At 38.1% G+C, this 252,381-nt stretch overlaps 6 protein-coding genes across 20 annotated transcripts; 3 read left to right on the forward strand and 3 right to left on the reverse strand.

Annotated features, from left to right (window-relative positions):
• Positions 1-8,999: 8,999 nt before the first annotated feature.
• Positions 9,000-60,203, reverse strand: cmtm8b (CKLF-like MARVEL transmembrane domain containing 8b). Of its 2 annotated transcripts, XM_026926625.3 has the most exons (7): positions 60,114-60,192; positions 57,639-57,711; positions 46,105-46,128; positions 11,422-11,703; positions 10,187-10,360; positions 9,892-10,011; positions 9,000-9,565 (listed from the first exon to the last, which is right to left on the reverse strand). In XM_026926625.3, the coding sequence occupies exons 4-7, from the start codon at positions 11,581-11,583 to the stop codon at positions 9,479-9,481; spliced, it is 543 nt and encodes a 180-aa protein (XP_026782426.1). In that variant the 5' UTR covers positions 11,584-11,703; positions 46,105-46,128; positions 57,639-57,711; positions 60,114-60,192; the 3' UTR covers positions 9,000-9,478. The 2 variants fall into 2 exon arrangements, with proteins under 2 accessions (XP_026782426.1, XP_034163725.1); XM_034307834.2 differs by lacking the exons at positions 46,105-46,128; positions 57,639-57,711 and having other exon boundaries at positions 9,000-10,011; positions 60,114-60,203.
• A 253-nt stretch (positions 60,204-60,456) lies between these two features.
• On the forward strand, positions 60,457-71,927 carry ctnnb1 (catenin (cadherin-associated protein), beta 1). Of its 4 annotated transcripts, none has more exons than XM_026926471.3 (17): positions 60,457-60,631; positions 64,256-64,306; positions 64,638-64,862; positions 65,219-65,472; positions 65,654-65,892; positions 66,145-66,346; positions 66,470-66,614; positions 66,742-66,845; positions 66,949-66,978; positions 67,341-67,679; positions 67,784-67,942; positions 68,025-68,144; positions 68,382-68,532; positions 68,967-69,088; positions 69,335-69,395; positions 70,760-70,984; positions 71,162-71,927. In XM_026926471.3, the coding sequence occupies exons 2-16, from the start codon at positions 64,294-64,296 to the stop codon at positions 70,966-70,968; spliced, it is 2,373 nt and encodes a 790-aa protein (XP_026782272.1). In that variant the 5' UTR covers positions 60,457-60,631; positions 64,256-64,293; the 3' UTR covers positions 70,969-70,984; positions 71,162-71,927. The 4 variants fall into 4 exon arrangements, with proteins under 4 accessions (XP_026782272.1, XP_026782275.1, XP_026782274.1 ...); XM_026926472.3 differs by lacking the exon at positions 60,457-60,631 and adding an exon at positions 61,727-61,916; XM_026926474.3 differs by lacking the exon at positions 70,760-70,984.
• Positions 71,928-72,475: 548 nt separating this feature from the next.
• Positions 72,476-174,677, reverse strand: ulk4 (unc-51 like kinase 4). 2 transcript variants are annotated; one of them, XM_026926565.3, is made up of 37 exons: positions 174,348-174,677; positions 173,777-173,926; positions 173,486-173,585; positions 173,108-173,247; positions 172,775-172,937; positions 172,446-172,547; positions 172,144-172,227; positions 171,972-172,047; positions 171,502-171,606; positions 169,536-169,633; positions 168,313-168,382; positions 168,042-168,108; positions 167,672-167,779; positions 167,525-167,585; positions 167,177-167,370; positions 162,974-163,020; positions 162,559-162,637; positions 157,775-157,882; positions 153,307-153,390; positions 145,213-145,374; positions 144,892-145,074; positions 140,311-140,438; positions 132,289-132,422; positions 131,644-131,765; positions 127,238-127,294; positions 127,058-127,109; positions 126,879-126,973; positions 122,228-122,279; positions 121,794-121,959; positions 121,570-121,662; positions 111,203-111,251; positions 105,713-105,818; positions 100,411-100,577; positions 98,587-98,676; positions 92,097-92,282; positions 73,856-73,941; positions 72,476-72,705 (listed from the first exon to the last, which is right to left on the reverse strand). In XM_026926565.3, the coding sequence occupies exons 2-37, from the start codon at positions 173,912-173,914 to the stop codon at positions 72,585-72,587; spliced, it is 3,873 nt and encodes a 1,290-aa protein (XP_026782366.3). In that variant the 5' UTR covers positions 173,915-173,926; positions 174,348-174,677; the 3' UTR covers positions 72,476-72,584. The 2 variants fall into 2 exon arrangements, with proteins under 2 accessions (XP_026782366.3, XP_026782365.3); XM_026926564.3 differs by lacking the exon at positions 174,348-174,677 and adding an exon at positions 174,142-174,341.
• LOC113534007 (uncharacterized) lies at positions 118,865-121,363 on the forward strand. Its single transcript, XM_026926566.3, has 3 exons — positions 118,865-119,367; positions 119,875-119,964; positions 120,116-121,363. The coding sequence occupies exons 1-3, from the start codon at positions 118,959-118,961 to the stop codon at positions 120,445-120,447; spliced, it is 831 nt and encodes a 276-aa protein (XP_026782367.2). The 5' UTR covers positions 118,865-118,958; the 3' UTR covers positions 120,448-121,363.
• Positions 174,678-187,275: 12,598 nt separating the features above from the next.
• Positions 187,276-220,964, forward strand: trak1a (trafficking protein, kinesin binding 1a). 10 transcript variants are annotated; one of them, XM_026926339.3, is made up of 16 exons: positions 187,276-187,488; positions 198,500-198,694; positions 206,619-206,695; positions 207,962-208,078; positions 208,440-208,540; positions 209,239-209,347; positions 209,903-209,981; positions 211,014-211,144; positions 211,271-211,345; positions 211,477-211,614; positions 212,436-212,512; positions 212,808-213,041; positions 213,147-213,466; positions 215,219-215,554; positions 216,979-217,081; positions 218,429-220,964. In XM_026926339.3, exons 3-16 carry the CDS (start codon positions 206,645-206,647, stop codon positions 219,186-219,188), a joined length of 2,631 nt encoding a protein of 876 aa, XP_026782140.2. In that variant the 5' UTR covers positions 187,276-187,488; positions 198,500-198,694; positions 206,619-206,644; the 3' UTR covers positions 219,189-220,964. The 10 variants fall into 10 exon arrangements, 8 of the variants coding, with proteins under 8 accessions (XP_026782140.2, XP_026782136.2, XP_026782142.2 ...); XM_026926335.3 differs by lacking the exon at positions 187,276-187,488 and adding an exon at positions 193,561-193,701; XM_026926341.3 differs by lacking the exon at positions 187,276-187,488 and adding an exon at positions 217,912-218,006 and having other exon boundaries at positions 198,493-198,694; positions 218,429-218,569.
• Positions 220,965-223,483: 2,519 nt separating this feature from the next.
• Positions 223,484-225,456, reverse strand: ccka (cholecystokinin a). Its single transcript, XM_026926766.3, has 3 exons — positions 225,314-225,456; positions 224,204-224,455; positions 223,484-223,938 (listed from the first exon to the last, which is right to left on the reverse strand). Exons 2-3 carry the CDS (start codon positions 224,451-224,453, stop codon positions 223,817-223,819), a joined length of 372 nt encoding a protein of 123 aa, XP_026782567.1. The 5' UTR covers positions 224,454-224,455; positions 225,314-225,456; the 3' UTR covers positions 223,484-223,816.
• Between the last annotated feature and the right edge of the window lie 26,925 nt (positions 225,457-252,381).

Consider the following 252,381-nt stretch of genomic DNA (forward strand, 5'->3'; position numbering starts at 1 on the left):
ATCCTGGATGGTAAGCCAGTCCATTGCAGGGCACCATTTACACACACAGTCACAAACTCGTTCACACCTAAGGCAGTTTACCTTAGCTCGGGATTGAACACTGGAGCTGTGAGATGGCAATTTGTTTTCACTGTGCCACCATGCTGACCACGTTCTCTTTTGCAAGGGTTTATTGAATTATTTATCAAATCTTTTCCCTGGTTTCTCCCTGCCTGTAGCACAAGGTGTCAGTTTGATGACTATGGGTTATGCTTGTCAGTTGCAGGTATTCTGCATGTGGCATGGCTTGTTTTCATTGTTGTTCATTGTTTCACATTTCACTGTTTGTATTACTCTACATGTTTGTGTTTGCTAATAAAATTCCATTTCTAGTAATAGCTAATTACACTGAAACCATTATTACACTTACTACAGGCTGTCAGTCAGTCTGTGTGTTGGCATGGCAACACACAACTCAATCTAGCTGTGGCTTCTTTGGGAACTATTTTTGGGAACTACTATAGGAAAGAGAAACAGCAGCAGTGCATTTTAACACTGAACCTAAAGTTAATGGTGCAGGTTTCAGTTTCGTTTAGAATCAATGCTAACACCTTCTTAGTGAAAATCCCTAATTGTTGCAGATTAGAAAATTTCACTCTTTATTGTTTCTCCTCCTTCTAATAAGACATCTGACTCTTTAGTTGCAGTGCTGACTGGTTGATGGATTGTCAAATGCATCCATGTAATCAAACTGCAAACAGAGTCTTTCTAGTGCAACTGAGGGAAAGATGCATAGAGGCTTTTAAATGCCATTTTGTATGTGAAAAATAGTACAAGTCCAGGACTTCTGAGGGCACTAGACAGGGTGACATGTGGAAACAAGCGAGATGTTTGAATTTCTCTTTGTCTCTCCAGTTTGCTCGGATTGAGTCTACTGGATCATACTTGTTCCTAACAGAGCTATGTTCTGTTGACATTCCTGGCCAATCCAAGTGACAGAAAGCATGAAAGTGCTTTCAGTTTCTAATCTTATAAGCATGGGATGTATTGTTTTAAAATCCAGCAGGAACACTGTAATTATGACGAGACCGTTCACAAAGAACAAGGAATGATTCATTGGGTTTGAAGAGTACTGATCATACACACCTGTTAAGTGGTGCTTGGGAAATGAGATAGAGAGAGTCATTGCAACCTCAGTGAGAGTAAAGACAAAACTGTAAGATCTTGTATATTTCATTTGGATCTAAAGCTCAGTTAAACTTGACATTGTGTAAAAGCCTCTGAATATCAGTAAATCTTTACTTGTCTGTTTAGTTTATAGTCCCATCCCAGGTATGTGGTGTATACAGAGTCAATATTATGTGTTTTATCAGCCTTCTATGTGGCCATTTTTATTCAAATGTAATAAATAAATGTCAGTGTGCCTCCATGTGCAGCAAAGATATAGAACAAAGCTAAATGAAGATTGCAAAAATAATTTCTAAAGTATTTAGAGACAGTGAAAGTAGTTAAAAATGTCTCCAAGAAGATGGCTCTCTTTAGACCAAATAATGGAGCAAACTGGTCTCTGATCAAAAAGTCATTTCTATTACTTCATAGTTGCTTTTTTGTGTGTGTTTCTACTGTCATTGCACTGGATAACAATGAGAAGCGTATATTGCATAAATAGTATGTTAACTACAGTATAGCATTGTGGTTTCACATGATGTATTTATAGTTTACATCCTGTAAAACACATTTCTTAGTATGGTTTGTGGAAAATGAATCCCATAAGGCCAAGATTTAAACTTGCCTTGAGCTCCAGACAATTTTATCTCTCATGTTGACAAAACCAGAATTGTTTTGAGGGAGCAAACAGGAATTGAACCGTTCAGAATGGCTATTAAAGAGAGCATCGATTGGATTAGGTTTCCACTCTGTGTGCAGCGAATGTGCCACTCGCTATGTGGGTTCTGGCCCTCAGATAAAATATCTCTGCTTCAGTGTTTTGACATGGTGCTGTGGAGAAAAAAAATTGTACACTGCAGTTAGGCTGCCTAGATAAAATATTTTAATGCTGTAGATCAAAAGCACCACCTAATACTAATAAGTTTAAACAGTGGATGTGGAGCCGTATCAGAGCCCCATTCAGAGCAGATGAACTTGAAAGAGGCTTTCAAGGCTGAAAAAGCAGAATGAATAGAGATCAAATCCTCCGTTTCAACTTCAGTGGAGTCAAGAATCAGTAGGCACCAGCAGTTAAGACTCTGTAAAAACCCAGATTATCTGACACAAATACTATTGTCAGACTTACACAACAGAAAATAATTAAAAAGCTTTTATTATAGAGGACATTTCACGACTGACTATACTTATCCTAAACTTTGTATATTTATACTCTTTTAAACAAGTTGATTTTGTGCAATAATAATTTACATTCATATACAATTCCCTGTATCTAACACTGACCTTGAAGCATGCTAAAAGACTTTTAGACTTTTTGAAAGACTGCAAGCAAGAATAGTATTGTATTGACATTTATGGTAAAATTTGGAATTGTCTAACTTTGGGAAGTTAGTGTAGAATGGGGAAGGAAAAAAATCTCCCACTTTCACTACGTGTCCAGTGTACTATTTCTTTTTCCATATGCTCAGTGTTTCCTGATGAAAGGTTGCCCACACCATTCTATTTCACCACTTTATTATATACCTACTATGTCCATATTATCCAGATAATACAGTGTGTATTACATTTCAATTGAAAAGCCTCCACCAAGCCAAGGTTAATTTCAGAGGCATTGCTATCATGTGTATAATAAAGGCATGTAATTTATTTTTGTGTTGTAGCACATCCAGGGAAGGAGGTTGGTGGTGTATCTGGAATGTTCACAATGGAGATTACATTTATTTACCCGAGGCAGGATTCCAGTTCTCAGACCACAAGCAGCCTGACAGTCCACACCACTCCGTAGAACGTATATATACTAGGCCTCATTATAAGCAGAGCTTTAGCACAGAGTCAGTGCCAAAGTGAACCATAATCTTATAAGTGCCGTTGGCTCCACTTAAAACTAGGACAGTCCAAGTCAATCTGTACGCAATTGGTTTCATCTTGTTCTTACTTTAATATCTGTTTTTCTGCCTAAAGCTGCTGAGCTGCACCCGAACCTGCAAACTTGTTTTGTAAACAACAAAATAGAGAAGAAAAAAAAATATATTTAACACACATACTTTACAATTCTATCTGTATTAACAAGACTATTTATGTAGCCTAAGGATAAAATATGCTGGGTGGCATGTTGTTATAGGAAAATAATAATAAAAAAAAGTTGTGGTGGTTAGCTACAACAGCAGTTGTTTTATTTATACCACAGCAACAACTGTTTAATTTATTACTGTTATAATTATATTATGATTTATAATGTTATAATTTAATTTATAAGATGGATGTGCTTTTTAAATGTTTGTAGTTTTTTTTTAATGTTATTTAATGTTTTTGAGCATCCGCAAGACAAGTTATTTCCTTTTAATCAACACCTTCTGACCAATCAGATTCAACACCAAGGTTTAATACAAAACATAATACCCAGTTCAAAGGTAGTTACACTTCACAAGCACCCTAGTTTGAGCTCTTAATCATGGACACACATATTCATTGAGATTAGTTTTCCTCTATTTCCTCACTGTTGACTGAAATGGCTGAATGTGCATTTATGGGTACAACAGCGCCATCTGGTGGATGACTTTTAGCCATGCATTTGGCTAATTCAAGTATTCCAAGTGCTATTTTCTGTATTTGCACATCTCTTGAAAGAAAAGACCATTTGCTGTTACTGGGAATATGCTGCTTTGTTGACACTCAGTCTTACCTTTCTCTCAGCCAGGCCACATGGGATGTGCTGACAAGAGCATCAAGAATATTTCTGATGATTACTTAATTATTAGATAATCCAGTCAGCACAGGTTGACACTAAGCCACAATCCACTCACCATGAACATGCAGCTACACCTTTACTGATGAGGTTAAGAGGTTCAGAGGTTCAGAAAGAGGACTGCTGAAAAGAAGCCTAGGTCACAGAGGACAAGTACATCCAGTGGCTGGAGCTGGTACCAGAACTGATGTGAATTGGGTGCAAAATAGATAAGAAATTCAAGTTTAAGTTTAAAATTCAAATTTACCTTTTGCCATTACATGACCATTACTTCATGACTGTTATGCATCTCTCAATTTATGGTCTAATAAAAAAAATGGAATGTAAGATAATTTTCCAAAACGGCTGAATTTATTGGGTATATTTCTCTCTCTCTCTCTCTCTCTCTCTCTCTCTCTCTCTCTCTCTCCCTCTCTCTGGTCCCACTTTTCCTCTTCTCTCAGCATTATGCACACTGCAAGTAGTGGCCAATTTATTTTCATATGTGTTTTAAAATATACTCCCAGGACAGGAATACAGCTGAGGTCAATAAGAGAAAGATATTCCTCCTTGCCACACAGAAATCCCAGCACTGCTCTCTACACTGTCACTTAAATGCATGGACATATCTGATGTAAACTCAATACTGTAGTAATAGTATGTGCAGAGTCCAGCTCGGTAATCATAAATTGTTTTAACCTCTCAAACCACATAAACAAAACTTGTATATATTTAACTCACATCAACCTTCTATCCATCAATCATTTCAAGCAGAGCCTGCTTAAACCTCTGCAGCTGGTTCTTTTATTCACTTTCTTGCAGACGTTTTTTTTTCTTTCCTCCCATGTGTTTGTGTGTTGGGTGCATTATGCATAACTCTAAGCTCACTCACATTCCTATGGGTTTGAAAGGAAGGTGCAAAGGTAAGAATGCAGTTCTGGATTTTTACTCTTTATTAATGTGAGTGTGAAATGGATAGTTTAACCGAAGCTTTGGTTGAGTGCACCACTTATCATCACTAAAGCTCAACACAAACACTGACAGAAATGACTAGAATAAGAATCTGTAACTTTAGCATATCATCTAAATAATACAGTTCTTATCACATTAATATCATCAGTCAATATGCTTTCCAGTCTGACAGTGATTTATTTTACTCCCTGTGTGTTTGTGGGTAGGATGCAGTACTTAGATAAACACACAATGGCACTGTTCTTAGACTTAGCTAATAGTTTTACATGCTGGAATTCATTTGCTATTATCAAACCTGAGCCAGAACCTGAGGCTGTGCAAAGCTATTCCATAGCCCTGCAGTTCATGTAGCATATCATGTAGTATATATTTTAAACCATAACCTTTTAATTGTTCGTTTTACTGGAATAAATCACCTCTAGCAAAGCTCAGGGCAGAAGGTTAGGTATTATCTAGCTAAAGAAGCAGCAGCAATGGCTGGAAATGCTCCTGGCTGAACTCTCATGGGAACAGACCTGCACTCACCCAGCACTCCACCACTCTTCCTCACTTAAACAGTTAAAGTCCTGGGACATAAGCTGAAATATTATTATTAGATTATTAATGAGTATTTTCAAAAAAGATAATTAATAGAAAAATGATATGTTCATCTCCAGCAGTGTATGCTGTATTCTAAGTGACTACATCTTTCATTGCTTTATTAGTGTCTGTATTCATTTCATTGAGTAGATGTGTCATCTAAATTAGAATCTAAATGTGCTTTTTGGAGTTTTACAACTGTGATCCAACACTCTAAAAAATAATACACTGGCTCAATTTAAAAAATTAAGGTAACAATTTGCATGGATCTTTTTACGTTATTTCAACTCAAGCCATTTTTGAGTAAATATTGTGAGATGTTTCTAGTTAGCCCAACTCAATTTGTTTAGCACAACCAACATGATTTGAATTGTCGTCTAAAAGCTTAAGTTGAGCCAACTTAATAATATTATGTGGTCAAATTTGTTAATTTAAGCTGTTTTATGTTATTTATTTTGCTTTCAGTCTACTCAGAAATGTCCATGCAAATTGTTACCTTAATTTTTTGAGTAATAGTAACTAATTTCAATTCTGTCAGAATAAAAAAAAAAAACCAGCAATTTCAATTTTATTATAATTGTTTATTGAATCACGCTCTGGTGGAAACACAAAGGCAAACTATTTGTAGATTCATTGAAATTGGTCTAACTGTGTCTAGTGTCTAAATGTGTCTAAACGTGTCTATTAAACATTGTTAAATAAAAAATGTTCTTACGTAGAAACATATATATATTTTTTTTATTAATTGCCATAAAGAACGTACAAAAATCAATGCCAGGGGTGAGTACAATTGAGAATACAATTACTGGTTACAAAATCACGAAAATATAATGAAAATGACATATTGAGACAGTTTTAAGGGCTTTGGAATTGTTGGATGTAAGAAGAGTGTCCAGGTAGGATTTAAGGTCCTTACAGAAAACAGGAAAGTAGGGCTTAGCACCTTGAAACTTACATTTGTGTAAAAAGAATTTTGCAGGAACAATAAATAAATTTATCAAAAAATATTTGTCCTTGTCTTCTTTAGTAAAGTTATGACAGCCAAATAAAACATCTTTATATAACAAAGAGAAACTCTGTGAGGAAAAAGCATGTACAAAAATACAGAAATCTTTCCAAAATAAATTAGTATAGGTACATTCCCAAAAAAGATGAGGCATAGATTCATCTTCAGCCCCACAAAAGGAGCATAAAGAATCAATTTCTGGAAACATTTTTTTCGTATAGAGCTTAACAGGGTAGAAAAGATGATGTAATTTATTAGAAACATCTTTTACCTTATTAGTTATTAAATATTTAGATGACAAAGTCCACACTTTCTTCCATGGAGTGTTTTCGTATAGGCCATTCCAGTGAGACACAGTGTATGGGAAAGAAGTTATCTCAGCCTGAAACAGTTGTCTAATACTTTTGTTCCGATCGGAAGAGGAAGATAAAAAAACAAATCTTCCCAATCACTGTATCAAAAGGATGAATCATCGACAAAGAAAACTGGGATCTAGCAGAGCCCTTGAGAAGAGTTCTGGCCCCACAGGGAATGGCATCCATTACAATGGCGACCTCTCGAGGAGTGACAGGAATATTATATTTACTCAGAAACTTACGTACAAACACGTTAGAAGATCGTTCAAGCAATGACGTAAGAATGAACAAAATGGCGCTTCTACAACAGAATCAACCTCCTCCGCAGAAAAAAAAGGTTTAGTAACCTACATTTGTTACAGGTTTAGTTGAAAATGTCAAATGAGCCACACAATTTCATCAATAGTGCCAAAAACGCAAGACTTATTCTCAAACATGTGCAGTGTTTGAACTAATGCTCCAAACATTCAGTGCGGATTACAGTCATTCGGCTGCCACTGTAAAACAAAACATAAGAAAACTGAAGACACACGATAGCTAGCGGTCAACTTCACTAACTCCAAATTAGCAAAGGGCAGGCTGTAGCTAACGTAGAAGACGCTAGCTAGCTAGCTGAAGTCAATTTTTCAACGGTCGAATTAGCAAGGGGCAAGCTGTAACGTTACTTTAAAATTTAGTGTCCTGTGACCACGATTTTTTTGCACTGTGTGCCGATAGAGTTTGATAGCTGCTGCTGCTAGTAAAACAAATAAAAATAGTTCGGCTCCTTCATTGTTCACTTCTGCTGTTGTTTCTCCTCCTGTAGGCGAGGTCCAGTCCTGTTCTCAAGTTTTTTACGTTTGCTCACTAGATTTTCAAGTTTCCCTAACTTTTTTTGTTGTAAGGTGAAAGCAAGACTGTTTGTTCAAAATCCATATATTAATAAGCTGAGACAGATTTCTTTCTTTTCAGTCTGACAAACTTCTTAAAATAAGTTGTCAACTCACTAATACATGTACATGTAACAAATTAAATTTTTTATGTTGAAATTGTTCTTTATTTTAAGCTTTTCTCACTAGCCACATGGATATTTTTTTAGAGTGAATGCAGTATCACTGGTGCCCTTTTTTAAAACTTTCACTTAAAGCATACCTGTTTTATATTTTTGTTTATCTGATGAACTCTGCCACAGTGTTTGTATCGTACCCCCACTTTTCCAGATCTTCCCTCCCTTTTGTCTAGTATGTAGTTTTTATGTTTGTGCTGTCGATGTTTGTGGGTCACTGAATCTTAGTGGTAATTATTATTCCTACACTGGTGGATTCTATCAGTAGCTACTCTCTGCATGTCACAATCATGAATAGCACATACCTGTAACCTGCTGAGAGACAGTGTGGCCACACATCTACCAGTGCACATGTTCACACTCTTACTCACTTACATTACTTCCCAGAGGAACTCATGCTTATGGTACTGGTGTTCATAACTGTTTTTGCAGAAATACATTGTAGAATGAGGATGGCTGATACCAACGATTGCTGGCTTAATTATAGCTTCAAAGAATCTGCTTGAAAGTGTGCTGCATGAGAAAGAAATAATTATTACAGTTAATTCGCTGACTGAATTGAAAAGGAACAACCATTTGAATGTAGATGTTGTAACATAGGAATTTAAGTAGAAACAAGTCAAACATTTAAATGTGTTTCCTTCCAATTTTGCAGAAGCAAATTAAGTTGCTTTCCTTAACAAAAGACCTTTATCAGTCAGATGGGCACACTGTTTACACTGACAGACCATGTTTTTATTCCTCCTCAGTCTTGTGGGTTAGATGGATTCTTGCCAGATGTATAAAAAGAGCAGAACTAAAAATTCCCAGACCAGTTGTGGCTTGACAACATTATGAGTTCAAATCCCAGAATTCCCAGGCTGCCACTGCGACTGCGAAATGAATACATTTAGTGTCAAGCCACCACTGGCCAGTATTCCTCCATAAATGTTTTTGCTGGAGAACTGCTGGTGTTATTATTATTCATACTACCTGCTGTGATCCTACACGACTGCAACCTTACACATTGGAAAGTGCTTTATTTTCACATGGCACACTGTGACTACTTGAATGACTCATCAAGAAACAAGACAAAGAAATAAGGGGTTGTGCAAACAGTTAAGAAAAAGGTTAACATAACTGTTTAAAATATATCTTGCTGCAAAGCTGAAAGAAATCAGCAGAATTCTGAGACCAGAATACTCAGACTTTTTATTTGCATTAATTGTTGTATGGATTAAATGTTGTATTGTTTACAGAGCATTACATATGCAGTATTATTAGAAACTGTTTTTACTGTCTTATGGTAAACTTTACAGAAATACAAAGTACCTATACAACAAATATACATGAACTATATTTTTATTTAGGAATTTGGTTTCCCCATATATATTCTAATTTAAAATATAAGCAAATATCCCCTAATTAGTACACAAATAGTGCAAAAACCATAAAGAAAATATACAAAATAAAGAACAATTCAAATGTACATAACATATAAGCATCTTGTTTTAAAGACGTTACAGGTGAGTATAAAAATACTGTAGCATTCTTCATGCCAAACAAACCATTTAAAATTGATGGGTTAGTGCATGAGAATTAAAAAAAAGCCCACAGAATGCCATCCAATTAAAAATAATTTTGTAAATCATATGTGATTCCAGTCATTTTGTTTAGGCATCATCACTTTTTGATCTCCAGGATTTGTAGCTCACATATGAATTTGCTGCATAACAAAGCACAACTAAGAAGGCAAATACCTGAAAAGAGGAGAAGGTTGTTTTGAAATCAGCATGGGTCATATGTATTGGAAGGAAGCTGTTTAAGAAACTATTATCTTGCAGGTTACAGTATTTGTGGGAACAAGTAAACTGTCCCCAGGAGATCAATGTTCTCATGTTTTACAATCAATGTGGGGACACTGAGTCCATGTCTATTATATATGCACATTGTTTCTTTTGTCTATAAAATGATTAAAAGAAGCACAAGTGTTTACAGTACGTGACATTGTGTTGAGGTGTGGTAATGGAACCCATTCCAAACTAATCAAGCTCTCAAGAGGAAATGATCTTTCTCTTCCTCTTACCGTTGAAGTAATCCAGCTGATGTAGTAATAGCGCCCCCTAATGGCCTGTGGCACAGATGTAGCATTAATCACTGCAGCTGTCATGTACAGAATAGTGGCACTGCTATTGAAGCACAGTCCCTGTGAAAAGTAGTGGGGTTTAAAGCTTAATTTCATATTCTACAGGAAATGCTACATATTTTCCCAGGCTGATATAACCACTCAACACTACTGAAAGATAGTATGCGCTTATACAAGACCTTTTTTCTGGCCTATAGAAACATGTGGTTTTGTTATTTGAGTTTAATCCACTCACCAGCGTTGACCATGGGACATGGGGGATCTTTGTGTGAGCAGTGGTCAGGTACAGTACAAGAAGGCAGACAGTCAGCACCCAGCAAACCACTGACACAAACATCACCCAGCCCAGAGCTGGCACCCGCAAATACTCAGTCCCACCTAGAAGAGTCCACACAAGCAGTCCACAAACCTGACAAGACAATGAAAACAAACTTTGAGTCTGTTAATTTGACAAGACCTTAGCTGCATAACATAGGACTGGTCATGGTATGAAAAGCACATCATATGATTTAAAGAATTTTCAACCTTCAAATGTGCCATTTGATCAAATGCAGACATTCACCAAATATGAGACTAATTCTTGGAGTAATCAGTAGCATGAAGAAAAATACCACCAAAAAACATAACCTGAGCAGTGCATGTACAGATGTATTTTTGTTTTTTTTGTTTGTTTGTTTTTTTTTACTGCTGTAAGCAAAAGGGCATACAGTCTCTGTATTTCCCTGTGCACTCCCAGCAACACTTCCTGTTAGAAGTAACAAAGAATTTTTCACTGAAGGCTTGGTGTCACAGGAAAAGTGGTTTTGCATTCAGCAGATAGGCCTAACCAAAGATTAAACATTGCCTGAATGCTTGGATGTGATTCAGGATGGATTGTGGAAGGAAAATGAACAATAAGGGCGAGAGGAAGAGTAGGTTGACTAAACTGTTTTGGTTTGTCCACTTCCTCTCCTCTGTGGAATCTACATGTGTGGCTCCTTTTTTGTGTTGAAATTCTTCAGGCATGGGCTGAACGGGGTTAGTTTTGTTGTAAAGTGCTTATTTATTATATTTATTATGCTTATTTATTTATTATTTTTTACTTATTACAAAGGCACAGACTTAATATTTCACTACAGTGTGCAAACTGAGCATACAGAATGACTCATGCAGGAATTCTGTCAGTTTCATTTGCTAGATGAAAACAAGCCCATAGTGGAAAACTGTTAAAATGCTACTTGGATTTCAACTATGCAATTTCTAATGATTAATTTATTAATTAATTTGGTGTGTATTTTGACTGTATTAATTATTGTACATTCGTCATCATGTGAAGAAGTAAAAGCTGCATCATGTAACAGTGACAGTACATGATGTGCTGTCTTCATACTTACATAGCCTAATCACACCACTTTAATTTGTTTACATGCTTGTGGTAAACTTTTAAAAACGCTGACTGTCATGCAGAATAATGTCATAAAATCTACTTACTATTTCTCCAAACATAAGCAATCCTGGAGGAGAGCACACAAATTTGTTGTCATAAGCCAGAGCAGAGTGTGAGAGGCCCAGATCCTCCAGTGTGGGACTTTTGCTGCTCCTGGTCACTGTGGTCTCTGCGGTCTCTGCTCTGGACTCCAGGTCTTCTTCCATCCTAACAGAGTGATACTGAGCGAGCAGGGCCTGCTGTTCAACTAGCCTTCTCAGCAAGCTACAGGAACAGCGCCCCCTGTCGCTAATGAAGGAAACGTTTCCTATCTAGTACACTAGAAGCTATCAGAAACAAGAGAAACACATGTTAATGCAGATTAATATAAATACAGCATCGTATTTATAAGGAAATAATGAAATATCCTGGCACAATCAAAGTAAACAACGCTGTTCGTCAGGTTCAGTTATCAGAGCACCCACTCACCATTCTTTAACTTGTAATATAATATATTCACCACAAGGGGGCAGCAAAGCCACACCACAGACCTCCACATACTCTAAAGCCCTGAGAGAGAACACTAGCGGACTAAACGCCAGACAACAGCACATACAAGGATCTGAAGTGCTTGTTTTGTTGTATATCCATCTATCAAAAGGTCATCTCAGAGGAAAAATTTCTTACTTAATAACAATATGCACATTTAACTAATAAAATTAAAAATCCTATATACATATAAATATCATTCGGGTATGTGAATTTTATATTATTTAATAATAAAATAATACAATAATTGAAATAATTAATTTACCATTGTTCTTAAAGACATTTTGGTTTTGTCCAACTGGATGAAAGAGATGTTCATTTGGCTCGACTTTCAAAAAGGCAATTAAGGAAATGGCACACTGGCTCTCAAAAAAAAAAAAAAAAAAAAAAAAAGCAGGCACTACAGTGAGACGGGATTAGGTTTGAGCTGTACATCACATGGAGAGAGAAACAAGAATATTCACATATTATAATCAGATATCTGCTATAGATTGACATATCCATTAAACCTGTATTATTATCTACACAGTAGCATTGTCCTTTTCTAGTATTTTGTATTAATATGATGTAATATGTACATCATTGGCATAACATTAATGACAAATCTGTATGAATCATTTATATGCAAATAAATATAAATTCTTTGTTATTTAAATCTAAATTGCATTTTGTGTATATCTTTCATATTTTACCACTTGCTATATCAGGAATATATTTAGAAATTTGTGTTTTTAGCCATTTTGCTCTATATTTGATCTACTGGTGTGCCTATGAGATCATATAATTGAATGCTGATGCTCCCTTTTCATTTTTCACATACAGGCTAACATGGAAGCCATCGTTCTCTATTCTATTTGTGCCCCTGATCATTTATTTATGAATAAACAAACCAGGAAAAATGATATAAATCTGACTTGCTGAGTTGACTAGCTCTACACTGTCATGATATCGTAATATAGAAAGAAAGCGTCAGGGTATACAATTACAATGAGATACAACTTTTTTTTTTTTTTATATCAGTTACCATTAAAAGCTTGTAAGATGTCCAATTTTAGTTTGCAAATAAAACTGTGGAAAAGAAGCTGTCAATGTAAATTAACGTCTGAAATTGTAATTATGCATAATAAATGAGTGAGTACTGTTATATCAAAATTATAATTGAGAATTAGATTTTTTTTTAAATGGTAGGAATCATTTGAAATGTGCTCTTATAAACTTTATTGGAAAATCTTATAACTCAGTGAAAGCTAACCAAATATAACATTATTACATTGTTATTGTCATGGTAGGGCTCATGGTTTCTTCAACTCACCTCAATTCTGCTACTTGTTACTAAATATAACCAGTGGAAAAACATGAGTGCTCCAGAGTAAGATGTTCATATCTCAGAGCCTTCATTGGCTGTGCTGCTGCCCACTGTTTATTATTAGCAGCTCACAGTGGTGGCCGTGTACTCATTTGCAGAGCATCGCTGCATAGAATGTAATTAAGTCATCTGGTGTGGGTACATGCTGTGCCAACAAATCGAGGGGCATGGTCTAGTAACAAACCATTTTATATACAGTAAACATGCATATAAATGCAATAGACAGATAGACACCACCAGATTTACACTTACTAATATTCTGTCTATAAATGTGGTACTGATTTTTCAGTCTTTTTATAATTTACAGAATATTTGGTCAGTTATATAAAATATTTTAATGGTCATAAATCAAAGCAAGCATCTAGTGAGTTAATCATAATTAGCCTGCCCTAATGTCATAGGTTCAATGTCATATGCTACTTTCTGTCTGAAGTTTAATTGTAGCTTATGGCAAAGTAATGATATAAAGTTATTTGGGACATCATTACTTCTCATGCACTAAATCATGCACTAAAAAGAGATGAATTTTTGATTTAAAATAAAAAAAAAAAAGATTGGATCTATCTTATAAAAAATATGTAAAACAATTATAATGTCCAATTAATGTAAAAAATATTACATACAATTAAATAAAATAACACTTTAACCTTATACATAATCATGTAAGACATATTATTTGTCTAATAACTTTAAGTTAAAGTTCAGTGTATGTACAGCTGGAGGTGAGATTTGATTCTCCTCAAGCTCTTCAAAATGGACTGAATCCTCATTATATTAGAGCTGGTATTATTACACACTCAAGGGAGGCACACTAATAAACTACACTCCTAGAGCTAATACTAAGATTATAGAGAAGACGGTCAACGGATTTGCAATGAGTTTCAGGAGTGCCTGCAGCCTTTACCAGAGGATTAGTTTATATTCCTTCATATTTTACTGTAGTCAACATGAAGTCCTGCTGTGGAAATCAGGCTGCCTTTTCTCTGTAATCATGGACCTGGCCCATAGCCTTCCTGTATTTAAAAGCTCTTTTGTACTTGAATGATTTTAAACCCAGCTGAGACACACCTGGTTGGAATTTCCCATATGCACTTGAACAGACTTTCCACTGATTAAGAATTGTTCCTATAACTTGAAGGAGACATTTGGGACATAAAATGCAAGTATATGTAAAATGTATTTTTATACCTGATATACAGATATTTGTAATATTTATTGATATTTTAAATATAAATATAGTTTTATTATAATAGGCACCTATTCCTTTGGTGCTCACTTGTCAATCTATTAGTAAAAGATGATCATTTACTAGCTAACAATTTACTAGAAGAAATCAAGTTCTAACCTTAAATTTTTTTTTTACTTAATCACCACTAATGTTCTATTGGCAGAAGCAAAATGATCTGTCAAAAAAAAAAAATCTTTACGGTACTGCAACATGTAATACATGTAAAGATATATTACATATACATGTACATATATTACACAGCCACTGAAATTACATTTCTGTTCCCCATCACTCTGCATGCATCAGTACAATGTCTCTTTATTGTATCCCCTGCAAGAGATCAACAGTGCTGTTAGGAAAACCACTCGGAATGGCAGATCATTTTGTTAAACGCTTTAGCGCCATAAAAAGATTTCTCTTTTCCAGTGGCATAAGGAACATAACATTAATGACATTTCTGACTGATTAATTGTTGCTGTGGCAGCAATGAAGTGAGAAATAACTCATGAAATTAATGTTATGCTTTAGTAATAGTAAAATATTGTATATTTTGTTTACACACACCTATTTATATAGATGTGTGTATAGGTGAAAGTTTTGCTGAATGAGTCATGGATGGTTCGAACGCGTTCTCATCTATGGCTCGGAATGCTCCCTTTATACATTTCAGCCATGAAAATGGTAATCATGGCACAACACAATCCTTAGAGCATAATTGAAAAGGAAATGAAACCAGCCAAATTATCTTTTCGTTATCGTCAAAGGCGGTTGTTTCATGGTCTCAGGAGCATGTGGGGTAGGGAATGGGGGGTGAGTCCACATTAAGACACCCTTATCCCTGATGAGTCTCTCACTCACTCACTGACTTTTATTTCCTCTGCTCTTCGTCCAGGCTCCGACAGCCTGGTAAGCCTTTATGAAAAGCATTGAAAGGGTGAAAGAAGAGCAAACACCAGGGGGATTAATTATTTCAGTGTCTAGGAACAAGTTGGATTTTCCAAACCATTCTGAGACACAGTCAAATCCTCTCACCTTTGAATGAGAGAAACATACACACACACACATTTCAATCAGGTTCAACAAAGGAGCAGAGGACTATGGGAAAAATAGTTTGGGAAACTGATGTCTCACCCAAGTATGTATTAACTTCAACCAATGGCATTGTTTATGTGAGAAGCAAAGATCAGAAAAAAAAAATTCTGGACACCAACTGCCCATAACTACTTATAACAAAACCGCTTTAAATGCACACTGATATGACTGAATTTACATAGCACTTATTGCTGGGCTAAAATTCCAACCTTACATTAATAATTACAATACACCCGTGAAAAAATATTATCCAAAAAACTATCCAAGCAGTACAAAAACAACAGGAAAATAATAGCACAGACCTTGAGATTGACAAAGTTATTAATAAAACCATGAATATATAGAGTTTTGTGTGAGTATTTCTGCATAGCTCAATCCCTCTGCTGCAGAGAGTCAATGAGCCTCTGAATGTACAGTTGTGTAATCACACTGAGGGTGTGTAATCACACTGAGGGTTTAGAGGTCATCAGAGAAGGTCGGCCAATGCAGAACCTGAACACCCACATTCTTCCAGGGGTTTGCTTGCTGCTGTAGTGTCAGATAGAAATGCCTCATATAGAGAATGAGGATTGTACTGCACCCCATCTAGTCTCAGTGGAGTAATATATTGGTGTGAATCCTAGCCCAGACCATTACACTAGTTCCTCCCCAGGGGCCTGAAACCAGTCATCAGTGTTTCTATCTCCTCTCCTCCTCACTCTGACTCTTCCTGTTTAACCGGAAAAGGATGAAGTGCCACTTGTTTATGAAGAGAACCTCCTGCTTCTGCAAACAGGTATGTCATGGACAAGGTCTGGTTTAGTCCATAATGTCTAACAACACTGGAATGTGATCCATGCCAGTATGTCTCTTGCTTTATAGACTGTAGAGGAAACTTAATGTGGCATTTTCTTTTTTGTGATCTAAGCTTTGAAATTAGAAGATCTGATCAGGTGTTGTTCTACCTAAATGGTCTACCTAAACAAAGCGACTGTGACTGTGACAAATGACTGTTTTCATTTGACAAGTTAGTAGAAAAATATATGGTTTATATACTGTAGTTATTGCACAGTTATATAATATAGTCCAGGTTTGAATTTCCTTTTCTAATTGAAGATCAATCAAATTGTACATAAAGACTTTGGATTAATGACTCTGTTACCTTTTATTGTATGATGAAAATTTTATTTATTCAAATATATATTAAGAGGGTAGAACAGAACAGAATAGAATAATATATGAATTCTGTAATGTAAGTAGTCTAAGTTTCCCCAGAAGCTGGTTGTAACCCAATGAACCACACACATACACGTGTACAATGTGTGTGCACACTGACTGGAGCATTCATGCTGTTCCTCTGTGAGTGTGACAGCCCACTATGGGAGGCCACTTCTCAAAGCTAATGTATGTCACAAACCTCAGCATGAGCAACACAGCCTTGGGGAATCCGTGCCATTCATCTGTTACATACCCCACTGACAATGAGAGCCAATCAAGTTGCCAAAGAACCACCATACCATGCATCACAGAGGTTTATATATATATATATATATATATATATATATATATATATATATATGTAGAACCTCAGATGGACAATAAAAAAGAACAATAGTACTAGAATACTAGACAATGAATATGAAGTACTGAAAATTATACGTGTAGGCAAAACAAATGGAATGTTCGATTTAAAACCATTTAGTGTACAACTATGCATGTTTCTAAAACTACTGCCCCACTATGTAAAATACCATCTTATAAACTGGACAACAAATCCATAAATAAATCAATGACAATAAATCAATAGTTTATTTCTATTAACATGTGTTAACACTTCTGTGTCTATTGTCTTATATGTGAGTGGAGGCAGTGACTGCCACATGTGTTGTGTGTTGTGTTTCAGTGCTACCCTCCGCCCTGCTGTGAATTCAGAGCTCAAATCTGTTCTCCTAAATGCATCTCTGCTGCCAGAACATAACACAACACACACACACACACACACACTTTGCCCTCATCTGCAGTGAGTTGTCAGCTAACCCAGATGTCGCCTCATAATTGGCTGATGTGGGCACCCACAAAGGCAAACACATTATTACACACTATCGTTCTCCTCCTAACATAAACACACGCACACACACACACACACAAAACCTCATCACCAACCTCACTAAGACATCACTACACCCCACCCTATATCCCAGCATGCCTTATTCCTCCCCCACAACTTATACCAGCCCTCTAACATAACCGCTCAGCCAATTATTTCACCTATCATAAAGGTTAGAAATGTGTAAATGAATTACAAAGTACAAAACACACACAACTTATCCACCAAACAAAGCACACATAAAGCAGCAGCAATGGCAGTGACTGCAGTAGACGCTGGTTAAGAAGCAAGCAGGGAAGGTTGGGTTTGTGACCGCATTGGTGGATTACTCCCTGACATAGCCGATATGTCAGAGCATATCTAATCAGCATTCCTGAAACCGAGCCAGGCTGAGAGAATAGATCCCAGTGTTAGTGCACTGGCCCCCTGGTGTGCTACCTGTCAAAGCCAATATTTTCCCTCCAGCTGCCCACAACAACATCACCCTTCTCACTCACAATATATTGCTTTTCATATTGCCATTCCCATATTCAAATTTGAAGCAGATATGTAAGTATATTTACTGAGTGTGTTTACAACAATGAGCAAGATTATCTACCATTTCAGTTATAGTGTTGCAGCAGAGAAATATTAGATTGGTATTAATGTCAAGGCTAGCCAAGGCTGAAAACCTGGGATTTGAGTAAAGGTTGTAGTCTATTGTGTACTTAATGAAAACATATGGATGGTATGCATGAACCTGAAATCTATGGTGGACTATTGCCCCTGTTAATGCCACCTGCTACTAAAAAGGGCTGTGAGTTCCTAGGAGTAGTGGCTATGTTTCATGTTGTTTTGGCAGAAGATTTCTATCACTTGCTTGGGATATACTCCCTCCATGTTATGCAGTGAAAAAATAATTTGCATTTTTTTTCCATGAGTGTGAAGTATCAAAGGCGGGCCCCTGCTGAGCGGCGAATAGACAGAGCTGGCAGAGGCATGAATTTTTCAGCAGCTATCGCCCTCCCTTTCTCTCCCTTTCTCTCTTTTCCTGTCGGTTCAGTCGATACGCTGCCTGGACGAGAGGCTGCGGCTGCATGAGAAGTAGCCGAGCTGCATCTCCACAGTTCCACCAGCCTCACAAATTGGCACACAATTTTGAAAATTATAAATACATTTTGTGAGCATTTGTCTATTTCTCATAGTGATTATCCTTGGTAGCAGATGCTCCATATCCAGTAATCTCTTACATTTCTTCCTCAAACACTGCCACTGGAGAAACTTGTGTGTGTCTGTGTTTTGTAATTAATGACTTTCTCAACCAATAATCCTGATTTATTAAGCCCAATTTACCAGGAAGAAAATCTCATGTATAAACTCATTTTTAATAATATGTTTTGATTGTTCCATACAAGCATTTCAGCACACTACTTAATGGCATCCAGCGATTCTACTACAGCAATAGTAAATATATATGCTAAGACAAACAGACACACATGGCTCAGAAGTTGAATAATCAGGGGATTAGGACATGTACGTCATCAAGCAATAATGCTGCATGGGTTGAAAATTCTAATAGAATAGCAAACTCTGTAGTGCACAAGTAAAAATGAGAAAATAAGAAAAATTGTGCACTGACAACCATATGATGATATGATATGATGAATTAATAGATTAGTGAATGGACAGATGTAAAATTAATGATTATTATTTATAAAATAACTATAAACACACTTTTCAATATTCAAAAAGGCTTTGATCCAATAAATTAAATACATGTATATGAAACCATAAGTATGTATATGTTCACAAAAATATGTGGAACCTGACCATCTCATGCATATGTGCATGAAAGAGAAAGAAAATCCAACTCAGACGAAATGTACCATAAGACATTTGGCATATCCTGTTATTCTGATTCTGACAGTAAACAGTAAAGTAGCAATAAACAATATACTGTGATCACAAATGAAGAAAAAGTTAAAAAAAAAAAAGAAAAAAAAGATAAAACTACTACTACCACTACTACTACTACTAATAATAATATTATTAATAATAATAAGAAGAAGAAGAAGAAGAAGAAGAAGAAGAAAATGAAGAATAAAGAGAAGAAACTGGTAGAAAGAAAGAAAGAAAGAAAGAAAAAGAAAGACAGAAAGGTGCCTGGTTAGATCTTGAGCTCGGCTTGTTGAGCTCGGATTATGTTCTCCCTGCGTCCAAGTTTCCTGTGAGATGTCTGGTTTCCTCCCAGCTCCCAAAAACATGCCGGTAGGTGAACTGGCTAATTTAATTTGCCCCTGGAGGTGAATGAGTGTGTGAATGAATGTTTGAATGATGGACTGGTGTGTAGTAACACTTTATGCCCAGTATTACTAGAATAGACTCCAAATCCACTGGGACCCTGACAAGGATAAAGCGATTACTGAAGATGAATGAAGGAATGAATGAATGAATGCCAATATATCATAGCGCAAAACGAGCCTCAGTCATATGAGTACTGATAGAGTTTGGTCATTTGTGAGTGTCCTCTTTAACCTCCCGTAGATATGAAGATGGAAAGAAAACGTGAGTGGGTTAAGATGCAGACAGATTACCAACTTAGTTGCACTAGACACCTACCGTATCTCCTATAGTTGCCTTCTGAGGAAGCCTTAGCGCTATCTCAGTTAGTGAGAATGTATTAAAAATAATTTTATTGCGTTCAGAATCCCATTACTGAGGCCAAAGTTTACCCAGTGGGACTGAGGCAGAGTTAGAGATGCATCTCCACTACAAGACTCTTCACTGACTGCATCATAGGTCCCACTGAATTCACAACCCCATGTCGAGCCTAAAAGCTGGTTTCAGTGTTTTATGGGTATAATTGCCTGTTCTACTCCATCAGATGACCCATTTGGGTTGCTGAACCTGCTTAGAGCTGATAAGGTACATCAAATATTTCTGCAGAGTACCTCAGGATCTCTGATTTTTCCTTGCACAAAAAACCTCAAATCAATTCTGAATAGATAGGTAATAAATTTAACTGCTACCACTGTCTGAGACACCACTCATGTTACATTATTAAAACCTTTTTAAAAAGTCATATTCTAAATGTCATAAAAGTATAATTGTGGTATTTTGATTATGACACCGTATACACAGTAGGACACTGATGGTGGACAGATTCCTGTAGAATTCTGTGATTTGTACTGAGAAAGACCTCCTGTCTGAATGTCACAGTAATCCAGGAGTGGAACAAGCCTGGCATTTTCATGACTAAAAATGTCAAGTGGCAGCCAAGACTGTCTAGCAGATGATGAGTGCCGGTGCCTGTGAATCTGTGAGTGTGTGTGTATGTGTGTGTGTTTGTGTGTGTGACTGGCAGAAAGGAATCTCATCATGCCATATTGACCCATTGGGACTTGGCTATATCAACATTGTTCTCCTGGACTGTAGACCACAAAGCAACATATCAGTTGTGTTAATTTTTCTAAAAAAAAAAAAAAAATTTAAAACGGCCATCTTAACAAATAAATCTACCAGGTTTCCTGCATTTTCTGATTGTTCCACTGCAGTCTATTTTAAATATTTATGGGGCAATGCTTACAGAATGGTTATTCATCAAACACTAACATTAGTTTGTACAGCTATTTTTTCCCCAAAAATAATCCAAATCATAGTTTTCCCCAACATTCAAATTTTAAAAGATCCCACTGAAAAGGATATGTGATTGTAAAAATAATTTATTAGACTGACCTTGCAGTGGACAACTGGATCCACCACAACCCTGACCAGGATAAACTCGTTACTGAAGATGAATGAATAAAGAAATGAACGAATGAATGAATGAATGACCAAATGAATGAATGAATGACCTTACTCCAGTCCAGTAAGACCACAGTCCAACTTCAGTTCATGAAAGTATTGGTAATTATCAGAGTTGATCAGATGATGTAAATGAGAATGAGTACCAAACTCTGAATAACTGTGGTCTACAGCATTGAAGTTTTCCACCCCTGATTTAGTGTGTCTGTTGTAGAAAATAGCTTATGAGAAATAGGACAAGCTGAAAGAACTCCCCAAAGAGAGCTGTTTAATTTGTCTGACACTGACCTTAGAAGGCCTCTGAGAACTCTCTGGTCAATGTGAAAAAAAAAATAAAAAAAGAAGGCTGTCATCTTCCAAACAATTATCACCAGGCTCCATTTTAAAAATTCCTAGAGCTACAAAAACGCATCCATGATGGGGTCAAAAGGAACGCAGGAAAAAAACACAAGTAATGCTATGTTTGTTTTTGAAAATAACTAGCCAACCCTCTCTATATTTTTTTATCAAAAGAAATAATGCAATATTATAAAAAGCGTAAAAATATTAAGAAACATTTTAATTTAAATATTTATAAATTTATTTTAACTAAAATATTTTTGTGTTACTACATGGAAAACGAGAATATTGAAGTCTGGATGACTGAAAGTTCTCTTAAGGTAGTTAAGGCTAGGAGAGTAAATTTTATAACGAATATGAGCAATTATATATCTACATTAAATTAAACTTTGATAAGGCACAATAAGCACTTGCAGGCAGGTGCCCAATTTCTTGGCAAATTTTCAACAGTGCTAAATCAGTGTTACCTTCCAATTTCTAATAAACAATCCAGCATCAAGCAGAGAAAAAGAGAGAGAGAGAGAGAGAGAGAGAGAGAGAGAGAGAGAGAAGATCACCAGAGAAAGCTCACCCAGTTGGTCCTGAACCTCAGCTCACTAACACACACTAACATGGTTCTACATCAGGAGCGGCCGGACACAAGAACAATCAGACCTCACCAAATTATATCACTAAAAAAGCAAAACCGCATCTACCACTGGAAAACACAATCACAAGCACAAAGTAAAAAGCAGTGTTTTCTGGCTCTAAATTGACACTACACTGTATCTGACTACGTGAGCACTGTGACCTGACCAAACAGAGCCATGCTGACAAAATACACACTCAGTGCACACACACTGGCCATTGAGACAGACTGCTATAAGAGATCATTGCTCCCTACAGAGCAGACAGTGCAACACACAGTGCAAAAGCAATACAGTGGAGACAGAACTGCACTTTCTAACAGACTATAGCAAATTCAAACACTTGCATGAAATATATTTTGAAACATTTCAAATCACACACCCCTCTGTGAGAGAGAGAGAGAGAGAGAGAGAGTGAGAGAGAGAGAGAAGGATTGAGCTAGAGTAACAGTGGCAGTCATCTTCAATACTCATCACCTAACCCTGAACAATACACAAGAAACAGGCCTGAGGACATCAAGGCCCTGTGAGCACCAATTTCCAATGGAGACATGCAGGCAAATTCACGAGTTCATTGAAAAATTCAGGGTCCAACTTTTAAGCCACAATCAACGCTTGGTGTGTACACATAGTATGTGAAATCATGTAATTTGTGCTATATATTTTGTACAATTTTGTGCCCATGCAATCTTAATATTAATGTAAAATCAATATTGTTCCAGGGTTTTGAAAAATTATAGCAAAAAAAAATATGCCAAAGGAAAACGTGTTATTTATCTGCATCAAACAAACTCATAGCTCATAACCATGCATGTTTCACATGTTTTAAATGACTGTACAAAACTATGGCTAAGGAAAAGAGAGGAAACTGAGAGAGAGAGACAGAGAGAGAGAGAGAGAGAGAGAGAGAGAGAGAGAGAGAGAGAGAGAACTACGGCTAGATGCACTAAGTGGTTTGCACCCGTTTTAGGTTTAATTTGGCTGCATTCTGCGCATAAAACCAGGCGTGTTATATATGAAACTGCATACCAGCCTAAACACACCGTTTATGTGCTTCTCTCCCTCATGCATTTGCATTTGTTTGAGAATCATGCCAAAACTGAGAAGTCAGCACAAAAATGGTGGGGAAATGTGTATTTACTATTTTTTGGCCAATCCGCGATTTTGTCTGCCTCCTGAGATACTGAGATACTTTTGGACTGCTGATGCAGGTTGTTTTTTTTATTCTTTCAAATATTGTTTATTAATGCCAAAATGTGTTATAATACAAGACTATTTTAGAACCTATGTGGAAAAAACTATTCAGGTAATCTATGTGCTTTAATAGGCTTAATAAGTTTTCATGTGGATCTGGCAATCCTGGTCATAGCACATACGGTCACAAACTCATAGATTAGGCAAATTCCTTACATTTAACAAATCATTCTGTTCACAGCTGCCTTTTCATTAGAGTAAAACCTACTGGAATATTAGCCATGTTAATGCCCTACACACAATGTAATCTATTTGTTCTGACATGAGAGGCCTCATTTAATAAGAACATTTATTGACCATTTCTCTTTTCCTTACTGAATCTCCTCTTTAGCGGTTTGGGTGGCCATTTGCACAGTGGCTTTTAAAGTGGGTTTACTGGGTTTATAGGGTTTATAGTAGCCGATCCCAGGCGTACTTTGGTATAGCCTTAGTAAATTGAACGTTAATGTCAGATGCATTAAAGCATATTTTGTGGCTGCAATAAGTCATGCTTTTTACTGCACCTCCTATCTGTGTACATCTATCCCTGAGACTGATAATAAAACAATTAAACAATTAATAAAATTACAATTAAAAAAACTAATCAAAATTCAAATATGCGTTTAGCTGTTGAAAGTTAGAGCTGTGTATCTTCAAATAGAGATATGTGGTTACTAGGTGTTGTTTATGAGAGTTAACAGTAATTTGCAGTTATCTTGCGCAATCTGGCAGTCAAAGGAGCACCCTGCTGAGCGCAAGCGCTGTGAGCCAGGACCTCACTGGGTATGTTTTCTCCTGCACAGATAACAATATCTTTCTCTCTGTCTTTAACACACACACACATGCACACACGCACACTCAAAATGATGAATTCAGTTTTATCCAGATTATTCCACTGTCACTTTTTGTGCACTAACCTATAGAACCATGCCAGCTCAATGGCTGAAAAAAAAAATAAACAGCGAATAGACGAAAGTCTGTGTTTATATTTTAAATGTACTCAGTTTACAAAGTTTGTTATTCATAGCTGATCACACAGAACTCATAAACAGTAACATAGCTCACATTCTACAACATTTGCACAAAAAAAAAAAAAAACAGATTGAAATTTTGCCAAACATTGTTATCCATAGAGAATGGTGTTAAAAAAATAAAGGCAAAAGCTTCTTGGCAGTGATCTTTATCTGGTCTTGATATGCATCAGTAAGCTGACATGGGGGGAAGAGATGCAGCAGATCTAACATTTCACTGAACGCAGGAACGACCTCGGTTCCCTTCACAGCCCTTAATCCTCGATAGTCTCTGCTTAATGGAATTCAGCCATGTTTAGTAAATATCTCACTGGCTAAGACTGCCCTTTAGACCAGGGGGCAGCCTGTGCCTTTTGCTTTGACATGAAAGAACAAGATTTTACTGGTTCTACAAAATCAAACTTACTGTAACTGTAAACGGCAACAAAATAAGTGAAATCTAATGAAAAATGTGTCTTAAATATACTAATGTGAACATAAGGACCCCACTTAATCTATGGATATGACAACATAGCACAGTAGCATGTAGGAGTTCCTACAATCCCTACCTGTTTTTTTTCCAGATGCAGAAGTGGTCATCAGTGACATGTATTGCTGTCAAGCCTGACTCTTGCAATAATAATAATAATGCTTGTTAAACAGTAGCTCCACTCAGGCTTGAGCTGTGTGAAATCTGTAAAGCCTTTTCACACTAAAAGATTGGCTTGCTGACTGCAAGATCAAGTTCATGTCGAGGAATTTTAATTTTTCAAAATGTTGCAGGGATCAACATCTTGCCCAGAAAAACTTGTGTGTGTATGTGCTAACATTCCCAGAGCCTGGCCCTGGGGCTGTGTGCTGCCAGGCTCAGTGGGACTGCAGTTCAGCACTGTCTGACACACGCGGGAGCGAATCACAGTGAGAGCTGGAGACGAGGCGAGGCGGAGGTCAGCTCACGCCTGCAGGCATGCTCATTTGCATGCATTTAGGGGCGGGACCTGATGGTGCTCTGTGGCAGCTCCGCTCAGCAGGACAATGTTTACATAATTGATGAAATATGATAATAATGCAAGCTGGCGTTGGCGTTGTGGGTTGAAGCATCATCCAGGGAGCTGGGCCCAGGTGAGCCCAACAGCCTTGACAGAGAGAGAGCGAGACAGACAGACAGACAGACAGACAGACAGAGATAGAGGAGTCAGGCCTGGAGCCGAGTTTGAAAGAAAGGCTTCTTTTCTAAGATTGACTTTCCTCTTTCGATGGCAATGGCTAGTGGGGACTAGTGGGGATGGCTGGCTTTGTGTGGTTAGTATCATGAATTTAGATATGTACGTACTTTGATAGATCCATAGGCTACAAAAGATTGAAAAGGATGTCAAGAGAATGGGCAAGCATGGTTCTAAGGCTGCAGTATCGTATATAGATATTGTTCCATTTCAATTCCAGTGAAGCTAAAATGTGGAGCCAAAGCAACAAAAACTGTGCCAGGTACTTACAGACTGCACTTTGTACACAACATAACCAAATCATCATCTCATTCACCACGTTTCACCCAACTTCACAAATGCAAACTTACTTTTGATTTCATTCTCTCTTTCTGTCTCTCTCTCTCTCTCTCTCTCTCTCTCTCTCACACACGCACACACACACACTCTAGCCCATGTTCTTCCCACACCCTGCTGGCATATGTTGTGTAGAGTCTGGATCAGTGCCACATGCTAGCCTGCTGCCCTGTGCTCCTCTTCTTGCTCTCAGCCACCTGTGCTTGTTCCCCAAGCGCCTGGCTCATGGCCCTGTGGCCGCAGCATGCACCTGTGACTGTGAGATAATATCCAGCCCAGCTTCCTCCTGGCCGCCACAGAGCTGTCACTGATCATCAGCAACCTCATACAACCTTCACATATTTTACTCATCAACAACCTTTTCCTCTGCTGGGAACCCTCTCGTGCATAAGCATGGGCACAGCACTGCTATATGCACAAGGTTTAATTCATGTTTATTAAAAACAAAAAAATAGCTTCAAGTCACACTGAGCTAATTTTTAATATCAGATTCATTCACATGATTACAGGGTTTATTTTTAGTCATGTCCTACAGAAACAATAACGTGGTAATAATGTATACTGGTATTTACTGAACACAATGTTTACAGCATGACATTATCAACAGTGCTCGGTTTATAGAAAGTAAATGATTTTAGATGATTTTAGATGCTGTAGATGGTCAGACTTCTTTCTATATCTGTCATGTTTACAAACTGACATTTTGTTGTACATGCAAGACCTATGATGGTTTGTCAGCTCTGTTATCTGCAAAGGCGTTGTAGTAGTATTGACAGACTGCAATCAAGTCCAATTTCAGTGTAGCCAAAACATGGTTATCTTGTTTGTAATGCATTGTGGCACTTTATCATTGAGAGGACAGCCCAAAGCGAGACACAGACAGCACCAGGAATAATGGTGACCTTATTGAATGACACCATGATAAATTTACTTGCATTGTAAATACCCATGAGCTATAATGCCCTCTGATGAAACACACAAGCATGCAGATAGCAATCTAACATGACCTTTTATGTATTGATTCACAGATCAAATATCAAATTGTTATTGTATTAAACAAATCTTTTGCTCCTGAGAAAGAATTAGAAATAAAATGCTTTGGGACATGCTGTTATTAGAAAATAATCAATTCTAAGGTGGAAATGCTACTCCCGTCATATTTTATTCCATGCTATACAAATCCAAAGCTATAATGGAATAGGAAAATGATATGTGCAGAAGGTGATGTATAGTGAAAGCCAGTGTAGCCAGTCTGTGCAAGAGATATACCACCAGCACAGTACTATTTAAATTCATTGGACCCATTCTATAGTCCTGTTAAATTCTTCAAAAGCCAATAACATTCCAAAACACTATACTGTATAATCCAAAACATTTTTTCATTCCCTCAACACAAGCTACTTCATGGATATATCTAGAATAAACCTATCTGACAAGTCGTGAGAATAAACATCAGACTGGGTTTATATCTCTGTGGTTCCTAATCAGCAGCAGTGTCTCTGATGTGTAGGATGCCGTCAGTATCTGTTCATATGTAATACTAGTTTCACTGCAAGTCTCAGTCATCAAACATTCCCTGCCAATGGTACACATTACAGATTATACTTTGAACAAGGCTCTTAAACTCCATGAAATGACAGAGTTTAGTACTTTCCCTGCTTTAAAGCAGAGTAATTGTAGATAGATAAAGACCCTTTCTTCAGTATTAACATTGTACAAACTGCTGTACAATCACCCACATACTGATACAACAACATTAGCTCTCGGCCTGGTTCATGTGATCTGCGCTATTTCTTTATCAGGTTTTTCCATCTGCTGCTCTGTAGATGAGAGTGGTGGTTTGCGTGCAAACCATGTAGCCAAATAGCGGCCAGGAAAGGTACACTGATTGTTATCCTGCTGTTTTCCACAGAAGAGATTCTGCTAAAACTGTGTCTGTTCAGTGTCTAGACATGTTGCCATCATTTTTTAAAAAATAAACATTTCAGGTACACCAAAATCTCAGTTTGTGTTGATGCATTCTTTAATGCCTGTAATTTACCTAAACCTATATACACTTTGCCCTAACACACCTGGTCACTTTCTATACCTGAGCTATTTCTCTATTTCCCTTTCTTTCACGTCTGTGCCCACAATTTTAACAACGTTCGCCATCCCAACATAAGACTAAAGCCGGCTGAGACACAGGCCCTCTGGTCATGGCTCAGATGCTACACCCTAGTTTGACCATGGCAGGCGTCCATCCACTGATCTGGAAGTAGCCATAGACTGACTGAATATGGCCAGATTTCATTAGTGAGTTTGCTTCGGGAGCAGCAGTGGAGGCATGGACAGAAGCTGAAATGTTTTCAGCAGCAATGTGTTAGCAGAGTATTTCCGTCTTGTGTCCCATCTGCTCAGATGAGAGGGAAAAGTCCCTCAATGCAGACAGGGTGCTGGAGCCAACATACTGAACCCACCTGGTCCTAAACACACACACACACACACACACACACACACACACACACACGCACACACACACACACACACACACACACACACACACATATACATGTGTGGTAGATATAGAAGATGTTTCTCAAATCTCTTCTTTTGATGAAGACTTTTAAGCCTTGTGTTATAGCAAATGATATGAATAATACAAAGAAACATATGCATGAGATGTTTTATGTAGGACAGCATTCCATTACAGGCCTTCTGTAATTATTTAGGCCTGAGGAGGCAAAGATATTATGTGTCCAGTGACTGAATTAATTTTAATTACATTTCCAAGTTGGAATTATCATGTAATTATTTCTTAACCAGGTTTCCCACCACAATAAACATGTCCTTGATATTACTCCCAAAAGATTTCCTTGCTGGCACAAACAGAACTGTATATTACACGATCCAAGTAAATTAATCAAGCCTTCTGGCATGAATTAGTATTGTACTATTTCAATAAAAAACAGTTAGAATCACACGGCTAACTCAATCAGTCTATTGTTTGCTAGTCTAGTGTTTGCTCTATTTCTGAAGCAGGACAAGAAAAATAAAATACTGCACACTGTATGCAAATCTTATAGGAAATTCTTTGAAACAGGTTTTAGAGCAAGCGAGTTTATCGCAATCTTACAGCTGTGTATGTTGTACTGGGCTAATTGCACAGAGTAAAATGTGGGTATGGGTGAACTTGGTACTTTGTGATACATTAAAAAAAACACAACATGATCTTCCAAGCACTGCTTGCTGATCTGTAGCTGCTCTTGCTTGCTGACAGCTAGAAATAATTACTACTTTTTCATTTTCAGCCGCTAGTTGTGAACTAGGCTCTCTGGTGGACTCATGGGGACCGCTTGTTTATTTTTTCCACAGGGTCAGGAGAAGCTTGTGCTCAACAGGCTAGCTGCCAGCAGGGGCTTCTTTAGGGCCACTGTATGTTCCACCCTGATTGGAGCACCATCACCAGGGGCCTGGCCTACACCAACCCTGACATCTGTGCTCCCTCTGCTGCTGGGGTGCGGTTGCTAGGTCCGCATAAAGGACCTGCAGTAAATGATGGGTTTGTGAGAAGTCATGGCAGTGAAGGATAGTCTATGGCTAACCAAACTCTCATAATTATAGGCCAAGGGCAGGGCTCCTGGGCCTAGCATGAGTTTCTGGGAAATCACAGCATAAATGGAGCCATAAAGGAAATGCCAGAAAAACAAGCAAGTCAAGTCCCAATCTACTACAGTTCGGAATGAAAGTGCACTGTATTCATAAGCGGGGCATTTTTAGATCATGCTAAAATGGTCTTTACGGGATCCCAGGTTTACTGGGTTCCCCCTCTGATCCTCCGCTTTGAAATGCTGAGATGTTGTTCCAAGCACTTCAACAGAAGTCAATCAGCTATGGAAATATATAGTCAGAGGTTTATATAGGTATAAAGGACACTTTTGCGTACTATCAAAAGTGAATGATCGAATTGTCTTTGGAAATACAAAAAAGGATTTGTCTTTTTCCAGAAGAGCATTTGCAGTGTCACTAGACTAATTTCTCCCAACATAATAATGGTTACTAAGTCTACTAAACATTAAACTCTCACCACTAATTACAGGAACATCTCTCCTACAATATGCAAGCTGGTATTTGCCTGAAAATTTACATCAATGTGTAAAAGTGACTATATTATTTTCAGTATATAGTAATAATTTAATGTTCCAAACAAGAAATCTCCAGCAGGAAATTGTGTGGCTGCCAGAGCTCTATAAGTTAGAACAAAGCAGTGTGTGTTACCCAATTAACTCTTATTATGTTGAGCAGTTAAATGAAGATTAGAGAGCAAATGAATTATACAAATCTTTCTTAAGTATTATAGAGTGCTGGCACATACTGTAGGTAAACTATATAAATACAATTAGCTTTTTGAATAAGACTACACTTGGCAGTCACAAAGACACACTACTCTACTAGAAGTCAATTTAAGGACTGACTCGAAAATAAAGAAAAAATCAAGGATGGTTGTCCTGTAACTTTTTACAGCAGTAATAACATCATACCAACAGGCAAATATGGTGGTGTAAATGTCAAGGTCTGCAGAAGCTTTACTGGAGTAGAACCTGGGCAGTATGCCATTACTGGCTAAATTCTGCTCATTAGCAAAATATTTTACAGGAGAATGTAAGACCATCTGTCCATGAGCTAAGACACTGCGTAATTCATGTTTAAATATTCACAAAGGTCATGGTGTTCCATTATTTGTTACTGAGTGAATGACACAAAACAATTCACACAGAGTATTTGCCTTACAGGTATGAAACTTAGCTTCAGCACTGTGAAAAACACTAATGTTCATTACTGTATCCCACTTTCCACAAAACCTTGTTTCAGTATTTGTACAAAAACATTCATACATTAAAAATCAGTTTAGTTAGTCAGCTAAACTGTGTAAATTGGATGCAGTGTAAACATACCCATTCTTTTGGCTTTGTTCTTTAGGCTGCGGGCAGTTGAAAAGATCTAATGTTTTAAACATTGAATTATTAATATAATAAAACACAATTTAATGCAACTTCCACTTTTCCGTAACTCTTCCAATTTACAGTTAAAAAAAGCTCTTGTGTATTCATGCTACTGACAAAAACAAGAAAAAAAAAAGAAATATTTTACCAGGTCATGGTACTGGACCATTTTTTTTTGTCTTATTATGTCTGTTAGATTCTGACTTTGTCCTGGTGTAATTTTGAAGCAGGATGCCAGAAGGGTATCTGACTTCTGTAACTTCACAGATGTTGATTTCTACAACTCACCATTTTGGAGGAGGTAGACTTGTGCAATATTGAATTTTTGCTGCTATTTAAAAAACTGCAATTTAATCATCCAGAACTGATAGTCTAAAAAAAAGCCAGGAAGACCAGAAACCATTTCAGGTTCAAGACTAGGGGCGGGCATAATAATATTAGCAGCTGTGCAGTCAGGAACTGCCAGCAGCAGCAATCATGAAAACGCAGCTGGATGGTGTTTTTTTTTTTAGGTGATTCCGCAGTAATGTGCAGTAAACAGTAAAATAAAATAGCAGTACATTTTCAATACAATCTTTTTACAAATCAGTTGTCTAATGTCCACATGGAAGTGTTTGAATATGTCTGAACACTGTCCAGCACAGGAGAGAAAAGGGGAAAAAACAGCATATTGAATCACTTTCTAACTGCCATCACCATTAACGTCATTTGTAACATATTATATATCTGACACTTCATTATGGGCCTATTTAATCTTTTTAGGTCAAACTTTTTTTATCTGTCTTTCTATTCCTTTCTCTTCTTTGACCACTTTGGCCAAAATATGTTGGTGGCATCCCTAATAAATATATTTAACTGATTTTAAATATATACATGTCTAATGTTAGCTAAGTTGAACATACAGACTTTATTTCATATTAATGAACTCAAAACCTCTATTTACATTTGCAGAAAGCGAGGTACCCTGCAAGTCCTGCGAGTCCTGAGAGCATGTGAGATACCATCGGCGCATTCAAGCAGAGATAGAGCAATGATAAATCTGACATTCTGTCTCTCTTACAGCCAGCGTAAACGGTATCCTCCATAAATGAGACGTGTTGATGATCTTTAATGCAAAGTTCCCAGGGCATCTGTACAGTGAGAAATCTGCGATCTAACAGGGTTTATTAATTAGGTGACACTCTATCTATATACTCACTTTTTAAAGGGTTTCTACTAAAAATATCCTTATTAAATCTAATTTCACTGCTTAACACAGCCCAAACCTATATAAAACCTTTATCCTCCTAACCTCATTAAAATTGTTACTGTAATCTATAATAGTTTTTAAATCATTTTTTTTATCTTACAAGCAAAAGTCCTTTCAGATTACCTATAGTTTAAATTCACAGCACTGAGCAAAATGACAGACATTCTCCTACTGCACCGCTGTACAGACCCAGATCTGGCCCTAATGGCACTTTAGATTTACACCCTACTCCTCCACTGGGCCTCATAACACATAATCAACAGCCATTTTCACACAGCAGAAGGTTCTAGCATCACTGCAGTTCTTTGAGCTGCTATTCAATTAAGAGCCTCAGCCCCCCTGCCCCCCCATGTCCCTGATTTATCAGCGTATTGCACAAACACACAAATAATGCCTGCACTCATGCATACAAAACACTTAGACCAAAGCTGTGGTGAGTATTACATAAATAGCACAGACAGAAATCTTTTTACATTTTAAAGATTTTTTTTCTACTAAATAATACATGGTTAAAAATGGAACCCCCAAATCCTACACGTGTTCAGCCCTGCTAAATGATTGTTACACATCCTTCATTTGCACACTGTAACACGACAGACTATTATATTTTTGATATAATAACACCTGCCTGTTATGTGTTCAATACTAGTGTAGATTTTCCAATTCGATTTTCAGGTTCCGCATAAGTATGCATGAAAAGTGTGGCTGTGGCATGTTTTGCATGCACTGTGTACTCAAATTTGAATGATAATAAGTTTAGGGTGGACGGTAACCTTGTTCCAAATCAATGCGCCTATGTTAAATAACAAGTAACGACAGATAATATTTGTATTTGTGAGTCAGAACAATCTGTTGAAGTTAATTAAATGCAGCAGTATTGTGAACCACAGGAGTAAATGTTATTCAGAGAAAACAAACATTTCTTAAATGGGGTGCATTTAAATATGGCATATTTAAATATGGCATAATATCTCTTGTTCACAAAGTTCAAGACCATAGAACTCATATACAGTATGTCTGGAGGAGAGCCAGAGGGGGACAATCAGGACATCACTAAAGAGAGGCCATGCAAAGCAGCTCATTTGCACAATATAATTTACTCGGAGAAGGATAACAGGCTGATAAGAAAACAGGCTCCAAATAAAGCCTATCACAAGAACTGAGATACAGAAGCCTGTTTATTGGTTTCTTGGACCTAGATAGATATAATCCTGTCTGTTCAATTTACTACATTCATTGAAAATGCTTTGCTTGTAATTTAACATTTGAATTCCACTCACCATAGGAATTTAACTCTAATATCTGCAAACTTGGCTCTGTCTAAAACAGATATGCCATATCACTCTGAGTCTAGTAAGCTGTAAAATTACCTGCTGTGTTGCACATGCTCCCAATATGCAATTTGTTGTCCACATTTTTATCACAGTAAAAATCACAGAATGTACTGGACAATACTGGAACCCAATTAAACTGATCTGCTCACAACAGAAGCTTTTTGTAAAGGGAGTACCAATCATCACACTTCAATGGTTTGCGTGCCATGTTGTTTCGGGTTCAGTGATCACACTTTATTGGTTTGGGTATATCACTGCTCCTTGCTATTTCTTGATTGGTAGACTGGTTTGGGAATTATAAGCCAGGACTGAGCTGTAAACACTGTGAATAATAAATGGACTGTTCTCAGTGTCCTGCCAATATGCAGATGAATTAATAAAGAAATAAGACCACATGGTTTAATAAATATTTGATTAGAAATTGACAGTGCTGTGTAGCTTAATTCTGAATTCTTGTCTATCACTGCTGTAATTGTATTATGTGTAAATGTATATAATATGTACCCTGTTATTTAGTCTCCCACAATAGCTTATGCGTAACTAGGAAATTTACTGTAATAGTGTCTAAATACGCTTGTTGTCCTAACTGTGCTTGCTCATATTGCCAGACTCAGTGAGCATGGGAGGAACCCCATTCTACGAATTTTTATAATCCCCTCTTGGTGTGATTTTAATCATCAATGGACAGGCTACATAAAAATACAATTGCCTTATACTGCAACGCAGCCTATGAAAACGAGAGTGCTCAGAGGCATGAGAGATTGGAAAGACTTTAATACTGATGCCAGCCTGCTTTTCTGCTGCTTGACAGATACGGTAATTATTTTTGCTTAGTGGGTTTTGGCGTAATTTTTCCTCCCGGACTGTGACATCATAACAACAACAACACAACAGCACAACATACACTCTAAAAACCACTCAAAAAAGTTATTAAGTAAAACTTAAATGACTATATTCAGCATAAAATATGTCTGCTACATTATTTTTTATTACTGCCAATTTGAAAATACATTTTTTGTAAGGACGCATTTTTAAATCTTAGTTGGTGTGACAAATATATTCTCGGCATTTTCGTGAGCTTCAGTGCAGGCGTAACCAGGCAAAAAAGCTGCACAAGAGTAATGGAGGATGTTCCATCATTCATTCTCATTCTCTTTTAAAACCAAGATTATCCAGTGCACTATATTGATATTTCAAGACATACGATCACATTTCACTTACAGATTTGACATTAATAATTTAGTGGTAGAAATTAATATCTGGTTGTCATAACATAAATGAAATGTACGATTCTGCATGCTCACTCACATGCAGGAGCACTCTAGGACATTGTTAGTCTTGTTAGATTTTTGATTGATTCTATAAAATATATAATTTTCTGTGATTATTCCTCCAGCCTACAAAAAAATCAGTTGGCTAAGAAAAATGTTGACTTTCTCCCTAAAAGATACACTTAACTCTGCATGTACACATAGTCCATAGTTATTTAGACAAAAAAATTTTTAAAAAATTAAAAAACCCAAGATGTCTTTTGATGTTTTGCCATGATGGATGTTTGCTTGGATGTAATTTACAAAAGTAACAATGTAGGTCAAGACATTTAATCCAACCATTCAGTTGCACCTAGCTAATTCTATTAATTTAATCAGATTAGGCATTGCTAAGAAATTTGATCATGAATCAAGTGTGCAACTTTGTGCATGGAATAAAAGCCTGCACCCACATCAGCACTTCATGCATCATAATGTTACATCATAACACCATTGCACGGTGCATGTCTTTAGAGGGACTGGATTTAAAAGGAGGATATGAGACTGAAGGGTGGATTTCTTCCAAGATGGCAAAGGTTAGGGATTTTCAACATCGATTACAATGGCTTTAAATGCTTGTTTTGAATGAGGATTAAGGGTCAAACAAACCTGGTCAAATATGCAATGCCTTTGTTTATGTAAATTGTTGTATATCAATATAAAGCTCCTGCATTTCTGTCCATCACCTCATTCCCTCTCTTACTGTACCTGTTACACATTTTTTCTCAGCTTAAATCCAAATATCTTGATTGGAATTTGCAACTAATTAGAGACACAGGTTAAATTATGTAATGCATTATATTGTATTATATTATTTTTTCTTTGTATATAATGCAAATTATACAAAACACTGAATAATTATGGCTAAAATAGCAACCCACTAATAATACTACCTCTCATTTATTCAGCTCATTTTGTCTTTTAAACACATGTAAACAGCTTGTTTCTGTTTTAACCACATTAATTATAAAACTCGCTATAAACAGATCGGCCTTGACTTAGCATATGTTATGGGAAACCCAGTTTCTGAGTCTTAACTAACCAAGGTCAGTTAATTCTAAAGCTTAACTGCTATGTCTAAGCCTGTCAGAATTGCACACTGAATGAGTGTGTGAAGTGTGTGGGAGACACCAGAGATGGTCCCTGGAGAGACCCCCTGAAAGAGCCAGCACTCAGAGTCCCACCTGTCAGAGACGAGCTGCAGAGTTTGTGTGTGCATGTTTGTATGTGTGGTATGCAGTGGCAAGGTGCGAAGGAGGCTTCAAATTGGTCCCTCTGGTGGGTAGCACAGTGTTTCTGAATATAGAATATGTTCAATATGTTCAAGTCCAATAGGGTAGCAAAGCTAACACTGGCTGCTGTCTCGTAATTTAGAAGAACATTCTGTGTTATGCAAATGAAACATTTTTGTACGAATAACTGTCACTGTTCTCTGCATTTCTCTGCAATTAGCATACATTGTAATAGAATAGAATAGTACAGAGATATACTGAGATACATTTAAGCAATATTGCACTCGCAATCATCCTGTTATACTGAATATCAGCACGGCTGTGACTCACCCACAGGTAATATTCTGGTAACCGCTGATATTCACTACAATAACACAACTGCGATGCTGCTTATACAGCCATTCTATAAACAAGAAATTAACATAGAGTAACTGACATTTCAGACACAGTATATCCAAATATTTTGTTTATTTTTGCTTCTTGAACAGAAATAGTTCCTGAAGAAGCCACAGCTGGATAGAGCGTTGTGTGTTGCCATGGTAACGCACAGACCGACTGATGGCCCACAGTAAGTGTTGTAATGCTTTCAAAGTAACTGCTGCAAGAATTCGAATTTTGCATAGTGAACACACACACGCAGAGTGATACAAACTGAAATATATACTGAATTTAATACTGTGATGTACAATATTGAGTACTGAATATATATATATATATATATATATATATATATATATATATATACACACACACACTGATCAGCCATAACATTAAAACCACCTGCCTAATATTGTGTATATAGGTTCTCCTTGTGCCGCCAAAACAGCTCTCACTCGTCAAGGCATGGACTCCACAAGACCTCCGAAGGTGTGCTGTAGTATCTGGCAACAAGACGTTAGCAGCAGATCCTTTAAGTCCTGTGAGTTGCGAGGTGGGGCCTCCACAGACCACACGCAGATGCTCAATCGGATTGAGATCTGGGGAATTTGGAGGCCAAGTCAACACCTTGAACTCTTTGTCTTGTTCCTCAAACCATTCCTGAACAACTTTAGAATTTTGGAATTTTAGAAAAGAGGTCACTGCCATAAAGGGGAATACCACTGCCATAAAGGGGTGTACTTGGTCTGCAACGATGTTTAGGTAGGTGGTATGTGCCAAAGTAATATCCACATGAATGCCAGGACCCAAGCTCTCCCAGCAGAACATTGCCCAGAGCATCACACTGCCTCCTCCGGCTTGCCATCTTCCCATAGTGCATCCTGGTGCTATCTGTTCCCCGGGTAGGTGACGTACCCGGCCGTCCACATGATGTAAAAGAAAACGTGATTCATCAGTCCAGGCCACTTTCTTCCATTGCTCCGTGGTCCAGTTCTGATGCTCACATGCCCATTGTAGGCACTTTCAGCAGTGGACAGAGGTCAGCGAAGGCACTCTGACCGGTCTGCAGCTACGCAGCCCCATACAAGCTGCGATGCACTGTGTGTACTGACACCTTTCTATCATAGCCAGCATTAACTGTTTCAGCAACTTGTGCTGCAGTAGCTCATCTGTGGGATCGGACCTTACGGGCTGGCCTTCGCTCCCCCGTGTATCAATGAGCCTGGGGCGCTCATGACCCTCGCCGGTTCACCGGTTGTTCTTCCTTGGACCACTTTTAGAAGGTACTAACCACTGCATACCGGGAACACCCTACAAGAACGGCCATTTTGGAGATGCTTTGACCCAGTCTGGCCATCACAATTTGGCCCTTGTCAAAGTCACTTAGATCCTTACATTTCCCATTTTTCCTGCTTCCAACACATCAACTTCAAGAACTAACTGTTCACTTCAGTTCACTGTTCACGCTGCCTAATATATCCCACCCCTGTTTCCTGTCAGTGGTTTTAATGTTATGGCTGATCGGTATATATATCTATATACATACAGTACTGTGCAGAAGTCTTAGGCACATGCAAAGAAATGCTGTAGAGCAAAGATGCCTTCAAAAATAATGAAACTAAATGTTTCTACATTAAAAATAGTATAAAGATCAGTAAACAGTAATAAATGAAACAAAGTCAATATTTGGTGTGACATCTTGCTAGTTCTTTCTGCAGCAAAACCCAGCGGCCTTCATTACGTTTTTTGTCTGAAAAGTGTCTCTTATGTAATATGCTGCTTTCTTTACTGACATACAAACATTTTTCTGTAACATTTAATTTTGTCCTGGAAAACTGTATATATATATATATATATGTACACTTTTCAATTTGCAACTATTGGATTTTCTAACTGGATATCGTCATTTCCACAACCCTCTTGCTTTATCAGCAGGGAAGTTTCAGCTCCCTGATGTCAATGTGCTGTGTTCTGGATGGAGCCTCTAGTGTTCTGGATGGAGTCCATAATCCATCTATCTGATATCCTGACTTACAGGTCCTCTGAACAGATTCTACTTTCTATCTTTATTAATGATTCATTTTTCTATAAACTTTGTATGCCTATTTCAAATTAACTAAACAAAATCATCTTCTAGATGGTTAAAGTATTGAGTGCCTGTGAAAAGATTTAGACTAAATAATGCAGGGCAGAAACAAAAGCAATGTTCCTTTTAGTTTCCTGTTCATTGGTTGCTTTAGTAATCCTTAAGCTCCCTGAATAGATCACAGCTATAGTCAGCATCATAACCCAAATGAGGATCGATATAAGCTTTTTTGCTACTTGTGTAAAGGAGCAAAAATACATCAATGTTGTAAATAATGAATAGGAGCTTTTTTCCGTAGTAAAGCGCTTTCAGGGATTTTTCCTTAGTCTTCTGGACTGGAAAACCAGAATAGATAAATAGCTACTGATATGCACACTAACATGTAAGCAAAACTGAATAAAGGTAAATACTGCTACAAAAAAAATGTTATGTTGATAATTTTGCTAAACTATGCACCACACACATGAATCCATTCTGTAGTGCTAATCAGGTAGCTGAACACTAAGAGTGAGCAGTGGTGTCCTAAGACGTACAGATACATAATCTTTCTTTATGCCTGTACATTGTCACATGGCTATTTTCCCAGACTAGCAGAAAATCAGCAACAAAATCAAATAAGCACAGAGAGTACCTGAAGGCCAAAGCGCTGACAGCATTACTGGGGGACTGGGAGAGGCTTGTTAGTGATCAAATTATTGAGTCGAGAAAAAGCACACTAGACAGCTAGATTTTGAAAATGGCTATTATTGCTTTACCTGCAGAACTGCTAATGGTCATAATGCAGTAACAAAAAGATTGGAAAGGATTGAAGACAACCTGAGGGAAAATTTAATCAGCTCCCCTGCATCAATTTAATGCACATGCGTTCAATCACTGTGGTTTTTGTGGTGGGCACAGAAATCAATAAATAAAACCATGATATCAGTGACTGATAACACAAATATACTGATTCCTCTGTCATCTTATCTTTTAACATGGTACAAAGGCAGGCTGCATTAATTTTTAATAAGCAATTTTCCTAGCATACTGAAAGAAACATAGGCGTGTATTTTATGTAACCCAGCTACACCAACACCAATAAGGAGGTTCCATGTTAAAATCCTTCTCTTACAGAAATCATTAAAGGTGTTTTCCTTACCAAAATAGTTACAGATGATGAATGACAAGCGTGTAAGGACACTGGTGAATAAGTGGTTAAGGCTTTGGGCTGCTGAGTGGAAAGTTATGGCTTGAATCCCAGAAAAACCAAACTTCAACTGTTGGGTGATTGAGCAAGACCCTCATTTCTGACCTGCTCAGTTGTATCCTATTTCAGCTCATACTGAATCAGTAAGACGCTTTGGATAAAAGCACCAGCCAAATAAAAAAATTTAAATGTTAATAAGTGGTGAAAAAGCTACTAGCTCAGTATGACAGATATTCAGTTCAGAAACTCTCCTTATGTACACCACACTAGAATTCACTGTATTTATGGAGATGTATTTAACTGATTCACAACTTTACAATCAGTGAATATAAATGAATTTGCTTATAATGGAATACGAGGAGGACACATTTAAATTGAGAATAGAGGCCTGAAACCGCAAAACACATTTTATATTATTTTTAATAATTTATATTTTTAATTACAGAAAAGAAAGAAATGAATGTCCAGTAGGCTGAGGCAATTCAGTGATTAAAATAATTTTGTTCCCTCCATGGTTTTTTTTGTATTTAAAAACACAGACAAACAAAAGCAAAGTGTAATATTTTGTTAGTTCCCTATAAAAATACATTTGACAGAAAGAGATTTGCCTCCAACAAAAATTGTGGAATTTAAATTAATCAACAGATAAAGTGAATTGCACTTTCATCAGCTAAAATTTGGTCATCAGATTAGTTCTGGACTAGTGTGCAAAGAGACAGAGCACATCAGCATTTGCTTAATCCCTTGGTAATGGAGGTTATCAAAGGCACAAGCCCAGATCCACTGCAGCCGCCCCTCAACAAACGCCTATTTGCATAACATTACAGCGGGCCAACAATGTGTATTATGCTGGCATTCGTTTAGGTTCTCACAAGGTCTTGTGCAGCTTTGGTAGCATTCAGTGGAAAAGAACACTAAAATGTCAATGTGCTTGTTTGTTTTTGTCATCTGAAAGACTGAACAATCTTGACAAGGGCGTTAAAGTAAGGAAGAGGTTGTCTGCCTCTTTTTAGTATTTAATGTTGAACACACAGTCTGAAAACGTACAGATTTAGATAGAGCTTTCACTATCTATTAGCCATGTAATAGATCAGACACATTAAGAAAGAACTTCTTTCTTGCACCCTACTTATTTTTTGAAATATATCTAGAACTGCTAATAATTTTATTTCCAAACTACATAATTTTTGTATCCTTATGCATACATTATTCTAATTAGTCTTAATATATGTGTCACTATAATAAATTATTTAAATTCTATATTAAAAATAGGAAACATTCAGTTTCAGTGAAGAGGGATTTCATTTCAAATGTAACTCTAAGATTGGTTTAAAAAAATAAAATGATGGCAAAGTAATACCGTGAAAAACAGAGTTTCTCTGATGTCGCTCAGTATTATACTTGAGATTGGAATGAATAACTCCCCAAAATCTTGCATGTTCAGCGCATCCAAAAAGAAAGAAGGCACCCAAACAAGATGAATGAAGACAATGCAATATGTGCTGAGCAGTAGGTTCCTGTTTTTTTTTTTTTAATCTGTGAATTTCTTTCCCGGTTCAAAGACCATACTGTGCACAGTTGGGGGGCTTCAAAGCTCCAAGTCCACAGAATTAGGGAAAAGAAAAGCTGCTTCTTCAAGGCTCAAGGCTCAGAAATATCACAAGGCAAGCAACCAGAATACCATACTTTCCTCCCCTGAAACTCTCACATGAAGAATAGTTTGCTTTACCTGTTGCTGCAAAATTTATGCTGAAGAATTGGACACTGTTTTCTCCGTAGGATGGCATCAAAAGGAAGACATTTTGGACGGAGGCAGATGGCCTAGGCGTTTTCTACCAATTATATTCTCAGTGAGATGAGACTCAAACAGCTCTAGGTAGGTTGGATGACAATGTAGTGTGGTATTTTATTTTCGTCTTTAACCTTTTAATCCTGGTGAATAAGTATCTTTGTGAGCTTGTAAATACGCTTTAAAACCTCGGGTGTTGTTTGAAATTGTGTTGAAGTTTCTGACCATGAAGGTGGAGAGAATGTTTGCTCAATAGTAAACAGTGTTCTTCAGAGTCGTGCTCTTTGTATAAAAAAAATCCATATTCTACAAAGAATCTCTGTATTCATAAAAGAAAATAATAATAATAATAATAATAATGATAATAATAATAATATGACCTCAAACTTGTAGATTGCAATGCTCGGTAATTACAAATGATGTTCACTCTACAGACCTCTTGGCATAGGTGATTCTCAGTGTAAGTCTGAGAATCTTGGTTTTAACTCCTAAGCGTTGTCTGTGCATCTGCTAGAGGTGGACATAGAGCTGATCACTTCGTACTTGGTAAAATAGCTGCAATACAATCTTCTACTTTTTCACATAGACCTGAAGCCCAAGTGTTTTTAATTATGCATTACTTGTCACATTTGTAAAAGGAAACGCAAAAAAAACTGTGACTGATGTAAAAATAATTAGTGTGCCATGGATCAGGCTGCTCTATGCGTGCGCTGGATCAGTGATAGCTAATGGGGTGTTAAAGGGGATTGCTACCTGGCTGTGTTGTACCTTTCCTTCCTAAATTATGCAATATATGTGTGCATGGTGTGATGGGGCACTCATACAGAGCCACTCCGCTGCCCAATTATAACCAACGTCATGACAATTTTACTTGCAAAGGTGACATAGTGCATAATGCTAATTGTACCTTTTTTTTTTTTTTTTTAGCATGTCACTGTACTCTCACTTAGTTTTTATTTTAGTCAGTGTTAGACACTGTATTAACCGAGCAGCATCTTAATCAAAAACAAGATCAACATCTATCATATCCATTCAGAGGAATTGCAGGCAAATGGAAGCCTCGAGAAAAGGAAGGAAAACATGGGTAACGAGAAATAATGTTTTTTTTGTCAATTCAGAGTGTATTATGCTAATAATGACTGTAGTGATGAGTATCGAGCAAAGTGAGTAAAACCAAGATAATTATGTTTAAAAAAATCCCGTAGACAGATAAATAATAAAAAGCGGTGTACTACAGATATTATGTATGAATATGGTATACAAAATTACACAAATCTTTCTTTATTTTTGTAACAATCTTTTAACTACTTTAAAAACAATGAATTGCAAATATTGTTTATAAGCCATCAGAAATGAGCAATCATGTAGACACATATAGAACATAGAAATAAATCCATATACATAGCCACAGATAAAAAATGACAATATTTATCCATGATCTAAATGTTTTATCCACTGCTAAGCATTATGTATGAAATACCTAAATGAATAGGAATACTGCCATATAGACTACTTTTAATTATTTATACCTCATTGACATAATTTATTATTAATAGGAATAAATATGTATTAAAATGTTTTAGCAAAAACTCAAATTAACTGGCCTTATCACATGGCTGGTGGTACTCTAACTACCAATGTATATTACTGATGCAACTTTGTATAGATCACACATGGGAGGTGGGAAAATAATTTTGCAATAATAAACCTTATATAAATTTGGATATATGGACATAATGTCCAAGTTTATGCATTTTAAATAAGCTATTGCAATGTTTATGGTCATGGGTCATGGTTCAATATTAATATTTCTCAATGTCTGTTGAAAAGCAATCATGATCTCGATCTCAATGTTCATAAAATATCTTATACGTTCAGCTTTCTTTGGATTTCATTTGTATTCATAGAATGATCTGCTCAATATCCTGCTTATTTATCCCTCCAGCTGTACACTGACTAACCATTCTGCATCGTTTAGCACAGAGCAGGCACAGAAATCTCCTTAACATCTGTGGCTACAATGGCCACAACTGTGTCCTGGAAAAAACAAAGTACCATCAAAATCCTACCATCTGATGGACATTGGGGACATTGGGCATAATGTCCAATACAATTATACTTTTTAAAATTGAGGGAAAAAAATGGCTGTATGATAATATCTGAGTGGAATAAGAAATAGAACTATGCTTAAAATTACTATTAAAGAACTGTGCAGAAAGAATCCTTGTCTAACAATGATAAACGTGAGCAAACATGAACAACCGACAAGCAAAAAATGAGGTACATTTTCAATTTGTGAATAAAAATAACTGTACTGTGTTAATATTAAACAATCCAATCCATAGTTCTCTGATCCAACCACAAATTCATTCCTTCTTTACAGAGAAGCACAACAATTACATTTAACCTCATCTGGCACCCTACTACCATCAAATTAAACCAGCACTTCATGCTCTTGTCCAACTATATTCTTATTCACAGTTATGTGAACAGTAATTACAGTAATGACAGTTTGGTATCCATTTTCAATGTTGGCTAAATTGGCAACTTGGCAGGTATTTTAGCTGAAAGTGGCTTAATTTGTCACAGTAATCATATGACAGTACTACTGCAATTCAATGGAAACTATCAGAATTAATGCCGGTAATGCTGGTAATGTAATCTGCAGCTATCTAAAGTTAAAATGCAATTCCCCTGATGTTCTCAGCTAGATTTGTCTTGCGATCAAAGTGGCATGACTGTTTTTCTGCACGATACTTTAATTATCATATGTCATTTCACTGTTCTTGTCTATTATAGTTGTCTAACCTCATCAAATCTATGAGAAAGTGACATCTTATAGATATAATTTAGTTTTAACAGGATTGTTTTATTTAATTGATCACTGAGTAAATGTCTACATTTTCTATATTTGAATTTATTTCGTACATCTTGAAAAATAAAGTTAATGATTACCTTTTAGTACTTACAATTATGTAAATCCTATTATTAATCATCAGCAAAGATAAGAAGGCATTTTTTCTAGTTAAATTTACATTTTACATCATGTAAATAACGTGTGCTTGTTTTAGTTTTCCTTTATATGAAGGATGGTGATTTTGGAAAAAATATATATATTATGTCAAGTATTATTTTAACCAATAAATACCATATTTTGTGTGTAAGGAGTTGAAGTATGAGGTTTATTCAGTGAACAATACAATAGAACATAATGAATAGTACTTATTGCACACTACAGGCCTAATAAATACTCTGTAGCACACAGTATATATGACATCATATATGACAATCGTAGTGTTATGCCATCGTAGTGTGGATGTTCAGGGTAACAGGACCATCTGTTAGGGGTTAGGAACAATGATGAAAAGAAAGACACCATGAGTCTAAAAGCCCACTGCAGTGAAACAAGCAGAAAAGAACACATATTGTGCACTGAGCTGCATATGTAGAAATTTGTCTCTCAGTGTCAAGAGGTTGCTACTTTTGTAATTAACTATTTATATTAATGTTAATTAATAATATTAACATTTGATCATTATAATAATAATGCTGATAATGAATGAACAATGACACTACTGAATAATGAAGACAAAGATTCACTATGTCCAATTCATATTCAGCCATGTAAAAAGAAGTTTCACGTGTTATACTGACAAGTAGGTGTATTTAGAGGGAAAAGACAACCTTAGTTATAGTAATTTGCTTTGTTTAGCCTAAATATACACCACCAGTTTTGAATAATAGCTTTTATGTTAAATAACCACTTTTTTTTTTTGTACTAGTGTGTGAGATGATGAGGGTGATTATGGATGTCCTTGTCTTGACATGTCTTCGTACCATTAAAGGTAGCATGTAGCAATTCAAATATATTCATATTAGTTATACGTATTCTGTAAATATTGTTGCTTTCATTGACAGTATTTAGCCTGAAGTGGAATAGATTAAAGTTAAATTACACTAGCAATTATTGTCTAACTTGGAATAGATAGGATTTAGAAGGTTACAGTTTAAGGTCATAAAGTAAAATATGAGTATAGAATTTATAATTATATCTTTAAAAGGAATCTCAAATATCATGGTGGTCAATGGGTTTTTATCAAATATTTAATGTGTTTTTTTTCCCTTTAGAAGCTTTATAACACCTTTGAGGCACAGCTTGAAGGGCACCATGATAGATATAATTCCACTAACAAATATTGACTTATTTGGTCAGATGATGCTGAATTAGCTCACAATGATGTGCCATTGCCTGGGCCTTCCAAAAATTGTAATATAAAATATAATACATTTTATATAAATTTATATAAATATATAAAATGTGATTAACTCACTCATTTTCTGTATTGGATGCAGACCTACAGGAGACGAAAAAGGAGACATGTACCATTATTCAGTTGGTGCAATTATTATATAATTCTATAAAAGTAAATATAACTACTTGTGAAAGGATTAGAATCTCAGTTTGTACCATATAAGATTTTATATCCACACAGTAAATACAATGTTCATAACATTCTCAAAAGTGCATAAGAAAACAGAAAACACTTGTTGTAAGTTGTCAGCCAGCCTGTTATTTCTACCTGTCATGATCTCGCCCTCTGCACATTGTGCAACTCGTACATGTAAAACTGTAACCCCGTCCATGTTTTTTTACATGCATTGTCTATTTCTTTTCCACTTGTACACATACATAAAGCATATATAGAAACCCACAGAAATCTATTTAAATCACACACTCCCATTTTTGGTATAAAATAATAACATGACTAATTTTGTCATTCAAGTTTCCAAATCTCCAAATGTGTTACAGGAAAAGCAAATTTGTTGTCAGTTATGACAGCTTGACAATTATTTCTACTTCTAAAATATCACAGTGATATATCTGTGATGGATTCATTCTAACATTCTGACTCACCGTCCTTTTAGAATGACACCACTCTTCACCAGTTCACTGCCGTATACAATGCCATAATCTTATGCCTTATTTTTGAACTTGCCATGCCATGATTATGAAAATAGAAGCCATAATTACCATATCTGCCTTGCAGATACACTCAGTGTCTACATGGTGCATTTTAGGAACACAATTACTGACTGTAGTCCATCTGTACCTATATTTGCCAGCCACCTTCTACCTAACCAGTGAAAATGGACCACCATAGTACCACTGTTGACCAGATATTATGTAGGTGGTACAGCATTTTAGCACACCACTGCTAAATGGTCTATGTAAAATTTGTGTTAACTGTACTCTTCCCTGACCTGCGTGATGGCTGTTGGTTGCATGTTTCCGGTTACTGGACTACTTCTCTACCCAGCATTTGACACTGAGGTGTTAATTATCCCAGCAATGCTGTACCGTCTGATAGCCTTGTATCAGTATCACACTCATTACCATGTCAGTGTCACTGCTGTACTGAGAATGGACCACCACCCAAATAATCCAGTCAATGGTGGTCTTATGCTGGCAAATCTGTGTATATTACTACTTTGAAAGGAAAGAGCGAGACTGACGTAAATAGAGGGTTTTAAATAAAAGCTAACTCTAGATGGATATTTGTTTGGAAAAAAATAAGTTATTGAGTCATAACTCAACACATGCACAGTAACACAGCAGGTAGCGTCCCACCTCTCAGCTTCCAAAAATACTGGTTATGCTAAATTTGAATATGTGTGTGTGCACTCATGATGCCCTGCGATGGATTGGTTTTCCATCCATTCCTGGCTTTCCCTGGGCTAAGGTCCAGATCTACCACAAACCTGACCAGGATGAATAATTCAGTACACACTTTGTGCACTTAAAGGTCAGAATTTACTTCCATATTAAACCCAAGGACATGTCAGCTTCTGTTAATGGAATCATCATGGAAGAGGATTAAATGTTTTAGCAAATAGAAACTACTCTTCTGTACATTAGCTCTAAAATACATTTTCAGGACAGGTATGACTGTGTTATCTGAATTGCTATGGTTGAAGTACCACATTTATACAACAGGAATCTTCAAATTTAAGACTCACATCATTTGTTCAATGCCACAGGTGATATTAATATTTTCTATATGTGATATTTGATGTTTTATCTGTTGATGCAACTCTGGGGAAAGTATCACACCATGCATGATTGGAACTGGCTACACACATTATAATGCTAGATGTAATCATTGTTTTCCTCCTTAAGGCTTTCATCAAGCTGAGAAGTAAATGCTAACCATGAATTAGCATTAACAGCCTAAAAACCTCATAAAACAGAACTATAGCACCAGTGAGACAGAGGGAGAAAATTACAAAGAGGCTGACCAGTCTTAGGCATACTAACACTGTTGATTAAAAACAGCAGGGGGTGGCACGTTGGCACAGCAGGTAGGTCCCTGTTTGATCCTGAGCCCTGTGTCCGCATGGGTTTCCCCCAGGTTCTCTGGTTTCCTCCCAGCTCCCAAAAACATATACTTAATAGGTGAAATGGTTGTGCTAAAAGGTGTGAGCGTGCAAATGTGTGTGCATGGTGCACTGGTTCGTGCCCATAGTCTCCGGATCCATTAAAGTGAACAGCATTAAACAGTTACTAAAGATGAATAAATGAATGACTGAAAAAAAAACACCATCAGGGGTCCAGGCACTGAAAGCTTGTGATAGTCACCACCTCTATATAAACACGCACATGTGAAATCCTATTTAGGGATTCTGTTAGGGTCCGTCTCTAAATTGCCTGCAGGGCTAGGACATAAATAATAGCTGAATGTTTATTTACTATGCATTTTAATGTTCTCTTTCTCATTGCCTTTATTTCTGCCCATGTTATCACCTTTATTTCAAACCACTGATAAATTGGTATGTTTACTTTGAAATTTGTAATTAGTTCAGTGGAAAAACACAGCTGTTAAATAAATAAGATATTCGATGTTTAAAGCAAGACCATTTTAGGCAACCACGATAGGCTTCTCAGCACACATGATTCATTTCAAAAGTACAAAAATAAATGAAAACTGTCTGATTTCTCCTTCACTCACACATTAATCATTCCTGTAACAATACATAACTAATCACTATGAAGGCTATCATCACATGAATCACTAACATATGGAAATAAAGCAGCTGATGCATATGAGAGTCCTCAGTGTAACTTCAAGGCTTCAAGGAGATGGGAGATGTTTCAGACAGATGAATACATGCTAGAGCACTTACTATTAATGCTGATGCACATAAATGATAAGAAGCCTGTTACAATAAAGGTTATTTGGCCTTTTTTCTTGATGTGAGACCTGAATTTTACTAGAGGTCAACTAATTCAAGCTCTGATGAGCTGGTTTGTCAGTGCAAATGTAAAACTGCTGGCTTATGTGTATCCTTGAAACACTTTGAAGGTCATATTTAATTTCTGGAGTAGTTGAGCTCTGAATAAATTGAATTATCTGCTCAGTGTTTGACATGGACATTATTCTACATTTGTGAGTGAAAATATTTCTACAAGCATATAACGGTACATGGTTTATAAACTACAAATTTAACCAAAAGTGGGTATGTTGCTCCACACGTTTTTGCACATTGTGTGCATGAGGGAGCTGGGGAACAGAATAATGTTAGAGCTCCTGGAGGGCTGGTTGGCCAGCTCACTTTGAGGCTCAAGCTTACTCCAGCAGAAAACAGCAGGGAGTCCTCTACAAAACCCAGAAACAAATGTCACCAGCACCCCCCCCAATACACACACACACTCACACACACACACACACACAAACCTATACACCCCCCCACCCCAGCCACTGCTGCACCCCCGCCCTGCCCATCTACCACCCCACCCCACCCCACCCAACCCAACCACATCACTCTCTATATTTCACAGAGCGTCTTATAAGAGTGAAACATAGGCACCACAGCCAGGAGGAAAACTAAGACTGAGGAGAGCATGTGTTTTTATTAGCTCCTGTCATGGAGATAAGTGTTAGATTCAAATATTAATTTGAAGGCAATAAGAGATGATGCAGAGGGTGTGTTCAGAATCAGCATCCTTCTTGTACTCTAAAAACAAGATGGTGGCAACAGGTAGAGAAAGCTGCCTGGCAAATCTGTTATCATTAATACATTTATCAATCTAGCCACTCATTCTGTAGAAATGAATGGAGCAATGGTGGTGATCATGTTTTTTTCTCTCTAAAACTCATTTTTATATCAGTGCGGAAAAAAATGAGCAGTTCTCTTCAGCAAGAAACCAATTAGTTTTTCCCGCGTGAGGGTATCTTAATCAGTGGAATAATTGGGAGCCCCCTGCTGAGACTAGGGAAAGCACAAGGTCCAAACCAACACACATACAGCTGTACTGAGGTTCAAACAAACCCCACACATCAACAACAAAAACAACTGTTATAAAGAATTAACTAAACCAACAGTGAGAGACAGAGGAACTTGGCATCATTAAAATCTTTAAGGGCTAAGTAATGAGCTTCACAAGAAAGAGCTGGTCATTTTCTCTGATATTTCTTTAACTTTTGCAGACTTGTGACGAGTGGTGGGTTTCCAAATCATGCACATCATTCTTGTGAAATTAATTATAGACCTTTTTTTTGTGTTTGTAGAGAGTATCATTTCACTTTAGGCTTTTGTTGATCCTTCCTAAAGATTATTTGATATGATCATAATGTGAAATATACGGCCTCTCTCAACTGCTTCCTGTCGGTTCCCTGATTTGTACAGTTGAAATTTGGGCATACTGATTATTTATCCCTGCTGTGCTGTCATTTCATTACTAAGTAAACATGAGTACATTTCCTGATAATGATGCATCTTAGTGAATAAAAAACAACTGAACAAAAGACTCACGCTATATATATGAGCATGTTTTGTTAAGGAACAATTTATAAGTACTTCTTTGATGCCCCAGCTTGAGTCTGGCAAAAAGAATCATGTCCGGAGGTAAATTCTATTGAAGCTTCAGGTACAGAAACGGTATAAATAGATGCTGAAAGACAATATTTTTAAATGGTGGACAACAGACCTAAGCATAGTCAACAATTTACATCAGAAATTACATTTGCTTTGAGATGAGACAGTAAAAACTGTATCATTTTCTAAATCTCACTGCAGGTTTTCAAACACAGAAGAAGTGTGTGTGTGTGTGTGTGACATTGCACAGAGTATGTGTATGCAGCACTCACAGTCAAACAAGCACCGATTTCCACAAAACAATGTGGAAAAAGGTGTGAAATAGAGAGCAAGAGATGTTTCCACAGTGAGAGAGGAGCTACAAAAATTAATATTAATATTAAAAGCAATTTGCAAAGCAACTTGCTTTTAGAGGCATAACATGAAAGGCCTTTAATATCTGCATCAACTATCATACATAATAAACAAGGGGAGTGTAAAATGTTAACTTACATTCACTAAATAAACAAGGGGTTGCCTCCTGGCCTTCCATATTAGGAAGGTGTGTTACTGTTCTAACACTGCCAGGTGAAAATTGCCTGTAGCTGTGTGCATGATGGCACAGCAGTACTATGTGACTGAATTTACCAGTGGCATAGCACTGTCAGGCCACCATTTCTACTGGTTTCTCTTGTACCCAAACATGTAGGCTCATTATTTCTCCCCTGGATGGCCTGTTCATCTCATAACATACCATTAACATTCATTAACATACCACCAGGGGTGTGGCCACATGATTGGCACTGAGTGACAGCTGCCACCCTTGAAATAAGCCGTGCCACCCCAACTGCCTCCCCAGCCATGTGCTCGAATTGCATGTCTGAGAGATCTATTACTCCTATACAATTCATACAGACCTAATGAGTCATGTGTAGCTTAGGTTGGTTTAAATACCCATTGTTATGTGTTAGGTGTCTAAGACCTGTAAAACTACAACGAACTTGGAACTATAAAGAAAGTATGAATGTAAAACACTTGTTCTTATTGGCTCTTTATTGTGCACCAAATCAAATAGCCTATTCGAATATATGTTAAGACCGGGTTTCATAAAAAAACTGGTGAATCAAAGGAACATTTTAAGAAGTATTTAGAATGTTTTGGGAAATGCGCCCTATATTAATGTTACCATTAAGTGATATCTCATGACTTGACTGATTTATATACTGAGATATATATATAAGAATTGTTTTCAAATGTGCCCCCTTTCAGTTGTCATTTCAATTATTTAGTTTACCTTTTGTCTATAATAATTTAAGCATATTATTGCCTAAAAATTATTTACCTACTGAATAATTGCACACATTGAGAAAGCATTTCCTGTATCTTGAGCACATTTGCATCTACTGATATTAGCTACAGGATGTGCAATATATTAACAAAGTGAGGGAGTGCTTTATTTATAGACAGTATTTCAAAGGAAAACGTAATAATAATTTACTCAGAACCCAATTTTTGTAATATTTGATTTGTTTTTAAACTTTCTGGTCATTTAAATTTACATTTTGTTAGTAATCCAGTAAGTGGAAATAATACTAAAAATGTTCTATCCTATCTAAATTTTTATATTTTAATTATCCAATAAGAATAAGATTTGTAAAAATTTGTTGCAAATTTTTTATTTTAAATTGTTAGAAATTAATGTTTGTAAATACAAAGAGGAAATTAGACCATTTTTATTCTCTCTGTCTCTTATTTAATCTCTTACCTATGCAACATATCAGCCATCAAGGGGGTCACCAAACGTGCAGTTTGTGTGGCTGTTCCCATGTTGTACAAATATATTGCTATATAATTATAGGGGAGATGGGCTGAATCAAATGGGGTGTCAGAGTGATGAGGGTTAATTTAGTTCTGAATAATTGTATATGTTTTTGGCAATTGAATCAAGGAAAAAAAAAAGGGGGGGGGGGCATTTCCTAACATGATATCAGACTGTCTGCAAAACAAATGTTAAATGTCCACATTTTGTACTGGGAACTAATTTTGGGAAATATGTATAGAATATCCTCACCTATAAAAGAATATTTCTTGGTTTATTTATAGTGATTATTTTATTTTATTTCATTGTTGGATTTTAGAGTGCACAGAAACATATAAATACTCTGAATGTGTAGGTTATCATGCATAAACAGCTAAATAAACAATTTAATATTGTGCCACAGCTGGAGAAAAATAGTACATCTTAAAGAGCCCATCTTCAAGAATCAAATGAATTTAATCTATTTTAAAGTAGAAAAACAAGGTGTAACAAATCAATGACATGATCAGCGATGTAAAAATGTTTCTTTCATTCCTACAGTCAATTAATGTATTGACAAGAAGATAACAGGTAAGTGCTGTGGTTAAATAGAGAAATTACCAGTGTTACTTGACTGATTTCGTATACCTCTAAATCAAACACGGCATGACCGAAAGAGCGGCACTGTAGAAGAACAGAGACATGTACCTGCATGTGTGTTTGCTCCGTTTGCTCTGCTACACTGTGTTGACTGCACAGCTACAATGTCATAGCACACGCTATTAAATTGCACTAAACCTGCTACATATAAAATGTATTAGGGTATTTTGTTTGAATTATGCACATATCACATTAAAAATAGATTGAAAAAAATAAAAAAACAATTGACCCCTTAAATGTTTGCAAACCAAATTTTCATTGCCTCTTTCTAAATTGTCTTAGTGCTTTAAGGCTGCACAACACACACTAATGCTAGTGTTTTTACACAACATTAGTCACTAGATGACAGTTATTACGAACAGCAGCACTGCACTGGTAGCAGTTTCCAGGAGACTCAGGGCCTGTTCCCCCCTCCCATCTCTTGCGGGAGCTCTTGAACTCGTTTTAAGTCGGCCACCACACCATGTCTAATGGCCCCCGCTGAGTCTGCAGTCCTGCTCCCACCGCTTCCCCGCAACAAGCTCATCGGCCCCAAATCAAACCATAGAAAATTGGGCTTAAAATATCAGGGAGCAGCCCCACAAAAACCCAAAAGCAGCATCTGTCGCCAGCTTACATGAAAGTTGAGCTCACAGGGGATAGTATGCACATCAGTGTTTCATATCAAACACACACTGTTTATTTAGGTTTGTGTTTATTTTTGCATCAGTGTTCGTTATTTTTAGCTGTGTAGAGTACCTGTGCGTGGAATACGGGAAATGAACGGCGTGGGTCTGCATATAGCTTGCGGTAAATCGATGTGAATTGTCTAAGAGAGGTGAGCAAAACATTCATTACTGCTGAATTCATTACTGCTGAATTATATGAATCATGCTGTTACTATGGCAGGCTCTTCTTCAGGATAGTACATTATTGCAGTAAGCTGATGTGTACAAAGCAGTATAGTTATATTTTACTAATTCAAAATGGCTTTCAGTTAGTATGCAGAATAGACTGGTATTCAGTTGATGCTTTGAAGAAGCCATGTTTTTTTTTTTGTTTTTTTTTTTAATAAAGATGTCAAAGCTTCAATACCTTTTATGTTACTAGGGGTGACAAATACAGCCAGTGTTTAACCAGAGCACAATTATAAGTGCAATGCATTTTACTGAGCAGTCAATCCCTCTGTGTGTTTCTCTTCACATTGGCAGAATCGTAGTGATAAGGTGAGGACGCAAAACAGACTGGCTCAGGTGGTGCTGCCTCCACTCCAAACACACACACACACACAGTCATTCTATCTATGCACATACATACACACTCACAAACAGAAATACACTAAGGTATGAGCAGCTGTCAGTCAACCTCTGCTCTGTACTTTGTCAGTCTCTGAAAAATGTATGTGATACTCAGCTGAAAGATTCTTAATACACAGGCACAATACTAGTATGAATTCATATACCTGCTAGTGGTAAAGATGATGTAAAATTTGGATAGGTTTGGATGAGAGAATGCAGAAAAAGACTACATATATTGAGGGGGAGGGGAGATAGTGAACGCCATTCTTGTGTCTGTGTGGAAAGAATCGCTGAATCCCCATGTATTGTTCAATCAGCTCGAGCTATTCTTCTTTCCTTTAGGCAGCTAGGGAAGCAGACAGACAAGACAAAAAACCAGACAGAAAAAAACAGACAAGCAGAAAGGTAGGTGGCAGATGTACAGTGAAGGCCATTTTTATATGAGACTTGCAAAATGAAAATCTAAAACTGCCCATAATCCGTAGCAATAGTGGAAAAAAAGCGATGCAGCAATAATAAAACGCACAGTTCAGAGCAGGGCAGCAAGTCAGATGGGTTGAGACCAAGGCTGAGTCATTACTACACTGAAACTAAAAGTAAAATTCTAGTAAAATATGTATAAATTAAAAAAAAGGCATCTATAATTCTGCTGAAATATTTTAATTGGTGCATGTGTGTGTATATAGAGTGTCCATATTTTTTATACCACCATAAAAGAAGGGGAGGGGTAATGCCATACAAAGAGAAGGTTCTTCATTGTGTAAAAATATAAACACAGATGAGCTGTGTCTTTGATTTGTTCATGCTTTTCACTCTGCACAGCAGGGATGTTCAGGAGGACGTGGCCTCTTTGCATTCGATGTAAATAGGAACCATGGACGCTGTGTGATGAGATTATATTCCTGCCGTTCCTGCTTTTTCTCTTCTTCTCCTGCCTTTTCTCTCCCCCTTTTTCAAAATAGTACATTTTCACTGCCATTATAATCTTTTTGCTGGCTTTGATTCATCTTTTTCGCTTCCCTCGCATAGCATGTGCCTCCCTGGACTGAATAGATGAGTAATGGTGTTTTGGATGTTACAGTGCAGATGAAGGATGCTTATTGTTTGCAGACAATCTAAGAGCCTGCCAGTCAGTGTTTGACTACTAGCTTATCATATTATACTACATGCACCACACCACCAAACAAAAACTTTAAGACAATCATTTGGATACATTTTTGTCTCCAAACGCACATTGCTGATAAAAGTTCATCCTCGTCTTTACAACTACTCACCATCCAGAAATACTGCAGTAAGACCTTAATATCAACGGTAATGAAAACAATTGATAACAGACACAAACTGTAATTATTCCAAGTAATTTATTTGCTGTGGTTATCTTATATATATATATCTTTATATATCTGTGTGTGTGTGTGTGTGTGTGTGTGTGTGAGTGTATAGAAGAATAAAATATACTGTACTTCATCGCATGTAAGAGATGTCAATTGAACCAAACTTATTAATACCTAGAAAATATTAACTGACTATATATACTCATTTTTTTATTAAACCAGCAAACTGAACTGTAACATTGTGGAATGTGAATATGAATGCACTTGTTATATATAACTCTACTACATACAGTGTTTCATATTTAGAATAAATCAGGTTACATACATCACTGTTATAAAAAAAAAACAACGTTTTGAGTTCAGCATTAGGTTAATAATAATAATAATAATAATATATAATTTATTATTATATTATATTATATTATATTATATTATATTATATTATATTATATTATATTATATTATAATAATAATAATAATAATAATAATAATAATAATAATTATTATTATTATTATTATTATTATTATTATCATTATTATTATTATACATTTACTGTTTTCAAAATAGTAAATAAAAACGGACAGCTGGACAATTTATCACTGTTAATTATTTAGCAGTGATTACTATATTTAATTTCTTGTTCTTATATAGGCAGGGTTGTCTACAGAAATATAAAAGAAATTGCAAAACATAAATGAATAAATAAAATAAATAAATAAATAAACATTCTAACAACGGACATTATCAAGTAAATTTGAGTAGATATTGTCTTAAATAAAAATACAACAAAGATCTAGTTTTAAATCATTTTGATTAATTAGTTTAAATTTAAATTACATCTGATCACTGTTGTCAAAATAGAAATCTTTAAGCTGACTGTCTGGCTAATTCTAAATGCTCTAGTGTTTTCTCTTTTGGAGTAACAATAGGCCGCGCTGCGTTGAGATGGAAAGCCCGAACTTTTATTCGGTATTAGGGATTTCTATGGCATCAACTGGGATAACAGCAGAGCCGATGAATGTGGAGGGGGTGGCTGACCAACTCTTTAATCTGAGTTTTTGAACCCTACAATGAAGTAGAACACAAAGGAGGCTGACCTGCGGTCGGATATTGTTGCCTGTGCAGCCTTACAAAGCAGAGGAACTTTGAAGGGAATTTTGAGTCGAGGTGCTCAAAAGAGGGTTTTGTATTTGTTTATACAAGTAAGATTACGCTTCAGTGTCTGGGAGTGGTTGGGTGTTTGGTGTGCTGTGGTGTCTATGAGTTAAATAGCTAAGCCTTTTAAACACAGAAAAGGATGTAGAACATGGCAATTTAATCAGTAAATTCAATTCAGACATTTATTTATTTCTTTATATATTTTAGTAAGAGAAATATTTATATGTTAGTTATATAAATAACTAAAATAAGGTTAAATGGAAATTACAGTATTTTTTATCAATCATGATAATATTGTTATGTATGTAAATGGTCTAAATGAATACAGTTAGTTATAAAGTAATTTTTGTTTTGTTTTGTTTCACATTTACAGAATAAATATATGCAAACTGAACATTATTATCACGTCTATGTCACATTTAAACCAAATATAAATATGATTGAAGAAAGTCAAGCAATTTTTTTCCACGGTCATCTCAATTACCAGGTGTTATTCAGAATTTCCAGAATTTATATTTCTGATTCTTTCACCCAATAAATTAAAAATAAAAATATTAAATATTTCAATCCCTTAGCATTTAAGGTTCAATATGGGTTGAAATGAATGGGAGATATGACCTTATAATATTCAGGTCCTCTATTTTAAAACCTAAACAACATTTTTATTATCATGTAAATGACAATAATTCTATTAGTGTAAATCATTTTTGCCCTGACTGTTACTGTAATTTTTCGGGATACGCCGGGATAAAATTACACCAATTTTTATTTTTTTTTTCCCTACCTCCGTATGTTGCTTCTGCATCTTGTGCTCAAACATGCATGCCACATGAAAGAGCCTCAGTCACTTCTTTATACTGCAATATCAAACAAACTGTATATTAGTAAGATCTATAAATCGTTATTTAATTTAAAAATGCACAAACATGACTAAGAGCATATGTGCCTGCTCCAAATAGCACAGTGCTGCGTGCCTGTTTACTCTGTGTGTTGGCATGGGCAATAATGCTGGCAAGACCTAGGCACTTTATGGAAGAGTCTGTGTCCTTTGCCAGACATTATTGTGGATGCCAGGATGTAGGTTCGAAACCTTTAGCTAAGTTGAGGTCAGGGTACACAATCGTGTGAGCACACAAGTGGGTTTTAGCTCGCCCCCTCCTTTCACGTACAGAGAAAGGTGCCCCTCCCCTCAGTACACTGCATCAATTCCACTTACTTCCCATGGGGAAAGTCTGCTTTTCACACAAACAAAATCCCACCACCACCACCTCTCACCACCTCATCTCTTTTGCTCAAATGTAAGCAAGGAACTCGATGCATCCCATTGCATCCTTGTGGGATGTGACCTCGCTTCGACTTTAGGTAAACTAGCACTCCTGGCTATGCATACGACCTTCTAGACGCCTCCTGAACCTACTGGGAGAAAAACAGCCTATGCATATGTAATCCTGTTTTGTATGTGCATGCATCTCTGAGCTTGCATCCTATTTCTTTGTCATAACTCATGTGATTTTTCCTACCGTATTGGGGGCGGGACACAGACTACAATGCTTTTCCACACATTTCCATCCTTTCTTTATCCACATGCCCTTAATATACAATATTTACCATACACTAACATTCCAAAACCTTTATTTATGTTTAAGAACATGAATGCCTTCTGAGTAGAGCAGGACTGCATTACGTACAGCTTTAGTCTTGCTCGTATGTTAATAAATGAGCAGTTAATGATTTCATGATGACATTCAGGGAGTCAATCTGTTAATATATTTCTATTGTGATTCATAATAAAATGGAAAGCAAAGCAATTAATAGTGTGTGTCATTATTATTATTATTTACTGTATGTTTTTTAACACAATATTTAACTGAGAAACAAAAATCCATCTTTATTTATGGATAACATATATCTTCTGCCAAAGTCCATTAAAAAAGCAGAACTGTAAGTAAGAACTGTTATTTAAACAAATGGTTCCATTCATTAACATGAATAATAATAATAATAATAATAATAGTTGTTGTTATTATTATTATTAATTATTATTATTATCATCATATTTTGTCAGATGTGTCCAGGTAGTACAATTCTGATCACTACTAATGTTTTAAAAATGACCTGAGAAATACTAAGACTTCCCTAAGGGAAATCTGTTTATGTCTAATGGTCCAATGTCTAATAGTTTAGTGATATAAAAATATAAATAAGTGTGATTTAAACATTTAGCCTGTTGAGACAATTTGCATTATAATTACTAAACCTGAGTAACTCAAATGAAAAGAAGGAAGAAAAAGTGACATTTATAAACACAGGTAATAAATGTGAAATCTACAGAAATTAATCTTTCTCTTAATATTAAAATCTAATTGTTTTGACTAAACAATTGTATAAACACACACAGCTATTATAAGCAGATGCCCATGTAAAGTAACAATACATTTTTAATTTACATGGACATCTGCTTGTATTAGTGTATTTATTCATAATTATAATAATAATTTGTGCATTTATTCATTTAGGCAATGAATTTTGGACATGACAGCATTATTCTAGTTAAATAACTATCTTAATGCTCAACACAGGAAGGTCTGATGAGATGAATTAAATAATTAAAAGGTATATATCTCTCAGCCACAAATACACAACTCTACCTCAGTCCAGCTCATGATATGAACACATGAACCTGTCTAGCTGTCAGGCTGCAGCAACAACATGAAGCCTTACTGACAGAGCAACCCTATGTAGGCTATGCAGCTAATTCTGTTAAGGATATGTCAGGATATATTACTTTTTTGTGTCTACGTTTGTTATTGTGAAATATTATAGTATTATTTTGCATAAAGGATCAGAACAAAATCAGCGTCCTGTTCCTGGATACTGGAGAAACAAGCTACAGGCTAACAGAACGCCATGGAAGGTAAATATAGCTACAGTCTGAGCTTTTGGCCATTTCCAGTCACTAAACAGAGCAGGGGACAATACAGCAAATTAATGCCAGGATTTAACGCATTATTAGACATGTTTCAGAATACAAAACTACATTAAACACCTTCCTGGTTAAATTTAACGTTATGTATCTTAGTCCACGGTTTTATGGACCTCAATGTATTGCTCTGGAAATATATATATATATATATATATATATATATATATATATAAATTCTTCACCGCCCCAACAGCTACCCCGCATCTGTTTTTAACAAACTTTTAAAAACCCACTGTTCTTCTGGCGAACAGACAGGTTTCAGTGGCACATACCCACCTATTCAGCCCTGAGTGTGACTGGGAGACGCGCTGCACTGTCTGCACTGGACCAGGCTGAAGACTTAATGAGGGGGTGCGTCCCTCCGCCGCACCACAGCTCACAGCACATGTGTTCCTACGCAAGTGTGAAGCAGGACTACGTCACTAGAAGATTTTACCCCAACGTTTATGTTTTTAAAAAAAATCATATGAGAAAAACATATTGGATTTGTCTTATTGTTAGGTGTTTTCTCCATTTTTACTCTACTCATCGTCAAAAAAATGAACAGAGCAGGATCTACTTTAATCAAGGCGACGGGATATCGTGGCCGCAGGAGTTTTTATAATGGCTCGCTCTAATGGTTTGACGCCATCTTACTTTGCTCGCTGCGGGAGAAGCTGGGATATTTTACCCCCTTTTTCCGCGGAGGAGGTGGAGTGTACTGCGGGTGGTTTGCACACGTTTTACCGGATTGTAGTGTAAATTGTTGACTGTAAACTGACGCCTGAGGAAGGAGTAGCCATCTTTTGTCGCAGGTATGTGTCGTTTCGTGATGTAAAGCGATAAATCTGTGTAAGGTCTCCGTTGTGTCGGTAAGTGAGCTAACGTTAGCCACCGACCCAGCTTGTGGTCAAGCCGATTTGTCCCGTGTGTGTGTGTGTGTGTGTCTGTGCTTGCAGCAGTGCGTTAGCTAAACGGCTAGCGGACTGAGTGTCCAGTTCAAATACGCGTCATTCATCCAAGTCTCTTAGCTTTTGACGGGGATTTTGTGTATGTAGTTATAATTAATGTGTGTTTAGTGATTAGCCGCACGGTTGTGTGTGTGTGTGTGTGTGTGTCCGAAGCCTGGCGAGCGGGTTTGCTGCTAGTTGGCTAACCAGGCTCTGTTTGGGAGCTTCTGGTGGTGAAGACGCAAATCCCTGCTGCTCCAAACGGGCTGTTATAATAAAGTCGGCTGGTCGGGTATATGTTTATGTAACCAGCCAGTATTTTATCACTGAGTAGGCAGTGGTGCTGACTGAACTGTTAAGCGTTAGGTGATAAGGGTGTGTTTATGTTACTTTGTGTCCCCGAGTCCCGCTTTGGGGTGAGAGGCGAGCGGCACCAGCTCCCCGCTTCCCTCCGCTCTCCCTCTCTCTCTCTCTCTTTCCTTCTCTCTCTCTCTTTCCTTCCCTCTCTCTCTGTGTCTCTCTCTCTCTCTTTCCTTCTCTCTCTCTCTCTCTCCAGCGACTTCACACACCGCTACATGATCACACGAACCGCCTTCTCTAATGTCGGGCCACAGCTTTCCGTGTGTGGTCATGTGGAGAGGCTTTTACAGGTTTGTTTTAGTTTTACTGAACCTAAATTTCTAAAGAGCTGCCCTAATCTTAATATGCAGCTTTGTGGGAATGTATCGGATGTAAAAAAAAAAAAAAGAAATCTGAATCTCTATATATATATATATATATATATATATATATATATATATATATAGACAATGTTACTAAAAAGAAAATATTCCCATTCCCACATACCCTCCCCCAGTTACAAACAAAGGGTTTGGAAGTGTAGTTTTGGCCGCTGTGGTTGCAGAGGAAGTCGAGGAGGAGCCTGAGTGTGAAACCTGACTCCGGGAGCTGAGGGTCCGGCTCTGCCTCTGCCTCGGCTTGCCTCTGACTCTGGCGGAAGGTGGACTCTCTCTCATTCCCTCTCTGGGAGCATTCACACTGGACAGAAACACACCACTAGATGCTTATTTTGCCTGCCGTGTGCGGGGACTGGTTAGGAAATAAGCGATCCCTTATTACTGTTAATACACTCCGACTTCATCAGCTGCAGGTCAGTAATCACGGCGTGTAGTAGGAGAGAGTGTGTGTGTGTGTGTGTGCTGGGTTAGCGCAACACTGTGAGCAAGTACAACTACACTGACTTTGGCTAGTTTCTTTGGTATTGTCGGGAAAATAAACCCTTTGAGTGGTGATTTAAATTCGTGCAGATTTGATAAATTTAGGGTCGTGTTCTTTCCCTACAATGTGCCCCTTTTAACTAAGCGCTTTGTATTTGTAGCTACAACAGTCCTGTATTATATAATTAGCTACCATTTTGATTTGAAAGTTAGCTATCGACAAATAACAAGACAAGGATCTTAGTGTTAAGCATTTCCTGTTGTGAGTTACTTGCCGATCCATGTCCATATACACTGGTGTTTTTGCAGTGTGTCCGGAGCTGAAGCATGTCTAATAACCTCAGCCTGGTTCTTCTACACTCCTTGGTGATATTTGTTTCAGACTTGTGCAAAGTGGCAGTGTCTGTGTGCCGGTTTGTATAACCATGGATGGTACTGATATTTAATCAGGGAATTTGAGGTACATGTCATAGCACATGGAAAACTAAACTGCGCTTGAAATGCTTGTGATTTAAAGTGACTTTTCTGATGCCAGTTTTAATAGCAGGTTGTTCCTGTACTTCAGTGCAAAACCAACTCTGTTATATTGAAATGAATCTCCACATTACTTTCACCGATTTAGTTTTTCCTGTTTATCTGGGTAGTTGGTGGTGGTGTCCCGCTTGTCCTCATCTAGTCTAACCTGTGTTGGAATCTGGGATCAGCGTCAAACTAGCAGACACCACAACAGTACGAGTGTAGCCTGTTGTTTTCACAGACCGTATGGTGGAACAGTTAACAAGGCCCTGGATTCATGACACTCAAGAGCAGTAAATCTTGGCTACAGATGGTTTCAGACAATTTGTCTGATGTGCCTAAGAATGTACCTAACAGTCTGTATTTTTACTTAATTTTTGCATTAATGATTCTCTACTATATACTGAGGCTGTGGAAGCGAGGTGGTACACAGACTGAGTAAAATGGACTAGTACTAAAAGACAGCAGTGCAGAGCTTAGCCCATGCTGACCAGTCAGCAGAAAATAACCATGTGAGTGGAAATTGATTTTTTTTCCTGTGTAGGTAGCTACAAGTACTTTCATGCTTTTTTTTTTTTTTTCCCTTGCAGCAGTGTGTTAACTGTGTTGCTAAAGAAAAAAAAGCATTAACTGCCGCTAAAAAACAAATGCTATTCTGCATCTTGCTTGTCCTGGAGTAAGAGGGTTGGTAAAGGCTGTATTTATTTTATTTTATTTTTTATTTTTGGCTGAAACCTCATTGCGTGCGAGTGTAAGTCATGCCACTCAGTGGGTAATGCCTCCATGCTGCTGACTATCGCCACAATTGATTCCAGATGTTGAAACCTGCAGGTTGAGCCATTTGCTGGCTGCTGTTTCCTCTCAGCAGCCCAGAACAGAGTAGTACTGTTATACACACTGCTCTAGCAAACACTGATACACTAATGGAAGAATGCTGTCGTCAGTGTAGCTAGATTAGACTAGCTTGGATGAGCTAGATTAGACAGGGCTGTAGTTTAACTCTTGCTGCTTGTTTAATCTGTTTACATTGGTGTGGTTGCTCTTTGGGTTGAATATTTCTATTGGAATGTACACATATATATATATATATATATATATATATGTATATATATATATATATATATAATTTGTTGGCTGTGTGTAACTTGACATGTTAAAGAGGAAGATTTTTCTTTGTATTTGCATAGAGAAGGCACATTTGGGGCTTATGTTATGGTAATTGTGTAGGAGGGAAGCAACACTGGACCCCTGTGGAGTATGTAACTGAATGCCATTGAGCTTCAGTAGGTGTTAACTGCTCTTTATGGGTAATAGGAAGTAAATGGCTTGAACACATTGACCCTGTAGGAGTTTAATGTTCTAGCAGGCACAAAATGGAGCTTGCCTAAGTGCTCAGCCCTTCCTTAATTAGTGATATGAACACGTCTGTCTCTTTCACTGTGGGACATGAGTTGTTTGGTTAGTTAGTTGATTGTTGCCCCTACATAAAAATATATAAAATTAGACAATGCCAGTTGTCATTGTCGGGTAATTAGACTGGAATTCTGAGATCACAAATGAACTTTCTGACCTGCTGTATTAATAAATCTAACTGTGCACAAAAAGGTAATTTCAGACACATTTTGATTCAGTTCCACCTTCTCTGAGCGTAAGCACACATGCTGATTTTTGCTACGAGTTGAGCAGGCAATAATGTTCCTGTCTGAATTAGTGCATCACCACTGAGTGTGAAATTAACTGTGCCTGTTTGTTTCAGATTAGAAAGCTGTGCTGGCGGCAGGCTGAGCGAGGAACATGGCGACCCAGTGTAAGTTTTTATGTCCAGCACCACCCAAAATTATTTTTCGAAATGTCACTGCATGTACTTTTGCTTATATGCAGTTAGATTTAGATTTTATCTGTAGTCCAATAATTAGTCTTGATGTGTAGTATGCACAAAATTAATTACACAAAAGCTTGATAGTATTCAGAATACACTGACTTATTAATTATTACTTATAGACTAATTTCCAAGCTGTTTGCATCACAGTAGACCTGTGGACTTGTTAATTACGATCACTAGTATTATAATCTGTTCATTTGGGGAAATTACAGACTGTCTGAATGTCGGCCTTGTGTGCTGCTCTTTCCATTTACAGCTGATCTGATGGAGCTTGACATGGCAATGGAGCCAGACCGTAAAGCTGCCGTTAGTAACTGGCAGCAGCAGTCCTACCTGGACTCAGGTATCCACTCTGGAGCAACCACCACTGCTCCCTCCCTCAGTGGTAAGGGCAATCCAGATGATGAGGATGTGGACAACCAGGTGCTGTATGAATGGGAGCAAGGATTCAACCAGAACTTCAGCCAAGACCAAGTGGCAGGTTTGTGTCTGTTTACTTTATTGGTGCGGATTAACCCTGAGGCAAGCACATGCCTGAGTGTAGCAGAATTTTACTTAATCTTGGATGAGTTGTTGAACCCTGCAAATAAATCAAGTTATTTTCTAGTGCTAAAATAGTTGGATAACTCAATGCTCATATCTTTGTTTGAAGCTCTCTGCAAGCTCTTTCTATTTTGCTAGCCTGTGTGCTTTTATGAATTTTTGTTACCGTGTATATATTTGCACTGCAGTGTTAAACAAATGTGTGCAATATGTTCTGTTATCACACAAAAACTAACACACACTCTTGTGTACAGCTATAGCTTATCCTTCATCTTGCCACTGTGCTTTCTGTAGACATTGATGGCCAGTATGCCATGACCAGAGCCCAGAGAGTGAGGGCAGCCATGTTTCCAGAAACACTCGATGAGGGCATGCAGATTCCTTCCACACAGTTTGACAGTGCAACCCCGACCAACGTGCAGCGCCTGGCTGAACCCTCACAGATGCTTAAGCATGCTGTGGTCAATCTCATCAACTATCAGGATGATGCAGAACTGGCTACACGTGCCATCCCAGAACTCACAAAGCTACTAAACGATGAGGATCAGGTACAATGCCTTTGTAATATAGTGTGTACTGTCATTTTGAGAGAAGGGAAATGCAATGTTATTTTCATCTGTTGTCATTAACGTAAAGATCATTAATAGTAATCATACATTCTGCTCCTAAATAATTGTGTTGATGCATAGTGTGAAACCACTGATTGTTTTCCTTCTCCTTGTTTTCCAGGTTGTGGTAAATAAGGCAGCAGTCATGGTGCATCAGCTCTCCAAGAAAGAGGCTTCACGCCATGCCATCATGCGCTCTCCTCAGATGGTGTCAGCCATCGTGAGGACCATGCAGAACACCAGTGATGTGGAGACAGCCCGATGCACAGCTGGCACCCTTCACAATCTCTCCCACCATAGAGAGGGGCTGCTTGCTATCTTCAAATCAGGGGGCATCCCAGCTCTCGTCAAAATGCTGGGGTTAGTCCTATAAGTCATCATGATCATACTTTTATACAGTTAGCATTTCTGGTGGTTGAGCCAAAAAAGGAACGCTGTTACCTTGTTTCAGTTATAAGCTTTAATTATGTCAGGTATAGACTGACATCAAAATCAAAGTGATTAAGTAAGAAAATGATTGATAGTCTGATCATGGTCTGGTGTTTTTGTGTAAAGGCTTATTTTTCCACAGTCTGGTTCCTGCTCTCATTATAAGTGATCTGTTTTCTTCAGCTCTCCAGTGGACTCTGTACTGTTCTATGCCATCACAACTCTCCACAACCTGCTGCTGCACCAGGAGGGAGCCAAAATGGCTGTGCGTCTGGCTGGAGGCTTACAGAAGATGGTGGCGTTGTTGAACAAAACCAATGTAAAATTCCTTGCCATCACAACAGACTGCCTTCAGATCCTGGCTTATGGCAATCAAGAAAGCAAGGTAAGAAGCATAATATGCTAAATGCATGTAAGTTGTTGGTTCTGCACCTTTCAAGTAGTATCAGTTTAGTGAGACATTATTTTGCTCCTTCTTGAGTGTCTCATGCTGTGTCTGCTCTGTTAGCTCATCATCCTGGCCAGCGGAGGCCCCCAGGCTTTGGTCAACATTATGAGGACATATACATATGAGAAGCTGCTGTGGACCACTAGCCGCGTGCTTAAAGTGCTGTCTGTATGTTCCAGTAACAAACCTGCTATTGTTGAGGCTGGTGAGTCAAACATTTTACAGAGGTTCTTTGACAGTTTACTTTAGGGTTACATGGACTAGATTTCATTTAAATACATTTTACCTTAGTTCTGTGCAGACCGATAACCTGATTTGCTTGTACTTTGCAGGTGGTATGCAGGCACTGGGTCTCCACCTTACAGATCCCAGCCAGCGTCTGGTTCAGAACTGTCTATGGACTCTCAGGAACCTGTCAGATGCTGCCACCAAACAGGTGAATGCCTCATGTTTTGTTTTTCCTCCACCTCTTTTACACTTTGCTCTATTCTTCCTACATGAGCGCTCTCTTTTTGTCTCCCCACTTTTCCATGGAGAAGACCTCCTTAGCTGAAGTAGATGTGATGCAGGTAACGGTCATTCCTGCCTTTATCTGTGGAGGGTCATGGGGTTGTAGTCAACACCTGACCTACCAAAAGTTAGGGTGTTGATCGTTAAAGGAAAACCATGATGAAATGAACGCATGAACAAATGCTACATGTGATTGTAATGCCTGCCACACATTTTACTCAGTGGTTGGCATAGTGGCAGAATGTTGTGGAGTAATTGTCCTTTATCTTGTGGTGCTTGTTGTGATAGGATTAAACCTCATGCAGTATTTCTAAAAATGTCACAAATAACCTTGACTGGTTTTGATTTGTGAGTTATCCTTTGTCAGTTTGCTTAGATCAGTTTCTAATGGAGTACTTCTTCTGTTGCTTTCCACCTACAGGAGGGCATGGAGGGCCTGTTGGGCACTCTGGTGCAGCTTTTAGGTTCTGATGACATCAATGTGGTGACCTGTGCTGCTGGCATACTGTCCAACCTCACCTGTAACAACTACAAGAACAAAATGATGGTGTGCCAGGTGGGTGGCATCGAGGCACTCGTGCGTACAGTCCTGCGTGCTGGAGACCGGGAGGATATTACTGAGCCTGCTATCTGTGCCCTTCGCCACCTCACCTCCAGACACCAGGATGCAGAAATGGCCCAGAATGCAGTACGGCTACACTATGGCCTGCCAGTGGTGGTTAAACTTCTCCACCCCCCTTCACATTGGCCTCTTATAAAGGTACGTTGTAACTCATTGTAGTCATTCACATCATTCTGCAGTTTTTTTCCCCTCATACTTCCGACAGACATAATTTTTTGAAAGCATACCCTCTTTGCTCCTAGGCTACGGTTGGTCTGATCCGTAATCTGGCTCTGTGCCCTGCCAACCATGCACCTCTTAGAGAACAAGGTGCCATCCCTCGATTGGTCCAGCTGCTTGTCAGAGCCCACCAAGACACTCAGAGACGTACTTCCATGGGAGGTACACAGCAACAGTTTGTGGTGAGTCCTGTGGCTTATTGCTCAGTAGGAGTAGAGAAAAGAGGAGAATGTGTGTTTCTGCTCACTGTCTGCTTTTTTGCAGGAGGGAGTTCGTATGGAGGAGATTGTAGAGGGCTGCACCGGAGCACTGCACATTCTTGCAAGAGATATTCATAACAGGATCGTCATCAGAGGACTCAACACCATTCCACTCTTTGTCCAGGTTAGTTGCATCTCTCTCATGCTGGTTCAGGTGTGCCCATAGCAGAGCTCATGCTTGATTTAAATCTGTTGAAACATGGCGTATGTCTGAGGTTCAGCTCACTTTCTAGGTAAATTATATAATTTTGAAGTGTAATTTTGAGATGTAGTATTGTAAGACAGATGAAAACTTTCAGGTATTTTAGATTTGTATTAGCTTATTCTGCAATAATCCTTACCTTGTTTGTACTCCCACTAGCTGCTGTACTCCCCCATTGAGAACATCCAGCGTGTAGCTGCTGGGGTCCTGTGTGAGTTAGCCCAGGATAAGGAGGCGGCTGAGGCCATTGAAGCAGAGGGAGCAACTGCACCACTCACAGAGCTGCTTCACTCCCGAAATGAAGGCGTTGGTGAGCATCTTAGTTTTTAATCATGCTAATTAATTTAGTCTGTGCCTGTGAACAAACTATCAAGCCAGACTTTGACATTGTCTACTTCTAGTTGCCAGCTGACAGCAGGAAATTAGAGGTTAGACTTGTTCAATTCCACAAACAGTTAAGATTCAGACCTCAGTCTGCATATCAGCCACCAACTTGTCCACAATTGTAGCACTGGGCATAATTGAGTTTAATTGTGTAAACACATACAGGTACTCTTTGCCTCTGTGCCCTAAAATATGAGCATTTTATACAAATACTGTTAAATATACTGTTGCTGTGTTTAAGTTTAGTTGTATAGTAAACATGGAAAAAGTATGTCTAATTTGCATATATGTGTATGAAACTGGCTAGGCTAAGCTGTGTGCTTGTCTGACTGTACTGATGGCACTATCTCTCCTCCACAGCCACATATGCTGCAGCAGTGCTGTTCCGCATGTCAGAGGATAAACCCCAGGACTATAAGAAGAGACTGTCTGTGGAGCTCACCAGCTCCCTGTTCAGGACTGAGCCCATGACCTGGAACGAGGTAGAGCAGCTCATCCCAGATAAACTCTGTCCAAATCCCCATGCAAGATTATCACCGTAAAATGAATCCCGGGTCAAAGCCCACACACCATAGATTCTGACAGGGACATTGAAACGGACATGATTGATGTGGAGTAATTTTCTAGGATTTCACACGTAGCTCGGGACAGTTGAAGCATAGTGTTATTTATCCAAAAATACTCAAATATAAAAGTTGATATTGAGCTAATCTTCTCATTCCCTCCAGACTGGAGACCTGGGTCTGGATATCGGAGCACAAGGAGAGCCTCTTGGCTACAGACCGGATGGTGAGTATACAGCATTTTTTCCAAAATCGTCTTTTCCACTGTAGGGCCAACCTCTCCTGAGCAAGGAGAGAATCCGTTCGATTGGAATTTTCACAAGAGCATGGTTAAGTTTGGAAGGCTTGAAATAGCACTCAGCATGTTTTTTTTGTGGCTTGATATTGGTATTCTCACTTTCTCTTAGACTTTTATTAATTAATCTCAGCTAGAGCAATTAAATTCAAGAGCAGTTAAAAAGGATAGAAATGAAAATGTTTTCTAGACTAAGCACATCACTCTTAAATACTGTTTTTACTATAAATGATGACTAATAGACCCCAATCATTCAGCTATTCAGATTAATACTGCCTCATAAGGTTGCCTATATACTGCCACTTCCGTTAAGGTGATCTGTGTGAATTAACTCAGCTTGATGGAAGTCAGATAAATGTGCATTGTGGACCTATAATGGCTGCCTTATTAGTGTGTAGTGTCAGTGTGGTGGTGATGCTCACAAATAAGTCTCTTGCACTTTGCAATAAACTCAATCACTTCTTAATACTTAGTGCCCAGTCCACTCTAATGTTACCACTGAAAGCATTTCTATTATACTTGGAGTAGGTATTAAAACCCTCATTTCACCTTTTTTATATTAATGTCAAATTATCACAAGTCGTACAGGAAATTTCAGATTTCATTTCAATGTCCCCTTCAAAACTGATCTAAACTGAGTTTATCAAAACTGAGTGTTCTGTATTGTACCTTTTACATTGTTTCTAAACCTATCCAACAGATAGCAGGGTCACGCTCACATTAGGTGATTGGTCAATGGCTTAATTTTCCTTTACTAAATCCATTAATTATTTTAATGACATTGCATTTAGCAATACTGTTACATGGCTGAATATAGACTATTTGCAGCAATTTGTAGTGTTATTCCCTTGGTTAAGATTTCTTGATATTGATACAATATTTTCAAACGCACTAGCATGGTTTCCTCATAAGGTTATTGTATCAACTACCACTTATTTATTAGGAACATGTGACGGTCACGTGAGAAACTGTTGTAACTGTAGTTTCTAGTTTTGATTGAGCAGTGCACAACATGGAAACATGTGCCAGCACAGAACTCCACGATGCGGCAGCTGTAACCATTCGGCCCTACAGTGGAAAAGTGGCTAAAAATAACCTTTTCTCAGCATAGGTGTTTGCATGCTCTAACTAGCTACCTTGAGTGTGGCAGCTTGCACCTGCTGAACACGGGCTTACACGTCTTGGAACACAGAGGGTTTGCTGTTGTGAGCTGCCTGTTTAATATGCTTCTTCTAACCTAGTTGTTTGCGCTCCCCCTTCCCTACACTCCCTTTCCACACTTCCCCTGTCCACAGACCCCAGCTACCGCTCCTACCACCCTGGAGGGTATGGGCAAGATGCCATGGGCATGGACCCCATGATGGAGCATGATATGGGTGGGCACCATCCTGGCACAGACTACCCTGTGGATGGCCTGCCTGACCTTGGGCACACCCAGGACCTGATGGATGGCCTTCCCCCAGGCGATAGCAATCAGCTCGCTTGGTTTGATACTGATCTGTAAATAAAGAACTTTTTAGGTGAGGCACTAATGCACCCAAACATGTTTTCACTGTGAACGGCTGTTTGGGTTTGGTCACTGCTTAAGCATCATGATGCAAGGCATGGTGTTAGCACAACTAATCTGAATGTGAAGTTATGGCACTCATACATGAGTGCGGTTCCTGACTAATAGCAGTGTTTCTTTTATCCCATAGCTGTATTGTCTGATCTGAACGAACCTGCATTGTGATTTGGCCTGAAGAGTTGCTGAGCGGTCTCAAGAGAGTGGGCTAGTTTCTCTGGAAGTGCCTGACACTAATACAAGCTGAGTTTCCTATGGGAACACGAGCAAGTAAATTTTTTTTGTCCTGGTCCTCACTGTTGGGAGTTTTAACCGCAAAGGAGTTTTGGTGGGCGGGTTACTCAAAGAAAGCTCAAGAAGTGGATCATAAAATGGAATTTTAAACCTTAGCCTTGCCTGTAATTTTTTTTTTTTTACATTACTTTTTTTTTTTTTCCTTTTTTTTTTTTTTTTTTTTTTTAAAAAGATTCAGTAGTCTAATGGTACTTAATTAGCTTGCTTTGACACTTGTCTTTTATTTTGCAGTAATTTTTGTATTCTTTTCAAATCTCTTGCATAGTGTTAAATTATAGTGGTTATCCTCCATCAATTAAGATTTTATCAAGTTTATGGTGTAGAACACTAATTGAATTGTATTCTGATCAAGTGTAACATTGTGTAGCTTTTGTAAAAAACCAAGAATGGAAGAAATGGTCCAAAACCCAGCTTTTTTTGCTTTAACAAGATCACTGTTTCCGGTGTCGCAAAAGGGTCTGCAATGGAGGGGGGCAGTTCTTTAAGTTCTCTTTTTTGATGGTAGCTGTAGGAGGTTTTGAAATGAACCCCTTATTATTGTAGCCTGCTGTGTTTATTGGAGACATGGTTATGATGTGGCTAAATAAAATAATGGACAAACTTCATTTCACTTGTCTATTTTAGTGTGAATGTAAGTCCTGTGTACAAGCTATCATGAATTTGGGCTATTTTTCATGAAATGTTTTATCCATTGTTTCACAGCTGCTCAATTTGACGAACGAGTGAATTTATCTTGCTAAAATGCATATAAAAAGCCTTTATGTAAACTGATGTCAGTTTTTTTTATAGGTATATGCAGTCAATAGTAACCTGCATATGCTTAAATTATAAATGTGAACCATTATTAGAATGAATTGAAAATGTAATTCAAAAGTTAAGTCTCTATAACCCTTGTCCTTGAGAACCCCTGTCCAGATTTTTTTTTTCTGCTTTAACAGACCAGATTCAAATAACCAGCTAACTAACCACCCTTGTTGAGTTGAAGTGGGTGTGTTAGAGCAGTGAAAACAACAACAAAAAAATGCAGGATAGGGGGTTCTGCAAGACTGGGGATGGGAAGGGTACAGAAACTATACATGGATTTGCTAACTGGGCGGGGGGAAAAAAGCTCAGACAATAATATGGCTGAATTGATTCAGTGACAATATTAATTTAATATGCTAAGCATTTGGAAAAGCAAGTGCTTTATAATTTATTTACACAATGAACGGTACACATTACAATGAAATGTTTACAGCACTAAAAAAGACATACAAAATAAGTTACATTAAGTGCATTGGGAGTGAAGCTTCACTAGTGCTCTTGGTTTCTGTCCCATTTTGGTATGTGACTCCTTTCAAAATCTCAGCAGCTAGTGACCCGACTGCAGTGTCCGGATGAGACCTAGGAAATGACAGCATTGAGTTCAGATGAAAGGGATTCTACTAAACAGCTAATAAAGAAAAGATCTGTATTCATTAACCCTATTGGCAGACTAGGGTGCCCAAGGATAAAGTTGGACAAACTGGCCCTGTGTGATCTAAAGACAGGTTTTTTGCTTACATATAATACATTACATGCAACCGCACCATTTCACTGTTACAAGAATATTTACATTGAGCCAAACCTCATGAATGTCAGCTGAAAGTTGTATGAATGTGATAATTGTAATACTGCCAAGCAAAGGCCTATTTAAAAGATGCATGTTGTCCCTCTGTATTATTGATGCAGTGTGGGTTTAAAAATTCTGCATGAAGTCGTCATACTCAAAAGTAATACATAACTGGTGCTCCTCGTAGTAGCTTTCAGACAGAAATATTTACTGCATGTTTACATTTCACCTGGCAAAAATTAACAATCATACAGACCAAGTCCAATGAGAACAAACTAAATGTTGAAGCATCCAGTTCAGCATTTAGTTAATCATCAGACAGTGACAACTGCCCTTTTGCACATGTGAGCTCACAGATGCACACTATTGGCTAGTGTAGCTCTGACAGGGGAGGAGTAAAGCTGTCTCACCCACCCAGAGAGCATGGCCAGTTTTGCTCTCTGGAACTCCTGGCATTGTCAGGATTTGAACTTATTGTCTGATGATAGGGTGAATGCTTCTCTGTTGCATCACTTGGGAGCCTGAACATGACATTAAATCAATGAGGAGTTTTATTTACATACTTGCTGGAGCACAAGTCATTCTTCATTAACAGTGACTGGTGCTGACAGAGTACCTATAATATAATGCAGTGCAGATTACTACCTCTTTTCAACTAAAGCATGGCTGGACAACTTCAAAAGGATAGTTTTTTTCATTTTAGCAGGGGAAAGGGTGGGGGGATGGAGGGGGCCAAGAGCGTCTCAAACAATAGGCCTGTATCAATCTCTGGGAGAGGCAACAGCTCAAGGAAGCCCTCATCACACAAGTGTGCCTCGGCCTCTGACAAAATATGGATCAAAGCACGAGTTCTCTCTGAGAAACTAAAGCAGTGGCCATAAAGGGGGCTGAAGCACTGGAAGGTGGAGAAGAAAAAAACCTTGTTTCTCTGTGCTACCTCACCTGTTACCACGGGCCAGTTTTCGGAGCACATGCACCAGGCTCTGACCTCCTTCTGTTCCCCAGCCTGCGCTGTCTACTGCACCCATCTGTGTGGGAAGAGAGTCACAAAGAGTAACTTAGGGTCTGTTTCTATCACATATGTCTGGTGACCTGACAAAACCCTTTACATGGTTAATCTTTGACATTTTCTACTATGTAAAGTTTTAAAAACTACCTGAACTTAAATATGGACCTCAACCACAAGTAAAGTTCTAGCATTTTAAAATCTGGTTACTCCCTAAAGTGAAAAGAGAGAAAATTGCATTTAAAGACTGAGATTCCTTTCCAATTCTACTGAAAGACACTTACACAGATCATCTAAAACCAACTGCTATATAATTGATTTAATTTTTATTTAAGCTGTAATAAATAAAATATAAAATAATTGTGACCATGAAACTTATGTCTATCTTTAAACCTGCCTTTTTGCAGCCACATCAACCTAACATCATCTTGGCAGGAAAATAGCTGATTGGCAGGCCTAATATTAATCAGTGATGACTATCTTCTGAAAATCCCTCAGTGGAATCCTCTGACTATGCCTTAGCTTAGTGACCTGAGCACTACATCCAATGCAATGTCTGATTTATTCCTCAGACACAGAACTGACGGACTGGAGCACTAGGCTGTGCGTGTGTTACGTGGAACATTATCAGTATATTGTTACCACATAACAAAAGAATGATGAAAACACCATTAAATCAACAGCTGTACACATCAGAGAAAATGGACATTTTTTTCTTTCAGAATTTTTCTGTACTATCATAAATGCACGTGTGTGTGTGTGTGCGTGCAAAACACATTAATAAGTCAATATAGGAACTTGAGCAGTAATTAATGGGTAATTAGAGCTCATGACAGTGCAGAGGCTTTGTGGCTTTGATCTCTGATGTCATCACCCGAGCCTGCCTCACGAAGCACCTGTTACTAGGCAACAGTGTTATGGACCTGGGGGAGATACGCAGCTTCGACTTCTTCCTGTCCTCAATACCACTCAAAACCCTTCTTTTCTAAAACAGTACACAACTCTTACTGCATTCGCTCATCTCTGGCATAATCTACAACATATGCACACTGTTGCTCTCAGTATTAATCACGTTATTTTCCTGCGTGCACATGCTGCATCATTATTTATCATGCATAAGACATAAACTAATATAACTCAAAAATGGATATTCTGTGTTAGCAATTGGATCTGACTCATAAGACAGATCATTCACTTTCAGTGACCACTTTATCTTGATCAGAGTGATGGTGAAGCCAGAGCCTATCTCAGGAACACTGGGTGTGAGGCAGCATGCATGTTTTTGGGAAGTGGGAGGAAACCAGGAAACCCGCAGGAAGCACAGGCACATAAAAATCACATTCACACACACACACACACACACACACACACACACACACACACACACACACACACACACACACACACACACCTGAGCTCAGGATTGAACCCTGGAGCTGTGAGATGGTAACAATACTGGCTGCACCACTGAGCCATAAGACAAAATTTCCACTGTATGCTCTATTATTAATTATCATGACTTGCTTGAGTAGCAACTTGAGCACAGTAGCAAACACCTCATGGTAAAAGTGCATGTATTGTAGCCTGTTATGTATTCGTTAAGAAAAGAAAGTGACACAAACACTACAGATTATACTCATAACATCTGAATCAGAATAATTTTGAGAATTTAGAATATATTAGATAATGTACAGAGAAAACAGTTTACTGTAAAACTATTTACTTCTATTGTGAAGCATTTGAGATATGAAGCTTCTACAACTAGCAAGTGGAACAGAGTTAATAATAACAGCTTTCCAGCAACTGACTGCAAAGCACTGATCAGGGAGAGTCATAGAGTGGAAAATGAGGAAAATATACCACTTTGTGTTGTATACTTGCAGGCCCAATACTGGGGAAGAAAAATAGAGAGTAAAGGCATATCGAGTGAGAAGCATATTGAACTGGCAAACACACTATCAAAAGCTCAGAAGGGGGACTGAAGTCAACATGTATAGATTGGCTAAGCTGCTTTTTCAGAAAAAAAAAAAATTGCAAAAAGAAAAGAATTACTCTCCCAGTGACATCCTTCACACACACAAAAACAAACCTGTAACACATTTATACAGTAGATTTCATAGATTGCCCACTTCAGAACTTTCTGACACATGTATTAGAGGATCTGCTATTGGCGCATGACCAAGTATAACATGAAGACAGAGACAAGAGGATCTGGACACAGACCCGGTCACTTGTGCACGTGCTTACAGAAACACAGAGCAGTACAAGCAGAGTGGATTTGAAATAAGCTGCTTATAAGAAGACAAAGGCTAAATCCCAGTGTTGAAGGTAATGTAATGTACCCAGATGACAAGCTAGAAATATGGTTTGCAACATGGAATTATACACCTATGCAACTTTATTTAACCACTCCATATCCCTGGCAGCTGCATCAAAGCTCAAATCTTTTATTTTTGTGAACTTCAATATTCTCAATCTGGGGTTCTTAAACTATTGCCTCCTTAGTACAGAACTTTTTCCACTAACTTTATATAACCTGTCTATTCTTGAACTTTTGTGACCAAACACATTAGGGCCAAGTTGACATTATTTATAGAGCTACTTGTGTAGTTTAATAATACTGTTTGTTGTTTAATAAAGAAAAATGTATAACTGATGATGCAGTGAAGTTTTTTTTTTTTTTGTTAAGAAACATTTATTTAACATTCGTGGATGTAGTCTCAAGTGTCAGCGCATTGAAACAGTCATGCTGCTCCCCAGTACAGGAAAGTCTTCAGGACAAAGGAGTTTACACTTTCTGGTTTCATGGTAAAATAACAAGCTGCATTTTTTGAGAGAGAGAGAGAGAGAGAGAGAGATGCTGGTGAGGGAATGACTGTTTACTGTGGCTATACTGTACGTGATAGCAGGAACTAACTTGTCTCTCAGACATTCCACAACATTAAATCTTGACTATAACACATTAAAATGTGTGATGGGTCATTCAGTAATAAATTAAACATTGTAATCACTTGCAAATCGCTGTGGTATAAGCAGAATAACGCTCTAGACCATGCTGTTAGATGAAAATAATGCCGTTTGGGGTGGTAACAGCACTCCGCTTCTCATCATGCCGTACCACCATTTTGCGTGTCATGCTTGCGCAGGGGCCATGCTACCTTATTTTATTTTCATATAAGTACATAGTTTGTCCTGTGTTATTCCTTACATAATAAATATAATAACTTTGATAATGGCTGGTTGTGATTTCTACCACAGCTATGCTTCACAGACCCCACTTTGAGAATAACTGCTCTGAAATAACTCAGCAAGGGAGTTCCAGCTGTTGCAATGCTTGTTATGTTTCTTATTCTAGTTATTAAGAAATGTCTGATATTAACATGACCAAACTTCTACCAAATATTACTAAGCTCCTACAGGATTTGAACATACGCTGGTTAAGTTCGGTAGAAAACCTGATGGAGATGGTACTAGGACCTGAATTACATCAGATAGTAGAAATTAACCTGTATACTTAACCCTCTGTGTCTCTCTCATGCTCACTCTTATCACAGTGATACACTACAAATGAGTGACTCATATAAGCAGTTCAGATATTCCATTACACAGTTCTCGTTTCTCTGACCAGTAATGACCTTAATCATTTTCCATACTGTTTCAAGACGAAATGAATTTGAAGTGAGCGCAGTGATCATATGATAACACTTCATACAGCGCATTGAAGCCAGTGCTAGAAGGCTGGCATGACATTTAATTAACTTGTTGGCATTTGTCTCTTGCTCACTCGCGTGTGGATGTGGTATGGACACACACCACTTCATTTTCCGATTTAACAACACTGGCATCTGTCATAATATAATGGATTGTTGTTTTTTGAAGGCATATATGAAATGTATGAGCCAGCTGAGGAAAAAGTATCTTGTTCCAAAAGTAAAAAATCTTTATGGAAAACAAGTCAAAGTTTCATAATGTTCTAAGCAAAAATGGTAGAACCCAAAGGAAATCATGCAAGAATAAATATACAGCTAGTGTTCTCTTGGGTTCTGCAGTTACGAACACCAAGTATCATCTCATAATTTCAAATTAAACCACAGGGATTACTTGCAGCGTTCTGCTACCATATTAAATGGAGGTATTGTTGCATCCCAGACTTGAAATCGGCCTCACTCCCTCCACTTGCTTTGAAATGCTGTTTTAAAACAGGTCCAACATGTACTGGATCTATTTCTCATATTATGAGGCAATTAGTGAGCTCTTTGATGGCTTGATAAAAAACAGGCATAAATAGATTTTACAGCATGACAATTAATGAATACTAATTAAAAGGGCTTTGTTGATGGCTGGATTGAGAGGAGGATGAGTGAGTCTGGTTTTCTATTGCTTAATTGAAACCCTTTGTCACTTGTGCACTCGCGTGTGGATAAGTGCTCTGTGTCATTTAGGGAAAGAGAGGAAAATACAAATTGATTTGCATGATTTGCATAAATGTAATGCTGATTTGCATAGGCTGTAACATGTGTCAGATCCATACAAGTTAATGAACCATATCTCAAAAGTAGAGAAAAAAAAAACAAAAGAATTCAGCTTGTTTGGGTAAATTTGGGAAGAACACTGTCTGATAAAGCAAGTTGAAAATATCAGAACATTTAGATTAAGCTGCAACATGGATACAAGTGAACTAATGATAAGAAATGTCTGATTTTAAGAAGGTCTATTCAGAAAACACCAATGCTATATATGACAGTGCAGCCGATATGTGAACAATGACACAAATACTAGTGATTATTATAAAGTTAACACAGCAAATTTCCTGCCCTAGAGTTGTCCTAGATGTGATGGGCGATATTGTCTTATCTCCAAGCCAATTTACCAAAATCTGCCTTTCCAATCTTACCTCGCAATATCAGTTAAGGTCTTTGGAAATTCAGGCAAGTGAAGTTTATTTGACATTGGTGATATGCTTGACAGAGCGTGTTCTTGAAGAGATGCTTTTCCTACAGGGTGGATAAGCTGATGGTTATAGGTATCATGAGAAAATGTTATCAGCCTCCTGCATTTATTCCTGCTAATATTACTATTATTATTATTCATATTTCTCCCACCTGATCCAGCCTTCTGCAACTGACCTGTAATCTTATCACCAGGCTCAGAGATATGTTTTTAATGCTGATGACAGAGGTCTCTGTGCCTAATATACTTCAGATGATTGAGGAATTCACTCAGCAGTCTGGATGTAAGAATCATGTACACAAACCTGAAGCTCTCGCACTGCCTGGCCTTTATGTCACCTGAATTTACACCTGCATAGTATTTCAGCAAATGATTAGTGTAAACTTAAACTTAGCCAAGAGTTTACAGCACTTACATTGACTTAATAATAATAACAATAATAATAATAATAATAACAATAATAATAATAATAATAATAACAACAATAATAATAATAATAATAATAATTATTATTATTATTATCATCAGTAAATTATCTGGCCTACAATTCCAGGTACTAGCTGACTGCTGACTCTACAGGCCTAGCTTACTTGAAAGTTCCAATCCTTCAGGTTGGGTAGAAAGCACCAGATTCCTGGTGCTCTTCTACTTTTATCACTATTATGTCTCTTTATTAATAGCCAGTTGTTATTTGATATAAAAAACAACCTCAAAATCTTTATCTCTATCAGAGCTTGGCAGAATATTACTAGCTTTGAAAACTAGTTATCATTCTTTCAAAGCCCTGTTCAAAAAACCCAATATTCCCCCCTGGAGTTTCAAAAAAAAAAAAATTTAAACATGCTTTGAGAGAATAAAATTAGTTAATCATCTTATATGCAGAGAGTTACATATTATTATTATTTCATCACATTCAATCCAAAATTTTCTCTGTTCAAAGCTTTTTATCTTTTATTAGTTTGTCATTTCCTAGAGACAAAATTAAACCTTTCTGTGACTGATCCATAATAAGTTCTATTGAAACCTTTTTCTAACAGAGCAAAAAGTTTTTATTCAAGGCTCTTCTCTCAACTCTCATTAATTTGACAAGGATTTAATCTTTTAAGAAATAGATATTAGTTATCCTCTTGATAGTCAGTATAAAATATTTCACACACAATTATTACAGCCTCAGGGAAGCTAAATCTGTGATTGCATGAGGTCATTGTTGGCTGTATAAATAGTTGGTGATTTTCAGATTTCTGCATGCAGGTCACCAGAATTTGATCACTTTTTCATTTCTTTTTTCAACTGAAATCATCAACTTTAGTAAAGTTTATGTTAGCTTTATTCTCAGAAATTTCAAGGTTGATGTCCTTCCCACATTATCAAAACTATGCATTCATGTTTGAACAGTCATGCAAACTTGAGGTTTTTACTTTTATGCTGAGCTAGCTGACGATCGTGAGGAGGGTTGCCAGGTTTCAGCAAAATTACCATCCTAACCACAACTGAAACACTACACAAAGACTTGAAACTAGCTCAAAATGTTCGAGCATAGGAAAAGGTAGAAGTATTTTTCTTCTTTTCAAGACAAACAAGTAAACATTTCTAATTTGCAGTGTATGTCTGCAGTACATGGACATTCTACATAGAACCTGGCCACCCTGCTCACCGAGCTTAAAAAAAGAGCAAGGTCATTAACATGATACTAATTGGAGATGAACACTTTGGTTTTAGCCTAAGTGCCTTGCTGTGCTCCAAAATAAAACCATAATTCTACCATATTTCTGTATAAACAAAAGATATATGCTTACATGCTGTATTTGAGCCGCTGCTCCATATAGCTCATGCGAATTGCACACTGTGACAAAACTGCATATCTCTGAGGGGCTCTCCACAAAAATAATCATTCCATTTTTTTTTTTTTAAATATTGTTGTACATACAACATTCATCGCAATCGTGTTTTTCATCATTCTTAAATGATCTTTCTCTAATGTTATTAATAGAAAATATTCTTAGAAAATCACATGGACATTATAATGAAATGCTGCTTAAAGGACCCCATTTTGACTCGTAGCATCACTGCATCCCAGTTTTATAATAGATTTATGATCTTTCTGGAATGTAACAAACCCATAAACTAAAGTAAACCTGATAAAAATATTATTAGATGGCTACTGTTGTCAGCTGAGCCTAAATAACAGTTTCTTGATTTGGGAAAGACATTGCTGTTTTGAAACATAGTTAGCTTGCTTACTCATCTTACTCAGCATCTTCCACTACAAACCATGTATCATATTTAAATCCAGATACAAGTATTTTGAGCACTAATCAGATACAGATACAAATAAATATAATGGCATTACATTACACTCCTACTAGAAGGCAAACTAGCAAGTGTAGCTGACTGTGGTTATTCATATTTGGTATGTTTGTGTTTGCATGGCTGAACATTTCCAGTTCTTCTATCTTGCATCATAATGCATGTTCTTTTGTTTTAAACATTGCTGGATGTTTAATATAATGCCTTTTTAATATAATGTGTGGTATAACAGTTTTAATATTTCACACTGACCATATTCTTGGGTCATTAATAAATTTACATAATATATTGCCTGTATACTGTTTAAATAAACACTTCTTTTGGGAATGTGAAGTAATGCCCAGCTTTGATAAATATGGTTACAGAGCTAGAGACTACTCTTAACTGAGCACTTAAATATCTTGGTTTATATCTCTCAAATAATTTAAATGATTGGAAAAGATGTGTTACTTGTTAGGAGGTGCAATCTGTTTCTACAGTTCAAGGAGAAACTACCAAACACATCAGCAGCCCATGCTGGATTATCTAGAGAGATACAGAGGTAGAACTGATAATAAGAACTCAGGCAACATTGGTTTGGATAGCATACACTACATTGTACCATGACATCTGCTCTTATGATAACCTGTAATGCTTTTCTGCAGTGTAAGCATTCAGTAAATATCACATAGATAAGACTAGAGATGTTTAATATCTTGCCCATCACTAGAGTTTATACCTTCCAGTAAAAAATTGCAATAACAAATCAGCCATATTCATGTACATTTCACATTTTGACATTTTTGAGGGAGGAGGAGATGTCCTAAGAATGACTACAAAATACTGCAACTCCCTTTCATGCCTCAGAATGATACAAATTACACAGATCATATCCTCTAATCTTCATAACGTAGGGGTAAACCTGAGGTCCCCTCAATTTCAGTCCCTGCGGACTGCACAATTAAGTGATTTTCCTGCTCAAAGACACCTGATTTAAGTCATCTGTGATTTTACCAGGCTTAGTAGGTATGTTAAAACATTCAGTGAGTGGAAATGCCAATCCATGGTGTAAACTATTTCGATATTAAAGAAATCAGCTCAGAAACTGTTTAGAAATTACAAACCTCTATCCTCTACTACCAGAGACAACTGAGGTTTGATGGCAAATTTAGTCCATGTGATATTATCGCCTTCAAACAGGGCCCAATTCACACCTGAGCCAGCATTTAGCATTAACGTTGTTCCACAAAGAGCTCAGCAAGTTAGTGGCAGAATTTGAGTGGGTGTGCTGTTTCTGAGTACTGATAAGCAGTTGGGATGAACACTAATGCAGATATGTGGAGATAGCATTGTTTTCCTCCTAACACAATGCAGAATAGATCAGGCTGATGGGATGGAGCAGAGATAAGACTGGAAATATGTGGAAGAATATTGTTGCATTAGCTCTACTTTTAAGCTTGAACAAGCAACAGAATTGACATAGATGTCTGCTAAAATCCAATCTGTACAAGGTTGGAGTCATGAGCATGCAGCAGTGGTAACTAGCAAATACATTCACTAATGCACAGAGCTCATGTTATTTCTCCTCAGTCAGGGGTTATATTTAATGCACATAGCTCTAAAGTTATATATCCAATAACCCTGTTGATTTGGCTCTTCACTCAAACACTTTTGATCTATTATGATAGTGACTAAATAGTACATTGTTACACACAGTTACTGTGTATATCTTAAACATTTGTAACTTTAAAATCTTATATTCTGGTATGGGTATTTTTAATAAGCAAGAAAGCAACGATCAATACTTCTACATCAGCTTTCCTTGGTGTTGTGATCCTTCTACAGAACACACCACTATTGTGACTAATGTTTTATTATTAGCCTTATTAACGTTACCATTTGTGTCCAAGAACTAATAGTACTAATACGAAAATTTTAAAATAAAAACTTAACACGCCAATCAAGGAAAAGTCACATAACAGAACCTCAAATAAACCCAATTAACAACTCAAACCCTACCATCTCAGTCCCCATGCTGTGCCAGCAGCATATTGCTCAACTATGTAGAATCCCCTTTCAAAACAAGCTCCTGTCTACTGCTGGTGAAACAGTGTGCAAATCTGTGGTTGTGAACCTCACCTGCTGGCCCATGGTACCGTACCTGGGTCAATACTTTTTCATGCAGCAGCTGGAGTGAGAGAGGAGGACCATTGCTGCTGTCATGCTGTGATGGGGTGAAAGCTGTAGGGGTGGCCAGAACCGAGCTAATGAGCACAGCTCTCAATCCCAGGAGTGCGGGCACATCGAGTGTATCTGTGTGTGTATGTGTGTGTGTGAGAGAGAGACTGAGTGTCTGCTAGAACCGCTGTCCTCCTCCTACCTCTGCATAATTCATGCACTCAATACAGACAGCCACTCGCCCCCTGTCCTGGGAGCACTGTATGTGTGTGCATGTGCTATAAGTGTATATGTCTCTCTTGCCTTCGATCACTTTCACTCGCTCCCCAAACAGTGACTGCATCTCCTCTTCTCTTATTAGCACTTGTCACATATCAGCAAACAGGGTTTACTGATTATTTACAGATTTATCCTCACTAAATAAGTGAGATGCCTACAGTGCATTAAGAAAGGTGGCTGCCAAGAACCATAAGATATCAAATATATAACCCATAATGTTTCTCATAATGTTCAGTATAATGACACTCTTAGGAGTAAGACAAAGAAAAAAAAAACTCTGACATTAAACTGACTGAAGAAATTCAACCTAGAATCTCCTAGCATGTCCAGTGGCAAGGTAAGAGGGACCCCATGTGCATGTCTCAAAGTTTTGACAGGCTGATTGCTCTGCTGTAGTCCTGGAGACTGGGCAGGAGCTGAGAGCATTAATATGACATGGGGTCTTGTATAAATGTTGCATGCACACAAAAGTGATGAGTATGCCAGATTTCACACACGCTGGAATGCATTTTCAGTAAGCTTGACATGAAACTGAGCATGAAGCTAAGCACACGTTAGACCGTGTGTACACACAATTTGCTCATTTTTATTTGACCAAGCACAGAAAAGTAGTGAAACTACCAGGATGCTTCAATGTCTTAGTGAACAGCTACACCATTAAAGTGCAATTTGGAGCAAATGACCGCACTGATATTGCGATTATAATGCCATCAGGGAATGATTTTTTTAATGTAAGCTCATTTTACTCTTGCCAATAATTCGTAAAGGGCAAATGTGTCTAACTAATATAACTAATATTGTAGCAAGATGGCCATAGTGAACTCACGATTCATTCATTCTGAGAAATAATAGTGTTTTGGACACAGATGTCTGGAGCTGTGAATGAACCATGAAGAGCTTTGAAACAGAAAGGGTTTTTTAATAGCTCAATTCGGGAAACAATTCAGGTTTCTACTCAGAACCCTACAATAGTGTTTCCCTTTTAGAGGGGACCAAGAAGAACCATTTTTTGGACGCTAAGAATGTGTGTGTATAAAGAAATAAACAGGTGATTCCACGATTGGGTTGCCATTTGTGTTCCACTAATATTACATTTACAATTAAGTCTGTAAATTTAAAATACATTAAAATACATTGAAACACAGTTAAAGTGTCCTTCAGAACAATCACTGTGTATTGTTCAGATAAATAACTTAAAATATTACTAAAAAAAAACTATACAGCACTTTAAAAAACATGTTTTTGCCTTTCCTAGCCCACTATAACTACACTTCTCCTTGGAATATAATCACTGAAATACTTCAGAAATAGTACTGTTTTTTGCATTAATGTGTGAATCCATTTGACATCTCATGCTTGAAACATCTTTTTCGATGAGTCCTCCTTTATAGATTAAGGAAAATGTACATTTTGGTTGTGCCCCACAACATTCACCTTCTACATTCACAACACATTCACCCCATGAAATATTTGGAATATTCCACATCTCAACAAGAAATTGCATCATCCAAATTTCCTACAGATCATGGAGAGAAGAAAAGTAAGTTCTCTCATTTTTTTTTATTGGATAATATTTTGTGTATCTGCTATATATTCTATGCTAAAAAAAACTCTGTTACTTCCAACCTTGTGTCCCATTTAATTGCAAATTGCAGCCACTGTCAGGAGAAAGAACCCTTGGAAAAATGAGATTGTTGGCTGACAAGGTTAAATGCATGTTTTCTTAGATTCACTGTTGAAAAAAATGATTTAAGAAAAAGTAAACATTTTTAGAGGTAGAAGAGCTGGCACCTCAGCTGTGAAATCACTCAAACAGCACTGCATAACTCTCCTGTGCAGCCTGCTTTCTGTTCATAGTGTTGGAAAAACTTCTTTTTAATTGGTCTTTTGTGCATTACAAACTACAAGTCAAATAAAAAGTTGCACAGTGGCAAAATGTTCTTAGGGGTTTCTCCAATAATTGAGGCAATTATTCAACCAGGACCACCTGCAACATCTCAGTACCTTTTCCAGTTGTGCTGGCACTGATACTTTTTTAAACACTTATTTTTTTAAATGTCCGTAGGAAAGAAACAAATAACATATATTCATATATTTCCTCATATCTACTATGTATATGTTATATATTGGCACTAAAATTTCAAATATATGTACTATATAACATCATACTGACAAATATAAGTAAGAACATACACCGATCACCGATAATATTAAAACCACCTGCCTAATATTGTGTACGTTCCCCTTGTGCTGCCAAAACAGCTCTGACTTGTCGAGGCATGGACTCCACAAGACCTCTGAAGGTGTGCTGTGGTATCTGTCCCCAAGACATTAGCAGCAGATCCTTTAAATCCTGTAAGTTGTGAGATCGGGCTTGTTTGTCCAGCACATCCCACAGATACTCGATCGGATTGAGATCTGGGGAATTTGGAGGCCAAGTCAACACCTTGAATTCTTTGTCATGTTCCTCAAACCATTCCTGAACAATTTTTGCAGTGTGACAGGGCGCATTATCCTGCTTAAAGACGCCACTGCCATGAAGGGATGTGCTTGGTGTGCAGCAATGTTTAGGTAGGTGGTACGTGTCAAAGTATGCCATGTGTCATGAATGCCAGGACCCAAGGTTTCCCAGCAGAACATTGCCCAGAGCATCACACTGCCTCCGCCAGCTTGTGTTCTTCCCATAGTGCATGCTGGTGCCATCTCTTCCACAGGTAAACGATGCACACGCACCCGGCCTTCCACATGATGTAAAAGAAAATGTGATTTATTGGACCAGGCCACCTTCTTCCATTGCTCCATGGTCCAGTTCTGATGCTCACCTGTCCATTGTAGGCACTTTTGGCAGTGGACAGAGGTCAGCATGGGCACTCTGACAGGTCTGTGGCTACACAGCCCCATACGCAGCAAGCTGCGATGCACTGTGTGTTCTGACACCTTTCTATCATAGCCAGCTTTAACTTTTCAGCAATTTGTGCTACAGTAGCTCTTCTGCAGGATCGGACCAGACAGGCTATCCTTTGCTCATGACCTTGTCGTCTGTTCACCAGTTGTCCTTCCTTGGACCACATTTGGTAGGTACTAAGCACTGCATACTGGGAACACCCCACAAGACCTGCCGTTTTGGAGATGCTCTGACCCAGTCAACTAGCCATCACGATTTAGCCCTTGTCAAAGTTGCTCAGATCCTTACGCTTGCCCATTTTTCCTGCTTCCAACACATCAACTTCGAGAACTGATTGTTCACTTGCTGCCTAAGATATCCCACCCCTTGGCAGGCGCCATTGTAACAAGATAATCAGTGTTATTCATCTCACCTCTCAGTGATCTTAATCTTAAGGCTGATCAGGTTTACATACACTGTCAATTCAAATATGTACATGCTGTATGTGTCAACACGTTGTAAATATATTTTAAATTATGTCAGTATATATTTAGAAAATTAAGGTAGATATATTTTCTTTGCTCAACTGGCTTAATTTTGCTGCTTTTAATCATCTGCTACATGAGTAATTAGCTTGCTAGCATCTGTTATCTCTTAGCATGAAAAGAAATATAGACTGCTCTTTACTGTCCTTTAATTATTCCAAAAAGGCATATCACTGGGTCAACAAGGCAGGTGAGAGATTTGTGCAAGTGTGCTGAATTTCACATTAATTGGGTGCACATGACCTTGCGCACACGCATTTTAGTGTAAGATCCTCGTCAGTTTTAATACACGGTCATTTTCTTCCATTAGCACTCAGGTAGAAGAGTCTCACTTTAGCTGGAACAAGGACAGCCAGGCATCAATTAACAGGAATGCACAGTAAGCACTTACACACAGCACTTTACTATCAGTCACAGCCAATCAGGAAGTCCACGCTATACACTGCCTAAAGTGCCATACTAAGTCCTCAATCCATGACAATTTGAAATAATCCTCAACACTCACCTCTACTTCTGAGGTGTACAGGCAAGTTCATATTCCTAAACTAAAGTAAATCATGTTACGCCCTGAGTGCTTAGGTAACCACTAAGTATAGCAGATCAATAAAGTGCCAGTCTATCTCCTGATTTCTTAAACATGTGCATCGTCCAACATGCACACTCGCATATCCGACCTTGATCCACATGCCTACAGACAGACACACCCCATTATTACCACTTCTTAAATCTGGATCAATATTCCCTTAGCCACAGTGTAGAATATAGAGCTTGACAGATAGACAGGGCTATTCTTTTCCTTCTCAGCTACTAGATCTTGACAGCACTAACACACTCCCTGAAGACCTAACTAGGCCTAACCTCTTAATTACTCACATGCTGTAACTACAGCTAAATGAAGAGACATAATATAGTAGCATTGCTTAAAAAGAGTAATGCTTTACATTAAGGTTTACTTAACCAACAATAACTATTGCATTAGCTAGCATTAAAAAACCATGAACATTATGAAGAGTATTAACTAATGTTTGTTTAAATGATAATGAAATACATCTGCGCTGACAGTTTATTTAGTCCATGACTGAAAATAACTTCACATAAATGAGGAAAACAATCAATTACAGCATGTGACTACATGTTAATAGCTTACAAACTACTGGCCTCATGTGTTAATAATGAAACTTTATTTATGGAAATTTAGTTCTAAATTCTGCCAGTTAACAACCGCAGATTTTCATTAAGGTGTTGTTCATATTGTTCATTATGGACTTCATTTTACTTATTTATATTTATAATAATTTGAACAATAGTTAACGCAGGTGTTGGTTATTTGGCTGATTGTTTAAAAAAACCATCACATTACTTATGGTGCATTAATGTTGAAGTGCATGGTTTGTTTATGTTAACTCTTGTGTTATATAATGTCAGATGAAAGGAAGCACTGGTTTAAACAGGCAGATGAATAGATAGCCATGTTTTTTTCTTCTTCCAGCCATTTAGGTACTTATTTAGGTGCAATTATCACAGTGATGATAGAAGATCTTCCAGGCTTGCAGAACAATGCCATACTTCAACAACATGATCCTTATGACAAGCATGTTCACTAAAAGCCTTATCAGAACAATAATAGGTACACACACGCACGCACACACACACACACATCAAAGGCTGAGGAAGCAAGATACATCTCTTCAGCAAGGATGTTCAAGATGTATTATGATATTAGCCTTTACACTGTTGGTATCATTTGATTGAACAAGAGGAGAAGCCAGAAAAAGAGACGATGAAAGAATGGTGAGGCATTAACCCATGGCCAGCTACCAGGTCTGTAACAGCAAACACACATGCAGAAGTAAAGGAACAACAATCATACCTGGCTTCTCCTAGTTAAGGCTATGACAGTGGGCTGATTAGAGCCATGATTCATATATATTTAAATATGATAAATTTACATATAACTATGTAAGATTAAACAAATAAGCAAGCCTTAACTTCACTGCCATATCAGTCATGTTGATAATTTTATGCCAACATTTTGATAGAAAATGTTCTACTATTATCTTTTTGTCCCATACTGCTTTATGATAAGAAAGAGATCCTCACATCTTTAGCTTGATTAAATTGTGCAGCAGTCAATTACGTTATCATGATCAGTAGTTTAGTCTTTTAGATTTTCTTGTGCTTCATAAGGCATGGTTTGATTGTTCCTTCAAAGTAGTGGGTATAGTTGCAAAAGCAATGAGATCAAAATTCATTTTAATAAACAGCCTCATCTCTCAGTCATAAACCTATGCACTCAACTTCTAAGATCAGAGAACCCAAGAGGGCACTGGGTGGTTCATAATTAGGTTTAAAAAAAAAAAAGTGTAATAAGAAGCAGTCTATAATTTTTAAAACAGTCTTTCCATCTGACTCCACCACCTCTGTTTAAACTATTTAAGTTCACTTTGGCTGGAGGGGAGCTAATTTACAGGCCAGAACCTTTTTTTTTTAAACCAACCTGAACAGAGGAAAATAGCTGAGGAAAATAGCTAGACCCAATGCCCTGCGATGTTTTTCTGCAATTCTATGCCTATTACAGCTCTAGACATTTCAAAATTGTAATTTCTAGCATTTCAAAAAATAAAAATCTTTAACTAGAGAGCACACAAATACCAAACCAAACAGCCCGAAGTGAGCATACTAGGGAAGAATGTGTAAGGTATGTGTGAGCCTGAGAAGAGTCTGCTCTCACTGAGCCTTATGAGGCAACAGCTACTGTCCAAAAACATTCAGTGCCTGAACAAAGATGAGATCATCATAGCCATAACTCAGTCCACTCTCTTGGCAAAAAGACAGTCACATTTTCATTTCTCTCTCAAGATCAATTTCAACGATATATCTATAGACAGCTGATGTCTAATACTGATCATGAGTGAATGTTTACAATCAATTAATACTGATTTTGAACTGTGTGTGTGTATGTGTTTGAATAAGTGAGTGAGTGAGAGAGAGTGAGAGAGAGAGAGAGATAGAGAGAAAGTGAGAGAAAGACAGAGAGGGAGAAAGCGAGAGAGAAAGAACACACATAGCCTTGAGTTATTGATCGTCTGTTCTTCCTTTAGGGCAAAGCCCAATCTTTCGCGCTTCCCCACCAACATGCAGCACAAACAGCACAGTTCCTGCTACACATCTTATCTAATATTGAAGAGAATTTTCTGTTTGCTGGATACACATTCAAAACATGACTGACACTTTTTTCCCCCTCACACTAGAGTGATTTAAAGAATGAGCTTTTATTTCATAACTCTAAAGATGATAATATTTTAGAGCAGGGGTATTCAACTAAAATTTGTAAAAGTCTAGTTACATAAGATTCCTTGCTTACAAAGATCTGGAGAAGCAATTAACAGTTAACAATCAATTATTAATGATTCGTTTATAGCTATAAATAAGACCATTTGAAATGGTTAAGTTTTGTTTCATAGAGACACTTCACGTTACCACATGGACTAGAGCCACGGACACTGAACGGATAAGACATCTGTTTTAAATTTTAAACTTCTCTACCCATTTGTGTTTAAAGATTATGTTTTCATCATCAACATTTTTTTAAAACAAGCCATGTCATTAGTTTGTTAAAGGTAAATAAAATGAAAAATCTCCTTTCTGACCTAATCTCTAGCACTGTAACTACTCGCAAGTCCGATTAGCTGGCTTCAGCTAAATAATTACATAAATGTGGCAACAAAGGATCTCCTTTCTACAGAAGTAACACTGGTTTTGAAAACCAGTCTCTGAACTATGGTCAGTTTTTTTTCATATCTTAATCTGCTCTGCTGCAAATAATTCAAGTACTTAGTTTGGTCCACTGAAATACTTCTGCTGAGTCTGCATCTGGTCCGCCAGCTGTCGACCCATGTTTTAGAGTCTGTTCAATTTCCATTGTTTCCCCATAATTTGAACAACATTTGTGTGCTAGAAATATACAGTACAGTCTGTAAGTAACTGGATGGTAACCATTTTTGACTCTGCATCTAGCCCACTGGATCAGGTTATGTGAACTGACAACTTTAGCACACTGCTGTTGTCTCAACATGAAGTCCAAGGAAGTGCCAACGGCCATGAAAATCAGAATAAATTAGAGATATAGCCAAAACAGGTATGTCAAAATGGACTGTTTGTTATACTGATTGTGCAAAACTGCTCTGAGCATTTTAACACAATATGGTTATAATATACAAATATATATAGACAGATGAGACTAAAATGTATTTATACCAGTGTGATGAAATGAGTAAAGTGTGCAGACTGCATGGCACCTCAGGTGTTGCATGGGCAAGCATGACTGTCATTCCAACTAGCTCAGTTATTTTTATTAATGATAACTGTCAGCAATACTCAAGGGTTTACACCCATGTGTAGAAGCACTGTTTACTATTGACCCAATGCCTCAAAATGCAGTAATTGGTGCCTTACTTCGTAGCATAACAATGAATAAATTAAGCCAAGAAGGCAAAGCTGTAACAAAAAATGGCTGCTTTTACAGGCATATTAATTTAGTTTTGTTATTAAAATGTGTTCTCAGAGCAAAAATAGACCTAACTAAAACAACCATGATCATTTGTACTCTGAAAACATGTCAATAACAATAAACTCCTTTTGGTTTACATGCCTGGCAGAGCATTTCCAGGAAAGGTACAAAGTGTCTTGTAATGTTGATGGGTATCAAATTGGAAGTCCAATTTAGGTATCCAATTTTTAGGGTTATTTGTCTAATTTACTTACAGTCCCATAAACCAACTAACAGGAATGAGAATCTTCAGTTACTAGGCATGTATGTGTGACCATATTTTTTTCTCACTATAATTCAGTAGTCTTTATGAACTGAGTTTGTGATTTCACAACATTATCCTGAGTATGCCAATTAGGCTGACTATATTAGCATTTCATTCTAGCTCTAAAATTCATTCTATGTTCATTTTGTTTTGAGAACAGATTTCCTGTTTATATTATAATATAAAAAAATGTGGTGTACTTCAGTCTGGCTGCATAGCAACATAATGCACGATCACTCACCAGACGTTTGAGGACGCGGAGCAGCAGTCTCTGCTGTCTGGGTTCGGTGTGTAGTTGAAGTGAGTGTGCGAGGCTGAGCAGGTCTTCAGGGGTCAGATGATCAGCCGCATCCACGCCGTACAGCTGAGCTAGTAGTGATACACACTGACTGGCCTCCTCATACACCTCTGCATCACCACATGGCAGCTAAGAAAAGAGATATATTTTTAAAAAACACAAGTGAAAGGTTAATAGCTCTATAAAAAGCTCCTTTAACAAAAAAAAAAAAAAAAAGTCATATTCACCAATAGCAGTGGTGCCTTATTATACAATGTCAATAGGTAGGACAAATGTAATTTAGCAAAAAAACCAGTGCCTCAATTGTTGACAAGACTCTGAGGTTGCCGCCGTTTGTGCTTCATGTCCAACCAGAACACAACACAGACACTTTCATGTTTCGGATGTAGAGCATATCGGGCCAAATCTGTGTGTGACTTGTTCAGTAAGCATGATGCAACACTGGGACACTTTCACTGGTCTGCAAAATCACTGGACCTCAATCTCACAGAAAACTTGTTGGATTATTTGGAACAGCAGGTAAAACTCCAAAATAAGCTCCACAAGCTCTAGCAGAATTGTGCACACAGTCAGTGGAAGAGTGGGCTAAAACTGACAGGAACTCTCGTAAGACACTGGTGCCTTCCTTACCTGACAGGATTGGTGCTGTTATTAAGGCGAGGAGAGGTATACCCATGTATTAGTAAAGAAATTACATATGCGACTAATTTTTTTGTCCAGGAGCCCTGTATTCTGTGTGTAATTAAAATTAATGAATTAAGACTTCTGCCCCCCATCCCAAAAAAAAAACAAAAAAAAACTGTAAAATATGACATAAAATATGACTACAATGAATGTGTATGTAGATGTCATAGTAGGTTGATAATGAAAAGTATTACTAAAGTAGTATTCATGCTATAGAGCAAGTTTAATTTTATGGATCAGTCTATATAGTGTTACATCTAAATGAAAACAATAACCCTCCTGAGGCAATAAAACCGAATCAGCTTCTATGGGTGGAGTGGTGTGTTAAAAGGAGAGGTTGATACAGACATTATTCCTAAAACAGCCGTAATTGGGGGAGTGCGGCACTGATCCTCAGAGACTGACACATTCATAGTTATGAGCTAAACACGCCCATCAGGGGATCGGTTTAGGGATAGTGAATGAGACTTCTTAAAGCAGCACTAGTCAATGCCCTCCCAGACAGAAAGAGAGAGACAGCGTCATGAGGCCATGGGGATTTTCTCTGCAGCTCCCCTATTCCCCTCAAAGCCTGTGGAGAGAGCTCTGGGATCCCAGTTTCTTTTTTTCTGCTGATCCGTTGCTGCCCCCTTCCATAGAAACCTAATCCCATGAGGCCACAGGGCAAGCGCTGGCCGCGCCTAATCCTGCCCCCTTTTTGTGATGCCGCCGGCCACTCCAGAATGGAAGGAATGCTTAAGGCCCAAACAATGGCCCCCAAAGAGCACCGCCTCTCTGCCCTGGACGAGGGGCGGAGAGGAGCCAGAGCCCCAGGCTGAATGGCCTTTGGTGTGTGTGCACGGGCTCACTCGCCCAGTATTGTTCACATGCCAGCACAGAGTCAGTGCAGAACAAGAGTTAACACCTGCTTAGCCAGGCTCATAAAACCACCATGTTTACTTAGCATAGCTAGTGGATGCACCAGGGAAATAGGGCAGAGGAGCCTAATGGGAATGGGTGGCTGAAAAGCGGGCAGGAATCAGAGAGATTAGGGTGTGTTAATGCCACTGTGTGTGCTGAAAGGCTGATTGCAGGAGAAAAAGAGAAAGAGTTCTACTGAGGCCTACGGGGACATGTAGCACTGCTGCCCTCTTATGACCTCTAAGTGTGCTTCGTGACAGACAATAAGTACTCTTCACACTACTTTGCCCTTGCACACGTGCATACACACAGTGTTACACATTGTGACTGGTATACATTAAAACACATACATTTTAAACCCAGAGGTGAAAACCTAGGCCAGTTCAGAAAACTGTGAGGCTAAATCTTTATCGTATTATTAAAAGTACATTTATTCTGTAGATTATGAGAGCTTACATGAATAATCTGTATTCTTACAGTGTAATGTAAGAGATGCCTAGGAAAAAGACATCATATTCAACAGTTTTCAATGTTAGGTAATGACATTTATTATCAATTTACTACATAGCAAAAAATATACAAATTTACTTCCTGTTTTGGCACTGGCAAAGACTATTTTACTATATATAATAAAACTTGCTCACATTGCTACAGGGGTCTGTGCTGTTGCAAACGTAAAGGTAGGCTGCTGGCCACTTTCAGTTTAAGCTGTTTCTGCTTGTGAGTCAGGTTGCCATTTTTAGCTTTGTGTCACTATGGAGATGTAAATTATATCATGATTTCCACAGCTATCTTTACAAAGAAATCACAGCAGCTAATCTCTGGTAAGAAAAAAATCTTTCTTGAAAGTGTTCTACCCACTCTTATACTTTAATTTTCATAGCGATTTCAATTTAACTTGAGTAATTCCCTTTAAGAATAATGTGGTGAGTAGAGAGCTGGAACTGCTGGTATTCTGTACGTCTTGAGTCAAATGTTGGATTACTAGAGCTTGTCGGTTCAAATCCCTTAATATAACACTTGATCATATCCAACACTAGTTTATATTCACCACACTGTTAGAAGGGTACAGAAGAATACTAGCTTATTTTGGCACTTTAAATGCTGTATACTCCGCAGATATCATATAGGTCTACTAACTCTGGTAATATTCGTTTTCAATGGCTTCCTAATATGCAGGAAGAAAGTATCTAAAGATTAACTCAAGAGTGAAAAGATACTTTTTCAATCACTAAAATCTGAACTCAGCCTCTCAGGCTCAAACGTAATTTGTGAGCCCAAGCTGAACCAATCAAACAAGTAAAGTTTGATTTCAATCTCTTGCTCTCAGATACAAAAACAATTACCTCTCTCTCTTTGTTCAATATAGCTCAGAGTCAAACTTTCATGTTTTTCTTCTATTTTGCCCTAATTTCTTTATGGTCAATACACATCCAGATGCAAGTTGTACAATTATGTCTGAATTCATGGTGCATATGTGAAAGAAGAAAGCTTCCGCCTTGGTGCATCTCAGGTATTACTTGATTTGACAGAATGAAAAAAAAAAAAAAAAAAAAAAAAAAAAAAAAAACTTTTAATTAAAAGTCCAGGAAGAAAGTATCTAGTCATTTTCCTCACTTGCTTCAAAAGTTACACCAATAGTCATCTGGCTATGAAGGCTAACGATTTTTAGTAAGTATAGTGTGGTTATTAAGTAACTTGACAGTATCAATCTTGTCTTTTTTATATACTCTAACATATTCCATGTAAAATGTAATCATGACTGAGATTAGAATGCAGACTGTCAGCTTTAATCAAGTTATTTATCTCTATTAGGTGAACCATAATGGTTTTAAAGGTATAATAATTGCTTATTACACACAGAACCCTATTTCTGAGGTATGACCTTTAAATAATTGGACAGCTGGACTTGATTTTAGATGTGGAGTATGTTGGTATAATTTGTCTCTATCTATGAGTAGTAATTCTGACAGTTTTCATCTTTTGCCAAGGACTGTTTAATGTACAGTGCAGTCCATGAATTTTTTTGTCTCTTAATTTAAGATGACCATAAATAATCGGACACATTAGCATAATCTTTCAGATGCTCAGCATCTTCCCTTGTAATGATAAAGTTCATTATTGCTCAAAACTCTGAACTACGTTTCAAATATATGGCACTGTAACCTTCTCCTTCGACACTACCAAACAGACAACTTATAATTTATAATTTTCATAAAATATATCAAAATATTTTTTGGCACATTTTAACAAAGCATGAGCTTGATGTTCTGGCTTAGGCATGGTCTCTTTAAAATGCAATCTGTTTGCCCCCCCACCCCTTGGAGAGACATTCTGTTCATCTGCTCCTAGGGCGCCATCCACTCTTGTACACACACACACACACACACACACACACACAGGCGCGCGCACACACACACACAGACATACACTAGCGTTCTGCATAATCCTCTCTGTTTTCACACAAAGGAGCAGACAGAGGCAACGTTACAGGGAGTCCAGAGCCCTCTTCCACTGGAAGTGGCTGTGACTTACAGGCAGAGCAGTAAGCCCTGACTGTTACACACAATCCTCACACACCTCACCAACTAAGAGAACATATGAGGATGCCTGGTGGTGTTGGGATGAATGTGGGTCTGTTTGCGTATGTATGAAAGCTCATGGCTCGTTGTTATACCCCTGCTGAAAGAGCCAGTTTGGCCGCAGGAGTATTCAGAAAAGTGGTGTATGATTCCAGCCATCCATGCACACACACTGAGGGTAAACAGAGCGCCCATGATGCATGGGCCTGAGTGAGTGAGTGACGGTGCCTTCTCCACACGGAGCTTTAGCGCTGCTGCCCTGTGGGCTTGCTCCTTCATGCCATCTGTGAGATAGCACAGTGCAATGCAATGCAGACACCAGAGTGCCTCATTCTTCTCTCTTCTGAAAAGCACTCTCCTTCGCCCTTTCACTTCTCTCTTTAGTGATCTCTTAAACACATAGCCAAAAACATGATTCAGTGCTATAAAACAATTTGTACCTATAAAAATCTTGCATGTATGTATTAACATCTAATCCCCTCTTGAAGAAGTTGAGCATATCTTTATTTTTTGGTATTCACGCCAATGCACTTTCATGACTATAAAAGGAATATGAATAGCCATTCAAAATTCATTATGCATTTATTATTGCCAATGAAATTCAATCTATTCTACTATGTATTAGCACTTTTCATTAGGTAGATGAAGGATAATACTTATGAATAATGAATGCCTCAGAGATTGATTATTTTAAAAAGGCCACTCTTAAGATGTGCTTAATGCAGTTAAAATGACTAGTCTTTAAAATGTGATCACACAGTCATAAATCTTACAACAACTATGTGGATTATCACCAGAACATGGATTTCATATTAAGAATGTTTTTCTCTTTTGTTTCAGGAGGCCTGAATCTCAGTGGGCCACATTGAGAGTAGGTGTAATCTGTAATGAAGAACAGAACCAACCAAAGCCTAATTCAATCGGCTGACAAAGTGCATAATTCAATTGTACATTACATATTATTAGATTGTATATTAATAATGTTGTCTTGAACAAGTAATAATAGTGATACTGAAGGTTGGGAAAAAATAGACCAATTAAACCTAAAGGTTTTATATACAGGATATATGTTTTGTGTTTGAACTGAAATTAAGAACAGAAATTAAGGTGCATCCTGTATAGTTAAATATGAAAGCAGCTGAACAGATCGTGGATGGTCATGTGTCCTGCCAGCTGATTGTCAGGGCCCAGTGGAGCAGCTTTACTCCATCGTTTCTGGCAACGCCAGCACATGACATAACAGCCTGCAGCATGCCAGTGGCTCTCTCCCTTGCTCCTTGTGACACTCGAGGCATTACGGAAGGCACTGGAAATTAAGCATGGTCTTTTCCAGCACTGACCTAAACTTTAACATGGGTGTTTTCAAATGTGACATGATAAGACACTCTTCTAGCTGGACTTCATTACATAAAAGTACACAGAACTTTTGAGGGACTGGAAAACTGTAATTCCTCAAGCAGTTACTGGTTCAAAACATAGTCAATATCAACTTCTGAACTTTTGAAACTATAGTTTTCCTGTTCCAGAAAACATGTTTAAAATACTGATTAGATTAATCAACTGTGTGACAACAAAAACAAGACAAAACACCTGAGAAGCACACTGGACTTGAGGTCAGGATGTCATAAACATAAGAGGTTTTGTGGCAGAATCATTATCCCAGACATGACTGGCTTCCAACTGACAAAAAGTTAATCATCTGTTCACTATTAGCGCTGTCATTTATCTTCTTTCCCTCCCATGTTGTTGTTCTGTTCCTCCTTTTACCAGTGAAAGGTGTCAGATTAGCACTCGAGGTTGGCTGACAAGCCATGTTAATCAGTGAAGGTTAATGAGTTTTGGACCCAGTCGAAATGTGACTCTGCTTCACTGCCTCTATTTTATTTATTTAAAAAAATAAAAATTTACATATCTAAAACCACATCCTTTTCCTAATTCCTTCTATACAAGTCTGGTTTCTTAATGAATTCCACAGGAGCAGTTACTTTTTTCTTGCATTTTTGCGCACACATACACGCAAACGCGGGCACACTCACACAAAGTGATCAGTGTATTAGCAAAATAAGGTTACACTTACACCAACCCCTAACTAATTAAAACCTCAGTAACAAGGTAAATACTTTGGCTCATTTAGTTTTTCAAATAAAATAATAAAAAATATAAGCCACACCTACGGACACACAGACACACAAACACTCACAGACACACACGTACACAGACACACATGTACATGCATGGAAACATGAACATTTGAATGAGAAACTGACCATCTGAATGAGAAGGCTGCTGAGATCAGTGAGTGGCTTGTTGATGAGCAGGAGCTCTTCTGCTGCTTCAGAGTCTCCATCACTGTCAGACTATAGGAAAGGACAAACGGACTGATCATATGTACAGTATGAGCTAATAGAGTACAATGTTAACACTCCTCATATTAGTGTATGCATATATATATATATATATATATATATATATATATATATATATATATATATATATATATATGTATAGTTGGCATTTTGCTGATGAGTAAAGGTTTAACTGACCAAACCAATAATACTACCAAAAAGAGAATGCTTGTCTGTATTTTGGAAGGACAGTGGTTGAAGTGGACACTATTTTTAACTCAACTCTTTTTTACCAGAGACACTGCACTGCCCAGTGCTGTTGCTGTTACACTAAAATGTTTGCAGCACACAGTCTACCACCAATCACATGAAAAACAACAACAAACTCCCACTCTATTAGTGGAGCTGTCAGCAAGACATACTTAAGTTTCATGAGCAGGAAGACAGAGGCAGGGAGAGAGAGAGAAGGAAAAGTGGTGGTTTAAAATAGACACAAACAACACAAAACACTCTGAAAATGTGTACGGCAGCAGTCGGCGAGAGAGGTGCTAAACTGAGAGTGAAGCGTCTGGTTCAGCAGAGTTCAGCTTTCTGCTCTCTCCTGCCCAATTTCGGAGTCTTATTGCCGCTCATATTTCTGCCAAGTGTTCTGGAAATCTCTCAGAGACTGACAGTCTGCAGGCAATGTGATTATTCCCAACAGACACTTGGTCATATCGAATGCAGCACTTTCTCAATTAAATTTCCCTCATCCATTTCAAATATTAATGACGGCTCGAGACGGTGACTAGGAAACTAGGCGGGAGAAGGAGAAAGAGGAAAGAAAAGGGAATGGGACACAGACAGAGAAAAGAGAGAGGCAGCGAGAGAGCGAGAGAGCGAGAGAGAGAGAGAGAGAGAGAGAGAAAGCTGTAATAAAACTGCTAGGGAGAGCCATCTTCTCTCTTTATCATTATCACCCAAATGAATTTGCAGCCACTTTTTAATGAGCTTTGCATTTTCAGGGAAAATTGATTTCCATTACGAATTCTCCTTTTTTGCAATGTCCATGCATAAATATGTATGGAACGGCATAGGACAGAAGACAAAGAGCCAGAGCTGGGTAATGAGGGCCAATGGGAAAGGCATGGTGGCCCTCTGAGGGGAGGGGGCCTTATGATAGTGCTGTGTTAGATGTCCAACTTCACTGTACTCTTTCCCATGAGCCTGCTGGAGACACCACGCACAGGTGCACACAGCTACAGAAAACAACCTATAAAGGCTGAGCATAAACATATGCACATGCACATCTGTATGTATGAGTATCTCACCTAGTAAAGTGCAAGCTCGGTTCAGCTACTAACATGTGGTGTATCGTTCTCACAGCTGGAGAGGATGACAACAGCAGCTCGGAGTGGGAGCGCGACAACCACGGTGATAATTCTATTCTAGTCTTATCTGCATGCCAGGTGTCATTGCATAACAATGTAATCGTCAGCTAGGAGAGGACCCAGACATGAACCCCCTAACAGCACGCCTAGGGCGACAGAGGCAGAGAGAGACTTCCCTAAGGGTGAGAGAAAGAGAGAGAGAAAGAGAGAGAGAGAGAGAGAAGGGAAAGGAGAGCTGATGCTAGACAGCGACAGAGTGAGAGATGTTTACTGATCAGAGAAAGTAAGAGGGAAAGGCATGTCAGAGTGAAGAGAGAAAGAAACCGTGTGCGAGCGTGAAGGTGTGTGTGAGAGGCTGGCGAGCGAGTGCTCTTACCTGTAGAGCCAGTCGGACCACGGCGGAGAGGTGTTTGAGCAGGCAGTGGATGATGTCCAGCAGGGACAGCAGTAGAGCATAACAGCTCTTCACTCCACATCTCTCTTCTTTCTCCACATATAATGCTGCGGCCTCCGTGAACACACCACACACCAGCTCCATTATACCTGCAGAGACACACACTTTTATTATACCTGAAGTTATTCAAACATGAACACATACCTGTCGTGTGCACAGGACCGATGCAATATCAAGGGTTTACTGCCTTTATGCAAAGGGTCAGTATGAATGGTCCAGTCATGTTGTATTCACCACTTCACAAGCTGTGAAACAAAGTTAATGTTTTTCAATATAAAGGAAGTTTGTTATACGATCCATCCTACGGTCCAAGTGTAATTACTAGGGGTGTAAACTTCAGGCTTCCACACAATACGATACGATCTTGATTCTTAAGGCAGCAATTTCATATTATCACTGAAACTACTAAAATACAATGTGATACAATTTAGTAGCCTCTGACTGATATATGATCAACTTTGTGCAGAATCTGGGGTCGGCCTACCGTTAAATCATGAAAGATGACAAGTGGAGAAGAACTAGGAAAAAAAAGGTATCAGAGTTATGGGCACTTTATTCTGTAAAATTATTTACACATCAGGTTAAAAAAATAAATTATTATTTACACACCAGTTGTGTGTCCTTTTTCCATAGTAATCAAGTTATGATAAATTATAATTATATATATATTATAATCAATAATAATTGATTTATAATTGCATTCTCAATTCTGATCGTTACAATTTACAGTGTAATTTTCATCATAGAGTCTTTCCTTAGACATTTACCAACACATCTGAAGAAAATGTTGATATTATTGACAGTTTTGTCTTGTTTCTACTGTCATTACGGCTTTCTGAAGTCTAAATGACAGCTATGTGCTATCTAGCTAAATTATTAGCCTCAATCATTCGCTAGCTTTCCTGTTCGGCGTCCATATTGCCCAGTTGTTGCCTAGCAACAGTGTTCTCACGACTTTAACCACTTGAAAGGCAAGTGCATCGTGTTCACCTTCTCATGTCAAAAGTACAAATTCATAAATTAAATATGAACGCACCAAATATGGTGTTTAGTCATATTTATTTACTGATAAAGCCTCATGGCAGAAGACTGAAACATAATTTACAGAAAGTCACAAAGACAGAAACCAACAATGCATCACACACAATAAAATTAACCACCACAAAAGACATTCATCTCAACAATAGCTAGATATCATAGGATTGGCACTGCAGTACCTTTTAATAATTCACAGGAGTACAAACAGTTCTTTTTTTGACTTTCATGCTTACTGTAATTGCACACTCACTAACTGTACTGACCTATGAAAAAGTAAGAAGCACAAGATAAAATCCTCTTAAAGCTATGAATTCCATTCAACAGTCCTCTATACAATAACACTGGGCTACAAGTCATAAAATGCCTTTCCCCCTCATCCTCCAAACCAATTATAATGTTCCTGAAAGATATCATCTTTCATCATAGGACGTGGAACCTTTGCCGCTTTCTCTGTCTAGTAGTTTTTTTATTGCTCGCACTGACATTGTTGAAATATTAAGAACACATGAATAATCTGTTCATCTTGAAATAATAACTTCTCCTATCTCGTGCTCTGCTACGGTCTAGCTGTCACCTCGGATCACGGGAGCCACTTGAACTGTAGCACTCGAACTGCAATGATTCTGAATGCACACACAACCCACATCCCCAAGACCAGAGGAGCAGAGCTGAAGCACTTCCATGACCACAGGCTGGGAAGAGCTTTATGAGGAGGCTTCACCCACTCAATGAAAGGGCAGATGTTAGATCAGAAGATGCTACATCAGAAGAGTAGCTACCCTCCAGGCAAAAAAGATTTATGTTGTAGCATTACTGGTTGTCAGCTCAGACGTGAAGAGATATAGTCTGGCGGGAGGTAAATGGATAATTAAAAAAAAAAAAGAGCAAATTTGATGAAACATTATAAGACATTGCACAAAACTGAAGCAAACCAACAACACAAGAGTCAATAAAATCTCAGAATGGTGCATGCTCAAGATCCATAGAATGGATGTGCATTGTGCATGTGGTTCCAATCCTGAAAAATGTACAGCATGCATACACATGTAGTGTATATCTACAAATCAGGTTGTGCTTAGTCGCAGTTCAACAGCTTTAAAAGTGAGGCTCAGGTTTGTGTATATATGTTTTTATGTGCAAGTAGAGTTGTGATGGGAGTTCAATCCTTAATTGAGCATTTATGCAGTAGTCTCTACTTTTTCACTTATAAGTGATATTGTGTAGTAGCTGCTTCTGCTCAGCCACACATGATAATTGCACAGCTGCATTAGCAGTTGTAGACAATGTCTTCCTTAGTGCAGAACAGACTCTAAAAACTACACTAAATAAAAACTGCATCTCAAAGAACCCACAATTAAGTTACAGCAAGTTACAATACAACAAATGCTAGAGCACTTTATGGAGACTGGAGCAAATTACTATACAAGGCTCCCAAGCCTGAAAGCACTAAATATTTATGCTTACAGTTGTAAAACTGCATTTGAGAATATTTTCTGGCATTAATTTACTGCCTGTACTTCCAGTCAAATGATTCATGCAAATGATACGTTAAGCTGTAGACACTCCGTGAAGTATGCAAAACAAACAAGTCAGCAGTTCACAATTCACCGGAAAGCAATTTTTCTCAGCACTGCAGTCCGTGAGCAAAAATATGTCAAAAGAATGCAGGCTACAAAAGTAAACCTCGGCACCTCATATATAAATGTGTGAAAGGTGGCTCAGAGGGCATTGTGCTAGCCCAATTTTCATTAGGAAATCAAAGGGATGGAGCCTGACTCGTTGTTTCTAAATGAAGCGGCAAAGCAGTTTTTTCCTCCTGCATTAGAAATAGGGAAAAGAATAGAGGCAGGCAGGACTCATAGAGCCTGTCTATTACTTCTCTCTCTCCCTCAGGGATCTTATCATTCACGCAGGCAAATCTCACCAATTATAAAACTCATCTCACTTTCGGTATGTCTCCCTTCCTTCTTTCCTCACAACCCCCTCCTACCCCTTCCTCTCGTTCTAACAACGTTAACACTGTTCTTCCTTTTCTACCATTTTCTTCCTCTTGCTCACTTCTAGTCCCTTTTTTTTTTCTTTCTTCACCACTCTTTTACTTCACTTCGCTTCCTCTCTTAAGGCTCCGTCCCACATCCACAGCTTTCTAGTCACACCTAAAAGGACCAATTATAGCATGCATCCTCTGCTTACTCCTCTTCTCGAGCGGCACTGTGGAAAATAGCCAGTGCTCGCGAGATAGCGCTAATTGTCAGGGTTATATTTAGTGCTGGGTCAGGCCTTCCTGAGAGGGGGAGCTGATAAGGTGCGTAATGACGGTAGCCGAATGAGGTGACCTGCGTGTGACCCTGCGCTGTAATGAGTGGAAACAGCCCCCCCTTACTGAAGCGCTCGCTGGGGAAGAGGACTGAAGCGTTGCTTCTGATGTGGAGAAACATTCTATACACACCAAAATGAGAAAACAGGCAATTACAGTCCAGGATGTGGAAGGGGTTTGAATATGTGTGAATTCATGCAGGATTCACACTGTGCTCTGAAACAGTTTATACTGCTTCCTATGCTTTTCTTCCATTTTGCTTTAATAAAAACATTCTACTGCTAAGCTGAATGACATAAGATTGACAGCATATAAACTATTTCAGGCAAGAGCCATTTATCTAAACCTCCCATTGTGCTGAGCTGGTATTGTAAGGCCATTAAATAAATATCTTTACTTTCTGACAATAAGCCCCTTTGGACTGTTTTACATTCAAAAGAAATAGCTCAAAATCTCTCCACTTCTTCCTTTGCCTTTCCCTCTCCAATGACCTAATCACACTGAGAGGTAAAAATTTTTCCCTTATGACTTCATGTCCATTCTTCAGCAATGCATGCATCAGTGAATGTCTCAGTGGAATAATACCGGTAGAGTAATGATTCAACTATGCCTCTCCTAGCCACTGCCTTGGCAGAATTTCCTGCCTGTGTTTGTGTGTTAGCTGAAGCTCTTTTTCCCCCCAAGGTGCCTCTCTCACTCTGCAGGGTGTTAAATGTAGTGTGTGTGTGTCAGTCTCTGACTCATCTCTTCATGCTTGAAACAAACATAGAACACACACACGCACACATCTCAGCATCGGACTTGCTCCATCGCAGTGCTAACGGGCTAATGGAGAACCAGCAGAGCCCTACTGCTAGCAGAAGCACACAGGACTAACTGTCAACATGAGCATGGCTAAAGAAATCCATCACTCAATAATTCAGCACAGGGAGCAAGGAGCAGGATGCAGGGAAGCTGAGGCCAAGCATGCTGGGTATTCTGTGGTTGAAAACAACAATACAACTGTGAGAGAAGCAGAGAAATCATAGATGAGAAAGAGAGTAAGACAGCTATTCAGTATTTGGGTAGATTGCATTAGATGACAGAAGAGGAAGAGTAAGAGAGAGAGAGAGAGAGAGAGAGAGAGAGAGCGCATGTCTGAGGCCATAGTAGAGGACGAGGGGGGAAAGCTGAACAACTCAGATGCGGGCTGCTGGGCCAAGCCCACACACACAAGCACACTGATAAAAGGACTGCTGTCTGACAGTAGCCCTCAAAAATCCAGATGAACACCTTCACCCTTTTCCCCTTTACCATCAATCACTGAGAACCAGGAAAAGTAGCCCACGCTGCATTCACACACACACACACACACACACACACACACACACACACAGACCAAGCACTCAGAGAGTGAGAAGGGCCTGATAATGGAATGAAAACATACTCAAGCAAGCAAAACAAGAGCAGCCCTCTGAATACAGACCCTTTTCCCATGTGTACATGGCCCACTGGAATTAATGGCACATACAAATGAACGAAAATGATTGTATAAACAAACATTACACACAATAAATATAAATTTCCACTCAAACAACCCTAATAAAAACCTGTGGTCTGAAGTAAAAAATATAAAGGAGCTTGAATTGTTCTACATGGAGGAGCAGACCAAGATCCTTCTACACGTGTCTCTCACTTGTTACAGGAATAGACTGAAAAAAATACAATGACCCTGAAAGTTTGCGCATAAAATATCACTTACTGCAAGTGTTAATCTTTTCTATATTTATTTAGTTAATTTTCATAAAGGGTGCCAATAATTCTGGCAGGCACCGTATGTCCTTTTCTGAGGCAACCATTACTGAGAGCAGTTGCAGTGGCATAAATCACCTTGCTGGTAGAAAAGTTGAAAGTCTGTGTCCTTCAATCCAATCAGATTAGCGAGGATGGCTATAGCATTCTGCATGGTGCCACCAAGGATGTTATTCTGATGCTCCTATGGAAATAAATATGAACAATTAGTGGGGAAAGGGTTTAATCAAGTCCTCCTGGTAAATAGCAAAGGCACTGAAGGAGCAGAAGTTAATAATAATAATAATAATAATAATAATAATAAATTATTCTAATTAAGCTCTGGCTATTCAAGCATGCCATTATTACGGACAGTGCAAGCAAATAATTTAGAAATGCCCGACCCAGCTCAATCAACCTCACAAACACTTCTGAAGCATTTTGATGGATTTGTCAGTGCTTGCCCATGGACCTCAAAAACCATTGTCATAAGAACTAGAAAAATAGTGCTAGAACAATGAGAGTTATTGTAGTTAATAGTTACCAGCTTATGACTCTACAGAGAGAAAACTGGGTGCAGCCTAGAGTAGTTGGCTTTGTCATGCTTCTTTGCCCTACTGCTCATCACCTTTACCCAAAGCAGAACCTGAAGTTTCAGGAAAAAGCCAGGAGATGCAAAGAAATTCAAAGATGAAGGCAGTCTGAGACCCTTGCCCTTATGCTGAGGTTGTGGAGGTGGTCTGATCATGCAATAAGCTTGGGGTCGACAGCTGATTAGAAGCAAAATGAGTAGACAAAGCTTCTAGGCAAGAAAGTAGAAAAGGGAAAGAGGAAAATCAATTTAAAGTTTTAATTAGAGGTCTACGTGAGACTGACAAGAAAAAGATAGGAGAGGGGCAAAAGAGGGCACTTAACATAGCAGGTCTAAAGGTCAGCAGCAAGAATAAACTCTCTGAAAAGCCCCAACCACAGGTACATGAAGAATCTTTAGAGCGCAGAAACTACTGCTTTTCCTGTTTGTGCCTGGATTCAGGTGATGGGTGGGGCAGAGACATCCAATACTCATGAGTAATCAAACACTTAGTCCTTAAAATGAAGGAGGAGATATTCGGTATCCAGCCTGCGTAACAGTTTGTTTAACACATTTCAATGCAGTCAGCATGGTGTAATCCACACACAGCTTTCATTCTCAAAACAATACAAGAAATACACTTAATACTTTTACAATATTTAAAGACCGGCTTTATAAGAAAAACATGCTTTTCCATTGGACAGACCAATAAAAATGCTAAAAATCAAACAAAAACACATTACCTTCATGTTAACCTTACTTTCAAAGTTTTCAAAGCTATTTTCACAGGATCAGATAAGACAATGAAATATTTGACTCATCTTAAAAGTATCGCCATGTTCATTCTAGGTGTTGCATGACTATTATTTGTTACTAGACAATCAGTAAATCAAAAAACGAGTTAGTCATCTTTTTCATAACAACAACAATTAAATCAGGACATCACTATTTTTAGGCTTTTTTTTAATTTAATTTAATTTTTTTTTTTTTTAATTTAAATCAGTTAAATGCCAATAAACAACAGTAAAGAACCTATCAAACTGCATTTCAGTTAACAGCCATACACAGGCTACAGCCTCAATGCTACACTGTTAAACAAGAAAATAAATAAATCAGTGTAATAACAAAAGAATAAATCTGTAATCGCAAAAGAATAAATCTGTAATCGCAAAAGAATAAATCTGCATATAACACTATTTTGAAACCATTAAACACTTGGAACTCTTGACTAGAGTTGTGCGTCATGACTGGAACCCTGCGTAAGTGAGCAGTTTTTGCTCTCATGACATGCGGGTGGTCAGATGTTAATCTTGTAAGACAACAAACATGTTGGTAAACATGGGAGTGTATTTGACATGCATTTACTGTGTCTGGTGTAAATTGGGATTTACTCGTTCGTTCGTTTATTCATTCACTTTTAGTAACTGCTCTGTCCTGCTTTATAAGGTCGCTGAAATGTCACATATCACAAATATTGGTCAGAATTCCTTGGCAGTGTGAGGGAATGGGAAAATACAATCCTGAAAATTCAAAACTGCACACACCTCTACTTAACCTTAAATGTGATAAAGTCATAACATTCTGTTAAAACAAAAACCCCCAGTGTTTTCTTGCACAGTATAATAGACTGTAGAATTGGTTTCATCTAGTCTGAGAAATTTCCAAACCAACAAAGTACATTTAGCCTGCTTTCTACCATCTATGCAACCCCAGGTGCATTTTATTATCTTTGTTGCCCAATACACACTCTTTACATGGTGCAGGCATATTTAATAGTGCTAAAATATTAAATGCATCACAGTGCCTTATTCTATAAAACTCACAAATACGGTAATCTTATCTTCAGGTCTGAACTCAGAGTTGAATATGCATTCTCCTTGCAATGACAGCTACAGTAAAAGCAGTTTTATTTCTTCCTCAGAAAATGTGTGCAAGTGGCTACATTTTTCCTCAGCTTGTAGAAACATCAGTGTTCACACTCTTTCTTTAGAGTGATCCGTACTGTCAGGTGACATCATATTCAACAGAAGCCCAAGGCACACAGAGACAGAGGCAGAGTATGTTACTATGGAGTGTACAAAGCTCACAAAAAAGTCTCATATAGGATCAGTGTAGTGAGTTACCTGTTATAGCCAAAGCCAAAGGTAGAAGATAATCTCTGTTAAAACAATGTATTGAATATGTGGCAATTTAGGAGTGTATACACTGAGATTTAATTTCAGAACACAAACACAAAAACTCCTTGCACTGTTGATTAAATTAATCATGCATAAATTTTTTTTTTGTAATGACAAAAATAATTGCCACCCCATGCCAAGCCTGAAATTCATTAGGTCTGTTTTGCTGTTATTTAATTTGGCAGTGAACATCCATCAAATATTCCCATATGAGGCATGCCAAAATGCAAGGACGTAATAACAGTGGACTTCCACAGAGCAATTCACATCTACTTAAGTGCCTTTTTCACAGTGGCATATTGGATAAGGAGCAACTTGGGCAGTGCACTCTTAAAATGTGTACTGCTAACAGTGGACTGAGGCCAGAGGAGGTTGACCGTTGACAGAGACTGGGAGTTTCTCTCTAATGAGAATGGAACCTTCTGCACAAGACGTCTCACATCTCTACTTCATTAAGTCTGCCAGCCACTTACACATTACGCTTTGATGGGTCAGTCCTGACTGCTTCATTTACATAATAACTCAGGGTAAGGTGAGCATCGAACTATTTAGCACCCGCTCCAAAAAGAGCCTGATTTCCCAGGGCTAATATAGTATTTCACTTCATAGTTTTATGACCAGTGCACATATATGTAGGTAATATGTAAATTAGAACAAAGTAATAATAATGAGTAATTGACAGAGCCTGTTTTTCAAACAGTAGTAGCAGACCCACTAATGGTCATCTGGATTCAGGGGGGGCATATATCTAAAAGAGTTCAGGATCAGAAGAAGGTCATTTGTAATGTCATTCCAAGCAGAACTAACCCTGTCAGGGATATAAATTTTATAAGTCATTTTTATATACAGTATGTGTGGCAGCGAAAGTGTGGTCAAACACCAGCTGTGAATGGAAGGAGGAATTGCGGAGAATGAGTGGGGTAATGGATGAATGGGTGCACCTATGCGTGGTGAATGAGAAAGTTTATTTACAGACTGTTTGTTTCAGTGAGTGTTTTTGATGGAGAGCTGCCATTGATCTTGTCAAGACAACAGAAGATAATAGAAATGTTGTTTTGTTTTCATTAAAGTACATTAATTTGCTAAAAGAAGTACTGAAGAGCATAGGAATAAAAATAAACTAAAAAAGTAAACAAAGCCTGCCTCCATTGATTATACTCACCGGTTACTTTAAAGGGAACACCTCATTTATGCAGTTATCTAAATCAGCCAATCGTGTGGCAGGAGCACAATGCAAAAATCATACAGATGCAGGTTAAGAGCTTCAGTTAATGTTCACATCAAACATCAGAATGGGGAAAAAATGTGCGCCATAACATTACCCGTGGCATGGTTTTTAGTGTCAGATGGGCTGGTTTAAGTATTTCAAAACACATCCTTTGAGTGGATGGTCTGCATGCTGAAAAACCTTGTTGATGAGAGAGATCAGAGGAGATTGACCAGACTGGTTTGAGCTGACAGAAAGCCTACAGTAACTCAAATAAGCATTCTTTAAAACCATGGTGAGCAGAAAAGCATCTCAGAATGCACAACACATCAAACCTTGAGGTGGATGGGCTACAACAGCAGAAGACCATATCAGTTTCCACTTCTGTCAGAGGCTTTGAGGCTACGATGGGTACAGACTCACTGAAACTTGACAGTTGAAAACTGGAAAAAGACCAACTTCAACTGTCTAATTTGGGCGAGGCTGTGTCCATAATAGCCTCAGATTCCTGTTTTTGGCTGACAGGAGTGGAACTGCCTGGAAGGATATAGTAACTCATATAATCACTCTTTAAAACCATGGTGAGCAGAAAAGCATCTCAGAATGCACAACACATCAAACCTTGAGGTGGATGGGCTACGCCAGCAGAAGACCATATCAGTTTCCACTTTTGTCTAGTTTAGGTGAGTCTGTGCCCACTGTAGCCTCAGATTTCTGCTCTTGGCTGGCAGCTGTTGAACCCAGTGTGATCTTCTGCTGTGGTTTTAAAGTATGATTATATGAGTTACTATATCCGTCCAGGCATCTTGAACCAATCTGGCCATTTTCCTCTGATCTCTCTTATCAACAAGGCATTTACACCCAAAGAACTATTGCACACTCAATGTTTTTTGTTTCTCACACCATTCTGTGTAACCTCTAGAGACTGTTGTGTGTGAAATTCCCAGGAGAACAGCAGTTTCTGAAATACTCAAACCAGCCCATTTGGTACCGATATCCATGCTATGATCAAAGTCAGAGAGATCACACTTTTCGTTATTCTGATGTTTGATTTGAACGTTAGAACAAAGCTGTTGACCTGTATCTGCTGGATTTTTTGCATTGCACTGTTGCCACATGATCGGCTGATTAGATAACTGTAAGAATGATGAATGTGCAGGTGCAAAGGTATTCTTAATAAAGGGGATGGCGAGTTATTTATTTTTCAGTTATTTGAAGACACTATCACCCCAAATCAAAACTGTTGGCCAATTCACTATAGCTTGTACTTGTATTAGCTAGTCACTAGCAATAGCTGCAGAAAAACACATGTTGCTACTTCACAGTAATGCAACAGCCAAAATATCTGTTTATGCCCTGAACCATTCAAAATGTCTTTCTTTGAAAGACTTTCCCTTCACAGAGTGTGGAGCACTGTGATGCCCTGTTTCATCTGAACCACATTGAGAGACTTTCTCCCCTCAGACTCACATAAAGGTAAACTTTAAATTTCTGTAGTGAGGTATGATTCCCATAAAGTGTACAATTTTCTGGATGCTTTATTCTTTACTAAAGCTGGTTTGGGAGACCCAAGGCAATAAATAAATCACACTAACAGAGAGAAGATCCAGCCTAGAGGCTCTGTGAGCACTTACCGCTATGACTTCAAAGATGGCAGGCAGTAGACGACTCTCTCTGACGAGCCTGCATTAAGGACACACACAAACACACACATATACCACATGGCATCATGTTCATAGTCTGTCTTCATTACTGTGACACTCATGCATGTATTAGGCTTTGGTACTTTATGAATGTGATGCTGATGGCTGAAAGCTCTAAGACGCAAAGATCAGTCATCTAAGAAAATAACCTTTGACTAATACCTTCAGGAGAAAAGCATGAAAATAAGAGAAAGATGGGTGAAAGAGAAGATGAGAGAAAATTAGGGAAGAAACAAGTTATGCAGGGGAACAGAGAGAGAGAGAGAGAGAGAGAGTGAAAGAGAGAAGGAGAGGTAGGGAGAGAGTGTTCTATAAGGCTTGGCACTGAGGAGTAATGTGAGTCTTTATTGAAAATGACTTTGCTCACACTGTTATTGATTAAGCCCTTTGATTCACAGCCAATTACCATATGTATGTAAAAGCCGTCAAAGGAGAATGCCACAATACTGGGTGAAAATGAGAACTAGATTGAATGAAATTAGCTAAAGGGTCACTCTCAGAATATTAATCATGATGCTTGCCTTGCACTAAACAATGATACACTGCGTGGCTGGAAAGCATTTGCCCATTCTCCTCATGACATATCTTTGGCACTGGCTAATGCCTATGTGCTATAAGGCGCAACAGAGACACAGCTCAACACCTGATGCAAAGCCTGAGCTGAGGCAAATCGTACTCTAAACTGCTGCAGGAGTGGAAAAGCGTGAATAAAGACATGGTCACACAAAAGTCAAAGGAGTTAAATATTTATTATACACAGATTTGCCAACGTGGCTAACAAAATAATCTTAGCAGGTGGCATTAAAAAAAACAGAATCTTACCACAAAAACAAGGACAAAAAATATATACGTTTAACTGCAATCTGAAGAAATGTCTGAGCGTATAGGTTTATTTTATTGTTAAAAAATTAATATAAGTGCATGTCTAGCCTGCAGTCCAGTCCATATCCACACTGTGTTGCACATAATAATAAACTGCCTACAACTGCCTTGCACGTAGACAGTTCATGTGATAGAGCCAATGTGCATGTATCAATAGCATATTATTTCTTTTGGATATTAGGCCACTGTGGCTTTCAGGTTGCTCCTGTATGACTCAAGGCTTAACAGAAAATAAAAGCAAGGTTTTATCTTTTTGGCAATTTCAAAATGTCATCCTCCAATAACCCTAAATTAGACCAATGAACTACAATATTTAGATGTTCAATGTTCATCAATATTCCATCTGTATAGATATTAACTATTATCACGTCTCAGCTAAAAATGTTAAAATAACCAAAGTTGGCTTGTAACCTTTTCTTAAGGATACAACACACAAGCCTTAAACACCTGAGTATCATAATTGTCAATGAGAAATGAATATGGTGATTAATATTAGAGAATACCTTTCTGCCCTTTCTCCTTTGTTTGAACCAAAGACCTCATCTATCTGCCACCCTTCTCATAACACACCATCATTTACGAGCACCATCATTTACCAGAACCAAGGGGCACAGTCACAATTACTCACCCACACACATAGAGGACAGCAGAGCTGATGAATGGGACTACTTTATCTTCCTGTCAGAGAGAGAGAAGGGGAAGCTTGATGGCAGACTTTCCTCTATATTACGCACTGTATGCCTGTCTGTAGTCCGACTGCACTCCATTAGTTCTTTAAAGGGTAAGCAACCAAGGAGTCAGAGCATCTATCCATCTTACTCAACAACTACATGTTTACAGAAGCAAACAGGGTCAAGAGGAAGGGTGTGACAGGAAGGGCTGTATCTGTATACAATATTCAACCAATGATCTTCCCCCTACATCAGAAGAGGTACACACGGCACACACTGATTGCACTACAGAGGAATTATTACCACTGGGATGCTCAGAGAACATTTTGCCATAAATATCAAAATTATAATGATCTTCTGAGTTGATATTTTTTGGTTCAAACTTAAATTGGTCTATTTTAGCAAATTACTTTGCTAAGGGCATCCAACATTGCTTCACTACTCCTACGCTCCAATACTTGTATGTTGAATTTCTCATTAATATGACATTAAGAAAATGGTAAGTGAGAAAGAAGGTCTTGTTTTTTTTTTTTTTTTTAAAGAGATAACAAAATGTAACTGATCTCTTATGTTTGAGATTTACGAAATATTTTTGTCCTATTAAAGGACCTTTGGAGACATTGTGCTATCAATGTCTCCCTGTGATGTCAGCACAGCACACAAGTGCTAACTTCTCACAGGAACAGTGAACAGCACTGACCAACAAATTAGCACCAGAATCACTAAGCAAATCACAAATACTTCAGCATAAACATATTTAATGTGTTTCATGGTGGAGGTTTCCTTAAATCATCACTGGATGATTGGATGTCGTCTCTGGATGATGATGTCTAAATATAGGTAAATAAATAAAGGTAATTTGGCAACAATGATTATATTCAGCAATCATTCATTTGGGTGTTAATACCATGACAAGTTAAAGACCACTAAATTACAATGAAAATTCGTCATATTCATGCCATGGCAGTTTCAATCTCCTCTTTTTACTCCGGAAACTAGGCTTATTTCAGTGATGTTAGTGCCTTGGTGGGTCTTACAACCCTGAGCACATCACATTTCCATTAACCCCTCTATTAAAATGTGCTTTGGTGCAGTCCTGATTTCAGCTGTGCAACATGGTATAGCAGCATTTTCATGGAAACGCGACGTGCACGGATTGGCATTTACACAGGTAAATGTCAGCCCAAATACTGTCTAGCATCTAATGGGAGAATGAACACAATCTCCATGGCTGCAAAGAACATTTTGATGGGATTGGTAATCAGATGGGGAGGAAAGCCGGTGAGTAAAGAGCTCCCATTTCTCTTTTTAATTCTTATACACAACAGCTACGACTCACAACAGCTACGACATTTAGTAGCAGTCACATTTTTATGGTGCTTACATGTGGAGTGCATGATGTCCAAACTATTACTGTCCATTCGCTCCAAATACTATTTTTATGGTATAATCTATGCATCTTCAGGAAAATGGCAGGCAAAGGGCTGGCTGTTGAAATTCATGCACAAGCACCATGCTTTATGTTTTATATCTTACAATCCTGTACATTTGTGCATGAAGTAGATACAGCCCATATTCTGTGAAGTGCGAACATGTTGCATCGGCTTAAAGCACAAATAATCAGTATGACTACAAAAGTAGACATACACTACAAAAACATGCATTTATATTCAAACCTAACACTAGTTAATTATTAACCCAGCTGTGTACAACATCCTATGCAGTATTGTATTTTATGCTTCAAACTACTATTGGATTAGCCTAAATAAAGAAGCTGTTGAATACATGCACTTGTGTCCTGCCTTTTCACACATGTTGCATCTAGTTATGCTTTAAGCATTTTGATTTTGGATCAAGTCAGGTTCTGACATGTACTGATCCATATATGACTAAATAATGGCATAGCCTATAGTGGCAAAGACTAAGGAGCTTTGGCACACATTAGCAAATTGGTATAATACATAGCAGAAACCAAATAGAAATTTGCTCTGTTGTGGAATATGCTCTGCTAAGGCCTGTGATTCACACATATCTCCCACCAAAAACCAACAAACCAACATTCTTCCTGTGATTATTTTCCTTTCTCTATCCACTTTTTCCACTGACCATTTTCAGTCACACAGCAGCCAAGTGCTACTGTGCTGCCGTCAGAGGTTGGCAGGTGGAACTGCCAAACCCACACAATGAAAGTGTTCAGTCTCACACCACACAGCACAGACTCTCAATGTCTCTGTCCCACACACACACACACACTCACACACAGAGAATGTGACATCTCCACAACCTGCTCGCCACGGATGCAATCTGTTCCACACACACCTTGTCCAGTCTAATAAGACTCCAAGAGGCAGTCTTCACAAATCTGTATGCCACTGTGCACAAGAGCTTGTCTCACAAAAGCCCAGAGGAATAATCCATAGCTTTACACTTGAACTGGCCATGTAGTTACTGATTAAATTAATATGTCTTAATGTCCAAGAAAAGCAACATCCCATTAGCTACATCCCCCATAGTGTACCATGTACAAAATATAAGCAACACTACACAACTCTAAGAAAATGGTTCTTCATCACTTACTTAAAAGCAAACCACATTTAGAACAGCCTGCATGAGGGCAAAAGTAGCCGATAGTTCTTGATAATTGGAAAGTTTGAACTGCTAGCCAGACTGATAATGAAGGGAAGACCGTGCTTGTGCACAGAACCTGCTAATGTCCCCAATTTGCAATCTCATTTCGCCAGGAAACCATCAAGTGAAGGTCTTCTCTTTTTTAGGACTTTATCAAGCAGTGGCAAACGCAATTTAATTTCACCATTGTGAGCATAATAGCTCCTCATAGATGCCAGGGTTGGGGGGGTGGGAATGTGGATGGTGGTGACAGACAAACGTTCTTCAATTGCTGACATCAATTTGAATAGTTCAGCAGTACAACGTGCTCTATCAGCACCAAGAAAGACAATGTGTGGAGAGGTCGGGAAGAGCCATTACAGAAACAGCAGGGGGATAAGGAGGAGATAAGGAAAACACACACTCACACATTCCCACAAAGACTATCCACCACTGCTTCAGCTCATAAGGAGAAAGGTGAGCAAAATAAAGGTAGGAGTCAGCACGGTTCTGAACAAGGGAAGTAACTGTTACAGTGGCATTTCCACCTGAACATAATTTGGCTAACAAATGGTTAACTGTACTCTGTGCAGAAGAACCATTCATATGGACTGAAATAATGATGGAGGCATTCACTGTTTGGGTCGAGGATTAGGTCTGTTGTGATGCCTCTTACAGTGTCAGACTTTCTCTTTCAGAGTGTATTACAAATACCAGTGACAGTGTCATGGTCAGTGGATAACAAACTTGTGCTTATTAGCATCTGGGTCGACAGTAAAATTCAAGAGTAATTAGGTCTGTTCCACATGACTGCTGTGTTGGATGTAGCTGTGACTCAGCTTTCTTGAGAAAATAGCTCAGTGTCACTTAATAATCACCATTAGACTACAATCAAATAACAATTAGATGATAAATACGGCTTCCTATGTCTATCTGCTGTATTTCCTGCAACTTGCAGTTCAATATTTTTTATGCCAACTTGCATTGCAATAAGGCACCAGCACCACCTTATATTGCATACACTTTGTATTGCATACATGGCTTTGCACAAAAAAACCACCAGAAACTCCCGAAAAATAAAAAAAAAAGCAGTAATGACAATTTGCATATTTATTATGTACACGAGACGTGCTTGCTGACCCATGTGTCACTTTGTTAGGTGCATTTGTTTCTTAGGTGTTGCCAAGCTCTGATTTAATGGCACAACAAATAGAAAATCTATGACTCTGATCAGGATAAAGCGGTTACTGAAGATTAATGAAGGAACGAAAAAAGAGCAAATGGCACCGCACCTGCAATAATTCTCACTCTAATAAATCTGACTTGTAAATCTGTATCTGTACTGCATCCCTGTCTACTTCTAAAACTCGGAGTGCCAGAAGTAAATTGCTCTTTTGAAAAAAAATTGACCATTAAAACATAGGCAGAAATTCTGTTTTGGCCTATGGTACTGTTTAACTAAGCTAATATTAGCTAGCTAATGCTTACTAAAATATAATTTTTTGGTTAACCAACTTTATTCAATATTCTATAAACTTTAACTAACAGTAAGGTAACAGTTCAAGGTAACAGTAATGTTACCTACCCCAACAACGCTAGCATGTTAGCTCAGTTAGCTACAAATTGGTGTTTCGGTTTACATTATTTTCAGTTACTGTAGAAATGCTATTGCAAGCTGCTTGTGGAAAAACATTTCTTAACGTGAATTGTGCTGCTGCTGCTGCACCATTTCATCTGTGCAGTTTAATCAAGTGCACATTCAAGTACACGTTCAGAGAGAATCCAAGGCTGTGTCCCAAAACACATACTGCATGCTATATAGTAAACTGTAAAGCCAACTGGCCAAGCCAAAGCTAGCCGTGTCTGGATGTGACATGACAACTGCAATTAGTTTATCTTTAACACCTACACCAGCTCCTATAAGCTGATGCATGTACACTTCAATAAATGTTCCGTCAAGTTGACCTGTCACAAAATATGGTACATATACTCATTGAACACTTTATTAGTAACACTATACTAATACTGTGTAAGGCTCTCAAAACAGCCTTCGTAGCATGAATTCCACAAGCTGCTGGAAACATTTCTTTGAGATTCTGGTCCATGTTGACAAGATTGCATCACTCACTTTCATGCTGCGACTCTCCCGTTCCACCACATCCCATAGGTGCTCTATTGGATTCAGATCTGGTGACTGGGAAGGCCAGTGAAGAACACTGAACTCATTGTCATGTTCATGAAACCAGTTTTGCTTTGTGACATGGTGCATTATCATGCTGGAAGTAGCCATTCGAAGATGGGTAAATTATGGCCATGAAGGGATGCACATGGTCAGCAACAATACTCAAATAGGATGTGGCATTCAAGCGATGATTGATTGGCATTAACGGGCCCAAAGTGTGCCAAGAAACCATTCCCCACACCATTACACCACCTCCACCAGCCTGGACTGTTGACACAAGGCTGTTTGGGTCCATGGAATCATTGCCCAATTCTGACCCTACCATTTGTGTGCCTCAGCAAAAATCGAGATTCATCAGACCAGGCTATGTCTTTCCAGTTTTGGTGAGCCTGTGCACACTTCAGCCTCAGCTTTCTGTTCTTGGCCTCAAGGTCTGACGTGTTATGCATTGAGATGCTTTTCTGCTCACTACAACTGTACAGAGTGATTATCTGAATTTCTGTACCCTTTCTGTCAGCTCGAACCAGTCTGGCCATTCTCTGTTGACCTCTCTCATCAACAAGGCATTTCCATCCGCAGAACTGCTGTTCACTGGACTGTCGTGCGTGAAAATCACAGGAGATAAGCAGTTATAGAGATACTCAAACCAGCCCGTCTGGCACAAACAATCATGCCACTGTCAAAATCACTGAGATCACATTATCTGATAGTTGATGTGAACATTACCCGAAGCTGCTGACCCGTATCTGCATGATTTTGTGCATTGCACTGCTGCCATATGATTGGCTGATTAGATAATTACATGAACGTGTAGTTGTACAGGTATTCCTAATAAAGTGCGCTGTGAATGTATGTATGTATGTATGTATGTATGTATGTATGTATCTATCTATCGCATTTATATACAAGCATGGCCACTCTGGCATCCTCATGTAAATTTGTGAACAAAATGAATTGTGGCACTTTTGCATGGCAGCAGTGTGCATCAGCTGTACACTGTGGTGCTACAGGTTATAATATACTGAACTACTCATAGTATATAATTGTCCACTGATAAATCAGACAACACTAGAAAATGGTGGACAAAACAGTGCAATGTATATTAAGTACGGAACAAAGTCAGACACTACTTTGGTCTGTGTGGCTGCAGCTGGACCCCACTCCTACGCTCATTAATCGAGTTACTCAGCGCATGTATACGGATAATCCGATTATCTTTCTTCTTCCCCCCCCTACATCCGCGCATGTGCAAGAAAGCAACCGGAGACAGAGAAAAGCTGCCCCGGAAACTGTAAACACATTTATTCAGCACCACAGGTTTCATTTAACGCTATTACTAGGGAGAATGGCGACAAAGCAGCATTTTTGGAGCGACAGTGAGACAACATTCATGCTGGACGAAATGAAAGATTTGAATATTCTTCAGCTTCTCGACGGGAGGAAATACAGGAACGGTGACATGTTTAAGAAGCTGTCGGATAAGATGGCCTTGGCAGGGTATACACGGAGTGTGGAGCAGATCCGCACTCGCTGGAAAGTCCTGCGGCAGTCTTATTTCAGAGCTAAGAGGCAGAGCAGCAGCAGCAGCAGCAGCGGGGTGAGTCTGGTGGACTGCCCGTATTTCGACACCCTCGAAGATCTTTTAGGACCAATCCATTTCTCAGCCACTGAGGGAAGCGGAGTAGATGTAGGCTTCCAGGAGCTAACGCCAAGCCAGACAGCGGAGGATGTGGCCTCATCGCTATCATCACCAGGTAGGCGTGTGTGGCGCTTGTGTGTTTCTTCACTGCACTCTATACACTCGGACAGCTCATTAGCTTGTTAGCCATATTGCAACTAGTCAATTTATCACCATTTATATTTTGGTGCAGTTGAGTTAGTGCTCTACATTCAATCTAGACAGAATGCCATGATTATGTAATGCTCTAACTGTGTCTGTGTTCTAACCATGTGTCCTACTTTATCAAACTGTCCTTCATAAAGCAATACCACAAGCATTTAGCGCTCAGGAAACGCTTCCACCATAAAACTATCAGTAGCTTAATGTCATAGGTTATGCTGTTATCAGAAAATGCTTCCAGCATTAAAATATATGAAGAAACATTTTATTTATGGGCCTGCAGAAGTGAAGAGCGCATGCGCATAAACTCGATTTGAACTACCATGTGGTTTAGCTAACACACAACACAGAGCTATTCAAGTTATAGCATGTGATTCGGACTCTTAAACTAAAAAGCTTTATGTCTGCTTTCGGGTTACAGAGTGTGTGGAGGACACGGAGACACGAGACATCCAAGTGGAAGCTGAATCAGCGCACCTCGTACAATCAGCACCTCAGCAACCTTCCCCAGGTCAGTCAGTCAGACCTACTCAAATCTATCTAAAGTTCATCAGCTGTCTTTTTTAAACCACATTAATTCCAACGTCCACAAACTTTCTGAATAAAGAGCAAAATACACCAGGCTTCCAGTCAAACTACCTCTTTTTTTTTTTTTTTTCCAGGCTCAAAAATCAGAAAAAAGAGGCGCAAGGTTGATCAAGACCACTACAGTTTCCTGGAGAATTTGCAAAGACAGCATCAGTCGTGGCTGGCAAGGCAGATGCAGCAGCAGCAGGAGCGTGATGAACGTTTCATTTCATCTCTTATGGAGGCCAATGCACAGGCTACAGAACGGGTTGTTTCTTTAATGCTCGATGGTCTCCAGAAGATGATTACTCCACACATGAACAGCCCACATTGTTCGACAGAATTACACCATCCTGCTCAAAACGGAATTTCAAGTCCTCGGTCATCAATAAAGAATGAAGACTTTGAGGACTATGAAACAGGGTAGTGTATGTGTGTAAACTGTTTGGCACATCAGTAAAGCAGAGGCACTCTGCAACACAGAGCTAAGAATGAAGTCCTGGTAAGCTCCATAGAGGAACCACTGTTTTATAAATAGAGTATAACACACAGGCATGCTATATGTTGAACAGCAGCACAAGCAAAGCTGAGAGTAGCACAAGCAAAGTTACCAACATGCATATTTATAAAACCATCACATGAAAAAAAATTGATGCCCTTTTCTCAAAGCCATATATTTTATGTGCATTTGTTGTCAAAACAGCTGTGCTGCCTTTGTGTCCTTCCTGCCTGTCCTACGTCCAAAACCGCTGGGTCAGTAATTTAATATTTACTATATGACAGTTTGTTTAGAACATTAAATACTGACTGTTTATACCATAGCGTTGCTGAATTCTCAAATCGGATACGTCAGATGGCATTAATAAATTTTCTATGAGAGCAGGTGACAGTAGTGCCAGCTCTAAGTCAGAGACAGGTTTATATTCTTGTGCTTGTTCTAATACATTATCTTTTCTATAGTAACAGATAACACAGTGACTTGTATGGAAGATGCTCTGCAATAATCTAAGCCTAATAATATGGATTAAAAAAGGTCTTGTTACTTAACAAGTAAAAACAGATCGTTGATATGGTGAAACCATGTTTTCCTCCATGCGAAAGTCCTCAGGACAGAGGATGTTGCGTGTTTAGGTTTCTTGGGAACATGAGAAGCTACGTTTTTGTTGTTTTTTTTTGTCTTATTAACTCCAAGAGAGAGAAAAAAGCCAGATGCTGGTGAGACTGTTTATACCGTAATACTGGAACTAAATTGTCTCACACACATTCTATAACATTAAATGCTACTATATATGGTTAAAAAACATGATATGTCATTCATTAATAAATTAAAAATTGTAATCATTGGCAAATTGCTGTGGTATAAGAGGAACAAGACATGCTGTTATAGCAAAATAATCAACTTTGGGGTGGTAACAGCATGCTGTCGTGTTTTATTCCTTACTTATCCAAATACAATATCAGTAGTAAGTGTAACAAGGTTTTTCAATGGCTTCATCAATTCCAGTGAAGAAGAATATGTCAGTGCTGGAGGGCTATAGAACAAGCATACCTGTTGATGGGCTTGCTGTGCTCAGTCAGGGAGCCCAGCAGTTTGAGAGCATAGACAGGTATTGGGTCCGGCTCCAGAAGCAAAGACTCGTACCTAAAGAATGGGCAACCATCCAACTCAGTGTCGTGTGTAATAACAACTCTCATGCAAAAAAGTAATTAAAAAAAAAATGACAATAATGATTGATATTGTTGAGAAATAAAAGACTGAGGAGGGGGTCTCACTGTGGCAGCAGAGCCTCAGTAATGAGAGTTAACAGGCGTGCGTTTGAGGATTTGCCCTCTAGATCCCATGTTTCTTTTTCTCTCTCCTCTTCCTCCATCACTTCCTGGCTCAGCAACAGCAGAGTAATATCTGACAGCACCCGTAAACTCACAATGCGCCACTCCACTGAAACACACACACAAGAGAGATGTACATTTGCCTATAAACTGGCACAACAGCAAAGGAATTTCCCAGTGCCTCAAAACTGAAAGTTAGATGCATTTACAACATCAGTAAAGCATAAAACTCTTGACTAATCTCAGCTTATCTTAGGCAAATGATCCCAGACCGTTCTTCTTTGGCTCAGGATGAGTAGAGAGCTGCAGAATCAGGCCTGCATGTGTTATGAGTTACCCTTCAGCCTGTCTATTGAGCTAGTGGCAGCACAACTCACCATTCTTACTAAATGCCAAAGACGCCAACGGCGGTAGGATCGAATCCACAACCTTGGACAGAGAAAAAGCAACACATTATTCCCAAACCAAGAGAAGCTCACCTAGATAGTCTAACAATTCATATTCACAGTCTCACACACTGATTCTGGCAAAAACAGCTAGGAGGTAAAAAGTGAGAGAACTCAGGGGAGCTCCAATTTGCATGGAAATGTGATGTCAGCTCATGCCCCTTTGATCATGTAGAGTCCATTACAATGAAATGCCTTACGCCAGCTACTTTTGAAAATTACAATTGGGTTTATGATCATTACCAACTAGAATCATCTCCATAGAAACAAAGGTTGCATACAGGTAGCTTAATGTGGATAGCTATGGGCATTTCTCATACAGAGGATTCCATTTTGAGAAACCAACGGCAAGAAAATACATTAGAAAAATTTGTATTTCTAAAGAAAGTGTTATGTGTCACAGATTTGTAAAATGAATAGACTATAGTTAATACACAGTAGTAGTTTTAATATACTGTAATTTTGCACACAATTAAGGTTTATGGCAAACTTTTGCACATAATCATCATATTTATTGTGTTAAGTGTTTCTTCTCTACTGTGTGTGTGTGTGTGTGTGTACACAGACAATCAGTGAGAGCTAGCACTGACAGTGTGGAATAGGGTTTAATGACTTCTGGTGTCCTATAATTAAGGTGCCTTCTCCTATTATAGGGTATCAGAGGACTACTTCCTCTCAAAGCTTCCTAATGTGTTGCTCCTACCAAAAGAACATCGTTAGTCATTAAAAAAGCCTCAGACAGATACAAAAAACACCCACACTGCTGACCACTGCAGTGTGGAGTGATTTTCTGTTGCTTGCAGTTAGTGAGAACATTAGCACTGGCCGGTGGGAAAGCTGGGCCTCAGTGTTAGCTTCCTCAGCTGTGAAGACCATGCCCTGTATATCACAATTCTACAGTATGCTTAGATCCATACTGGAACAATAAAGAACAAAATAAATAAATATATCCCCTACCCTACTCCCATAGGACAGAACAGGACAGTACTGTGAGCATGTTTATTGTTACACCTCTCCAGAATATGAATTCCTGGGAGTTTCATAACAGCTTGAAAAAACTTTACTTAAAGTATGTAAAAAGGAAGTAAGAAATGTATTTCTTTCTGGTTTCATCTTTCCAGTGATTAGAATGTTCTTTCATTAAAGCTTGGGGCAGAAAATACAGACAGGCCTTACCTAATATTGATTGTGGTCAAAGTGGGAGGCAATAATTTTGCAGGAAAAATGCACTTCTACAAACTCTTTCTATTTGAAATTTTTCCTTTTGAATAAATAACATAGAACTATACAGCATCTCCATATGCTTAAACTCAAAAACTTAATCTCATTATTTCGAAATAATAAATTGTTACTTCGTGATTCATTCATTCATCTCAAGTAACTGCTTTATCCTGCTCAGGGTCGCAGTGAATCTGGAGCCTATCCCAGCAGCAATGGGTGCAAAGCAGGAGAACTTACCCTAGATGGGATGTCAGTCCATCACAGGACACCATGCACACACATTCACACCTGGGGCAATTGAGCACAGCTGATCCACCTACCCGCATGCTTTGTTGGACAGTGGGAGGGAAACCAGGGAATCCAGAGTAAACCCAAGCAAACATGGGGAGAACATGGAAAACTCCACACAGACAGTAACCAGAGCTCAAGATCAAACCCTGGACTCTGGAGCCATGAGGCAATGCTACCCACTGCGCCATGTTGTTCAGAACTCCCATAAACTCGAAATATAATGTGTAAAATTATTGCATGGGTTATTTTTGCTTACATTCATGAAGGGTGCCAAACATTATTGAGTTGACTACAACTCATAGTACCAACTAAATAGCAAATGAATTGACTGACATTGAGAAGACAGGAACAACTTTAAGTATGGTGTATATGTGGTAAAGTCCAAAAATCTGTCACCAAATCTGAACTGACAGCTTGGAATGAATAATTGAGGCTTTTCAGTGACTCACTGCAGCACTAGAACACTACATTTCACATTACTGTTTTGTCTCTCTTCACTCTATAACACTACGTATTTAATTGCATGTATAGTCCGGTCCATAAGTATTTGGACAGTGGCACAATGTTCATAATTTTCCTAATTTTGCCTCTGTACACCACCACAATGGATTTGAAATGACGCAATCAAGATGTGACTGAAGTGTTAACTTTCAGCTTTAATTCAAGGGGTTTAACAAAAATATTGCATTAACCTTTTAGGAGTTACAGCCATTTTTACATAATCCCTCCATTTTCACAGGCTCAAAAATAATTGGACCAACTAACAATCATAAATATTAGGATTATTTTTAATACTTGGATGCAAATCCTGTGCAGTCAATGACAGCCTAAAGTCTGGAACCCATGGAAATCACCAAATGCTAAGTTTCCTCCTTTGACATGTTTTGCCAGGCCTTTACCTCAGCTGCCTTCAATTGCTGCTTGTTTGTAGGTCTTTCTGCCTTCAGTTTTGTCTTCAGTATGTGAAAAGCATGCTCAGTCGGGTTGAGGTCAGGTGACTGACTCGGCCATTTAAGAACATTCCATTTCTTTGCCTTAAGAAGCTCTTGGATTGCTCAGTACATTTTGGGTCATCATCCGTCTGTACTATGAAGTGCCGTCCTATCAGTTTTGCAGCATTTGACTGAATTGGAGCAGAAAGTACAGCTCTATACACTTCAGAATTCATCCTGCTACTTATATCAGCAGTCACATCAACAATAATCACCCAGTTCCATCCTCCTTCACATGCATCAACACCTCTTTGGACCACATAGTAAGAGTTCCCATGAACAGCTTCCAAACGCAAATTCAACGCTTAGAATCAACTCCAGACCTTTTATCTCCTTAATTTATCATGAAATAATGAGGAAACAGGCCACACCTGGCCATGAAACTGCTTATCAGTCAATTATTTTTGAGCCTGTGAAAATGGAGGGACTATGAAAAAAAATGGCTGTAATTCCTAAAAGGTTAATGCAATATTTCTGTTAAACTCCTTGAATTAAAGCTGCAAGTCTACACTTTAGAAAGTCTATCACATCTTGAGTCGGTTGTGCAGAAGTGAAAAACTTTTTAAGACCACTAAGATAAAATCACTGTGTCCTTGTCAATAAAAAAAGTTGCATGTTTTACATGATTTAATAAAGCAATAAAAAATTTTTATTAGGTACATACACTCACTGTCCACTTTATTAGGGACACCTGCACATTCATGCAATTATCTAATCAGCCGATCATATGGCAACAGCACAATTCAAAAAAATCCTGCAGGTACAAGTCAAGAGCTTCAGTTAATGTTCACATCAAACATCAGAATGAAGAAAACGTGTGTGAATGAAGAAAAAAATCTCTGTGACTTTAACCGTGGCATGGATATTGGTACCAGATGGGCTGGTTTGAGTATTTCAGAATCTGCTGATCTCCTGGGATTTTCACACACCACAGTCTCTTTGAGTTGACGCAGACCGGTGCAAAAAACAAAAAACATGAAGTGAGCAACAGTTCTTTGGGTGGAAACGCCATGTTGATAAGAGATGTCAGAGGAAAATAGCCAGATTGGTTCGAGCTGCCAGAAAGTCTATAGTAACTTAAATAATCACTTTTTCCAACCGTGGTGAGCAGAAAAGCATATCAGCATGCACAAAACATTAAACCTTGATGATTAGAAAAAAAAAAAATCACCTGGTCTTTTTCCAGTCTTCAACTGTCCAGTTTTGGTGAGTCTGTTCCCATGATAGCCTCAGATTTCTGTTCTTAGCTGACAGGAGTGGAAACTGATTTGGTCTATTGTAGCCCATCCACCTCAAGTTTTGATGTGTTATGCATTCTGCTCACCATGGTTGTAAAGAATACTTATTTGAGTTACTATATACTTCCTGTTAGCTCAAACAGTCTGCTCATTCTCCTCTGATCTCTCTCATCAATAAGTCAAGTCAAGTCAAGTCAAGTGGAGTTTATTGTCATTTCAGCCATATACAAGTACATAGTGAAACGAAACAACGTTTCTCCAGGACCAAGGTGCTACATAAGACAACACAGAACGACACAGAACTACGGGGACTACATAAAAACAATAAGGTGATACAGGCTGCAAATCTTCCACTCAAAGGGTATGTTTTGTTTTTTGTACCATTCTGTGTAAACTCTAGAGACTGTTGTGTGTGAAAACCCCAGGAGATCAGCAGTTTCTGAAATACTCAAACCAGCCCATCTGGCACCAACAACCATGCCACAGTTAAAGTCACAGAGATCACACTTTTTCCCAATTCTGATGTTTGATGTGAACATTAACTGAAGCTCTTGACCTGTATCTGCAAGATTTTATGCATTGTGCTGCTGCCACATGATTGGCTGATTTGATAACTGCATAAATGAGCAGGTGTACAGGTGTTCCTTTTAAAGTGACAGATGAGTATATATTAATACATGTGGTATCTGCTTTATATTTATGAATGAGCATTGCATTCTTGATTTTGTGAGAGCTTGGTCAATTGAGTGTGCATAAATATAGCTTTGGTCCTATTACCCTGGGTCTTGGTCTGTTTTATTGTGCATCTGTCTTTGTGTATGTGTACTACACGTTACTCACAGTGCAGTGGTAACGGCTTAGAAGGGCTGGGTGCTGGGAAATGGCCTCCACTGCTGACAGGGTATTTCTTATCAGCTCCTCAGATGCTGTCGGCCCTGCACACAGGAAAAGGTCAGTTGCCTGGTAAAGTATTGAACATTTCTACTAATCATATGATCCCATATAGCAAAAAATCTTACCCACAGAACTTCCCAAACTGGTCTCATTGGAGTCAATGGATGTTACGTGATTCTTCCCAAAAATTAAAAAGAGAGAAAGAATGACAACACCCTCTTTAACAAGGGGGTACATACTGTACATTTGTGCCAATCACACCTCTTTAATGAGTATTTCAACAAACGTGTAATATATTCACTCACCAGGAGCGCTCCAAATTTGATGAGAAACTCCTCATTCACCACCTGTGGCCTGAAGATCTGCCAAATCAAATCAATCAGATTAGCTAGCAACTCCCTTTCAGTGATTCTCTATTATTACGCAGAACATCTGACTGCATAAAGTCTGTTTCTCATCCAGCACAAGTAATTGTTGCATAAACTCATACGGCTGAGTCTATCAACTGACAATGAGACACCTGTACCACAGCAATTTGTGCTGCTGAATCAAAGATAGCTGATTCAGTGTTACAATATAAAATCAAGTTATAACAAATTTACAGTATGTACAGTAATCTATTCCCCTGATTAACATTTGCTTTTGATGATATTACATTAGTTATTTCTTAAATAACTAGCTGATTCTCCTTCTACAGAGTCTAAATTTGCTCATCATCCCTGTGGAACACCAGTCTAACAGTCATAAAGAATCAAGAACGGTCTTAATAATGCCTCATGGTGCTGTCATCCAACAGTCAACACTTTCTCATAACTTCTGAGATGCTGCCAAAGCTCCAGTGAGGGATTTGGTGTGACAGAGATGGAGGCGTGCTGTGAGACGTGAGGCTGAGGGAGCTCAGGCATGTACTTGCAGTATTGAGATGATGATAGAGGTAGAAAGGTCATGGCTGCTGAGGGGAGGAAGAAGTCAAGCTGCTGTCAGTAAGAGATTGAAGCTTCGCGGTGTGCTAGTCACAGTGCAGCTGACCTGCGGTATGACCCGAGCGACTGATGAATGCTTTGTGTTTTTGCTGTCAGTGTTGCAACGGTCAACAGAGATGATGAGAGACAGATGAGATTGGACAATAGGTGCCTGACATGAATGTATGTACTGTATGGACATACACACGCACACACTTCCACTAACACGAATACTATTCTCATCGTCATCCCATTCACAGCAACAAGAAAAACACATTGGCAAGAGAAACATTTTGCCAATGCTTAAAACAGCTGAAGTAGACTGAAACAGTCATATAGTATATAATAACTACTCATATCTAGCTATAAAAAACCTGTGTGATATCCATGAGAGGCGGGAACATCACTGTTCACTTCTGAGTGTTATATTCTGTGTGGTTTAACAAATGCTTATCGGTAGAAAATAAATACTGATATAAGGACTGATAAAGTGGTAATGCAAGTTGTCTTTTAACAATGGGGATTTAGTAGGGAAGTAAAACTATAGATTATACACTCCCCTCTGAAAGTATTGCAACAGCAAGTCCAATTCTTTTATTAGTGCTATACACTGAAGACATGAAGACATACACTGAAGACATACATGAATATTAGACGATAGATCAGAATTTCAGCTTTCATTTCCTGATATTTACACCTAGATGTGTTAAACAACTTGGACATGGCACCTTTGGTGGCAGACCACCCAATTTTTAGGTGGGCAAAAAGTATTGGAACAGATAGTCTGAAAGTAAATTAAAGTAAATTACACTTAATATTTGGTTCCATATCCCTTGCCTGCAATAACTGAATAAAGCTGGTGACCCACTGACATCAAACTGGTGCATTCTTCTTTTGTGATGCTTTTCCAGGCTTGTACCACAGTTTCTTTCAGTTGTTGTTTGTTTTGGGGGTTTCTCCCTTCAGTCTCCTCTTCAGGAGTTGAAATGTATGCTCAATTGGGTTAAGGTCTGCTGATTGACTTGGCCAGTCTAAAACCTTCTACTTCCTTCCCCCCAATGAAGTGCTTTGTTGTGTTGTGTGTTTTGGGTCATTGTCTTGCTGCATGATGAAGTTCCTTCCAATTTGATTGGATATATTTCTATGTAAATTGGCAGACAGAATGTTTCTGTAGACTTCTGTAGTACACCAGTGGTTTCTTTCTTTTTCAGGACATTCCACATTGTTGTTGGCTACGCCCAATGATTGTGCAATGGCTTTGACTGATTTTCTGTCTTTTCTCCGCTTCAAAATGGCTTGCTTTTCTCCCATAGACAGCTCTCCGGTCTCCATGTTGGTTTATCCTTTTTAACAACAAATGCAGTCTTCCCAGGTGAAACCCAGGGCACAGACCAAGAGTAGACATTCAGAGCTATTACTTGTTTAAACAATCAATCTAACAGGGCACATCTGGGCAACAAGAAACACCTGTTAGTCACATGTTCCAATATTTTTGATCACTTAAAAAATGGGTGGTTTCAAACAAAAGTTGCCATGTTCTAACTTGTTTAACACATCCAGATCTTGTTTAACACATCCAAAGCTGAAATTCTTATCTATTGTCTCATATTCATCTTTTGATCTCAAACCCAAATGTCTTCAGTGTATAGCAAAAACAGAAGAATTGGCCTTGCTGTTCCATTACTTTTGGAGGGGACTGTATATAGTAGGTGGGTAGATGCTAAATGCAGCTTGCCTTTTATTCAAATTCAAATTCAATTATGTAGTATACCACCATGTAAGGAATAGAACACAATGGGGTGTTGTTATAGGAAAATAAACATGTCCCACCATGTTTTATTCCTCTTAGACCACAGCAGTTTGCTAAAGATTACAATTTTAAATTTATTAGTGAATGACACGGCAAGCTTTTTAACATATATTTACATTTAATGTTAATGAATGTCTCTGAAAGAAGTTAGTTCCTCTTATCACTGTTATCTTATATCTATATATAACACTGTAAGTTATAGCAGCTATAAACAGTCATTCCCTCACCATCCAATACTTTTTTCCCTTACTTTACATTTACATTTATGCCATTTGGCAGACACCCTTATCCAGAGCGACTTACATTCATCTCATTTATACATATGAGCAGTTTTCCAATGACTTTTTAATTTAATTTTTAATTTTAGTTGTGCTGGTTAACTGTTTATAACTACATTTAATGTTGTGGAACATGTGCCAGGAAAAAAAATGTGCCTTTGTTTTTTTTTAATGAAACATAGCTACATCAACCCCCACCCCCCAAACCCATCCAACACACAAACACCCGCACGTATTGTAAAGGCCATAGCACCTTTCTAAAGCACATACATACGTCAGTGCTTTAGGGAGAAGAGGCCAGCAAAGCCCCTGAGCCAAAGAACACCACCAGCAAATCATTTAATTCAAATCGATCAAGACACTTGTGTAAACATATAAATAATTCTACACCAATACACAGACCACAAGTACGTATCCACCCACCTACCTCCCCACACAGGCAAACATATACAGAAACCTTTTCATTACTGACAGCTGTGGCTCTCGTTTCATAGATGTCACAGTGTAACCTCCTGAAATACACTAATTGCATCAGAGTGACAAGCTATTAACCCCAAAATGAAACTACTCAATTTGCCTCTGTTTATTGAGGTCGAGTCTCTGTGGCTAATCATGGCCAAATAGAGAATCATATTTAATCGAATCATCGACTCACTCAGTGACATATTTTACAGGGTGAGAAAAATATCCCTTCATGTTAATTTCAGCTTGATGGAGTGTGTCAGCAATAAATCCAATTTTGCACCATTAATTAAATCATAATATGAGTGTGAGTTTGAGTGTGACTGCAGGAATAGAGCAATATAGATTAACCTTTAATGCATGATTTTACTCTGACCTATGCACGACACCACACACTCTTATAGGAAAATAATCAGCAACTGGATGGTCTGATGCAACTGTTACCAACCTGATTTTCCGATATCAGCATGTCCTGAAGTCTTTCATTCCTCTTATACCACAATTTGTCTTTTTTTTTATTGCAGAACGACATACTTTTTTTCAATAAAAAATCTATTTTTTATTTGCATTTAATGTTATGTAATGTCTCCAAGTTAGTTCTCATTATCAGTTTCATTTCATTACCACTTTCTCTTTTTTCATTCTTGAAATTAATAAGATGAAAAAATAGCTTGTTATATAACTGAGAAACTGCAAAGCGCAAACTCCTCTATCCTGAAGCTTTTTTCCATGACAGAAAACACAAAGCTTTACCTAAAAGCACTGAAACATTAAATAAATGTTAATAAATGTCTTCTGGTTTCACCAGAGCAAAGTTTATGTTCACTGTTAAATAACAACACTTATGGTTATATTTAGGTTCAAATTATATGAACGTTTACCATACACGTCCCTGTGAATGAGCTGTTACTATAGAAATGGTAACATATTAGAACAAGCAAATTAATGTCAGTGCCGACACTTCTGTCAGAGCCGTGCTGTTATAGAAATTTAATCAACACCTGACCGATTATATTTGAGAATTCAACAGCGCTGTGGTATAAAACATTTTATGTATTAAATGAAATAATCCCTACAAAAAGACAAACACAGTGACTCATAGACTCATACCCCAAACAAAAGAAGAATGTTATGGGCTAACAGAAAATGAATGTTGATGCACAGGCTACACACACCTTCCCCCATCCCAACACACACACCTGTGAGGAAAGTAGGTTCAGCACAACAACAGTCATGGGAAGGCTTTGTTTGAGTTGACGAGTTTGGGCAGTGGAGGGGTGCTTCCTTCCCACAATGCTCCCTAATGCTGTCAGGATGTCATCTACAGAAAACCAAGAGAAACAGAGATAGGACATCATTTCTGATCATACAAAGCAGCAGCAGGCCTAAAAGACAAATGACTCTCCTCCCAAGAGCCCTTCTGCTGGCACCTGTCTCACAGATGTGTGGCGTAGGTAACCACATCCGCTGGTTCACAGCTAAACTTACCTGTAGTACAACAGAAACCAATCTGAACCAGTTATAGGGAAGTAACAGCACTGATTTACAAATGAAACTGCAGGAACAGATCGATACTCGGCCCTGTGCCCCCAAATACAATCAGAAAGGTAATTAAAAAGAGAGACAGATCAAATTAGACTCTGAAGTAATTGATGCTCATTCTCTTCAACCCTCAACTACCCTTGACTCATTCTCCTTCAATCTCTCCTTTCCTCACATCATGATTTTCACCACCACCCACTCTCTGTATATCCTTGCCTTCCTGTCCCCCCATCTCATCTCCACTCTCCCTATTTTTCTCTCCCTGGCTCTCTCTCTTTTTGGGTGTAATGTGATTGATTTACCCAGGATAGCTGGCAGCTCTCGCACTGTGTGACGGATGAATAGGGCCAGGCATTTTGACAGGTATTCATTGCCACTTTGTTGCTCCTTCCCTGGCGTGGCCTTTCGGGTGTCTCTCTCAATGTACATCACTAACCTGAAAGAGAGTGGTCAGAAAGACATTATTATTCAGAGACACACATCCATGGAACGATACTAGCAAACACAGAAGATGCATTTCATCAATTACACTTCATGCCCTGAGAGAGGACAGGATTGAAATGAGATGGTGGTGACTCAATAAAGCTTCATAGAAAATAAACAGGGTATACTGTGAAATGAGGAATATATATATTTTCTCTATATGTAAAATACATGATTTAAAATGAGTTCCTGAACAGTGAACATACTTAATGTAAAAGTATAAATTTAGTTTGGAAGCGGAAAGGACAAAAGAAAGTCAAACACTCTAACTTTTGTTTGTCTATATTTCAATACTTTGGGGAAAGACCACTTTGGTCAATGTTAAAGATGAACAGTGAAAAGAACACTCATTGCAAAAGAGTGAAAAGAGCAAACATTTAATGATGAGAGCAACATACCGAGAATAGGTTTAAACAAATAAATATAAAAGCAGACACTCGTTGGTTGCATAAGTATATGTCTGTCGTGATATGTCTCTGTCATCTGCTTTCCGATATTGTTGCCCATTCTTCTTGGCAAAATTGCTCAGTCTCTGTCAGACTGGATGGAGAAAGTTTGTGAACAACAATTTTCAAGTCTTGCCGCAGATCCTCAAACCGATTAAGGTCTGGACTTTGCCTGGGCCATTCTAACTCATTCAGGTTCTTGATTTTGAACCACTCAGGTATAGCTTTAGCAGTTATGGTGAATCTGAGGCCCAGTCTCAACCCTCTGGCAGAAGTTTTCTTCTAGGACTGCCCTGTATTTGGCTCCATCCACATTGTCCTCAACCCTGACCAGTTTCCCAGGCCCTGCTGATAAATACATCCACACAACATGATGCTACCACCACCATACTTCACTATGGGGATGGTGTTGGGTTTCAGCCAAACATAGTGCTGTATGCCAAAATGTTCAATTTTGGTCTCATTAGACCAGAGAATCTTTTTTTTTCCCCCACATGTTTGCTGAGTCTCCAACATGCCTTTTGGCAAACTCATAAGGCTCCCCCCCCCCCTCTTCTCTCCACTCTTCCATAAAGCCTAGCCATCTGAGTGGATCTCACCAGCTCCTTAAGCGTTACCCTTGGCCTCTTCGTTGGTTGGTTCCCTGACTAATCCCCTCTTTACCAGTCACTGACTTTTGGTGACCTCCTCTAGGCAGAATTGTGATTGTGCCATACTCTTTTCATTTTTTAATAATAGATTTAATGGAGCTCAGTGGGATGTTCATAGTTTGGGATATATCATACTTCTCCAAAACTTTGTCCCAGAGCTGTTTTGATAGCTCCTTGGTCTGAATGATGCTATTGTTTAGGTATGTTCTCTAACAAGTTCTAAGGTCTTCCAAGAAGAAGCAGGTCCTTTATACCTGCTGCCACTAGTCTCTATAACTCATCCACCAGGTGTTGTCTATGACTGTAGGCACACAGAAACACCTCCATACAATTTACTCAATCACAACACCACCAACACACCTTTACACTTTGCACATCATCTGCTTACCTCAGATTGTCTACACTTATATTTACTGTTCTTGTTTTATTATAATTATTAACTCACTGTCACTTTATTACCTGGACACATTATTCCACTTGTCACGTTATTCCACATGACTTTGTGCACATCTACCTTACTTACTGACTTATCTATAAGTGTCTTTTCTGTCACTGTCTTTCTGACCAGTGAATGAAAGATTTTTACCTTTTTCAGCCATACACCCCCCTCAGCCAAGATTTTTTTTTTGCTTTCTGGTTCTTTTAATTAAGTGCAGTGTGAAAGCAAACCAATTTGCAAAGGAAATTTCCAAAAGTATCAATTAGCAAATGGACTAGCAGGTATGAATATGCCAAATCCAGTCTTTAATGGACCCAGATTTTACAATCTACAACAACAAAATCCCGGGGCATTGTTCCTCAGTCTGTAACTGGTGCGTTAGCAGGTTGTTCGCAGTTTCCATTTGCACTGCATCTAAATCTCCTCTGTATATGAATACACCTGGCAATGTGAATCCAACTGCTTCTTTACACATAATATTATAAAACAATTACTATTCTGTATCCCAAATATAGTAGCAGAAGATGGCAGAGGTAACAGGCATGTTAAAATACAGTACCTAGCATACCCCTGAAGAGCTGCAGCATTTCTTTTTAGCAGCAGACGAGCTTATAGCCACTTAGCAGGAATGCTGGTTGTTTCGCTTGCTGGTCAACAGGCTAAATTCTAAACTCATAGCCCATAGCACCAATTCAATTGATCAAAATGGACCATTAGATTAACTAATTTCACATCTTGTTGCAATAAGTTATTGCATTTGTTTTCATAGTTAGAAGTTATATGCCAGTTAAGTTCAAATGGGCAGTTTACTTTTATGTCAAATACATCTGAAATTGTAAATGAAAAAAAAAAATGCTATAAAACATCGCAGAGCTAAAATAAGCACCCAGTTAAAATCTACTTGTTATCAAATATAAGTATTACCTTGGTCGCATCATTTCAACATTGTTCTTGTGCTTCAAATAATTACAATGATACCGAGGCAAAAAAAAAAAAAAAGATCCAGACTGTTGTTGACTGCTTTCCATCTACCACTTTTCTACAGATAGGTGAGAGTGTAAGAGGGGGGTGAGAACATGGAGAGTGAAACCTATGAGAATCACAGCTCCAGAGCTGACAGTCTGCAGCAGCCTAGAGGCTCGCACTTATTAAGAGGAACTGTTAATTAACTTGTTCCCGTCCAGCACAGCACATTTGTACTCAATAAGTACCTCAACTTTTCCTTGCCAGACAAGACACAATCACAGGCTTCATTTTCGCTCTCTCTCTCTCTCTCTCTTTCACACACACACACACACACACACATACACACACACATACACACACACATACACACACACATACACACACACACATACACACACACACACAAGTATTCTGATAAAATGCATCTTTCAAATTAGACACAGAGGAAAATGCAATCAGACAGAAAATTGCACAGAGCAGCTTGAGCCTCATAGAGAAGAGCATCCAGCAATAAATTAGGCTAAGTTGGAACAGAGGAGTGGAGAGTCTGAACAGAGGAGAAGCCGACAAGATTAGCTAAACAGACTAAGAAGATACTGCAAATAATAGCACTAACAGACTTGATATGAGTCAGGTGCTCAAAGAACAGGGAATACAACAGCAATGTCAGAAAAACAAAAAGCACATAGCAAAGCCTTAAGTGTATCATGACACAATAAACCAGACACTTGGGAGACATCCAAGCAATTCCAGCTTGGAACTGAATTTATTCTAATGTGTGAATGGAACAACTAATTTGTTGCTGCAGGTTCAATCCACTCACTTAATACATTATAGTCAAAAGTGAACCTACAAATTGAATGGAAAAACAGCATTAATTAACTAAACTGAAATCACAGAAAAGACCTAAAAATGAAAATGTTCTGTTCGTAATTAGGAGTATGAACATGAGGAGAATCATATGGATGCAGCGAAATGCAATACTTTGACTATGACTGGACTTGAAGCATTATAAACTTATAAAACTCTATATTTAACTTATAAATAGTGAAAAAGCTTTTCAAAACAAGAGGCCACTACGCCCTTTCTATGAAAAGACCAATGGATGGATGGATGGATGGATGGAAGGATACATGTGGGAAGTTACTGTCTTTATATTTTTTTTAGTAGAATCATTCTCTAGAGTTCAGGCAGAGCACTGATATGCTACTGTCTAACTTAAACCACTCTAAAGCAATGTTCTACTTTGAATATCTACTGTGGACTTCAGGGAGAAAGTGCCTAGGTGTGTAATTCAACTGATTCAATTAGATTCAAAGAACTAATCCTACAAGTTCCCAATATTCCTAAAAAACAGGAGTGTAGATGGAAAAATGTATTGCATTATTTACGCAACTGACTAATTTATAATATATTTGCAGCTAAGTGTAAGAGAAGCAAGATTATTGATTTGAGGGTTTTAATTAATGTCTACTGTAATAGCCCTGCCTTTGCTTTTCTTTTTGGAACTCAGAACCAAACAGTCTACAAATGTCAGTGCATTATATCTTCTCCAAGTCAAAACCAAGTCCATGATAATATTGCATGTTAATGCTCAAGGTACTGTTTGTCTCTACCTCCATAGGACCACTACAAATTTAGGTCAAGGACAAGTTAATCTAATCCAGGAAGTAGTGTAACATCTTTTCTTTAGTGGACTCAGTTAAGTCAAGAATGACACCAGTCAGTATTTAGCAGGACCTTTGAGCCATGAGCTTTTAACTACAACCTAGATTCATAATCTATTTTAGCTTACTCAGAGAATCTGTTTGATAAAAACAATCCAATGATTGGATAACAACTAACCAAAATGCTCTGCTAAAAAAAATTTAATCTGACTACCATGACTTTAATTTAATCTAACTCCAATGACAAGCATGAGACGATCAAATGAAGTATTACTGTTGCATGCCCTTGCAGAATACAATACTGCTATCCTTCATATAGCGACATGGCTGAAGGGAACATGCTATTTATGCCACAAGCGCACTAAATTAGCCCTTGGTAATATTCTCTCCATCCTAATAGGCATTTATGTTGCACAATGCAGGCTATCATCTGGTTGTTTTAGTATCAAATGGAAAGCAGCAAGTGAGAACATGAAAATTCATGGATATTATAGTAACACGTCAGGATCAAGCAGGCCTTTATTAGTCAGCCACAGCCTGGAGGACACTACGTCACCTGACAATAAAAAAAAAATATAAATGAGGAGAGAGAACAGGGACCTTCACAGTAAATTACTTTCACTGTGTGCTGGGCCATATGCAGGCAGCTCAACAGGCATGGAGATGTAATTGGAATCCTAAAGGAATTCTCTGGCATCAATGACTAAGATTGATGGAAATGCCTGACTGATGCTTCAGTGTCAACATGGCGCAAAAAAAAAAAAAAAAAAATCTTCCCTCAGGCATTTGGCTGATTAGGTACAAAAACCAAACAGCAAGGCTTTCTCTAACCAAGGCCAAATCAACAACGTTAAGAATTTCTTTCATTTAAAATCTGGAGCTTCTGTTGCACATGGCCTACTTTGCCTTGGCCACCACAGGCAGTGAGAGATGAGACACAAAATCTATTCAAGCTCTTAAACTTTCTATAAGCCCAGTACAGACAGCACTACTTCCATTTTCACAGATCGTCCAGAAATTAGACGCATTTCAGTTGGCTCTAAACACGCTCATCTGTCTCAGAGCAGGGAGATGCTGGGCAGAATGCATCCAGACTGACACGTCTGCAGAAAGTGTAGCCAGCACTGCCGAGCTAATTAGGGAAGTGTTTATGAAAGTGGGGAGGAAGCTGCTCTCACTGTGGGAGATTGAGAACAGGGTCAGCTCTAACCCACTGCACCAGACAGAGACAGAAGAAGAGAGATGATTGGAAACTGGGGGAAGGAGAGTAAAACAACAGGCAGACAATCCAGATCTGTGTAGATGATGTAGCTGTTTATACCACAGTACTGTGGCATTCTCAAATCTGATTGGTCAGGGAGTACTGATTAATTTTCTCTAACATCTGCTCTGACAAGTGTCAGCTGTAATTCAAATCACATGTTTATATTAATGCACGCATTCTAATACGATATGGTTTCTATAGTAACAGCTCATTCACAGATACATGTATGGTGGATGATGTACATAGTCTAAGGATAATAATAAACAGATTTAAAGAAAACATGTTATTTAACAAAGAGAAACATGTATAATCATCGATATGCTGAAGCTTTCTGTTAGGAGACGTTTATTTAACACTTATGGAAGGAGACTCTTGTGTCAAAGCTTTGTAACAGTCAGTATGTTTTATGCCACAGGCCAGTCTTCAGGACTGAGGAGTTGTGCTTTCTGGTTTATCAGTAACATGACAAGCTGCATTTATTTGTCTTATTAACTTCAAGAAAGAGCAAAAAGAGAAGTTAGTGAGAGAATGACTGTTTATAGCTTTTATACTAACTTATCTCATGGACATTCCATAACATTTAATGTAACTATAAACAATTAACTCACTCATTAATTAATTAAAAAATGTTAATCATTAGCAAACTGGTGTGATATAAGAGGAATAAAACACTCAGAGGTGTATTTTTATAGGAAAATATTCCACTTCGTTCTGGAATTATTTTCCAATAAGAGCACACACCTTCATTTTTTATTCCTTACTTAAACATAATGGATGGTGGTTATGATTTACTTGATTTATTACACAGGACTGAGGTCAAATAAGGTATTGAGCAACATGTTCTGTATCTGTATTGAAATTAATTATGTATAAATTAGAGAGATTGTCTCTGTTTATTTTTATCCAGTAGGAACACACTGAGATATTTTTGTATAAGACAGAGGTTTGGAAAAGTGCTTGAGAGAAAGTAAGCTTAAATCTAATCATGGGTTCAGCAATGTCATTTAGAAAACAGCCCAGTCTCATCTTGGAAATTAATGGACTCAAATTCCTTTGGTGGTTATACAAAATATTTTGAATGATAGCACAAAAGACAAAATGCACCAAAAAGTCAAAAACTGTTCATGATTAAAAACACATTTCTGAAAACATGGCAAACTAATATGAAATCAAGTTGACATGGGAAATTGGGGAACGGGAGAGAATGAAACTCATCTATTTGAGGTTACAGCCTCACTCAACCTCCTACTGTACAGAAGAGACAAAGGTTAGCCTACCATCCATTCTCATCAGGTAGCGATTACTGAACACAACACACACAGTTTGTTTTTTCCTAGGATACAAGTATTGCAACAAGCATGAAGCAATCTCCTGTAAATCTAATAGCAGAATAAGCCTGACAGGTCTATTTATTATCATACTCCTATCATTTCTGAATAGAAACTAATTTGTGTATTTGTGTTCTGCTCTTTTCAAATCTGGTGTACTCTTGTTCTAATGAGCACTTTCATCTACAGGTTACAAGAAAGGACTAAAAGCATCAGTGACTGGACAAGTGGGATTACATTTAAGAGACTGCAATATTCCTTGTATAAAATACTAATAGCAATTTCTAAAACTAAAGTTCATTTCTGATAACATAAAACACTGCGGAAAATGTAGGACGTCATATCTGACAACTGAAAAACCTCAGAATTCAGCAGGTAGAAGGAGGTAAAGGCAGGAAGAAAGCAATAGCAACTCTTTCATATGACATGACATCACTGCAAAAATGATATCTTAACAAGTAAAAATATCTTGAATTTGGGCATGTTTATCTAATATTTCTTATTATGTGATTATTATAAATCATATGTAGGATTAATCAGCATGTTTTTAGATGCTTTTACTCATTTCAAACTTTAAATTGTCTTATTCTATTGTCAGACAATTTTGCTTCTTTCTAGAAATTAATGCTTAAAATTAGAAAAAATTATTTGCCAATAGAACAAGATTATTTTAAGCTTGAAATTAGTAACATAAAATGTCTAGAAATCTTATATTTGGTTTATTGTAATCTTATAATAGGAAACACTAGACAGATATAACTATATTTAAGATATCTTCACTTGCTGTCATTTTCTGAAGTGATGACATGATGTATTTTTGCCATAACAGCCCACAGATTAAACACTGTGACCAAACAAAATGGTGTGATCATGTATGACAATCCATCTAAGTGAATTTTTATGGAGATTTTTCTAATGAAAAAGGTTTTAGTAAAGGTGGAAGTTATGAACGTGAGGTATAATGTTTCAGATAACAGTACATTTGGGGATCAGTATGTCAAGAAAGCCAGAACAAATAACAACTAATATACAATAACGTAAATGCACAAAGCATCTTCCCATTCCCAAACGTGTTATTTACCTGGAGTTGCAGCACAGCAGTAGCATCTCCCGGTTATTCATGAGAACTTGCAGGAGCACCAGGAAGCCCTTGGCTCGGATGACTGAAGATGGACTCTCCAGAGAACGGATTATCTTCACAACAAAGTCCTGCAAAGCGAGCCATTCAACTGAGCTTCATTAAAAACACTGGTATTTGACTGGAAGTCTCTGGACATTTCTTCTTGTAGAAGTCATATTGTTTGACAGCAATTGGACAGGTGATATCACTTACACTATAAGGTGCTAGAGGGAACTGAAAAGTTCCCCAAACTACACTTGACATAAAATAGAGGTTAATAAGCTAATGAGTTCCACAGCAGTTAGTGGCAGCAAATGAGGAAGAATTGATTAGCTTTCTCCATCTGGATAATTGAGGACAATGGTCAAAAGAGAAACAATCTGAAACATTGTGATTAAATACAATATAAGAATGGGAGTTAATTAATTTCAAAATCATCAATGCCTTGCATGAATTGTAATACATCAACAGTATTTCCAAGTTGCACTCGGAGACTGTTGCACATCTTTACCCAATTAGCTGTGTCGCCCCGTGCTTCATTGAAATTTAAATTCTAGGCGATACAATGCATGAATAAACACATGCTGCTCTGGCCTTTTATTTGTCAGGGGAATTAAGCAGAGAAATCTATAGCGATTTATAATTGGCGCAGAAGTGATGCAGTAAGTTTTTCACTCCAAAGACACACACTTCTGTCTATTTTTTAAATCCCAGGTCAAACTGGAAATTTACATACAAATGGATGCAGGTCAAACAAAATTACCAATGTTAATCATAGGCCGCCTCAAAGGCATTATATAGTAGTGTTTAAATCAATGTCTACAGCCTATTTTCCAATTGATCAGCTCCATCTATTGCAAATGAAATCACTCTTTCATTTGCTTTCAGAAGATTGTCCTTCAGTCTTTAAACTGAGAGTAAGTGATTAACAGGAAGTGTTATGTATATATATAAACACACAATGTGAAAGGACACCAGTTTTTTTTTTTTTTTTTAATCCTATCCTTACTTCTGAATGGCTCTATTGACCGTTGCTTAAATATTATTTCTGTATGCTCAGCATTGTGCTGCCTAGTGTTCTTCCTTGTTTTACATTCCTCTGCACTGATGCAGTTTCTTTAAAAGTAGGAGTTGCCTTGAAAATATAGCTTGGTACACATGCTGTATCACATTTAACATTGTCCAACAAGACCATTTTGTTAGATTTTAACTCAGACTGTTGGCTTAGCTTCCTTGTCTGAATTGTTACCTTGAAACAGCAATCAAACAAACTGTTATTTAACCTGTGTAACTCTGGGTAGATGACTATATATAGCTTGACTCATCTAACTAGGACATTATCTGCAAGAGGAAAGCAAATAATATGCATCCTAAATTTATGTCCATGTAAAGAACACTGGAAGAGCACTATGGCTGCTATGGAAGTGCGATGCTTTATATCTTTGCCAATGAATCTGTGTTATTCATTTGTCTCCCATTTTTCTTGATTTGCTCAGTCATAGTTCCTTTGTGATGGTGTAGATGACAAACTGGGATTAGGAATACTAGTATATGTCTTCTCCAATGTGAATAAAGCCTGCTGTCTACTGAGGACACTGTACGATGAAGATCAGCTTGGATCATGAAGCCCTTTTCCCCCAAAGGGAATAGAGCCACTGAACCGTTGAATTGAAACTTGCTATAGGGCAGACTACTGTTTGTCAATCTTGCAGAATTGAAAAATGACTTAACTGATGACTTAATGGTGAGGAAAACGTGATGTTCTAAAATATAAATGGTCTTTATTCATCAAAGCTGTGTGTTGTCAAATCTGACTGTATAAGAAGCCTACACAAATTCCACAAACAGTTTCCTTATTCATCAATTTCATTTTTGGCATATCTGTATAATCACGCTCACGTCACATCGAAATCAGTGTAAATATAAATGACTATAGCAAGTACAGTAATTGAAGTAGTATAAATAATAAAAATAAAAATAACAAATAACATTGAAGTTCACTGTGCATCAAGGAATCTTGTACCAAAACATAGCTAATGGGGTTTAGTGTAATTTGTAAATGTTAATCAGAGGCGTTATTGAACTTTTATCAGCTCAGTAGTCCTTTAGGTGACTAACAGTCACATTTGTGTACAAGAGGCATTATACAATTGAGGCTAAATGTTTACCTAAACCTAGGCTAATTCAATTTTCTGCATCTCCACATAATTCATGTTACTATACTTTTCCTGTCAATTAGGACGTCTATTTTATTTCCATGTGATGTATTTTCAAAATCGTAGCTAAGAGACAGATTTCTATATCTGATTTTCAGTGGATCAAAATACTCCAGTAGTTTCACTTTTTTGTCTCTAGGGTCCATCTAACCCTTTCAGTCATACCTGAGAGTGAATGTGTGGCCTGTGAGGTCCAAAACTGTCATATTTGCATACAATGATTTGTATAGATCTTGTGGTACCTTCATTTGTTTGGAAATTGTTCCTAAGAAGGAACTGGATTTGTGAAGGTCCACAATTTTTTTTCTGAGGTCTTGGCTGAGTTGCTTGGATTTTCTCATTGTATCAAGGCAAAAAGCACTGTCTCTAAAGTAGGCCCTTTTAGAGCCACAGTCGCACTACCATGAACTTCTAATTATTACACTTGGCTAATCAGAAACTTTTAAAAGTCATTACATCAATTTTGGGAATCTTCCTGACTGTTTAAAGAGACAGTGTATGTAAACTTTTGACCCACTGCAATTCTTATAGAGAATTAAGGCTGAAATAAATCTGTCTAATCAATTGTTTTAAAATGACCTCTGATGTGAACAAAGTAGATGCCCTAATTGACTTTCCAAATGAAATGTATGGTAACATGAAACGTGTAGAGTTGTGAAAAACTGAGATTGAATATCTTTAGCCTAGGAGTGTGTAAACTTTTGGCCTCAACCGTAAAGCTCTGACCTGGATGTGGAGTCATGGGTAGGCTGGCTGTTTAAAGATGCTTGGTGTTGAAGCTGAGTCATCATTTGCTCTGATGTGTGACAGGTTGATGAATCAGATGCAGACTCTTTTTTCCATGGCCTTGTGGAAATCTGTGCTTGTTTCTACTTTGATAAATAAGGGCCAGTGGCATTTAAAGCAATTTGAAAAATATGTAAATATGCTTCCATTTTCAGGTCTATTAGCACTTTCAGGTGGAACACCAGAATATGAAACTGCCAATGGATTCTGCCACTTTTTAAAGGTATGATGTCCTAACCACTAAAAATCTCAACTGCCATTGTTTTTCTCTGAAACAAAATTTCTGATGATATAATTAATAGAGCAAACGGGAACTCTCAACCAATATTATTTCAGAAAGCTCAAGATCAATTTAATAATATCATGTGCATAATACGCCCAGAGAAGATAAAGGAGAAAAAGATTTTATTCATATCTGCATCCAGTTGTGGATAACATTAATTTACCAGACTAGCCAAGCAGTAACTGTATCAGTACTAATGGCCAATTAGCTGTCTGAGGAAGTGAGGGAGACAGTGATATGCTACAGCCATTAGCAGTGTGAGGCTTTCACTTTTTGGGATTATTTTGTTTGCATTGCAAGCTTCTGTGGAGTGAAACCATTATAAAGTTAATTCTATAAAAAAAATGTAAAGGTGGATTTGTAATTTTACTTTTCAAAAGCCCCCAAAAACAACTTCATGTATTCCTAAAGAAAGGAAAGTAAGTACTAACATATGACAGTTGTGTGTGCAGGTTGACTTTCGTTTAAAAAATGCTCTTTTACATACATCAGATTCACCCATTTCATTGTCAGTGGTACACTACAGAAAAGTTCATGGCTGCAAGTGAGTAGAGCACTCATTGCACTGAGGTGCTCAGCAAAGCTGACTACAACAAAAAAGTTAATAATAAATAATAATAAATAAATACATTAAGGAGATGCCTCAGCAATACGTGTCAAGACTACGGCTGTATGAGATCTTCTGGATAGAATAGGTAAGTTTCTCTTTCACTGTCAATACAAGGCAACGCAAGAGCGTTCACTAAAATCTTCCCACAAAGGTTTCATTTTCCTGGCTCAGAGATTTTCAGCGCAACCACACGGCCAACAGTCATCAATGGAATTTAAAATGCAATGTACATATTTCATATCAAATATCAAAACCTCACAGACTGGATCAGCATATCAGAAATATAATATTAACAAATACAATTTCCCGATGAATACAGACAACATGATCAATTTGATCCCGTTGGAAATACTTAAAGACACGTGCAATATTAATGTGCATAATTTTGCCAAGCAGCAGCCTCAGTTTCCTTTGAGTAAGCATACGGAACGAAACAAACAATTTATATGGCTTAATAACAATGACAGCATTATGCTTACTAGAACTCAGAACCCAACTAATATACATTTGTCTTAATTTAAAAATGGGTTTCTCAGAACAGTTGGGCAAAACTGTGAACTACCTGTGGACTTGAAGTTTAATTGTTATTACACGTACTAGCTAAAATTAGAAGCATTTACAGTGTGTTCATGTGTGTGTATACATACTCTGTCCTGTATCAGTCTGTGTAAGTGTGCTCCAGATGCCAACATGGCGGCGAACATGGTGAGCATGTGCTGTTGCACACGGCTGATTCCTGACACCAAGCAGCTGAGGATGCTGGGTAGTCCAACCTTGTCAATAACACTCTGGAATGCTGCCGCTGAGTGACGGGTTATTCTACACAGAGCCTTGAGGGTGGGGAAACAGTAACACTCTGGGTAATGAAAGTGGGCCATCATAGATCTGAATCGCTAACATGAGAATCCCCAAAAAATTACTCTATAAAGTGCACTGGATTGAGGGAAACTTAAAAGTGTGTTACTTACTGACATAGCACTGACCCGCAGTGCGTCCAGAGTCGAGTGAGTGAACAGATACCAGAGGGCAGGTCCCACTTCTGCTGTGATAAAGCCCTGAGCACACCGAGACTGTCTGCTACATACATTCTCAATGATTTTTGCTGCCATGTGGTTCACCACCAGTTCCTCCTGTATGAAATGTTATAAACTTATTACATCTTCGTATTACATCCTACTTCATCAGGTATAACATTACCATTAGTACAACCTATTTTTTTAATTATTAAATCATTCATTAAAAAAAAAAAACACTACTAAATTAATTCTACGCACTATCATGATTAAGAAGAATAACAGTTGCTGCATCTGAGGGCAACAACAGGCTCACTTCTCTAACAAAATCTAAAATAAAACTAAACAGAAAGTATTACATTCAAATATGTAGGATTTCATTCCTCTGTATTGTAATATGTAAATATAAAAGCAGCAGATATAGCAGCTTCCAGATTTCATGCAATTACATCATTGGAATATACTCCCTCAAAAACATCAGCTCTCAGTGAATAAATTTCTGAACTTTTCTAAGCAAAGCCAAGGCCAGCAAGTAGAAACTTATTTGTGATGGTATTTGTCTCTAAGCCTTCTGTCCTTGAGCATATCTCTCCATGGCTGAAACGAATGGAAATTAAAGATTTAACAAGCAGCAAGCACATGGAAAAAGGAAAATACCACAATGTGGGAATATCTTTGAGGCACAGTTATTCTGTGCATTATTCCGACGCAATCGGCCTGCTTTCGCTGCAATAACACCAGCAAATCTCGTCTCGGTGGAAAGACTAGGTTCAGGTCAGTTTATAAAAGTGCCCCATCAGAGCACTGAAAAACACATGTATAGCAGAACACACGAATGCAATACTAATGTGTTAGGGGCAAAGGCGGTCTAAGAAAGCTGCATCCAGAGTTGCTGCTTTAACTCTGGCCCACTCGGTGTTTCTGTGGAGAGGTTAGAGTGGTACTTTAGAGCTGAAGCTGAGGAGGAGCGCAGAGAAAATGATTGACAGCCTGCTGGAGGGCAGGTTTGGAACAGGGATGTGGAGCAGGCACTTTTTTTCTTGGTACATCTGCCTTTTCAGAAAAAGTGGGACCTAGAGAAAATAAAACTCCACTCTTAAATACAAGGTTTCTCCATAACAAAATGTATTCTGAGGCAGGTCCAGGGATAGAGTGGCACAGCAGCAGCATGCACGCCTTTGTACTACAGCCTACATGAGACGCTTTAAGCATTCTCTCACTGGAGCATCCTCTCACTGGAGAAATGGAGAATTCTATAGCATGACCCGTTCGGGTTATCTCAAACACTCCAACCCAAATGCCACAACCCTTCAAAAATAATGTTGCCTCAAGACCATTAGTTTTAAGTAGGGATGTGATGTACAATTTATTGAATGTACAACAAAGCTTTCCTCTGATCGTCTAAGATTTATTAGGGCACAAAAGACAAATCATGTATTCAAATCATGAACAACATTCAGTTTGACTTGCTGCTTAAGTCCTGTCCTCTGGATAAATATATAGCATGAGAAGCAAGCAAAAAGCCACTTCTCATACACAGCATGAGCACCATACCGCTACAGAGAGTCGCCTATATGCTTATTTATACACTACCTCCCATGTGAGTGCATAGCCCAAATCTATACAGTGTCAGAGTTTGGGGTTACATAGTACACATTAAGAGAAAAAAAGATGAGGACAGCTATTCTCTAGGGTACTTTCTCTGTAGCTCTCTCCCTCTCCCTCTTCCACACACACACACACACACACACACACACACAGACACACACACACACTCACCTTCTCAGCATTCCAGCTCTACTTTAGCCCAGGGCCATGTTCAAGCCAAAGTTTACCAGAATTATGTATTTCCCCCCAAATTCACATCTACAGTATCAGCATTCCTGTCTGCTACTCCACAGCTGAAGGTCGGTTACATGAGGTTTTAATTATTTTGACTCATTTATATATTAATAACCCAAAACATACAAACCAGTTATTTTGCTCATAATACACATATTCTATATATGAGCAGCTTCTATATATACCTTTAAATTCTTAAAATAAAGAGGGTTTTCCATGATTGTGTCCTTTTTGTGGAAGAAATTTGACTGAGTAGATTGGTCAAAGTGTGGTAAATGTTAGTGTAGTGTCTTTGCAGCCATCTGTATTATTCATTTATTCATCTTCAATAAGAACTTTATCCTGATCAGGATCATGGTGGACCTAGCTGCCTATCCCAGGAGCACTTTGCAAGAGGTGGGAATATAAACATATTCACACTTAGGAGCAATTTAGCATAGCAATTTCACCTACATGCATTTTTTTGGAAGGTGGGAGGAAACCAGAGAACCTGGAGGAAACTCACGTGGAGAACATGCCCAATAACCTGAGCTCAGGATCAAAGCAGGGATCCTGGACCTGTGAGGTGACAATGCTACCTGTATTAATGCACCATAAGATATTAGAGACTATGAGATTCAACATGCAAAAGTAGAATATGCAAATGACAATTCCAAGCTAAGCTTAACAAAATAATAGACTCCAGCACCTTTATATTATCTGGTAAAAGATCCTGGGCAGAAGTGGGTCAAGTTTATTCATAAAATCCCATAGTGCTTGAAACTTAAATTGGATAGGGATCTGCAGTTCTCGTTTCACTCAGGACAGCTTTAGCGATTTCCAGTAAAATGTGATGCGCTTCAGTAAGAGGTTAATACTCAAGCCTCATGCCAAGCACAAGCTACAACCAGACAGCGCAGCAGCAATTGGGAGTGAACAGGGGAATCTTTATTTTACTCCCCAATATCTACAAAGATAAATTTAAATTATTAAAAGTCTCCTAGCTGACTTCTAGAAATAGCTGCTAGCTACCTTCTGTAGCTTATCTATGTTAGGACACCAAGTAGTGAGTTTAAAATGTCAAAATGCTTTAGTGTGTAACATTATCTAAAATGATATTTACAGTAATAGATATATTGAGAGCTGATCATCGGTAAAGTGTTTCGAAGTTAATTAGGCAGCTAATCTCTCTCACTTTATAACCTTGAACATTAAATGCAACTATAAACAGTTAAAGTGTATGTCTTTTTAAAAAAAATTTTAAAAATCTTTGGCAAATTGTTGTAGTATAAGAGGAATAAAATACAGGTTGTGCTGTTATAGGGAAATAATCAGGTGGTAACAGGTCGCATCACACAGCCTACCACTGATTATTTTCCTCTAAGGAATACACCAAGTTGTGTTTCATTCCTTACATATAGGATGTGAAGATGTGCAGGTTAATTGTTACAAAATTACCCATTATTTTATGGCTTGTATTTTTTTTTAAATATGTCTCTTAGGAAAAGAAGCTGCCTCATTAATTTCACAACTGGCAGATGTAGCCTGGCAACCTGCACAGGAATATTCTGCACTATAATTTTTGCTCTCATAGGGTAAGAGCATGAATACTAGGGGGTCTGTTATCTACATTATACACATCGCTGAGCATATATGGAAATCCTAGTTAACCAGCAATGGAGCTTATGTTACTTTGCTAGGTAGCATGCTTTTGTTATATCACTTGTTTATCAGTGAAAGAAGGACGAAGATGTGTTTGACTGTTTTTTTTTTTCAGGGTTCCTGGTTCAATTCTAAGCTTGGGATACAGTCTGTGTGGAGTTTCACATGCTCTTCATGTGTTCGCAAAGGTTTCCTCTAGCTTCCAAAACCTCCAGTTTCCCAAAAACATGCAGGTTGATTGACTACACTACATCATCTGTAGATGTGAATAAGTGTGTGATGGGCTGGCGTGCCATCCGGGGTGAACTCTCCTGCGTCACACTGCCGGGATAGGCTCTGAATCCACCGCGACCCTGACCAGGATAAAGTGGTTACTAGATGAACGAATAAATGAATAATAAAAGTAAAAGTATAGGCATGTTTTTTTTTCTGACATTTTTGTAGAACTGCCATATCAATCATTTTATTATTCAATATAGAAAAAACGTGGCTTTCAAAACTGGTTTTGAGGAACATATATATCGACCCTCGGTATTCAGCCAGTTCATGCAATTATTTCCAACACAACAATTGCGTGCAAACTCAGGTTGTGCTACAAAGTACAGAAAACAGAGGCTAGGTTATTATCAAACACATTGAGCAACACACTACAGAATTGCATTCATCACTAATACACCATTATTTATCATTTGTCAATGAGAAACTTCTAATTTTTAAAGATTCTGCACATGAAGTATGCAGTTAATAGTTAAGGCTTTTTGGTAAATTGTTTATCTCAAGGTTTGTTTCAGCAGCTGGTCCATTTGAAACCTCTGTACTATTCATGACACTTTTGTGTTTGTATGTGTGTGGGAACACAAAATTAAAAGCCATTAGAATGGGTCGATATAGAGTGAGTGTTTGTGTGCTAGGTGTCTAAGAGGCAGAGCAGAGAGGCAGAGAGAGAGCGAGAGAGAGACAAAGAGAGAGAGAGACAGAGATGGCAATTGTGTCCATCTGAAGGAGCAGTACACCTGGCCTAAATAAAAAGCTATGTAAATCAGTCTCGCCAGCTAGTGCTTTCATTACACTACTCTCAATGTTTCATCTGCCCTACTCGCTCTCAACTCCATTAATCCTCCCTCACAGCCAATCACGCAGCCAAACACACTTTCATTAGCACTAATGTGGCCTCAAAACATCATACTCAGATGCCTGTAACAGACATGAGATGGCATATGCACAGTTTTTTTTTTAGAGTCGGTTTTCTTAAAAAAATACATTAAAGCCAGCTAATGAAATTACAGGCATTTAAACTACATACAGTTGGAAATGAATTAAAGCAAATGTACTACTCTATAAACACCGGATCTAGTCATCTGTGTAATCTGTCATTAGAAAGTGCGGCTTGTGCAACCAGAAATGAATCTATTCCTGAATTGAAAGCCCTAATGCTGTGTATACTGCGCTGCTCATGACTGATTTAGCAGGGTCTCATCACCAAACATGTGAAGATGCTTGTGCCATAGCATGACATGACACAGCATATGAGAGTCACAGATAGAGTGGTCTATACCACAGCCCAGAATTGATAATTATACCGAGTCATACCAGGGTCAGCACAGTGTAGGGGTATCATATCATAGACGCCTGATAGCAGGAGATGGAATATTCACACTGTCGGTGTGAGTGGGTGTGTTATAAATATTTAATGGAGAAATACTGTGATGCCTGGTTTCAGCCTAGGGCTCTAATACATGCCACTTAAGGGATGAGTGCATATAGACCTTTCATCATGTGTGCTACACACACACACACACACACACACACACACACACACACACATACACAAGCTGACCTGGAATTCAGTCTACATGGTAGTCTCCTTCTCACTCTAAATTAAGAGCATTCACTGTGGATTGAGCACTGTTTTTTTAAATCACAACACAGTGTACCTGTAAAAGTCTCTCTATCTCTTCCCAGTCTCAAACACACTGTGTTGATAAAAATGCACACTTACTACACCATGCTGAATTTCTCTACCTCTTTTCTTTCCCCAAAACCTGTATGTCTTATCTCCTGTGCTAATCCAACTCTATAAAAGGAGAGATCCTCTAACAGGCATTACAATTACTGTCTACATCAACCTTCGTCCATACCTACAAAAAAATAAATATACACTCACAAAGGAATCTCACATTTTTAGGCTGTCTCATAGTACAATTTTTAACTCTCCATTTCTCTTAAAGCCTCAACACACCTTGCAACAGTGTTTGGCAGCCCTCATCCTGGAGTCTCCCTACCCTGCAGGTTTTGTTATTTTCTCTGCTCTAACACTGCTGTAACGCACCAACTGTTTACCAGATAATTAATAGTGGGTGTGTTACAACAGGGACAAAATGTACAGGACTTGGTACTTTAGGATCAGGTTCTGACAGCAATGCCAACTGAAACAAATACATTTACTAATTTGACAGACCCTGTTATCTAAGAATTTATCACACTATTTTTTCAGACTGAGTATGAAAACAAGTAAATGTTTGTGGTACTCATCTAAACAGATACAGAAATGGGCAGCATACTTAGAATTAATCAATCAGTGAAGTCATAGAACATTTTATTTAGCTCTGTTTATGCTTCCCTGTTTTACATAGAGATCATGAAAAGTGCACATGTGATCATGTACTTCGGCTACTAGGCTCATTCTTTATAATGTTAGCTAGTTGATTTTTAAGTGCATTTTCTAGTTACATTAGTTACTTTGGATCGACTAGGATTAAGTAGGATTGCACGGTTGTATTGTAGGAAGATGCTGCAGTTCCTCCTCTTAATATTTTCACAGAACACAGTTAGCAGTCTGCTTTGCTTTGCTTTGATCGCCATCATTAATCAAGAAATACTTCCAGATCTCTGTCATTTTCTGTCATCTGTTCACTAGTACAACAACAAACTCTAAGCTTACTCAACATAGTATCACCTGGAATCGAATTTTTGTATCTGAGCATTTTTATGAGTTAACGACTATGATATCAGAACAATACTCAAAACTTGTATCTGTATCAGTGAGTCCCTATTTTTATGCAGAGGAAATTACAACTGAGCTGAACAGGGCCAAGAGCAGTGGCAGCTTGGCAATGCCCTGATCTGAACTCACAGCCACACAGTAGCCCTGAGCCCTAACCACTGAGCCACCACCGCCCTATTAAAAACCATACAGCAAACTGATATCAGATTACTTCACGTTTCCAACATCATTGCCTATTATGGCAGCTTTAGCACCCCTAACTTTCGTTAGCAGAAAGCAGGAAACAAGGAAACAGAGTAAGCAAGATTGCTGCTTACAGTATAAAGGTGCTTGTTGATTACTTGGGCCTATTAATGCAATGAGCCGAACTAGTTTATCAGCTGTCCTAGAATGGAAGTGTGCTCTCTGTGCCCCCTGTGGGAACACAAGTAGCTGTTAGTTAAGGTGTTAAGGCACAGTGCAGAGAGGTACACAGCTAGTGTTCTCATTACGGCATGTCGGATACACAGTGAAACAAATCGCTTTATTAAACAGGGCGCCTCCCCAGCACCTCACACATGCACCCTGACACAACGCAGGAGAGGTAATACTAAAAATAATCTACCAATAAAGCATGTGGGGGCCGTATGCAAAGCCTTGAGCTGTGCGGCAATTCAGTTTGAGAAAACTAGCTGGCAAAAATGCTTCTCTTTGCCTGGAGTCACAGGTTAAGTCTTCTACAAATAAACAGTGTTAAATGTGAGTTTCTGAAAGAGTTTCATGAGTTAAAGTTTTCACCTTTGAGCTTCTCAAGCACTGTAATGAGAAAGTCATTTCATTTATACCACAACTTAAGGAATATCTACCCAAAGGCAATGCTACTCCTACAAACTCTACAGAATAACAACAGCAAAGTAGTGGGTTAAATTTGGGCACTTATACAAAGTGTTAGAGAGCAAACAACTTTTGATAGCTACTGACAGGCTAGCAGTCAAAAAAATTGGCAGCTGCTGAACCAGTACTTGAAGACGTCAATCAAATAATGAGATTTTCGTCAACTGAGGAAATAACTGTACAATTTTAGCTCATACTGAAGCATTGCAGTGTGTTTTTAGTAACAAATTCTGTCCAGATTTGTTCAAGTTCAAGTTAAAAATTCAATAACCAACCAATCTGTAATATCCAGAGAATTGTATGGGAGCGCACTTTCCCCATGTGTATGTGTGGTGTGAGAGAGGAAGAGATAGAGATTCTTGGGGACACTGCAGTGAGCTCTGTAACATGGTCTGTTCAGCCAGGGCTGAAGGCAGCCTACAGTATGTTCCACCATTAAACAGCCCAGGCTGTGTTAACCACTGTTGTGGTGATAAGCAGAAACATTACTGGAAAATGCTGCTGCAGGTGCGTTGTGCGAGTATGACAGCACTGACTGATGACTGAGCCTGCCATACACCCTTGACTTGCGGCTAGCAAACAATGCCTGTAGGGGCTGCAGAGGGTTCATTATCACGCAGATCCCCCACTCCCCAGTCCCTAAAAAAAAATACACACACACCATGCTGAGGACAGCGCAGCAGTCTTACCCCTTCCCGAAGGCACCTCATTAACACAGTGTAGGCGGCAGCAGGAACGACCCACAATCCTCCTGGGTGCTCTTTCTTTTCCTCCTGCAGGGAAGAAAGAGAGAGAGTGAGATGGAGAGAGAGAGAGAGAGAGAAAGAGTGGGAGAGAGGGAGAGAGAGTGGAGGGGGTGGAGAACAGCGACTCATTTCATTGGGGGAACAATTAAATGTGGTGTAAAGCAGCAGCCATCATAATTAGGCAAAATAAACCAACTTCACAGATAACTCTATTGCTTTACACTGCCAGCTCTGGTGGAAGTAAGAGAAGCAGCATAGATGCAAATGCTATATATAAAAAAAAAAAATGGAGTGTGTCAATTAGTGGGGAAAAGAAGCATAAACCACTCCAAACCAAGCAGAATCCAAAACACACTCAACTTTGGCTGCAAAAACACTGAAAGACTATAAACATAACCAGCATGCAAAGGCGGCATTATCATCTCATCCAAGGCCTATTCTTACAGCAAACTGCACATATTGTGAAAGCGCCAAATAAAACATTTGTCTCCACAACTTTCTCAGTGATCATTAAAGGCCTTAAAAACTCTTACAGAAAAGACAAAAATAAATAAAATTAGCAAAAAAAAAATTAATAAAATGACACTCCTGATTTTAGAATCTTAAGGATCTGTTTTCACACAAGCAAAAGCAAAGCATAGTTTGCTAGTGTAATGCCGGTGTATTGCTAATTTGGTTTGACGTAAACCAGATTTTTTCCCCCTGTTTATGCTCAGTCGCGATTTGCGTGTTTTGAAATGAACGCGTCTTTGATGATGTGGGCGAGCAACAGCTTAGTGATGTGTCATTTAAAATTGGCTGAAGCAATGGTACTTTGAAAACTCACTTTGGTCCAAAACTGCACTTGTGATATCCCCTGTCCCTCTTAGTGGAAACGTAAGGCGAAAGTGATATTTTCCTAACTTTGAGGGAAAGATTAGAAATTCTGTCATTTATCACCACCCAGTCACTTTATTTCAATATAAATGAGCTACTTCAGCCAAATACTAATTAATTACAACTGATTGCTCTTATTTGTTCAACTGAGACTGTTCTCATTAGCTCAAACAATTGATAATATGAGCAGAACATTAATAGAATCACTAGAATGTATAACAAAACTAACTAAAGCACAGATTCACTAAATTAATTGTGGTAAGTTAGATGGATATTTAATCCACTCTCAATCTTGTCCTCCCTTCTAAAAGTTATCTTATTGCCAAAATGCCAAACCAAAAATGTTCCTGAAGGATATTCATCCATTTCACAGAATATATGTGTTTCCATTGCAACCAATGTTTAAATCCCCATATGCCTTGTACGTCCTGGTGTTTTTTTTTTTGTTTTTTTTTTTACACCCCAGGTCTATTTTTGCTTACTTGCATGTACAAGTCTAGCATAGAATCCACTTTCTATACACGGATAACTTAATTTCAAAATCATTATATATGATAATATTATACTTTTCCTACTTAGAGCTCAAGCCCTGCCATTCTGCTAATTCTGACCTCTTTTTCATTTATGCATAAAGCCTATATTTTTCCCATTGCCTGTTTTTTTTTTTTTTTGGGCCAACAATTGTGGCATTTTGATTGTTGCCTAGAAGACAAAATGTGTCTATTGTGAGTTGTCAACCGGAAGGTTAATTTTGCCACTAAAATATCATTTCGAGATCTACAAATTAAATCTAATTGTATATGTGATCGTCTGGGAAAACTCTGATGTTGCCGCGGCTGCATTCTGGCAAACAACTTAAAAAAATTTATATTTATATATTTATATATATATATATATATATATATATATATATATATATATATATATATATATATATATATATATATGGTTTCTTATACTTTAAGAAATCATAAATATATATCACGAAAACTATATGGGAATGTTTTCATTTACTTTTTAATCTTAGATTTTCTGCAAAGATCACTTTGGGCAAGGAGTCCGTTTAAAAGCAGTGGTAAAAACCTTGCTAGCTAAGTGTGATTTTTTTCACACAGTAAATGTCAGACTTTGATCAAAATTTTAGACTAAATTTTCAATCAAAATTTTTTGCTGTAGTGACCCAGGGAAGCCTAATCAATTCAGTTTATAACCAGATATACATGCTGCCAAAACGTCTGTGATGCTCCTGTGTCTTATGCTGGAATTTGAATGAAATGCAATTTTCTCTGTTTTCAGAAGCACATTTTAAATGCTAGAACTTTACCTCTGGTTGAGATGCAAAAGAGATACTTATACCACAGAGCAGCGGAATTCTCAAATCTGACTGGTCAGAAGGTGTGCATTATTTCATTCTGCAGCATTAAATCTAAGTAGAAACTTTTAAACTGTGTGTTGTGTCATACATTAATAAATTAAACATTGTAATCCTTGGCAAATTGCTGTGATCAAAGCAGAATAACACACTCCACAATGTGATGCTCTACGGTGGTACACATCACACCACGTCGGTGTGGATTATTTTCATATAAACACACTGCCATGTCTGTCTGTCATGTGTTATTCCTTACATATTTCAGTTTATACATACTAAGTACTAAATATAGTAGAAAACGTCAAATTCTGACCACGTGAAGGATTTTCACAGGGCCACACATATGCCATTATAAAAACGTCACTGTGACACAGTTTTTAAAGGGAATGTGAGGAGCTGATTTGATTGGATACTGAGGAACTAGGGCAACCTTTACCATACAATAATCATAATGTTTTCTCTGGAAAGAAACTCTTACAGTCTGGTTCTGTGAAACAAACTGCGCTCTCATTTATGTGCTGTTTTTTAAAGTCTTGTTTTGTTCTAGCATTAACCATATTACATATAATATATATATATTTTGTTACTGTGAGAACAACACATATTTGCAATCTATCTGAGATCCATTCGAGTAAACTAAGACCTGTCAACTTGTGTACTAATGCCCTGCCCACCATCCATCAGAACAAGAGTTTGTGATGTCCAAATACATTTACATTTATGGCATTTGGCAGACGCCCTTATCCAGAGCGACTTACAATTAACTTATAAAAGCCTCTCCCACTGATATTCAAACCAGTCTCCCCAATTTAACAAAGAGATGGAGAGAACAAAGAAAAATCATTAACAAGGGCACTCAAGAACCCTAGCCTCTGAGGTCTCTAAGCCAATAACGTCAATAAGTGCTGTGTGTGAGCTGTACTTTTTTACCCTGACAAACAGCAGAGCTAAGGAAAGGAAAATTACAGTATATAAAATCACAACAGATCATTCCACCTCCCATACATTAGTCTCTGTGTCAACAAAGCAATCTCACCTTCCTGAGAGGAGCAAAAACCTGCTGTACTTACAATGTCTAGAAACCTACAACACTCTCATTAAAGCAGAGCAAACAATTAATTCACGCTTGCTTGTTTCATGCAGCGACTACAAACTCCATGTTGCATCATGTACAGAAACTGTGGATTATGAAATATACACACACACACACACATCATATACATATATATATTTTTAAACAAAATGTATGAGCTCTTAGATTTAGTGCTGAACATAGGTCTTTAAATGTGCTAATTAGGACTATATTTTTAAAGGCTATAAGAAAGGCTATATTTCTCTCCAGAAGAGTCAGCTGGTTTTCTAGAAGAGAAATGTATTATTTGATAAGCTTAAAAGTAATTTTCTTCCATTTTAATCATTTAGTATCACACTGTTTGCAAAATTGCCATTGACCAAGGTGTTACATACATAATAATGTAATGTAATCTTTATTGAGATGGATTCATATGTATACTGTATATATCTGTATTCATATATTATATTACTATACTTTTCATTGAAACTATACTGTATATGAATGAGAATTGAGAGCGACTAAAGAGATACTATAAGAAAAAAATGAATCCGATCCTATTCTGTAAAAAATCTAGGCTGACGTACGCAACATAACACAATATAACGCGACATAAAGTAGGTCACACAGTAATAACAGAAGCCATCTAAGTTACGACAACAACAGCGAGTAGCTAGTAGTTTAGCATTTAACTAGAATTATAATATTTGCACACATTTACACTGTAACTTTTTTTCTCAAAGAGGTTATTTGAATTAAGAAAGTGTTTGCGAAAGTTTGTGTTTGGTCATTTTAGATGGCCATTTTTGCTAAAGTGTTTCAATTAAATGCACCCATTTAAAAGCTTAATAGTTAAAAAATAAACAGATTGATAAACAGCCGTTAATCAAGGTTTCAGTAATGGTATCGGAAAAGAAAAAGTGGTACTGTACCATCTCTAGAAATGAGCAAACCAGTACAGATGACTGAAGAGGCATTATCAGGGTTTTTTCCCCCTGACCTCACTAACTGGACATTAGGACTTAAGCTTCAAATACCCACCTGTGCAAATTACCATAACAGACTCACACACCATTTTTGATTACTTTTACCTGAGTAGCAATGAGGTACAGGAGCTCTCCTAGTGGTGGCAGAAGGCACTGCTTCAGCTTGCTGTTCCTGAAGTTCTCGCGTATAAGCTCAGTAAACATGGCCACTGCCTGTGGAGAAAAAAAAGACGAGTAAAAAACAGAACCTTCAGTATATTAACTAATTCACGTAGCTGAAACTACATTTCTATATACTAGATTCTTGTGAGATCGATATGGGAATAAATTTTGCCATTTCAAAAATATTCTTGCAACAGATGCCTACTTGCCTACAGCCCCATTTTGCATGAAAATTATCCTCTCTCTCTCTCGCTCTCTCCCTCAGCCCTCACAGCAGGGTGCTATGCTAATAGAGCCTCCATAGTACCGTGTCTGTAATGACTTTGCACGGAGCAGATGTTGGCGACCGGGTTTGATGAGCCTTAGCCATGAAAGGCACATGTTGATGATTGCTTGTTACACACAGTTTAAAGAGCGTAGTGGGTGCAGCCTGAAGAAGGCTTGGCTGTGTTAAGCAACACTGCTGGGCTCTTTCTGCTTCCCCTCTGTGGATGGAAAACTGGCTCATCCAACTATGGATTCAACTCTGTGATGCATTTGATAATGGTGGACATCATGAGTAGGTAGAGGATCAGGCCTAAAGAGTTAAATCCCCATACTTATTTGGTGAGTGGGTAAGATTTAAGGTGAATTTATACTTTTGTGTGTGCAAATTTACAAATATGTGTGGACCTGTACGTAGTCGTGTATAAGTGTTTGCTAAATATATTTATATGTGATGTGAAGATATGCACAACAGGGCCAGAATGAACAAAAGAATAAATAAATAAACAAAAAAAAAGTCTAAAGTAGAGGCTACTAATCAAAGACTCATAGTGTTGAATGTGTTAAGGAAGAATTTAGTAGTATTTTTACACTGAGGATAATTTGTGGCAAAATTACACTGACATTTGTCTGGCATTGCCTGCCATTTTAATGCACATCTCTTGATCTTCACTCACAGTTCTCCAAAGGTTAGTCTGCACTAGTTCTGGTTTGGATCTTGTTCCAGCCCCAGTGCTACGGCATATTTTCCCACTCAACCAAATCAGCATTTACTTGGCACACAGCAGCACAGACACTTGACGCATAGTTGAGATTTCAGAAGAAGTATGCATGTCAGCTCCTCTGTGAGCTACAGTTACCCACAAACCCCTTCTCTGTGTCTAAATGTAAATATGTTTATGTGCATCATCTTCGAAATATAAACCAGCCTTTATTCTGATTCCAGATTAATGCTGAACAGTATCTCTGCTCTCTTTATAACTCAATGAGCTGATCTGAATAACCTTTTACAAAACCCTTTAGAAATATTATATCTTTCTGTTGTTTTGACATGCACAGTATTTTTAGGGGACATATCTGAAGTGCAAACAGAAGCATATTTGCATGTTTGTGTGGGTGTTGACTTATAAAGCTATGCAGATTTAAGATGTCAAGATTTCAAGTGTTGTTCATAAACAGAACAGAAGCTGGCATGTGAAATAAGTATGAACAGTTACACCTACTTGTATATCACTAATATGTGAATTTGACTCAGTGCAAGATACAAACAAATATGGAATACTTAAAAAATGTTTTTGAAGATCACTGTGATGGGGATAAGCGTAACATAGTTGATCAGAGTTGCTCTGCTTTCTCCAGCTACACTGACTCAACTATCAGCTCAATACCATTGTAACCTCGAAGGCTGCTGATTACTCGTCAATAGCGCAGACCTTAACAATGAAATATTTACTCCCTCAGGCAGCAGTGGCTGTAAGAAGGCAGAGCCTTCACACATTAACAAATTATAGATTTTTAGGCTGAATCCTGAGCCTCATTCTAAATAAGAGAGCAACACGAAAATCACACTCAGACCCTTTAAAACATCCCTCCTACATACCATTTAATGCAACTTTTTGCACTGTTTTGTGAAACAATCATCCCATATATTTTGTATCACTACTTGCACTACACTGAATGTTCTATATCACGCTACATAAAATAATAAAACACTATTCAATACCTTTTCCCCACATACAGTGGGGTCCAAATGTCTGAGAACACTAGCAAAAATGCTTCTATTTTGCGTTCTTTTCTAATTTAATACAAAATGTTTCATTACAAATGATATTATCAGGAATAGCTTAATTAAAAACTTATCTTAGAAATATTTAGGTGAATTTCAGAATTTCTTAGTATTTAGTAGGTTTATTATTTGGTTAATGACAGTGTGCACTTGAGCTACAAGTTTGTGTAAACCCTGATGATCCATGTTAGATCAATTCCATTGGACTGTGGTCTGAACATATGCTCAGTGGAAAGGATAAGACTCAAGTAAAAGCTGACCTTTTGTACAAAGTCAATTTACTATTTAAATAGTGACCTAAAAATAGTGTAGAATCTTGAATACTGAAGGTACTGTACTAAGCGTTTCTTTTCTCTGTTTTAAAATACAAAATTCTTCTATTATTCTATTTTCAAAATTCTAAAAGTTTACATCCAGTTGTAAACAAAAAAAACCTAGATTTTTAATATGGTCTCAGATTTTGGACCCCAGTGGAAGTGCAAATTGTCTCCTTATGTTGTTGTCTTACACGTTGTCTCCATATGTCATTATGTCACGCACTTGATGTTAGCTGTAGGGGCACCCTACAATACCACCAGCATTTCATTGCTTTCATACACTCTGTATTCTGAAAACATACATATGACATTAAAGCTGACTTGACTCCTGTAACCATTGCTTAAGCTAAAGGAGATGGGAAGGTCAATGCTTTCAGTCTAATATGAGAGGTGAAAAGAATTTAGGTAGAATTTAGCTAGTAGCACTACTGAGGGCTATATTCACCAGGAGATGTGTTTAATTTACCACTTCATTAGACTAGTGCTTAAATGTTCGTGGAAACCACGGAAAGATTTCAGAGACAATAGTACCATACACCACTGACAGAGAGAGATGTAGAAAGTGAATCTAATAGGCAATAAAACCTCTTACACCCATGATTCTGTAATTTCCTCTCAACACAAGGCAGCCAGTATGATGTCTATTTATAGAGGCTTTTATCATTGCCATGACAACAACCTAAAGCAAAGTTTCTTTCAGCTGTTGCTTTCTGACCAAGGGTCAGCTAACACAAATCTATGACAGACAGAACATTACAATCCACTTGCATTAGAGTGGAGAACCACACCCGACACCCTAATTATTTCTACCATCTCCCAACCATACACTTGAACACAGTCCCTAAAACAGTTCTCAGAATAGCTTCTGCCAAACCACAAGGACCTGGAGAGCGTACAAGGGAACATCCAAAACTGGTGCCGCTTTCTCACTGCGAACAAAGAGAAATGCAGCGACAAAAATGGCCATGACAGAAGCAGTCCGCTCTGACGCTGGACCCCTGTAGAGACGCTGCACACATCTCTAGCTTCTCAGCACCAGCTCGTTGTGCCTAAAATGGCGGGTGGTCAGAGTCAGCATTGGTAAGAGCAAAGAGAGAGTTAAAATGTCTGAGTGTGTGTCTGCTGCTCGCTCCCAAATCCTAAGCCTTGCTAGAATGTTTGTGCCGGCCATTTTGTGGCACAGTCGCCATGCAGGAACGGTTCAGGAACAAAAAGGCTAGCATGTCGGTACAGGAACCCATGGTAAACCCGTGTGAACTCAGGATTAACACTGAAGCCGTCCTATTTGACATCAATTAGAGCACCGTTTTTGAAATCATAAACCGCAGTGTGGGCTTGCAAACACTTTGATGGTTTGCATGCCCACATAAACCACAATGTGGGTGTGCAAACCCTTTGATGGTTGGTAATGTTTTTGTAAGCATGTTTGGGCAGGAGGTATGTCCTCAGTGCACTCTGGGATAGTCTGTACCACAGTAAATTCACCTCCAGTATCAATTCATCAGATTTTTATGTGCTCTAGGATCATAGCCATAAAAAAATAACTTCATTTTTTCAATGTTCTTTGGAGTATAGGGTTTGGGAGAAACATGCTAAAGAGATGCTACAGTGACACCTGCTGGTATTTCTTTCACTTCACCATGGAAATCCGAGCACATGTGACCTGGGATCAGAGTAGATAAAGAATCACGATGAACAGCTATAATAACCTTGCTCCGAGGCTACCATATACAAGTCAGACATGTCATTAACCCAATTACCTGTCTTTCTTTCATCTCCTCGAAAAAAAAATCCCCTTCTATTGTAATTCCAAACCAATATTAACACACCGCACTCAATTATACTTTATTATTAGGTTAGGGAGGGATCTAGTTATGCTATATACAATAGCATTCCCCCATTCAGAGACTCATTTACTATTTTATTTTGCCCAACCTAACAATACAGTACACACTATATTATAGAATTTTAATTTGCTAATCAATTTCTTATTATGAATTTGTGAAATGTAAATACTAAAAATGCAAATGTTCTCTTGCTCTAATATAGCATGTGTGGGATAGGGGATGTTGTATGTCAAACAGAAATAGCAGTTCAGTTCCACTTGTTTAAAAAATAAAAATCATGCCACATCACCCACTTCCTAGAAAATTAAAATTATCCAACAGAGCAATTCTTGGACAACAAGAAAATGCTTGGGATGCAGTTTAAAGCTGCAGAACTGCTGTGTGGAATAATTGGTGTTTAAAGAAATTTTCAAATAAAAAAAAAGAACAGTAAGCAGAACGGTACTTAAGGATCAAGGCTGAATACTTGTATGTAGTGGCTGAAACAGAAATATGTATACAATCCAAACTCACTTCTATGACAGGAACATCCTCTCTGAGCTCTGTGCTATGACAGGCCAACAGACCAATGACTCTCATCACTTTGGTCTTCCTAAAGGACACACACAATATTTCCTATTAATAAAATAATACATTATGGAATCCATAGTAAGCTTTATAAATGTGATCATGCTACATGGATACATAAAGCTTGTACTATGTAACATAATAAACATATAAAACCCTGTGTGATTATTTGTGAAGCATGAACAATACATGAGCATATCACTATTCTCATGACAATTGTACATCAGATTCCACTTTACTTCTACACTGGTCAAAAAATGTAGTGAAGCACCACAAAACCAATACGCAGCACAAACGTAACTGTTTGATAAAAATTATAAATGTATCAATGGCAACTGCTGCTTCATGGCATCATACTCACATATCCCAGTTAGGGGCCTGCCGCAGCTGCTGGATCAACACCGGAAACTGAGAGGGAGGGAGGGAGGGAGGGAGGGAGAGAGAGAGAGAGAGAGAAAGAAAGAAAGAGAGAGAGAGGAGTTAGCTTTAAGTATAATTTACTGTAATCAATTTGTGAAGTCAATATGTTGTTTTACGGGGCATTAATTGTGATTTATGTGTTCTTAGCCTTCAATGTGGGTAAAATAGGAGGCAAACAGTTAAGTATGGCCTCGTGCTGTTGTAGGTGGCCACCTGGTGGCCAGAGACAGAATGTCTTCATTGATTTAATGCCGAGTTACCCAACTGAATTATCATTTTTCTTCCAACATACCTGATTACCAAAACTAAAACAAAACTACTTCATAGTCTATTAAAATAATTTATTAATGCATCTCAAAAAATGCATAAAAATAGTCACTACAACTGAAGCTTTCACTGATGAGTATTAAGAGGCAATTTATGTTTTTGGAAATAAAATGAGCAATCATTCTATGTTCCCCTATTTTTCTTGTATTCATATAAAAATCGTACATTATTACTTTACATAAAAGTATATAAAACCTAGTAAAGCAGTTAGATCAGCAGCAGTCCAAAAGTAATCAGATTAGACGACATTGTTAAGTAACTAACCCTAGTCATATACTACTAAATAACTGAAACACATACAGTGATATTAACGAGGATGACTGGTATATTCCTAAAGTGTGTGAAGAGGAAGGTTATTTTCAGTTTTAATGGAAGAAGTAGGTAACAGTCAACTAATAGACTATTGTTCTACTTCCCAGGACACAAGACACATGAAGACATACACCTTCGGTTGGAGTGGGCTTTTTTTTTTTTTTTTTTTTTATTGCTATCATTTTAGTATATACCTGACACCTTATAGTTTATTCAGTTTAAAAATTTGTTAAACCCACAGTGACTTTAATCAGGACAAGTATGTTAATTCTGCTAATCTACCCTCCTTCACAGATTTGGTTCAACAGCAGTCAAACATGCTTAAGTCCTTATACAGTATAATGTGCCAAAGGGACTGTAGAATATATCTGAACATCCCATCACTCTGACAGCACTCTTTAGTAGTATTTGCAATCAATATAGAAGGTATGACACTTCAGTTTCAGCACATTTTAGTGAGTCTCCTAGATATCTCAGTCTGGATGAGCAATCCAAATCTCCAGTGACATCTTGTGTCAATCAAAAACACAGGCTTTTGACATCAAAGCAAAAACCTTCATTCAACACATCACCATCAAGCTTGGCAACTACCATTAAGTAACCTTGGGCTATAATGGATGACTAGCTATCCTTCACAGACCACATAGTGCCAGTCTCTTGATCTTAAGAACTTTTGCAGCCCTTGAAATCTTGGTTTTATGAATTACACTATATGGCCAAAATTATATGGACACCTGACCATAATACTCATATTAGATTATTATTCCATCAGATTATTCCATCTTTGCTGGTATAATAAACCTCCATTCTTCTGGGAAGGTTTTCCACTAGATTTTGGAGTATGTCTGTGGGGATTTGTGCTCCTTCAGCCACAAGAGCATTAGTGTGGTCAGGCACTGATGTCGGGTGAGGAGGTCTGGGGTGCAGTGAGCGTTCCAGTTCATCCCAAAGGTGTTCAGTGGGGTTGAGGTCAGGGCTCTGTGCAGGACACTTGTGTTCTTTTACTCCAAGCTTGGCACACCATGTCTTCATGGAGCTCGCTTTGTGCACAGGGGCACTGTCGTGCTAGAGCATGTATGAGGTCTTTAGTTCCAGTGAAGGGAAACTGTAATGCTACAGCATACAAAGATGACGTCCTGTACAGCTGTGTGCTTCCAACATTGTGAGAAGTTATAAAATAACTGGCAACCGTTCAGGGAAGGCCCAAATATGGGTGTGATGGTCAGGTGTCCATAAACTTTTGGCCATATAGTGTACGTTCAGTTACTACTGTGTAAATTTGCTGATGATCACATTTTCAGAAATGCACTGTAGCTTAGTCAGTAGCATCCTAGCTCAAGTCCAGCTTAGCAGAACTGGCCTAGCGTAACCAGACAACATGGTTTTGTTGTCGACTCAACAGCACTGAATATCCCAGTGAAGCAAGTACTATATCGATCAGTACACCATAGGCCACAAGCTGACTAATTCACACAGATAAGTGATTAATGTAAGAGACCTGTAAGACTTGCTTGTGGCCAAACTGACTTAGCTAATAAAAAGGTTCTTTAACCATTCCATCTTGATAACTACAATTCATGAGTGAACAATGTCTCAGTGGTAGAAATCTAAAATCAGACTCTTTCAACTTGTGGTTTTGACACCTACCTCAACCACAGTCCTTATATATAAAAACAGACTTTCTATTAAAAGCACAAAATTAAATGTTACAGAAAAATGTTTGTATGTCAGTAAAGAATACATATATATGTCAGTAAATAATATATATATATATATATATATATATATATATATATATATATATATATATATATGTATATGTGTGTGTGTGTGTGTGTGTGTAGTAGGGCTATAAAGATATATGGTGTATCATTCTTTTCTTCGATATGAGACTATTGATTTGATGCATATGCATATTGAACAATATTCAACAGGCATTTAAAAAGTAATAAACATTTAAACTTCATCAAAACCCATATTACATACATTACATATTACATCCTCTGAAAATGTCTTCTCCTTTGTCATGAATGAAGAGAAGCTACAGGGGTTTTAAAAAATGCTTCTCCTAATCACAGTGTTTTCAGGAGCCAATGCTATCATATTACCATACAAGTTACTAACTAGTATTAGTTCATACTAACTTTAAAAAAAAAAAAATAAATAAAAAAAAACCTGCAACTGCTATGGTCTGCAAGCAAGAGCTAGATGATTCCCTCAAATCTTTGATTTGGTGTATGGAAGCAATTCAGCTTACCAGCAAGTTACACAGCTGATGGGCAGCGAGTGGTGGACCGAAATATTACAGTGTGCCTAATCCACCAAATATGTGTATAATATATCAGCATTAAAACTGAAAACATACAGATAAGACACACATGCACAAAATACTGCATTCAGGCAGCCGTTTCCTCACTGATTCAATCACCACATTGATCAGGAAGTTAGGTAGTAGAGAATGCAGGATCAAAAGCACATCCAGGGCAACAGAGAGCTACACGACTTTGACAGGCAGCACAACAAGCTAACAGTAGAATAAGAAAAGCCCTGTACTTCGTTTATGCCACTTAGAGTCACATCAGATACACATCACATACCACTTTTCTTCTCCGACCCCAATAATTAATCCTTATGTATCAGCCACTATATTTTTTTCTTTAAAAACTACGAGGACTTTTTTTTTACTGAAACACTTCACTTAAAAAACACAGGAAAACAAACATAACTAAAAACAGCAAAACCACAGCTTTATAATAATAAGAAGAAGAAGAAGAAGATGATGAAATACAAAGGATAAATGCATTCCTAACAAAAAAAATACAGTCATGCCTCTTTATACATAAACTTTTCCAGTTCAACAAAAAAAAATTTCCTAATCCCATTCCAATCTTTCCCATTTCATACAGGATCAGATCAATTTCGTTCTTTTTTCCCCCAAAATCCAAGCCACCATTTTTTTGCTAGTATCTGCCTTATACCGATCCTAAGTATCAGATCGGAGCCATCTCTAGTTTTAATCAATTTAAAATGGAAACCTAAGGCACATATTCATACAATGTTCATTTTTGTTGTATCAAAAATGTATTGTATCATGACACCACTGTATTGTATTGAATTTGAATTTCGTGTATCATTACACTCGTAATAAAAACATGTACTGTTTAGCTATGCAGTTCCCTGTGTTCTTCATGGTTACTAATTATTCTATTATTAATGTGTATTGATATTTTATGCATCAGGATATAGCTTGCTTTATGACTGGTGCATGTAGCATTCCTGTGTGTTTAGCTGCAACTGTGTTTAGTGGCTGTTCTTCCTACCACTGTCTTACACTCGTTTCTGGTCAGCTGGGTGGCTGTTTAGTGTGTTTAGCTGCAACTGTGTTTAGTGGCACTTGTTTTAACAGTTAGACACTGACTGGATTCTGTCTCACATATAAGAGGATTTGGGTTTTAAAAAAAAAATAAATAAAAGGTGTGTGTGATATGGATCAAACAGTGCTTACCAGCTGGGAATGGATAAAGCGAGTGGCTGTGTCTCTGTGGCCACTAACGCAGCACAGATAGCAAAGTAGGTTGAGTTTTGCACGTGGTGTTGTTGTAGCTCCAGATCCAGCCCTTTCCACTGACTCCAGAACAGCACACACCTGCTGCAGGAATGCAGACCATTCACCTGAGCTCAGACATGCCAAACGTTCAACTACAAATACAGAAGGAGAGGGAGCAAAGGACAGTTAGTAATTAGCATGTCACTTGGGCATAGCAAAGAAGAAGTGGTAGAGTCACCTACACAGATTTACTAGGAATTCAAATGCAAATGTATGTTCCGCAAAAACAACAGTAGCAAAGTTTACCTGAATATGCTGATATACACAGTGTTTTGGAGTCAAATCGGACAGGAGCAGTTTTCAGAATCTGAGAAAATTGACAAATAGCTGGAGTTTTGCTTTTCTACTGGATGAGATTTTCATGTCTCTCACAGCTTTAAGCTTTGTACTCACCTTTGGATTGTCTATAATTGGAGTCACAGTCAGATCTGATTCTGTGTATAAGAGCTCTTTAATGCAGGTGCCTGCATCATTCTGCAAATCTTCCAATGCACTGCTGTCCTGAGATACACAACACACCAAATTTAGGGAACTATATATTATATACTGAAGAAATAGAAGTCAGATATATTAGTGACTCCAAACCCTTGTCCTGGGGCTTAAATTTAGTTGTTTTCCCTGCACACACACACACTGTATAAACTATATACACATTCCTGTTTTAGCCAGTAGATGGAGTTGTGGTACCATGATAAGACAGGTGTTACAGATAATTTTGTGAACAACAAATTTAGTGTTGTGTGTGTTGTGTTTCATATCTCACTTGTGCCTTGATTTCTCTGCTCTCAATCTCTTTGGCAGTGCTGCTAGTTCTTGGAGTTGGACGTGAACTGTTATAACACGTGTAAATAAAAATTAGATTTTTTAATGTGAAAACATGTTTAATCAATATTCTATGAATCTGAAATACAGCTATTCATTAGGAAAAGAATCAATAGGAAACCACATTACAAGATTCTATTTGCATTGATATTTTACATTCTAGTAATTATTGATAATTATGAGTATAAAAGAGTCCGCGTAAACAGACATACCTGAGAAGGAAAATGGATTCTCTGGCATCTGTGTCCAATACAGATTTGGGTCTAAATTCAGTCACATTGTCTACGAAATGAAAGATAAAACCATATTCATGTAAAGCAACAAAGTGGAAAACATAACCAAGCAAATAAAAATAAATAATTCATACACAGACAAACAAATAAATAACTTTTTAAAAATTTATACTGTCACAGTACCTCCGAGAATTATTAGTACCCTTCATAAAAATGAACAAAAAAGATTATAGAAAATAAATACAGCATTACCACTAATAATTCAATTTTTCTACTCAAACAGTAGAAGTTGCTATTAATCTTTGTTCTGAAAAAAATCATTCCCATTAAAAATACTTTTCCAAATAATAGCATGCTCTCTCAAAAATATATCTGCCAAAATGATTAACATCCCTAAGAAATATTGTGAAGACTAATGGCATAATGAATTCTGACCATCATGAATTCTGCCAAGTGCCAGGATATTTGAGCCCAAAACCTGCCTATAGTTTTGAAACCAGTTTTTTGTATAAAAACTTGCACTACTTAAAAAAAATTGATTTCTCTGTATGTGAGCTCAAAATATCATTGATTGTATGTGAAATTCTTTTTATACATTAATTTTTGCTCATTTTTATGAATAATTACAATATTACATTGCTACCAAATCAAGTACCAGTCCTTTGCAAGCAGTCTACTGAATATTTCCATAATTCCAAACTTGTGCTCATGCTCCACCATCAGCCTTAACCCCTGACTAATCTGGAACAGGGATGAGCTTTCAATGTTCATCGTGTTCTAGTTCTGCCTTGTGTCCATAATACATCGTTCACACAAAATCACATAATCTCTTTCCTCCTGTTGCAACATCTGCAGTGTAATCCATGAGGGTGTGAATACGTGCGAGCACTCATGTACAGCAAGGCAATATTTTGAAATCCCCTTAGAAACAAGTGACACAGCAGATCTTTGCTCAGGACGGCACACATATAAGTGCATTCAGACAATCTTACAGAGCACTATACTCTAATCATACTGTGTACTGTGTGTGCATTACCATCTTAAACACACATTCAATTATAAATAAAATACTCTGGATCTTTCATTACGCTGTACATACATACACATACAGTATGAGTGTGTATAAACACACTCTCGCAATGCAGGCATATGTATCATGGAAGTCGAGTAGTTTGCATGCAGTCTCATGCCTGCTGATTTACCTAGTGTGAAGGACTTGCTTAGGTGTGGATTCCTGTGACCAGTGGCCACTGTCTGGGCCTTGGCTGCTGTTTCAGAAAGACCTGATTCCAACTGTACACTGAAAGTCACACGCATGCACACACACACACACACACACACACACACACACACACACACACACACACACACATAGCATTAATGAGAAGTTTCAATTCATCTGTCTTCCATTTGAACACTGTCTGTTGAAAATGAGAAAAATTCTAGTGAGTTCAACTAAAAGAAAATTTTAATTTGCAATACACTAAGGTTCGCCATCACAACAGAATAAGGAACGAATAGAAATAACAGAATTCTATTATGTTAGGCTACTGTGTAACAACAACCTGTGTTACGGCCTTCTCTGCTGGATAAATCTGATCCCAAACTACAAATCTAGATGATTATTACTGTACACTGATATCATAGGAATACATCATGAAATGTAGCTTTTGCTGAACGTTTGTCCACTCACTGATTAACCAGAGGTCTAAAAGGCATTCAGTACTACACGTTGCTGGCATACTAGAATGTCCTCATGTCTTTTTGGGTTCACTTTTTTTAAAAAATTTTTTATAATGGCTAGAGACATGTGTGTAATGGTTCTCTGAGACATCATGGTTATGGTTCCATTCAGACAGTAGGGCTGTAGTAGTGCAGCAGTTAAATCCCTGCACATGCGACCAGAAGAGTGTGAGTTAGTTCCAGGATGGCCAGGGCTTGACAAGAATAAACAGGTAATTGGGGAGCAAATTAAAAAAAAAAAAAAAAAGTATTAAACGGTACTTTTTCTTGTCATTGTGGTGGTACCATCTAGCATACGTCTTTGGTACCTTTAATATGCATCTTTCACCTGTTAATATGTATCTCTTACCTGGAAACATGTACATAGTGTACCTTTAAAATGATTTAAGGTATAAATGGACCGCAATTAGCTTTTAGAGTACAGCATTAAAAGTAACCTACACGCACCTTTCTAGGTAAAAAATACACTATACCGCTCGAAATCTGTCAACATCTGACCATCATACCCAGTTGCAAAGTTGTTCCCCCTTTGCTGCTTTGCTGTTCTGGGAAGGATTTCCACTACATTTTGAGCGTGGCTGTGGGAAATTCCCATTCAGCCACAAGAGCATTAGGGAGGTCAGGCACTGAAGTTGAGCAAGGAGGCCTGGTGCACAGTCAGCGTTCCAGTTCATCCCAAAGGTGTTCTGTGGGGTCGAGGTCAAGGCTCTGTTCTGGCAACTTGAGCTCTTCCACTCCAACCTCAGCAAGCCATCTCTTTATGGAGCTTGCTCTGTACACAGGGGCATTGTCAGGCAGGAACAGGTTTGAGTTAAGCCCAAATTCCAGTGAAGGCAAATCTTATTGCTATAGCACAGAAAGACATCCTAGACAACTGTGTGCTTCCCAGTTTGTGGCAACAGTTTGGGGAAGGCCCACATATGGGGGTGTGATGGTCAATTGTCCACATACGTTTTGCCACAGAGTTTGCGTACTAAAGGTACAACAGGTGTATACTTGAGAGTACAACCCCAGCGGCAAGAAAGGGTACGGTTTAGCATCTGTTTTTAAATGTAGGGGCACCAAAGAGACTGACTCTGCACCTGAGTTTTCTTTTCGTGAAAAAGAGCAGAGAAAGAAAGAGCATCTCGATACGCAAAGAGAAAAGCAAAACAATGACCCACAAAGGCTCTATTTCGTTCTCATGAATGGACAATGTAAAAACTTCTGGAATATAAAATGTACAAAATTACATGGTGATTTATACAAAAAAACATTACAGCTTCAGCATAAAAGATGTGTTTTAATGCTTTGGTATAGGAGGCAGACACATGTGGTTAGAACTACCAAGAAAAATGAGTAAAAGAGAATGATTTCCCTAAAGGAAGAAGACAGTAAATAGCACAGTGAAGCACTCTATGACACTGTGACGGCAATGACAGTTACCTGCAGCTAAGTGAGGTATTTTCATCTACATCGCCCCTTGAGGAAAAATCCACTGAAAATCCTCCCTTCCAAAATGGGTGCATCAGCAATTGTTCCCAGTTTAGCCTGTACAGAATATAGGACAGTAATATTGTTAAGTGTCCTCTTCTAAAGCTCACACGTGTTAAGACTGGTGTGTAAAAAGGACACATACTTTACAATAGATCACATTTAATGCCATTTTAAGCGCTATTAATCAGAGTAAGAGCACTAAAATTGATTGATTCATTTATTACGACCCCTAAAATGAAGGGAGAAATTAGTAGAAAATTTTACTTTGTAGTGAGATACAAGGGCACACAGGGATACGGAAAATCAAAAATGAATATTATCTTGAAACAGGCACTAGAAAAAAGGGGCACCTACACACATCCACATCAGCAGTGTAAAAGTACTATATGTGCAGCTATGCATGTATATTTAAGATGAACCTGTTCAAAGGATCTTTCTGCAGCAGACCCAGTATGAGACTCTGGAACTCAGGACTACACTGTAGACAGCTGGGACCTTGAAAAACAAGCACACTGGTGCATTAGAGATTGAGATTGAGATTAAAATCTAAAAGTGGCATTACTATAAGTTTGACAACAGCTGTTTATAAACCTTTTTGCACCAGAGGTGGAGGATCTTCATGTAAAATGAGCTCGACCAAATCACTAAATGTGTCTGAGAAGAACGGTGGCTTTCCTAAATGAAAAATGAAACAAGAAATGAAACAGTTTTGCAGCAGTATTGTGTATGATGGATGTTGTTTTAACAATCAGGAATTATTTCAATGGGATTATTTCTTCTTAGATTCTTCTTACAAAAAAGAAAACTGTAAATGATGACTATTATCCTTCATACTATTCACACTGAAGTTGTTTAAACATTAAAGCAGAAAGAACCCATTCAAAGGTTCTGACCTGTAAACATCTCACAGAGGATGCAGCCCAATCCCCACAGATCACTAGAGATGCTCGTGCTCTCTCCTCTCAGCACCTCTGGAGCACAGTACAGCAGAGAGCCTGACCAAAGCCAGAGCAAAACACTATGAGGATAATCTGTCTGTTCACAAAGAAAACTGCTAGGAAAGAATTGTAGTAGCTTATGTTTCGCCAGACAAGAATGAATAATTATGAAGCTTAATTGTAAAGGAATCTACTGTTCACGTCCAATCAAAGAGTTAAAAGTGTGACCTGGCACAGTAATAAGACAAGAAATCATTCTCCATGTTAAGACGCTAAGTGATAACCTTGGGTTCGGTTCTTCAAATTTTTTCGAGGTGTAGCACTCTCTTTGTTGTCTCCTCCCTCTTCTGAAATCACAAGAGCAAAAAACTCCTCTAGGTTCTCTCCTTGTGCTTTGGCCAGACAGAAATTAGAGTACTTCAGGGTACCTGGACCATCCAGTAAAATCTGCAGGCAAACACCCTTGTTTATTCAGAGTAATCAAACTCAGTCTTATAGTCACTGACATTAAAAACATTTAAACTAGGCACTGGACTTTCTATACTCTGAACTGATTTTACACAGACACGAGTACAGTTCTCTTTGCGTAACATTGTGTCAGATGCATAGAGACGTACCTTAGCAGGGCTGAAGTCGGAGAACACTATGCCAGAGTCATGGATGTACTTGAGACCTTTAAGTAAGTCCATAGCAAATTCTCGCACAACGTCATCAGACAAGCATTCATCTTGGGAAATAACTGACTCTAGTGATCCTCCTACAGAAATATATACGATAGCCAGATTTCAATATTAAGTGTTTTATCTGTTTAAAGACCAACAATTACACATTAATAAGGAATTAAAAACATGCAGGTGACATACAACAGAACAGAAATAGCATTTGCTGACTTCAGTGTATGCAAGAGAGCAGTTCAGACTATTAAGCACATCAATTTGATGATTTGTAAGTAATCCATAGCCGAGTAAATCAAATAAATGTTTCAAAGCCCTTACCTGTGCACAACTCCACCACCAGCCAGAGATGATTACTAGTCTCATACCACTCATAGAAAGAGACCACATTATCATGCTTCATGTCATGCGTAAGTCGTACCTGTTAATACAGTGAAGCACCATTAAAACATATCAAACCAAACATAAGATCCAGGGGGAAAGCAATGGATTTATTGTATATAGTAAATTACTGTAGATGTGAATTCAAATTGCAAGAAATGCCAAAAGCTTAATATTTATATTTTGGTCTAATTCAGAGTGATTTTCAAGAACATTTTCTAGTTTACTCACATGGTTTGTCAGCTCAGGCCTCTTGGATTTCTCGCTACAGATGATTGCCACAAACTGTATGCTCCCTTTCCTCCTGCCCTTGTAAACCACCGACCTGCTTCCTCTTCCAATTTCTTCATACAAAATGAAGTTTTCCATCTGAGATTTTCACTGCAGAGATTATTAGAATTTTTTTAAAGATATTAGTTTATAGCAAAACACCCGTTAGCTAATCAGTTTGTTTTACACACACTGCATATATTTGTTGAGCTATTTTTTCCCATACTGTAGTAAATATACAAATACATGAGCAAAGAACTACACTGACTCTATCATGTACTCTCCTGAAGTTAGCAAGCTAGTTACATTTGCTAACGACTACTTACACCGCTAGCCAACTGCAAACAGAACTTTAAATTCAATAACAGAACTCCTTTAAAGTCAGTAATATGAACAGGACCGGGAGAAAAGCAATTAACCCAAAATATTCTGCATTTTTCCATAAGAATGTGCAGTAAACCGAGTAATTCAAATCCAAAACTACAGTTTAATAAACCGCGCGAGCACCAACAGCTGTCAAACGGAAACAAACCTGGACCAATTCACTTTCGAATTTGGGTTATCGAGTCCAATAGTGGTAAAAGGTCTTCTCAAAATCCCTGTTGTTTTAAACATTTGAGTGCTAATCTTGTTGACAAAGGTAATAATAGAAACATATACGTTTATAAATTCAACAAACTTTTTTGTAATGTTATTTTTGTTTTTATCGCAATGTTCATGCTCCCCCTACTATTGAGACGTCCCTTCGTTGCTAGGTTACCGCGGAGCACGCGGTTACAAGAAATAATGAAAGACTATTTTCAACGGTCACAGCAGATCATTTTGCATAAGCGTTTTGTTGTGTTTTGTGATAACTTCGTGGAGTTTTTTTCTGAGCCCAGCCTCTATTGACTGCAATGTGGAACAGTCACCTGATCAACCACTATAATCAGTTAAATCGTTTAAACACGAATTCACCTCCAGGGTTAATGATGGTAAATAGTTGTTACCAGTTCTAGCGAAATTGTCTTTAGCGCAGCCAATCAGAAACCAAGCCCACCAAAGCCCCGCCCCCTCCACTGTGACGAACAAAGGTGTGTTTTGAGTTCAAAAAGTTCAAATCTTATTTCATTTCATGCTTTGTTTAAATATTCACATAATTTAAATCATTTGCGTGCATTTAATATATTCGTATTTATTTTTATTTATTTGAACAATGTTATTTATTATGTAATTAATTACTGTTTTATTTTAATGTTTTATTTTAATACGACGTTGTGATGATGCTGATGATGCTGTTGATGTTACTACTACTGCTGCGGTACTCACATATTTCCACAATACTTACATTTTGCAAGGTATGTGAATAAGTTGGAGAAACTTTAAACATTTTGATTAATGACCTCCTATAAAATGTCAGCTGTTTCTTTGGCAACCCCGGCTGAGGCGGGCTGGGGGCGGGGCGTGGTGACGTCGCAGCCGGAGGGTGGGAGAGAGGGAGAGAGAACGATAACGGCTCGAGCCGCTGTGCACTGGCTCTGTTTCACACACCGGCTTTTTTTAAACACACGGTACGGTTTGGGCTTTGAGCTTCTCCAGTGATGTCTGTGCGATGAAAAACAACTTTCCTCGCTTCTTTTTGGTAAGAGAGCTGGAAAGGAAATTGGGAGCGAAAATGAGCGCGGACGCTCAGTGAAAACTTGCCGCATCCGTAGAGTTTTTTCCGTTTGGGCGTCTAATTCAGTAGAGAACCTGTGTGATGGCCTGAGAAGTGTTTCAGCTCTGGATATGTTCCCTGTTCTTCTTCTCCGAGCGAGTTCAGAGGTCTGAAGTGGACTTACAGCTGAGGTTTTTATCCCACACGAGGTTCACTGTGGACTTCAGGGGAATAAAGGGACCTGCAGTACACACATACAGAGCTAAGCGCATCGTCAGGGATCCTCTCCTCCTCCTCCTCTGGTGAGTTTCTCTCTTTCTCTGTCTCTCTCTCTGTCTCTCTCTCTCTGTCTCTCTCTCTCTCTCTCTCTCTCTGTGTCTCTCTCTGTGTGTCTCTCTCTCTCTCTCTTTCTCTCTCTCTCTCTGCGTCTCTCTCTTTCTCTCTCTCTCTCTCTCTCTCTCTCTGCGTCTCTCTCTTTCTCTCTGTGTGTGTGTCTCTCTCTCTCTCTCTCTCTCTGTGTCTCTCTCTTTCTCTCTCTCTCTCTGTCTCTTTCTCTCTCTGTGTCTCTCTCTTTCTCTCTGTCTCTCTCTTTCTCTCTGTGTCTCTCTCTCTCTCTCTCTGTGTGTGTGTGTCTCTGTGTGTGTCTCCCTCTCTCTCTCTCTCTCTCTCTCTGTCTCTTTCTCTCTGTCTCTCTCTTTCTCTCTGTGTCTCTCTCTCTCTCTCTCTCTCTCTCTCTCTGTGTGTGTCTCCCTCTCTCTCTCTCTCTGTCTCTTTCTCTCTGTCTCTCTCTTTCTCTCTGTGTCTCTCTCTCTCTCTCTCTCTCTCTGTGTGTGTGTGTCTCTCTCTCTCTCTCTCTCTCTCTGTGTGTGTCTCTATCTCTCTCTCAAGTCAAGACAAAGTCAAAAGGTTGCTTTATTGGCATGACAAATATTAACATTTGTATTGCCAAAGCTTGGATACACACAAATGAGAAAATAACTACAGAAATAAATAAATATAAACAATTATACATACATGCAACAATGCAGTCAAAAAGAAACACTAGTAATGAGACTTATAGAACCCTGAGAATGAAAATAAATAATTAAAATAACAATATCTATCTATCTATCTATCTATAATGTATGTATATATTTTTATTTTGCTAAATTCTCATATTTTTATTTTTATATTTGTTTACATTATTAATATTATTTTTATTTTATTTTTATTTCCTGTATTTTACTGTTATTCCTAAGAGCCAATACAAGACAAATTCCTTGTACATGTAAATCCAAAGTACTTGGCAATAAAGGTGATTCTGATTTTATATATATATATATATATCAGAATCACCTATATATATTATAATATATATAATCATATACACACACACATAAATAAATAGAATAAAATAAAAAATAAAATAAATACAAAGTAAAGTAGTGTGTGTGTGTGTGTGTGTTTTGGGGTTTTGCCCGCTACTGTAATTAATCTTTGTAGCTGCACATGCTTTCATAAGCTCTAAATGGCTTTGTGGTCAGTTTGTGTGCATCACATGAGTTAAGTGTCATGTGGGTATTTCATTTTCATTCCTTGTCTATTTACAAGTCACAGTGTGCAGTATTAGTCAGTAACTTCTTAGATAAATCTCAAGCAGATTAATCAGATCTGATTACAGATCCCATTAAATCACCTTTCTCCTCTAAATAATTGTGGTCTGGAGGCTTTGAGTCTCTCCCGGAATATCTGACCGTGTAGTTGGTCATTTTCACAAAGTTTCCCTTTTCCTAGCTTACCTCATCACCTCCTTAAATGTAACTTTAATAACTCTTCATTTAATTGACATTATTTCAAATGTCTTTAAGTTAAGCTTGAGGCTCATTTAAAACCAAACCTAGACATACACTAGAAATAGACATGGATAGAAAGGGATTACATCAACAGCCTGTATTTCTATTTATGTCAAGATATCATGCCAGTCATGTGCCTGTCTTGAGAACAGATCTGCTGTACCTTGTGTAAGAGAAAAACGGAGACAGAAATCAGACTATGTTTCTAAACCCGCTGAATGATGTGTAATAAATTGAGATAAATCTGTAAGATAAGCCTGATTTAACACCTGATGCAGTAATGTGAAACTGAAATCTGTAGCCATGCAGAAAAATAGTCTGGATCTATCTGAATAAATAGGTTGAGTGCAATTATAGAAGAAAAAAAAACCAAAAACCACCATCACACTCATCCACATACTCAGTGGTTAGTTCCGTTAGGGAAAACCAGAGCTGGAGATCACCAAGACCGCCAACACCATCAACCATTGAAATTAAATAGTTCTTGTTTAAAACAACCTGCATGTTTTTGGCGTTAATGGTAGGAGATGGTTTCAAACACTTTCAGAAATAAATGCACAAAACTGTAATTTTCCCTGTCACTTATTTTTTTTGTACCTTTATTATGCATCTTTTACCTGCGACAGTGCATGTGGTGTAATTTTAAAAAACTTTCAAGGTCAACCTTTAAAGGTACATCACGTATTCTTGAGGTCCAGCAGTATACCTTAGAGGTGTGTGATATGATCATTTTAGACAACGAATGATTACAATGTCTCTAAGATCTGTCTTTACAGAGCGATAATGGGTACCGTGATACTAAACACATTTGGTCAGTTGTGCTGAATGTTCAGACATGGAATGCCAAGTTGTTTTGTGAACCTGACATTACTTTATCCGCTAATCCAGCTCATGTTCTCTCTGACAGACATGCGACCAAACCAATAATGGCCAAGCCAGTTCCTTAGCTTTTATTTCTTCCTTGATTTGTTTGGCAACACAGCAGCATGGCTGACAACACAGAGGACAATAAGATTTAGGGATTAGAATTGGTTTGGTTGCTTTGTTCACTTCTTTAAAAAAAGGTCTTAAAAAAACGTGAAAAAGAATCACAATCATATCATGGATTGTGATATGGATCGTGATACTGCAGCAGCTGTGGCGATGTTTTTATGTGTGGGTTTAATCAGCTGATCTGTAACTGACGGAAAAATAGGTGTGACCTTTTAATCTGTTCACAATTGCTGCTTTTTTTTTTTTTTTTTTTTTAATGAGCTGATACAGTGGTTCAGGAAGTTATATCATTTGTTTTGGTTAAGTAGTTAGTTTTATATACTGTATATAAAAAATGTATTTCACTCTGGACAGAAATCATTTTAAATTCAGAAATGGACTTGGAACAGCACTGAGAAGCTTTGTGCTCCTATAATACTGAGTGCAGTGAGGTATCAGCCCTGCTAGAGTATGATATATAAATATATTTGCTATGAAAGGGGCAGTCAGCTGTGTCCTTCCAACTGTAGAACAAAGTCTAGTGGCCTTCCAGGGATACTTATTTCTGCATGTGTGACTTTCTCTGCTGAGACACGTGTTAGAGTGTATTCTAGGACAGCTGTGACATTGAGCCTGCTGTCTTCTGGCCCTCAGATTTCCTATCATTTACTTATGTACCTTGATGGTCTAAGTGTTACTGCACATGCTCTGGCCGTTCCCATTTCTCTTAATGTATTTGCTATTGATTGTGTTTTAGCGTGCATGGGCTTCAGTTCTATAGATTAGACACAGAGAGTAATACTGATCTGATGGAGGGGATTTGTCTCACTTACTCACTCACCATCTCACCATCCTTTCTACACTCACTTTAGTTCACTCACTCTGTTCAGACTCCATTAAAGAAATGCACCCTGGACCTGGAACACTGCTTTTTATGTAGTTTTGTACTTCATTGATCTTCTTACTTCGACTGTTTGTTTATCAGTTTTGCTGACTCTCCAGGTCCAGTTTTCTATGCATTAGTGATAATCCCATGCACTTAACTTTGATTTCAGTTACAAAGTCATCATTTATTTGTTATGTATACGTGCAGTGGCGGTGACGCATTGTCTCAGTGGGTAACGTTGCTGCTCCAGGGTCGCCGGTTTGATCCTGAGTTAATGAGTTACGCTCTGTGTAGAGGTTTACGTTCTCCCGTGTCCATGTGGGTTTCCTCTTTCCTTTCGTCTCTCCTCCCAGTCGTGGCCTAATGGATAGAGAGTCGGACTTGCAACCCGAAGGTGAACCTGAAGGTTGTGGGTTCGAGTCTCGGGTCCGGCAGGGATTGTAGGTGGGGGGAGTGAATGACCAGCGCTCTCTTCCACCCTCAATACCACGACTGAGGTGAGACCCTTGAGCAAGGCACCGAACCCCCAACTGCTCCCCGGGCGCCGCAGCAAAAAAGGCTGCCCACTGCTCCGGGTGTGTGTTCACGGTGTGTGTGTGTGTGATCACTACTGTGTGTGCACTTGGATGGGTTAAATGCAGAGCACAAATTCCTAGTATGGGTCACCATACTTGGCCACACCTCACTTCACTTCACTTCAAAAACCTGCCTGTAGATGGATTAGCTATTCCAAATGGGGCTCCTGCCGATCCAGGATGTATTCCCATCTCATGCAGAGTTAAGAAAGTTAAGAAGTGGTTACTGAAGATGAAGGCGTGAATGAATGAATGAGTGGCACCTTGGCGAAAAGCTCTCACATGAAATTTTCTCCTAAACTACACACTTTCACTGAAATCTCAGCCAAAGGTTAATTACATTTTAAACTCTGGTTGTGAAAAGGAAGAAAGGAAAGAAAGGAAGAAGATTCCATTTAAAGGTTCCATGATGGTCTCAAAGATATTAAAAACGTGTCATTCACTTTCAGTTGCTTTTTCTTGACTGCTGAATTCTGTCCCACTTATATTTACAGATAAAACTGTAATGTAAAAAAAATTTACATAACCTTTGTGCACAATCAGATGATCTTGTAAAAAGGTTATCATGATGCTCTTTATTGTCTAATGTGTTGTTTAATTCTCTCAGGTCAAGCCTTTTTTTTTTTTTTGACCTTCTCTTCAGTGGGGCTTAGGGAAGACCTGAAGTGGTGTCAAATAATCATACTGACTGTTTTCATTTCCCCTGGGAAGGTAGGCAGCTCTCTGCCATCTGTGCTTTATTGACTGAGTGTCTGATAAGCAGAATATTGAATTGCTTGTGAATTGTTTGGCCACTCAATGACTGTGAGGTTTATATACAGAATTCTAACCCCTTATAGACTATTGCCTTGTCTTTGTACTGACTGTGTATGAGGATTTGTAGAGGCCATAGCCCACCCTGCAAAAAACGGTAAGCCAAAGACGATGCTATTAATAGAGCTCTCTTCCTGTTCCTCCTTTTTAAAGCTTTACTTTGTATTCAAGCTGTTCACTTGACACAGATTCTGATATGGCCAGTGATAAATAAAAATGATAAATCTTATATACTATCCTGGAAAATGAACTCTATATATAATTACAAATCCACATCATTTTAAAATGTTAAAAGTTGTTGCATAAATTTGTGTGACTTGCTTGAAGACTCGAGAGGACTTTCCTAAATGTCTTACACATTGCATTGTTCATTGTTTTGTGCTTAGATGTGCAAGTACGGAGCTGTAGCTTTGAAAAACATGCAGAAAGTGTCAAATGAAATCATTTTTATCAGCGCATGGTTCTGTCACCGACCAAGAAATCTTCACTGTAGAGACTTGCTGAATATTTCTCTATCCAGTTATAGGTTTATGCAATGGATGTTTAGTTTATTTCTCCAGCCTCTTCTCTTTCCAAACACATGCGCATGTTTTGCAATATGCACTCGCTCACTGTCAGTTTGATGTGGATGGAGTGAGGCTGCTACTCTCCTGCTTCACCTTTTTCTGCTTACTCTCTTCCTTTCTGCCTTTCACCCATCACACAGTGTAACCACAGACTTTGAAAAAATGCCTGAAAGGCACCACACATTCACAACAACTCTGTGTCTAAGCAGTGAAGAAATGCCAGAGCAGTGCTACTACCAGAGATTGCAGAAGAGGGGACATCAGCTGAGACGTTTTCTGTGCTACATCGCTTCTCATTTTCACTCTTGCCTAACCGTCATGCAAGTGCAACCAAGTGACCAAATAACAGACCATGAGAGCAAATACAAAACGTGTAACCCTTAATGATCGTATATATCATCTGAGTGGGAGAAAATGAGTCTATATCGTGGTAGTGGGTCTGTGTAAAAGGAAGGGGTGTGCTAAGGCCCCCCTGCCTGGCTGCTATTTAAAGCAGAACCGTTGAAGAGTGTCTCTACATTTGCAGACGTGCACAGCATTACAGTGAGAGGAAACTCTGTGTGTGAGAGAGAGAGAGAGAGAGTGTGATCTTCTCTGTTTATATGTCTGTAGAGTAGACTAGGAGTTTGCAAACCATGTCCTTTATTACAGCAAGGCAGAAAACAAAAGCTGCATGCGGAGGTTTGTTAGCGTTTTGGAAATCATTCCTACACATTACTGATCTGAATGTTGTCACCGTGGCTTTTGACCCAGCATCGTTCACTAGCTGCAGTTGTTAAACACAGGTTCCTTTGAAAGTAGCAAAGCCTCATCCTCTGTTTGAAAACTTTTTAGTCTATATTCATTGCTTGAATTTCACCAAAACATTGACGCAGCATGAGAACTAAACCAAAACAACACAGCAAAAATTTAACATGAAATCACTAACCTGAAAAAACTTTCACTTTCAACTCAAAAATATACTCAGCAGGCAGTTATGAACCTTTTATTATTTGCATGCTAATAGAACAACATCAACTTTCCCAATGATGTCAACAACATTCCTGAAAGTTCCTATGTGGAAATGTTCCATAACCCGATCTATGTTTATACAGAGCAGAGACCATATGACTCCTGGGAACGATTCCCAAAAGCTGGGTCCAAGTGAGTTAGAACTGAATGCAGTGCCAACATCCAGTTATGATGAAGTGTGTCTCAAATGCTGCTTTTGTTGGCATACCAACTGATTGTAATCTAATCAGCAGATTTATGGATTACTTTTGCCCCTTTATGGAGAAAGAAAGAAAACAGATATGCTGTGTGAGTAATATGAGGTTTCTATTATGGAATTGCACTAACCATAAAATGGATGGCGCACCACTGATTCTGGATATTGTGGTATTTTGTATCTGTTGTTTCATGATAAAAAGGTTGGAGGATTTAAGAGAACATTATGTTTTATGACTCAAACTGGCTGTGTGACCGATCTAAACCTTATCTCTTGAGGGTGGGTTTATTCAGGATGTCAGTCTTTCAGGATTCATTTTTATTTAATGGACTCCACTGGACAAATTTCAATAATTGATTCTAAGCAAATAGGATGATGTCACTACTAAAGAATCAGTGCTATGATAGGAAATGTAATTGATGCACGGAGTCAGTGAATAATTTTTATCTTCTGTTATTACATCTGTCTAAATGTGACTGTTTCAAGGTTAGTAGGTTAAGGTTGTCTTAATGCCAGATTAGTGTTGCACAGTGGCCGTGCATTTGAGACTGTTTAGGCATTAAACAGGATGTATTGGGTCATTTTGTTCGCTTAATGATTGACCTGATGGACATTACAGTAGGTCTACTTTTATTTCCCATGGTTTATATAAACCTGTTCTCATGCCAGAGGTTTTAGAGTAATAGAGTAGAAAGTTTTTTTTTTGTTTTTTTTTTTTATAAATAATGTGACTTTCACCTCACTATGTATGAAAACCAAAAATATCGACCTTTGTGTAATCCAGACCTCGAACTGACCGGTTATTCCTTCTGACTCTGTGTTAACATAGAACCTCTTTAATAAATGAAGAGCAAAACACTTTTTACTAATACCTTATTCAAGTTAGCTCCCAAAACCCCTTCTTTCTTTACTGTCTCTAAGATATCAGTATGTACACGTGAAACCTGCCAGATCCATTCTGTAGTGCCGTTGCACAGGGAAGTGTGTAGGATGACGTGTTTTGCTGTGGGGTGTTCTCATTCTGTGGTTGTGTTTCCTCTTCTTTCTTTTTTTTTCCCTGTATGTGCAATGTTGTTTCTGTCCAGTCTCAGTATTTCATACATTTGATTCCCATTCAGCAGTAATAAACTGTGTGTGTGTGTGTGTGTGTGTGTGTATGTGTGTGTGTGAGTGTGCTTGCACACTGGACTGTTGCTGGACTGGTCACTGATGCCATGTGCATACACATGATATCCTCACAAGAAAAGGCATGGGTAACGGTGAGGTATAGAACAGTAGTGAGCTCTTTTCAGTGATTTGTTGATTGGATAATTAAGAAAAAATATATAGTAAAATATGTACTTGAGAAGCTGCACTAATTATGAATGGTTATAATCACATTTGATCAGTTTGACTGTGTAGAACAAATCCATAAAGAGGACAAATGAAGGACAAATGCAGTCAAAAGTGGGAGGGAGAATTAAACCTGACATTGTGGCAGGTTTATTCAAGCCTGAGCCATATCTCTATCATCTGCACTTTGGACCAAAATTTCAAATCACTATTAAATTTCCTATTCTGAAAGAGTGTTTTGGAAAGTGAAAGTGTCCTACAGTTGAAGCTTTCAAACCCTGTGGTCTTTCTTGAACCTGTACATCATATGGCTCATTACAGAGTTACAGAGTTACACCCCCACCAGTGTGCTGTACCACAGTCAGTATTAAATTACCCTGGCTCTGCTATTAAATGTCTTGGCTGGTGGAATATCATGTGGCAGTGCTATAGTAATATCACAGGGCATGAGGACAAAGAGAGACAGGGCTGGAGATTCTCACACCTTAGCTGACACTTGTGCTTTCCGTCAGGAACACACAGGACAGAAATATGTATGTGCTCATAGCCCAAGAGGGAAAAAAAAAAACATATCTAGCTCAGTACAGTTGTATAGCTGTTTGTCTAAGATTCCTGCTTCAATCCCTGTAGGTATTACAAAAAAATAAATGGAAGGATCTAAGGGAGGCAGTTTAGACCCCTGCCATTAATTGAGTTATACATGTGCTCATGTAGACCCCAGTACCCAGCTCTCCCCGCTCTAGCACTCCAATTAATGGTAGGAAGTTTGTGCTGATGTCATCATAATGTTGGTTTATCAGTATTAGTTTTAAAAAATCATCATTGCTGTCAGTTTTGTTGCAGCCGCATTGCTAATATTTAACTCTCTTGAACACATATTGGCATTTCAGAAACTCCCCAGACCCCTAAATTTCATACAACCATTCCACTCTGGACTAGTTGATCACAGGCTTCATATTTTACAGTTGTGCTTGTTAAAAGACATAAGCATGCTATAAACATCTTTTGGCTGTAACCTTGTTGCCCTAATGTACTGTTTTATCACTTTATTACCATTTGTGATGAAACCGTGCCTAAAATCTGTAGTCAAAGCAGATCCAGATGCTTTTAAACTGGCTGCTCATTTCTCACCTTGAGCAAACAGACAGAGGAACTAGGAAGCTAGGCTAAGCTAGACTAAGCTAGGAACTGTGCATTAGCACAGAGCACATTGGGAGAGGCTCTGATAGAGTGTGCATCTCAGGGAGAGGCCACACGACTGTGGTTTATATGTCCGTGACTGGAACAAACCAAACGTCCACGTTCAAGATAACAGCCCTAACACTAGTTACTGGTCTGAATCAATAAAGGGAGCAGGTGTGTGTATAGCACTACACTTAAGCAGTTACCCTCATACCATGCTCTGTGGTGTGTGTAAAAATGCTGAGCAAGGCCAGTTGACCTCTATTATGGATAATGGCTACAAGAGGAAAAGAGCTAGGTGACATGGAAAGAGGGCATTGACAGCAGGAGCTTCAGTCACAAACGCTGCTCAACTGGTGAGTGATTCAGTAGGAGCACTGACTAAAATAACGTCTGCATTTAGATCTGTCAGTAAATAGGGTTGGAAATCATAGTCGAAAGCACACAGTGACTGTGAGGTGATAGAGAATGTAAATGCTGTCAGCACGAACAGACTGTCTGCTACATAGAGAGGGATGTTATAGTGCTGCCCCAGTGCATATACTCATCATTACAAAGATAACAAGATGCAAAAACAGAGATGCTGGAAAAAGGTGAAATGTCAGATGTATCATCCTTCACCATACTCACAACATTTGGGTGAGTGCATATGGCATATGCCAAGAGAAACTACAGACCTGGAAGCTTAAACCCTACAGTGAGGGGCTTTGGTGGCTCTGTAATATTGTGAGTGGCATTTTGTTGCCATGTTTGGTTTCAATTGTCTGCTTAGAGGAAAGAGTCACTGCAGATCAGTAGTTGTTCTGACTGATCACCTTTATCCTATGATGAAATGTTTCTATTCTGACGGGCGTGGTCTCACTGAATGGTTTGATAAGGATGCAAATGATGTGAATTATATACGCTATTGCCTTACACCAACTAAATATCTTTTGGAAAATATTAGTTCATCCCTCCAGTACAGTTCCAGAGACTATGACGAGACATAGCCTATAAAAGCTGTTCTGGAGCCTTGTGGTGGAACACCTTACCAAAGCACTTCATGTTTGTTTCATCCTTTCATATATCACGTCTCACAGGTGATTGCTTTAAGACTACACTGGAAGCCTGGCTTCCCCTAAAATTTCATTAAAAATATGTCACTGAAATATTTACCAAAGTGTCTATATTACTCATTAGACTTTGTGGAATTCACTATATTAGTGAATTAAATGATCAGATATCTCACTGCGGTATTGTGCTTTTTGTTCATTAATCTCAAACTGTTCGTGTTTATTCGTGTTACATATGTAACACACACGCATATACATGTATGTGTATGTGTGTAATATATATAATACATACACACAAACACACACCATAATAGAAAGTTGCTTCCCCTATTTTAATAACCAGCAGCTGCTATTGATCTGTCTGTAGGTGAAATGAATTTTGCATGGCATGTACTCACATCAAGACAGCATAAGGAGGAAAGCCTGCTATAAAGAGAGCATAATATTAGTCATCTGAAACATCTACCTATCTCTGTTCCACAAAGTACACACATGCAAACCTCTCTCTACATGTATTCCCTGAGTCAGAGGAACTGGGAACTAAAAGCATGCCTGGATTAAACCATGGTGCTGATTAGCTAAAAGTGACTGTTTATAGAAACACTTCCAAAAGTGCATTAGCATGTCTGTGTTCTAGAGTGTACTCCATGGGTATCAATTTATATACCTGAGCCTTGCTTTTCTGCTGATAAGTGTTAGTTCTACTCCAATCACATGTGGCAGATGTTATATGGAAAGGACAACCAGTCAGGAATCCATATGTGTTCAATAACAGGAGATCAAGAATGTTTTGGCATATTCTGTCTGTGATTTGTTTGAATGATCAGCTACAACTGAGTTAGACTGATTACCCTGACAGAAGGCATTGGATTTAGTGACTGCACCTTTAATGGCATCTGCCCAGCACACAGACACTGAGGTGAAACAGATTTTCCCTCAAACATCCACTGTATTGTAGATCAGCTGACAGAGAATCTGCAGCAGTCAGCCTCCAGAAGGATAAGAGAGAGAGGGAAAGAGTGACAAATCACTAATGGCATTGACATCAAAACCAATGTTTACATTATTTGGCTTGGAAACATTAATATCTGGGTCCCAACTGGATCAGTATGACATGTACATGACATTTTAAAACGGTTAACATAAAGGAAAAAGTCTGAAGTGGATGCATTGGAATGCTGTATAATAGGGGACAAAATGACCCCACTGATAAGTTTAAACATGTCTATGTCTTTTAGCTAACTGTTTGCCCTCCATTCAAGCCTCTCTTTTTCTTCTCTAGGCCCACATTTCCAGCACTGACTGATCGCTAGCTGCCGGTGTGTGTGCTGTGCTCCTGCCCACTGTGGTCAGCTGTGTGTGGGCGCTGCCCTATGGCTCGTGCAGCTGACGTGTGAAAATCAGCCAAGCTGGACACCACAGCTTTGCCCCCCACTGCCTCTGCCTCTGCCTCTGCCTCAGGCCTTCCCCCCTCAGTCAATCCTCAGACCCCGCTCCCTCAGAGACAGCACCCACAATCCCCAGCAAGCGCCACTCAAACGCACCAAGAGGAGCAGTATGTAAGCGAGGAAGCATCCAACCTAGACAATGAGCTTTACAGAGATGCAGAAACCATCACAGGTAAGTCTGCTGATTTTGTGAACTTAACCGAGTGGGTGTTTGTGTGTTGCCATGGAACCAAGGGACTTGGCAGTGATGTTATTACTGTCTGTGTGATTCAGATGGAATAATTCCGTTGTTTTGTTGTTGTGAGCGCTGCCATTCCTCATACCTCACTTAGCATAGCAGGTGATTGTGTGATAACTGTCTTGGCATGTAAACCTTATCCAGTGGGCATGTTCGCAGATTTAAAAAAAAAAAAAAAAAAAAAAAAAAAAAAGGAATTGCCACATTACTGAAATAACCTTTGACTGGGACAGTATAGACTTGGTATTTCTCTTTTTCTTTTTGTTTTTATTTGAATTTCTGTTTATTTTATGTGTCCAGAGGAACAAGGCTCCTCTTTATGGTTTATGTAAATGTACAAATACTGTATATAAAGTATATTATTTTGTCTTGTTTAATATGGATAAATATTTTTTTAACATCTTTAAAAACTATAGTTTTTGCAGCACCAGCAGATGTTATTAGGCATTGCACAGATGTGACCTAGACCTTTTGGTTTTAACAAGTGAATCCAAATGAGTGCAAATCACACCGGCAGTCCATTCAGATGAAAGAGGTTTTATTTTTAGACTCTTTTATGCCGCCGCCTTTCTTCCTGTTTGTCATAAAAGATGTTACTTATGTATTCGTTTTCAGGAACTCAAGGCCCATTTTGGCTAGCTACAATTTTTTCCATCGGTCCATCCATGTGTCTGTCTGTACATCTGTCCATCCGTGTGTCTGTCCAGGATTCGAGATTCTTGTTAGTGTGATATCTCAAGAACAATGGTTAAATGTTGGTAAGATTTATACGGATTTGGTGTTTTTCCCTAAATCAAATTAGGCCTAATTAACAATACAGATTCAGAGGAAGTGAAAAACTGGTCGTATGTATAGTTAACCTATTAACTTTTCGTTTTTACTTTTTTGCATTGTGCCAGTTTTTACTAGTAGTAATGCCAGAGTGTTCCAGGTTAGTGTGAACTGCTGGAGCTGATGTAGCGTAGCTGTGGCTACTATCTAGTTATTTTCCATGTTTAAGCAAAGATTAATGCTAGCTTCTAGTGTGTGAGATATACACATACACACATGCTATTGTATATCATGTTTATTATACTTACTGTCACTGTGTAGTCACTGAGATCTGAAAGTGAATAAATAACAGCTCCTCTGCTGCCTCTTGTAGTAATAAAAGACGCCGTCACTTAATGTGTTTGAAAGACTTGAAATGTAATCAACGGTGACATCTATCAATTATAACACGTAAAGATGCAGTTTACTGTGATAATGATGATAATAGTTTACTGTAGCATTTGGCCTGGCTAAGACGCCGCACACACGACTCGTAATAGGTCACACAATAATAGATGATGTTTTTGGAACCTGTAGTAGACATGCTGGTCTTTTAGATTTTTGGAGGATCCCATTATCCCTCAGTAAAAGGCTCTAATCATAATTCATCAATGTTTGCCTTTACTTCCTTTTGCTTTACTGTAGCAACACATACATACACACATGTAGCGTTCGTAATTCAGACATGTGCAACATGACAAGATTTGTAGATTTGTATCTCACAATTAGATTTGCTTGTGTTATTTAGGCAAATGGATAAAATGTTTGAGGTTTTTCCCCCTCAATGCTGATCCTGATTGAAGTTCGATGTGTATGTGCGTACAAGAAAGGGAATCAAGGAGAACATAGCCTTAAGTCAGCCAACTTTATTGTCATTACTTCTCATCACAGACGTGTTGTGTGTTTAGTGTTATTAAGAAGCAGACAGCCGGCATGTATTATCTCTGGTTGTGTTGTAACTTTTCTTCAGCTAGGATTGCACATTACTTAAGCTGTCCTTTCCGATGCCAAAAACATTTTAGATAATGGATTCACTTTATCACAATAAAGTAATAGGTGCTGAGTCTTTGGCACTGTGACGATAGCCCGATAGAAAACGATAGAAAAACATTTGTCTCATTAAACAAGGCTCTCTCATTAAACCTGAGAGCACTGCAGTATCCGCACTTGTTTAGAAGAACATCAGCTCAGCTAGTCCTGTGATGTTACTCATTTACCAGGCTTGCTAAGAAACAGCTGGAAAAGGCAGGGTTATGGTTTCCTCCTCCAGACGATGACCAAATCATAAGTAGGAAGTTCAGTCATGTCCCTGCAGCACAATGGATTCCATAGAATGGGCCTGAACACTTTGTCTGATCTTTGCCATGACAAGTCGCAGTTTGTATTTTAAAAAATGGCTTTATACAGGATTGAGAATCTTACTAGGCTGGGAATTAAGTTCTTTTTAGCTCCATCAAGGGACCTTGAAGAACCAGCATTAAAGACCCTTCATTACCGTTTGTTATTCCATACTTGTACTAGTCATTCTCTTGAAGGTGTTTTGTTTCTAACAATTTGAATGCAAAAATCTGATGCAAATGGCACATATAAAGCCACGTCTTAAATTGGTGCTCTAGTGCATGAGCTAATGATACAGCACACAGCTGGCCAAAAAACAACTGAGCAGTTAATGACCAATTACATACTCTAAATTAGGACACCTAAGTAAAAAAGGGCTGTAATTATAGAACTATTCACTGAACATGGACGACGTGGCCGGAAATTAAAGTTGTCAGGCTTTTTGTTGCTGTTGTTGTTGTTAAATCTAGTGTTCTGAAGAACAGAGCCAGAACAAGAAATGCATCACTGTTTAATTACTTACAGACTGTGTTGTTTAACTTTTATTTATATTTCCTATATGATTTATTGCAGACAGGCTGTGAGATTTCCTTTTGGTATTTGAGATTTAAACTGTGCTCATTTGCATAGTAGAAATGGCAGTCTGCATGTCCTCCTGTTTGTCTATTCCCATTATTTACATACGACCTGCTTCCTGTGGCTCACACACTTAACGCGACACACTGTATTTTATGATCCTTCTGATCAGGGCCTGTGTACATCATTCTTCTCTGAATCCTTAAGAAATAGTCCATTGCATTCGATACATGTGGCATTCTCCGTTTTGTCATCACATCTGAAATGACATCTAGATTCAGTTTTACTTTGAAGATTCAAATAGTGATTTAGTCATGTGTGAATGAAGAAGGCACCTCATCCGCTCTCGTTGTGTAAGTATTTGTTTAAGTGGGGATATGGTTGAATGTAAATGCCTTTCACTTCCCCACTTGACAGACACTTAATAAAGAACCAGACATGCTCATCAGATTGTGCCTTTACTTTTTTAATAGAACTTTTGCAGTGATTTATTGTAGTTCAGCCTCCTCAGATGGATCATTTAGGAATCCTGCCATCTTCTGGCAGTTATTATATTGTGCTTCAGAAAGTGCTACAGGGATCTCCTTATTCTTGTGGCATTGCAGTCTTCACAGGGGCAATGTGCCGTGTCAATATAGTTTTGTCTAATAGGATTTTCAGGTGGTCATACCTCATCAAACATTATAATGTATACTGCAATATCTTTCTTTAAAAGTTAGTATACTCCTCCAGTAGTGATGTCTGTGTAAATATATTATGTCTGAGCAGACACAATGCTCATTGTGTGACAGTACAGGTCATTGTTTCTGTGTGTGTGTGTGTGTGTGTGTGTGTGAATTTGAATTACTGCATCAGCACTGGTGTCTTGTCAGATTCCAAAGCTTTTACAGCAGTGGTGTGCTTCACATTCCGCATGTGACTCACATGAAGAAAAAGTTCTGCTCAGTGTTTCCAGGGCAGAGCCGTGTGTGTGTGTGTGTGTGTGTGTGTGTGTGTGTGTGTGTGTGTGTTTCTTATTTCCATGGTGATAGAGAACTGATGGTTTGCCATCCGCTGGATGTTTGCCGATTCTGACTTCATTGAGCTACAACAATACAGAGTACAGTTCAAGCACTTCAGCATAAATGAATAGAATAACTGAAATAGAAATTTTACTCAGTACATAACACTATCCCTAATCCTAGATCAGTTTTTTCCCTAGTTGCAGATCCTTGTTTAAATTCTTGATATTCTTGTGTGTGTGAGTGGAATGAAACTGATTGGTGCTGTTCTTCACAAAAGAGCTTTGACCATAAACAGTTCATTCAGTCTCAGTCTCTCAGATTACATGATAAGCTAGAAAACAATGACTTTTTTTTTTTTTTTTTAAATAATAAGGACTCCCCTGGTCATGTTCCACAACAGCCCTATAATATTTTCTATTCCTAAATGTGAACTCGAGACTTTATTTATGACCACTGGTGTATAATCCACCAGCTCTCCAGAATTTAAAATGAATCAATATAATCAGGGCTCTGTATGGTGTACAGTTACCTGAGCAACAGTTTAATGTATTATCCAAGATGAGTTCAATTCGGATTCTCTTGTTCTGTGTCCAGCTCTCCAAATGATAGCCTTTTTACATTACTGTTAAAGTGCACATCCATATATTATCAGTTTATAGTAGGTAATGGAACAAATGTTACATTTATTCCCTGTCTCCTGTTTGGCGATTACAAAAAGTTCTCCTGCATCTGTACAGTCACGAGCAAATTGGCTAAGAATTACTAGTTAAAGCTGTTGGATGTAATATTTGGGATCGATGCTTTTGCAAGGTACTCCTTCTTCAATGTGCGGCTTATTCTCACAGCTGTCTGGTGCCAAATCAAGAATTCAGGGCTGTGTCCCAAACCACATAATGTATAGTGTGCCCAATAAATGTGATCAAATGTGACTGTCTATATTTATTAAAAAGAATTTCACATGGCAGGTAGCTCTCTGCTCCATCTGTCTCTCTCCACTTTATGGATGAAATGTCAGGATTTCCTGCTCGTTTCCTTTCTCAGCTTTTCATAGCGCAGGAGGAAAAGAGCACACTCATTATAGGTATTGTACAATCTTAATCACATCACACACATCATATGCTGGAAGATTTGTTACATACAGACATTGCTAACTCCTCTGTGAAAATCCCCTAACATAGGAGCATGTTGCAAGAGGTGCCATTACATCCTCAATCTGCTTTCAGCTCTATTAACCTTACAAAGTAAAACATACCATGACCTCACATTTAAACATGACATTGAGGGGAAAATCAAAATGCTGTCCAGACTACATGGTTAACAAAGAAATTATTCAATTAACAAATATTATTCAATTCTTCTGTTTTATACAGATTTTGGTTTAGTCAAGGCACCAGACACTTTCTGTCTGAAAGTTTGGTCTGGAAAAAGACATGGCAAGCTGGTAAAATAGATTTTAATTTGTATTAGTGCTACTAATGCAACATCACAGGCATGTTGTTTAAGGAAAATAATACAACAGCGAGGTAATTAGAAAATCTCAAACATTAATCCATTGAATCGATTTAATAAGGACGATGGAAAATACAAGCTGGCCACCAGATTGACCAGCTCGGCCTGTGTTTTGGCAGCTGGTCAGACCAAGCTACCGAATATTTTTGAAAAGTTATGAAAGTGAGCAATAGTTTCATAAGCTCTAAATCAGACTATTTGGACTAATTTTAGTGTCAGTGGAGGGGTACTTCCTGAGAATGTTCTAAATGTGTACAGAGAGGTGGAGGCTGGGACTGAGGTATGTCTTACCAGTGTTTGCTTACCAGGTGTATATAGATACTGTAATGTTCAGACAGTGTGACTGGTGTAGTGTGGAGTGTGTTTTACAGACACACTGAGAGCATTTCAGTAAGTGTTTCCCATTTTTTCCCCCTTTTCCTCATTGTGTTATCTTCTTTCCCCACTCTGTTGGTGGTGTTTTTTTTTTTTTTTTTCTTCTCTCAGCAGCTGCGACTCTGCCCTGACTTTCTTTCTTCACTGATTCCCTGAGGGCTTTCTAACTTCCTGTATTTGTAATGCACTTACCCCGGCTGTTCATAGAAACTGCCTTCCAGTCAGCTTCTCTCATTCTGTATGTTCAAACTACCCCAAAGTCTTGTGAAAGAGGACAATGAGTGCAACAGGCTGCTGTTCGCACTGTAATCCAGTCTATGTTTAGTGAGGGGCATGTGACTGGTGTCATCAGCATGCCAGACATGACTAGGCGTTCACTCCTCTTCTCACTCCCTCCCACTCTGCCTCTCTCCCTCCCCTCACTCGTTCTCTTTCTGCCCCGGACATGTTCTCTTGACGTCCAGCCCTTGTTCTGAAGGAGTGGAAAATGTAATTTGGGCGTGAGGAGAACAAGCCTGTGGCTGCAGAATCATGAGTAAGTGCTGAGATCGGATATTTGAGACTTTCAGATACTTCAGTTTACTACAGTTACTTCTTTTTGAGACTGGATAGTGATAGATTTCTGGACAACGTGGAGCTTTAGGCTGAACTTTTGCCTGCTGACCTACGGCCATGATAAGGTTAAGGTCAAGCTGGCTGTGTTTGTAGCTCATTTCGCTGCTTCACTTGGAATGAACTTTGTGTGTTTTCCTTTGTCTGGCTTGTCTGAAAATATATATTGCTGTCTTTTTTCCATGTTCTGTACCATGGCATGTCAGCTGATAGATAGAGCAACATGTGTATAGGCAAATTGCTCACTGATAGACTGGTATGTACAGAAAATGTTTGTAATCTGGATTGTGTTTCGGTCACGTCTTCTTTGAATGCGAGTTTACTTTGTAACGCTTTTCTCTTCAAAACTTTGACAAAGCGGCTGTTTCTTATTTAAGATCTGTCCCAGCTGTGGTGCTCAGATCTGTGTCAGACTACTGGGATTTTTGTTTTAGGGTGCCATGTCACAGAGGTCAATGTGAACCAGAAGGACAATAAGGCTTTGACTGGGAAGCGCTGTTGAACATGCACATAAAACACAGCCCCAAAATAATCACAAGCCAGCCAGTACATTCACCCTCGCTCTCAGAACTCAGCAACCTTCATTTAGATTGGACACAAGCGATGGACAAATGCAATGGCTGTCCTGTAACCTGTGTGACACTAATTTTCAATACAAGTCTCAGAGCTGTAGTTTTATGTTTTGCTGCTGTAGTTAAACATCTTTGAAGGATTAGTAACTAGCAATCTAGTGCAAAATTGCATCAGTGCATCATTATATTTTGTTATAAAATCTGTCCTAATTTTACTAGATAGTTGAGTATGTGTTATCATCATGTAACATGTTATGGCTTGTAGTGCTCTCTGGTTTTGTGCTTTCCTGGCAGGTTTAAACAACACAGTGGTCAGCCTGGGCTGTACTCTTGTTTAAATAACACAAGCCTGCCCCATGTATTGCTGTTTGTGAGATTTGTTTATTTGTATCACTTACAAGGATTATGATCCAGCCTCTGTCATTTCATTCAGTGGCAACCGAGTTTCCATAAGACAAAATAAGACTTATTTCTATGTGTTATAATTGTACATGGTTAATATTAGAGGTCACTATAACTTCAGTAAACCACACAGCAGGTTCCATGATTGAGATCTTAAGCCTGCTCCAGGTCCTTCTTAGGCCTGTTCAACACAGTGTTCAAGATAGAAGACTCAAGAGTTTATTGTCATATGTACAGGAAACAGTCTGTTACTTCATACAATGAAATTCTTACTCCGTGAATCCTCCAGCAGCCTTTGACATAAATTAAGGAAATAAGAAAATAATACACAAGGCGTAAATTACAGATTTACACTTACAAAATTACTAATAGTGCAATAGTGTTTAATAGTGTTTAGCAAAAGGAGAGAAAATAAACATTGCCACTATTATTATTTGCATATTAATGACAATGTGTCCTTTGGATATGTATTATTCCCCTCTTTAATTCATTTCACTACTGCTGTACCACTATTTACACACTGTGAATTTTCTTTTTATTAAATCACACCACATTACATAGCAGCAGTACTGGGGCATTCAGTTTACAGAGCAGGATTGGTGATTCTGTTCAGGTCCTGGTTAAATCCAGTGATTTGACATGGATTGACTGCAGTATTGTGCTGCTGAGTTTGAGTTTCAGGTGAGCAGCGACCTGTTTCCAGGAAATGTCTTTGAAGTTATCTAACTAGGGGAAAAGAGGTAAAAAAACCATTTTTAAAATGTGTTGTGGTCTGAGGAAAAGCTGTTAAATGTCATTATTCTAAACTCCTGGACTCCGATTTTCTTTTAACCAATTACACTATATGGCCAAAAGTTTAAGGACACCTGACCATCACACCCATGTGTGTGTCTTCTCCAAACTTTTGCCACAAAGTTGGAAGAACAGAGTTGTCTAGAATGTTTTTGTATGATGTAGCATTACCATTTCCTTTCACTGGAACTAAGAGGCTGAAACCTGTTCCAGCACGACAGTGCCCCTGTGCACAAAGCGAGCTCCATGAAGACATGGTTTGAGAAGCTTGGAGTGAAAGAACACAAGTGGCCTGCACAGAGCCCTGACCTCAACCCCACTGCACATTTTTGAGATGAACTGACACTGACTGCACCCCAGACCTCCTCACCCGACATCAGTGTCTGACCTCACTAATGCTCTTGTAGCTGAATCAACACAAATCCCCACAGACATACTCCAAAATCTAGTGGAAAACCTTCCCAGAAGACTGGAGCTTATTATAACAGAAAGGGGGGAATAAATCTGGAATGGGATGTTCAACAAGCACATATGCATGTGATGGTCAGGTGTCCACAAACTTTTGGCCATATAGTGTACTTTGTTACAGAAAGAAACTTTATGCTTTACAGAAACCTATATTTTATACTTAAAAGAAGACCCTCAGCCAACCAACCCCGATCACACTGCACATCCAGCAAGAGAAGTGTGAGGGACTGTTTTTTTTTTTTTTTTTTTTTTTTTTTTTTTTTTCTTTTTTCTTTTTTTTTCTTTTAACCCTGCTCCTGCCATGATTAATTTGTTTGCACAAAAATATTTTCTAATTGACCTGGATGCGTCTAGTTCTCAAAATAAACAAATTAGTAATTTAAAGTTCCACGATCCTTGAAAGCATATCCAATGATAATCACACATAATCATGTAGTCTTTAAGTAGCATAGATATTTAGAAATAATATTTACTACTCATTTGTTTTATTCTTAAGTGTTTAACCTGTTAAAACTTCTAGAATTTGCCTAAAATTTCCTAAAAAGTATTTAGTAGGAATTCAGTTCATTCATTTGATCAGATATCAGCCTCAGTGGTTTCAAAATATCAATCTCAGCATGAGCCACTAAAAATCCATACTGGCTGATCACTAATTTGTTGTTTTGTCTCTGGACTTTCACACACCACATTTGACATTAAACAGTAAGTTTGAGGGTATAGTACATAATGGCAGCTTTTACATCTGGGGATTTTTACATCTATATCCTATGAATCTAGGAATCAGTAAAGCTGTGACTCATAAGCGAGTACTGGCTCGGTGTTTCATCTGTCAAATACATCTCAGCAGAAACTTGCACGCTTGTACATGTAGAAGATTTGCCTTTATTGTGGGAAAAAAAACTTTTGTTGGAATGGGATAGCTGTAAGAGGTTCCAAAAAGGGAGGAAATGAACAAGACATGTTTGTCTATAGGAGAATGGGATAATAAAAATGTTGAGGTAAGGCTCCTGGGAGTATTCATCAGGTTTCAGAGATGTGTTTGTGTAGTGTAGCATTTAACTTAAAAAAGCCAGCTCGAGTTTTAGTTATGGGAGTGCACAACTGATCATGTATATTTACACTTCTTGTTTCCAAATAATCTTGAAATTTGACCAGGCTAATGACCTTGTTCCTGTTTATGTAGTTATAAGAGCTGTATTTATGAACTGTACCACTAGAGGTCACTAGGCTCACATCTGTTGTCAGTCTATTGTCATTATAGACTGTAGTAACTATTCTGCTATGTTCAGAAAGTGCTAAACTATACCTTTGCTGGTTGCTAAGGTGAAGAGAACCACCTTTTATACCTGTAGTGTGGAAATTTTTCAAACCTTCAAAGGTACATTTTCAAGTAAAATCCAGGTCCAGTAGGGTGTGTGTAGAGTGTGATGGTATATTCGTAGGATCATATCAAGTGAAATTTAAAATTATGGTAGAGCATTACTTTAATCCACACTACTATGGAGTCTGACATCATAACAAAATATTTGGTTTTGATTTTCTTACTTTATTATGTGACATTTAACATAAATGTAAATGACATAAATGACATGTCTTTGAAAATGTGATGTCATATGCAGACTACATTTCAGACGTGCTGCAAAGAGCATTAACCCTCTAAAATTCCTGTGGCATTAAATGTTACTAAACTATGCCTGACATGTCCATCCTCAAACAAACCAAGCCAGCTTAACTACTTCAATTTTTTTTTATTAATAGCACTTTAAACAATAGACATTGTCACAAAGCAGCATTACTGGAATCTGGATGTAGATTTAGATCCCTAATGACCAAGCCAAAACTAGCTACCCAGAAAATCCCCAAAGTGGGAGTGTACAGTACTGATGTGAGGTACAGAGATTGAATGCTAGATTTCATCAGACTGACTTTCACACCCAGCTATTATTACAGAAGTTAAGAGTTAGTCAGTCACGCAATTAAGGGAGTAAATTCCAAGTAAAGTTTGAATCTTTGTTTAGAAATGGAAATAGAATTTTTTGTTGTTTTTTTTTGACTTCGTGCTTACTGCGTTATGTCATTACAGTTTATGAATTAAAGGCATCAGTTAAATGGTGTGTGCTATACTCACTGTAGTATACACAGAGACATGTAAATTTATGTAAATGTAAATTTAAAGGGATGACCGGGACAAGAGCAACTACTTTTGTTACTCATAGCCTGTAGCTAGTAGCAGCAAGCCTAAAATTCACATTTAAGGAACCGGAGTTGTTTTTGTATTTGTTTTAATATTTAATACTGCAATTCTGGTCTTTAATAACATTTGAAGCCTGTACTGTCCATGCCCTAGATTATTAGTCACTTTGTTTTGGTGAAAGCCACAAAACAAAACAAACTACATTCTCCTTGTAGGTATGAGATGGATAGAAGATATGCTCTTCTGTTTCAGAACCTGATTCTTCTCTCTTTTCTGTGTCGTGTATATGACAGATGTGTGTAACAGCACTGATCTTCCAGAGGTGGAAATCATCAGTTTGCTGGAGGAGCAGCTCCCTCACTATCAGCTGAGAGCAGACACTATATACGGCTATGACCACGACGACTGGCTGCACACGCCACTCATTTCCCCCGACATCAACATCGACCTGACTGTCGAGCAGATCGAGGAGACCCTCAAATACTTCCGTAAGTCCTTCACTTATACACCCTCTTCCCCTCTCTCTCTCTCTCTCTCTCTCTGTGTCTGGTCTTCTGGTTCTGTAAAACCCTGCATTTTCTCACTGGCTCTCATTAATGAAGAGGAAGTGGTCATATAGACCAGAGTTTACACAAAAACAGAGTTAACACAGAAGCATGTACAGACAGAATTATTGTCACCCTTTGTGATGATGAATAAAAAAAAAAAGATAAATATCTTTGTTAATTAGCATAGTCTCACATTGAATATATGAGAAAAATCTTACCTTCAATTGAAAGAAATATATTCTGAGAAAACCACTTGAGTATTCAGGTTCAACTTGGTATTAAGAAATTCTTAAGCAATGATCCATGTCTTCCTGTTTCACTTTATAAATATGAAGTGATATAGAGGCTAAATTCCCTTAGTTATTTATCAACATGGGAAAAATTAAAGAATACACAAAGGAAATGAGATAAAAGCGTGATGACCTTCGAAATGAATATACAAATAGCTTCACACTGACAATGCCAATATCCACTGTAAGGGCAATATTTGAGAAGTTTAAAACAACTTGAGCTGTAACGAACCTACGTGGAAAAGGACTCAAGTGTCTCGAACCCACGGATCACCTTTGCGCCAGGCCTTCTACCCGAAATCAGTGTCCAACCTCACTAATGCTCTTGTGACTAAACAAGCACAAATCCCCACAGCCATGCTCCAAAATCTAGTGGAAATCCTTCCCTGAAGAATGGAGGCTGTTATAGCAGCAAAGAGTGGACCAACTGCTTATTAATGACCATGGTTTTGGAATGGGATGTTCAACAAGCACATAAGGTGTGATAGTCAGGTGTCCACATACAGTACTTTTGGCTATATAGTGTAGCTTAGTCTCGTAGTTTAAGCAAAACTCATAGCAGTCGACTCATGGAATTTCGGTAACTTGTGTTGCTTGAATATGCTAGCTGGTTACAGATACAGTGTGCATGATGTTCTTGAGGTGCTGTGAGTTGACTCGACAATTCTGTAATAGTAATTCACAGGCAGTGCTTTGTCAGGCTGGAATTGGTGGGAATTTCATCACGTACCACTTTAGGCACAAGCGAGTGCTGGAAGCCAATCAGGAGAGAAAGAGAGTAAGAAATACTATAATAAGAAAAAGGAAAGAATTCAGGATTGATTGTGTTATAGCTTTTTCTTGTTAAACAGGTAAGACATTTATATGTTCTCTAATTTGATGGGAAGCTAGTGAAAGATAGCCAGCTGCTTTGTTTTTGCCCAGTTGAGAAGTTGTTGTGCTAGAGAACTAATGCAATCTAGTATCCTAATGCTATTGACGATTGGGAGGTGTTTGTGTTTCTCTATTTATCAAACTTGGTTATATCGGCAGCGTCATCTGGTGCAGCTGGTCACCCTCTGTGTGTTTTTCACTGATCTGTGTCAAAGTTTTTACTCTGTTTGAGCTTGCATGCTTGAGAGAGGCTGGATGACAAAATACATATCAGATAACAAAATACACCAATAATATAGCTCAGGTAATTAAAATGCACACTTAGGAAGCAAACCCTAAATGCACACTTAGGAAGCAACCCTGAGACAGTTTTGTTGTCTGTCTAGCTGTTTTGTTATTTATGCTGTATTTTAGCTTGCCGGCTAGAGTAAGTGAGTTAGCTGGCGGTTATCGGTCTTGCACGGAGCCTCGGCGAAGCTAGATACATGGCAGCAGTATGTGAGATTTCTGAGAGGTTTTGCTCTATCACCTGGGTCTCAGTAACTATGTCTCCCACACACTTATCTATCACGGTTCTTTCTTTAGCTTTACAGTCTTTAGCACTACACTACAAATATTTAAGATCATGACCCTGTTCACCTGGCAAATCCATACCCTGCATTGTCTATAATCCCAGAAACATATAGAATCTGTTTAAAATTCTGTTATAAAACACTAAAGCCCTATTTGCACTTATGTGCCTGATTCATGCTTTAAATAAAATTTAAGATAGGACATTCATATTCTCTCTCATACTCTCTCTTCTGGACTGATTCCTTTTCACACGTCAGCTTAAAATAGTCCAGAGCGAGACATGCCCCCAGAAGCCATGCATTGATTTTTATTCATTATTACAGATCCAAATCTCTCTGAATATTTAACTACTGCATCAATTGTGTAATAATTATAAACTGTGATCACCGAGCTAACTTCTGAGCAAGCAGTGCGTTCACAGCTTGTGTTGATTTGCTATGTGCCTAGTCATCTATACCACTTAATTATACAATAGGAGCTGGCTAAAATATTACCTATAAGGGCTACATCTTTCCTGTGTTTTATACATCCATTATCTCGCCTCATTGATGTCATCATTACAAGCCAAAGGCCAGTCATCTGGTAAGGTGTCGGTAGGTGAGTCATCTCCACAGCCACTCCTGGCTCAGGAAATTACATTACAAGACTAAGACACATGATTAGGCAGTTTACTCCATATGTTCATATGATTTGCTATCCATGCTTCATTCATGCTTTCAGCTGGTGTAGTTGCAGTGCACACAAGGCACTCTGGATCACTTGGTTCTCCTTTTCTTTACTTCTTCTTCTGCCTCAATTGGCAGCCAGAACTGTTCACTCTTAGACTAACCCTGTAGATTCTGTTCACGCAGTATCATTCATCAACACACTGGAGTAGAATCGAGAGGGCGAAAGAGGGTGAGTAGGAAAGTCTGAGGAAGTGCAAGAGAATTTAGGCAGCATACGCCACCTCAGACTGGAGTCAGAGCCAGTTGCTATGGTAACCCCTCCAGAGGGAGGTGCCATTGAAATAGGGAGCTCTGGCAGGAGGGAGAGGGAAGGAGGAGGGGATGGGTGACCTACTGCTGACGTTCATTGATGTAACACAGTTTGATTGGCTACAAAACTAGGAAGTTGCCTCTCCTCGGTGCGCATGATACAACCTTGACTATAGCCATACCATGAAGGCTTCCTGCGCAACACTTTTGATCATCACTGCAGCCTCATAATTCAGCCATCTCTCCCCATCCCACTCTGGATGGCATGCTGTACGCAGCTTCATTTATTAGCTGTTACTCAAAATAGGCTCCCTGGTGGTGGAGAGAATGGGCCGCTGGGAGAATGCGTGTGAATTTGTGACCTCGGGTGCTGGACAGCAGGAGCTGCGACTCACAGCTGAAGGAGACTGAGTATGCAGAGATTTGTGGAGGCTGACTACTATGAGCTGGACTGGTATTATGAAGAATGTGCTGATGGTAAGACCAGATGGTCATTTGCTTGCCTTGAAGGGAAATGGGGCCAACTGGCTGTGAGAATGTGAACAATAATTAGGCACATGGAGTAGGAGAGAGAAGTAAAGAGTGAACGGAGAGAGTGTGTAGAACTGTGATAAAAAGGTAATGGCATGAGCGATTCAAAGAAATGTTCATGATACCAATAAAAAAAAAAAAAGCAAAAGTGTTAAACTGACGTGAGAGTGTTGGCTGATAAAGAGGGCAAGAGGACACAGGTTGAGGATGCTCATAGTGGCATCACTACAGCAGGCAATAAACTCTCCTCACACCCATGTATTGCGTCAGACACAATGTAGCCTGCTCAAGTTTTGTTTGAGGCAGTTACTAACACACAGCTCTATTTTACAAGTTAATGTTTGTGGCTCAACTAAGTGAAGGTGACGCTATGTTGACAGTAACCAGGGTGAAATCTGGGTAAGAGGCGTGCTTGAATGATGCCTTATCGTATATAAATAACTGACCAGGTTACATAGATGACCTAAGGTTTTTTATTATTATTATTATTATTATTCCTGTTCCAATAGATTTATTTTGCACTGCAGAAAAATGATACTATTAAATGTACAGAAGCAATTGTTTCAGAGTCTTGGCCATAAGTAGGTTTAATATCGCTAGTTTTGCAGTCTGACTGCTGTTTTTTTAGATTAGTATATTGACAACATGTCTTTTTTTTTTCGTAGACTCAATGTACTTTGGACTTATGCAACACACTCATAAAAGTTTTGATACTTATTTGTGACTAGATTCCTAAAAATGAATTTTTTGAATTTCGTTTTATTTGATAGTTTCAGGGTGCACGGATACCAGGCGCAAATGAATAAATAAGCAGTCCGTTGTAAATGAAATGAACTATTTTTCCTGCTTTTCCTGTTCTGTGCTTTTGTTTGCTGCAGTGGCTTTTGTTGCATACTTTTCTTATCTAGTATTCAACAAATACTATAATTGTATGCTTCCTAGAATTTGACTGCTATCAAGATAATTCCCAAAAAATGACTGCACTTCAGTCAAGTGCATGTGTGTGTGTGTGTAGTGTCTGCCTTATATGATGAATTAGAATCAGATGAAAGCTTTGCATCTGAAAGCACTCCTCTTCTCTCCTGAAAGGCCTGATGTAGGTTTGCTTGTACATTGAGACTGGCTATACTTATGAACACAAAGTAATCTATATAGAGTCTTAAATTCACTGGTTTGCGTTTAGTGTGAACATTTGTTTATTTAATGGCCTTGTGTGAAATTTGGATTGTGGTCTAAGTAGTAAAGTACAAAAACTTAAATATCTACATAAACAGCAACACTTACCTGCTTTACAGTTGTAGTTATTAAAGAGAAGGAGCATTTTTCTTTATTATTTTTGGGTCAGTGACCTTCATTAAAACCTCCTAAATATTAAGTTAGCTTCATTTGACTTATATTGCAGCAATGTTTAAAGTTTTATTGTACACTTTAGTTTTTATGTGTATATTGTGGTGAAGCGTGGGAGAGTGCTCTTCATTCATGCCGTATGGAGCCGTTTACCCACGCTGGAGGATTGTGTTGATCTGTATTGAATTTGGGGCTCACTCTGACCCTTTTTGACTTGCACAGATTATCCCTCAGTGCTGTCATCCCCCTCATCTCCATGCTGTAGCTTTTTCTTTCTTTCTTTTTTGAGAAATGGTGGAGAGCATGACTGGAATAGCTTGTTTGTTGTTGAGGCCAAACAAAAGTGAGGCATTCGCATTCACCACCATGGCCACCGTTTCCCTCTGCTTTTCAGACCTGCATGACTGCCGTGTTTCCATAGAAATGTGGGGCAAGTGACAAGTGAATGCTCACCGACCATAGGTCAGAACAACGCAAATAGCATCACAACCATAAGCCAAAGTCAAATGGAGGAAATGCAGAAGAGTTAATTGCATTTGTCCTTTAAAAAAAAAGACAGCACACACTTCTGATGCAAAAACTACATAGCCTGTGTTTCACTCGATTTAGTGAGACTTATTCAATTACTGTTTAATTATGATCTTAAGGTTCAAGCAATGCCATCAAGTGATCCATTAATCCAGTAAAATGTGTTGTATTTGTAGTGATGAGGAATGTTCCATGTCTTCAACTTAGCAGTTAACTAGCATTCATTTAAAGCTAATATATGAATTTGCACGGGGCTGTTTGCACCTCTCCCTGTTGTGTTTGCATTTTTCATGGCCATAGGAAAACAGACTCACCTGAGGATATCAGATGGCCACACCTACTCAGCAGGTGTAGCCAAACATAACTCTGGTACACCTTAACATGTTGCCATGGTGCATTAAAGGAACAAACCATTCTGGATTCTAAAGAGAGGGGTGTTTTGAATTTTTTATTTAGTTAGGGAAATGCTACTTTGTTTGCAAGATACATACTATGCAAGTGTCACCACTTTAAATACCCGTTAAAATGTTTTGTACATTACTTCTTAGTCACTGAATTAGATTTTACTAAAGTAATTTGAGATTATTTGTTCTGCTCCCCTTAGATTCTTAGTTAGATAAATGGAAGTGGCCTGCACTGAGTCACAGCCTGTTGGCAGGTGTGGGCACGGGAAGTGTTGTGTGTATATCTGAGAGGTTTGTCACTTTGAGGAAAATAAATGGATAAACATGACAGTATTGCAGCAGGCTCGGGACCTCAGGCTCAGTGGCCTGGTTTTGCATCACTAGGCTGTTAAGACCATGGAATTGCCTCCTCACAACTCAGTTGAGGAAAACTATGAGTATGACTCGTCTGAGGTGCTGGATTATTCAGCTCTGTCTAGCTTCACCAATTCAAACTTTGCTGATGATGAACAGGAAGATGGGGAACTGTATACTCTGGAAGAAGGTACCGTTTTATTTCCACTTGTGAAAATGACTATGCCTCAAGCAGACAGTGTTTCAGCTCCCTAGCTGAATTAATATCAGTTATAGTGTTTACACTTCTTGTATCCAAACACGCACACTGGAGCAGGTTTGGCCTCCTGTGAGTGTCTGTATGATGAACGCACTTTTTCTGTAACTTAAATCGCTTGGTTTGATTTTGCTTCACAATTTCACAAATGTGATCACGCACCATATTTTGAGGGCATAACTACATGGAGGTGATCATTTACCTTATGAAGGGATGCCTTTAATTTAAATTGAATTGTTTTCCCCTCATTAGGACACTGTGTGCTGACTGTATGTAGACTAAGCATAGAAGAATGCATTAAACAGAAACAATCAAGAGCATATCTGGTATCTGCACCACTCCCACTCTTCCATTGACATCGCCTGTGTTCGAGTGTGCTGGGTGGAAGTATGAGATTTAATGGTTATCAGACTTTAATGGTTTATAATGATTAACCAGTGACAAGGCTTGATGATTCCTGAGTAGTTTATTGTTATCATTCATCTCTACTTACTGTAGTTCCTGAGAATGTTTGTGAAAGGTTTGCTGGTGACCTTATGACTTTCCATTTCATTACATTGTTAATGAAAATAATGTTTTCTGATGGTTAAGTATCTGTTTAGTGTTCATTAACTTGAAGAAAGGGTGTCGTGTGTGTGTGTGTGTGGTGTTCACTGTATCTGGTCAGTGTCAGAAAGATTGTGAGATATTTGATGGCATTTATTGTCCCTCCAGTGCATGACGTAAATATAAAACCCATAAAATCCTTTGCACATTGCACACTAGCAGATTACAAAGCTATGTTTTACCTTGTTATAAAGCAATTATATTTCCCTCCATTATCATCGATATTGAAGCCACATGTATGTGTGTGTATGTGTATATGTATATGTGCAAAAGATTTTATATAAACTATACACTCACCATCCACTTTATTAGGAACACTTGTACAACAGCACATTCATGAAGTTACCTAATCAGCCAATCATGTAGCAGTGCAATGCAAAAAATCATGCAGATACAGGTTATGTTTCATTTCAGTTAATGCTTCATTCTCATGACATGTGACTCCTTGCCAAAGACAATGAAGCACAACAGTTGAAAGTATTGAGTTACTTGTTTATGTGTAAGTCAGTGTACATGACAGACAAGTGTACAAACAAGTTAAGTCACAGGTATGTGCTTGTTGTGTGCTACCCAAGCTTGTGGGCATCAGCTTTGCCCAATGAGTTGAGCAATGAATGTTTATGATGGAAGGCCTGAATGTTTGAGCTGGTCAGAGTTCCTCTGTGTAAGCCCGTGGTATACCCACAGAGTGTATTTAGTGCCTCAAATACAGTTGTGCTGAAACCTGTAAATATGTATAAATTCTATAAATGTGCATATGATGCTCTGTATTGTGATTAGCTTCAGTCTCAGAAGTATAAAACTTTCTCAAGCTTCAGGTTACCAACAGGTAAAAAATCAGGTCAAGAGCTATTGTAAGCAATAGTACCTGCAATGTATAGTTTACCCCTCTGTGTGTGTGCGTGAGTGTATGCTGATTAAGTACACTGGCTGCTTTGCGTGTGTTGAACATGCCTGGTTTCAAATAGTCAATTATCCTTAGCCATCCTTCCTTTTTGTTATTTGTTACCCTACTGTAATTTTCATATAAAGAACTTTATAAATATTTTAATAGTTTCTAATATCATATGTGCATTTTAATATTTGATTGCGACTGCATTAATTCTCTCCTTGTTTTCCGTGCAGTTCTGTGTGCTGAAAGAGTGGGCCAGATGACTAAGACATACAATGACATAGATGCTGTTACACGTTTGCTTGAAGAGGTAAGCTAGTCACGGCTGTGTTCTGCCTTTATTCAGATGTGTGTAGGATGGTGCAAAGGTTTTTCACACCTATGAGGGTTAAAAATAGAGGAGAAGCAGCTGCTGTGTGCTCTAGCTCCTCTCACATTACTACTGTATTAATGATGTATGAGCACTTGTTTATTTTGTTTAAATTTATGCAATATCGCCTGAGCAAAGGAGCAGTTATACTGAATATCAGGCACGGCTGTGATTCGGCTATAGGTAATGTAGCCATGCTGATATTCAGTATAACAGAGTGTGATATGAGCGTTCATATTTTAAGTCAGAAGTTCACTGCCATGTTCACTGATGATGTCACGAACTCTGTTGTAGTACAGGATTCAGTGGGGCCGCTGATAGAATTTTAATTTTACGTGACACAGACAAGTGGAGTGAAACAAACAGTGAAACATCTCAGTGTGGTTGCACTAAATATCAGCATTTTTGGAAAGCCACTCAGTCAAATTAGTGGACCAGAACTAACTGTTGTATAAAGAATATTAAGCACCCTCATTATTATATCTCTAGCCTACATCGTTTCTGTATACAGTGTTTGTCACTATCTGGTGTCGCCCAGAAGAGGATGAGTTCCCTTATGAGTTTGGTTCCTCTCAAGGTTTCTTCATCCTTTAATCTCAAGGAGTCTTTCCTTGCCACTGTCACCCCAGCCTTGCTTTTTAGTAATCTTAATCTACATCAGGATTTTTGTAAAGCTGCTTTGTGACATTGTCTGATGTTAAAATCAATAAGCAAATAAAACTGAATTGATGGGTAACTAGTGTCTAACAGCCCAGGTGCTCAGAGCTCCACAAGGAAGTAGTGTTGATGGGAGTGTTTTCTAGATGGAGCAGGGTATTTGAATGCAATCTTTGTCCTTTTTTCTCCTCCCTTTTATCAAATAATATATTAAAAACATGACATGAAAATCAAAAAGCATTGTTTTCTGTGATGGGGCATATTTCAGTGAATTGTTTGTTTGTGGGGGTGGGGTGGGATGAGGGGAGGTCGAGTATGATGATATATTATTGGATTATGTAATGGAAAAACAAGACTTCTACTGATAATCTATGTAAATATGACTGAAAAATTAACAAACAAAGTTTTAAAAAAAACATCTTTTTCTAAATAACTGCACCGTACTGGCCAGTGTGGCTGAAATATGTTTATTAATTATTATTATTTTTAAAAAAAGAAGACTTAATTGATTTAACACAGCCAGTATGTTTCGCTCTCTTCTCTCCGCAGAAAGAACGGGACCTGGAGTTAGCAGCGCGCATAGGCCAGTCCCTACTGAAGAAAAACAAAACCCTGAGTGAAAGAAATGAGTTTCTGGAAGAGCAAGTGGAGCACATACGGGAGGAGGTGAGACCCAGATATCACTATTGTTCATCCACTTCTCCCATCTTTAGATCAGTTTTAGCTTTCTGAACTTTCTGCACAGAAATAAAATTTGCCTAATAATCAGATTTTACTTTACTAACCAAGGCAGTTCAACCATCTCTTCAGTAGAAACAAGGCGAACATATACTGACACAAAATTCTAGTGCTTGCAGGAAAGCAGTTTAACAGAGCGTTTTAAAAATATTTTTAAAGTGTTTAAAGTGTTTTTAAATCAGTACCATGGCCATGCCATGACTCGTTCTTGGTTTATAACTAGAAACATTCTATCTGGCGATATGTTGGCATATGTTGTAGCTTTATGAGTGCTGTGCTGTGTGTGCAGGTTTCTCAGCTGCGTCATGATCTCTCTATGAAGGATGAACTGCTCCAGTTCTACACCAGTGCTGCTGAGGAGAGCGAGGGAGAGTCGGTCACCTCTACCCCGTGAGTCTTTAAATCTCCACCTTTCTTTCCCACACCTGTGCATTGGATTGAATAACAGGCTAATGGACTGTCCTGCTAGCTTCAGTGGCCAATAGCATCCCTGATAGAAACCATTTGCTGACATTTGTTTGTTCAGTACATATACACTCCTGACTGGGATTGTGCTTCTGCGCCTCTGTAGTGAAGTTTAGACAGTGAATCACATCACTTCAGACCTTTGCTGCTATATTCTAAAGCATGCTATTGTCACTGTAGTTCTAGTACAATTAGCACTAGTAGTAGTAAATCTACATTAAAGAGAGAGCTCTCATTGTCTTTTATGCATGTATTTGTTTTCTTGTAGTTGCACAAGTGTTTGGGCAGACATTTGTTACAGCTTCTTGTTGACTACATTTCACTGCCAGTACAATTTAATTTTCACCATGTGTACTCTTTACTGTACACAGAATAACATTTAATCCTTGATATGGTTAAGCTTTCTGTATTCTCTATGGCGACTTCTTTTATTTATTTATTTTTTTTTTTTTTTACACTGTACTGCTTTGCATCGGGCCGCATCACACCAATAAATTTCCGATAACAGCATGCCTTGTATTGTTTTATTCCTTTCTTCCCTGAAGTTTCTGTTTTCTGTTTTTTGCTTGTAGTAGGGATAGACTAATTTTGCAGAGGCACTGATTGTTTTATGTCTTTGTCAGGATCCCTCGGAATGAATCCTCATTTTCGGTGCCAAATTACTTCCCTCTGGACTCACTACAAAAGAAGCTCCAAGACCTAGAGGAGGAGAACATTGTGCTGCGATCTGAGGTGAGAGTCTGATGTAGCAACGCACTGCTCATGTTCCAAGAAAATTAAATGGTAAGAAAAGGTCTACCAAAACCTGCCTCTTTGTTCATATACAGCAGCATGTTTTCCCTCACATTACTGAGTGGATCATGTTTAGTTCATTGTTTACAAATGAACTAAAATAAGTCAAGTAAATAAATATTCAGCCTGCATTTAGGCCAGCACTTTACCTACTGTAATTATACTCCACAGGTGACCATCTGACCCCAGAGTGGGTGGAATTCCACATTTAACTAGCCAAATACTCTTGAATACACACACATTCACATTCATTTTCTGTTCATCGTGATGACAAGATTTGTTACGGAAAGAGAAAACTTTCCATAACAAGGTTTAAAGGTCACACTGTAAGTGTGCCACTGTATGCTTTGCAGGGATCTGGAATGTAATTACACATCTGATGGCACTGTTGTACTCTCCAGACAACAAGAAAATTGCACTGAAAATAAGAGTAGCATGTTGCCTGTGTTGTTGGTAACACAAGATCTCTCTTTCCTAATATTCACGTCTGAGTAGGCGTGTCACTTGGAGACGGAGACCATCTCGTATGAGGAGAAGGAACAGCAGCTGGTTAATGACTGTGTGAAAGAGCTCAGTGAGTACACCTGCCTACAGTATCACTACCGTCTGCTCATAGAACCGTTCTGAATTAGAGAGCTCTAAATCCTGCTTCCTGTTCACTTATCATCTTATGACATAGCTATTGTCATATTTCTATTTATTTTTCTGCCATGCTATTCATGTGATGCTGTATCATGCTGCTACCACACTTTAATTTCCCCCTGAGGCATTAAGAAAGGTTTATCTTGTCTTATATTCTCTTGTCTAACTGATTGCCATTCAGGACATCATTAGAGCAGTGTGTTGCTGATGCTCTCAGTCCTGTTAATGTAATTAGGTCAAAATCGAGGTTATACATCCACAGATCTATTTTCAGTATCTTTCCAAAGACCATGATACAAGAAAAAATAAACTGTAGCCGCATTTGGTTGAGTTTCTTCTAATTATTATGTTTGAACCTAATGGGAAAACCTTTCACATGATAAGATGTACACAAAAAAAACTGTTCTGAAAACTACAGGCTTTCATAAACTGATCTGTTTACAAACTGAATTGATTAGGCTTCTGCTTTGCTATTGCACATAGCCATCCAACAACTTCATCAATCTATAGCTAGCAAAGGTTTAGCCATCTGTAGACAGACTGACTGCATTTACCACTATTTGTTTGCTATTTGTTAAACCGCTCCTTACCCAGTGTGATTTTTGCAGGCAAATTTCCAAGTCGAGGCTATAAAAACATTTCCATTTCCTTTTGGTAAAATATATTTGTTAAAGTATTTATGTTAAAGTATATTGCTGGCAGAAAAACTATATTTTGGCTAAAACCAGGTTTTGCATAGGTTTTTTTTGTTTGTTTGTTTTGTTTTGTTTTGTTTTAGATTTTAGCCACACTGTCATCCAACAGGTTTTCCCAGACTGCCACCCATGTTTGATTCATGCATAATTTATTTGTGCAATGTCTTTCAGTAATGTGAATTGTGAAATATTAAACATCAGACACAGATTTTAATGACGTCTTTATCAGCAAAGAAGTTGAATCCACTTTTCTTCTTCTCCTCTTGTAGGGGATGCTAACGTACAGATCTCGTCACTTGCGGAGGAGCTGGCGAAGAAGACGGAAGATGCCTCCAGGCAGCAGGAAGAGATTACACACCTGCTCTCTCAGATTGTGGACCTCCAGAAAAAGGTTAAATGTGTAAGTGCTTGACTTTAGATGGGTTACAGGCTGTTCCTCAGTCAGCCATCATGCTTTTGGGTTTCTGTATGGGCATCTTACAGGGATAAAGTTGATGGTGTCTGTGTGTGGATGTGTGTTTTGTAGTATGCACTAGAAAATGAGGAGCTCACACAGCACCTGGGAGCTGCTAAGGACGCCCAGAGACAGCTCACTGCTGAGGTAATGTCATTCTGAAATGCACAGCACTTTAGCCACATAGAGTAATCTGCATATTCAAACCTCGGAAGGTTTTAAACGGTAGAGAAAGGGCATGTTTCAAAAGTTCACTTGCTCTCTCTTACACTCTATAGCTGCGGGAGCTGGAGGATAAGTATGCAGAGTGTATGGAGATGCTGCATGAAGCCCAAGAGGAGTTGAAGAACTTCAGGAACAAGACAGTGTCTCAAAGCACGCCACGCCGCTTTCACCCGCTTGGCTTTTTTCCCATGGTGAGAAAGAGAAAGTTCCAGAATAGATTGACTGTATACTGAAATGCAAGAAAGAATAGCAAGGTACACACTTTAACTCCGTTAACTCCACCACTCCTGTTCCACATGACTTATGTGCATCACTGCAATTAATGAACATTACGTTTGTGTATGTTCCTTTACAATATTCTTGTGCTATTTTCAGTCTCTAATGGTGTAGTTAGAGACCCAGTTGGCTGATGAGATCATTCTAGACAGGGGTGAGAGGAGGGTTACCGGTGTAGCCAGACTGAATTTATAAGTGTAAAGGTAACAGTTTGCTGTAGACTCCGCTGGTAGGACTTTGGGGGGGTTTTTTATTTAAAATTGCATTTTCTTATATTAAGAAAAATCAGAAGTTTTTCTCAGAAGGAAAAACAAACACTTCTTGATTATTTCAAGTATACTAAAGAAAAAAGCTGCTGACCTTTAAAATCAGCAGAAGTCAATGTATGTCTGTTACACTTACTACAAGGTATGTATGTCACATGAGTGATGACTTCTCTTCTATCTAGATAGGTCTATCTATAGATCTAGATAGATAATATTTATATCTATGATTTTGCATAGCTGCCTAGTGAGTTCGTGGACCCATGTAAATATTACTGTGGACCCATGTAAATAAGGCTAATTATGCACACAGGAAAGTATGAGAGGCTGATTATATTCCACGTTGTACTGAGGCTGTACATTATCAGAACTGTTCTGTTCCTTCTGGTTAGTCAGCTAGGTGATGTAAATGACCATTACATCAAACGCAGAAACATCTATTCCCAGTGTCTAATGCTGTATGTATGGAACAGGACTCCTTAGCTGCTGAAATTGAAGGGACCATGAGGAAAGAGATTCAGATGTCTGACCCGGAAGTGGAAGATCAGAGGTATCAGAGTCACTAATTGTACAAATGCCTAAAATACTTTCTTTTTCTTTTGCTTTAAAGTTAAATAAACATTTGTTGGTATAGAGATTGATTAAGCCCATATTTAATTTCTCTTGTAGTTACTGATGTAACTTAATTGGTGTAATTTCAAAAGTTTGTCTGTTACATATACACAAAAATGTGCTTTGTTCATTGAAACCTCTGGTTTTGTTTTGTTTTGTTTGTTGTTTTTTTTGTTTTTTTTGTGGTCTGTGTGTTTGTGTGTGCGTGTGTGCACGTGCACACATTTTTCCAGGTTACACCCAAAGCGAGTCTTCCAAACAGTGCGCAACATCAATCAGGTGGTTCGTCAGCGCTCACTCTGCCCCTCCCCCATGAACATCCCAGGCTCCAATCAGACATCGTCCTTGAATTCTAGGCACTCCAGCTGTCTGAGCACACCCAGGTCCAGTGTTTATGGGGGAGAAGGGAGTGTCATGGACAACCGCACCAACAGCATGATGCTGGAGAGCCACACTCCACAGGAGTGGTAAGTATGAAAGGATGATTTTGGATCTATATTGTTAATCCTTGTCTCACAGTTTTCCCTTGGTGAAGTAACATTGTCTTTTGTCTCTCTCATTTGTTCCCTCAGTTCAGAAGACTCGAACAAGAAGCCTGGTACTCCTGGCACACCTGGATCTCACGACCTGGAGGCAGCGCTACGGCGGCTCTCGCTTCGCCGTGACAACTACCTGAGCGAGCGGCGCTTTTTTGAGGAGGAGAGAGAACGCAAGCTGCTGGCACTAGCCGAGGAGAAGAGCGAGCCATGTGGAGACGGTGATGGAGAAGGAGGAGGCTCACTCACACATGCAGACAGCATCCTATCTCTGGGCACTCTGCATTCGGTCTGCTCTGTGTACAGCAGTCGCTCCTACCTGCCCGAGAAGCTGCAGATCGTCAAGCCTCTGGAAGGTGACCAGAACAAAGGCAGGCCGCTGGCCCTGCATGTCTTAGACACACTCTGGGCTCTAATACACCAGCACTCAGACGAGCTCTCCACACAGCACTCGTTCTATTTCAGACACGCACAGCCGCGCTGCTGGTTCGAGATTTAGCCACACTCCTGTTATATGACTGTCTGTAACGTGTGCAGCAATGTGCAATATAGAGATAAACTGCACTTTATAGCTTTCATTAGGAATTTTTATCATAGGAGGTGAAAGGTCTAACATATTTGGCTGTATAAATCCTTGTTAGTTGATGGGCGTGTGTTTCTCTTTATCTCATGCTATAGTTTCTTATAAAATCCAGGAAATCATGCTTAAGAGAACAGGAGAATTAATGCCACTTATCAAATCCAGCTCACTACTCCCACCTGCTGGTAGTTTTATTCCATCTTCATCCTCTTTCTCTTTAACTAAAAGCAATCATGAATCAAGATTATAACTGTGTGTTTAAGTGTAATTGAGTCAAATGAAAATCTTAAAATTGCAACATAAATTAGCAATCAGAAGAATTTTTTTTCTAGAGGAATCCAGACACTCGTTAAGGACTGGAGCACTTGCATTAAATGAAATGCAATGCATAATACAAAATAAAAATAAATAAGGTTTTCATTTGATTCATTCTCATATAATAGTATTCAGCATGACTTTGCTCTCTGGATGGTTAGGTACAGTACTTTTTTTTTTCTTTCTTCTCCCTTTTCCTTCTGTTTTCTTCTATATTATTTAATCCTTCAGTCACTTTTCAGTTTGCATTTTAACTATCATAAGCATCTTACCTTGTATTTCAGTCTGTTTTTAAATTCTTCAATAAATTCTATGCTTATTTTCTCACATTCCTCCTTCTCTCTTTTTTTTACTGAACTCTGTCTGTTCCCTAACCCTCAGAGCAATGCATGCATGATCAAAACAGCATCAGGTTTGACAATCTATAGCACTTAACATTGCTTAGATAAATAATATAAAATAACATTGTTTTTGTGTCACTTTATTAGGGGCAATAGATATTGGATTATGTTCAGGTGCAGCTTAATGTATGTGTAATTTGGATCAAATAGTAGCAGTAAATCAAGCAGTAAACTGATATTCTTTTGGATTCAGGAAGTATATTTTTCTATTTTAAATCAGTTTTATAAGTAAGCTATCAAAATGTCTGAGTTTCACCGATTTGTTAAATCAAATGTACAACCTCTGCTAACTGTCCTGGGATTCCTTTCATCTCCCATTACGTACACAGCAGAGGCTGTGTATGTCACCCAAACGCCTGTTCAAAGACCATTAGAGAATTTCCTGAGGTTATAGTCATTAAGTAGATTAAAAATGTAATATCCTTCTGTTTTATGTAGTGTTATGGGATGTTTAGAAAAGGAAATTAGCCTCTCTTTAATCTGACAATTTCTCAACTCCTAATCACTTTTATTGTTTATAACTTTTGACAGTTTTTTAAAGCCCTGTTTTATTAGTTTGAATCTTTATTGCTCAGACATTTGCAAAACAATTTACCTACCGTGAGCCAATTCCTTATCAACTTTAAAGTCTTTCAGTGTCATTTCTTTAAAGTAAATTCTATTCAACCGTCACTGGTCTGAATCAGTATCAACAAGGTTAATTATGATTCCTCTTTAGTGAAATCTGCTGATATCACACAGCCATGATGAACAGTGCTACATTTTTAAAAGCTCCTGTCTGATCTCTGCTGTGTCTCTGTGATTTCTCTCAGGGTCAGCGACTCTGCATGCGTGGCAGCAGCTGGCCCAGCCCAACCTTGGTGGCATTCTGGATGCTCGGCCAGGGGTAGTGACCAAGGGCTTCCGCCATCTCCAGCTTGACCTCGAGGAGGTCTATAAGTTCACAGACTTGGAGGAAGATGAGTCAGCAGAGCATCAGAACTCTCAGCCCACTCTCTCTACCTCAGGCCTGGGCTCACTGTCCTGTTCACCGAGCTCAAACCTCCATCAGCAGGGGGAGCAGCACCGATTAGAGAGACCAGGGGCAGAGCCAGAGCTACAGGAGATGGGAGGAGATGCACAGAATGAGGAGGAGGAGATGGCATCTGGTGAGGGAGTATCTTAATGTTGACCTGAGGGTTGACCACAAACCCCACCCACTGCCCACACCCAGCTAAACCCAGTGGAATGTAGCAGCATGCTGGGGACATTTGCCTGTTTGTCACGTGTTTCATGTCTGTGATCCCTCTCCTGTTACACAGCGTACAGTGAGCTCACCACTACCTCATCCCTGCCTGCCATGTGCTGTCACAGTGGTTTTGAGTATAGTGATTTTTTTTTATTACATATTTACTTTGTTTTCGTGTACGAATCATCTGTTTTCTCTTTGTGCTGTGAAATGAGAATGACGTCTGTGAAAGAAAATTTAATGAACATATTCTAAGCAACCTTCATTTGGGAGATTAATTATGCTTCCAGTCTTGTGTGTTGATTTACCACATATTAGAGCTTAATGATGGTAGTGTGAGAGATGTTACTGCAGATGGGTATTACTTTATTATACAAGTTGTGTCACTGCTTCCATGGGCTTCATTCTCATTTCCTGCACCCATCCAATTAATATGCTGTCTACCTAAATTCCTTTTTCTCTTCTTCAGTGATCACAGTGTTAGTGTGAATGTGGCCCACCGGTTACACAGGAATCTTGGCTTAGCAATCTATACCTGCTTCACAACAATCCTTTTCCAGTGATCCAACTACTCACAGCTACTTTGCTCTTTCCTAGAACTAAAAGGACACACACAACCTTTTTAAAAGAGGCTACAGGATAGTAAAGGGCTACAGATTGATGTCATTGTGAGCATGTATGCAGCCAGACACACATACTCACACACTCCCCTAAGTGAACCTTAGAACATGGCTAGCATCCAGGAAAAGGTCATGGAGTTAAACGTGTATGTTACACGCTCAAGTGTCAGTGTTCTATAAAAAACTGAGTGCACTCTGATCATACTTGCTCGACTGAAGAGCTGAAACACTTATCAGTGGCCAGTAGGTCACATATAATAAAGACATGGGTCGGGCCACTGCAGTGGTTTTATAAGTTCACACACACGCTACATAGAGTTGCGTATAGACTTTCTGCCTCGCAAGCATGCAGACGCATACGTATTCCTCTTTGGCAATATTATTGTTCCACTTTTTATCTGTATGTGATGAATTGAAAATCATACTTGTCTAATGATGATCCTGCTTCTTGCCTATCCTTCTGTCCTATTGTGTGAATCTATTTAAAACTGTATCAGAATAAATCTAAACTAGGGCTGTGCTAATTACAAAAAAGGTTCACTGAGCTTATTTGACCAATTCTTTTTACCTCAGATTTCTTTCTTCACTCCCTAATAGTAGAGTCTATCAGAGGACGTAGTGCATTATTTTAGTTTTTCAATTTCTGATACAGTTTTAAACCATTCTCTTGTGTATATGTGTGTGTTTTAGATGTGTACTAATGTATTTCTCTTGCTGTTCCCAGTGCATTTTCCTGGTAAATGTATGTCTCACACAAACTCTACCTACACCTTCACTACTTGCCGGATACTCCACCCCTCTGATGAGCTGACCAGAGTCACTCCCAGGTGAGTGCCGCACATCTTTTTATTACCACTAGAGGGTGCTTAAGGCTCAGCATTCCTTATACTCAGACCTGCCAACTGGTGGTTTTTATTTATTTATTTATTTTTGCTTTTAAACAAAGAGCTGGAATAATTCACAGGTTCTATATCTATCTGTGTTTTTCTCCCACTTTCTCTGAGAAGCTTCAAGTCCAAAATACCTACTGTTTTTCGACAAAAGTCCTAGCAGGAAAGACATCTCTGTTTTTGTATGCACTAGGATAAATTATTTCTGGCAAATGAAGGATGGTTTGGAATAGTCTCTCACTTCATTTACTTTTTCATCCTAGTGAAGGAAAAGCTCCCAGCAAATATAGCATGGAGTTAAAGTGATACACGCTAGAGCACCAATTTTTATTCAAAAGAAAACGTGCAGTCCCACAGACCGATGAAATTGACAGTTACGGCAGCAACAGGCTGTGAAGCACTATCACTTTATATTATATGAGTGCAGTTTTCTGTAAATGAATTTATGATCCAATAATACATATCACAGAGCACATCAGGATTTGTAGCTGCTGGAAACCCACTCATTCTGTGCAAATTTATAGCTATACAGATGAGTTTTATTAGAAAAGAGGCATGTTAATATTTTATTACAAATACTGCCCTGAAAAATGAATTCCGTACAGAGGTGTAGATTGTTTTATTATACTTTAATGTCGTTTTTCTTCTCAATTTCATAATACAGCCATAAAAACAGTGAAGAGTTTTAAATGTTTAGTGTGATCAGAGACAGTTCCCCAGATGTGTCTTGTAGCAGCCACACATTCTATGCAAATGACTCTCCACAGATCATGTGAGGAGGAGGAGGAGGAGGAAGCAGCACTTTACCATGTTGTTTTGGGGCCAGGCTTAGAGCAGGTTCTCTGAGCCACACCCGCTCAGGGTGAGAGGTGGGCTCATGGTGCCAGCATGATGGGCCACAGACATGATGTTCACATGCATTTCTAACCAAACTTAACCAGTCTAACTGTTTTAGAGGGAAATGCCTCTAACTACTCGTTCATCTTTGAGTGGCAGAGTGAAGGTTACGTGCGACACTTCCAACGTGGTTAAAACTACTTTCCCAGCCTAATGTTGTGCTCTACAGTATTGTGACTAACGTGTTTGAGATTATAAGCATTGTCTTAAAGACTGCAGGACAATAAGGAGTGATGCATGACTCTTGTGTGAAAGTGTTTAAATTACTTCCAGCAGCATGTTTATGTGAAGAACATGAATCATGTCCACTTCAAAGTGCAGCCCCTTTTGCACATGCGGTATACTGAGGTATAAATCTAAAGTAATTTTTTTTTCTGTTTGTTTCAGTGTGATGGCAGCAGGTGCCTCCCAGGTCCCCTGTCTGAAGAGCATCAGTAGTGTGCACTCTACTCCAGCCTCTACCCCCTGCACACCACGCCGGCTCAGCCTGGCTGAGAGCTTCACTAATCTGCGGGAGCACACCAAAACCACAAGCATCTCTCTGGGCCTGGTGCGCCTCCTACAGGAGCGTGGGATTTCTGCAGCTGTCTACAACCCTCACAGCTGGGACCGGGCTGAAAAAACACCTAACAGCTCACAATCTGTTTCAAGAACATTCCCCACTGCCCCAGGCCCAGACACCATGCCCTCGACACCCCCAAACTCCCCCGCCCAATCCAAACCCAGCAGCCCTGTGCTGCCTATGGACTTCAGCCCCTCCGACCCACCTTACGAGAACTTCCTCGCTTCACGGCCCGCCAGTTCCATTCTGAAGGAGATGCGGGGAGCAGAAACCAAGCTGCGCACGGAATCCCAGTGCCAGACAGAGATGAGCATACAAAATCTGCGGCTTGTGGACAAAGTGAAGCGCTTCAGCCTCGGCCCAAGAGCTGTGACTCCAGGTCCTGGGGTAGTTTTAGCCACCCCTTCTTTCGGGACCCAACCTGGGCTGCCCAGCCCCATAGCAGGACTGACCGGGATCCGGAGAAACCGAAGTTACCCGGTTATGGTTGGGGCTAGTATGGCGATGAAGGGATTGGGGCCACCTAGTGAAGACTTGCTCCTGCCCCCCAAACCTTCTAGACAGGCTAGCCTTAGTGAGGAGTGAGCATTGCCTCTCTGTCAATCGTTCTTTGTATATACATGAATAAAATACATTATTCTCATGACAGATCGACTGTGCCTGTAAAACAGATTTGTATAGATTATTTTGTACAGCAGCTGTAACTGTAATACCATTTTATTACTATTATTTTGTCACACTTACAGTGCCATTCAGCCAGAGAGATCACAGTATGTCTTTGATTCTGTAATCCCCTACTGTATAAATTGTGGAATAATTGCACTTCTGCATTACAAGAAAATGTAGCATAAGGCCTGTTTTTAAGCACTTTTTGATTTTGACTACTTTGGCATAACTGTGCTAAAAGACCATAACCCTGTAATCTTTTGGTTGGCTAATGTGCTCTTCCTGAGCCCAAAGCACCTCTGGTTGGATTTTCGTCTGAAAAACTGAAACACTAATAACATCCTTATGCTAATCCTAGAGAGTACAATAAAGAACAATAGCATGTTAGCGCCCAGTTAATGTGACTGATTTCAGCCCTGTCTCTCCCCTCAAAACAATCTCATTAAATTATTAATACCCATTTAAAAAAAAAAAAAAAGCATAGTTTTACTTGCCCACACCATTATCCCTGTAATTGCCTACAAAATCCCTATACAGCTGTGTATTCACAGCATGTGAAATCCCTCAAATGGTTTGTTGTATAATGCTTATTACAATGTAATAAACATATGAATAGCCCTTAAGATGGGCGCTGGTAGGAAATCTGTAGTAGCACAAATAAGGGCACACACTGTACTGTAATTTATCTGTGAGTCCAGAGTTGTGGTAAAGAGCTGTAAGGAATCAGAGACTGGTGTTGCAGTGGTAGGAAACTGACGTCCTTGTTTGGTTGTGTGTGATGGATTTTTTTTATTTTTTTTTTTTTGGCGGGGGGGGAGGAAAGACCAATGTTATTTATAAGTGTATGTGTGTTAAATAAATGCAATCGATTAACTAGGTATAAAATACTCAAAGGCAGAATATTTACAACCTCCTGGATAATGATGGTGTCCAGTTCTTCTGATTGAAACAGTATAACTCTGCAGATGCTTCGGAAGCTTCTGGCCAGTATTATGTTCTGTTTAAAAGCTGTAAAGTGTGTGTATGTTTGAGAGGTCATTACCCTCCAAAGACTGAACTGTAAGCTTTACTTGCATTATGTGAGTTTGTCCTTTGACAGCAATATCCTAGTGCCTGATGTCAATAATTTATTATTTAACCCTATTTTGAGTGACTTCCATTCTGAAGACTTTGCCTCAGTATACATTGTTGTTAACACGGTATCTAAGGTGTTGGTGTTGCCCTAACAGGAAGGTTTTTAATTTTGCAATGCAGTTAATATAATATATGAAGGATGTTTGATTCTCGAGAAATCATGTTGTCTAGAAAGCACATACAGCCATACCTTTGGTCTGAACCATGCCTGTATTTTTATTTTTATTTTTTTGTAATCATGTTCTTGGTTGCATCAGAAGGTTGTCTGTTGAAGAGGTGTGTGCACTTAACCTCGACTTGAACATGTTAGTGTTGCAGAATCACAGAGGTGTCATACATGAAGTTCATTGCAGTTGCAGACTTTTATTTCCTCAGACCATATAAAGGGAAGTTTTGCCACTTGTACACTGTAAATTGTAAAGATAGAAATATGTTTTTATACAAAATGCCATAAAATACTGAATAAATGGATGAAAGTGTGAGAAAGTGTCAAAAAAAAATCCTGATTTGTTTTCAGGAACTTTGAATGCAGAAAAGGTCATCAATAAATGAATTAATACAGTTGTGTCTTTTTTGAGTGGTGTTGTGTTAAAATATTCATCACACTCAGGATACTGACATGTCTGAATTGATCCTTTTATTTAATGTTACAGGTATTCACATTCCCAGAGGACTGCTCTTTTTTTTCTTTATTTGCATATGAGCCCTAATCTATATTCTACACCAGAAACTGACCTAAATCAGAGGCATTACATCAGCCTGTTCTCAGTGTGGGTCAGTTTTTTATTCACTGAGCACTGGGAGTGGGTGTGTGAATGTGAATGACAGGTGAGAGATGTTGTCTCTGCTTTTCTTGCCCCTGTCACTGAGCATTTCAGTGTGGCACATGATGTTAGCTTCCTCTGGGAATAAAGGAAGATAGAGGAGATATTCCCTCTGGAGCAAGGCTCTGACCATCTAGTGATCATTAAGTCCCAGTCTCTCTTCATACCTCTCATTCATCCTGATGTCCTTGTGTTTTAGATGAGTGGAGGCTTGTGATCTGATGACACCAGAGTGATAAACACTTAATGCTTATGAGTAGCAGCTGCTTATATATTCACAGTATAGTGTTATCCACAGTGAAGAGAGTTTATTCATGAGAGTTTATTTTCATATTCTAAACCTACCTATGCTTTAATACATGGGCGAAAACAATGAGGTTCCAATTAAAGTACACTCTATGGAAAACATGTGTTTTTATGCTTTTTTAAATATGATTTAATACATGATGATAATTGGGGTGGAAAATACTTGTTACGAATACTTGAATAATTGCATTTTATTACTGTATGTAAGTACTATTTTGTCAATTTTGTGCTTAAGTATTGTTGAAATTGTATACTTTGCTACTACTTGTGTAAATTTACAAGAGAAAAAAACTCATTTTACACATTTTCATTTTGACCTTTAAAGTAATTGTTAGAAATCTCAAATGCCATGAGATTTACTTTTTAATCTTATACCAGTGATTCATACAGAATAAGATGTGTCCTTTGCCTCTCACGAATATCTGCCTTTAAAAATTCGCCTTTAAATCTAAAGAAGCAAGTTGAGGTAAGTTATAGGTATATAAAGGTATATTTGCTAACTAGGTTTTTTGTTGTTGTTAATGCCACCTTAGCATTCATTCCAGAGAGTCATTAAACAATAGCTAACCAGCAAACCAAATTCTTTGTTTGTCTGAGTTAGCAGAATATTTATTATGTATTTATTTGATTTATTGTTTGATTAATTGACTGACTGACTGATTGATTGAACGATAAATAATTAACAATAATTAATACATTTTTTGCTCCATATTTGACCAGGATTTTGACAATATGCCCATTCTTACTTAAGTTTCTCTGTACTTTTTCCACCCCTGGTAATAACCTAGCAATTAAAAAGTAATAACTTCTGTTCACTCACCTAATCTTTTCAGGGAAAACAAAAAGTTCAGTGACAAAGGTGGAAGGGATAGCTTGGGATTTGATTCCTGTTTGTTTTGATGACTTAATGAGGTCTCCAAGGAATTCACTGCCAAGTCTTTAGTGATGGCCTTATTTTCCTCCGTCACACTGTTGCACTGAGTAAAACTGTTCTCCAGGATGGTGACGTGCTTGTGGCTGCTTCTAGAGATTCTTGGATAATCAATCTGTTTCATGCCAATCACAATGACGTAAAGTAGTTGTATGCGTGTCTTAGGGTGAGTACAGTCAGAGGCAGTGTTTGAATTGCTATGGCACACTTAAGTGAGCTGGCAGCAGGCCCTTTCATGTCAGGATAAACACATGTGCATGCATGTGTTTGTGCATGTGTGGGTGTATGTGTGCTTGTCTGGGTTTATTGGTTCACTTTTTATTGTCTTACCTGAATAAAATCCCTCTCATTGAGGCACACCTGTGGCATAATGGTGCCTTTTGTTCTCTATAAACTAGAGAACATGCTGTCTCTCATTTGCCATCGTGCAATTCATCCATTATGTGCTAACTCAAGTGGTGTACATAATAGACAGCATGAGGTTATGTCCCAGTCTGTCTGTTTCCGGCTCCGCGCTTGTACAATTAAAAGCAAGCCTTTTATTGCCTGCACAGTTAGCTTTCCTTAAGGCTGTTAGGAGAGAGATTGCCAAAAGCCCTATACACTAGTGCTGCCACTTCGAATGATCAATAAGAGAATGTGTTTATGTGGCCATTAACTGTAAGCTGTTTCCTCTAAGCACTAAACAAATTGCTATGCTGGTCTCCATTGCAATGAGAAGGACTTTACACTGTCACTTCAGTAATGTTTTTCATGTCATTCCATAGCAGTTTGGCTCAAATCTCATTATTCACGTAGTAATCAAGTCTCATTCTTTATCCCAACCTTCTCTAGAACTGTTAAAGCTTCAGGTCTAGCACACATGCTAACAGGATCTCACCTAATGAGTGTTACCATGGCATCACATTTGCTTTTGAATAAATGTGTGATGCCCTCACCTTTTAGTTTTATCTAATTCATTATGTTTGAGTGTAATGGCATCAGACAAACCTCTGGACACCAGAGAATATACAGCTGGGTGAATGAGTTAAGGCAATGATTTATTCTCCAACATCTAACATATTCCTAATGCTAGAACAAAAATCATATACACAAGAAAATAAATAAAACCGACCACATTACCAGTCACTTTCCCCCAAAAATGTGAGTGCATGTAAAATCCATATGAGTTACACATACATATTCATATATTGCATCATCTTCATTATACAAATTTACATCAGAAATAAGATGAAGAAAGGGCACTCCAACAATGACGTGATTGGAAGGGAGAAGAATTAAAGTGGATTTCTCTGTACACATAGTTGGTTGAATGGTTGGTTCCTTAAAAATGATGATTGGGAGATTGGATATTATGAAGAGTATTCATACTCCTCAGCGCTCCGGCGGCCAAAATCCATCCAGCCCAGGTAGTCTCTGTCCTTTATTCGGTGGTTGGACCTGCTGTTGAGGGATGGGCTCCTGCGATATGAACCTGCGAGGAGGAGGTGGAGGAATCCTCTGGTTACAGGTTGCACGAAAAAGCAATATATAACATACTATGGAATGGCTATAGAACATCTAAATATACTAAAAATGCTAATGCATAACAAGGAAGAAGTGTGACAAGGTTATATAAGGTGCTATAAGGTGCTACCTGTTGCTCTGTTGGTATTTATTTAATACTCAAACCATGACTATCATCAGAATATTTCTGAATGTGAAAGGCAAGTGTAGAAAAGGAAATGACACTACCCTACCTTTTCTGGAAATGAGTCTGGCCAGCAGTTCGTTCAGCCTGCGCACAGCGTCCTCCTCCACATTCTCTTCTTGCGTTTTAGACAATAAGTTGAGCTGGCCACTGGGGGGCACTGCACGGGAGTGGCGTGTGTGTTCATCTACAGATCCTCCATCCAACTGCCCTTCTTCCACAAAGTGTGTTGGGTGAGAGAAGCAGCCACTGCTGGAGAGAGCCACCAGCAGCACTAACACGGAGATTCCAGTGTTCATGCCTGAAGCACATACCCAGAGTATGTCAGTCATTTTCAGGCAATTTGTGTTATAAATGTAATATTCCAAATGTAGTCCCTTAAGCACTACAGCACAAAATAGGGTTTAGAGTGATTACATAATATTAACACCAAGTTGAGTCATTCATATGACATGAGCTGAAATATAACCTCATAAATGTAACAATTAGATTCAGTCAATAGAGACATAATAGGCAAAATTGTTTACTGAAATGTCAGTACTTGAAATATTAATTAAGTGGATTGACAGCTCTTAATATATGCGGTTGATGAGAACCCAGGCTATGTCCTTAAAAACTAGCTTTCCTTTCATACTCCCATTACATATCTTTATTTTCATTACTATTAAGAACATTATTATTATTATTATTGTTATTATTATTATTATTATTGTACATATTAATTCTGCATTATAAATAAAAATGTTTTTGCCTCGCGTTGGAGAAATACGGAGGTTAAAAGAGAGACAGAGAGAAAAAATTCAAATGAAGGCAAGGGCTTTATCAAAAAGAGTAGTTGAATAGCAACTGATTGGTATATTAGCCTTTCTATAATACAGTTGCGTAATAAACAATATATTCTATTATTTGGACAATAATTTATATAATATATAGTACATTAGGTAGTAAGACTTTATGAGATTAATGAGATTAATGTTCTCACACTAGTCCAATCATGTCTAATTGTAAAAATAAATAAATAAATAAATAAATTTAATCATGCAAATTTAACATATCATTAATAACTAAAAACCTTTCAATGAAAAAAAAAATCGAATAGATGTTATGTTTCACCTAATTCAAAACAATATTCTAAAGATAAAGAGAGAAAAATAAGTACCTTGCACTGACACTGAGGCTGTGCAGCAGAGAAGAGCAGCAGGCGAGACAGGAGATGGAGTGAGGAGATGTGCTGTGCCGAACCAGTATGAATGAGAAAAACTTCAGCACACTGTGCAACAGCGGCCCTTATATACCCTTCTGCAGGGGGCTGGCTTTGTGTGGCCCGCACAGCACCAGCCGCACTACTGCCTAGTGTGTGTGTGTGTGTGTGTGTGTGTGTGTGTGTGTGCACGCATATGTGCGTGTGTGCATTTGCGCAAGCCTGACGCAGAATGGAGTACTTTATTTTTACAGGATACACACCATGACATTGTCACTCACAGAAATGTGTTTCTCTAGCGCACACACACGCTCACACACAGACACACACACACAAATCTCATTTGTTGACCTCTATCAGAGCTGACTCTACAGCTATTCAACTTCTATAAATGTCAACTAAAGTATAACACTTTTTTGGATGACAGTTCTACCACCATTATTTTTATGCAGACAGCCAAGTGAAAGAAAAAGAAGGGGGGGAAAAAAATCCCAATTCTACGCTAAAAATGTTGATTTGAACAAAAATAATTTGCTTTTTATATAAAACCAATTTACTTATTCAGTAAAACTAGTAAAAGATCAACATTTGGTAGCATGACCATTTTAATAATTTTCAGCGTAATGATACCTAATTATTAGTACAAAATACAGTATAACTCTATATCTATATTTAGATATAATGAATTTATGTAATAATATAATGTGTAGTGTTAACAAAACGATCAAGAAGAATGTCCAAGAGCAGTTATGGTACAGAGTGGGGCGGAGTTAAACGGTGGCCTGAAATATCATTGGCCACGTCCAGAACTGATATGTTTTTGTTTAATTGGAATGTTAAAGAACAAGCACTATTCAGTCATACAAGCATGTGATTTCTGGCAACTTGTCCATATACGAACCTGTCCTTTCATTTTCAGATGTATACAGAGAAAAGGAAACAAGGCTCAAGTACTATATTGTCGTGTATTTCATATATTGTCTTATGCGGTTAAGCATTCAATTTTATGCACTTGGTTTTTCAAATCAACAATGAATCTAATAAGATTTATTACTCTGCCGTAAGCGATTTTCATCAGTCTGTTTGATTTCTGAAGGGATCCTACATGTGATTGCTTTTTGATCAGATTGAATGTTTGGAATCAATCTTGTGAGATGTGGGCAACAGCAGCTATCAGTGTAACAGTGCACATATGAGAATCTGTCCGATATGATATGCTGTATTATGTAACATATACCAATAAACTATCTGTACTGTTTTTTGCCTCACAGTTATTAGTTAATAGCCTTATGATCAGTTATAACCTTATTAAAAATTTCACAGAGGACTTCGTAACATTAACATGAACTTTATTAATGGTATAAAACCTTATTTACACATTTCCATTGTGTAATTTCAATAGATCTCCATAGATTACTTTAATAAACAGTCAATTTATTCAAAGGTTTTTTTCTTGTTGTAGGTTTTACTGTACTATTAGGGAAAGGTAAATATATCTGGAAAAAAATTAATGGTTAAAAAGTACAGATTTAAGCATAAAAAGAAAAATCTAATACTATATAGTATTATTTAAAAACACTACAAACAAGACAGTTGGTTTAACACAAATATTTAGCAAAGGCTGAAACATGTAATGTGTCATAGTACTGCATTTACACATTTAGATAAACTGGCACTTTGTCTCACTTTGCTATGGCCACCTCACACTAGCTCCGTGTCTCACCCTGGCCACCCCACACTAGCTCTGTGTCTCACCCTGGCCACCCCACACTAGCTCTGTGTCTCACCCTGGCCACCCCACACTAGCTCTGTGTCTCACCCTGGCCACCCCACACTAGCTCTGTGTCTCACCCTGGCCACCTCACACTAGCTCCGTGTCTCACCCTGGCCACCCCACACTAGCTCCGTGTCTCACCCTGGCCACCCCACACTAGCTCTGTGTCTCACCCTGGCCACCCCACACTAGCTCTGTGTCTCACCCTGGCCACCCCACACTAGCTCTGTGTCTCACCCTGGCCACCTCACACTAGCTCCGTGTCTCACCCTGGCCACCTCACACTAGCTCTGTGTCTCACCCTGGCCACCCCACACTAGCTCCGTGTCTCACCCTTGCCACCTCACACTAGCTCTGTGTCTCACCCTGGCCACCCCACACTAGCTCCGTGTCTCACCCTGGCCACCCCACACTAGCTCCGGGTCTCACCCTGGCCACCCCACACTAGCTCCGTGTCTCACCCTGGCCACCCCACACTAGCTCCGTGTCTCACCCTGGCCACCCCACACTAGCTCCGTGTCTCACCCTGGCCACCCCACACTAGCTCCGGGTCTCACCCTGGCCACCCCACACTAGCTCCGTGTCTCACCCTGGCCACCCCACACTAGCTCCGTGTCTCACCCTGGCCACCTCACACTAGCTCCGGGTCTCACCCTGGCCACCCCACACTAGCTCTGGGTCTCACCCTGGCCACCCCACACTAGCTCTGGGTCTCACCCTGGCCACCTGACACTAGCTCCCCACCTAGCCACACTAGCCATAAGAATGTTCTGAATCCACCACTGGGCACAGGAATGCGAAAATATTCAACGCCTGAAAATATGGGCTATGTGTAGAAATAGTTAGTACCAATAGAACCAAGGATGTGTATAGAAATACCACCTCAAACAGTACGAGGCACTCTTTAATGTATACCACAGGCCAAATGTTGGAATGAAATTCAGGGAAACAATCTAAAAGAGAGAAAAGAGAGAAAAGAGGAGCAAAAGAGAAGGAGAGAGAGAGAAAGGCTGGTGAAATGAAGGTCAATGGGGAATAGAGTGGATAAAAGGCTTCCATGGCTCTCTTTTATATCTCATTATATTCCACACACTCTTCTCTGCTTTGAGAAAACTGATAGTGTTAAGCTTTTTTTGAGGACAGGATTTGACACATACACAGGCTGTTCAGCACCTATAGACCAGATTTTTGGGTTTGGACTAAAGCACACTTTTTATTTGAAGCCAATGTTATTGCAGCCAAACTGGCCACAAGTCCCTTTGGAAACTGGTTTAGGTTGGCTGGGTTTAGAAACCTCTGTTCAGTAATTTGGATGATATTCATGAATACATCATGAAATCTCCTGATGTTTCACTTTCGGTTCACTTTTTATTAGCTGTTTGTGTGCATGGATGCAAGGATGTGCATGATAGAAGGCAATTCAAATTCATATTTGATAAATCTTATCATCAATCATCTTTACTGGACAGTTTTTAAAATTGTAATTCTGGCAATTTGGGCAATTTGAAAGTTTTCTTGAAGAAAAAAAAAAGCTGAAACTCTAAGTAACCAATTAAAATACACTGAATTTACTTCAGCATAACTATATACAGAATAAAACAATGAGTACAGTGCCATGATTTTATATTTTCATGCAGTCTAATACAGCAGCTTGTGCTCTATCATGTGTTTTCAATCCAAATGGCTCACTCACACATCTAAGAAATTGTGTATACAAAGGCTGCAATTATATTTAATTGTCCCTGTTTTCCCAAACCAAGCTACCATGATCTCTGTTTTACATGACAGAATACACTGTCCTCTTCTACAGATAGTTAGAAAACATAAAATATATATACAGTGCGGTCCAAAGATCCGAATCCACATTGAAAATCTGGAATTTTTTCATTTAAAATTGGAAATAAACAAAAAGTTTTACAATTTTGAAGAAAGAAAGTAAATGTTCAATAACTAGTATATTTAATATTCAAGATTCTGCACTATTTCTAGGTCCCTATTTAAATGTAAGCAGATTTTGATATTGACCATGTTTATTGCTTTGAACAAAAGGTCAGATTTTCCTCATCTCCTAATATCTTCTATTGAAGCATGTGTTCAGACGACACTCCGATGGATTTGATCTGTCTGATTTGATCATAAGGTTTTGCACAAACATGTGGATTCCATGCCAGCTCGAGTGCACACTGGCATTTAAAGCAAAAAAAGACGACATTCCAAATACTAACACACTCTGAAATTCATGTAAATATTTTAAAGATTCTACTTTTCATTAAAGTTGTTGTCAATAGTATAATTTGTAATGAAAATTGTCATATTAAATTAGAAAAGAATGCAAAACAGAACATCATAGAACATATTGGTCTCAGACTTTTGGACCCCACTTTGCTGTAATGGGAAATTGTAAATTTTAGCTGTTGTGCAAACACAGCCAATATTCTGTCACAAAAACATTGTTCGGTTATCAAAATGAAATAGAACATAGACAATAGAAGTGTGAAGTTAATAGCAATGGTTTAAAAGTCACTGATATTCAGAGTAAACGGCTACAAAGCAGTTTATGCATTTTATGTGTCACTTATAAAGCAAACCATAGTTTATTTTAACGGAAATGGTTTAGTGTAATGTAATGGCAGTTAGAGTCTGTTAATTTAGCAGCTACATGCAAGGATTGTAGTCTGCCATTAAGTTTCTTCTAAGTCCCTTTGTATAAAAGCATGTACTAAATGAATAAATGTAAATGTATGTGTAGCTCACACTGCTCTTTATTATCTTAATGCTGATTTGCTGAGGAGAGATGATCCAGCTTGAAATAGAGGTGAATGGTTCTCCAGAGCTCTCCAGACATGCCATCTGTTCTTAAACATGTTCTCCTTCTTTCTCTGGTCTTCTTATTGCAATATCTCTCTGTTTTCCTAAACTTCACTTGTGGAGAATGTCAGTGCTTCCTGAAGGAGCTCCTAGGCCAATCAATATTTTCACTCATAATAACAATAAGAGAATTGTGAATAGCAACCAGGATAAGTCCAATGAAGAGCAACTGCTTGTCTCTGTGTGGGGAAATAACATCATTAAATAACCCAATTATAGAACCCATCATTTGGAGTGGGTAGAAAATGCTGGCACATGAGAGTCGCAATTACTTAGAGAGTGTGAGTCAGAGAAGTGGGAGCCTTTTCAACAGCACTCTTGCTATTGCCATATGGATACATCCATGCTCTTAGATGCTACTAGATTCCGTGCTTGTTGATTGTCAGGGCAATTTGTGAGGTTAAATTTCCATGTTTTATACAGTCGGGAACAAGTCAATGACAAAGTGACAGGGCGTTTCGCCAATACTACACCCTATTGTTTTACTATTGTTTAACAAGAAACTCAGGGGACACTTCAAAGTATCTTACGAAAGCCCCAAAATATGATGAATATATGACGGATCAGTGTATACACAGTCTTGTAGATTCTGGGGAGAACATAGAACTTACTATTCAATACATTTATTCCACATAATATGAAGAAATTAAAAGGAGTAAAGCCGATGGAATAAAGCCGACGTCCTCTCGTCCTCAGTGTAAGAGACATTTTAAAAAATCTGCCAATGGCCACAAAGTGGTGTTCATGCCTTGGGAAGGAGGTAAATCAGTGATTAAAAATTAATAATGATGTAGGCCTGAGGGCACTGAGGAAAGGGAAGTGGATGTAACTCACCTGTTGGGGATGTTCTTGGGCTTGGGAACAGACTGAGCAAGACTTGCTGAAATGTTGGATTCTTTGATCCTGGTCAATCGGAGATTGTGAACTGGCAACAGGAGAAAAGCAATGGACATAAGTCATGGCGATGTGTAAGGTGTTTTGCTGATTTCAAGTACTCTAGATGATCAGTGTACACTATAAACAGATGTTTCATCCCCTCTAACCAGATACACCACTCCTCCAACTCCAGTTTGATGGCCAACAGTTCCTGGTTACTCATGTTTAAGTTTAGCTGCGTGTGAGCTTCTTGAAAATAATGCAATGGGATGTATTTTCACTGGAGATCCTTGAATTTGGCACAGGGCAGTCCCAAGCCTTTCTTCTGAGGCATCTACTTCCACAATGAAGGCAAGTTGTTGAAGAAGAAATTGAAGAAAACTCAGTACATCTCTTTCATCTGTTTGGAGTTTTAATTTACTTTCTTCTTCCTTCCTCTAGTCTGGTCCCAGGGAAATTCACTCAATCTTTACTCCATTATTCTCTTCCAGTTATTCCAATTTGGGAAGATGAAAAGGATTAGAAACCTTCTCCGGTGTGAAAGTTACCTACAACCATGTCTTCTTGAACCAAAGATGTCTGAATGGTACATTATATAGCAAAATCTTTTATTATGAGAATGAGATCAGATGTATACCTTAAAGCACAATTACTAGTCTCTTCTACACTGCCTGAGTGGACCATCATGAGGCAGAAAGCCCCAATTTAAGGAAATCTGTTAGAAATGCGAACACAAATTCCATATGATTGCATCATTGCTTGGTTGCTTGCATAGTGCTTATAAACGTGAGAAGAATGAGTTCTCTAACAATATTAAGAATACAGCAGTCCACAGGCAAGACAGGAAGCAGATGCAACAGACTGCAACAATTGAGATGTTAATGATGGAGGAGAAGAGTATTGATTTATCAGTGAAACCACAGCTACTCCATCATATCTCTAATCTGTACACTAGGGTAAGCTGAGTTAATGTTTGTTGAGGCCTTTTATACAGCATTATGCCAGGATTTAGCTTCGATTAAAGGAGAGTATTTTTTTTTTCTATTGAAATGCACTGTTTTCTATCAAGGGTAATATTACAAAAAATCCATTTCCAAACCTTGCTGATGGTGTAAACAAGATCAGCTACTCTCCCAGCACTGTCTATAACTGTGTCTGAGACAGTAAGGCATTTCAAAAGCTAGCAAATTTATGATCATTTATGATATGGTATAATAATATTAAAGTCTGGGCAAGGAAAAGTTATTTCTTCTTGACACAATTATGCCACTGATTCGAATTTTCTAGACTATTAGATTAACTAAAATAAACAGATTAAAATTATGCATTGTATCTATTATATCTAAATAATGCCTACTCATAGTTCAAGTATTTGTTGTTTGTAGACATTAGCTTTACTTAGTTTCATATTATGAGGTCAACACTTATTATTCTGTTGCATCTGTTTCTATATAAAACACACACACACACACACACACACACACACACACAGTTTTCAGTATTTTTTACCTGATTGATACCTGATTCAGTATGTACATAACTAATAACCAGCGTTTCTCAGGGCAACGCTCTATATTTCAGTCCACAGGCTGAGGCTCTAGAGGACTTTTTTGGCATAGCTTCACCTACCTCCTCTCTACCTGATTTAGAAATTCACTAAAGGTTGACACTTCCCTTAGACCTCTTCCCCAGAGATATGCCTGCTTTCACAGAGCTTTCTCAACATTTCTTTTCTCAGACCCAAAACACATATAATATCACTGCCATATTTTATGTTCTTCAAAGCAACAAAAAGATAAATCCACATCGTGACTCATTGTCACAAACTGCAGGTAGAGGGATATGTGTACAGGTTTATGTTTTAGGAGTCAGGGGGAAAAGGGCAGAAACTGACTGTGTGTGTACGTGTGTGTGTGTGTATGTGTGTGAGTGTGTGTGTGTGATTGTAAACAGGTGAATCTAATCAGAAGTCTGGCAATTGAAAACAGGGATAGGCCGGTTGTGATGTTGATGTGACACTCAATACTCCACTCTATGAAGAGCTTTAATGAGACATTTACAGGTCTATATAAGTAGAGAAGGATTTTTATGTCAGAATGCTTTTATTTGTTAAATTTACCTGCTACTAAGAAGTCTGTGTGAGAGAACGCAATGTACATGCAGCATCATACAAAAGACAGCAGGTAAACCTTTCACACTTGTGATCATGTTCCCATGACATGTGAATATGCGAATAAAGTGTTTAAACTAGCGAATTGCAGGGAATAAGTTTTTTAGACATTGTGAATAAATAAGGATTTTGGAATATATTCCGAGTTGGTGACTCTGAAATTAAAAAGATACTTCAAATTTTATACAGGGAAAGTTCTTCATATTCATATTCATATTCATAGTTGAACTACGTTTTCTGGTAGTTCCATTCACATTATTAAAATTACCCATATGTAGTTCATGCCTCTGTGGTTGCCTGATATTTCTTGAGTAGAGTTGTCAATGGTTGCGGACTGATAAAGTCGATTACATGTTTTCTCACTGTAAACTGCAATATGCTAAAAATACAAGACAATTTAAAATAAACAAACAAAAAAGAAAAGCATGATATTGAATGATAGCATGATATTTAAATGAGAAGATGGCAAGCACTGAAATAAACATCTAATCTGAGCCTAGTATATTGCTAATAAGTTCCTGGATGAATAGTCCTGGACGTAATTATCACATTAAAAACTGCTCATTAAAAAAACATTAAAAAAGTTGCATGCTCATTAATCAGCAGCTTATAAAATAGCACTTGATCCAGCACATGACATAGGCTTATTTTTTAAACAGTGAACAAAAAAACTGTGTATAGTACTGTGCAAAAGTCTTAGGCACCCTATTTTTGTTATAGATTTTTATTTTATGACTTCTACATTATCGAGTCAGTATAAATAAAATTTTAGATTTCCAAACATTAGTTTTCCAGCACAAAATTAAATGTTACAGAAAAATGTTTGGATGTCAGTAAAGAAAGCAGCATATTACATAAGAGACACTTTTCAGACAAAAAAAAAACATAATGAAGGCTGCTGGGTTTTGTTGCAAAAATAAGAAGCAAGTGCAGCAAAGTCTCCAGAAGAACTGTGGCTGGTGCTCAGTACCAGATGCTCAGTAACACTTACAGCTAATTTCCTTATAAAACTGCACAAATTGTACCTGAGACTACTATTTTTTTTTTTAAACAAACATACGGCACAACAAATATTGACTTTGTTTCATTTATTACTGTTTACTGCTCTTTATAGTATTTTTTTCCATGTAGAAATATTTAATATTCATTATTTTTGAAGGCATCTTTGCTCTACAGTATTTATATATAGATAAATTATATATAGATATAATATATATTAAATTAAGGTCATGAAATCCAGTGATGTTAGACTTAATACTGCTCCTCATTCAAGTTGATATCATGCAAGAAAGATTTACATGTAGTGTCATTATCTCTGTGAGGTGGCAGATAGACAGGGCAGAGGACATGGTGTCAGTTAGTAGAAGCTAGGAAAGAAGCTGAAAAGAAGCTGTTACGTTGCTGTGTGTTACTTGTTCTGAGTGAGTAGTATCTATTTCTTAAGGGGAATTTGTGGAATGGTTGTGTGGGTGTTTAAGGTCAGTAAGAGTTTTTGTAGCTTTCTTCCTTGCCCAGCTTTTTTCATTGCCCCAGTGCCCTTCCTTGCCCCTTGCCCTTCCAATTCTCTGATGGAATAGTTGCCTTTAGTAGGTCAGCCTCCTCTAAATGCAGATAATTAACTAAAATCTGGCCTTTGACCAGGTAGGTGCTGAACCGAGACACACACTGATGGATGATGGATGAAATGGCACAGGACCTGTAACCTCTGATAGGCTTTTTGATAATAGTGATGGTTTGGTTCTGCCATTTGAGATTTGATTAACAAGGGGTATGGGTAATAGAGAGTGGCTACAGTGGCTTAGTTAAGTGACAAAAAGTCACTTTGTTTAGTCAATAATAGCACTGAATGCTCAGAGATTCGTTGTAGACCAGTGAATACAAAGTATGTCTAGCACACAGAACTCCTGCATTTAGAGTGACCAAAAAAAGAATGACCAAAACCAACAGCACCAACAATGACAGTCACATTTACTTGTTCACCGCTTTGAATTTGTTGAGGCTGGGACCATCTGACAATCAGGGACCTGTCACAAGATGGAAAATGCAACAAAAACATAGGTTCATTATTATTATTATTATCTACTATTAATATTACTATCACTATCAAGCAATTTTTTTTTTCAAATCACTGTATGACTGCTTGTAATAATTTAGTCAGCATCAGAAAAAAACAGAAACGTAAAGCTGCACTGAAGAAGTACTAAACTAGAGTAAGTAAGTGAAATAAAACAGTATGAGTCAATTTACAGTAAGCTAGACAGTGGGAGTGCTTATCAGCCAACATGTCCATGGCTTCCACATAATGGTTCTGTTCTGAGGAAGCACAACCACAGGAGAGCAATAAAAAGAAAATGCCTGAACAAAACCTACCTAGGACTTAATGGCTTGCCTCGAGGCTCTGTGTGTCCTGTGCCCCTGTAGCAAAGCAGGCTGCATTTCATTGTATCTGCAGTGTAGCACAGTGATACTTTTTAAAGTGCCTTGATATAGGGAAACGAATAGTTTATTGGAAATTGCCAACAAAAATCTATCACTGTAGTATTCTGATCAATAGACTTTCATCACCTTTCTTCACATAATTTTCCACTTCTATTGTTTCACAGTTCTACAGTTTTTCCCATTTGGTTTAACCGGCCTCTAGCAAACCTCTCAGTTGGCAGTTACTAGAAATATAATCTGCTTCTACGCCATGGGCACAGAACATCTAATCACCTGCTTTAACACCTTTACCAGCTCCTTCAAACTCACTGGATCTGATCTGATCCATGCTCTGTTCATGTGTTTTTGATAAAAGTGCACTAGAGAAAAGGCTAGACCTGAGGCCAAACCTCAGCACACTGAAGGAGATTTTTAGTTTTAGTAATGAAGAATTATTTCAGCATTGCTGACACATATAAAAAATAATAAATAATTCATAATATCTCACAAATGAAACAGGGAATTATTATGTTGATAACTGGATCATGTTAATATGAAAGAATTCAAATCTGAGTTTTTACCTAGGCGTCTACCTAAATGTCGTAAAGAAAGGGACAGCAGTTTTCATCACTGATTGTACACAACAACAGTGATCCCCGGACATGTTATTTAAACACAACATCAACATTTACCTAAGCAGTTTTTAGCCAGAGGATTATTCATCCACTCATTACTTTGTCAAAAACATTTTGAAGGCTCTCCCCCGCACTATGTGGGCAAACCCTTGTTTATGAATCATCTATCATTTATACACAAGTGGTCACTATATGCAAGTGCTGAGTGGTAATGAATCGTTGTCAAGTTTGTAGTGAGCTGCTCTTATACCCTTCACATCTAGCACAACATTAGGCCATGAAGAAGACATTTCTTACTGTGAGACAATGCAGGTTAAAGTGTTAGAAACGTTAGAAATATGTTTGCAGTCTTTGTATCCAACAGGATGTTGACTGTGCTGGCCAATAAGCTTGGAATGTGAAGAAGATAACTATACAGATATATCTATCATTGCATGTTCAGCTATTTATATGTTTCTCTCTTAGTAATGTCTGCTTCAACAGTAAGCAGTGGATCTATCATCGCTGAGTTAAAGGAAACACAAAGAGAGAAAGAGTGAGAGTGCAAGTGATTGAGTGAACAATTAGGAGAGTATGCAGTAGAGTTGAATAGAAAGTGGACTACAGTTAAATCAGTCATCCACAGTGACATGTGCCCTGCAGTACACACTAAGCCCAGTCACAGGTACATGGAGCACAAAGTGTGTAATGAAGCACTGGACACCAAAGAGACAGGAAGCAAATTGGCTCCCAAGGGCAATACAGTGGTGTTTAGAGACACACAAATCATTGTAATGGAGTAATACTGCAAGGAGACAGATTATATAAATGTAAGTGTGAACAAGAGAGAAGAGTTTCCATACAAGAATAAAGAAGCTGAGTCTATCAGAGTACTGAGTGTTTTTTAAACAAAAGCTGCTTTTTTTTCGTTATTAGCAGTGGCTCATGCCCATAGATTTTAAGTCAAGAGGCTATCACACTTGACATATGCTATAGGCTACAGTTTAGTGAATTTTTAGAGTAACCTTGTAACAGGCAGTTTAGAGTCAACAACATAGAGTCATCCAGCATACAGTGCTGTTTTAGATGCACCTTTGTTCAGCTGTGTTCGATACAGCGAGGAGCACACACAAGAGCTAAAATCATTAACCCTGATTAACAACTACGTCTCAAAATCCACATAATAGACCTGAAACAACAGTTCAGGCATTAGAAAACTGAGACACATTTTTCTTCTTTTTTTTTTTTTTTTTTTTTTTTGTAGTCTTCACATGGGAAACACATTTCTGATGTACCTGTTTTAAATGCTTCAAGTGAAAGTGTAAGAATGATCTGCAAAATATGCAGCCAAAACCCGTGGAGATATTTTAGCAGCTCAACATTCAACCTGTGGAAACATGTACACATAAGCCATTATACTTAAGATGTCACTTTGATGTTCAGTAGAGATTAAATATATCTAAGTGCTGCTACAGCCAATAGGTAACACTCAGGATAATGCTTAAGGGGTGTCGTTGCTAGATAGATAGATAACTATGTAGCTAGAAACATGTATGAATTAACATGAGCTATAACTAGCTAGCTAATGAACCTAGCAAGCTACTGAAACCCCAACATCATTTGGCTACGTTAGCTAGCCAGCTAACATTAGCTTTCTTTCTATACTGTTGATAATTAAGATAGTCAGCATAGCTCACTTTGTTAGTTATAACATAATCATTCAAAAATGCATTCTTCTGATATAGAACATTTTCAGATTACTTGTGTCAACTGTAAACATATAAAAATCATTTGTAAAGTAATTGATTTTCCCCAGATACTTATTTACTCTATTTACTGAGTAATGTTCTTGATGACATCTTTTACTTTTAATCAACTTTTAATCTACTCTTTAATTTACTTTTAATCTACTCTTCCGCCAGAGTCATCTTCTCTTCCTTTTCCATGCACTTTTTTTAATCCAAAAAAACTGTTGAAATTGTGTAACTGTTGTTACACAAATAGAATATGTTTATAATACTCAAGGGTTTAATTTCATTACCTGAGTATAATTTACTAAATATGATATGTACTCAATTATATTTCCAGGAAAAAAGCAACACTTTTAAAAAAAATTGGATATAAAAAGTCTACAAAACCCTGTTAAAATTGTAGGTTTTTGTGATGCAAAACAGTGAAACTAAGATAAATCGTGTCAGATCATTTCCCACTTTTATGGAAAATATAGCAACCAACAAAATTCAAGTGAAAAACAAATAGAAATGTTTAAGGGAAAAAAGAAAACACTTACAACCGCCTGGTTGCATAAGTGTACACATCCCTTAACTAATACTTTTTTAAAAGTACCTTTAGCTTGTAATACAGCACTCAGTCATTTTGAGTAAGAGTCTACCAACTTAGCACATCTTGATTTGGCAATTTTATTCCACTCTTCCTTGCAAAAATGCTTTAGATCTATCAAATTGCAAGGGGATCTCATGTACACAGCCCTCTTCAAGTCATTCCATGGGCCATCCTAAAACATTGATCTTCTTCTGAAGCCATTGCTTTGTTGACTTGGATTTGTGTTTTGAGTCATTATCATGCTTAAAGGTGAAAATTTTCTTCATCTTCAGCTGTCTAATAGAGACCTGCAGGTTTTGTGCCAGAATAGATCAGAATTTGGAGATATTCATGAGTCCTTCTATCTTGACAAGAGCCCCAGTCCCAGATAAAGAGAAGCAGCCCCATAGCATGATGCTGCCACCACCATGTTTCACCATGGGTATGGTGTTCTTTGTTTTTGTGCCAAAACATAACTTTTACAGTTATGCCAAAAAAAATTCTATGTTGGACTTATCAGACTATAACACATTTTGCCACCTAGTTTGGGGTGATTTAGTTGGGCTCCTGTGAGGCCACTCTACCCCATGGTCCAGACATGTGAAGAATACGAGAGATTGTTTTCACATGCAGGGAGTGACTAGTACTTGCCAGATACTCCTGAAGCTCCTTTAATGTTGCTGTAGGTCTCTTTGCAGCCTCCCTGGTGAATCTCTGTCTTGTCCTTTTATCAGTTTTGGAGGGACGTCCTGTTCCCGGTGGTGTCACTGTGGTGCTCCATTTTCTCCACTTGTTGATGGACTCCAGTGTTCTATGGTACATCTAACATTTTGGAAATTCTTTTATATCCATCTCCTGATCAATACCCTTTGACCAAGAAACCTTTACACGCGTTGTAAGCTGTTTGCAGACCATGGCTTCAGCAGCCAACCAAGAGGAATGTGAAAAAAATCACTAATTGATAATAAGTGTATGAGAATTACTTTTGAACATGAGTTTGAATGACTTAACTCAGTAATATTTTCATACAATATACATGTTCATTGATATAATTTTCTGGACATTTCCAACCCAAACAAATAAATAACATTTATTATTCTTTGGTTTGTTTCTCTGGGGGAAGCCATGAAGGTCCTAAATACAACTATACAATAAAGGTTTTCCCTTTAAGAAAAGTTTCAAAGCAGGACCAGTTTATGAAGCTAGAACCATTAGTGTACCAAAACGCATTTTTTATTTGCATAGTAGAAGTAAGAGGGGTACATATGGCAGAGGCATTAGGGCTAGAGTGGGGAGAAATTGCACATTATGGCTACACATTGGCAAGTGTTAAGCTTGACAAATTAAGTAGACTCGACTGGATTACTGCAAACCTCTCTTATTTGGCCTACCCAAGAGGTCTATTACTAATTTACAAGGAATCCATAACTCTGCTGCTGGAATTGTTATTATGATAGATAAAGATGGTCACAAAAAAGAACAAATTTACAAATGAAAAGTAACAAATGGGATTAATAGCTTAGAGTTACTACAAGCTGGCATATTCTATGGTTTAAAATAGTTGAACTTATTATGAAACATGTTTTCATTGTAGATTTTTTAAATGTAGGAGTTATATAGGTTATAATACTGTATCTGTAGGTTATATGGGCCTTTCTTTGAACCCATGTTGAGACTTGATGTGTATACATGCTCATGGGCATCTCCCCTGGTTTGAATTATGCCCTAAGGCCAGCAGTGTGATTTATTATCTGCTCTGACACTATTATTAGCAATAACATTCATCTCAGCTATAATCTGAGAGGACATATCTCATATGAACGACTGCAAGTGGAGTAATTGTGTGACAAACACATCACCAGTCTGAATACACAGAGGCTTGTCAATGATAGCTAAAACAAAATCTAGGAGAACCTCTTTATTCAATTTATGACATCATCAAACATTTTAACCAATTACGGTGCAATGGCAGTGATTCCTACAGCCCTTTTCATCCTTCATTTCCATCTATAGCAATTGTTAGGGAATTGACTAATGACTGACGTCAATATTTGTAGCTGTAAGCATTTTCTAATGGATTAAACAGCAACACTAACTTCCAACAAACTGGGTTATAAACATTCAAAGATATTAAGATGTGTTCTCTCCTGTCTATGTGAGAACAGATTGATGCTCTGGAAGAGTCACGGCCAAGAAACTGCCACATTACCGAGAAGCTTCAGTCAACTTTCACACAAGTGAGTGTATTTAGAATACAAATGTCAAAACGTCAGCAACAATAACAGACTGGCGTATGATGGGACAGCGATCTCTGATACCACACACTGACATATGTCACATGGTTTTATTTAGGCTTCAACAAAAATGAGAAGTATCCATTCTTATAATGGGGTTGTGCACTGTGTGTGCTTCAGCTGAGAGACCTCGGTCACAAAGGCACAATATGGCAAACACGGCAAAATCTTCAGTCACTCTAATACTATTTAATGATAATCTTTTCCTATCATAATCAGAGCACTAGATGTGTTCTTGGATGTCATTTTAACTATATTTTTGTTCGGCATATAAACCTGTAAATTATTAACCCTGAGATTCCTGTTGCTTACACAGATGTTTGAAATCTTTAATTATAAAATTAAAGCAGGCATATGGGCTTTTCACTAACTGGTGCTGTAACAGTAAAATTCATGACAGATGTCAAGTAGCTTCCTGTTATTGATCTTTTGTATTCCACTCCATCCAATAAACACACACTTAATTCGATTCATAATGCAGCATGCACACTTAGCATATACATGCTGTAGCTACCAAAAACATATATTTTTTGTATATGTTTATAATGAAATCAACCTAGAATTTGTCTAGAAATATTACATGCATTCAGCACTAATTTATAAGATTCCCGTGACTGGAGGCCCAAAATAGGACGATGCAATGATGCAGAAGGCAAATGCATCACAGCACCCTCACCTCTGTGTCTGTATGAATTATGTCACAGTCTATTCTACTGTGAACTATAAGACAATGGAAAAGAAGGAAAAACTGGGGCAGCACAGTGGTAGAGCAGGTATTGTCGTGATCCTGAGCTCGAGGTCTGTGAGGAGCTTCTCTGCATGTTCCAGGTTCTCCAGTTTCCTCCCACCTTCCAAAAACATGCTGGAAAGTGGATTGGTGGCTCTAAAATGTGTGAATGATTAAATAAATATGTGCGTGCTCTGCCATTCAAGGTGTATGCTCACCTCATGCCTGGTGTTCCTGGGATAGGCTCTAGGTCCACCTCAACCGTCACCAGGATTATTGGAGCATTGAATTAAAGAAGACTGACATTTCCATGAGATTCAAACTACTCAGTTACAGCTACAGTATGCTGCATATCCATATATAAGAAAAAACAACACCAAGGAAGAACAGTATCAATTATGTGTACTGCATTTTCCATGTAAAAATATAAGATTAGATGTTCCATATACAGTATACATTTAATTCATACATTTAACTGATTTAAAAATATATTCTCTGTGGTATTGGAAGCATGAACTAATTTTCTTTGTAAATTTACCATGTCAATGACAAACCATTTGGCTCATAGCACTGAAAGTAAACATCAGTGTATTTGTCGTCAAATCACTGTTCAAACAGCACAAGCAGCCACCTGAGTCCAAATGACCATTCACAATTTAAAATCAATCAAAAGGTCAATGTAGATCCAAATAGGAAGCTATCATTGGAACTGTATAAATGAATATGTCATTTTTTACGAGATATGACATCAAATAATACGTGTGGTAAAACACTAGTGTGGGTTCTGAAAGGGAGTTAATGAGAGCACACTGGTGTGTAAATATTCAATAAAATATTAATCAGCACCCACACTTGCAGCAAACAGGATCCACATGATCAATACAGTACAGGGCACACCACATATGAGCACATGCATCTTACTGACCTTACACACATTACAGGCTCCAGGTAAAATGAGCACGTTTTGTTTGTGCCACTAGGGGAACTTTTTCTGAGATCCTTTGAAAGAGATTCAATTAAAGGTCATTAAGGCATCTCTGTCTAACCAACCCTAATAAATGTTGTATGAGGGATTCCCACCATAGATTTAAAAGTCAAAAAGATGGGTGTGTGAATGTCATGCCATAAAGCTTTTCAAATCTTATTGTTTTAAGTTTCATTTTTCTGTTTTTTGTTTGTTTCTTTCTTTATTTATTTATTTATTTTTTGGCTGGACATCATGAATCTGTTTTCAGATTGGGACTAAAGGAGAATAAATGAAGGAGAATAAATGAATAAATTCAGCAAATTGGCCTTATATATATGCACCAGTTCTGCTTGACTTGTTTGGTTCTGAGGAAAAATTGTCACCTTAAGAAGGCAAAGGATTTCAAAAAAAGCAGCACGAGCAGCTGTAAAAGTGAAACCTACTGAATTACTCTCTGCGCTTTTACTCACAAATGAACAACTGCACCACCAGACCCATTTCTGTCTCACACACACCCACAAAGAGCAAAAGAAAGATGGAAAAGCATTGGTCACTCTCAATTATTGACAAGTTTTTCCACAATTCTCTGGATTTACCACTTTTTGTACATGAACCAGATCGAATGTTCTTCAATATTGTGTTAACAAATACAAAAAAAATAATCAACACTATGTAACTTTAAATCATTCATTCATCAATCTAATTTCCACTCGCTCACTCTATTTTAGAATCAAGAAGAAACTCTCAAGTGTAAATGTTTTAACCGATACAAGACATTTTATTAATAGAGCTATGGATTAAAAGGTGGATGTAATGCAGAAATGAGAAAGAAAAACAGAAAATATATATATATTTTTACTTTACTGACACAATGAGCTAATGGATGCTTTGTAGAGAAACAGTAGCACATAACAGGAAGAGTAGATAATAGGAAGTGTCAGCAAGCAAACTTAGAAATGACCAAGGCTTGGATGACAATGTTGGCAGCCTCACTTGACAGAAATGGACCAGTACTTTGTGTTGCACAGAAGTAAGAGTGGGAATCTGTTAGATTAGCCAAAAGGATAGCTATAGTGAATTGATCATTGAATGAAAATGGGCCATGTACTGACTGCTGGAGAAATTAAGGATGTGTGACACAACTGACCTGGAAATATGATGAGAACTAAAGGAGAGAGTTCTCATTTCTTCATGCTGAACAGCTAGATAGATAGATAGATAGATAGATATACTATATTGATCCCATGAGGGAAATTCTTGAGAAATAATTTCAAATAAGCTCAAATAATTTGGTGATTCACAATGTGGAGGAGCAAGATGAAGACTAATGACTAAAAGCATTTAGTAATAGTTTACAAAACTATTATATAACTACTCAAGTAGTTGTCTAAAAGGCTTATTTATTATTAAATTGACTAGTGTACTAGATGTCAAAAAAACTAGCACTTCTACTTGGCCATGGATTTTCAAAAGTCAAAGAGAAGATAGTTCAAAGTCTTCACCCTATTTTTTAGATTAGTGGGAAGAATCCAAATGCGCCTGAACTGCAAAGCCCATGGTGTTTGCAGAGAGTGGACTTTGATGTGCTTTGATGTCCAAGATTATGGATGTAACTCTCTAGATTTACTTGAAGTATCCGATGTTATATCTGTCTGTAATGATGAAATCTTTACGCTATCTTTGCTTTATTGTACTTCTTAGCATGTATTTGCTTTACTGATATCTTTTATATAGCAAGTGTTAAATTTAGTTAAGCCATCTCTTACCTTCTTACCCTAGAACCTGTCTGGAATTTCAGAGTACATCAGTTAAAGTATATTGGTATGTACCATATTTTTTATGCAAAATTATTGGAACTTGAAACCAGAAATAAAAGTATATAAAAAAAACAAGTTTAAAAGTTCAACATTCCACCAACCACGGAGAAAAATTACGTTAATTTCACTTAAGAATAACACATGATCTTCATGTCTATCTCTATCTCATACCATCCTATGAGATAGATGATTGATATTTGCATTTAAGCACCTATTCAGTTAGCTGTTACTATTTCCATGAGTGGTTCTCTTTACAGATCTTGCATATAACCTGGAGAAGCAGATCATTTATAGCAAGGAAGTAGATAAAGGATGCAACTCTAAAATACACACACCTCCTGTCTAGAACTGGACACTGGACATTACTTGACTTTTTTCATTTGTTCGAACATTTTTACCATGACAGTAAGGCTGTCATTTTGTTTTGTGTTGTTGGATTTATTTTTTTCATTATGCATCTTTTGGCCATTGTGCATAATGTATTAGTAATCACATTATAATATACTACCATGTATCATAATATAATTTACAATTAAAGGACATATGGTTGGATGGTGTCTTCAACATCATTGTAGACTTGTATATTGTCATACTGAATTGTGAATGAATGAATGAATGAATGAATGAATGAATGAATGAACTGTGACTTTCTGGAATGTTAGAAAACATTTGTTGAAATATTTTGTGCTCTTAAGATTTACTCTACACAAACTAATGAGTAGAATTGTGCATCAGGATTGTGTGTGCAATTTCAGTACATTATAACACACTGTAATTTATGCAATGGAGTCAAATGCAGATCAGCATCACTGTAGCCTCTCAAACATCACACACTAACAACTGCTCTCAGAGATGAGTGATTTGCTGCTGCATGACCTGAAGTTACATATTTACTTTATGATTCATGGATGCTGGCTAACCTCATTAAGCGATATGACAGATTCAAAGTAAATATAGCTGTTTGTTCATGATGCTCATCTGTCATGGGCTTCAGGACATACACACAATAGCATTCATTTTATCCAGCGCCTCACACGTCAGGATTGGGGCTCCATAGGAATATAGGTAAGGATAAACTTTTGACATTAGTCTGTAATCTCCTTTAATGGGTTTTAATTCATGCAAGATTTACGTTTACAATCTACTGTAGACTGTATTCATGTAAGCTAGTAGTGGGTCAGTTGTTATAGTTTTTCTTTTCGATGGAACTGCAGACAGCTGTGGATTGTTTAAAAAAAAAGATATAACAAATAATAGATGCTATATTAGACATTAATACTTCATAATTGTACATAATGTACATAAATGCTACATCTGTGCATCTGACCTAAAGGAAAGATCAAAATGTGATTGTAAATTAATGCTTGTCTTTTTTAAGGCTTGTCTATTTAATGTTTGTGAGAAATGAAAACTACCTGATACATATTGCATATAAAGTAAAAAATTTTAGAAAAAAATGATGGTCACTTTAATAGGAATGGCTGTATACCTTCTCATTTGTGCAATCAGCCAATCATGTGGCAGCACCATAATGCATAAAATTATGCAGCTACAGATTAAGAACTTCAGTTAATATTAACATTAAACAGAATGGGGGAAAATATGATTTCAATGATGCCAAATGGGCTGGTTTACAGGACGTCTACAGTAACTGAAATCACCACTCATTACAACCATTCTGAGCAGAAAAGCATCTCAGAATGCACAACACATTGAACCTTGGGGTGGATGGGCTACAACTGCAGAAGAAAACATTGGGTTCCACTCCTGTCAGCCAAGAATAGGAATCTGAGGCTACAGTGGGCACAGACTTACTGAAACTGGTCAGTTGAAGATTGGAAAAGGACCAGCTGATATTTTTCCAACAGTTTATCTTAAACTGTCTAGTTTCAGTGAGCCTGAGTCATTTTATCCATTCTGATATTTGAAAGGAGTATTAACTGAATGATTTTATGCACTGAGGTGCTGCCACGTGATTGGTAGATCGAATAATTGCATAAATGAGTAGGTGTACAGGTGGCAGATGAATGTATATGCACTGTTAAAATTGCATTCAACTTTATATAATTTTTTTTACAAGGATGAGAGAAAAGAATGAATGTATTTTATTGCTGTTTAACGTACATGCTACCTTGGAGGGCAGATGGCAATAAATGTAAAAATAAATTAGTTACCTGACTGACTGTCACTGATTACCATTTAGGGTAGCTAGCTTTCCTGCATAAAGTTCCTTATAAACTGAAAACATATATGTATACTGTAACATATACTAAAGTCAATGACTTCAACCTGGAACATTGACCTCTACAAGATGTGGCTGCTGCAGCCAGCCAACTTCTATTTCTTATCCCTATATGCTTAAACAGGAGATTAAAGTGGGCAATATAAGTATTGTTGCAGTCACACATGCATAATTTGAATTGTTGAAGAAGATTCAAGAACTGAACGTCTGGGTGGTCTGAAGGCACAAAAAGAACGAGCTTGGTGATGCAGTGGGAAGAGCCTTGGCATCATAATACCGCTACTGCTGTGTGTTTTTTTTTTTATAATGCGTTTTTAATGAATATATACTGAACGCAATTTACACATTAAAGAAAGTAAAATAAATCCAGCAATTGCAGAGATTACCACTGCCTTTTGGGCATTTTTATATTTGAAAAGCAATTATGACCTCTTTCTAAGCACATGATCAATGATAATATGAAGATTTGCAGCAAAACAGGAAACAGGACTTGAAAATAATGACTACTTTTGCAAAACCACCTAAACTGCTTATTTATTTATTTTATTTTATTTTATTTTATTTTATTTTATTTTATTTTATTTTATTTTATTTTATTTTATCTGCTTAAAATGATTTAATGAGCCTTCATTTGTTTAAGGCTCATTTAATCATCTTAATGTTATAAAGCAGGGTTGTTTTTGAAAGTTTACCGTAAGAACGCTGCTTCTCCAAACAGCATAACAAAGACCACTCACTCTTATCAAAACTCAAGGAAATTGGAGTTACTTTGGTTGATCATGTATCAAACCCCATTTTTTCCAATGCAGTCTTGTTCATGTGGACATTGCATCCAAACAATGCATTGTAAGCACTATATACCTACATGTAAAACTAAATGAGGTTAATTATATCAGAACAGATATGTAGTGTAAAACAAAATGTCAATTTAGCACTATTTTACTGTAATTGAAAACGTATGAGATGAGACTTTGTTTATGTAGGGATTGAATAAGGCCCTTTTTTTTTAAATTGTCTGAATCCTGCATTTAACATTTTCATCAGATAAGGCTGTATGATAAACTGTTCCAACAATGTACAATGTAGAAAATGTACAAGCAAAATGTGCCAAGTTCTAAAGATTATTTTGCAGACACATGATAATTTAATTAATAATGCAGTTTCTTTTGCCTACTTTTGAAAAAAATACATAATTAACATTCCTATGATAACAGGATTATGTGTTCAAATTTTGCATTTAGTATTACAGACTACTGTCCAATTAGAAGGAAATGCACGTAGGAAAGAACTTACTAAAATGTCAATAAAATATAAAACAAATTTCATGCTAACACTGGAAAAGGCCAAGGAATTATCTATTAGTCACTGACTCTACCCTTAATATACAATAACCCATTGCAGAGTTATTCTGGGACTAGACTGGGGTGCAGGTAGCCTGTGTGTGTTAAGAGTTAACAGTGTAAAAAGAAACTTATCAGCGTGGGTGATGTGGATATGGTTCAATTTTCAGTCTGCATGGCAAAATGTGCTCCAATTGACTAGGTATCAAAGGTCAAATTGATATGCGCAGAAACAAAATCACTATTATTTTTTGGTGTTGGTGCTGTTGAAAACATTTTTTGAAAGCTATTATGCAAAAACACTATTCATGACTACCAGTGAATATGTAAACAGTTTTTCTAGTGTTCATTTTTTTTTAATGTGTGACTATGTACGTTTGGGTAACTTGGGCATTTCTAAAAAAAACATTTTTTGAAAGCTATTATGCAAAAACACTATTCATGACTACCAGTGAATATGTAAACAGTTTTTCTAGTGTTCATTTTTTTTTAATGTGTGACTATGTACGTTTGGGTAACTTGGGCATTTCTAAATACTTGTGCCTAGAGCAAGTTCTGTAGCCATTCTTTTTATGATTCATGAGCCAGTGGTCAATACATAATTCATAGCATGCCATTACCAGTGGGTAGAATTTATATAGAGCCCTAGCACTTCTCATTCAACTGTTCCAACCACCTTGGCACTTGCAATTAATTTGGAGTCTTGAGAGCCGTATTAAAATTCACTGTTCACTCATATGTTTGGTTTGGCAATAAATGACAGCATACAAAATTAACAAAACATTGACTATTAACTGAAAAAACAAAAGAACATCATCATTTCATATTGCTCCTTATCTGGTATAATCCTTCTTGTTATGAATTATTATTAGTTTATTCATTGGAGACATCATAAATATCCTGAAGACGGAAGGAGGGGTGAAGAGGAGGGGATGAACATCTGAGAGAAGAGAATAAATACGGTTAAGAGCAAGTGACGTGGGTTTTCCATCTTCAGTACACTGGTCAGGTCAACACAAGGGACAAGAGTGTAGCAGAAATGGAAGCAGGAGATGTATGTGCCTACTGAGGGTATTACTGCCATCTTGCAATGTTCAAGTTTTCTAGTTTGGGTCAGTATGGCTGAAAAGGTTTTGGTCTATTTTTACATTTGATTGAGATAGTTTCTTTTGATAATTGGCTCAGAACCTAATGCACCAACAATGAACAGTTCAAATTGATTACTACTCTTTGAGAAAATCTATTTCCTCACATTCTGTATATCTGAATGACTGTTTACGTCACTTAATTGCATGCTCCTATTGCATGATTTAACTTATAAAGTTTCTTTACTCATAATAAATACATGACTTACTTCATTAATCGTTGTTGTCAGAATGTTACCAATTGTATCAAAGGTTATAAAGTAGTAGTAGGAAGCACAAGATTTTCCCATGGTGGAAAACTTACTGTAAAACTTTACTGTTACAAACACCCGAGACTCCATCCATAAATGGTAAATAATCATATCCTTACAAAAAAGCTTAACCATTTCAATTTTATATATATATATATATATATATATATATATATATATATATATATATATATATATATATATATGTGCACTTTTTTTTTACATTAAACAGCAACATTTTTAATCTGTTTATTATTAGTATTAGATTGTAGTGGAATGTCTGCCATACAGGTCCCTGTGAATGAGCTGTTATTATAGAAACAATAATATATTAGAATGAGCGCATTAATATAAACCAATTGCAGAAAGTGACACAGCATTTTCTGTGATGTAGTATAAAGCATACATATCACATATTCTTATTTGTTATTATTCCTACCAATATTCCATTAGATAAGGTTGATTACTACTGATTAACAGATTGGACTGTAACAGACTACACACCACATTTTAAATGCTATAATACATACTAATTATGAGCATATAAGGAGCAAACAGGAATATATAACTGATATTCCCAGTAGCCACGTGTTTCAGACACTTCCAACTGATCAAATTTCTCAATTGTCCTCACGCTTTGGCTGAAGATGATTTACACACAGAGAGTAGCTGTGGAAATTGAGCGATTCTGCTCATCTCCAAGCAGCTGTGTATTTAATGGAACACTTTCTCCTCAAGGCTAAGGCTGAGCTCTCTGTGCTCATTTGTTTCTGCTCTCTCTGTGCCCTCTGAGCCCAATAAAAGCTTCACATTTATTCCATTAAGACTTCCTTGTCTACTGCAAATACCAATCATTCAGCTTAATTGCCTTGACTGTATATTACAAGCTGTGCAGGCACAGCCCCCAAACATAAATAAGAGCAAGGTAAGAGATTAAGTGTCATTAAGTGTACTGGTAAGAATAAGTTGAAAATAATCATGAAAATTAAAATGGCAGACAGATAGTATCCAGTATCTTCAGACCTCTTCTGTTAAAAGTACATAAAGGTAGATCTATAAAGTCACTGAGGGTCACAGAACTGCTTTTTGTTAATGTAACACACTAGTTGTAACTTAACAGAGGTTTGATTACTTGTTGAATTGAACTGTGTGTTATAGCAGAGACAACATTAAATTGTGCAATACTGCAGTCCTCCAAAACTGGATGACTCTGGATCTGGCTCCCTTTAGTGCACTTTCAGTCGTTATTTTAAACTCTACACACTAAAGTGTTAGGAGAGCTGCCACTATCCCTCCTCTTCTCCCAGGTGCCTGCTTCACATTTTCTAGCTTATGAAATCTTGACAGAGAGAAATGTGTACACCAGTCCTAATCACAGTGGAAGTGTTTGTTGGACCACCTGAGGCATTTCATAGATCATGTTATCAGAGAAAAAAAAAACAAAGCAAAATTTGTCTTTTGGGGTCATTTAGATCCTTTTGTTGTGTCTTAGAGTTCTCTGCCACAGCCAGACCAACTTAGCTGGAAACGATGCTCTAATTCACAATATGACTGAAGAGATTACAGTATCATAGTTATAGAGGATACAAATAGCCAGCTATGCACAGGCATATCATTAGGACATTTTGAGGCTGGCACAATTAGACTAAATTAAGTCAGGTGACAAATTAACACTGCTCTGGGGGTGTTGCAGTGTAGCAGGAAGATTCAGCAGGTGGGTTTAACAGCAATAGGACATATTATTATTAATAGGATATATTATTTTTCAGTGCTCCTGTGCTTCTGTGATGTTACACACATCTAATATATTATCAATTACAGAAGGACTCTGCCTTTGCCATTGATAATTCGCTAACTAGAGCCACCTTGTGTATGTGTAGGCAAAGCATTTTTTCTCTTCATTCATACTGTGATTTATACTCTTAAAAAGGTACATCTAGTACCCTAATGTGTTCTTTGTTTTGTTCCTCTGAGGGAACCGTTACAGGTTCTATGTAGAACCCTACAACAGAGGTGTCCCTTTCAGAGACGGTTCCAAGTAAGCTAAAACTCTTATTTCTAAGAGTGTAGGCTACACACACACGCACATACTCATGCACACATGCATAAAAATATGATTGAGTCATCAGGAAGAGTCCATTCAATTCTTAGGGGAGTCACTTGAGGGTGTGACACATACAGAATTAAAAATGATTTCTTTTCAAAGCAATAAACATTCAAAATTCTGAATTTCTGCTTTCTGCTGAAATTAAAATACTTTAAACTAATTAAAATCACATTCTACCACATACTGTATGCCATGTCTTCCATGCTGTTAAACTGAGGCAATCTTGAATTATGCCTCTAAAAATAACTATTTTCATGTTTTATCATTTAGACATTTTTATTTAATAAAAAAAAAGAAATGACCTTTCTAACATTTTCTTATGTGAACCACTTAAGTGAGGACTGCAGAGATGATAAAATTGTTTTATCAGAATTTATCAACAGGTTATTTTGTTTACTAATGAATTAAAATAATTCAAGAATAAACTTTTAGTGCATTTATTTAGTTGTATATTTACTTGTCATTTGGTTAACATTAGTTAACAGTGATAAGTCCTGACTTTGAATAATACAATCACAGTATTTCACCCTAAAGAAAAAAGCATGAATTGGATCTGAAGACAATCATAGAAAGCCTTAGGCATGGCTTTTTTCCCCACATGAACTTTTTCCTTAGGGTGAAATACTGTGATTGTATTATTCAAAGTCAGGACTTATAACTAATGTTAACCAAAGGGACAAAAAGAAAGAAGTCCAAGCCTTGTGATGTAGGCTGTCACAGTAACATAACTGCAACGTAATGATGATGCAGACATTATTAAATTTCCCCTTGGGGGATCAATAAAGTACTCTCTATCTAGCTAATAGTGGAGGAAATCACAACCCACTGTTATCAAACTTATATTTATTACTGTATTTGATTGTTTGACTAGACTAATGTAATAGGACCCACACCTGCCTGTTTATGCAATTATAAAATCAGCCAATCATGTGGCAGCAGCGCAGTGCATAAAATCATTCAGATAGAGGTCAAGAGATCCAGCTAATACTCATATAAATAACAGTGATCTCAGGGATCTCTTTGTGATCTCCTGCTGATCTCCTGTTTTAAACACAACATGTCTTTAGAGTTTACACAGAATGGTATGAAAAACA

This window comes from Pangasianodon hypophthalmus, chromosome 1, assembly GCF_027358585.1.
Source record: "Pangasianodon hypophthalmus isolate fPanHyp1 chromosome 1, fPanHyp1.pri, whole genome shotgun sequence".
NCBI classification, from domain to species: Eukaryota; Metazoa; Chordata; class Actinopteri; order Siluriformes; family Pangasiidae; genus Pangasianodon; species Pangasianodon hypophthalmus.

Excerpts from the sequence above, each read along its gene's own strand:
- trak1a (XM_026926334.3), top strand. The coding sequence starts at position 198,493 with ATGACAGATGTGTGTAACAGCACTGATCTTCCAGAGGTGGAAATCATC. Across the intron at positions 198,695-206,618 it reads GGAGACCCTCAAATACTTCC|TTCTGTGTGCTGAAAGAGTG; the intron begins GTAAGTCCTTCA and ends TTTTCCGTGCAG. Across the intron at positions 208,079-208,439 it reads TGGAGCACATACGGGAGGAG|GTTTCTCAGCTGCGTCATGA; the intron begins GTGAGACCCAGA and ends CTGTGTGTGCAG.
- ccka (XM_026926766.3), bottom strand. The coding sequence starts at position 224,453 with ATGAACACTGGAATCTCCGTGTTAGTGCTGCTGGTGGCTCTCTCCAGC. Across the intron at positions 223,939-224,203 it reads CAGACTCATTTCCAGAAAAG|GTTCATATCGCAGGAGCCCA; the intron begins GTAGGGTAGTGT and ends TCCTCCTCGCAG.
- ctnnb1 (XM_026926471.3), top strand. Across the intron at positions 66,347-66,469 it reads ATGGCAATCAAGAAAGCAAG|CTCATCATCCTGGCCAGCGG; the intron begins GTAAGAAGCATA and ends CTGCTCTGTTAG. Across the intron at positions 69,396-70,759 it reads TCTTGGCTACAGACCGGATG|ACCCCAGCTACCGCTCCTAC; the intron begins GTGAGTATACAG and ends CCCTGTCCACAG.
- ulk4 (XM_026926565.3), bottom strand. The coding sequence starts at position 173,914 with ATGGAAAACTTCATTTTGTATGAAGAAATTGGAAGAGGAAGCAGGTCG. Across the intron at positions 121,663-121,793 it reads ACTGAGGCTCTGCTGCCACA|GTACGAGTCTTTGCTTCTGG; the intron begins GTGAGACCCCCT and ends CCCATTCTTTAG. Across the intron at positions 72,706-73,855 it reads AAACTGGCCCGTGGTAACAG|GTCTCATCCGGACACTGCAG; the intron begins GTGAGGTAGCAC and ends GTCATTTCCTAG.
- LOC113534007 (XM_026926566.3), top strand. The coding sequence starts at position 118,959 with ATGGCGACAAAGCAGCATTTTTGGAGCGACAGTGAGACAACATTCATG. Across the intron at positions 119,368-119,874 it reads CTCATCGCTATCATCACCAG|AGTGTGTGGAGGACACGGAG; the intron begins GTAGGCGTGTGT and ends TTCGGGTTACAG. Across the intron at positions 119,965-120,115 it reads ACCTCAGCAACCTTCCCCAG|GCTCAAAAATCAGAAAAAAG; the intron begins GTCAGTCAGTCA and ends TTTTTTTTCCAG.
- cmtm8b (XM_034307834.2), bottom strand. The coding sequence starts at position 11,583 with ATGGAAGAAGACCTGGAGTCCAGAGCAGAGACCGCAGAGACCACAGTG. Across the intron at positions 10,361-11,421 it reads TGCTTATGTTTGGAGAAATA|GTTTGTGGACTGCTTGTGTG; the intron begins GTAAGTAGATTT and ends TTGTCTTGTCAG. Across the intron at positions 10,012-10,186 it reads ATGTCCCATGGTCAACGCTG|GGACTGTGCTTCAATAGCAG; the intron begins GTGAGTGGATTA and ends TACTTTTCACAG.